Source organism: Neoarius graeffei, chromosome 6, assembly GCF_027579695.1.
Source record: "Neoarius graeffei isolate fNeoGra1 chromosome 6, fNeoGra1.pri, whole genome shotgun sequence".
Lineage (NCBI taxonomy): Eukaryota > Metazoa > Chordata > Actinopteri > Siluriformes > Ariidae > Neoarius > Neoarius graeffei.
The window spans coordinates 55,229,305-55,517,662 of NC_083574.1; the positions used below are offsets into that span (position 1 = coordinate 55,229,305).

The 288,358-nt window shown below is 42.8% G+C and overlaps 4 protein-coding genes across 4 annotated transcripts; 3 read left to right on the forward strand and 1 right to left on the reverse strand.

Moving 5' to 3' along the window:
• The first annotated feature begins 27,757 nt into the window (after positions 1-27,757).
• Positions 27,758-111,668, forward strand: smad3b (SMAD family member 3b). Its single transcript, XM_060923884.1, has 9 exons — positions 27,758-28,163; positions 78,417-78,610; positions 78,737-78,871; positions 92,973-93,044; positions 93,154-93,204; positions 99,020-99,232; positions 99,343-99,480; positions 99,618-99,762; positions 107,581-111,668. The coding sequence occupies exons 1-9, from the start codon at positions 27,961-27,963 to the stop codon at positions 107,702-107,704; spliced, it is 1,275 nt and encodes a 424-aa protein (XP_060779867.1). The 5' UTR covers positions 27,758-27,960; the 3' UTR covers positions 107,705-111,668.
• Positions 111,669-111,761: 93 nt separating this feature from the next.
• Positions 111,762-124,488, reverse strand: aagab (alpha and gamma adaptin binding protein). Its single transcript, XM_060923885.1, has 10 exons — positions 124,312-124,488; positions 121,495-121,685; positions 121,319-121,415; positions 117,352-117,441; positions 115,276-115,359; positions 115,106-115,185; positions 112,931-113,012; positions 112,733-112,837; positions 112,572-112,621; positions 111,762-112,478 (listed from the first exon to the last, which is right to left on the reverse strand). Exons 1-10 carry the CDS (start codon positions 124,403-124,405, stop codon positions 112,401-112,403), a joined length of 951 nt encoding a protein of 316 aa, XP_060779868.1. The 5' UTR covers positions 124,406-124,488; the 3' UTR covers positions 111,762-112,400.
• Positions 124,489-143,832: 19,344 nt separating this feature from the next.
• iqch (IQ motif containing H) lies at positions 143,833-240,597 on the forward strand. Its single transcript, XM_060924367.1, is given in 21 exon segments — positions 143,833-143,883; positions 144,043-144,156; positions 161,447-161,544; positions 161,655-161,730; positions 161,848-161,967; positions 182,190-182,295; positions 196,044-196,169; positions 196,884-197,059; positions 200,962-201,498; positions 207,350-207,416; positions 208,124-208,207; positions 208,325-208,491; positions 209,817-210,089; positions 211,079-211,267; positions 224,552-224,672; positions 224,752-225,038; positions 231,419-231,571; positions 234,776-234,901; positions 235,086-235,147; positions 235,608-235,716; positions 240,505-240,597. Coding segments are annotated over 21 exon segments (3,135 nt in total).
• Positions 240,598-246,768: 6,171 nt separating this feature from the next.
• c6h15orf61 (chromosome 6 C15orf61 homolog) lies at positions 246,769-249,524 on the forward strand. The gene is made up of 2 exons (XM_060922958.1): positions 246,769-247,740; positions 247,842-249,524. Exons 1-2 carry the CDS (start codon positions 247,398-247,400, stop codon positions 247,967-247,969), a joined length of 471 nt encoding a protein of 156 aa, XP_060778941.1. The 5' UTR covers positions 246,769-247,397; the 3' UTR covers positions 247,970-249,524.
• Positions 249,525-288,358: the final 38,834 nt, after the last annotated feature.

The window sequence follows — 288,358 nt, forward strand, 5'->3', positions numbered from 1 at the left end:
TTCCCTCTGCTAAGAAAAGAAGAGAAAACTTTACTTAAAACACACTTCTGAAGTGTGTTTCTAAAGAAAGTCTAAGGGCCATTTCGGAGCATTAATAAATGTTTAAAATATGCTATATACCATGAACTCAAAGGTACACCTATTGCACTGTAACTATAAATGTCTTTGGATGAGACATAAGAAAATGTCTAACCAATGCAGTTTTATCTAGTTTTATCAAACTTCCAAACACTAGAGCAATACAGTAAAATGGTTTTGTAGTATCTCTATGTGATCTGGTCGGATTGAGGCAGTTTTGTGTCTACATTAGTAATGCACAATCACAGATTCTTCTGTCGGTCCAAATGCTGCAATGATTGAAAGAAAGAATGAATAGAGATTTCAGAAGTATAGAGATTTAAAACTTAAATTACAGCTTTGATTGAAGAAGGTATTAAAATGTTATATTAAAATGCCTGCTTCACATTAATTTGTCCTAACAACTGCCTTTAGATGTACATTATAAGAGAGCTTCAGCTAAACAGGATTTCCTTTCTTCTTCAGTACAGGGAAATGCGTCAAAATGATTGTAATCACACATACACTACAGATGCAGCAGAAAAAAAAAGCTGAATTATTCTTTTAACCCTTTTAATTTCTTTAGAAAACATCGCCATTCGACAGCTAGGCTGCGTGAACATTACATCTTGTGGAAGAATCAAATAGTGACCAAAAAAAAGTACAATGGAACCAGTTTCTTTTTTTTTTCTTTTTTTCCTGGTCAGGATCACAGTGGATCCAGAGCCTATCCCAGGAACACACGGTGCAAGACTAAATCTCTCATTTCATTACCTCTAGCCGCTTTATCCTGTTCTACAGGGTTGCAGGCAAGCTGGAGCCTATCCCAGCTGACTACGGGCGAAAGGCAGGGTACACCCTGGACAAGTCGCCAGGTCATCACAGGGCCGACACATAGACACAGACAACCATTCACACTCACATCTACGGTCAATTTAGAGTCACCAGTTAACCTTACCTGCATGTCTTTGGACTGTGGGGGAAACCGGAGCACCCGGAGGAAACCCATGCGGACAGCATGCAAACTCTGCACAGAAAGGCCCTCGTCGGCCACGGGGCTCGAACCCGGACCTTCTTGCTGTGAGGCGACAGCGCTACACCACCGTGCCGCCCACAAGACTAAATGATCATTTAAAAAAAAACATAGATGGGATGACAGTTCATTGTAAAGCACCTTGCACATCCACATTCACAACTTAGCATCACCAACATGTTTCTGGAAGTAGGGAGGAAACCAGAGAACCCGAAAGCAACCCACATCATCAACGTGTGAAACTCCACACAGACAGTAAATGGATTTGAGGATCGAACCAGGGACACTGGAGACTGAATGCCAAAAAAGGTGCACATGGGAAAGTAGAAGAAGAAGAAGGCTGCTCAGAGGATAAGGTGATACGATTCTCCAGAGGTGCTTCTTTGGTGTTGCACTTGTTGAACATGAGTCATATTTTCCTCGCTGTTCTTTACTCTGAGTAAACTAAAGAAAATCAACAGTTTAAACTGATGAAGTGTATTAGTGCAGGGAGAAAACCACAAGAGTGGTCTTATTGAATTTCACACAAATGTAGCCAGAGGATACAGCAAGATACAATTTTATGTATAATTATGTTTTTGAAAAAAGAAGAAGAAGCAGCATTGAAATCAATTTCTGTGGGAAGCCAAAATATTATGCAAGAAGCTTGTGTTTGCACAATTGCTTATTTGTCTTTCCTCTATGGCTTAGTGTAATAGCGTTTTGGTTAATTAATTCAAAAAATATTCCCAACTGTATTTCTTTTTTTTTTTCCCCCTGTAAATCAGAAAAACAGTCACACAGCTTTATATCAAAACAAACAGAGCCTGAAATAAGCTGCTGTGCCCAAGGCATGTTTGTGACCGAGTTCATGTCAGGTCATGTTGTCTCTCACAAATACCCTAACCTCTTCGAGCTCTCACCTTTCAACTCATCACCACTTATTTGTCTTATTTTCCTTCTGTCTCTTATTGGTCCTCTTTCACCCTTTTCTTTTCTTTTCTTTTCTTCCGTTTTCTTCCAGATTTATATTTATGTCTTCTTGGCTACAGTGTTTTCCATGCACTCAGTGCGTTCATCTTCCTGAATTATCAATACTCTCTGTCCCCATAGTAGACACTTGGAATAATGTAATGGGTAATATGTACATACTGTGTATGTTTGTATATGAGATGTGGCTTCCTTTAATGAGCACCACTTCCTGATATAGCTACCTTATAACATTCTCCTAGAGCCAGCATTTGCTAGTATAATAATGTTTATTCTATCCACATTCACTGGATATGTGCAATCGCGTGCTCTGATTGGCTACTCTGCTACTAGGCTATTAGCTCATATACCTTGAGTAGAGAAAAACAAAATGGCGGAACGTGTTACTGAATCAACCGAGGATGAAATAAAAACTCTACTTGAAAACACCCCCCCAATACCAAAAAAAGCAATAAAATACGGAATGACAGTATTTGGTGGGGGCGGCACGGTGGTGCAGTGGTTAGTGCTGTCACCTCACAGCAAGAAGGTCCGGGTTCGAGGGCCTTTCTGTGTGGAGTTTGCATGTTCTCCCCGTGTCCGCGTGGGTTTCCTCCGGGTGCTCCGGTTTCCCCCACAGTCCAAAGACATGCAGGTTAGGTTAACTGGTGACTCTAAATTGACCGTGAGTGTGAATGGTTGTCTGTGTCTATGTGTCAGCCCTGTGATGACCTGGCGACTTGTCCAGGGTGTACCCCGCCTTTCGCCCGTGGTCAGCTGGGATAGGCTCCAGCTTGCCTGCGACCCTGTAGAACAGGATAAAGCGGCTACAGATAACGAGATGAGTATTTGGTGGTAAGACCGTATCTTTTTCTATTTTTCAAGAATTATTATTATTATCACATTTTTCACAAATCGCTCCTGTCATTTCACTGCCGGTTTGTTTACATTCTAAGCGGAAATTATTTTGTCGGACGCTTTGGGTAAAGTTTTTATTTATCGAATTTGCACAAATAAAAAAATTAAAATGCTGTGTTTCTCAAAATCCAGTGAATGTGGATAGAATAAAACACTTATTCCATTCAATCTTGTCATACATGGCTTATAGCCAACTATCAACTCATGCATGACTTGATTTCGTGGAATACCTGTTAAATAGCTGGAAAACCTCAGCCACTTCCTTTGAAGCTTATGTAATTTATACAAACCGTATCATCTATATTTTCTGCTTTAGTTATTATTGCTTTGTAGCCCTTTTTGCACTAAAGCTTACAATTATAAATGTATCGAAGTGATATAGAAGTACAGTGATATATTTGTCAGGGTACCGAAGCTGCAGGCCCTTAAAAAGGGCTCCTTAAAGGTTAGTAGGATGGTTAAAGGTTCCTAGCTTTCTAAAAAGGTTAAGAATTCTCCCAGAGGGGATAAAAACCAAAGAGGTTCTAGATTTAAGCTCCTGAAGAATCTCAAACACATCTACAGCTATGGGTCTCCAAGAGTGCAGGGCTATTCTGGCCTGGTTTTGTAACAGACAAACTTCTGTAACTATGTAAGTGAAGCATGTTGGTGGAGAGTCTCCACTATCTGATGACAAGCTACATACTGACGAAACGATGAACTGTGAGTCTCCCATTTCCAGTGGAGACTACAGGACTGCCTCCAGGCAGTGCACTTAAGCAAATGAGAGGAGTCTGGCGACTCTAAGTGGCTTCAGCCTGAGGCAAAGCAACCTGATTGGTTTTTAGTTGAATTACCTGATTTTTTCGAGGTTGAACTGGTCAACTGAGCATATAATGACAATAGGTAAACTTACAAGCATATTATTTTTGATGAATCATTTTCTTCTTTAAAAAAGGCTATAATTCCTCTGTAGCTTTCAGCCCTTTCGGTCGCCTTCTTCTTGTTGTATCTTTTCCTGGCCCTAAAACACGTTCACAAATAAACACTCTGCTGCTGAAGGAGGTTTTCCAAACAGAAAAGATAAAGGCTAAGACAAGAATGCAGAGTGCTCCCCCCCACACACACACACACACACACCACCGCCACCACATCTATCGCACTTCTTTCTCTCCCTCTGTCTTCTCTTATTCGATTCTTTCTTTCTCTCACTCTCTCAGTACGCCACCACTCCTTCCTCCCAACCCTCTAGCACCCCCCCTCCTCCTCCCCCTCCCCCCGGCCAACTCCCTCCTTGGCCTCCCCAAGGGGATCGGATGTTCTCAGCAGTTATAAGCAAGCAAAGCTGGCGGCCGGCAGACGGGCTGGCTCCACAGCAGCCTGGGCACACAGACAATGCCAGACCTTCTGTCATGTGGCTCGCTTTCACAGAGGTCAGCTAAAGCAGCCCGTAGGCCATAGCACAGACAGACACATATACACACACTACACACACAAACACACACACACACACTTCCACTCACATTATACATAGTACACAAACAGAAGGAAAAGATTTTGCATGCCTCAGAGGGGACTTTGCATACATATGTAGAGCACTCCACTCAGTTTGTTAAACTGCCTAGAATATTTACCTAATATGTAAAATGCATTTTTGCATGGGTGGTATGGTGGTGTAGTGGTTAGCGCTGTCGCCTCACAGCAAGAAGGTCCGGGTTTGAGCCCCGTGGCCGGCGAGGGCCTTTCTGTGTGGAGTTTGCATGTTGTCCGCGTGGGTGTGCTCCGGTTTCCCCCACAGTCCAAAGACATGCAGGTTAGGTTAACTAGTGACTCTAAATTGACCGTAGGTGTGAGTGGTTGTCTGTGTCAGCCCTGTGATGACCTGGTGACTTGTCCAGGGTGTACCCTGCTTTTCGCCCGTAGTCAGCTGGGATAGGCTCCAGCTTGCCTGCGACCCTGTAGAACAGGATAAAGCGGCTAGAGATAATGAGATGAGACATTTTTTGCATGAATTTTTACTAATCATCGGTTAAAAAGTTTTGGTCTCGCACAAATTTCAGTCCATTACTAGTATTAATTCCCAAAAAAAACCCCCAAAAAACAATCAAAATGAGGCGTTTATACACACAAGTAAACTGACACATCAGTTCAGCCAGTCCACACACATGCACACACACATATACACACACATCCTGATATCTTGTTAAGACAGATAAGCACTTACTGTTCAGACCAGCTGAAGCCTTGACGTCTGTCTGGGTGCATGTGTGAAAACATGCATGTGCTTCCTCACAGATACAGATGTGTATCCGACTGAAAGTGGGTCCTAGTGATGAACTGGGTAGTCTGTTCAACTTTGATGAAGGGCCAACCTGCTTATGGCTCTAGAGAGAAAGAGTAACATTTTGCTGGCGAACGCTTGAGCAGAGGTTATCCAAAAGGCTGACTGAGGCCTGGTTCTGATTTCACACTCAAACCCCCAACCTATTCTTCACAGACTTTTCACTACACACACTCACATGCTGGTGTTTGAATCCTGACACACAGCACCACCAGCACAACAGGTGTTTACACTTGCCTGTCTGTTCGCACAAGTCTAATGATGAATTATGGAGGATTAATGGAAATTAACCATGAAAAATAACATTGTGTTTAAGGTCCTGGCACAGGCAGCTGGCGATGTGATGCTAATGTTGTGCAGTAGAGAGTGTTTTCACTGCATCTATAGGTGTTATAGAAACCTTGATTGAAATTTGTGGAAAGTAAAACAGAGTGTGTTGATCTCACTATGCTTAAACATGATAGATATTGCTGAGGTAGGGCACACACCAGGCTTGTAGTACTCGAGTCCGACTCGTGCCCTAATTTTAAGGACTCGTGACTCGACTTGGACCTGAGCACGGATGACTCGGACTCGTGCATTAACTACATTCGGACTCGTAAATTGGAGACGAGGACTCGGATTTTGTCTTTATTTTTTGTAACATGCCATAATAATTTGGCATAAGATATTTATATCTACATTAATTATATACCAATTTCATGCAAGAGAACGCACATTCACCTGTTCATATGTCATGTTCAGGAACAAATTAATGGCGCTAAAATGCCTGGAGAGAAGCCCCTAGGATTGTCCGCTTTGCTTATACAGACTTCTCATGCAGTGGGAAAAAAATGCACTGCTATGTGTTCCATATATAGAAGAACTATCGAGAAGATGACGGGGACAACCTCGAACTTCATTCGTCATTTGGCAAGACTCCACCCAGAGAAGGAAGTAACACACTATGTTCATTGCTCTGTTGATAGCGGGGGCTTGCTGAGCGATGAACTAGCTAGTGTTAACCCTCTCTCATGTTATTTGTTCTGTTGATGGTGGCCGGGGCTTGTGTTGGACTCAACTCAGATCAATAGTGGACTCGACTCGGATTCAACTCGAATTTTTCTTTAATGACTTGGACTTGACTCAGACTTGAACACTGGGGACTCGAGACTGGACTCAGACTCCAGGTTTAGTGACTCGACTACAACACTGGCACACCGAAATCATGAATATATTGTAATTTCTATATCAAATATGAAATGCAGATTTTTTAAAAAGCATTTTAGAGTTGCCACCTCACATCTCCATCGTTCCTTGTTGGATCCTAAGCTGTGTGGAGTTCCACATGTTCTCCATGTGTCCATGGGTTTCATCCAGGTTCTCCAGTTTCCTCCCATCTCCTAAAAGCACAAGCTCCAGATCCACCATGATCCAAACCAAGATAAGGTGTTTACTGAAGATGAGTGAAATGGATGAATGAAAATATTATACGAATGAAAATGTAGATGATCTATTGATTTAATGAGAGCTCCTAGCGTCTCATAAAAAAAAACTTGCATGCAAATTTACAGCCACTATAATTCATAATGCTTGTGCATCATTTCTTTTGTACTGCAGCACAAAGGCTTTCAAGTAACAGCCCCACAAACAGCATACAATATGTATGTCTACCATCCTCAGAGCTAATCATGGCGCCACAGTGACGCTGTTTCAGCTCTGCTTTATTGACTTTAAAGTTAAAGCCCAGAATGTTGATAGCAGGCATTATGTTTATGCAAATGTGACAGCAAACTTTACCTCATTCTTTTGCATCGTGCCAGAAATAGTGCATTGTATGGTTTGAAGGAGAATTGAATCATCCATTTTTGTCTTGGGGTGTAGACTAAGCAGCGGAGTGTGATTAAGCAGTCTTTAAAGCATACCCAAGAGAACGACGTAGCAAAGGGAAAATAAACTGCTTCAAGTTCCACTGGAAAGTTCTCTCTCTCTCTCTCTCTCTCTCCCGCTCTTTCTGAATGAGAGACTAAGGAGTGCTATGAACCTCTATCAGAAACATGTGTGCAAAGTTTAAAGCCATTGAAGGAAGAAAAAAAAACGTGCAAGGGTCCCTCAAAATGCCCTGACTTAGTTATGCTCTGAAACCTTCATCATGGACCAGATGCCCTGACTAAACTCTCAACCAAACACCATCTACACTACAGGGAATATCATGAAACGTATTACAGTACAAGACAGCTCTAAAGCTCTAAAACTCCCACCACCATGACTAGGACTGATGAGCGAAAAGCTTGAGCTGAAACGGCACCAAAACGTTCATGAGGAATTCTGGCTCAGGTTCATTGTCCATAAAACAAAACCGAACTTTGAATCGAATACAAGAAGGAATGGCTTTTCTTTTCCGCTCTTTGCTTCCTCTCTCATTTCTCTGGTGTTTATATCTTTCATTTCATCTAGCTCTTTGCTCCTTTCTTACCCGTTTTTTGGGGCCAAGTTCTCAGACATGGCACATTGCAAGTGTGGAATGTAAAGGGACTGAGTAGAGGAGGCTGCCTAGAAAAGAGCACACATCCATTACCAGCACATGACATCATTCAGGAACAAAACGGACAGCAACATTTCCTCTGTAATTACGAGAGCCAATATTCGACTTATAGCTGTCATGCTTTTCTTTTCTTTTACTTTTCTTTTCTGTTCCCTTGCATTTTTTGCCTTGAGAACCCACAGAAAGGTCCATATGAAACAGGGTTACTCCTGAAAGCTCTCTCTCTCTCTCTCTCTCTCTCTCTCTCTCTCTTTGGTCTGTTGCTTGAAATAAGCCAAATGGGGAACTTTTTTTATATTTTTGCTAGTTTTTGGAAGCTGAGGAAAACTTTATTTATTCATTTATTTATTTATTTATTTTTGCAAGAGCACTGTGGAAAAGCAAACTTGCAAAAATATTCTACCACCACCTTGTGGCAGCCAGAACATATTTCTTCCTTGTCATGATGTGATTTCTTTTTTGTGTGTGTGTGTGAAGCCTGCCTGTTCTTTCAGGTACTGCCAAAGCCTCATAAAACAGACATGTGAAACCACATCAAATGTGTCTACACGAGAAATATGCAGATGAGATTTTTATCCATTTTTTAAAGTATGGTTTCTCTTTCAATTGTATTTATACTACAAAAAAACAAAAACAGGTTTGTGCTTATAAATATTCATTCATTTATCCACAGTAATTTACATTTAGGGGCAATTTACTGTACTCCTACCATGTTTTTGGAAGGTGGGATGAAACCACAAAACCCAGAGGAAACTCGCATGTGGACACGGAGAGAGCACTCACAGAAACTCAATACAGAGAGTAACCCAAGATCAAGATCAAGATCGAATCTAGAACCCTGGAGCGGTGAGCAGAAATCAGGAGGCCACTGTAAAATAAATCAATATGGTTTCCTTATTTTTCTTCTGTGTCATGCTAATTGTTTTAATAATAAAGAAGTATATTGGGACTCATGGGAACTTTACGGATTTTGTCTATTGACTTTGGGTTTGTCTTGTTGTACAGCATAAATATATGAAAAGAAACTGCTGCTCTTTTATAAAAACTGATGAACTGTGATGTAATAAATGAATAGGTGCTTGGTATGTACACTGAGATGGCTTGGGCTCTGAGTATTGGTCAGAACCAGGCATTCTTTAAGCTTTTGTTTATGTGTTTGGATCTCTCCTCTTCCTCTTGTGGCCGTGATCGCTTTTGTGAAGCAAATGCAGTGAGTTTGTGCTTGGCAACGGCTGCAGCACAAGCCGGGAAGGGGAATGGAAAAATCTGTGGCATTTAGGTAGAGCTCTGTCATAAAGCTAGCACTAATGAGGCCAGGCTTCGGGGAAAGTGAGGGAAATGGTTTACATATGGATCTGAGAACATGCAGTGCATGTAACGAGATAGAGCCACAAACTCACAGACAGACAGAGTAAACTGTGTCAGTTGAAGAAGAAGACGAAGAAGAAGACTTTATTTTGTCACATATACATTTCAGCACAGTGAAATTCTTTTATTCACATATGCCACTTCTTAAGAAACTGGGGTAATTGCTGCTGATGAAGACAGAAACACTCTTAGAAAGGTTTTCTCAGAGGTTCTTTGGATGGTTATGGGTTACAGTGCCATGAGAAAGTTTGGGCACCCTTGACAAATCCCAGTATTTTTCATTCATATATAATTGGGTGTTTGATTCTACAACTTAGTCTTGACATATGAAATAAATAAAAGACACAGACATATTTCAGCATTGAAGAGAAGTTTATTGGGCTAACAGAAAAAGTGCAATATGCAGCAAAACAAAAATAGGCCCGTGCATAAATTTGGGCACCCTAACAGAAACATTCCATCAATATTTAGTGGAGCCTCCTTTTGCAAAAATTACAGCCTCTAGACGCTTTCTATAGCCACCAATGAGTGTATGGATCTTGGACGAAGGCATCTTGGCCCACTCCTCCTTGCAAAACATCTCTAATTCCTTGAGGTTTGAAGGTCTACGAGCATGGACAGCTTGCTTCAATTCATCCCACAGATTTTCAATGATATTCAAATCTGGGGACTGGGATGGCCATTCCAAGACATTGTACTTGTTCCTCTGCATGTATGCCCGAGTGGATTTTGAGCAATGTTTCGGGTCATTGTCTTGTTGAAACATCCATCCCCGGCGCAACTTCAACTTTGTTACAGACTCTAGCACATTATCCTCAAGAATCTGCTGGTATTGAGTGGAATCCATGCGACCGTCAACTTTAACAAGGTTCCCAGTACCAGTACTCGCCACACAGCCCCACAGCATGATGGAACCTCCACCAAATTTCACTGTGGGTAGCAGATGTTTCTCTTGGAATTCTGTGTTCTTTTTACGCCATGTGTATTGCCTCTTGTTGTGACCAAATAACTCGATTTTTGTTTCGTCAGTCCACAAGATCTTATTCCAAAAGGATACTGGCTTGTCCAAATGTGCTTTTGCATAGTTCAAGCGACTCAATTTGTGGCGACTGCGAAGAAAGGGCTTCTTCCTCATCACTCTCCCGTACAGTCTTTCCTCATGCAAATTGCGCTGTATTGTTGCCCTAAGCACAGTGACCCCATCTGCAGCTAGATCCCTTTGCAAGTCTCTGGTGGTGGTCTGTGGGTTGTTTTTAACAATTCTCAGCATCCTTCGTCTTTGCCTCCCTGAAATTTTTCTTGGCCTACCACTTCTGGCCTTGACAAGGACTGTGCCTGTGGCTTTCCATTTTCTTACAATGTTCCTCACGGTAGACACTGACAGCTGAAATCTTTTGGAAAGTTTTTTGTAGCCTTCCCCTAGTCCATACTGCTCTATAATCTTCGTTTTGAGGTCATGAGAAAGTTGTTTTGAGGCCCCCATCTTGCAGCTCTTCAGAGGACAGTCAAAGAGAAAGAGAACTGGCATTTGGCCACCTTAAATAGCCTTTGTCATGATTGGATGCACCTGCCTATTAAGTTCAAGGCTTAATGAGCTCACTTAACCAACTTGATGTTTTCAATTACTCTGTGATGATTAGTTACAGGTTTTCAAAGCAACAAAATGTCAAGGGTTCCCATACTTTTGCACAGCCTATTTTTCACATTTGATTTAATTTCATACAAAGGAATACACCAATAATTAAAATCAGTGTCTGCAAAACAACCCAGCACTTGGCTCTGATGGGCAAAGGAAGGACATGCCACTAGGGTGTTTTTCTGTGGAGACAGAGTCAATTATTGTACAACCTCAGACGGGGTGCCCAAACTTTCTCATGGCACTGTATTGACTTCCTAAAAGTGTTCGACTTGGAACCTTCTCTAAGAGGGAAACACTTAAGGGTAGCGATCTAATAAGGTTAGGTTTCTCAGAGAGGGACAAGGAAAGTAAAAACAATCTTTTGTTGCATAAAATTTGTGTGTGTGTGTGTGTGTGTGTGTGTGAACTTGCTACATATTGAGGACCAGAACACGTTTTTATCCAACAGAGTTAGGACATTTTTGGGAAGTGAGGAAATTTTGGCTGGTGCTCACTTCTTCAAAGGGCTGTTTGAGGGCTAAGACTTAGTTTTAATGTTCAGGTTAGAATTAGGTTTGGGTCAGGGTCAGGGTTAGGCACTTAGTTGTGATGGTTAAGATTAGGGTATGGGCAATGCATTATGTCAATGAGAGTCCCCACAAAGATAGAAGTACAAGTGTGTGTGTGTGTGTGTGTGTGTGTGTGTGTGTGTGTGTGTGTGTGTGTGAGAGAGAGAGAGAGAGAGAGAGAGAGAGAGCAGCTCATAGAAAATTTCCAGGGTTTTACACCCAGAAAGAAAGGTTTGCAAGGGTTTTATTATTTTTAAATCATTATAAAGACCCATACATGCCAAAGATAAGAAAACACAGATAGGTAGTATTCCAGTAGAAATGACTAAAATAAATATGCAAACAAGAAACTTGAGAAGCCATAGCTCAGAAATGCAACTGAGTACAACTCCATTTCCAGAAAAGTTGCGATATTTTGCAAAATACAATAAAAACAAAAATCTGCGATTGATTAATTCACATCAACATTTATTTAACTGACAAAAGTACAAAAAAAAGGATTTTAAATAGTTTTACTGACCAACTTAATTGTATTTTGTAAATCTAAATGAAGTTAGAATTTGATGCCTGAAACACACTCAACAAAAAAGTTGTGACAGAGGCATTATCACCATTGTGTTATATCCTTTTAATGACACTTTTTAATCGTATGGGAACTGAGGATACTAATTGTTGCAGTTTTGCAAATGGAATTTTTGTCCATTTTTGCTTGATACAAGACATTAGCTGCTCAACATTCCCTGGTCACCATTGTCTGATTCTCCTCTTTGTGATGCACCATACATTCTCAGTAGGAGACAGATCTGGACTGGCAGCAGGCCAGTCAAGCACATGCACTCTGTGTCTACGAAGCCATGCTGTTGTAGCCCGTGCAGAATGAAGCCTGGCATTGTCCTGCTGAAATAAGCATGGACTTCCTGGAAAGAGATGTCGCCTTGATGAATATATCTCTCTAAAATCCTAATATATCAATGGTACCTTCACACACATGCAACTCACCCATGCCATGGGCACTGATGCCCACATATCTTCACAGATGCTGGTTTTTATACCTTTCTCTGATAACAAACTGGATGGTCGTGGATGGTACTGTACCTTTCTTTGGCACAGAGAACTCAACGTGTGGTTTTCCTGAAAACAAGCTGAAATGTGGACTCATCTGACCACAGCACATGTTTCTACTGTCTTTCAGTCCATCTGAGATGGGTTTGGGCCCAGAGAAATCAGCATTGTTTCTGCATAGAATTGATGAACGGCTTCCTCCTTGTGAAATACAGTTTCAGGTTGCATTTCTGAATGCAGCGGCGAACTGTATTAAGTGACAACAGTTTTCCGAAGTCCTCCCGAGTCCATGTGGCTGTATTTGTCACATTAGCATGATGGTTTCTCAGGCAGTGCTGCATGAGGACTCGAAGGTCATGCACATTCAACAGTGGTTTCCGACCTTGTCCTTTACACACTGAGATGTCTCCAAATTTCCTGAATCTTTTCACAATATTATGTCCTGTAGATTTTGAAAGACCTAAAATCTTTCATTGAGAAATGTTCTTTTTGAATTGATTAACAATTATCTCACAAATTTTGGCACAAAGGGGTGAGCCATGACCCATCCTTGCTTGCAAAGACTCAGCCTTTGGTGCTGCTCCTTTTATGCCCAATCATGATGCAAATTAATCTGCAAAATGGTGTTACTTGAATATCCTATAAACTTTCCAGTCTTATTTTGCTTCTGTCCCAACTTTTTTTTGAGTGTGTTGCAGACATCAAACTCTAATTTTGTTTATATTTCCAAAATACAATTACAATCCGGGGCGGCACGGTGGTGTAGTGGTTAGCGCTGTCGCCTCACAGCAAGAAGGTCCTGGGTTCGAGCCCCGGGGCCGGCGAGGGCCTTTCTGTGTGGAGTTTACATGTTCTCCCCGTGTCCGCGTGGGTTTCCTCCAGGTGCTCCGGTTTCCCCCACAGTCCAAAGACATGCAGGTTAGGTTAACTGGTGACTCTAAATTGACCGTAGGTGTGAATGTGAGTGTGAATGGTTGTCTGTGTCTATGTGTCAGCCCTGTGATGACCTGGCGACTTGTCCAGGGTGTACCCCGCCTTTCGCCCGTAGTCAGCTGGGATAGGCTCCAGCTTGCCTGCGACCCTGTAGAAGGATAAAGCGGCTAGAGATGATGAGATGAGACAATTACAATCCCGATTCCAAAAAAGTTGGGACAAAGTACAAATTGTAAATAAAAACGGAATTCAATAATTTACAAATCTCAAAAACTGATATTGTATTCACAATAGAACATAGACAACATATCAAATGTCGAAAGTGAGACATTTTGAAATTTCATGCCAAATATTGGCTCATTTAAAATTTCATGACAGCAACACATCTCAAAAAAGTTGGGACAGGGACAATAAGAGGCTGGAAAAGTGAAAGGTACAAAAAAGGAACAGCTGGAGGACCAAATTGCAACTCATTAGGTCAGTTGGCAATAGGTCATTAACATGACTGGGTATAAAAAGAGCATCTTGGAGTGGCAGCGGCTCTCAGAAGTAAAGATGGGAAGAGGATCACCAAACCCCCTAATTCTGCGCCGACAAATAGTGGAGCAATATCAGAAAGGAGTTCGACAGTGTAAAATTGCAAAGAGTTTGAACATATCATCATCTACAGTGCATAATATCATCAAAAGATTCAGAGAATCTGGAAGAATCTCTGTGCGTAAGGGTCAAGGCCGGAAAACCATACTGGGTGCCCGTGATCTTCAGGCCTTTAGACGGCACTGCATCACATACAGGCATGCTTCTGTATTGGAAATCACAAAATGGGCTCAGGAATATTTACAGAGAACATTATCTGTGAACACAATTCGCTGTGCCATCCGCCGTTGCCAGCTAAAACTCTATAGTTCAAAGAAGAAGCCGTATCTAAACATGATCCAGAAGCGCAGACGTCTTCTCTGGGCCAAGGCTCATTTAAAATGGACTGTGGCAAAGTGGAAAACTGTTCTGTGGTCAGACAAATCAAAATTTGAAGTTCTTTATGGAAATCAGGGACGCCGTGTCATTCGGACTAAAGAGGAGAAGGACGACCCAAGTTGTCATCAGCACTCAGTTCAGAAGCCTGCATCTCTGATGGTATGGAGTTGTATTAGTGCGTGTGGCATGGGCAGCTTACACATCTGGAAAGACACCATCAATGCTGAAAGGTATATCCAGGTTCTAGAGCAACATATGCTCCCATCCAGACAACGTCTCTTTCAGGGAAGACCTTGCATTTTCCAACATGACAATGCCAAACCACATACTGCATCAATTACAGCATCATGGCTGCGTAGAAGAAGGGTCCGGGTACTGAACTGGCCAGCCTGCAGTCCAGATCTTTCACCCATAGAAAACATTTGCCGCATCATAAAATGGAAGATACGACAAAAAAGATCTAAGACAGTTGAGCAATTAGAATCCTACATTAGATAAGAATGGGTTAACATTCCTATCCCTAAACTTGAGCAACTTGTCTCCTCAGTCCCCAGACGTTTACAGACTGTTGTAAAGAGAAAAGGGGATGTCTCACAGTGGTAAACATGGCCTTGTCCCAACTTTTTTGAGATGTGTTGTTGTCATGAAATTTAAAATCACCTAATTTTTCTCTTTAAATGATGCATTTTCCCAGTTTAAACATTTGATATGTCATCTATGTTCTATTCTGAATAAAATATGGAATTTTGAAACTTCCACATCATCGCTTCCGTTTTTATTTACAATTTGTACTTTGTCCCAACTTTTTTGGAATCGGGGTTGTAAGTTGGTCAGTAAAACTATTAAAAATCTTTACTTAGTACTTTTGTCAGTTAAATAAAGGTTTGCGTGAATTAACAAATCGCAGATTTTTGTTTTTTATTGCATTTTGGAAAATATCCCAACTTTTCTGGAAATGGGGTTGTACATGCAGGACAAAACGAGTGCTAAACCTGGGCTATATCTAAAACCACATACTAAAGGAGGTGGGTTTGTTTGTTTGTTTGTTTGTTTGTTTGTTTGTTTGTTTGCTTGTTTGTTTGTATTTGAATAAAGGCTGCTTTAGTGAGAAATATGCAAGACCTATATTATAAATTAATTTTAATGATCTAAAAATGCCATTTGTAATTTAAAGGACAAGTACCATAGGAGAAGTATAACATGAGTTCCATCAGTGCAAAACAGTTTCTATCCATTACATTTACTAAACCATAAAAATAACATCAGTCTGTGGCAGTGGTATTTACAATTTTATTGCATTGCTTGGAGCATCAGTCCAGAATTGCATCAAATTAATGAAACGATATATGAGGAACTGGCAATTCTGTTGTGAACTAATTAAGCATTATATAGCTGGCTTCATGTGGCTCACCAATTTGTAAGATAATAAACTTCTATTAAAAAAAGGCATAGTTATTAATGTAATATTGTAACTGCATCAGTTTAGCACATCCTAAGCCATTAATTTATACAGAATCAAAGACGAAAGATAAAAACGGATGTCCAATTATTTTTTTGTCATGTCATTCTAAAGGGTCAATGTTATGCAGAAGAGAAGAGTGTTACTAGTATGTTCTTCCTTAAATATTTGACTCTCGTTGTGTTGCATTCACAATCTAATACATTCAGGCCAAATATTCTATTAATTACTACTAAGTAGTAGTAATAAGAGTTCTTTGTAGATCTTTGTGCCTCTACTACTTCAGTCACCACAAGGGAGGACATGTCCCCCAGTCAGTGGCTCTCCAAAATAAGCATGTTTTAATGTTCATGAGTAATGCTTAATTACCCATACATGGCAATTTACAAGCAGAGTGCTGTAGGGCTGCTCAGTAAAAAGACGAGCCCCAATTTCATGGAAAATAACATTAGTGTGAGTGCAGGAATTATCCACAGCATTAGCCCCATTTCATAACCCATATTAACTTAGGCAATTTCATGCGTTCGGTCACAGGGGCTCATAGCAGGGGGGTCTCTGATTGCACTTAAAGTAATTTCATAATAATTAGTTTAGTAGGGAGGAGTGCTCTTGATATTTCTGCTCAAGCCCTCAAGTAAGAGTGCATGTACACATGTGACTCTGTGTATGTGTTTATGTGTACATGTAATAATATATGTGTATGGCCATTAATTCCTCTTTTTCTCTCTTCACTATAGCCCAAGGCTCCATGCAGTGCACTCTCATAGCCTCACTCATCATGTAGCACATAAATACCCAGCCCACTCATTTACTCGAAGTTTCTCTGTGGATCTGCATCTCCTGGGACCCGAGAAGAGGACTGAATGAAGGGGTAGGCTGTGCTGGAGATGGATCGAATCGATCAGCACAGCAGTTAGAATATGTGGCCTGCGGTTGGCTTAAAGTCTCCCCAGAGAGAGGCTCACACACACACACACATATATGCAGGGCCTGCTTCATGGAGCAAATGGGGGTTTCGCCCTCTGGGCATTGGAGTGTTTGATAGACCGGAGCATGGTTGCCTCTTCTGTATTCCTCTGTTCTGCACCACTCTGAGACACTGCTCAGTTCCTCTATCAAAATAAATAATCATGTTGAACCCTGGACGTTTGCGTCATGTTTGAAGAAGACAGCAATATGAATACATGTAGCATTCTTGTTTTCTTACTCGTTCATGGACCATGATAATTGAGCCAGTTACCTTTTTAAGGAGTATGTTGGTCTGAAAATCATAAAATGAATCATTTGTGATAAGCATTTTTCATATGCTTGTTGTTGTTGTTGTTGTTGGCTTTTTTATGGTAACTCATCACTGTCATCATTGGCTGGGACGTCATGGAGTCCATCTTTATATACTGAGAATATTTAATGTAAAAGAAAATCCCCATCATCGACAGATTTTCAAACTATATGCAAACTGTCTGCATAGACTTTGATATGTAAATTAGCTTTATGATGCAATACTACAACTGAACACTAGATGGTAACACGCAATTATTTTAAGCATGAGACAGCCTATAGGGAAGACTCAGTGAAAGGAGCTGCGCTTATACATACAGTTCATGATCTTTTTTTTTTATCAGATACAGATATTTTGTAGGCGTACCATCACTAATTATATCTACTGTGGCAGTTGGACAATGGTTTGTCGAGGCCGCATGGTGGTGTAGTGGTTAGCACTGTCGCCTCACAGCAAGAAGGTTCTGGGTTCGAGCCCAGTGGCCGACAAGGGCCTTTCTGTGTGGAGTTTGCATGTTCGCCCCGTGTCTATGTGTGTTTCCTCCAGGTGTTCCAGTTTCCCACACAATCCAAAGACATGTGGTTAGGTTAACATGGGGTGGCCTTGGGCTGAAGTGCCCTTGAGCAAGATACCTAACCCCCAACTGCTCCCTGGGTGCTGTAGTATAGCTGCCCACTGCTCTGAGTTTGTGTGTGTGTGTGTACTCCTTCAGATGGGTTAAATGCAGAGGATGAATTTCACTGTGCTTGAGTGTGCATGTGACAAATAAAGGCTTCTTCTTCTTCTTCAAAAACCCACACTTGTACCATTGCTATACACACAAACATGCCACTATCAGGTTAGCGTCACTCCTACATTAACAGTCCACCAACTGTAAAAACTACTTAGTCAGTGGTGGTTCTGTGCTGCTCCATGTCCTTTGATGGATGGGGTAGAGACAGGATGACAAAATGTTCATCGCAACAGATGGGCTACAGTCAGCAATAATTCGCTCACTCGCTTTCAGTAACTGGTTTATCCTGTTCAGGGTTGTGCTGAATCTGCAGCCTGTCTATTGAACACTGGGCATGAGGCAGGAAGACACCCTGGATGGAACTGCAGTCCATCATAAGGTACCATGAGAGGGCGTGTGCGCATGCACACACAGAGAGAGAGAGAGAGAGAGAGAGGCAATTTATCTTCGCCAATCCACCTACATTTTTTTTATTTATTTTTTCCAGAGGTGGGAGGAAATCAGAGAACCAAGAGCAAGCCCACAAGAGCATGGGGAGAACATGAGAAACTCCACAGACAGTAATCACACTGGCGGCCATGGAGCTGTGAAGCAGCTGCACCACTTGCATTAATAAATCTAATCATTAAATAAAGAACGTAGGTATATCCTAGGTGCACCTAATACAAGTGCAACTGCTTGTATGTATTAGAAACTATCTGGTAAAGGTTTTCTAATATTGTAATATTTGTATTGACATTAGTTATGGAGTGACTCAAAAACAGGTTCAGATAGCTATTCCTACAAACTGAATTGATGGATGTGAGAAAGGTTAATCGAAAATTGAATGTATTGATATGAAATTCATAGAAATCAATATTTAGACTTTGATTGAAAACATTCAGCTTCGGTTTCAGTATGTCCAGTCCTTATTTTGTCTCTCACTACCAGAATTAAGACATCTAAAACTATGGTGACTCTAAATTGACCGTAGGTGTGAATGTGAGTGTGAATGGTTGTCTGTGTCTATGTGTCAGCCCTGTGATGACCTGGCGACTTGTCCAGGGTGAACCCCGCCTTTCACCCATAGTCAGCTGGGATAGGCTCCAGCTTGCCTGCGACCCTGTAGAACAGGATAAGCGGCTACAGATAATGGATGGATGGATGGATGGATGGATGGATTAGTTAAAATTATGTTAACACTAATGGGTTATTTTTCTCCTGAATGTGTGGTGCGCCATGACCACTGCTGGTGTAATTGGGCCCTGCTTTTTTGACACCCCAATAGTGACGTCAGACATCTACTTACAGATGGTGCAGCAGTACACCATTGATGAACTTCCACTCCAGAGCTGACTGGCAGGGTATTTCCAACAGGATGGCGCACCGCTGCATTTTGGCCGTACTGTTTGTGCTTATCTTGACCACACATTTCCAGGTCGATGGATAGGTCACGGTGGACCATTGTCGTGGCCTCCACACGCCTCTGATTTGACGCGCTGTGATTTCTGGTTATGGGATATGGTGGAGGAGGGCGTGTATAGCAGGAAAGTTCGTGATATCAATGACCTCAAGAACAGAATAAGGACTGTGGTATCATCTATTCCCCGCAAAATGTGTGTCCGGGCTTTAAATGGTGCAGTTGCTCGCTGGTTTTTGTGTGTTGAACACGATGGCAAACAGGTTGAGACCGTCCTGTAAATCATCTTGCTCATTTGATGTACTGCATGTTTTGTGAATAAATGGTTTCTACCATTTAAGTGTTAACATCTCATCTCATCTGATTTTCTTCCGCTTATCCGGGGCCAGGTCGTGGAGGCAGCAGTCTGAGCATGGAAGCCCAAACTTCCCCCTCCCCAGACACCTCGGCCAGCTCCTCGGGAAGTACACTGAGGCGTTCCCAGGCCAGCCGAGAGACATAGTCCTTCCAGCGTGTCCTTGGTCTTCCCCGGGGCCTCCTCCCGGGGGGACATACCACCCACAGAGGTAGCCGTAGGGGGCCGGTGCAGTGTGGATTGGGCGGCAGTCGAAGGCAGGGGCCTCGATGACCTGATCCCCGAACACAGTGGCTAGCTGTTGGGACATGGAGTGTTAACATAATTTTGACTAACCCTGTAAAAAGAAAGAAAAGAAAGCACAACTTTATTCATCACACACTTGTGAAATTTCCTCTCTGCATTTAACCCATCTGAAGCAGTGAACACACACATGCACACACATGTGAGCAATGAGCGCACACACTCACACACCCAGAGCAGTGGGCAGCCATGCTAACAGCACCCGGGGAGCAGTCGGGAGTTAGGTGCCTCACTCAAGGGCACCTCAGCCCAAGGCCATCCCATATTAACCTAACCGCATGTCTTTGGACTGTGGGGGAAACCGGAGCACCTGGAGGAAACCCATGCAGACACAGGGAGAACATGCAAACTCCACACAGAAAGGCCCTCGCCGGCCACTGTGTTCGAACCCAGAACCTTCTTGCTGTGAGGCGACCGTGCTAACCACTACACCACCAATCAAGAAGCCAGCTTTCAGGTTATTCCTGAAGACGGTGTCGTTCAGGTTTCTATTTGTGTAATTAAACTCCATTATGGCTATACATAGCTATATAAATTTCACCCCCTGCTCTTTGCATTATTGTGTAGTCCAGCTGATCCTCCTGCACCCACGCGAAATGTATGCAGTGCGCAGTCTGGCAATGCCTTTGTTATCTGCTGGACTATTGTCATTCACCATTCAGACTGCTAGCCTTGCCTTTTGTCCACTGCTATCCTTTCCTCTAACTGTGTATGTGAAATTTGCCCTTTTCCTGTGCTGCTGTTCCATAGCCCATCTGCCCCCCACATGCTCTGTCCACACTCCGCACCAGCTGTCCTCCTCCAGTCCCTGGGGTGTAAACAGGTGCTGCACTTATGCAGGCTGGAGTGGAGGGACATGGCAACACATGCTTCTTCTTCTACTTCTTCTTCTTCTTCTTCTTCTTCTTCTTCTTCTTCTTCTTCTTCTTCTGCCTCTCCTCAACACCAGTTTGGACTTAGTGCTGTTTTCTGCTAACAAACAGAAACCATGTTATATTTTATCCCTATATGTGGCACTTAGGAAATCATATGAAACAATCCTTGTGATAGAGCAGCACCAAGTACAAGACATCTGGTTGCTCAGAATTGATTTCATTCAAACTTTCTGTGACAGGGAACTTATCCCTCCTGCTCCAGAGTTTACTCAGAGCCTTTAACTGCAGTTAAAGAGCATGATGCCATGCCAAAAAGCTCAAAATATATACTGGTGTCATTGATGGTGTGATATAAAAAGATAAAAGGGAAAAGGGTCATCGGGATGGGGCTCAAGGCAGGGCTATTTTTTAGCATGGGCCTAGTTCTGTCCACATAAAGGGGACAGGGTCAATACTGAATAATCAATACTTCACATAACCCAACCTAAATAATCACACAGCAATCACATTTATCCAAAAGGATGAAAAAAAAATCACTCTTAGTGTGAGGGTTAGCTAAAGTGGGGTGCTCTATTTTCAGAGCCAGCACAGTGGGGGGTATAAACCAGGAATGTGTCGACACTTCACATGCTGAGGACAGCCAGGGAGGCGCTTCCTTTTACTGTAGTCTGGCTCTACGTTTCACTTCGAAGGCATTGACTTGGAATGACTCAGGACAATATGTTTCTTGATTCTGCAACAGAATCTCATTTGATTCACACAGCTTTTACCTTTAACCAAATTTCCACACATCAGATAGCAAAAGAGGTACAAGAGCATAACCTAATTATGTCTAGGACTCCACATTAGCAGAATATCCAGTTTGTCACATTAATGGAATATAGTGGATTTGGTTAAAATTGCTACAATGCTACTATGATGATTCAGATTAATAAGCGCTAGATATCTCAGTAATGTGATTTGAGGTCATGGCTGGCGGTTTTATTTAATTATGAATCATTCTGATCTCAATTTCAGATAGCTGATAAGCAAATGTAACGATTTTACATGTGATACAGAGGTGGCAAGGTAGTGCAGAGGATGCTAGCTCACAGCTCCAGGGTCCCTGGTTTGATTCCAGAAACAAGAATAGATGGATTGGCTGCCCTAAATTGCCCCTAGGTGTGAATGAGTGTGTGAATATGAGTGTGTGAATATGTGTGTGTGGCGCCCTGTGATAGACCAGTGACCCTTCTAAGGTGAAATGCCTGCCTTGTGTTGAGTGTTCCCCAGGATAGGCTCCAAATCCACCATGACCCTGACCAGTATAAAGTTATGAAAGCCTGTTCCCACCACTTAGAAAAAACACTAGGTGTCTCATAATTATGACTTTATTATCTCATAAGTATGACTTATTGTGTCATTTACTTACTATTTCATAATAATGAGAACATTCCCTCAAAACTATTACTTAATATCTCATTATTGTGAGATAGTGAGTCATTATCATTGGTGGCATGGTAGCCTCACAGCAAGAAGGTGAAGGTCACTGTCGCCTCACAACAAGAAGGCTCCGGGTTTGAACCTCATGGCCAATGAGGGCCTTTCTGTGTGGAGTTTGCATGTTCTCCCCGTGTCTGTATGGGTTTTCTCCTTGTGCTCTGGTTTCTTCCCACAGTTCAAAGACATGCAGATTAGCTAAAATACCCAGCCACTGGGGTTGCATACTTATTGCCGGTCCCAAGCCCAGATAGATAGACAGACAGAAAGGTTGTGTCAGGAAGGGCATCTGGTGTAAAAACCTATGCCAAATCAAATATGCGGCTCATAAATTGGGAAGAATGATCAACTGTGGCAACTCCTAATGGGACCAGCCGAAAGAAGACGTGAGTCTTTATTAGAAATTAAGTCACAATTATGAGATACTATCTCATAATTATGAATGAAATAGTAAATTAATAATTATGAAATACTAGTGCATAATTATGAGATAATAAGTCATTATTATGAGACAGAATCTCATTATTATGACATTGAAAATAATAAATATGAGATAGGATCTCCTTATTATGAGAACAAAAATCATAATCATGGGGAAGCTGTAGCCTAATGGTGAAAAAAGCTGCTTTGGCACCAAAAGGTCACTGGTTTGATTCCCTGAAGCAACAGGAATGGCTGAAGTGCCCTTGAGCAAGGCACCTAACCCCTAACTGCTCCCCCGGCTGCTCTAGATATGTTGTACGTCACTCTGGATAAGAGTGTCTGCTAAATGCCATTAACGTAATGTCATAAATATGAGATAGGATTTAATTATTATGGGATAGAAAATCATAATTATGAGATAAGATCTCACAAGATAGAAAGTTATAACTATGAGAAAATGATCTCATTGTTATGAGAACCTAAGTCATTATTATGTGAAACCTTCTCATTATTATGGTGGCAGAAACGGGTCTCCATATAAAGTGGTTATTTGAGCATGTTGAAAGGACAGACTCTTCCTGAACACAGGCTCAGGTTCAGGAGATCCCCAAGTGTTTGCATCGAAAGGACATGCTGAAACAGGCCTGCATTTGAGACCATTCAATTTGGGGCCACTGTTGCTTTTAACCCTTCCCTCTTTCTCCCTGACATGCGAACACGTCTCACTTTATATCACCTTTCAAAGTTTTCCAGGTGTGCAATCTGGAAGCAAATTTCACCAGTTTACACCAGATAATGTGGTTAGAGAAACCATTCATGTCAGCTTCTCAAAAAATATACTGTATGCTATCTCAAACATGTCAAAATATGGATCAATATTTACTCTTTGATCTTTAAAAAAATTATTAATACAAAATCCTTTTTATAAATAGCCCAAAGGAAAGGGAACACCAAAGTCAGGATGTGTTGCATACGAGTGAGTTATCCAGCCTAAATTAGGAAGGCAGGATCTGTCCTGGGCTGTGCACTGGAGTCAGTGGACGTAATGGGGGAGAGGAGGATGTTGGCCAAGTTGTCATCCTTAATAGCGAACACCTCCCATCCACTGCAGGAGACAGTAGCAGCACTGGGCAGCTCCTTCGGTGACCGGCTCCTCCATCTGCAGAGTGTTAAGGAGAGATACAGCAGCTCCTTCCTCCCTACTGCTGTGAGACTGTACAACCGGCACCTCACCAAGCACAGCACCAGTCACTCCTCACAATAATCAACAATACTGTCCAGATCACTTCTACATCCATAGAAACCCCTCTGAACGTATACTGTGGGCACTGACTATCAGCATCAGTACTTTACAGTGAACTGCTAGCTACACATGGTTAAAATGGCTCTTGTCTAATATACCTACTTGCTTGTGCAATACGATCTGGGTAATACTACCCGTGCAATACTTAAGCCAGTATCTCACTGGGCTGCGACAGCTTGCGACAAATTGCGAACGTCATTTGCGAGAGAGTTTCAAAAGTGTCTTGAAGCATTCGCGGGGCTTCTCAATTTCCTTGCATGAGTCGCAAAGTGTCGCTCCTTTGTCGCTGAAATTTTGAACATGTTCAAAAAATTCATGCGGCAAAATTTCTCTCAAAATAGCCGCAAATGTGTCGCTGGTGTCGTAAATCCGTCACGAACCCTTCTCAAGTCAGTTTCTATGAGACAGGAAGTACGAGAACTGAGAGACAACTTTGCCATGCCACCTAAGAAAGGCAAGTCCAGACTACTGGCCCTGCTCAACGAGCCCCTGTAGAAGTTGAGAAAGTCCCAGGGCCTGGTTCCGATGGGGAGGACTCTGAGGCTTCCTCTACTTCCCTGCCTGCCGAAGAATGAAGGCAGTAAGTGGTGCAGAACGGCAGTACCCCTGGAAGGATGAACACCAGGACACGCTTGCCGAATTTTGGCTCAATCATCCTATTTTTTTTGATAAATCCAAACAAAATTATAAAAACAGGGAGATGAAAAATCAGTTAATACATTATCTTATCCAGAAGAATGACAAGGACTGGAGAAAGATTTACACACCCCTGCCAACAGGTGAGTACAAATTGTATATTTTTGTAATAGAATTTTAGTTTGACAGAACAGACGCCATTCATATGTGAAGTGCAAGTGCAATACAAACTTTTCAAATAAGTGACTCCATTTATTGTGATGTTTGTGACTATTCATACACAATACAATACTTTATTATGGAAATGACACCTTTAAAATGTGCAACATGACTATATGTATAAATAGATTAAATGTCTTTATGGTTCACATTTCTCAAACATCATGCATAGCTGTCGCATGACTATTGCACGACATTTGTGCGACTGTCGCACGACTGTTATGCGACTGTCGCACGACACTCGCAAATTTGAAAAAAATTGCAATTGTGTTTCGCGATTGTCGCGCGAATGTCACGACATTTGTGCTACAGGTATACGAACTTCTGGCGAATTTTTGGCCAAAGTTCACCTGAGTTCTTGTGACATTCATGCAACACTCGTGCGACGGTGTCGTAAGTATCAATTCAGTGTGATTCCAAGTGAAAATTGTCACTAATTCGCATATTTTATTGCAATTGTTTTGGTGTAGTGGTTAGCACGGTCGCCTCACAGCAAGAAGGTTCCGGGTTCGAACCCAGCTGCCGGTGAGGGCCCTTCCGTGTGAAGTTTGCATGTTCTCCCTGTGTCTGCGTGGGTTTCTTCCAGGTGCGCCGGTTTCCCCCACAGTCCAAAGACATGTAGTTAGGTTGACATGGGGCGGCTTTGGGCTGAGGTGCCCTTGAGCAAGGTACTCAACCCCTGACTGCTCCCTGGGTGCTGTGTGTGGGTGTTCACTGCTTCAGATGGGTTAAATGCAGAGGAAGAATTTCACTGTGCTTGAAGTGTGCATATGACAAATAAAGGTTTCTTTTTCAACTACTCGCAGGCTGTCGCAGCCCAGTGAGATACTGGCTTTACATGTGCAATTCCACTTTTGTAATACACTTATGTTAGCTATATATCTGCAAACCGGGCGGCATGGTGGTGTAGTGGTTAGCACTGTCGCCTCACAGCAAGAAGGTCCGGGTTTGAGCCCTGTGGCCGGCGAGGCCCTTTCTGTATGGTGTTTGCATGTTCTCCCCGTGTCCGCGTGGGTTTCCTCCGGGTGCTCCGGTTTCCCACACAGTCCAAAGACATGCAGGCTAGGCTAACTGGCAACTCTAAATTGACCGTAGGTGTGAATGTGAGTGTGAATGGTTGTCTGTGTCTATGTGTCAGCCCTGTGATGACCTGGCGACTTGTCCAGGGTGTACCCCGCCTTTCACCCATAGTCAGCTGGGATAGGCTCCAGCTTGCTTGCGACCCTGTAGAACAGGATAAAGCGGCTAGAGATAATGAGATGAGATGAGATGAGATATTTCAGGTGGGCCGGCTCTGTGGTCGGCATGAAGCTGGACTCTCTGGTGACGGTGGCAGAGAAGAGGACTACAGACAAAATCCTGAACATCATGGACGATGCCAGTCACCCTCTGTACACCGTCATCAGCAACCAGAGGAGCCTGTTCAGTGACAGAATGCTCCTTCCCAAGTGCAGGACGAACAGACTCAAAAACTCCTTTGTCCCTCACGCCATCAGACTGTACAACTCCTCTCTGGGGGGGGGGGGGGGGGGGGGGGGGGGGAACAGGAGGACAGAGGATGGGAAGGAGCAGTAGCCTAGCCTGACAATAAGCAATACCGGACAATGTGCAATATAATGTGCAATATCTTTCCTGCCCCCCCCACACACACACACTTACCCTAACCCCACTTCTCTCCCCCCTCCCCCATATCTTATTCTTTTATATTTGTATATGTAAATACTTAATTTATTTTAATTTATATGGGCGGCACGGTGGTGTAGTGGTTAGCGCTGTCGCCTCACAGCAAGAAGGTCCGGGTTCGAGCCCCGTGGCCGGCGAGGGCCTTTCTGTGAGGAGTTTGCATGTTCTCCCCGTGTCCGCGTGGGTTTCCTCCGGGTGCTCCGGTTTCCTCCACAGTCCAAAGACATGCAGGTTAGGTTAACTGGTGACTCTAAATTGACCGTAGGTGTGAATGTGAGTGTGAATGGTTGTCTGTGTCTGTGTGTCAGCCCTGCGATGACCTGGCAATTTGTCCAGGGTGTACCCCGCCTTTCGCCCGTAGTCAGCTGGGATAGGCTCCAGCTTGCCTGCGACCCTGTAGAAGGATAAAGCGGCTAGAGATAATGAGATGAGATGAAGAATAATAATAATAATAATAATAAAGTTATCCTACGTCAGTAGTCATTTTATGAGATTTTTTTTTCACTTGTACTCAATTTATTTTGACGGGTACTTTTACTTCACAGCAAGAAGGTTCTGGGTTCGAACACAGTGGCCAGCAAGGTGTCCGCGTGGGTTTCCTCCGGGTGCTCCGGTTTCCCCCACAGTCCAAAGACATGCAGGTTAGGTTAACTGGTGACTCTAAATTGACCGTAGGTGTGAATGTGAGTGTGAATGGTTGTCTGTGTCTATGTGTCAGCCCTGTGATGACCTGGTGACTTGTCCAGGGTGTACCCCGCCTTTCGCCCGTAGTCAGCAGGGATAGGCTCCAGCTTGCCTGCGACCCTGTAGAACAGGATAAAGCGGCTAGAGATAATGAGATGAGATGAGATTTTAATTTATCTAGAAGTTTTCTCTATTTCTTTTCTCTGTTTATCTGTAATGATGCGGCTGGAATCTTAATTTCCCTGAGGGAACCCTCCCAAAGGGATCAATAAAGTTTTATCTAATCTAATCTAATCTAATCTAATCTAATCTAATCTAATCTAATCTAATCTAATCTAATCTAATCTGCTGCTGTAACAATGTAAATTTCCCCTTGTGGATAATAAAAGGTTATCTTATCTTAAACCATGGGCTGAATCATAAATAGCGACCTACTTCGAATATAAATGCACTACATAGGGTAGAATATAATCGGTTCTTTGTCTTATCTAGTGCACTATTTACTGAGGATGAGGGCATTTGGGACAAAGCCACGGTCTGTGCGTGAGTTAGAAGGAGGAGGAGGAGGCGGAGGAGAGCGATGGGGGCGGGGCTGTGAGATTACTGCGCTTTTACGCTCAGTGCGCTACAGAGTGAGTGTTTGTAGCTCTCGGCTGGATGTCTGTTGCAGGAACTAAAGTTTCGTTCACTGATATTTGGCGGATATTTTGGTGAAATCCGACGGAATTACTTTTCTGAAGGAAAAAAAAGGCGTGTGACTGAGCGAGTGTGTGAGGAGGCACAGAGGTGTGTGAGTGAAGTGAACATGTCTATCCTCCCGTTCACACCTCCGATTGTGAAGAAGCTCCTTGGATGGAAAAAAGGAGAGCAGAATGGACAAGAAGAGAAATGGTGTGAAAAAGCGGTGAAGAGTCTGGTGAAGAAGCTGAAGAAGACGGGCCAACTTGACGAGTTGGAAAAAGCCATAACTACGCAGAATATCAACACGAAATGTATCACCATACCGAGGTACGCTCGGCTGTTCAGTCACGAGCCGAGTTTTGTTTTGCTAACTTCTAACACTAGTTAGCCACCTAGCAATGTAGCAACGGCTGCCTGCCTGCCAGCTAGCTAAGCTAGCAAGCTAGCTCATAGCTACTATTATAACCTTTATAGGACTGGACAAGACCTAATATACCTCAAGGTGCACTTTTTTTTTTAATCAATAATTCTAACGGTTAGAATTTATTTGTCAAGTGTTTACCGAGTACATATTTGGTTAACGTTTATAAAGTTAGCGTGATTTGAAATTCAACAGCTTGTGAACTGTGTTCAGCTTTCTCCAAAGTAAATAACACGACCAAAGTTTTTATTATTATTATTAGACATGCATACTTTATAAACGTCATAACTAAACGTACACTACCGTTCAAAAGTTTGGGGTCACTTTGAAATGTCCTTATTTTTGAAAGAAAAGCACTGTTCTTTTCAATGAAGATCACTTTAAACTAATCAGAAATCCACTCTATACATTGCTAATGTGGTAAATGACTATTCTAGCTGCAAATGTGTGGTTTTTGGTGCAATATCTCCATAGGTGTATAGAGGCCCATTTCCAGCAACTCTCACTCCAGTGTTCTAATGGTACAATGTGTTTGCTCATTGCCTCAGAAGGCTAATGGATGATTAGAAAACCCTTGTACAATCATGTTAGCACAGCTGAAAACAGTTGAGCTCTTTAGAGAAGCTATAAAACTGACCTTCCTTTGAGCAGATTGAGTTTCTGGAGCATCACATTATTTTGTGGGGTCGATTAAATGCTCAAAATGGCCAGAAAAATGTCTTGACTATATTTTCTATTCATTTTACAACTTATGGTGGGAAATAAAAGTGTGACTTTTCATGGAAAACACAAAATTGTCTGTCTGGGTGACCCCAAACTTTTGAACGGTAGTGTACCTCAAGGTGCACTTTTTTTTTATCAATAATTCTAATGGTTAGAATTTATTTGTCATATGTTTACCGAGTACATATTTGGTTAATGTTTATAAAGTTAGCGTAATTTGAAATTCAACAGCTTGTGAACTGTGTTCAGCTTTCTCCAAAGTAAATAACACAACCAAAGTTTTTATTATTATTAAAGCTTTTCACGTTAGATATGCATACTTTATAAACGTCATAACTAAATGTATACTGTCGTCATGGAGTTATTAGGTTTATAAAATATCTATCACTGTTATTATAATGTTAATAGCTATGTAATAACACTAGTCTATATTATTATACTACTTTTAGCAACAGGACATGTTCTGTAAGGAATGTTTTGCCTTACCTTTTAAGTTTGAATTTTGGAAAACTTTAAGTAAAGTGCATATCAGGGGTAAATTCAGGCGCAAGATCTTCTGTTTTATATTAAACTTTTTGGTGAAATATCCGTTGCATTTTGGGCGGCACGGTGGTGTAGTGGTTAGCGCTGTCGCCTCACAGCAAGAAGGTCCTGGGTTCGAGTCCCGTGGCCGGCGAGGGCCTTTCTGTGCGGAGTTTGCATGTTCTCCCCGTGTCCGCGTGGGTTTCCTCCGGGTGCTCCGGTTTCCCCCACAGTCCAAAGACATGCAGGTTAGGTTAACTGGTGACCCTAAATTGACCGTAGGTGTGAGTGCGAGTGTGAATGGTTGTCTGTGTCTATGTGTCAGCCCTGTGATGACCTGGCGACTTGTCCAGGGTGTACCCCGCCTTTCGCCCGTAGTCAGCTGGGATAGGCTCCAGCTTGCCTGCGACCCTGTAGAACAGGATAAAGCGGCTAGAGATAATGAGATGAGATTTTGTGCAATTTTTTTTTTACCTTGCGCAATACCAGAAAAATTCAGTTGAAATCAAGCCATTGGAGGCGTATTGGTCCGCCTCTTAAAAAACTTGGCATTTGGATTTCTTGGCAAACATTGAATTTCGTGACGTCGCGTGCGGGACGCCTCCCTCTGAATCCTATGTCAGCGCTGGTTTGTTTATGAGGAAACGACCTGGTGGTTTTCTGCAAATTTCTACAACGTTATTGCGTAATTATTAAAATGGTTAACAGATGTATCGTAGGAGGGTGTAGCAACACCAATCATGATGGGATTAGTACTCATCGTTTCCCAAAAGACCGGACAATGAGAGAGAAATGGGAGCGCTTGGTCTACACAGGCTGTGCACTGAAACCGTGCAAAGCTCGCGCAGCCTGCTGGCGCTTCCGCAGATAACGTCATGAATCTGGCTCCAGACTCCCTTGGGATTTTTCCAGACGTGTTTTGTTATTTTATTTTTGTCTGCTGTAGACAGATGGCCTCGTGCAAAATTACCCTTCTGGATGAGTGTGTAAAGGGACATACTTTCATATAAAAAAAACATGAAATTGGTCCAGAATATGCACTTTAACATTTATTATTGATCAGGAAGTCAGCTAACTGCTCTGATATCTAGTCAGCTGTGCCTCTTTTTAGCTAGACTGTTGTTTGGAACTTGGCTACAATGGCCAACAGGCCAACTTCTACTGGCTTGTTATGGGATTTTCTGTAAAAAAAACCAACCCTGCATTAGGTAATGAAATGGCTAGCTAGCTTATCTGCAAGGTTTTAATCAACTCATCCCCTACAGCACTATCAGCTTAGCAGCTGTTATGCAACGTGTTTAACTGGGACAGCTCTGTGCTCTGACACTTCATGATAGATCAGTGTGTGAATGTGAACCTCGAACACTAAAACAAGCCAAATCTTGTGTAATCATAAATAACCTACCTAGCTAACATTATCCACATGGTTCATCTGAGTTCCCTGCAGCTCTTCTGTTTTACAGTTTAATAAGGAACGTGTTGTGAGAATGATTTCAGGTTGTGTTTACTAGTGGAGGCTTGTTGAACTTCCAGCTGGTGTTGCATAGTTTGTGCTTTAGCTCACGCTTTTATAGAGGTGCTTACTGCATGACATGGACACACATTGTGAATATATGTATATCGCGATAAAAGGTTGTGATTGCCATATGGCTTACTTTATATTAGAACGAAGCAGTGTGTTGTCGTGATTAACGATCGGGCTGTGTCCAGTGCAAGCCACATTTAAGCCAGTGCCTTGATTTATCACAAAATTTGTGTAGGTCACTGGCATAGACACAGGTGTGCCAAGACATGCCTGTGCCACATAGATCTGCAGCTGGCGCACACACTTATTTTTGAAATTGACAGATCAGATTCATGCTATAAAGAGTTTGCAGCATAGTCATAAGCACTAACTTCAGTTTGTTGGTATTTTGATAAGCAAGACAAATGCTGTTTCACTGGTTGACATGGTGACCTTTTTGCTTAGATTTGGGGTTTTTTTTTTGGCAAGCTTTTTGCTTACAAGAACATAGAATGGTTGATGCCGGGATTAGGCTCCACAATATTTTTGTCTTTCATGGTCACAATGTCAGATTACCCAATCATAGTGCCATAAATTCTTGACTTGTCTTGGTGTCTTGGTGTCTTGGTTGGGAGACTGGCAGCACTACAAGTTTTACCCTGACCGATCATCGTTCACGTCCTTGCGTAACTATGAAAGAACATATCATAGAAGTTCAGGGCAGCACAGTGGTGTAGCACTGTCGCCTCACAGTAAGAAGGTTCTGGGTTCGGTCTCAGCAGCCGACGGAGGCCTTTCTTTGTGTTCTCCCCGTGTCTGCATGGGTTTCTTTGGGGTGCTTCGGTTTCCCCCACAGTCCAAAGACATGCAGTTAGGTTAACATGGGGTGGCCTTGGGCTGAAGTGCCCTTGAGCAAGGCACCTAACCCCTAACTGCTCCCCGGGTGCTGTAGCATAGCTGCCCACTGCTCTGAGTATGTGTGTGTGCTTGGATGTGTTCACTGCTTCAGATGGGTTAAATCCAGAGAATGAATTTCATGGTGCTTGAGTGTGCATGTGACAAATAAAGGTGGCTTCTTCATAGAAGGAACACATCAGACTAGATGAGAAAATACAAAGCATTCTGACATGCTAGACTTTGGTGAAGCATGAGTTGGCCTAGTGGTTAGCGTGCCCGCCTTTCAACCAGGAGATCGTGAGTTCTACTCGCTGTCAAGTCATACCAAAGACCATCATAAAAATGGTACCCACTGCCATCTGGTGAGGCACGCTGCAATATAGATATGGGTAGCAAGTCAAACTCTCATGGTTGCCAGAGGACCTGCCCCCACTGTAACCGCAGCTGTGTAATAGGTGAGAGGCCGAGGGCTACTGAAACGGAGTTCGGCGCTGCCCAATGTGCCTTAAAGTGCATATTCTGGACCAATTTTGTGTTTTTTTTTTTTTTTATGAAAGTATGTCCCTTTACACACTCATCCAGAAGGGTAATTTTACACAAGGCCATCTGTCTACAGCAGAAAAAAATAAAATAACAAAACACGTCTGGAAAAATCCCAAGGGAGTCTGGAGACAGAATCGTGACGTTATCTGCGGAAGCGCCAGCAGGCTGCGCGAGCTTTGCACGGTTTCAGTGCACAGCCTGTGTAGACCAAGCGCTCCCATTTCTCTTGTCCGGTCTTTTGTAAAACAATGAGTACTAATCCCATCAAGATTGGTGTTGCTACACCCTCCTACGATACATCTGTTAACCATTTTAATAATTACGTGATAACGTTGAAGAAATTTGCAGAAAACCACCAGGTCGTTTTCTCATAAACAAACCAGTGCTGACGTAGGATTCAGAGGGAGGCGTCCCGCACGCGACGTCACGAAAATCAGTGTTTCCTGGGAAATCCAAATGCCAAGTTTTTTCAGAAGCGGACCAATTCGCCTCAAATGGCTTGATTTCAACTGAATTTTTCTGGTATTGCAAGGTAAAAAAATTGCAGAGAATGCAGAATGTTACAGATATTTGACCAAAGTTTAATATAAAATAGGAGAATTACATTGATCTTGCTCCTGAATTTACCCGTGATATGCACTTTAAGGGCCTGGTTAGTACTTGGATAGTAGACTGCCTGAGAAAACCAGGTTCTGGCACAGGAAGGACTTTGAGACTTTGTTGGGGTTTCATGGAGTGTCCCAGACGCAACATTGCTGTTCTTCGATTGTCACACTGAGTTTTTCAGCAAAATTGTGTCAAAAATTGGGCTGAATTTGTGTAGTCTGATCCCAGCATAAAAGGTTGACTCACTTCTGCTAAAGTAAAAATTGGTGTTTTCGTGCCTTTTTTTTTAAAAAATCTCTCCCGTATTGTTATGGACACAGTGTTTTAGAGATATTCTCCTTATGACATTATGGTTCAAGAAGGTCCGGGTTCGAGCCCCGTGGCCGGCGAAGGCATTTCTGTGTGGAGTTTACATGTTCTCCCCGTGTCCGCGTGGGTTTCCTCCGGGTGCTCCGGTTTCCCCCACAGTCCAAAGACATGCAGGTTAGGTTAACTGGTGACTCTAAATTGACCGTAGGTGTGAGTGTGAGTGTGAATGGTTGTCTGTGTCTATGTGTCAGCCCTGTGATGACCTGGCGACTTATCCAGGGTGTACCCCGCCTTTCGCCCGTAGTCAGCTGGGATAGGCTCCAGCTTACCTGCGACCCTGTAGAACAGGATAAAGCGGCTAGAGATAATGGATGGCTGGATGGACATTATGGTTCCTCACATCTAGAATAACTGTAATTTTTGGATGAGTCAGTTCTCTCTAGAATGTATATATGTCATGCCCCTGAGATGGGTCTGGCTCTACAGTAGCAGCTAGTTCGCAGGAAAAGTCTTTCTTGGTGCATTTTAGTATCTTATTCGTGTCTTGTACACCTTTTTTTTTTTTTTTTGAATAGTTGGGGAAAAATGTATAAATAAGAGAAGAGAATTTATGCGAACTTGCTGTTGTATGACGAGCATTTTCTGTGAATGTTTTACTAACCCAGGGCTGTTTGTTGATTGAATTCTTGCCATGTCAGACTGATGGAGAATGTGAAAAGCATGCGTGAATATGAGTACCAGTCGGATATATCAGCTGTCTCTCGGTGATGACCCTGAGACTTCGGTTCAAACGTGCACAGCATAACACTCGTATCTCATCGTCGATCTTGCTGAAGTCATTAACCGTGCGTGAAGGTGGCGGTGAGAAATCCTCCACATCTGGAAAAACTTGCTAAACTCAAGCATAACAGGACACAACACCTGCTCAAGTCAAGCAGCAGAGTAATTATTCTCTCTGATCCAGTTCGCTGTCGAGCACTTCGTGTTTGCTTCATCAACAAAAAAATCAGCAAAAAAATGTTTGCTTTAGGATGAAATGTTATTCTGGCTAGTGTCCTTTTATTTATTTATTTATTTTTCTCTCTCTATGTTTAAAACCATGAGGTGACCATATTTTCATTTAACAGCCAAGAGTTAAATGATAGCTTTGACGGCGAGTAAAATTATAGCATAATATGTGTTGGTGCTGGGATAGGCTCCAGCTTGCCTGCGACCCTGTAGAACAGGATAAAGCGGCTAGAGATAATGAGATGAGATGTGTTGGTGCCTAAAGTGAATTAATGAGGATGTTTTTTCATGAATTAATTGATTTAATTATTAGTACAATTCCAAGCAACCAGGCAGCTTTATAACATAATAGACATAGAAATTCACAAAAGCTGAAATTTTAAATAATTTACACTATCCATACATCGGAGCCTGCATCTTCCAGAGGTAGTTGTGGCTATTCAGAAGGGTAATGTTTTGGCACAGGGCTGATTAGATTAGATCAATTTTGTCGAAGTCTGCATCTCTGTTTACTCGCATATCTTGATTGCTCCAATATGACTGATGCGCAGATGCATGTCAAAGCACAAAATACGGCATCTAGGTTTCAATATGTATGGGGATGTGACCGGAGATGGGGAGCAAGCCCATACAGCTAAACATCTACACTTTAGAACCAAGCCCAAAAAAACATAACCCACAACTACCAAAGTTTGTAAGCGACTTTATAGAAAAAAAAAAGCCCATAGTCATTTTAATAAGCAGACTTGGTAACTCTGCCGCTGATAACTAAGACTACGTTCAGACTGCACCCTGAAACGACCCATATCCGATTTTTTTGCCCATATGCGACCTGTATCTGATTTGTTATTGACAATCTGAACGACACAGATCCGATTTTTTCACATGCGACCCAGGCCGCTTGGATATGTGGTCCTGATTCCGATGCATATCCGTTATTTTCACATGCGACTGCAGTCTGACCGGACAGGTCGCATTCATGCGACCTACACGTCATCAACAAGAGACAAACGTCACTATTCTGTGTTGGCTAATCCCGCCTCTTTGGTGGAAAACAACATTTGTCCAGTTTTCAGAATTTAAATAGACTTTTATAGAATTGATCAAGCTAATGGTGGATTTGGTAGGGACTTGGATGTTAAATCATCCTGTATTACAAGATAAGATTGTTCTGGAAGTAATTTGACACCTTCGGTCTCACTAGTCTGCTGCCCACATTAATCAGATTATTGTGTGAGTTCCGCCACAAAAACCACATCGCCAGGTCTCGCCTCATCTCCATGCTTTACTTGCAAACTTGAAGAGTGCACTTTTTTTTGTTTACGTATTACGTAGATGTGCTTATTACATGTCAATTTGCGCATGCGGGACACTTGGGTCGTTTTCCGTTCATATTGGAGATCGCATGCAAGTCTCATATAATTGGTAATGTGAACCGCCTAACAAAAAAAATCGGATTTCACAACAGATCGGATATGGGTCGTTTCAGGTTGCAGTCTGAATGTAGTGCAATTCAAATTAACACACGTCAGTATATTTAACACGTGTGTGCACAAAAAAAAAAACTGCTTCAGAGAACCTTGCTGCCCCTCCTACTGCCTGACTCTATTACAGAGGTACACAGCTGGTCGCCATGGCTACATTTATATACCGGCAGTGTTCTGCACTCGATTGCTCTTCCTCAGTAACCTGGATGTGTGAGACGGTAAATTTGAAATTTAATAGCAAGAACTGAATATGGAAATATATAGAGTTGAATTTTCACTGAGGATCAAATACAGTTTCGGAGGGAATAAATACAATTTCATAACATTGCATTCAGTTTCATGTTTATTTCAATATATTTCAGGTCAAGATTATTTTATTGCGCTTTTAACAATAGACATTTCTGTGAAGCTGCTTTGCGACAAAGTAAAGATTTTAAACATGAGCTAATTTTATCCCTAATCTGTCCCCAATGAGCAAGCCTGTGGCGACGCTGGCAAGGAAAAACTCCCTCAGACGACATGAGGAAGAAACCTTGAGAGGAACCAGACTCAAAAGGGAACCCATCCTCATTTGGATGATAACAGACAACGTGATTTATAAATAACTTGTTTCGGTAAGCGTGTCCGATATAGTCGCAAAGTAGGAAATTCATTATAGTCTTAGCATGAAGTCTGTTTTGTTGAAGTTATAAACTGTTCATTGATGGAAACTTGAGTGCAATGACAACTGCAGTGCTAAAGTCAGCTAGTTAACTGTAGTCCTTAGCCATGGAAGCATTACTGTAAGTGTCCAGAGCGTCTTCCAAGTGCCACTTTTGACTGTCCATACGGGGCCGTCCTCCACAGGAGCAATGTGACGAGACTCCAGCCAGATGTAGGGCATCAGGATGGATCAGGCAGGTCCAAGGAGCAGAAGAGGTCAGGATCGACATGTAACTCAGAGGGACAGACAGAGTTTGGGGGTGGGGGGAGAGGCACAGGTTCAATTTCTTAACGTTACATTCGGTTTCAGGTTTATTGCTATTCCGTTCCGAACGATTCAATTCAGTTTCAAATTATGCTTTTCAGATCTAGGTTTTTACTGCAGTTATTCAAGTTAAAATTCTGATGCATATTTCTGCTCATACATGGGACCTTTGGTGGTAGACCTACCAGCCTGTAGACGAGCAAAAGTATTGGAACAGACAGTCTTGCCGTGAATGAGACTTCATATTTGGCTTTAGACTGGCGGAGTCAATCACCAGACCTTAAGCCAATTGAGCATGTATTTCACTTCCTGAAGAGTTGACTAGTAACCCCATTCGCACTCGCAGTGAAAACAGTGTATTTTCCATTATGATGCAGTCATGGTGTCCTGTGGGAATGGAAGCAAAAAGTTGAGATGTTAATCTATCCCTTGGTGACCTGGTAACATTTATGGAAATCTTTTGTGATTGCTCCAGTGAGAATTGGAACCATCAGATTTGCATGTTGTGACCGGGCAAGACGTAAACATAGTAGTGATGTGGCGGCACTACTCATACTGCCTCAGTGTAAAGCAACTGGCAGCAAAGTCAAAACAACAACAAGCAAAGAAAACTTCAGCAGATACACTGGGAGCACCGTATCCGTGAGGGATATGTTCCAAGACCTCACGCAGAAAGCTGAAAACACAGATAGGAGCGAAGCATAGCTTGTTTTTTCATGTACATACAGTACATGCCTATGATGAAGTTTCATTTATAAACTACACACAATGACATCAACTACAGCAACTCATAATAAAACAGTTAGAACAATATACTGTAATAAAGGTTGTGTGAACGTGGTCTTTCTTGAATGAACAAGACTCTGACATTTCCACTTAATGTTTTTATCATGGTTGAGGCATGGAGACAGATGTGGAAACCTTTTTATTTGCACAGGATAACAGAAAACACCAGGCATGAACACACAAGTGAGGAACACAACAAGTATTAACATACGTTAATGGATTTCGTATGCAAACGGGGCTTGAAGGGAGAAATCCCCCAAAACAAACAGATGAATGAAGCTGCAGTACAAACCTGGAAAAGCATCGCAAAAAAAAAAAAAAGAACGCAACGGTTTGGTGATGTCAGTGAGTCACCTGCTTGATGCAGTTATTGCAAGCAATGCAACTAAATACCAAGTGTCTGGTTTTCTGTTCCAGTACTTTTGCTCAGCTAAATATTGTGTGATCTACCATCAAAGGTGCCATGTTATAAGTTGTTTAAATGAGGACATGAAAAAGCTGACTTGGCCTTGCCATTCCAATACTTTCAGAGGGGACTGTATGTATATGGTATTTCTTTATAGGAAGACCGAAATTTCTATTTTTGACGACTTCTGTGATAATTGTGTGCTGAGATCGAAAACGAATTTCGCAATTTCTAACAGCCAATGGTCCATCTGAAATAGATTTTTCTATCAAAATATATATCACAAATTACACATCATTGCATAGGATATGCTAAATCATTGTTAAAATCTCATCTCATCTCATTATCTCTATCCGCTTTATCCTGTTCTACAGGGTCGCAGGCAAGCTGGAGCCTATCCCAGCTGACTACGGGCGAAAGGTCGCCAGGTCATCACAGGGCTGACACATAGACACAGACAACCATTCACACTCACATTCACACCTACGGTCAATTTAGAGTCACCAGTTAACCTAACCTGCATGTCTTTGGACTGTGGGGGAAACCGGAGCACCCGGAGGAAACCCACGCGGACACGGGGAGAACATGCAAACTTCGCACAGAAAGGCCCTCGCCGGCCACGGGGCTCGAACCCGGACCTTCTTGCTGTGAGGCGACAGTGCTAACCACTGCACCATTGTGTAGTGTCGCCATTGTTAAAATCATTTTACAAAAAAATAACATTCTTACTGTACATATCTTTATTGTCAATGCGAGACTCATTTGACATTTCAGTTGAGACTGATGCGCCTGTTGCGTATCCCTGAATTAATTATATTTTTTTCTGTGTGAAAATAAATGAACTTCCATGCATAAACAAAATACCCAATTACAATACAGTGGTCGAAATACTTTTTTCCAGTGTTCTGCAATATTGCAGAATGTCAAAATTTTGTTCTGCAATTTGGAAATATTTTCTGCAAATACACAAGCCTCCATACTACACCCTTCGCAACCTAATAATGCCTATATTTACATCATATCTAGCTTTACAACTTGTAGCATTACTGTAATTCTTTATTCTCTCACTCTATTTTTAATTTCAGTCTTCACAGATCCTTCTCTGCAGCGGAGTTATCATTCCATGATACCTCCACAGGTCTTTCATCCCCCTCGCCCTGACACTACGGGCTACTACAACTTGAAGTATACCAACTAATTCATAAATGTACTAGTTATCACACCCACACATTATCCTTCCACACAACATACTAATAAAGGGATCACCACAATAAAAAATAGAACACAACTGTTCTTCAAGAAACAAAACATTCATTTTCATGTTACACGTCATGTTACATTTTGTCAATATTAAGTTTCTCGCTTGAACAATAGATTGTTACCCAAAATGCACTTCATTCACAGTGTTTGCATCTGCAACCTGTAGTTTTAAATTGGAAGCAAGGTTTCAATTCTACACTGTTACATCTTACGATGATGCAAAGGATTGATGCCATTATGGAATAAAACCCAACTGGCAAATGGAAAGACGTTTGGGTTCATGGTGTTTGCCTGGCTTCTAAAGTGCAAGGTCATGAACTGAACTGAGAACGACTGCAGGGGCTTCACTGCTCGAAACTAACAGCAGAGAACTGGGGCCATCCTTAAAAAAAAATTCGTTTCCTGTCCACCGGGTGGGCAAAAAAAATTTCAGTCGGGAGGGAGGGATTTTTTTTTTTTATTATTATATATGGATGGATAAGAAATCGCAATGCTGTGTTTGCTTTTTCTTTCAGTACTTTTTTATTACAAAAGCAGACACATTTAATAAAGTATGACGGTTTAATCAACTGAAACTTGTACAAAAACTTTAAGTTAGCATTTTAAATGCTGACTGCAACATTTGCAAAACTTTTACAAAGGTACTTAAAATGTCCGACACACGAACTTTTTGTAGTTCTAAATCGAGCGTTAGGCCTAGTTCGGATGAAATTACACTATTAAATAAAATGGTCACTGAATGATTTGTTTTTCTGAATCTTTACTATTTTGTTGTTCGCTAGCATACCATTTTGCGATTTCACACTTAAGCAAATGTTTGAAAACTCCGGATCTCCTTCCTTCATGGTGGCTGCCATTTTTTTGTGCCACACAGCGCATGCGCAGAGCTGATTCGACAGGGCTTTCCACAAGCGCCGGCCACACAATTAAGTCCAGCCGGCTACTTTAATGACTATTTTTGTAGCCCACAGGCTCTAAATATTAATTTTCGATTTTAATAAAATTAAATGTTTATCTAATGGACTGACAATAATGTCAAACTGAACCATTGATCAAGGGAGAGTAACTCATCCGCGCCCCGACATGCGGTGTGCGCGCGCACTCGGCGCATGCTCAGCTGCGTGAATGTGTCATGCACCGAAAATAAGAGATTTACAAGCCAGGAGCGCCTCATGATGCAATACGCAAGAAAAGAAAGATTTACTGCCATTTTACTTTGTATTTGAGTAAAGTGAATAAATAAATGGTCTGTGGAAAATACACTTAACCCTGGGAACTGCGTTCACAGGAGTTTATTTTGTGTTTACCCCCCCGGCTGGCTACTTATTTGTCATGGCTGGCTAGTATGAGCCTTAGTGGAAAGCCCTGGGAATGCGGAAATGTCAAGTTCGATTTTAGATTTACGAACCCCCAAAAAATGTCGAAAAACCGGCGTTTAAAAAAAAAATTTACCCCGCACAAACGGCACTCACCCGGCCGGTGGACCGGAAACAGAACATTTTTTAATAATGGCCTGGGTACAAACTAATCACGGCAGAACTGAGAGCTACAGAACTACTGAGAGCTACAGAACTGAACCTATGAGCTTTGTCTTACAGGGCAACTGTTTTACTTTGTGCTAGTCTGCACCACAGGCAACACAGCACTAGTAAAAAAAAAAAAAAAAATAGTACATGTACACAAAACATGTATTAGTGTAGCTTGGTATGAGAAAACAAAATATTCACAAGTATCTATAAATAAAGGTAAAATACTGTTGCTGTCTTCAAAAGGGATATATCATCAGTATAATTTTGCATGATTCAACAATACAATATATACAAACCTATACAATTTACCAATACATATGTATGCAAGATGAGAACTAGTCAGCAGCGACCGTCTTCATTTTTGTCACCCTCGAGGACGCGCGATCTGTCGCTGTTGTTGTTGGAGTCACGCTGGCTGCTGGTTTTGCCGAGATACAACAAAATCGTCCTTGTTTTCTTGGCGTTTTTGTCGGACTCTTGCCCCGAAGAAACAGTCCTCTTCTTGGGAGCCATGTTTGTTGTGCCGCATTGAAATCTGGGAGCTGCATGGCAGAAACTGCCGAACACTGCCGAGGTAGTTGTCGGGTCCTCCCGGCGGGTATTAAAAGTGACGAAATCTTACATCGGAAAATGGCAACTGCCCTTATTTGGTTGTCGTCGCCTTTCGTCTGTATTATACAAATATTGCTCAACTTTGACCTGGAAAACGCCGTCAGGTTCGCGCGGCGCAGGTTTCAGTTTATTTACAGTGCCGCGAGTTTGCTAAATTGAGAACCATTGAATCCCAAGCCTGATTTTTTTTCATTCTGCAAAATTGCAGGTTGTTTAATTTTTCTTCTGCAATCTTGAAAATCATTCTGCAAAATGCAGACTGCAGACGGGTATTTCGAACACTGCAATAAATGCATACATTTTTTACAATACACAGAATTAATGTTAATTGGATGAAACCATTCCAATCCATGCACGAGCATGATGTGGGCGTGCCCGAGACTGGCACTACAAAGCCACCCCGGCCTCCGTAGTTTGGGTCCTTTGACCCAGGAACCTGGAAGTCCTGCAGTAAACAACCACAGGGAAGCAGCGGGAAAATGCAGCTCTCGCCTGCACAATCACAGATACGTCAAATAAAAGACCTGAACTTAACTAGTGTGTGTGAGCGCTGTTATATGATTACTGTAACTGTGTATGGTCAGAAAAGACGATAGATAAGCGTAACCGTTGCACAATAACGCTACAAACACCCGCAAAGTTATTTAGCTGCTGGCTAGCTGCAGCTTGTAGCTTCCAGTGTAACTATGTGTCAGTATAGTGTACTGTGGTGCGGTGTAGTGTAACGCAGGGATAGACCTCAGTCTGCAGAGCTCTGGGTCACAATCTGTATGCAGCCGGCCGGATGGTTTTCTATTGCAATCGCGTGGCCACTTCAGGTAGCCCCGTATGCATTCGTTTAATGGTCTTCTGCGTGTTAAATAGTTACAAAATTATAATAAAGTGAATAATTTACGATTTATTTGGTGTATACTAATGAAGTTACGTTTTTTTGTTGCTGGTTTTTTTTTTTTGGCCAAGGGACGGGTGGCGGGCCAGAATTATAACGTGGCGGTGCGCCACTTTAAAAGCGCCCATGGAGAACACTCCTGGGCATTTTCCGTGAGACTTACCAGTTTTTTCTGCGAAGCCGAAATCAAACAGCTTTTGCTTTCGTTTTTTCACAGCCACCATCATGCTATACCATACAGGATAGTGTCGCCATCTTACCATGTGGGGACCAGGTGATATAATTTAATATGCACTAAATGATTGGACGATATAAGAAGGATTAGCCAATCAGTTCCCACCTTTTATCTAGTCACATGTACACAGCCTCAGCAACCAAACGGCGTGCAAGTAACGGCGTTCCTTATCAAATAAGTCAGACGAGAAAGTTTGAACAATTACAGGAAAATTGCATTTGGCCGAAAAACAACCGATTCAGACGTCATTACAAGTGATTATTTCGATCGGCAATCGGTTACTAATGAAAACCCTGCAGTAATGCACGTAGTCGCTCTTTACAACTGTGAGGAGCAGAAAAACACTGAACCTTGGGACAAATGAACAACAGCTGAAGATTAGGGGGGAAAAATCTTTCTGGTCTTTAGTTGTGTAGTTTGGCGGTAAGTCTGTGCCCATGATAGTTTCAAATTTTTGTTCATGGCTGACAGGAGTGGAAACTGCTGTGGGCTTCTGTTCTTGTAGCCTGTCCACCTCGGGGTTTGATGCTTTTCTGCTCATCACAGTTGAAAAGAGTGCTTATTTCAGTTACTGTAGAATTCCTGTCAGCTCAAACCAGTCTGGTCGTTCTCCTCTGAGCTCTCATCTACAAGGTGTTTCAGCCTGCTACCCTCTGCTCACAGGATTTATTTATTTATTTATTTATTTATTTATTTTTATTTATTTATTTATTTATACGCACCATTCTGTTTAAACTAGAGATCTCTGTGTGTGTGAATCTCAGGAGGTCAGTGGTTCCCGAAATACTAAAACCAACCTGGCTTGTAGTACTCAAGTCCGACTCGTGCCCTAATTTTAAGGACTCGTGACTCGACTTGGACCTGAGCACCGATGACTCAGACTTGGACTCGTGCATTAGGACTCAAATTGGAGACAAGGATTTGGATTTTTTCTTTATTTTTTGTAACCTGCCATAATAATTTGGTATAAGATATTTACAGTGGTGCTTGAAAGTTTGTGAACCCTTTAGAATTTTCTATATTTCTGCATAAATATGATCTAAATCTAAAACAACATCAGATTTTCACACAAGTCCAAAAACTAGATAAAGAGAACCCAGTTAAACAAATGAGACAAAAATATTATACTTGGTCATTTATTTATTGAGGAAAATGATCCAATATTACATATCTGAGAGTGGCAAAAGTATGTGACCCTTTGCTTTCAGTATCTGGTGTGACCCCCTTGTGCAGCAATAATTGCAACTAAACGTTTGCGGTAACTGTTGATCAGTCCTGCACACCGGCTTGGAGGAATTTTAGCCCATTCCCCCGTACAGAACAGCTTCAACTCTGGGATGTTGGTGGGTTTCCTGACATGAACTGCTCGCTTCAGGTCTTTCCACAACATTTCGAATGGATTAAGGTCAGGACTTTGACTTGGCCATTCCAAAACATTTACTTTATTCTTCTTTAACCATTCTTTGGTAGAACGACTTGTGTGCTTAGGGTCGTTGTCTTGCTGCATGACCCACCTTCTCTTGAGATTCAGTTCATGGACAGAGGTCCTGACATTTTCCTTTAGAATTTGCTGGTATAATTCAGAATTCATTGTTCCATCAATGATGGCAAGCCGTCCTGGCCCAGATGCAGCAAAACAAGTCCAAACCGTGATACTACCACCACCATGTTTCACAGATGGGATAAGGTTCTTATGCTGGAATGCAGTGTTTTTCCTTTCTCCAAACATAACACTTCTCATTTAAACCAAAAAGATCTGTTTTTGTCTCATCCATCCACAAAACATTTTTCCAATAGCCTTCTGGCTTGTCCATGTGATCTTTAGCAAACTGCAGACGAGCAGCAATGTTCTTTTTGGAGAGCAGTGGGTTTCTTCTTGCAACCCTGCCATGCACACCATTGTTGTTCAGTGTTCTCCTGATGGTGGACTCATGAACATTAACATTAGCCAATGTGAGAGAGGCCTTCAGTTGCTTAGAAGTTACCCTGGGGTCCTTTGTGACCTCGCCGACTATTACACGCCTTGCTCTTGGAGTGATCTTTGTTGGTCGACCACTCCTGGGGAGGGTAACAATGGTCTTGAATTTCCTCCATTTGTACACAATCTGTCTGGCTGTGGATTGGTGGAGTCCAAACTCTTTGGAGATGGTTTTGAAACCTTTTCCAGCCTGATGAGCATCAACAACGCTTTTTCTGAGGTCCTCAGAAATCTCCTTTGTTCATGCCATGATACACTTCCACAAACATGTGTTGTGAAGATCAGACTTTGACAGATCCCTCTTCTTTAAATAAAACAGGGTGCCCACTCACACCTGATTGTCATCCCATTGAATGAAAACACCTGACTCTAATTTCACCTTCAAATTAACTGCTAACCCTAGAGGTTCACATACTTTTTCCACTCACAGATATGTAATATCGGATCATTTTCCTCAATAAATAAATGAGCAAGTATAATATTTTTTGTCTCATTTGTTTAACTGGGTTCTCTTTATCTACTTTTAGGACTTGTGTGAAAATCTGGTGATGTTTTTGGTCATATTTATGCAGAAATATAGAAAATTCTAAAGGGTTCACAAACTTTCAAGCACCACTGTATATCTACATTAATTTTTGTACTAATTTTGTGCAAGTGTGTCACACCTGCGCGCCTTGGCGCGTGCATCAGATAGATGCTCAGGTGTGCTCCAGACAGCGCGTGCGCCAAGCGGACTCTTGCATGCGCGCCATAAACAACTTGCACCTGCACAGGATTAAGGCACAATCAGCGCGCCTATGTAAAGACTGTGAAAACACACTTACTTTGCAAAGTATTGAGTTGTGTTGCTAACACATTACCAAGCCTCATTTCCTTGTCTGGTTTCCTGATTTCCTGTTTCTCATCTTTGATTCTGCCGAGTCTACGATAGCCTGTTTATACCTCGCTCGACCTATTGGCTGTTTTACTGTTTTACGATTTTGCCTGCCATTCTGGATTGTTTACCGTCTTCACTTGTATTAATAAACACACTTTCTGCACCTACATCCGTCTCCTAACCATCTCTGACAGAATACTTCACACTCCCTGACAAAGAGAACGCACATTCACCTATTCATCCGTCATGTTCAGGAACAAACTAACGTTAATGGCGCTGAAACAGCCACCATCAAATGGTGCAGTTGGAGTCTTGTTCTCGGACTCAACTCGGATCAATAGTGGACTCGACTCAACAAATTCTTATTTATTTATTTATTTATTTATTTTTACTGACTTGGACTTGAACACTGGGGACTCGAGACTGGACTCAGACTTGAGGTTTAGTGACTTGACTGCAACACTGAAACCAGCCCATCTGACACTAACAGCCGTGCCAAGTCACCAGAGATCACACTTTTCCCCCATATTGATGTTTGATGTGACCATTAACTGAAATACTTGGCTTTTTTTTTTTTTTTAGTTTAATTGTGCTGCTGCATAATTGAATGACTGGATAACTGCATAAAGGAGCAGGTGTATAGGTGTTCTTATTAAAGTGATTGAGTGTATAACTGAGCTTAATTACCTAACAGGACACTAACTGTGATACAGTATTACTGATATCAGATAATCTGTCACAGAAACAGAATATTCACTGATGGCTGACATTAATCAAATGAAACTAATGTAAGGGGATTTACATTTGTGTAAATTTTTGACTAGTTCCACACTTTTTTTTTTTTTTAAACAGCTATCTGCCTTATTTGCATTTTCAAGCCATGGTTTAGAGCAATATTTTTCAACCACTGGACCGCAGCTGGTGGCATGGTGGTGTAGTGGTTAGCGCTGTCGCCTCACAGCAAGAAGGTCCGGGTTCGAGCCCCGTGGCCGGCGAGGGCCTTTCTGTGCGGAGTTTGCATGTTCTCCCCATGTCCGCGTGGGTTTCCTCCGGGTGCTCCGGTTTCCCCCACAGTCCAAAGACATGCAGGTTAGGTTAACTGGTGACTCTAAATTGACCGTAGGTGTGAATGGTTGTCTGTGTCTATGTGTCGGCCCTGTGATGACCTGGCGACTTGTCCAGGGTGTACCCCGCCTTTCGCCCATAGTCAGCTGGGATAGGCTCCAGCTTGCCCGCAACCCTGTAGAACAGGATAAAGTGGTTAGAGATAATGAGATGAGATGAGATGGGCCGCGGCTCATTAGTGGGCTACGAAGCTCCATCTAGTGGGCGGCAAATTTTATTTTTTATTTTATTTTTCCACATTTGAAGCCAAATACTAAATAGTTCAGGATGTCATAGTATCCCAAATCCAGTAGCTGGTTTGCAGTACACGTTTCAATAGGAATAAATACATTTGTGGGTAAATTAAGAACAAGCCTTTATTTTTGTCACATTCCTCCTCTACATTTAACCCATGTGAGCATGCACACATACAAACACTCAGAGAGAGAGAGAGAGAGAGAGAGAGAGAGAGTGTGTGCATGTGTGCAGCGGGTAGAATAAATAAATACATTTGTGGGTAAATTACATGAATCTATGATGCCTGTTGGAAGAGAAGAGCAGGGAGGATTGTGAATCAAATGGCTGTTTTTAAAAAAAAAAAAATTTTTATACCTGATACTAAAACTTGTTGCTTCCTGTCAACCACCGCAAAGATGCGTACAAAGCCCAGAAATTCCTCCTTACCTGGGCAAAAACGATACAGGATTTATCTTGTAGTGTCCTGATCCCCAGATCTTTAACCCAGACACATATGAAAAGTTGTACTCCTCCATGCTCTTCCAGGTTTTCATCTGTGTGTCCGTGTAGAATGATGTCTGTAGCACCAGGTAGTTTGAGATATTGGGGAACTCAACGGATGGATAATTTTCCAACTCATAATGAATGACTTTATTTAAATACGATAAGTTGATCAGCAGAGCTGGTGGGGTCGTGCATGTACAGATGCAAATAATTACAAATACAAAAGACTAAAAATATCCACAGTCTTTAAAAAAAAACAAAAACTTAAAATCTGTTATCTGTTAATTATCTTTATATTAAGTTAATAGTATGCATAACTATTGTTTTTGTATTTAGTTACAGCTACGATAGGATCAAAATTTCTTCTACTAATGTCAAATTTAGCTAGTAAACTTTTCTTTTATAGGAAAAATCCTTTGTTAGCGTGTAAGGATTTAATCCCATTGAGTGGTTTCTATATCCACTTCTTGGTTTTAATAACTTGCTTGTTTGCTGGACACAACCATGGCAATGGAGCACTTGCATGTGACGTCACAGCCGATCCAGATTGTGACGGACGCCATCGTGTCGGTCAAACGCCATATTCCGCCTTCTACTTCTGGTTCTACTTCTGCTTTTACTTCTACCTTTTCTTCTGGAAAACCCTACTATATACAATTCTACTACAACGGCTGCGGCTACAAGCTCTCCCTACCTGTGCACGTTTTTTGTTTTTTGTGTGTATTTTTGCGTGTTGTTCGTCTGTACCGGACTTCAATATCCACTACAACCGTATGGACTTGCTGGACATTGGTTTCCAGCAGAAAATGACGGTTTGTAGCGATTTCCATCGCATGCACAACATTCCGGACGAGAAAAAAAAAAAAACATTCCGGACGAGATGACGAGACCAGCGGGGTCTCCGTGGCTTGTTATCGGAAGCAAAGCGAAGGAGGCGGCGCCGGGAGCCGAAACAAAAGCGAGGCTACAGGCAGAGCCGGCCTGTTGACTAAGCTCAGAAAACAGCTACTCAAACCTCCACTGCCAAGCCTCTACCTCTCCAACGCCAGATCCATGTAAACAACACGGACGATTTGGAATTACCTTATTCTATTCTATAATCGGCTGGTCAGTGCTATACTCAATATTTAAGTGACTTACCCATCCAATGAGGATTATTTTCTTGTTTACAAGATGCCACATCTGAGTCGCTCACAAATCCTGAATTTCTGTAAAGATAACTGTCCAGAGATTTATAAGCACGCAGTGCTTCACCACTGAACAGCGAGGGAAAGTTGATGAGGTAATCATACACGTCCGGGTATTCCGCTGGCAGTTCAAAATCCGGTCGTGAAAACTCCGTCCGGTAAGCCATAAGGGTCACAAATCTGTAGATCGTTTATTTTAGACATATATCTAGTTATCTGTTCATTAGAAAAATGAGCCGTGTAGTCCGTCGGTTGAAATTGATCCATTCTGTACACGAGTGCAGCAGTATTCAGCGGTGTTTTTGACCGACAAGATGGGGGTTGTGTACTTTCCGGTCACGTGACTGCAAGATCTCTATAAGTTATTGTGTTAATGGACCAGACTCGACTTTTGGATCATTAATCCCTTTTGACTGAGAATGCCCTGCATGCATGGTTTTATGTTGGCTTCTGGCACATCCATATAGTTTTAAATGGAATACCTACAATAAATTTTTTTTTAATTGTGTTTATTTAATTCCTGGGCTCCCATCTGTAACAGGGAGTGGTGTTGCATCCCATTAATGCACTTTACAATAGATTATTAGATTCTAATAGAGTAGATGAGCCAAAATAATTGGGGATCTTTTTTAATGGGCCCTGAGTCGTTACAAGTATGAATAGGTGGGCCTTAAAGCAGAAAAGGTTGAGAACCCCTGGTTTAGAGGAAGCTTTTCCACTGTTGTAATGTGCGCTGTCATTTCCGTCAAATATCTCTTGGTCTAAGTGAAGGAACATAGCATGCCATAGCAAGCTTCATAAGAGTCCAAGTATTTGGTAATGAAATTAATTACCATACTAATGTAAGTGTACACTATTATTAATCATTTGTTGATGTTCCGTCTTCGCTAGAACCATTCTGTTTTTTTTCAGTTGACAGGGACTTGTTTTATCAGCGAGGTAAACAAACAGGCACTCCACCTACTCGTCTCATAACTTTATACTGCATGATTTAACAACCTGAGCGATTTATGAACAGACTTGTTTTACAACCATGTACGAGCTCGATGAACCCAAGTAGGATTTATAGGACAGGCTGGTACATAGAGAGCATTCAGTTCACCCTCTAACAAAGGTTTTAAGAGGTGATATTACGGTCAAAGTATGATGTATAGGTGGAGATTTAATACACTAACACTATCATTAGTCAAATAGGATCTAAAACAAAAGAAGGAATTGCTACGGTCTACAATAACAGTTTCCCAAATTCTGCAGCATAAATGCAGGTTTGAATTTCTTAGGGACGCAGTGGAAGTAAAGCTCAGCTTGTAGTTTGAGTCTGTCCGAGACACTGCTTATTCTGCGAGGGGATTCAATCAGAACAAACGTTTGTAACAGATTTTTAAGAGCTGTACATCTGTATCTTGAATCTCAGTGTTCCCTAGCTTGTCCATACTCGTCCATGGTGCTGCGTGTGTGTGTCAGCAGTTGCTTAGTCAAAGGGCAGGCAGACTGTTTAGGCTAACGAAAGGATGAGAAAGTAGGTAGAGAAAGCTTATTGGGAATCCCCAATAATGACTCATGCTGTGTTATTAAATTGAGCTGAGTTCATGGAGACATGCTGGTGCCTAAAGTCACATTTTTATGTAGGAGTGAGAGAAGCATGCTGACTTTTACTTCGGATGGAAAATTAAAGAGAAAAGCCAGTGACCACTTTGATGCAAAAGCCTTTTTTTTGTGTGTGTGTGTTATATAGAGCTGCAGCAACATTGACAAAAGTGTTCAAATGGACGGATAAAAATGGTGGACAAGAAATTTCATCAGTTAGTTTGACTGTCATGGACTCTGTGGCTCACTCTGTCACTTGGCGCATATAGCAAATGCATTTGACGGAAATGGCGACACGTTACAACAGAGAAAACAGAACGATCAAAGTCCTCTGAAATATGAGAAGGAGGTGTGAGATTGTTGGTAATATATCATTGTCCTGTAAATATTGTGAATTAATGATGGTATCACATGACGCGTTTTGATGCCGGGTGCGGTAAGGGGGCGTGGCCAAACGTGCATTATGACATTAAAGCAGAAAAAAATTTAAAATACAGAAATTGATTCAGCTATAGCTGCAGTCACTCGCATTAGTCTTTATTATTATTATTATTATTATTATTATTATTATTATTATTCCCTCCATTATCTGTAGCCGCTTATCCTGTCCTACTGGACAAGCCGCCAGGTCATCGCAGGGCTGACACAGAGACAAACTCCCATTCACACCTACAGTCAATTTAGAGTCACCAGTTAACCTAACCTGCATGTCTTTGGACTGTGGGGGAAACTGGAGCACCCGGAGGAAACCCACGCAGACACGGACGGGGAGAACATGCAAACTCCACACAGAAAGGCCCTCGCTGGCCACGGGGCTCAAACCCAGGACGTTCTTGCTGTGAGGCGACAGTGCTAACCACTACACCACCGTGCCGCCCCTATTATTATTATTATTATTATTAATAATAATAATAATAATATTGCACATTAACATGGTAAGAAATACTGCAAAACTGAAATCAGGACTGTAAATAAGCATAATGAGTGTTTTTACATATTATTTATTATATTCTTGTATAAACTGATTAAGATTAAAGTGCATATCCTGGATCAAATTCGTTTTTTTTTTTTTTATATGAAAGTATGTCCCTTTACACACTCATCCAGAAGGGTAATTTTGCACAAGGCCATCTGTCTACGGCAGAAAAAAATAAAATAACAAAACGCGTCTGGAAAAATCCCAAGGGAGTCTGGAGCCAGATTCATGACGTTATCTGTGGAAGCGCCAGCAGGCTGCGTGAGCTTTGCACGGTTTCAGTGCACAGCCTGTGTAGACCAAGCGCTCCCATTTCTCTCTCATTGTCCGGTCTTTTGGGAAACGATGAGTACTAATCCCATCAAGATTGGTGTTGCTACACCCTCCTACGATACATCTGTTAACCATTTTAATAATTACACGATAACGTTGAAGAAATTTGCAGAAAACGACCAGGTCGTTTTCTCATAAACAAACCAGCGCTGACGTAGGATTCAGAGGGAGGCGTCCCGCACGCGACGTCACCAAAATCAGTGTTTGCTGGGAAATCCAAATGCCAAGTTTTTTCAGAGGCGGACCAATTCACCTCAAATGACTTGATTTCAACTGAATTTTTCTGGTATTGCGCAAGGTAAAAAAATTGCACGAAATGTTACAGATATTTGACCAAAGTTTAATATAAAATAGGAGAATTACACTGATCTTGCTCCTGAATTGACCTGTGATATGCACTTTAAGAAGCCTTTATTTGTCACACATACATTCAAGCACTGACTTAAGTAAAATTCATCCTCTGCATTTAACCCGTCTGAAGCAGTGAACACATGCAAGCACACACACAAGTGAGCAACGAGCACACACACATACCCAGAGCAGTGGGCAGCTATGCTCCAGCGCCCGGAGAACAGGTGGGGGTTAGGTGCCTTGTTTAAGGGCACTTCAGCCCAAGTTAAAGGAACAGTCCACCGTACTTCCATAATGAAATGTGCTCTTATCTGAATTGAGACAAGCTGCTCAGTACCTCTCCGAGCTTTGCGCGACCTCCCAGTCAGTCAGACGCAGTCAGACGCGCTGTCACTCCTGTTAGCAATGTAGCTAGGCTCAGTATGGCCAATGGTATTTTTTGGGGCTGTAGTTAGATGCGACCAAACTCTTCCACGTTTTTCCTGTTTACATAGGTTTACATGACCAGTGATATGAAACAAGTTCAGTTACACAAATTGAAACGTAGCGATTTTCTATGCTATGGAAAGTCCGCACTATGACAGGCGTACTAACACCTTCTGCGCGCTTCGGCAGCGCAGTGATACGGAGCTCAGATATCAATGCGCTGCTGAAGCGCGCAGAAGGTGTTAGTACGCCTGTCATTATAGTGCGGACTTTCCATAGCATAGAAAATCGCTACGTTTCAATTTGTGTAACTGAACTTGTTTCATATCACTGGTCATATAAACCTATGTAAACAGGAAAAACGTGGAAGAGTTTGGTCGCATCTAACTACAGCCCCAAAAAATACCATTGGCCATACTGAGCCTAGCTACATTGCTAACAGGAGTGACAGCGCGTCTGACTGCGTCTGACTGACTGGGAGGTCGCGCAAAGCTCGGAGAGGTACGGAGCAGCTTGTCTCAATTCAGATAAGGGCATATTTCATTATGGAAGTACGGTGGACTGTTCCTTTAACCTAACCGCATGTCTTTGAACATGCGGTATAGTGAAGTTGCCCCGATACAGAACACATGTCATTTTCTTAATTTAAAATTCTCTTCACATTTTGAGAGCAAAGACATTCACGGCTTTATCTGCTTTGCAGCGTTGGACAAAGGACCCTATAACGCATCAGTGAAAGATATTTTGTTGCTCTGCTTGGAATTAAGGTTCTTATGATATAAAACTGGTGAAAAGGAAACATATCATGAAATACAACACCTTTTTTTTAATTTTTTTTTTAATCTTAAAACTGCAGACACTATGTTTACCCATAGGCACTGATATTGTCTGATTTGTTGGCCATCATGATGGTGTCGGAATAACTCATCAGTTGTCCCTGGCATAATAGGAACTCTTTACATGATGCTCTGTTGGCCTGATGGCATAACTTGTGTTTTCATCTGAATAATATTTCAATTTCTAATCCTTTGTTTGTGGGAGTGTGAGACAGTTTTCTTGTATTATTATTTTTATTTTTGGTCCTATCTTGTTCATTTTACGAGCTGTCCAACACATTTATGGCTACTTTTATACAACTGTCCTGCCATAATCAGAAAACAATATCTTGTACTACTTTGGCCAAGAAGATGGTACTTTGTATGACAGCTCAATGGGTTGAAAGGCAAAAAGAAGTGTTGTCTATAAGACGAATGTTTCCTCACTTCAAAATGCAGTTCGTGCCGTGAAGCATGCGCATTATAGCCTGGGCCCGCCCATCCTAAGTGTGACGCAACACGAGGGCCTGTTGCGAGCTTAGTCTGGCAAGGCAAGCTATCTCCAGCTCTTCCAAGCTCCCGAAAAATCGGGAGCCAATCAACTTTGAGCATCTCCAACGGCCCTGGGTAGAGGCGTGTTCAAGGCAGTGACGTAGTAGAACTGCGACCGGAAGCCATAGATTGTTTACAGAATCTATGCCGGAAGCGCTTCATTCACTAGAAACATTACGAACATGGAGCAACGGCAAGCCTTTGACACAGCGGTAGATGCTGTATTGAAAGCATTCAACGGGAAGTTCTCATTGAAAACGGAGCAAAGAGCAGCCCTGGAGGTATTTATCTTCTTCCTGTTACTCAAGCAGTTTCCATCGCGTCACATACGCCAGAGGAAAGAGTGATGTGATTGGTTTAAGCTTCGTCACAGCCTTTTCTGGCTTCGACCAGTAGCAAACTGAGGCATTTCAGGGAGGCGGGTCAACCACGCCTTTGGGAAACGGTTGGGCTTAATATCTTTGCCAGACCAAATGCTCGCAGAGCTTTGAAGTCGCGTTAGCCAGACTATGCGCGTTATGCAGTGCTGGACAGTATATAGCAAAGCTATTTGAATCTGTGAGCTTATAAGTAGTTAATAGAGTAGTTAGTAGTCAGTAGTTAAGTAGGTGATAAATGCAACATTTTTTAAAATTTTCTTAGCATACACAATGTGTGTGTTCACTCACTGGCCACTTTAATAGGAACTCGTTCTTGATTCTAAGATTCCGGTTCTTGGCTACAGGAGTGGAACCCAACGTGGTCTCCTGCTGTTGCATGCTGAGATGCTTTTCTGCTCACCACGGTTGTGAAGAGTTATGAGTTACTATATCCTTCCTGGCAGCTCCAACCAGTCTGCCACTAGCACACTGCCACTATGTATATTGTATAATATATTGCGATGTCACATTTCAAATGTTGTTATTACAGAATACTTTCATACCAATATACACTCACTGGCCACTTTAACAGGAACTTGTTCTTGATTCTGAGATTCTGTTTCTTGGCTACAGGAGTGGAACCCAATGTGGTCTCCTGCTGTTGCATGCTGACATGCTTTTCTGCTCACCACGGTTGTAAAGAGTTGTTATGAGTTACTATGTCTTTCCTGGCAGCTCGAACCAATCTGGCCGTTTTCTTCTCTTATCAACAAGCTGTTTCCACCCACAGAACTGTCACTCACTCAGTGTTTTGTTTTTCACACCATTCGGTGTAAACTCTAGACGCGGTGTGTGAAAACCCCAGGAGATCAGCAGTTTCTGAAATACTCAAACCAGTCCATCCGGCTCAAACCAACGCCCATGCCATAGTGAAAGTCACATTTTGAGATCACAAGTTTTCCCATTCTGATGTTTGAGGTGAACAATAACTGAAGCTCCTGCTTTTTATCTGCATGATTTTATGCATTGTGCTGTTGTCAAGGGATCGGCTGATTAGAGAACTGCATAAAGTGGCCTGTCTCGCTCATATCTCATCTCATTATCTCTAGCTGCTTTATCCTGTTCTACAGGGTCGCAGGCAAGCTGGAGCCTATCCCAGCTGACTACGGGCGAAAGGCGGGGTACACCCTGGACAAGTCGCCAGGTCATCACAGGGCTGACACATAGACACAGACAACCATTCACACTCACATTCACACCTACGCTCAATTTAGAGTCACCAGTTAACCTAACCTGCATGTCTTTGGACTGTGGGGGAAACCGGAGCACCCGGAGGAAACACACGCGGACACCTTGCTGGCCACTGTGTTCGAACCCAGAACCTTCTTGCTGTGAGGCGACAGCGCTAACCACTACACCTCCGTGCCAAGTACCGTGCAAAAGCCTTAGGCATGCGTAAAGAAATGCTGTAGAAATGTTTCAAACAAAAAAAACCCCACTATTAAACAGCAGTAAGCCATAATAAATTAAACAAAGTCAATATTTGATGTGAGACGACTGTTTGCTTTTAAAAAAAAAAATAGTAGTCTCAGGTACAATGAGTGCAGTTTGATAAGGAAATGAGCTGTAGGTTTTACTGAGCATCTTGCAGAACCAGCCACGGTTCTTCTGGACACTTTGACTGTCACACTCACTTCTTAATTTTGCACCAAAATCCAGGAGCCTTCATTATGTTTTCTTTTTTTATATTTATTATTATGTTTATATAATATTTTATATAACGATAATATTCATATTATTGTAATATTTTGTGTGTTAAATCATTGAATCCTACTTTGATTTCTCATCCAAGTCAGTCCCAAAAAGAGTCAATTCATTGATTCCAGGCATAGAAGTATGTACTCCGACTAGGCATGGTTGTCCTAAGCCGTGCCTGTGAGTGATTGTCCGCCCTTCTCACGCCCTCTCTGGCCTGTGCTCACATGGCACTTATCGTTCCGTGACCAAGTATGCTTACATCCAGAGGTGGACAAAGCACCCAACTTCATTACTTAAGTCAAAGTACAGATCCCACTGGTCAAATGTTACTCCGATACAAGTGAAAGTTGTCCAGTCAAATTTTTACTTAAGTTAAAGTACTTGCTTTTAAAAATACTTAAGAATTAAAAGTACATTTTCTGTCAACGCATCGTTGTATTATTGCCGCAACGCTTACAAAACCTAACGCCGTTACCAAAGACAGAAATGTGAATTCAGAAAATGAACGCATGCTGTGCCATCATGGTGGTTTAACGTTAAGCTAGCTAGTCAGTGAAACTCCACCTGACATGCTAGCAAACTCTTTTCAAACTCAAATTCATATTGGGTAGCTAACGCTACTAGAAAAGAAAGATTTCTACATTCTGCTTATTTGGCAAAATTATGCTAAAACATATTTCTGAAAGGGCTTCAGATAAGTTAACGTTATTCATGTTAGCATAACTCCGTTTTTACATGCTAACTAACAGTGTTCAAGTTAGCTAGCTATGTGTCAACTATAGCTGTGAACAAGGCTACGGCAACTCGGCGAGCAAATCCATAGAAAGTCATTTGACTAACCAGACTGCACAGCTATTGCAACGTTATCGCTAGCTCTAAAAGCACAGACAACTTCACTGCAAGCTTTCTCTTGGAATAAAATGTTTACAGACCTCAATATGCTTCCGCAGGTTGGACGGCGAGTTTTTGTAGGCCGTGATGTGGTTCGTTTTCGGCAAACATTTAAAACAAAACTAACCTTTAATCCTTTCAGAAAACTGAAACATGGGTTCATGGGCCATGAGTGTGTGCGTTCTCCAGAAGAACCGCCTCCTTCCATTCTGCCATCAACTGATCGAGTTAAATAACGCTGCTGAGGAATTATTGAACTTGATTTTATCCAGTCTGCGGACGTGACGTGACCCTAGTGATTACTGATAGACTGTCTCAGTGTCACCTGCGAAAAAAACAATCACGTTTTAGAAAAGAAAAGAAAAAAAAATCCACTTTCAAAGCTGCTTCATAGTAACGAGTAACGAGGACCTTGATAGAAATGTAGTGGAGTGAAAAGTACAATATTTGCCTTTCAAATGTAGTGAAGTTAAAGTCCTACGTTTCCAAAAAAAATAATACTCAAGTAAAGTACAGATACTCAAAAAGTGTACTTAAGTACAGTGCTCAAGTAAATGTACTTCGTTACTGTCCACCTCTGCTTACGTCATTACGATGTGACTTTGTGTGTTAAAGAAAAGCGCTCAACTAACTGATAAGCTAACCAATATTTGTTCCTGTTGACTATTTTTGACATCCGAGCGTTCGAGTTCTGTGCTTGCGTGCGGTTAGTGATCACACTACAAGAGCACAACTGAACCGTGCCCGAGCGCCTCTCTTCCAAGCCATCCAAGTGAAGTGCACCTGAGTGCGGTACACAACGATCACACTAATCAAATGAACCAGACTTTGGGGGTCAAACATGCTTGAGCAATGTACAAATCCTCTCATGTGAGCACATCCTTAGATGCCCCTTTTCCATCAAAGCAGTTCCAGGGCTGGTTCGGGGCCAGTGCTTAGTTTGGAACCGGGTTTTCTGTTTCCACTGACAAAGAACTGGCTCTGGGACCAGAAAAACCGGTTCCAGGCTAGCACCAACTCTCTGCTGGACCAGAGGAAAGAACCGCTTACGTCAGCGGGGGGGGCGGAGTTGTTAAGACCAACAACAATAACAAGACCGCGAAAGATCGCCATTTTTAAGCGACGAGAAGCCGCAGCTGTACAAACGCGAAGTCATCCATTATTGTTGTTGTTGCTGCTGCTTCTTCCGCGTTGTTTTTGCTTCGGTATTTGTGCCAAGGTTTATGCAAACGTAGCGATATAACTGCCGTATACAGCAACGTAATGACGTATACAGCGACGTAACTGCCGTATACAGCGACATAATGACGTGGCACCGCGAGCTATGGAAAAGCAAACTGGTTCTCAGCTGGCTCGCAAGTTGAACGAGTTGTGAACCAGCACTGGCCCCGAACCAGCCCTGGAACTGATTTGGTGGAAAAGGGGTAAGAGTCAACCTTAAAGGTTTGGAGTCAATTCCACACACCAAAAATTTGTTTAAAGTGCATATCACGGGTAAATTCAGGAGCAAGATCAGTGTAATTCTCCTATTTTATATTAAACTTTGGTCAAATATCTGTCACATTCTGCATTCTCTGCTATTTTTTTACCTTGCGCAATACCAGAAAAATTCAGTTGAAATCAAGCCATTTGAGGCGAGTTGGTCCGCTTCTGAAAAAACTTGGCATTTGGATTTCTCGGCAAACACTGATTTTCGTGACATCGCGTGCGGGATGCCTCCCTCTGAATCCTATGTCAGCGCTGGTTTGTTTATGAGGAAACGACCTGGTGGTTTTCTGCAAATTTCTACAACGTTATTGCGTAATTATTAAAATGGTTAACAGATGTATCGTAGGAGGGTGTAGCAACACCAATCATGATGGGATTAGTACTCATCGTTTCCCAAAAGACCGGACAATGAGAGAGAAATGGGAGCGCTTGGTCTACACAGGCTGTGCACTGAAACCGTGCAAAGCTCGCGCAGCCTGCTGGCGCTTCCGCAGATAACGTCACGAATCTGGCTCCAGACTCCCTTGGGATTTTTCCAGACGCGTTTTGTTATTTTATTTTTTTCTGTCGTAGACAGATGGCCTTGTGCAAAATTACCCTTCTGGATGAGTGTGTAAAGGGACATACTTTTATATAAAAAAAAAAAATTGAAATTGGTCCAGAATATGCACTTTAACATTTATTTTGAATTCACCTCATTGGATCTGGGGAAAAAAAAAAAAAAAAATCGGGCTTATAAAGGCATATAGTTTGGGTGTTTCTTTTTGCTGATAATAATCTTCTCATGCTGTGACAGATTATCTGATAAATGTCAGTCACGTTGTGTTGTAGTTAATGACCTGTTATTTAATTAAGATTATTGAAGAGTTCTGTAGTGGTATTAGTTGATGGAAATTATGCAGAGATTTTTTTTTTAGATTTATACATTTTGTGTTGAATATAGTCTAAAAATAATTATTAAGATTGATCAATTATGTAAATAATAAGTTGCAGCCTTAGACTTTATGTACCTTTTCTATTTTTCACTACGGTTTAGAGAAGGTATATTTTGAGGCTTTGTAACAGTTTGACCACACATCCTGCTCCTCTAACATCGACGTGCAGAGGAAACCAACAGTTGCTTGTTTATGAATTGCACTTTATGCTGATTAACTTGTCAGTCACTGTGCCACAGTTTGTTTGTTTGGTTGTTGTTGCTTTTTTTTTTTTTTCCCCATCACGCTGCTTCTCCAGACACATTTGTGCGTTAGGTCAGCTTGATATGAACATGCGTGAAAGTGTCTGTTCGATTTTGTAGCATGGAGTTGTGATGTAGTTTTCAGTCCTTATCGATCATCTTTTTAGAGATAGAAACAGGAATATCACAGGCATTTTTCAAAAATGAAATCTCCTTATTTTAATATTTCATTTTTCTTCTCCAGCAAAACAATCCAAGGCCAAAGTTGTTGTAGCTGCTGGTTTGTTGTATTGATAAACACACAGGGATTTTTTTTTTCCTTTTAATGAAGCAATAATTTGCTTCCAATATGGTTGAAGTCTACTCATGGCAAGGCTGATCCAAAACATTTGGGGGCAAAATGCATACAGTTGTGCTTGAAAGTTTGTGAACCCTTTAGAATTTTCTATATTTCTGCATAAATATGACCTAAAACATCATCAGATTTTCACACAAGTCCTAAAAGTAGATAAAGAGAACCCAGTTAAACAAATGAGACAAAAATATTATACTTGGTCATTTATTTATTGAGGAAAATGATCCAGTATTACATATCTGTGAGTGGCAAAAGTATGTGAACCTTTGCTTTCAGTATCTGGTGTGACCCCCTTGTGCAGCAATAACTACAACTAAACGTTTCCGGTAACTGTTGATCAGTCCTGCACACCGGCTTGGAGGAATTTTAGCCCGTTCCTCCATACAGAACAGCTTCAACTCTGGGATGTTGGTGGGTTTCCTCACATGAACTGCTCGCTTCAGGTCCTTCCACAACATTTCGATTGGATTAAGGTCAGGACTTTGACTTGGCCATTCCAAAGCATTAACTTTATTCTTCTTTAACCATTCTTTGGTAGAACGACTTGTGTGCTTAGGGTTGTTGTCTTGCTGCATGACCCACCTTCTCTTGAGATTCAGGCTACATCCACACGACAACGGCAACGAGATGTTATTTAAAAAAATATCGCGTCCACATGGGCAACGATCAGTAAAATATCAGGTCCATATGGCAATGCAACGCTTGCTAAAAATAATGCAATACACATGCCACACCTCTAGGGGCGCTGTAAGACGGTCCCTTCGGAGACACCAGAACAATAGAAGTAGTAAGGACGCATGCACATAAACTGTTATGCGCGAGACTTCATATTAGCCACAAAGTCAGAAAAATCTGTTCATAAAATTACATTATAATGACCAAATACAATGAAAAGTATTTTTCCAGTCTCACCTGTGAAAGGTAATCCCATGTGATCTCGTCTGGACGGTAAACCTGTTGGTACAGTTAAACGCAGCACATGAATGAGGCATCTTTATTCTCCGCTTTGACCTATCCAATATGGCGGCGAGGATGACGTATGATTCTACGCGGAAGGCGGCGTCTTTAATGGTCCGGAATAAATTGAATGCTACACGTTGATGGATTAATTTGTTGTTCTACGCCCTTTTTGAGGAATGTATTGTAGGACTTAAACTAACATCTGAAGAGGTGAGATCGCTCCTTTTTTTCCCTATTTTTGCTGGCGGGATTGACTCTGCCGTAAGGGCTATTCTCTCTCTCTCTCTCTCTCTCTCTCTCTCTCTCTCTCTCTCTCTCACTTTGCACCATTTACACAATAAATATTCACAGTGAAAATATTTTGTAAGCGTGTTTCATGAACCAAGTTATAGGATTTGTTGACAACTCGCATCGAGTTCGTTACACTTCTACCCGGCGTGAAGCACTCAGTCATGTGGTTGTGACGTCATCATAAACAAATCCGTTCTACTCATCCAGACGACTTCGCAACGGCAATGTTGCCAGATCTTTCCACTCTGGAACTTGTTCTCAAAAGATTGCGTTTTGAGGCACCCAAAACACCAGTGCCGTGTGGACGCCAGGCCTAAACGATAAACAATTGTATCGGATTCACCTGAATCCATTGCCGTGTGGACAGGGCCTCAGTTCATGGACAGATGTCCTGACATTTTCCTTTAGAATTCACTGGTATAATTCAGAATTCATTGTTCCATCAATGACGGCAAGCCGTCCTGGCCCAGATGCAGCAAAACAGGGCCAAACCATGATACTACCACCACCATGTTTCACAGATGGGATAAGGTTCTTATGCTGGACTGCAGTGTTTTCCTTTCTCCAAACACAACGCTTCTCACTCCTCAGAAATCTCCTTTGTTCGTGCCATGATACACTTCCACAAACATGTGTTGTGAAGATCAGACTTTGACAGATCCCTGTTCTTTAAATAAAACAGGGTGCCCACTCACACCTGATTGTCATCCCATTGATTGAAAACACCTGACTCTAATTTTACCTTCAAATTAACTGCTAATCCTAGAGGTTCACATACTTTTGCCACTCACAGATATGTAATATCGGATCATTTTCCTCAATAAATAAATGACCAAGTATAATATTTTTGTCTCATTTGTTTAACTGGGTTCTCTTTATCTACTTTTAGGACTTGTGTGAAAATCTGATGATGTTTTAGGTCATATTTATGCAGAAATATAGAAAATTCTAAAGGGTTCACAAACTTTCAAGCACCACTGTAATAGGTCAATAATTCATACATTTTCTTTAAGTTTTGGCTTTACACGGAACAAAAACTGTTTCAAACATTAGTGGTTTTAAATTCATGTTTTATTTTGTTTTTAAATTCGTAGAAAAGAAATATGAACCTCTTTAAGTCAGCACCCTGCATTTGTTGCTAAAGCGGGTGGACATCTAACTCGCAAGCCAAAACAATTTTAAGCTCCACACAACACTATGTGTTTGCGTGCCGTGTGGCATGGTTACTCAGAGGCCAGGAATGTGGTGTAGGCCCTGGGGAGGGCGTGGGTCCTGTTTGGTTCATGGTTTAGCTTGTGAGCTGGGGGTTAGGAGAGGAGGAGGAGGAGGAGGAAGAGGGCACAAACCATGAACAGTAGTGCAGTGGTAACAGAAATACAGCATGGCAGGATCTCAGGCTGTGTTTATGCATGTGCGTTCCAAAAAGAGAAAAAGAAGAACGGCGCCGTGCTTTAAGGTGGCTGTGAAATACAGAGTACAGAGTCCAGCTCAGGAAATGGCCAGCTGCTCCGAGTTTACTGAGGTCAGGTATCTTCCATGCATCTCTTAGGCAGTGTTTTTCTTCCTGATGCCTTATTTAAAAACAACTTCCAGCAGCTCTTCGACCCTTTTGGACGACAGAAGCGTGCATGGTCAGTGGTTAGTGAATTTGTGCACAACAGCACAGATGAGGAAGTGAGACTGGTTGAGCTGTGGATAGAAACTTTGTTGGCAGCTAGTGTACAGCGGGAAGCAATGAGGTGGCTGGTCAAACACACTTCCCAACTTTTCTGTCCGCTAGCTTTCCATTCTGCCTTTATTAACCACGGTGGCATCCATCTATTTATGTGTGTGTCGACTTTCATTAGTAACCGATAGCTGATCGAAATCATCGGTTGTAATGACGTCCGAATCTGTTGTTTTTCGGCCAAATGCAATTTTCCCGTAATTGTTCGAACTTTCTCGTCAGGCTTATTTGATAAGGAACGCCGTTACTTGCATGCCGTTTGGTTGCTGAGGCTGTGTACATGTGACTAGATAAAAGGGAACCGATTGGCTAATCCTTCTTATATCGTCCAGTCATTTAGTGCGTATTAAATTATAGTATATCACGTGGTTCCCACATGGTAAGATGGCGACCCTATCCTGTATGGTATAGTGTGATGGCGACCGCGAAAAAGCGAACGCTGTTCGATTTCGGCTTCGCAGAAAAAAACTGGTAAGTCTCGCAGAAAATGCCCAGCAGTGGGCGCTTTTAAAGTGGTGCACCGCCACGTTATAATTCCGACCCGCCACCCTTCCCTTGGCCAAACAAACAAAAAAACCCATAATTTCATCAGTATACACCAAATAAATCGTAAAGTATTCGCTTTATTATAATTTTGTAACAATTTAACACGCAGAAGACCATTAAACGAATGCATACAGGGCTACCTGAAGTGGCCAAAATAACTAGCCAGCAGCTAAATAACTTTGCAGGTGTTTGTAGCGTTATTGTGCAACGGTTACACTTATCTATAGTCTTTTCTGACCATACACAGTTACAGTAATCATATAACAGGCGGCCCCCATGACCCCCGGCCGAATCTGTTACTTTTCACATTTCATTTGTTGTTTTCCATACTAATGAAAACCCTGTGTTGGTCTCAATCATGACTTTTCTGAAAAAGTGACATTTACAGTCTGCAACCTTTAATGCATTAAATGTATTAAAAATGGATGTGTTTGAGGAAGTCATGGCCTAATGGTTAGAGAAGCAGCTTTGGGACCAAAAGGTTGCCAGTTTGATTCCCTGGACCAGCAGGAATGCCTGAAGTGCCCTTGAGCAAGGCCCCAACTACTCCCCAGGCTGCTCTGGGTTTGTTGTATGTCACTCTGGATAAGAGCGTCTGCTAAATGCCTGTAATATAATGTAGATACGAGGATCTTCGAGCCACCTGTATCGAGAACAGCTGGAGATGTTCAGTGTGGCCTGTAGAGGTCTGCTGTCGTGGTTTCGCGGGTCGTTCTATGATAACGCTCTTGTCTTACCTCGGCCTTGGTAGCCGTAAACTTAAAGAAGATACGCAGAGCCTTTATTTTTAAATAAGTTTCTGAGTGGATAGTATCTCCATCCTTGACTCTTGTACGCTGCATAAACAGGAATAAAAAAATATATATATTTTTGAGAGTTAAAATCGACCGCAAAGTTGGCATTGGAGCTGCCCCGCTGAGCCAGCCAGCCCTGAGTGCGTGATGTCACAGCGGTAACCGGTTTTAAGGCCGAGGCCTTTTACAGCTATAGAACAAAGTCATATAAATAAAAAAAATTTATGGTGAAAGTAAGAAATCCCGTTACTGACTTGCTCAACTAAGACTGATTTGATTTCACTGATTGTGGGTTGACTCTCATATTAAAACAGGATGGGTGCTATAACTTATGCAACATACATGTACATGCATGCATTTTCACTGATAAAACGTAAAAGGCTAATTAAATAATCAGATGAACTGAGACAATCACATTCTGAAGCAAATTAAATAATCTTATACCGGTAACTTAAACACACAATACAAGTTACATGTATTAATCTAAATGCAGGTCAACAACGAGTGTTTTTTTTTTAATCCAAATGAGAGTCAGAGCTTACCCGTCTGTGTTCTCGCTTCTTGAAGGCCGATTGTTTTTGAAACAATCTGACTTTCAGTTCTCCGTTCATTCACTTCTTCCACGTAAGGGAGAGATGGCAGCAATATCCAATTTAGAAATCAGACGGCTGTTCCACTCATTCACTTTTCTTCATACTGTGCATTCCACCATTACTGCTGGGCTCAGGCAATTACTAAAACCCGGGATTGAACAGGACGTCACCGGTTTTAGCAACAACTGCAGGGAGGTCACTGCCCGAGCAATATGTCCTGTCCCGGGTTTTAGCAACAACCCTCGGCTCACTCTGGGAAGACTGGTGCAACTGAACTCACTTTCCTTTAAAAAAAATAAATAAATACTTTTCTTGTAGTTTTATTTAATTGTTGATACTGCACCCTCTTTCAATACGGGCTTATAGCCAACGCTCCTCAACAGATCAGAGGTCTCGTACGAGTCTTCAGTAAAATGTGCAGAGCAGAGGAGAGACCACTCCATAGGTGCCCAATGTGCCTGTGAACTTCTCGCAAAACGCGTCCAAATCTTTGCAGTTTGAACATTTTTGGGCCATGAATGCAACGTAAATCCACCTTCTGTCATGCTGCTGTACCGGCCAAAAACACATCTACGTGGCATGGCGATAAATTAGCTCAAAATGGAGGATCGGAGTTGCAGTCAGCTCTGTGTTTTAGTATAGCGGAAATGGCGATGAGACCGATAGACTTCCTGCTGTGACGTTACGGACGTCAAGGTCATTCACTCAGACTACTACCTATAGAGGGATTTCACTGACGTCACCCGAAACCGGAAGTAAACAGACCCTGCGCCATATTGGTAGACCAAGAAACTCGTGATTAGGGGGAAATAACAGCAGCAGTATGTGAACCCACGAGAATAAAGTGGAGTGGCAAACGACTTAAACAAATCTGAGCTGTTTTATTTATGATTTATTGGCCCAACAGTAGACTTGAAAGAAACCTGTGTGAGACTTGGCAAAAAAACTGTGGATATAATGGATAAGTCTGTGCATGATCTGTGGACACTCTGAGGTAAGCAAACGCAAGAAATTCAGATTTAAAACAGGCTAAATTGGCCCCAAGTTGATAACTGTATGAGGAGCAAGCCTCCCAGACTTCTACAATTTAATAATAATAATTTAGGATGGTTTGGGGCTTGCTCTCCCTCCTATTATATAAATAAAGCATAGTTGTTGTGTAGGCATATATCATAAATACATATATGTATAATTTGGATAAATTAACCTAAATTATGGATACCTTAATAGTAACAAAAAGTATACATTTTTCAACTGAAAAGATATATTATTAAAAGATAAATATCAACAAGATTACCTTGGCCGTAACTATGTGTAGGTTATTCTTAACAACAGCTGTAATATCACGAACCAAGCCACTAACAACATAATTGTAAGCCTGTAGCCCTTTGTAGGCCTTCAAGTCATCAGCAGTGTAGGCACTGGGTGTAAACAACAAATAGTTTACAATGTCTGGGTAGCAAACAGATGGCAGAATTGGTGTCCGGTCCTCCTTATGTTTCCATTCTCCCTTGCCGCGAGTCTTATCATATGGGTCAAACCCATCAATCACAGCCAGTTTCTCCACATACCGTGCCCTTTCTGCAGCTGGTAATGTACTCACATAACCAGACTTATCAGCCATCATGTCACTTCACTCTCGCGCGTACTTTGTTTTATATTGTGAGTATGTAGTATGTATGTACTTGGTCTTCCAATATGGCGCCCTAACAAAATTTCGCGGTCCGGTGACGTCACGTGGTAGCCCTCTATATGAATCACTTGAATCATAAAAATTACTATATTAGATTTAAACTATTCCTGTGCCATTCTTGAGGTCTCAAGGCATTTATAAACGAAACTGAGGCCATAGCTCTGCGTATGCTTTAAACTAGTGAAGAAACGCCTGCAGGCAGCAGCAGAACAGGGGTCTAGTTGGATATGGGCAAAAACCCATAAGAGGAATGCAACAGATCACTAATAACCAAGAGATCAACTATAACCTAGTAAACTACTTAACCATCTTAGGTGGCATTAAGCTGCTGGTGGTGCCAGGGATGGCAGTACCGCCTTAGCCACCGAAACTGTGATCATCCCTGGTTGGCGGCTGTCGAGGGGGGTGTTGTGCAGCAGAAGGCTGTATGATTTGAAGTGTAATGTAATATATAGCACTTAAACAGTTTCATCAGTTCAGAATTAAATGTGAAGCTGTAGGAGTTTGTAGAGGAGGGGTCAGGGTTGATTAGCCTGGGAAATCCCATGCTGCTTTGCACAATCGTTCCGATCTGAAAAAGACAGCATGGAAACTATGGTCTAAAGGCTCGCCTGAGTTAGGGAGCCAATCAGAGAGTGGGGAGGGGTGGAAAGATGGTGACGCGTACTACTCGACAAACGGAAGCTTGTCGTTTATTTGGGACTGTTTACGGATCACGTTTAACACGGCGGCGAGCGATACGAACCAAACTTTCGATCAAGCTTTAGACACTGTTCTGAATAGTTTAGAGCGAAAGTTTGTTTTAAAAAAAGAACAGCGTTTGGCGTTACAGTCTTTCGTTGACACGAAGACAGCGCTAACCTCTCGGATATGCTCGTTGTTTTTTTTGTCAAAAACATGTCTGTTGAATGTCCAAATACAGAGGGTACAGCTTCTCTCATATTTGTCTTGCACAAACGGCAGTAATCGTTCGGTGCCATTGTTTTCCTATTTTTGTTTTGCCTTCTCTTTCTCTTTCCTTCTCTTCGTCTTCTTCGTCGCTCTAACTACTTCACCGGGTACAACTGCCATGATTGGCCATGGGCTACGTATATGCCAAATGATAGACATTCGCAACGTCCAATAAACGGCCGTTAACAATCGTAAACCACACCTCCCCTACGAGAAATTCAATAGGCGGATTCCAGACCATATTTCACTTGTGATATGGTCTGGTGTTAACCAGACTAAGGCCCCGGTCACACTGCCCGAACTTTGCTGGAGCGTTCCTTGAACGGTAGGGACGGGGGGCCGAATTTCGACAATGCTCATCACCGTGCACAAAATGGGAAAAAAATCGAAAACACGGGCGTTGGCTTAGCAGTGCACCGCTGAAGCCGGCGTTGCTTTAGCATTGGTTTAGCGGTGACGCGAGCGTTGGTATAGCGGCGTTCTGCGCATGCGGGCTTTGGCTCGGCGGGGGTATAAAGTTGGTTTAGCACCAATCATAGCAAGTCTCTCAGCATCCATGGTGATACAGTTTTACTGTAACTTTGAGCAAATTCGATATAGATGAGGTCTGAACTCAACGGCAGCTCGATTCCAAATGAGCTCCTGGTCCATTTCTCCCCGTATTTATAGCCAAATTCTGGTCCCGCTCCGACACCTCTATACCAACGCCAAACCAAAGTTCATCGCCGCCATGGATAGCTGCTTCAACGCCCGACACCGTTCCAGCAACCCCGTGTCCGCTCGTAAAACGCTTACAACCGCTCCACCGAAGTTTGTGCAACGTTTAATCGCCGCCCGGGCAACGCTGGCGAAGCAGCGGTGGTCCAGCGTTCAAGATTTCTGCGTTGGCCTAGCGGACCCAAGCGTCCACGAACTTGCGTCTAGCGGTGCCAAACTTTGACTGGGCGTTGGTGGAGCGGGGGTGAACTTTGCCGGGGCGGAAAATTGCCCCCTCCTCACCGCTCGCAATATTTTGTGCAGCTCAAAACTTTCGGAGCGGTAGGAGGGCCCCTCGGGAAACATCAGCGGTGGCTGAGCGTATACGGCGTTGCTTTAACGGGGGCCAACTTTTGTTAAACGGTGGTGAACGGTTACGAGCGGTGATGAATTTTTTTCACCGCTCCAGGAACGCTCCAGCAAAGTTCGGGCGGTGTGACCGGGGCCTAAGGGTTGATGCTCTTGGTTTTGACTTTGAGCTGAATGGGGGTGTGCTGTGTGTCTGAGCAGGCCGGGGGGGTTACTGCGCAGCCTGCACCACTCAGAACAGAAAATGAATTGTAGACTGCTGAGTGACTTGAAGACCTCAGACTTGGCCTTTGTCTGTGGGGACGGGGATACACAATAGCGGTCGCTGGCCTTCTCTTTAAGTCCACAGTCTCGTAGACGGCCCGGTCAACAGCTCTTTGTGTTCTGTTTCATGGTGAATGAATTGTGTGCCTTAAAATATGTAGATGAACTGAGATCAGTGTAGTTTGTGTTTTTTTTTTTTTTTTTTCTTTCCCTGTAACTCCAGTTCTTTCCTTTCAGAAATCAGAAAAATATTCTGCCTGTGAGGTACCGATTCATTTTTGTAGGTTTGGGTTTCACAGTGGCAGATCTCAAGCATAGGCTTTGATGTTCTTGCGTACTCACTTGAGGTCATCTCTGAGGTCTTTTTTTTGTTAGATGTTTGTTTAACATTTTCTGGAAGGAGTCTCGGTTGTAAGCGCTCTAATGCACGGGAAGGAACCCCCATCCCCGGGGAGTGTATTATTTTCAGATAATAGCACGGTCCGTCGTGTGTTATTCCTTACATAATTCATTGCAGTAACCAGAGGCGACTCAAGTTTTAAGGTCTTTTTATTTTAACTGGATGTCCTGGGGAAAAAAAGAGGCGAGGCGAGAAGCGAGTGCCGTGTTCAAATATCGTTCTTTATTCAGTACAGACAACCCCATATGTGGAAGTTTGTCTCAAATAAGCTCATGGTTGGTTCAATTAAGTCACTTGGCAGCGAGTGCCGTAGCCCATGAAGCTTGAAGGTGCTAGCACGCGAGCTAAAAGCCTGAAACTCTTCCAGGAGTGTTATCATGCCCATGCAAATTTGTTCTTTGGCAGGAACATGCTTCCCAGGAAGCCATATTGATATCCCTCCTAGGTGAAAAGGGGACGATAAAAATTGTTGGATATTGAGAACTAGGTAGGGTCTGCCTTTTTCTGGATCTTACTCTGTTTTTGTTTGGCATCTTTTAAGACGATGAAAGTCACTGAATTGTGTTGGCAGAGTGCTAAATGTGATTTTTGTTTTGATCCCGTCTCTCTCTCTCTCTCTCTCTCTCTGAGAGAATCCTGATCGGTAGTGAGAGATGTGTTAAGATAATTGAGCTCTTTTGTAGGGCCTGTTGTTGGTGACAAACTAGCAGAACTCCAGTCTCGCACCAAGTGACCTTTTAGCGAGCAGCTGTTTGTTCCACTCAATTTGTCAAACTGAAAGAAGAGTGCGAGAAAGCCTTCTGCGCTTCAGCTTGAATGCAGCACTCGCATCATTTGAATATGTTCACATCAGATAATGGCAAAAGACACGATCGTTAATAGCAGCATTAATAGAAACTGTTGCCAGGATCATTTCAATGATTGCATTTACTCACACTTTACATGCTGCTGCTGTTGGATGTCATTATCAAGAAATTAAAGTCCCATGCCATTTAAGAATGAGTCAGTTCTACTTGTATTTGGTATTGGCCCTGATAAGAGTTTTATTTCTTATGAATATATTTCATTTATTAGCTTTGGAGTGGCGTATTAAACTAATAGCTGCGCTTCAAGACCATTCCCAATGGCCTTTTCTCTTTTGTCACACCATCTGTATCACTTGCTGACCTGACGTCATCACTGGTGACAGGGTGTCACTCGCGGAAATGCGCTCGGTGTTATTTATTTGGCAGAAAAAGCTGTATTGAGCTGGGCATTTTGATACAGGGTTCTCCAGAAAATCTGAAGTAGCCGGCTTTAAAAAAAAAAAAAAAATTAGTAGTAGGTGGCTCTGGAATTTGCGATGGCAAAGCTAATACGAAGGGGGTCTGGGGGCATGACCCTAAAAAACATGCAGAGGGAAAATATTTTAATTTACATGCCTTCTGGTGCATTCTCAGCGAATAAATTATTAACCATTTCCCTGTAAAATACTTGCAAATTATGTCTGAAATTTTCCTCCAGATGCATGTGCGCGCACTTGGCTTTCTCACTTACCCTCTGTAGTACGCTGCCTGGCTCTGTAACATAACTACACGCACTACGGCATGGTCCAGCTCAGCCAATCACAGTGCGAGAATCGATCAACAAATATGGCATCGCTTCCAGTCTTGCTCGACCCAAATCGAAGACAATTTCGTGATGGAATACAGTGGTACCTCGGGTTACGAACTTAATTCGTTCTTTGACTCCGTTCGCGAACTGAAAAGTTCGCGAGCCGAGTTAATTTTTCCCATTTAAATTAATCTAAATCCAGTTAATCCGTTCACCAGCTCCAGAAACATAGTTTTTTTTGTAACTTTTTATGGGTTTATGTGTGGAAAAAATACAGAAAGGAATTAAAGATAACAACCTTAATTATAGAAAAAAACAGTAATACTAAAATAAAACATAATAATTGTACAGTACACTTTACCTTTGTGGTTGATAGTTGCTGGCGCATGTGGATGGAGGAGGAGGAAGACTACTTCCTTTATTTCCTTCTTCGTTTCAACAGTAATACGTTTAGGCTTCTTAACAGCACTAGCACTTTTCACTTTCTTGGGAGCCACAATGAGGGTTAATTTAATGCAAAAGGCAAAAAAGAAATCGTATCAACACAGCGCAATGACGAACAATGTTCACAGCGCGCCACCTTGAGTACAACTGATGCTGCCGCACGCCTCACGTGGCGCGGAAGCCCACCAGTTTGTGCGTTCATGCATCGAAGCATCGTTCGCGAATCGAAGCAAAATTTGTTCGGAAATGGTGTTCGTAGCCCGATTTGTTCGTGAATAGGGACGTGCATGACCCGAGGTTTGACTGTACTTGGATTTGCAGCAAATTATGGGCAGGGGAGACGATATAAATCGCTTGAACATAATGAAAGGCAAGCCGTTTTTTTTTTTTTTAAATTTAATTATTTATTTATTTATTAAATCTCCTCTGGGATTGAGTAGTCAGCGCAGACTGTCTGCGTAGGCGGAGAAAACTGCTGGTGCTTGTGGACTAGGGATGGCGAAAACTAAAAAAAAATCTTGACCGACCACCGAGCCTCATTAGCCGGTCAAAGTCGGTTAACCTATGAGTTTAAACAGGGATGCAAACGGCGCGCCTTTTTCACGGCTCATGCAGATCTGATTTTTTTTGGGGGGGGGGCGTTGGAGTGTCTGAATAATTTCATCAGAGTAAATTCTGTATTAAAATTACTACATAAGCAAATGCCGTTACAGTCCATGAAAAAGTCGGCATGTGCGCCTTTAGTTTGTGTGGAGAGATATGATCTGCAATAACATGCAGTGTTGCCTACAGACCGAAACATACTTTCAGAATGCACTGGCCAAGGCAGGACTAAACTCCATGTGCCTTCTAATAATCATTAAAAAAAACAAAACAGAATAGTAATTTGTAAGCTAAAAAGCCTGTGTCTACACTTTTTTTCTTTCGCCGAGTGGCAGCGGGAGGGCGGGACATGACTGAATGGGTGTTTCTGATTTGTCAGCTGTCTTTAACTGGGGTGGGAGGGCGGGACATGACTGAATGGGTGTTTCTGATTTGTCAGCTGTCGTCCGTACACCGCGTAGCATGCCCAAGCGTTTACAAACACAGAATTCCAGGTTCTCCGCTCCAAAATCGGCAGCTTCAAAACGATTGATTTTTTTGTTTTCACCGACAACCAAAAAAAATTAACCGGTTGACGTTGATTCGGTCAACCACCGGTCAAATGGTCATCGGTTAACATCCCTATTGTGGACATCTCTATGATAATTTTCACAGTACACAGCAGTTGGCAAGTCCTTTAATCCAGCGGAGCTTTTTGTAAATTTATAAAGCCTGTTGCCTCAAATACTGTTTTCAGGCTGTTCACTGCTTCAAGTCTGTTCTGTAGAAAATGGCCTTGTTGGTTTTTGTTTTGCATGTGTTTAAATTTCAGGGCTGTATGTTAACTTTTTTTTTTTTGCACTTGGCACTAGTGTTGGAGAGGCTGATAGTTTTGTCGCACGTGCTGCAAAATTGTAGCACAAGTATAAAACGTGTGTAACCGTCTCTTAAGAAAAAAACCCAGCTACACGTAGTGCAGTTCATTACTTGAACAGGTTTGCGACTGTTTAACAAAGGATGCGCATACAGGGCACGCAAAATCCAAACCTTAACAACAAATGTTTTCAGGCATACTGTAAATTTTCCCTTTCGTTTCACCCTTATTTTCATTTGGCAGTGGTCCTTCTCGAGTCTCTTCCTCACGGGCTTGTTTGGGGTTTTGGTTTAGCACTTGAAAAATACCGCTTCGTTTTCTCGTCGTCTAGCTAGCAGTGTTGGGCGGCTACTTGGAAATGGTAGTGATGTACAGTAAACTACCAGTTACTCTACGTTACAAATGAAGCTTCGTTGCATTGGTGGAGTAATCAACGCTACACCAACATGGCAAAAGTAGTTTACTACATCAGACGCTACTTTTTTATTATTTTTATTTTTTAATTGAACCAACTTCATGCCAAGTGAGGGTGATATCAGGGATCACTATAATGCTGTGTTCACACTTATACCGGTACGATAGTGGTATAACTGTATCGATACAAAGTATACTGGTACAGTTTAGTGCATCTGTCCACGCTAGCAAGAAATGTTTGCGGTTTTCTTTCACGGTAGTTGAAATGCGCGTGCGCGAAATGTTTCCGTGGTTACCGAGTAACATCCTTCCGAGAATATATGGTGGATAAAACAACGTGTGTGTGATTTTTTGTTGTCAGTGTACAGTCTGTATTTCTGGTGGTCATTTATTCAGTCGAATCGTATAAAACGCACGAGGCAGTTGAGAAAGAAACAAACGAATCTCCGTTCTTCACTATTTTATTCAGCGAAGACATCGATTGAGGTGTGTGACTTTGCGCATGCGCATTATATTTGTATCGATACAGAACCGCTTCATCTGTCCACACTACGCGAAGCGCTACAGTACCAATACTGTACCGGTACGAAACCCATACATTTGTGGGTTTCGTACCGATACAGTTATACCGCTACAGTACCGGTATAGTTGCTAGTGTGGACAGGTGTTGCGGTACGAAAGTAGTTTCGTATCGGTACAAAATCCCTAGTGTGGACAGGGTAAAACTGTCAGTCAAAAAGATACACAGGTTTAAAAAAAAAAAAGGTTCAGTTCAATTGTTTAGTAACCGTGATCATTATTCTCACTGCTCCACATGACAAAATTCAGGTGTCGATAGTGCATGAATGTACATCTGTGCATGTGTGCACGTGCACATCTGTGTTTGCATGCTTTGACACGTTTACATCGCCTCACATGATGTCAGTCATACAGAAGTGCTTCTGTGGCTACATGTGCAGTCAACACACACAAGCCTGCGCAGACACAAAATTGAATTCAAAATATTTCAGCCTCTGGTTTTATTTAGACGGCAGCAGAAAGATCTGCCGGAGCTTCAGAAATGCTCTGGAAATTGTAGCTTACGCTACCTGATCTATGAAAGATACTGAAAAGCTATTTGATTCAGTAAACTACTGCTACAACTCGGAGCTGTGTCACATTCAGAAGTTCGCCGATGACACAGCCATCGTGGGGTGTATCAGTGACGACAGAGAGGAGGAGTATAGGAGCCTGGTGAGGGACTTTGCCGTTTGATGCAACAGGAATCATCTGCAGCTCAGCACCTCGAAGACCAAGGAGCTGGTCATTGACTTTAGGAGGTCCAGACCAAGGTCACAACCAGTTCTGATCGAGGGAGTCGAGGTGGAGGCTGTGGATTCCTACAAGTACCTCGGGCTGTGGCTGGACAGCAAGCTGGACTGGACTTGCAACACCAATCACTTATACAGGAAGGGACAGAGCAGGCTGTACTTCCTGAGGAGGCTGCGGTCCTTTTACATCTGCAGGAAACTCCTGTGGATGTTCTATCAGTCCGTGGTCACCAGTGTCCTGTTTTACACCGTGGTGTGCTGGGGGGGCAGCACATCCGAGAAGGACACATCCAGGCTGGACAAACTGATCAGGCGGGCCGGCTCTGTGGTCGGCATGAAGCTGGACTCTGGTGACGGTGGCAGAGAAGAGGTCTATGGACAAAATACTGAACATTATGGACAATGCCAGTCACCCTCTGCACACCGTCATCAGCAACCAGAGGAGCCTGTTCAGTGACAGAATGCTCCTTCCCAAGTGCAGGACGAACAGACTCAAAAACTCCTTTGTCCCTCACGCCATCAGACTGTACAACTCCTGTCTGGGGGGGAGGAGGGGGAACAGGAGGACAGAAGACAGGAAGGAGCAGTAGCCTAGCCTGACAATAAACAATACTGGACAATGTGCAATATAATGTGCAGTACCTCTTCTGTTGGCCCTTTCCTCCCTTCCCCATATCTTATTCTTTTTTTATATTTGTATATGCAAATACCTAATTTAATTTATCTAGAAGTTTTTCTCTATTTCTATTCTCTGTTTATCCTGTAACGATGCAACTGGAATTTTAATTTCCCTGAGGGAACCCTCCTGAAGGGATCAATAAAGTTCTATCTAATCTAATCTAATCTAATCTAAACAGCAGCATTACCAGCACGCTGCTGAAAAATGTAGTTTCGCTAGGAACTGTGGCACAAAAACCCTCACTTCACAAAACCAAGTGTCTCTGTCTCTCTCACACATGCAAAACTGTATTGCATGCATGCTGCTGTGGTAATTTCATTCATCGCACAGACCACAGTGCATGTGATCTGTGTCACACTGTACAGCCCTGAATTTCCAAATGGCCATTGAATTTTAAGTCTCACATCACTGCGAATTGAAAAGTTTGACCTGCAAAATAAAGTCACAGGTCCATTTCTTAATTTCTCCATTGTTTGGCACTTCACTTTGGTGGAGGAAAAGTGTGTTTGAAAGACTTTTATTCGACACTCTGTGCTGAAGCATACATCCAGGTTCTGCATAGTGCAGTCAAGAAAAAAAAAATCATGAAAGTGAAACAAGCTAATGAAAATGTCACCATGTCGAGTTCGGAAATCACAGCTGCATGTGCAGCAGTTTGCAAGGACGAGACGACAAGCAGTCAGGGTGATGCAGTGAGTTTCATACAGCAAATAAGGCTCAGGAACAGAATGAAGGACTGCTTCCACTACGTTTAAATTTTCACCCATCATGTCTCGGACTGTAACTTTCTACGTGATGGTAATTGGGTTATTCTACTTGTGTTCAGGATGTTTTCAAAGAGAACTATGTAAAAATAAATGTGATGCCGTATATTTTATCTTTTCATCGGTGTTGATGTACAGTCAAGCTGGAAGGTCTGCACACCCCTTTCACCTTCTCCACGTTTTATTACGTTACAGACTTGCTCTACAATAGATTGAGTTCATTTTTTGTCACAAAATTCTCCACAAAATAGCCCATACTGACAAAGCGAAAGCAGGTTTTTTAGAAAATCTGCAATTTTATTTTACTGACAAAAATAGGTTATTTAGGAGTTACATATCTGTACACACCCTTAGCCTATTTTGGCAGCAATTACAGCTTCAAGGCGTCTTGGGAAAGAAGCTACGAGCTTGGCACACTTGTTTCTGGACATTTTTGCTCATTCCTCTTGGCATATCCTTGCAAGTTTGGCCAGGTTGGATGGGGAGCATCGGTGCACAGCCATTTTCAGCTCCTTCCACAGATGTTCAATTGGATTCAGGTCTGGGCTCTGGCTGGGCCACTCAAGGACATTCACAGACTTTCTCCGAAGCCACTCCTTTGTTCTCTTGGCTGTGTGCTTCGGGTCGTTGTCATGTTGGAAGGTAAACCTTCGTCCCAGTTTGAGGTCCAGAGCGCTCTGGAGCAGGTTTTCTTCAGGATCTCGGTGTACTTAGCTGCATTCATCTTTCCCTCTATCAGTACTAGTCACCCCGTTCCTACGGCTGAAAAACATCCCCACATCATGATGCTGCTACCACCATGCTTCACTGTAGGGATGGCATTAGCCAGGTGATGAGCCTTGCCTGGTTTCCTCCAGACGTGACACTTGGTATTCAGGCCAGAAAGTTCAATTTTGGTTTCATCAGACGAGAGAATCTTGTTTCTCGTGGTTTGAGAGTCCTCTAGGTGCCTTTTGGCAAACTCCAAGCAGGCTGTCATGTGCCTTTTACTAAGGAGTGGCTTCCGTCTGGCCACTCTACCATAAAGGCCTGATTTGTGGAGTGCTGCCTGGATGGTTGATCTTCTGAAAGGTTCTCCCATCACCACAAGGATACGCTGGAGCTCTGTCAGAGTGACCCTCGGGTTCTTGCTCACCTCCCTGGCCAAGGCCCGTCTTCCCCGATCGCTTAGTTTGGCCGGGCAGCCAGGTCTAGGAAGATTCTTGGTGGTTCCAAACTTCTTCTATTTACGAATGATGGTGGCGACTGTGCTCTTTGGGACCTGTAAAGCTGCAGCAGTTTGTCTGTACCCTTCTCCAGGTCTATGCCTTGACACAATCCTGTTTCTGAGGTCTGCAGATAATCCCTTTGACCCCATGGCTTGGAGTTTGCTCTGACATGCACTGTCAACTGTGGGACCTTGTATAGGCAGGTGATGGCAATCCCCAATCATGTCCAAGCAATTGAATTTACCACATGTGGACTCCAATTAAGTTGTAGAAACATCTCAAGCAGCATCAGTGGAAACAAAATGCACCTCAGCTCACTTTTGGGTGTCCTATCAAAGGGTGTGCACACTTGTGTATATATGATATTTTACATTTAGATTTTTAATAAATGAGCACAAAATGTTTAAAAACCTGCTTTCGCTTTGTCATTATGGGCTACGTTGTGTAGAATTTTGTGACTGTAATCTATTGTAGAGCAAGTTCGTAACGTAATAAAATGTGGAGAAGGTGAAAGGGGTGTGCAGACTTTCCGGCTTGACTGTATATAATGTGCAGTATTCTGCTTTTTCAGTATTCCTCCTTTTGCTGTACTTTGACTGCCAATGCTCATTGTGAAATAAAATAAATTATGGTCTTGTGACAGAAGTGGTGCCAGACCTACAATGAAATGAGAGAATACAAGAGAGTGTATTTTATGGAGCATTTTGGTTACACCATGACTACAAGGAATAATATCTGACCATTTGGTGCAGTGATTTTTTTTTTTTTTTTTTTTAAACGGTGCTTCGTCACTGACTCACAAAAGAACCATTTAAAACAAAATTGAATCATTTCATTTTTTCGTGTTATCTATTACTGTCGTCACAGGGGGTGAACAAGTCATTAGTTTAGGAGCCCAGAGCAGAAGCAGATTGTGTCTCGGCTGTTAGTTTTTAATTGTATTTGCCTGATGGACAAGTGGGTTCAGTAGGGTGCTCTGAATTGTACTTTATTTGATGTATATGTTTAAGCATATGTTAGTGTGCACTGCTTGCTCCTGACTCCTGCACCGACATAAATCAAGCACAGTTCTGGCTGTTGATAGTAACTTTTTATCATACAGAGTAATTAACTTGCACCGATTATAGACAGCGTTTTTAGAATGAGGAACAAGCAAGGATGTGGAAATACTTATAAAATGAGCAAAATGAGTCAGCTTACTGACCAGCACATGAAAATAAAGATACAGCCAGACTCGAATAACATATTTTGAATGCCTAGTGAGGAGAGAGTACCATAGCTCTTAGCCAAAATATTAGACTTACTACTGTGCAAACATGATGTGCTCCATCAAAGATGTTATCATGTGAGAATAAGGACTATGGCCACAGACTATGGCCTTTTCTTCCTGACGATTTCTCCTCCTCTTCCACCTCCTGCTTCTTCTTCTCATCCTCCTTTTTCTCCTGCTTCTTCTTCTTCTCCTCCTCCTTCTTCTTCTTCTTCTCTATTAATGCTCCTAACTATGGATAAGGTGCAGTTTTTTATTTTGAATAGTTGAATATGTTCCCAGACAACCAAAACATGGGGTAGGACAAATCCACTCGAGCTCTCGGTTGTCCAGTGAACTAGTTAATGAGAGAAACTGCTACATCAGCGTAGAACTTTTAAAGGCCATCTTTCAAACATAAGATATGTGAGGTTTATCATTGCTCCAGTGTGGTACGCGAGTATGGGGACGAGCTGAGTCTTCAGTCCACTTATAATGATAGTGTGCTCCGTTTCTCTTAGGTCTCTGGATGGGCGTCTGCAGGTATCTCACAGAAAAGGCCTCCCTCACGTTATCTACTGCCGGCTATGGCGATGGCCTGACCTGCAGTCACACCATGAGCTGCGTGCTATAGACCAGTGCGAGTTCGCGTTCCATATGAAGAAGGACGAGGTGTGCGTCAACCCCTACCATTACCAGCGTGTGGAGACGCCAGGTATGCCCTCTTGCTGCACGTTTGTTTTCTCCGAAGCTTTAGATTTAATCATCCTTATCAAATGGTACAGAATACCATAATTAGTCTGGAGTCATCCTTGATTTACTACTCTGTGTGTGCATGCAGTTCTTCCTCCCGTGCTGGTTCCCCGACACACTGATATCCCTGCAGAATTCCCCCCACTGGACGACTACAGCCATTCTATCCCCGAGAACACCAACTTTCCTGCAGGCATTGAGCCTCTTATCAACTACATACCTGGTGAGTGCAAAGGGGGAGAAAAGTCAGACAGACAGACATGCACGCTAGGCTGCTTGTGCTCACATGCACATTCTTGTCTCTTCGACTTCATGTTTTGCTATAATTCAAGGGAGGATCTGCAGCTCCTTAATAAACTGAATGAAATTGCATGAGACACCAGACTGATCCGGAGTTTTACCTCAGGACTGACATGCAGGGATTTTTCACTTTCGTGTAGGTGGTCAGTAGAGTTGTGACCATTCAGTTTTTTTCACGATTCAATTCGAATCACGATTCTGACCTTCCGATTCGATTTGAATCACGATTCACGTTTTTTTGTCCTCTATTTTATAACTGATGCGCATCATTGTCAATATTCTGTTAACTGTCAACCTAGAAGTGTAGAACAATAAAAAAAAAAAAAAAAAGTCGTGTTGCCTTTGTAGTCTTTATTCAGACTCCAGTCACTCCGTTGACTTTGAATGTAACTATGAATGTATCACAGTTCAGTCATTTTTGGCACGTTTTAATTTTGAAACCGCAAAACGCTAAGAAACAGAAAAGCAGTGAAAACTTCATGACTTTCGTCCCAATCTTTTAAAACACAAAAATGCAGTCACTTGTGTTAAAGTGAATACCGTCTATTGAGACACAACATTCATTGTCCAGAGAGGATCTCACGAGATTGATATAGCAACCACAAACATGGCTGCGCCCACGTACAGCTCCCGATACCGAATCAAATTTTTCACATCAAAATTATGCCATTTGTTGAAATTTGTTATGCGTCTAGAGCAGTGTTTCGCAAAGTGTGGTCTACAAATGTAGTCAGCGTTTTCAAGATAAGCTAGCGTATGCTTTGTAACATTTATTAGAAAGTTAAATTTATCCAATCTTGTTTTTAACGGCAATCAAACGACCCTGTAATTTCATCATTATTATTATTTAAAAAGCGTTCTGCATCTGAATTTGCACCACATAAAACTTGTAGTGTGCACGTGCTCTTATTCCGCCTCTCGTCTCTAGGCAACAGTCACCTCACAAATCTCTGCCTCACAGGCAAACAGGCAGGCAGACCTGAAAACAAGCAAACGAAAATTCTGAACATATAAGAGGCTAATCCTAACTAGCTCGTGTTCGTGGCGATTTTTTTAATTTACTGAAAGTGAAACAACAAGGATGGAGCTGACAGGTAGCCTGGCAAGCCAGACTAAATGTGAATATTTAGTCTGGCCTTGATCCGTAGACATTTCCGAAGGGGGTGGGAGGAACAAACCGCTGTCTTTCAAACTGTCTCTGTGCGTATAGGCCAACACTCTGACCAATCAGCGCAACAGTGACTGTGATGTAGTCAGAGCGACAGAAAGCAGTGGGGGAGGCCTTGAAATAAATAATTTTTCAAAATGCGTATTAATTAATAAACAGGTTCTAGATATTAAGAAGTTTGGGGATAATGACCACAAGTTTGGAGTCTTTACCACATACACTCATTTTTTTCCAAGTGTTTTTCAAGGGTTTGCTTAAACTGTTTTTGAGTTTTTATTTTTATTTAGTGGTGTTTGGTGAAATAATTTCCCTTAAATTTAAAATAACAGGAAAATAAGAAACAATCAAAAAGTAATGTTTCAAAGCTGTTTATTAATTCTTCGTACTGCACAAACTAGCCCCATCCTTTTGGCTACGAGCGGAGCCAGCTGGTAGATCAGACTTTTGCCATAGCCGGTCGGCAAAACGGCGAAAACGTCCTTCTTGAAAAGGAACGAGCGGAGAGCCTCTTCCTGCTCATGTTTCAACAAAAACTCCAAGTCTAATTCTTCTAAAACTGATTCCAAAGCGGAGTCAAACGCGCGCTGTTCACTAGCCGTAGCCATCTTTCCTGCTGTGCTTTCTCCAGCGTCGCGCAGCCTTGTCGTCACTCTTGCAAAAGCCCGCCCAAAGAATCCAAACAAAAACCTTGCGTTGTGATTGGCGGGCACGATTTGATGCCCGGGGTGTTTTTGTTTATATGGTGCGAGGCTAGACCCATTCGCTAGGCAAAAATATTTTTGGCCGCTAGGCGGGTGGGTCTAGTTTACTAGGCTAGCTGACCGGTTCAGTTAAGAGGAAAAAACCTGACACTACCGACACAAGCATCAATAAGGAGAACATGCAGAGAAAAGAAGATTCAGTTAGCACTGAGTCCCCAACACAGGAAGAACAAGAAAAACAAGCTCGGCAGACTATTTGTTTTGTTCATTTCAGTTCATTCATGTTCCTCCTAATTTTGAACTATTGATATGAAATGTTCTGATTAACCGTTTGCTGAATTTTAAACCTCCATACTTTTGCCTTTAAAAACCACGGAGGATATGGAATGGATAGGCCTTTAATGTATTTAGTTAACCATAATTTTTTCAATTAAAAACACCTAATAGTACACATCTCTGTATGTTGTGTGTTGTGTGGGGCGGGGGGTGGGTGTTGACAGGTGGTCCCTGAAATTTTTTTTTTTTTGGGACAAAGTGGTCCTTGGTCTGAAAAAGTTTGAGAAACACTGGTCTAGAGTTATCGGGAGGAAATTAGGTCTTGTTAGTGAATCGTCAGTGAATCGTGATTCCTTAAATTTCAATCGATTTTCGAATTGCGGATTGAAATGGATCGGGGATCGATTAATCGTCACACCTCTAGTGGTCAGATATGAAGCTTGCAGGACAAAGAAAGACCACGTTCATTAAAATGGGAATGAATGATGATGCCACAGCACTGTGAAATCCATTTACCTCATTCATTCATCTTCAATAGCTGCTTTATCCTGATCAGGGTTACTATAGTTTAAATTAGTGTGTGTAGATTTTTATAGGTACAAATGTACGATCAACATTTATGAGCATGTTTATGAGCACTTTGTCAAGAAATCGGACATCTCTAAGAGTCTATGTAGATTAGTATTTGAGTTTCTTTGAGTAATATTGTTAAAAAATAGTTACTATAAAATATGACACAGGTAAAATAATCATCCAAATAAGTAAGAATGGTAAAGTATTTAGTGAAACAAACACTCCAAGTAGCGTGTTACTTAACAATTGGTGCTCATGCTCCCTTCACTGAAAATAAATGAAGATGCAAAGATGTTAAACCCATGTTATTAAAATGTGTATTACACCATAATGATATAATATGACATACCCTGTGTCCGAAATCACTCGCTATATAGTGGACTGTATAGCGAGTTCGCCATTTTGTAGTGCTGCCCGAATGTATAGTGAGAATTATTACACCCTATATAGTGCACTCAAAGTATCCCACAATGCATCATGAAAATTAGTGTACCACTGATGGTCACTAACCGGGCAATATATCCCATCAGGCATTGCGGTCGCGCTGAAAGAAATCAAATCAAAAGCCTCAAATTTGATTTAATAAAAGGCAGCGGCAAAGAAGAAAGTATTCAGCGTTGATTTAAAAGAACTGAAAGATGCAGCAGACACAAAGTACTTTGTATTTATTAAAGTGGGAAATACGCTGAGTATTATATGGATTTATTATTTTGAAAACCCACCAGACGACTGATCTGGCACGTATTACATTGGTGCTTGAAAGTTTGTGAGCCCTTTAGAATTTTCTGTATTTCTGCATAAATATGACCTAAAACATCATCAGATATTCACACAAGTCCTAAAAGTAGATAAAGAGAACCCAGTTAAACAAATGAGACAAAAATATTCTACTTGGTCATTTATTTATTGAGGAAAATGATCCAATATTACATATCTGTGAGTGGCAAAAGTATGTGAACCTCTAGGATTAGCAGTTAATTTGAAGGTGAAATTAGAGTCAGGTGTTTTCAATCAATGGGATGACAATCAGGTGTGAGTGGGCACCCTGTTTTATTTAAAGAACAGGGATCTGTCAAAGTCTGATCTTCACAACACATGTTTGTGGAAGTGTATCATGGCATGAACAAAGGAGATTTCTGAGGACCTCAGAAAAAGCGTTGTTGATGCTCATCAGGCTGGAAAAGGTTACAAAACCATCTCTAAAGAGTTTGGACTCCACCAATTCACAGTCAGACAGATTGTGTACAAATGGAGGAAATTCAAGACCATTGTTACCCTCCCCAGGAGTGGTCGACCAAGAAAGATCACTCCAAGAGCAAGGCGTGTAATAGTCGGCGAGGTCACAAAGGACCCCAGGGCAACTTCTAAGCAACTGAAGGCCTCTCTCACATTGGCTAATGTTAATGTTCATGAGTCCACCATCAGGAGAACACTGAACAACAGTGGTGTGCATGGCAGGGTTGCAAGGAGAAAGCCACTGCTCTCCAAAAAGAACATTGCTGCTTGTCTGCAGTTTGCTAAAGATCATGTGGACAAGCCAGAAGGCTATTGGAAAAATGTTTTGTGGACGGATGAGACCAAAATAGAACTTTTTGGTTTAAATGAGCAGTGTTATGTTTGGAGAAAGGAAAACACTGCATTCCAGCATAAGAACCTTATCCCATCTGTGAAACATGGTGGTGGTAGTATCATGGTTTGGGCCTGTTTTGCTGCATCTGGGCCAGGACGGCTTGCCATCATTGATGGAACAATGAATTCTGAATTATACCAGCGAATTCTAAAGGAAAATGTCAGGACATCTTGTCCATGAACTGAATCTCAAGAGAAGGTGGGTCATGCAGCAAGACAACGACCCTAAGCACACAAGTGGTTTTACCAAAGAATGGTTAAAGAAGAATAAAGTTAATGTTTTGGAATGGCCAAGTCAAAGTCCTGACCTTAATCCAATCGAAATGTTGTGGAAGGACCTGAAGCGAGCAGTTCATGTGAGGAAACCCACCAACATCCCAGAGTTGAAGCTGTTCTGTACAGAGGAATGGGCTAAAATTCCTCCAAGCCGGTATGCAGGACTGATCAACAGTTACCAGAAACATTTAGTTGCAGTTATTGCTGCACAAGGGGGTCACACCAGATACTGAAAGCAAAGGGTCACATACTTTTGCCACTCACAGATATGTAATATTGGATCATTTTCCTCAATAAATAAATGACCAATTATAATATTTGTCTCATTTGTTTAACTGGGTTCTCTTTATCTACTTGTGTGAAAATCTGATGTTTTGGGTCATATTTATGCAGAAATATAGAAAATTCTAAAGGGTTCACAAACTTTCAAGCACCACTGTAATTCTGTGACAGTAAAGATGTAAATAACAGCGCGACGGAGTAGTGTCCAAAAGCGTTTTTTTCATTTTATCAAGGAACTCACTATATAGTCTTCTCTGTTGTAATTCCCTGTATAGGGAATAGTGAATGAGTGAGTGATTTTCAGACACAGGGATAATGACCTCCATCTATGAATGAATACTATGCAAGCAAGAATCTGCTTGCTGTCTATTTGGTATAAGCTATGGATGCCATTTTCAAAGCTCTATTATTCCCTCCAACTTACACGTATGCACATACATTAAATAACCTTGTTATAGAGCTCAAATCAGGCTTGAATCATGTTAGAGAATTTTGCTTTCATGTCTACTTAATCCAATGAACTGAAATTAGATAATGCTTAAATTAGATGGTGCTTGGATTATTAGGTTATGTGCGAATGAAATTGTCTCTGGCTGTTAGCCTAATATTGCTTGTAGAGTGGTTGGTCAGTACAGCAGCAGACATTACAGGTAGTTATCTACAGGAGAAGGGGGTATAAACATTATTAAAAAAAAAAAAAGAGCACAAAAGAGAGTGAACAAGAAACATGCAAGTTACCAGATGGTCTGATTGACTCATACCCAACAAACACGTACACAGGGCTTTGTTTATTAATACTGCTTAAAAAAAGTTGTAAATAAATAAATTGGTATTAATTTATGTGTCCAAAAAAAGTGTAAGTATTGGAGATGAATAAATACCAGTTGCTCAAACATGTCAGTGATGTTGCTGGTTATTTAAATCTAGTCATGTCTTTTAATTGTTAAGACATTCAGCTCGGCAGCACGGTGGTGTAGTGGTTAGCGCTGTCGCCTCACAGCAAGAAGGTCCGGGTTCGAGCCCCGTGGCCAACGAGGGCATTTCTGTGCGGAGTTTGCATGTTCTCCCCGTGTCCGCGTGGGTTTCCTCCAGGTGCTCCGGTTTCCCCCACAGTCCAAAGACATGCAGGTTAGGTTAACTGGTGACTCTAAATTGACCGTAGGTGTGAATGTGAGTGTGAATGGTTGTCTGTGTCTATGTGTCAGCCCTGTGATGACCTGGCGACTTGTCCAGGGTGTACCCCGCCTTTCGCCCGTAGTCAGCTGGGATAGGCTCCAGCTTGCCTGCGACCCTGTAGAACAGGATAAAGCAGCTAGAGATAATGAGATGAGATGAGACATTCAGCTCCAGAAATATGATTATTTCTCTTAAATATTCAGTGGGAGATCAAAGGAGATGCGCAGAACCTTTTATTTTTAAATAAATTTGAGTGGATAGTATCTCCATCCTTGACTCTTGTATGCTGCATAAATGGGAATAAAAAAATATATATTTGAGAGTTAATCTCGACCGCAAAGTTGGCATTGGAGCTGCCCCGCTGAGCCAGCCAGCCCTGAGCGCGTGACATCACAGCGGTAACCGGTTTTAAGGCCGAGGCCTTTTACAGCTATAGACCAAAGTCATATAAATAAAAATTTATGGTGAAAGTAAGAAATCCCGTTACCGACTTGCTCAACTAAGACTGATTTGACTTCACTGATTGTGGGTTGACTCTCAGTAAAACAGGATAGGTGTTATAACTTATGCAACATACATGTACACGCATGCATTTTCACTGATAAAACGTAAAAGGCTAATTAAATAATCAGATGAACTGAGACAATCACATTCTGAAGCAAATTAAATAATCTCATACCGGTAGCTTAAACACACGATACAAGTTACATGTATTAATCTACAGCTAGGTCCATATATATTTGGACACTGACACAAATTTTCTTTTTTTACCTGTTTACTGAAACATATTCAAGTTATAGTTATATAATGGACATGGACATAAAGTCCAGACTTTCAGCTTTCATTTGAGGGTATCCACATTAAAATTAGGGGTGGGTATTGGCAAAGAAGTCACGATTCAATTCGAATCACGATTCACATGCTACGATGCGATACTATCATGATGCATCACGATTCTTGAATTATTGCAATGCATTGCCATATATTCAACATACTTCAGTGAAAATGTAAAAAAAAAAAAAATAGAGCATAATTACCAGTGGCTGTGTACGATCTGGATAGTGTCTCCAGTTGATGCATAACTCAGAGCAACTCAGTTCATAACTGAATTTATTGAAACGACTTTGGAGGTAGTTGCCATTTAAAACAAATATTACTGTTTCCATACTTAACAAGTGGACACACTAATTACAAAAAGTGCATAGGATTTATAAAACTAAAAATAATAAAAGAAAACTAATAGCAGTTTTCAATTTCTTTGCAGCACCTGCAGTGTGGGAGGACAAGGCAATAATAAATATCAAAATATATATACTATTACTCGGTACATTAAATTATCATCATCATCATTATATTATTTGTTACATTACTTTACATTATATTTAAATGCCTTATGGATTTATAGTTTGTGGAGCATCCTCAAATTAGGAAACAATACACTCACTTAGCATATTTCTTTTAGCATGTTGTAGTACCGCAGCAGTTATGTCAGACTCGGTGAGTGTGCAGATGTTCTTCTCAGATTTACGTATTTCTGCAGACAGGAGTGCAGCGTGGATGGCAGGCTGTTGCTCTAAAAAGCGCTCAAGCATGTTGTGCGTGCTGTTCCAGCGAGATTTGTAAACAGAGTCACAGTCGCATATGATGTCTATGCAGAATGTCTAGGTCGCAGTAGCCCGCCGCCGGAAATGCCACTAGCATGAAGGCAGCGGGCGTCAAAAACTCCACGGCGACATCTACAGGACTGGAAGTTGTATTCTACTTGTTTTAGGCTGATGTTCGCCAACCATTCATACAATTTTATTTATTCATTTTTTAGAATTAATAATCGATATTTGGCGTCAAGAATCGATGCAGTATATCATGAAAGTTAGTATCGCGATGCATTGTCATGATGATTATTTTGCACACCCCTAATTAAAATTGGATGAAGGGTTTAGGAGTTTCAGCTCCTTAACATGTGCCACCCTGTTTTTAAAGGGACCAAAAGTAATTGGACAATTGACTTAAAGGCTATTTCATGGGCAGGTGTGGGCAATTCCTTCGTTATGTCATTCACAATTAAGCAGATAAAAGGCCTGGAGTTGATTTGAGGTGTGGTGCTTGCATTTGGAAGATTTTGCTGTGAAGAAAACATGTGGTCAAAGGAGCTCTCCATGCAGGTGAAACAAGCCATCCTTAAGCTGCAAAACAGAAAAAACCCACCCGAGAAATTGCTACAATATTAGGAGTGGCAAAATCTACAGTTTGGTACATCCTGAGAAAGAAAGAAAGAACTGGTGAACTCATCAATGCAAAAAGACCTGGATGCCCACAGAAGACAACAGTGGTGGATGATCACAGAATAATTTCCATGGTGAAGAGAAACCCCTTCACAACAGCCAACCAAGTGAACAACACTCTCCAGGAGGTAGGCGTATCAATATCCAAATCTACCATAAAGAGAAGACTGTATGAAAGTAAATACAGAGGGTTCACTGCACGGTGCAAGCCACTCATAAGCCTCAAGAATAAAAAGGCTAGATTGGACTTTGCTAAAAAACATCTAAAAAAGCCAGCACAGTTCTGGAAGAACATTCTTTGGACAGATGAAACCAAGATCAACCTCTACCAGAATGATGGAAAGAAAAAAGTATGGCGAAGGCGTGGTATAGCTCATGATCCAAAGCATACCACATCATCTGTAAAACACGGCGGAGGCAGTGTGATGGCTTGGGCATGCATGGCTGCCAGTGGCACTGGGTCACTAGTGTTTATTGATGATGTGACACAGGACAGAAGCAGCCGGATGAATTCTGAGGTATTCAGAGACATACTGTGTGCTCAAATCCAGCCAAATGCAGCCAAACTGATTGGTCGGCGTTTCATAATACAGATGGACAATGACCCAAAACATAAAGCCAAAGCAACCCAGGAGTTTATTAAAGCAAATAAGTGGAATATTCTTGAATGGCCAAGTCAGTCACCTGATCTCAACCCAATTGAGCATGCATTTCACTTGTTAAAGACTAAACTTCAGACAGAAAGGCCCACAAACAAACAGCAACTGAAAACCGCTGCAGTAAAGGCCTGGCAGAGCATTAAAAAGGAGGAAACGCAGCGTCTGGTGATGTCCATGAGTTCAAGACTTCAGGCAGTCATTGCCAACAAAGGGTTTTCAACCAAGTATTAGAAATGAACATTTTATTTACAATTATTTAATTTGTCCAATTACGTTCGAGCCCCTGAAATGAAGGGATTGTGTTTAAAAAATGCTTTAGTTCCTGACATTTTTATGCAATCATTTTGTTCAACCCACTGAATTAAAGCTGAAAGTCTGAACTTCAACTGCATCTGAATTGTTTTGTTCACAATTCATTATGGTAATGTACAGAACCAAAATTAGAAAAATGTTGTCTCTGTCCAAATATTTATGGACCTAACTGTAAATGCAGGTAAACGACGAGTGTTGTTGTTTTTGTTGTTTTGTATCCAAATGAGAGTCACCTCTTACCCGTCTGTGTTCTTGCTTATTGAAGGCCGATTGTTTTGAAACAATCTGACTTTCAGTTGTTCGTTCAGTTCTCTGTTCGTTCTCTTCTTCCACGTAAGGGAGAGATATTGCTGCTAAGGCAAGTATAACCAGTGGAAAAATCAGACTGCTGGTCCACTCATTCTCCATTTTCTCCATCCTGAGTACTCCACCATTACTGCCTGAGCCAAGCAATTACTAAAACCTGGGACGGGACGGGGCGTCACCAGTTTTAGCAACAACCGCGGGGAGGTTACTGCCCAAGCAGTAATATGTCACGTCCCGTTCCGTCCCGGGTTTTAGTAACAACCGGGAGAACTGGTGCAACTGAACTTACTTTCCTTTTCTTGTAGTTTTCTTTTCCTTTAATTGTTGATACTCCACCATCTTTCAATACGGGCTTATAGCCAACGCTCCTCAACAGATCAGAGGTCTCGTACGAGTCTTCAGTAAAATGTGCAGAGCAGAAGAGAGACCACTTCATAGGCGCCCAATGTGCCCGTGAACTTCTCGCAAAACGCGTCCAAATCTTTGCAGTTTGAACATTCTTGGGCCATGAATGCAACGTAAATCCACCTTCTGTCGTGTTGCTGCACCGGCCAGCAGCACATCTACGTGGCATGGCGATAAATTAGCTCAAAATGGAGGATCGGAGTTGCAGTCAGCTCTGTGTTTTAGTATAGCGGAAATGGCGATAAGACCGATAGACTTCCTGCTGTGACATCATGGATGTCAAGGTCATTCACTCAGATCCCTACCTGTATGAATCACATTAATCGTAAAAATTACTGCATTAGATTTATTGTTAACGCTTAAAACTATTCCTATGCCATTCTTGAGGTCTCAAGGCATTTATAAACAAAAAGTGAGGCCATGGTTCTGCGTATATGCTTTAAGCTAATTAAACTACAGACGTTTCTTCATAATTTGTGTGGGGTGGGTGTTTTTTTAATACCCATTTTTAATAAGGGTGTCAGTAATTGTGTATCTTAACATCTCTTTGAAGTGTATATAAAAGCATGGACTCCAGACTCCTGTGTAGTGTTTGCCTTAGCTTCAAGAGATTGAGAGTTCAACTCTTGACGATGCCACACCCATCCGTGGCTGGGAGCCAGAGAGCAAATTTGAGCATGTTCTCTGGCTAGAAGGGATGGCATACTCTGTCTCTCGAACATCACTCACAGCAACAGCAGTCAGCCAGTCACGGGTGTCTGAGCTCATGTATGTGGAAGAGGGCAGATAGTGCTTTCCTCTGAGTGTGTCACGCTGCCTTGTGATACAGCATGAGTGGCAGTTCAAAAAGATGGCATTGGCTAGCTTCACATGCCTCGGAGGAAGTATATTAGTCTTCACCCTCTCTGGTTGGCCACGATCTTATTGGGGAGACATGGCTGGTGGGTGGGAACTGACAAACGATCAAGCTGTGGGAAAAAAAACTCAACAAAAATAATCTCTTGCTCAAATATCTTCTGATATTACAATAGTTGGCCTATTCTGAAAAAGAAATCAGTATTTTTTTTAACCAGGAAAGTGTTTAACAATTGAATAGTGAATAATAATAATATTAAATTATTCATGAAATAATTTTAAAGAATTTTATAAATTGCAGAAGTGGAAGCTAGATTGAATGCCAGTCTGCTGCAGATGATTAACAAATGCATATTCACAGAATGATGATCTAAATATACTTATAAGGACCATGATTAAATAGATTTTGGACTGGAAAAACCAACAGTTGCATTAAAGTCCTCTGTTTCACATGTGAAGAGGCTTTGCGCAGTCCTAATCAGTGGTTGTAAACGGTCCACTATATCCCCACTTTCAGAAACGCCTGTAGTCTAATACTTCGTTTACATGTAGCCGGGTATTTATAAAAACGGGTATATTCTCCTCCCCCGTACTAGAAAATAATTCCATTTACACAATGCTCAAAAACAGCCAGGGAAGGCTGTCAAAAACGTCAAACAAATAGAAAGCCAACCAGAGATCTGAAAGCCAAGGACCGTCAGATCACAATGCTAAAACTCCGTTTTCCACTATTTACACGCAGGCATGAAAACGGAGTTTTCACAAATCTCCACTTTGCCCGGAGTTTTCGAAAGCAGCCGTTTTCAGTGACTGAAACCTCCATTTAGGGTGGCACGGTGGTGTAGTGGTTAGCGCTGTCGCCTCACAGCAAGAAGGTCCGGGTTCGAGCCCCATGGCCGGCGAGGGCCTTTCTGTGCGGAGTTTGCATGTTCTCCCCGTGTCCGCGTGGGTTTCCTCCGGGTGCTCCGGTTTCCCCCACAGTCCAAAGACATGCAGGTTAGGTTAACTGGCGACTCTAGGTTGACCGTAGGTGTGAATGTGAGTATGAATGTTTGTCTGTGTCTATGTGTCAGCCCTGTGATGACCTGGCGACTTGTCCAGGGTGTACCCCGCCTTTCGCCCGTAGTCAGCTGGGATAGGCTCCAGCTTGCCTGCGACCCTGTAGAACAGGATAAAGCAGCTAGAGATAATGAGATGAGATGAAACCTCCGTTTACGTGTAAATGATGGGTGCAACCGCATAAATAAATATCCGTTTTTATCAGGGCTTTGAACCAGAATTTTTTTCCTATTGGTTCGTTCCGAACAGAAACGGAATTTTAACGTTTCCGGTTTTGGGTTCCACCATTAAATAGACGTTCCCGAACCGGTTAGAACAAAAAAATTTCGTTCCCGGAACGGTTAATTACGTTCCCTGTCAGCTGTTTAACAAATGGCTATAAAATTATGTCTCTGTCTCATCCAGCTTAAGCCAAATGTAGGCTAATTCTATTACAACCTTCATTAAATAAGACAAGAAATAATTCAAAACAATTATTATTTCAAATGTTGGCGATTTGGATTCTCAGTATGTCTTCCCATCTACACAAACAGAAAAAGTGCCAAAAATGAAAGATAATTCGTTTAGTGTGTTACCAAAGGCTAGTCAGGCCCTATAGAGGGCTACCGCATGACGTCACCGCGCCGCGAGATTTTGTTAGGCGCCATATTGGAAGACCAAGTACACATCTATGCAAGTACATACATACATAAAACAAACTACACCTGAAATGTAGCCAGGGCCGGTTCTGCCCTAATCTGGACCCGGGTGCAACATCGCGCAACACCCCCCCCCCCAAAAAAAAAAAAAACAAAACAAAACACCAGTCTAAATCAGGACAACCATCACATAACTATAACTATAAACATTTTATATCAACTATTTTAACTAAATGGGCTATAATAAATAAGCCTGCAGGCAGCCACGGCGGGCTGCCTCAGAAAAGTAACCATTCAATGACACAACTGAAAGCCTGCAGCCACAGCGGGCTGCCTTAAAAAGTAACCATTTGTCCTACCTTAAAACTCGTTTTGCTTTTTCTGCCTCCTTTTTTGTATTTTCAACCCTCCGTTTATTTTCTTTCCTTTTCTGAAAACCCGATTTGTGTCCAGACATTTTGTTCTGCTACCAGCGAACTAACTCGTCAGGTCTCGTCTCTCGAGCCCGCGATGATTCCCGTGGGAAGAGCAACAATTGATACATTTTTACAAACAGCCAATAAATAGCCAATAGGGAGGTTGCAACGTTCAGCCTCTTCTTTGCTCAGACACTCAGTAATGCACTTACTCACTTATTATCACGTGGAGACGTGATAGTAGTCCACCTTTCCGCTCTCTCCATTCAGTCAGCGAACGTCACACAGGAAGTGAACCCCAGCGGGTCATAGAAACTTGCGCAGGAGAAGAATGGCTTTTTTATTTGTAGGCTACGGAAACTTTGAGGAACGAAATAAAAACCGGTATTAACCGGTTACCATTATTTTTAATAAGCGTTTCTGTTCCGGAACGTAAAAAATAATAAAGTTTCTGGTTTCGTTTCTGTTCCACGTGAAATAGAAAAAGTTCCCGGTTTTCGTTCCTTGAACCGGTTCAAAGCCCTGGTTTTTATAGATACCCGGCTACATGTAAACAGGGTCTAAAGCACGATTGAAATAACTTGGATTCACACTAAAATGAATGCACACATTTACCAGGAGTAGTTTTGATAACGGGTAAACAAATCACTCAGTGCTTTCAGCTAAGAAATCTGTCTGGCTCTAAAAGGCACTTTCCTCAAATTGCGCAACGTGTCAAACTTTGAACAACAACAACAGTTAAAAAAAAAAAATCCCATTGTCGTATGTAAATTCTGTGAACACTTCTGCATTTCTATGAAAATAGAATCCACAGGATCCTAATAAGAGTTTTCCCTGACTAGCAAGGAGCAGACCAGTTGTTTCATAAACTTTGGTTTTTTTTGTGGTTGTTATTCATCTCATGAAACTTAATATCAGTATTTTTTCTAAAGTTTATAATCGTGAACACATCTGGTGTTGGATGTGTATCATGGTGGTGAGAACGTACTTGATTTTTATTTTTTTTTCCAGAGACACCCCCTCCAGGGTATCTCAGTGAAGATGGTGAAAGCAATGATCAACAGAATCGCAGCATGGACACAGGTCAGCGCTTCCTTTCTCTCCTCCATATGCCATTCTGATGAGAATATTCTGATTGTTATTATATTATTATATTACGTAACACTGATTCATTTTTCTATTTCTGTTTCAGGTTCTCCAAACTTGTCACCTAACCCTGTTTCCCCTGCAAGTAGCAACCCTGGTAAGAACCACCAACAGTTAGTTGTTATCTTGAGTCCACACATTACAGCTATGTATAAAGACCTTAAATTAGGTTAAGCAGCCAAGAAGTAAAGACTCTCTCTTCATTTTAAATTTGAGAAATCTTCCTTCCTGAAATTAAAAGCAAGCTTGACAGCCCTGTAGAGAAAATCTCCAAGTTCTTCTCGAGTTAGGTCTTCCCACCTGCAGAACACGAGCCTAATATGGATTATCTGTATTGCGTTCTCTCCACAAAGGGTGTGTGTGTGTGTGTGAGGGCCTTTATGATGTGATTAGTGAGGGTGGAATAGCGCCTCTGCATTGCTCAGGGCTTACCACTGTTACAGAGCAGCAGCTGATTACACTATCCAAAAGTAAACGCTATTATAGCCTTGTTTGAACATAAATTTGCCCTGCGTTTGAGCTGGTGAACTTTACACCTACTCCTTAACCCCTTTAACTCCCAGTTGGATTTTGTTGATTTATCTCTGGTTAAAAATTATGATCAGTGGTGCTTGAAGCATCTCGTCGGTAGGTGTACTCTTGAGTATGTGTGTTTTTCCTGTTTGATGAATCATGTTAATCCAGCTTTACACCGTGATTTTCAGCCTACATACAGAAACCCATATTATAAAAGAATTTTGGTTGCGAGTTGGAGTTTTGTGGTCTTAAAGGGGAACTGAAGTCATTTTTAAACTTGCTTTATTTCTTAATCAAGGTGTTATTCGATTACGTTTTCGGTTTTATTAACCTTATATCGTGACTTGTATTGGCATATTATATTACACTTATCAGCCTTTTCGGTTTTTAGCCATGTTGAAGGTAGTTCGTTTGGTCCACGGCAGGCGTCGGTTATCCGCGCGATCTTCACGAGACTTATGCGAGACTTCAAACGTGAAGTGTCAGCGCCGCCATTTTGAAAACACAGCGGCCAGATCGCCATATTCCAATTTAGATTAATTTTGAGATTTGCCAGCTTCATCAGTGATGGAGTGTCAGTCCTATGTGCTGTGGCGCGTGCACCCGAAGCCCCGCCGAATGGACTCCAGCACACGCGCTGTGAACAAGGCGCACCTGAGCTCAATTAAGGAACTGTGTGTTTGCCTATTTAAGGACCATGCTGATGCATTTGGATCGCGAAGTATTACAATACGCATGTACGCATTACCGAGCCTTTCTACCCGTTGTCTTGATTTCCTGTTTCTCGTTCTTGTCCTCACTTAGCCTTTGACGTACTGTTTGCGCCTCGACTGACCCTTTTGCCTGCATTCTCGTTTTTGATCTAGCCTGCCGTTTTGGATTGTTTGCCTGTGTATATATTGTCTCACTGTATATATGTTCTGCACTTATTAAACTGTATACTTCTGCACATACATCCGCCTCCTTCGCGTACGTGACATGGAGATTATTCTATCCGACTTCGAACCAACGTGGAGTAGAGAAGAGTTGGAAAGACGACAGGATGAGGACTAGTCCGTCGCGCTGGGATTTACGTCATTACTGCCGCACAATTAAAACGTGCCAGATCAGGTGGTTGGTGGGTTTTCAAAATAATAAATATATGCATATATTTTTGTGGTGAATACATATTATACTGAGCGCATTTCCTACATAATCCTCTCTAAGGTTTCGGACAGCGCTACAAAATGGCGTCCTCACTATAAAGTGCCCTATATAGTGAATAGGGAGCGATTTCGGACACAGGGAAAACTTCCGGCTTGATCACGTCAGCATTCGAAGGAGGGCGCGCGCGTCTTTTGACAACGTTGGCAGATGTCGGTCACTTTGATTTCCGCTGTACGTTTTACTTCCGTCCTACGAAGTCTCGCACAGGTCTCAGCGAATCTCGTTTACGGCCATCGCTTTAATATACGGACTGATATATTACATAGCGTATTTCAAACACTCATAACTTACTATAGCAGTGACAGAATAGCTGTCAGAACTGCATTCCTACATTTTCTAAAATGAGAGAAATAGAATTTTGATAATAATAAATTTGCCGGGCGGCACGGTGGTGTAGTGGTTAGCGCTGTCGCCTCACAGCAAGAAGGTCCTGGGTTCGAGCCCCGTGGCCGGCGAGGGCCTTTCTGTGCGGAGTTTGCATGTTCTCCCCGTGTCCGCGTGGGTTTCCTCCGGGTGCTCCGGTTTCCCCCACAGTCCAAAGACATGCAGGTTAGGTTAACTGGTGACTCTAAATTGACCGTAGGTGTGAATGTGAGTGTGAATGGTTGTCTGTGTCTGTGTGTCAGCCCTGTGATGACCTGGCGACTTGTCCAGGGTGTACCCCGCCTTTCGCCCGTAGTCAGCTGGGATAGGCTCCAGCTTGCCCGCGACCCTGTAGAAGGATAAAGCGGCTAGAGATAATGAGATGAGATGAGAGAAATTTGCCTTCAGTTCCCCTTTAAAATGCATTACTTCACCCAGAGATTGTATCCGCGTGGACTGTGCATGTTGACTGCGCAAGTGCAAAACTATTGCAAAGGTCACACCCAGCCGGTTGATCCGAGAACCGTGGTTACCATGGCCACTCCGGCAGATTTTAGAGGTGATCTATTGCATAAATTTGGGTGGAGTAATTATGCAAACGCAGCCATGGAAGACACCAGTAAAACCGATGGTAGCAGCGACGTATAGTGATGCGTATGGTTTTCACGGCTGCAGGACGGCATAGCCACAGCAAGAAGAAATGAGCCACACAGCCTAGGCAAACATTTCACTTTCTGCAGAATGTTGTTCTCTGAACACATTGAGCTCAGTGGTTGCGATGGAATGCTACAGTAACCCCCCGGTAACCCACATAAGCCTCAAGAATGCTTACGGATGCCTTCACGGTTGCGACAGATGAATTCATCCGGCGCTTGACCCACGGCAGTTTTCAATACGACAAAACTTTCCAGGGATGGAAGCCACACCCTCCTGGTTGTTAAGGTAGCTCCCCGGCTCTCGTGCATTCCAATAGAAGGGCCAGGAACGTGTGCCTGTTGACCCCGAGAAGGCTCAAAATCGTCTACTGATTAGCTGCAGATGATTGTGTAACATACTCGCACAGCTAGAAGGGTTGTCATCCGAGTTTGAGCGAGTGTGGGTCATAGGTGACCTATCAACTGGGCTGTCAGTTTATTTATATATTGGGCAACGAGTGTGTGAAGGAAATGTGGTAACTAAGAAGAATGTTTCTGTTTTGATGCTCCGTTGTTTCTCATCTAAGATGACATAAGAACAGGATGTTTTCTAGAAAACTGGAACATTGTGAGACGTCCCTTGCTCCTAATGTTTGTATTGTTTTCAACGGTTTGTTTGCATGCAGCATGCTGCATGAATGGTTTAAGAGCTCAGAGGTCAGTGCTCATGAGCTCATAATCTACAAGGCTGTAAATGGAAACCTCATATAAAAGGAGTGTTTGTTTCTGTCCCTTTGGTGTTGAGAGCCCAAGGTAATGTAATGATGATATAATACAATATGCCATGGCATTATTAAAGTGCATGGCATTTCATGTTTTTTTGTTTTTTTTATATGAAAGTATGTCCCTTTACACACTCATCCAGAAGGGTAATTTTGCACAAGGCCATCTGTCTACAGCAGAAAAAAATAAAATAACAAAACGCGTCTGGAAAAATCCCAAGGGAGTCTGGAGCCAGATTCGTGACGTTATCTGTGGAAGCGCCAGCAGGCTGCGCGAGCTTCGCACAGTTTCAGTGCACAGCCTGTGTAGACCAAGCGCTCCCATTTCTCTCTCATTGTCCGGTCTTTTGGAAAACGATGAGTACTAATCCCATCATGACTGGTGTTGCTACACCCTCCTACGATACATCTGTTAACCATTTTAATAATTACGCGATAACGTTGAAGAAATTTGCAGAAAACCACCAGGTCGTTTTCTCATAAACAAACCAGCGCTGACGTAGGATTCAGAGGGAGGCGTCCCGCACGCGACGTCACCAAAATCAATGTTTGCCGGGAAATCCAAATGCCAAGTTTTTTCAGAGGCGGACCAATTCGCCTCAAATGACTTGATTTCAACTGAATTTTTCTGGTATTGCGCAAGGTAAAAAAAAATAGCAGAGAATGCAGAATGTTACAGATATTTGACCAAAGTTTAATATAAAATAGGAGAATTACATTGATCTCGCTCCTGAATTTACCCGTGATATGCACTTTAAAGTGTCCAGAAGAACTGTGGCTGGTTCTGTCACACTCTTCTTAATTTTGCACCAAACCCCAGTAGCCGTTATTATGTTTCCTTTTTTAATCTGAAATGGTCTCTTATGTAATACACTGCTCAGATATAAACTTTTTTTGTTCTGTAACATTTAATTTTGTGCTGGAAAACGAATGTTTGGGACTCTAAAATGGTTTTGGACTGATCTGATGTAGATGTACCAATGGTGTAGTGGTTAGCACTGTCGCCTCACAGCAAGAAGGTTCTGGGTTTGAGCCCAGCGGCCAACAGGGGCCTTTCTGTGTGGAGTTTGCATGTTCTCATGTTTCCTCCGGGTGCTCCGGTTTCCCCCACAGTCCAAAGACATGCAGTTAGGTCAATATGGGATGTTGAGCGAGGCATTTTAATAATTACGCGATAATGTTGAAGAAATTTGCAGAAAGCCACCAGGTCGTTTTCTCATAAACAAACCAGCGCTGACGTAGGATTCAGAGGGAGGCGTCCCGCACGCGACATCACGAAAATCAATGTTTGCCAAGAAATCCAAATGCCGAGTTTTTTCGGAAGCGGACCAACTCGCCTCAAATGGCTTGATTTCAACTGAATTTTTCTGGTATTGCGCAAGGTAAAAGAATTGCAGAGAATGCAGAATGTTACAGATATTTGACCAAAGTTTAATATAAAATAGGAGAATTACATTGATCTCGCTCCTGAATTTACCCGTGATATGCACTTTAAAGTGTCCAGAAGAACTGTGGCTGGTTCTGTCACACTCTTCTTAATTTTGCACCAAACCCCAGTAGCCGTTATTATGTTTCCTTTTTTAATCTGAAATGGTCTCTTATGTAATACACTGCTCAGATATAAACTTTTTTTGTTCTGTAACATTTAATTTTGTGCTGGAAAACGAATGTTTGGGACTCTAAAATGTTCTTGGACTGATCTGATGTAGATGTACCAATGGTGTAGTGGTTAGCACTGTCGCCTCACAGCAAGAAGGTTCTGGGTTTGAGCCCAGCGGCCAACAGGGGCCTTTCTGTGTGGAGTTTGCATGTTCTCATGTTTCCTCCGGGTGCTCCGGTTTCCCCCACAGTCCAAAGACATGCAGTTAGGTCAATATGGGATGTTGAGCGAGGCATTTTAATAATTACGCGATAATGTTGAAGAAATTTGCAGAAAGCCACCAGGTCGTTTTCTCATAAACAAACCAGCGCTGATGTAGGATTCAGAGGGAGGCGTCCCGCACGCGACATCACGAAAATCAATGTTTGCCAAGAAAATCCAAATGCCGAGTTTTTTCGGAAGCGGACCAATTCCCCTCAAATGGCTTGATTTCAACTGAATTTTTCTGGTATTGCACAAGGTAAAAGAATTGCAGAGAATGCAGAATGTTACAGATATTTGACCAAAGTTTAATATAAAATATGAGAATTACCTTGATCTTGCTCCTGAATTTACCCGTGATATGCACTTTAAACCTTTGTAGTGAGATATTGTGCCTGTTTCTTTACATATCACTACTTACAGTACTTAAAGTGAATATTCAGACACTTAAGTATGTACTTGGGAGTACATTTATGTTTTGCAGTTCCTTTTTCTGTTTCTCACTTTTATTATATTTTCTTTGTGTGTTGATGCGCATGTGTGTCTTAGACCTGCAGCCAGTAACATATTGTGAATCGGCGTTCTGGTGCTCTATCTCGTACTATGAGCTGAACCAGCGGGTAGGGGAAATATTCCATGCGTCACAGCCCTCTCTCACCGTGGATGGCTTCACGGATCCATCCAATGCTGAGCGATTCTGCCTGGGTTTGCTGTCCAACGTGAACCGCAACACAGCTGTGGAGCTAACGCGCAGACATATTGGTACAGCACCTCAACATTTATACCTCTGGTGGCCATTTGGTTCAAATGCGCCAAGATAAAGTTAGACGTAGCATCTTTTACATACTTGGTTATCCTTTCTTCTCTCTAAGGTCGGGGAGTGCGGCTGTACTACATAGGCGGTGAAGTGTTTGCAGAGTGTCTGAGTGACAGTGCCATCTTTGTCCAGAGTCCTAATTGCAACCAGCGCTACGGCTGGCACCCTGCCACCGTGTGCAAGATTCCTCCAGGTGAGTCAAGCACACACAAAACACACAGCACGCCTTGTGTCAGCAAGCTGTGATTGATGGCACACACTCTTGAGTGCATGCCCTTGATGAATCATTCATGCAAGCTCAGACGTGTGCGCACACCGTTTTCCTTTCAGGCTGTAATCTAAAGATCTTCAATAACCAGGAGTTTGCGGCTCTGTTGGCTCAGTCGGTGAATCAGGGATTTGAAGCTGTGTACCAGCTGACCCGCATGTGCACAATCCGCATGAGCTTCGTCAAAGGCTGGGGAGCAGAATATAGGTGAGCGTGCACACACAAGCATTTAAAAACCACCAGCTGAAAACGGGTATAAAATCAGGTAGGTTCTAACGGTGTTGGTTTTGACTTCGGTCCTGTGGGTCAGCAGGCACCTTAACAGCAAGGAGAGACTTGAAAGCTTTTTCCAGCTCCTTCTCGTGATGCATCAGCGCCGAGGTCATAGCGGAGGGGTTGTGTAAGGCGTGACTCACAAAACGTGTGCGCGGTCATTGCCAGAGATGAGCAGTGCGCTTTTAATTTAAAGCCTTCGTCAATTAAGAAGCATGTTCATTTATCGCTCCCTCCCACTTTTAAAAGGGCACACGCACACTCCTAATCGCTCACTTCCTTAGCTTCACCTTTAACACACACTTTGACTGCCTTACCATCAACTTTACCACACTCTTTCTTAGGCGACTCGTTTTAGATTTTTCGGATCACGGATCCACCGATGGCAGTTAAATCCTACCGCTAGAAAAATAAAAAGTCTGTGCATATTTTTATTTTAACCGCCGAAACGTACCAAAAGAAATGTAAAAAAAAAAAAAAAAAAGTCACATTTTTCTTGTAACAGCATTGTATCCCTGGTACTAGGTCATATTTCTTTATTAGAATCGCAAATACAAACGACAATGTGTGTTGTGTATATATCTACTTCAGCCGAGTCCGAAAACAAAACTATTTACGACATTCAAGTGAATACTCAATGTTTTTTTATGGTGTTTACGACCGCTTTACGACAGTGTCAACCTCATGCTGACCATGGCTGACGCTGACAGCATGGATTCAGAGCTATCGCCTCAACTGTACGTAAGCATAAAGCGTGGTAAAGAAAAGTCTTTTCACTGTCTCACTAACCAAAACGTGGGCGATCTCGTCTCTCAAGCATTGAAAGTAAACAATGAAAAGATCAAAACAATCTTTGGTTCTCAGAAAGAAGGTGGTGATGTAACGAGTGCGATGCTGAATATGCCTGCCATAACGTTAGTTTGCGATTTTGGCTGCAAGTATCTGACTGTGGAATTAGAAGAGGATGGTGCCTCAGAGAGTCCTATCGAATCAAGTAGCATGAACATATCAGCCTTCGATGTGCTCATGAGAGCTCAACGGTCATATGACCACATACCTTCAGAGAAGTAAGTACTGGAATGCTAGTCCGTGTTATAAACTTGTACACAAGAACACACACACTGTGTGTGTGTGTGTATATATATTATATAATATTAGTGCTGTCAAAAATGTCGCATTATTAACGCGTTAACTTGACTCAATTTTAAGGGCGATACTTTTTTTATCGTGAGATTAACGCTCTGTGACATGATGTAGGTTTTTCATAAGCTTTTGAAACTGCCAGGAACTTGGAACAGAGACTTTGCTTAGAAAACCGATAGCAGCTAGACTGTAATGCCACGCCCCGCACAGCCAGAGTCCTCTGCCCCCCAAAGAACCAGCGCGGGCAGGGCGCGCTAGTAGAGATGGGATTTATGGCTCTTTGATGGGATCCGCATCTTTGTGATCCGTTCTTTGAAAAGAGCCGTTCAAAAGACTGACTAATTTGGCTCTTTTTAAATATTTATTCAGTTTTAAGAAGACAGCGTCTAAAGAAGCCAGATCCCTCTGAACTGTAAACTCAATGCTATCCCAGAAATCCTTCCTGTAATATGCAAATTTGGCCGCCTCTGATTGGACAGCGCGACGCATCAACAGGCAGAAAGTGTAAAAGTACAAAATGTGTTAAGTGAGCTGAAACAGTAAAGATCAGATTCAATGCAATATTTATCAACGAACAACTTAAACTTAATATAATAGTGTACTTTATATTATAATCAAGCATGTCAAGCCTACCGTCACTGTGTAAACTATCTCTCTGATTAGAGTTGTAGACTAACTCAAACAGTAAGTAATTTCACTCATGGTTCTCTTGCTAGCCCCGCGTTGGTGCTCGGCTTAGGTTTCACTTTGCAGTGGCTGTGTCAAGACGTGTTATGCTTTGCAATAAAAAAAAACATTGGTACAAACCAAGCCCATTAACTTTTTTATGCTGATAAGAGAATTACAATGTTTTTTTATGTGACAAAAATGTGCGATTAAATTGCGATTAATCGCGAGTTAACTATGACTGTCGCGACATTAATCGCGATTAAATATTTTAATCGCTTGACAGCACTAATATATAGTGTGTGTGTAAAGTGTGTCTCTTGAGTTTAAATTATTTTATCATCTTAATCTGATATTGAAATTTTGCCATGCAAAAAAAAAAAAATTGGCCAAGGACACTTTTTATTTCGACCGACATCATCAAAAATATGTTGAAAAAATCCGTGAACCTAAAGATAAAAAATGGGTGGCCTTACTCGCTTTATCTCTCGCCGTATATGATTTTGCTGAGAAAACTGAACCAGCAGAGGTTGAATCTAGGGATGGGAAACGATCAGATTTTATTGATACCGATGCTGTTATTGATTCTGCTTATTGGTCACCGATCAATTTTGTGTGTGTCGGAGGGGGGAGTAGAAGTCCTGCACTAGTTTTCAGCATCACTGCAGCTGTTTTATTAACACACAGTGTAGAATGTCTGCCTAATCACATTTGAACATGTTAAAATAAGCGTGAAAGGGTTTTGCTGGCTGGGAGCTGATGGGTGAGTCGAGCAGCTGGCTGTAGCCTCAGAGCTATCTGTAGCAACAGTCTAAGTTTACTAGAAAAATATCACGGGTTCAGGTGGGTCGGGTCAAAAAGTGACGGCAGCGTTCCAACCAAGTTATAAATAACTTACGGAAACATTGTGTATGATAAGCTTTGCATTATAGGCTCCGTATTGCATGCAGTAAGCTAGGAGCTAGGCTGCGATTACTGGACACCTCTCTCTCCCCCCCAAAAAAAACCCCACACACAACTGTGTGCACAAATACACAAAAGCAGTAAATGTGCAAAGGTTGATAATAGGAATCACCTCTCTCTTCCCCTCCCCCAACGGTATCTAGCTTTTTTGTGTCAGAAAGAAGAAGGTAGTCAGTTAATCCTGATTACATCCAAGAAAAGTTAAAAAAAATGGGCGATGCTAAGGTTTTGTGTCAAAATAAGTTAAATCCTGGAACTGTGGACATTGTTTTTCCACACAGTGCAGACAAACACAAAGCTAAAAAACACAGTAGGCTACTATTTTGTTAAAGTTCACCATTAAGACGTGAGGTGCGTGAGAGAGACTCCGTCTTTATTAGAGTTACTTGTTTCGCTGTTATTCAACAATAAAGAACACCATTTGGAACAACTTGTCTGTTTATTTAGTAGCCTAGACCCAGACACTGCTAGGCCAAGATGCAATAGGCCAGGGCTTTTCAAAGTGTGGGGTGCGCCTCCCCTAGGGGGCGCCAGAGTTCTTCGGGGGGGGGCACAATGTGAGGAAAAATAAACCAGAATAAGTTTCTATTGCGAACATTTAGCGAACTTCAGCTAGCCTTTGCCAGAGACAAAATGGATCGATTTTTAGTATCTAAAGCTACAGTGAGTGAGGAGACAGAGTCTGGGCCAAGCAAAAAAAGAAGGAAGTATGACCACAATTATTTAAAGTTTGGATTTTCATGGACTGGATCTGAAGATGCTCCACTGCCACAGTGTGTTGTCTGCCAAGAGGTGCTCGCTAACGATGCTATGAGATGTTTAAAATGTGTAAAACAAGATGTTTTTAAAAAAAGCACAGATGTTTAAAATGTGTAAAAAAAAAAAAATTTAAAAGCACAGATGTTTAAAATGTGTAAAAAAGAGGTTTTGAAAAAGCACAGATGTTTAAAATGTGTAAAAAATGTTTTAAAAAGCACAGATGTTTAAAATGTGTAAAAAAGTTTTAAAAAGCACAGATGTTTAAAACGTGTAAAAAAAATTAAAAAGCACATGTTTAAAATGTGTAAAAGATGTTTTAAAATGTGTGAAAAAGATGTTTTAAAAAGCACAGATGTTTAAAATGTGTAAAAGAGGTTTTAAAAAAGCACAGATGTTTAAAATGTGTAAAAAAAAAAAGTTGTTTTAAAAAGCACAAATGTTTAAAATGTGTAAAAAAAAAAGGTTTTAAAAAGCACAGATGTTTAAAATGTGTAAAAAAAAGATGTTTTAAAAAAGCACAGATGTTTAAAATGTGTAAAAAAGTTTTAAAAAGCACAGATGTTTAAAACATGTAAAAAAAATTAAAAAGCACAGATGTTTAAAATGTGTAAAAGATGTTTTAAAAAGTGCAGATGTTTAAAATGTGTGAAAAAGATGTTTTAAAAAGCACAGATGTTTAAAATGTGTAAAAAAGAGGTTTTAAAAAAGCACAGATGTTTAAAATGTGTAAAAAAAAGTTTTAAAAAAGCACATGTTTAAAATGTGTAAAAGAAAAAAAATAATGTGTACAACAACCATTTTTTTAAATACGAATGGAACATTAAGTATAGCAACAACAAAAATTGTAAAGCGGGGGCGCTGTTGTTTATTTGCTCTCTGGGGGGGGGGGCTGACTCTCCCACACTTTGAAAGCCCCGGCAATAGGCTATGTCTTGCAGTCAGTGTATTACGCTTAATAAGAAGTCTCCTTACTCTATGATATGGATGCCATTGTTGTACGGGCTAAAGTTGTCGGTTTGCGCGTCAGGTCCAGGTGGCTGATTAACACACGCATTTGAGGGTTGGTTCTCATAATGGGTCGGGTATTTTTACAAAAAAAAAGAAAAAACAACCCTGACCCACGCATCACTAGAAGTCACGCTTTGGACCATGTCTTACTCTCTACCAGGAGTGCTTCTTGTTGCAAGTTTCCAGTAGCAGAGTTTTTGACGACACGATGCATAAGTTTTTGCAATGCATAACTGTCTGAAAAACATGCCGGCATCAGTAAAAGGAATCAATAACCTCAGAGGCATACCATGCAATATGGAGGAGTCGTCAAGTTTGTCAGTACTTGGCATCACTTGAAGTGCCATTGTGATTCACTGAGGGAAGCTGGAAGTGGAGAGGGTATGAGGCAGCAGGAGAGCCTCATCTAACAGGGCAGGAATGCAGGAGGTGGGTGCGAGAGTGTAGGAGGTATTAACAGAGAAGTCAGAGGAGATCTAGAGAAACCTGTTCTGTGTTAGTCACAAACAGTGATGTAGAAATTTGAATATGCTTCAGAGATATTTGTTTGTATACCACAGCACAGTTAAATTCTCAAATATCAGGAGGCATGTGTTATTTTTTCATAACAGCACGGCACTGACAGCAGTTCTGGCTGTAACGTGATATCTTTTTATCTTAATGTGCTTGTTCTATTGTGGTATTTTTCTTATAATAATAGCTCACACATAGGGACTTGTATGGTGGATACTCCATATAATATAAGGTTAATAATAAACAGATTTTAAATTTAAGGAAAAAAAAAATGGGTGCAGGGGAAGCTGGAGCCAATCCCAGACAACTTTGAGGCAAGAGGTGGGGTACACCTAGGAGAAGTCACCAGTCTGTCGCAGGACTAACGCTGAGATGAATCACCATCACACTCTTGCACATACCTATAGGCAGTAGCCAGTTGATGTAATCTGCATGACTTTGGACGGAAACTGGAGCAGCATGGAGAGAACATGCAAACTCCACACAGAAAGGCCCCAGTCAACCGGCAGGTTCGAACCCAGAACCTTTTTGCAGTGAGGGGACAGTGCTAACCACTGCATCACCTTGCTGCCCTGTAATACATTGCGTTCTCCATGAGCGCTTTTAAAGTGGCGCACCGCCACGTTATAATTCTGGCCCGCCGCCCTTCCCTTGGCCAAAAAAAAAAAAACCATCAGTATACATCAAATTATTTGCTTTATTATAATTTTGTAACTATTTAACACGCAGAAGACCATTAAACGAATGCATACGGGGCTACCTGAAGTGGCTACGCGATTGCAATAGAAAACCATCCGGCCGGCTGCATACAGATTGTGACCCAGAGCTCTGCAGACTGAGGTCTATCCCTGCGTTACACTACACCGCACCACAGTACACTATACTATACTGACACATAGTTACACTGGAAGCTACAAGCTGCAGCTAGCCAGCAGCTAAATAACTTTGCGGGTGTTTGTAGCGTTATTGTGCAACGGTTACGCTTATCTATTGTCTTTTCTGACCATACACAGTTACAGTAATCATATAACAGCGCTCACACACACTAGTTAAGTTCAGGTCTTTTATTTGACGTATCTGTGATTGTGCAGGCGAGAGCTGCATTTTCCTGCTGCTTCCCTGTGGTTGTTTACTGCAGGACTTCCAGGTTCCTGAATCAAAGAACCCGAACTACAGAGGCCGGGGTGGCTTCGTAGTGCCAGTCTCGGGCATGCCCACATCATGCTCGTGCATGGATTGGAGTGGTTTCACCCAATTCTGTGTATTGTAAAAAATGTATGCATTTATTGTAATTGGGTATTTTGTTTATGCATGGAAGTTCATTTATTTTTCACACAGAAAAAAAAAAAATTTAATTCAGGGATGTGCAGCAGGCGCATCAGTCTCAGCTGAAATGTTAAATGAGTCTCACATTGACAAAGATATGTACAGTAAGAATGTGTTAATTTTTTTTGTAAAATGATTTTAACAATAAGGCGGCACGGTGGTGTAGTGGTTAGCGCTGTCGCCTCACAGCAAGAAGGTCCGGGTTCGAGCCCCGTGGCCGGCGAGGGCCTTTCTGTGCGGAGTTTGCATGTTCTCCCCGTGTCCGCGTGGGTTTCCTCCGGGTGCTCCGGTTTCCTCCACAGTCCAAAGACATGCAGGTTAGGTTAACTGGTGACTCTAAATTGACCGTAGGTGTGAATGTGAGTGTGAATGGTTGTCTGTGTCTATGTGTCAGCCCTGTGATGACCTGGCGACTTGTCCAGGGTGTACCCCGCCTTTCGCCCGTAGTCAGCTGGGATAGGCTCCAGCTTGCCTGCGACCCTGTAGAACAGGATAAAGCAGCTACAGATAATGAGATGAGATGAGATTTTAACAATGATTTAGCATATCCTATCCATTTATTGCCCAGTTTCACTGTCAAAAAAGCCCGAAGTCTGTCAGCTGACATTACAGATGTAATAAATCATATATAAAATAATAATACAAATAATAATGTTACCCTACTTCAGTAGTCATTGTATGAGATTTTTTTTTTTTTTTACTTGTACTCAAGTTATTTTTGACGGGTACTTTTACTTCTAGTGAAATAATTATTACTATTATTATGAAGTATTACAATATCTGAGTTTTTTTTGTTGTTGTTTTACAGTTTTGTACACTACCGTTCAAAAGTTTGGGGTCACTTTGAAATGTCCTTATTTTTGAAAGAAAAGCACTGTTCTTTTCAATGAAGATCACTTTAAACTAATCAGAAATCCACTCTATACATTGCTAATGTGGTAAATGACTATTCTAGCTGCAAATGTCTGGTTTTTGGTGCAATATCTCCATAGGTGTATAGAGGCCCATTTCCAGCAACTCTCACTCCAGTGTTCTAATGGTACAATGTGTTTGCTCATTGCCTCAGAAGGCTAATGGATGATTAGAAAACCCTTGTACAATCATGTTAGCACAGCTGTAAACAGTTGAGCTCTTTAGAGAAGCTATAAAACTGACCTTCCTTTGAGCAGATTGACTTTCTGGAGCATCACATTTGTGGGGTCGATTAAATGCTCAAAATGGCCAGAAAAATGTCTTGACTATATTTTCTATTCATTTTACAACTTATGGTGGGAAATAAAAGTGTGACTTTTCATGGAAAACACAAAATTGTCTGGGTGACCCCAAATCTTTGAACGGTAGTGTATATCTTACTCCATTTTTCTTTCTCTGTAGGCGCCAGACTGTAACCAGCACCCCCTGTTGGATAGAGCTACACTTAAATGGCCCCCTGCAATGGCTGGACAAGGTGCTCACTCAGATGGGCTCACCCAGCATCCGCTGCTCCAGCGTGTCATAGGAGACTCGGCACCACTGGTTTCGCAACCAGGAACCATCAATTGCCTGCAAACTAACCGATAGAACATGAGAAAGCTGGACGGACAGACAGACAGACATCCTCTCAAGTGTTTCCTTTTAGTGTCACTCCATTGCTTGCCAGTCCAGTCTCTCTCTCTCTCTCTCTCTGGCGTGCGCACACACACACATACACATTTGAGCACTTTTTATTGCTGATACCTATACAGCATGGCTTGAATAGCTGTGCATGATATGTAGATTTGTTTTGGTCATACAAAGATGGATATCTATTTTGGCGCTTTTTTTTTTTTAACATTTAATTTTAAGCTTGGCTTAAAACATGACTTATTGAACCATAGAGTTTAAAAACTTCATATTAATTGAAGATGGATATGGATAATTAATTAGTGAAGTAGATTTTTATTATTAGTCACACACACAGCTTGCAGTACTTGAAAAGTTGCAGCACTATCTGAAGTTTTTTTGTTTTTTTCTTTTCCCAGGCTCAGCAGTATGCTGTGCCACGCATTTATCAATTTCATAGGCCCTTAATCTCGGAGCGGTAGTACTGTATCCCCATGGTCTTTGTTCAAATGGCTGTACGGGAGTATAACCCTAGCTGTTAGCTGTTTTAAAGTGAACAGTAGCTAGGTACTGCTCGTTTGGTGTGTTGGCGCTCACATGCCATATTGGGCTACATGCACTGAGCAGTTCAGCACAAGTTATAGGATGGTTCAAATGCTGTTAACCTGTTTAGTGTTCTTTTTCTGATCGTATGAAAACTAGCCGTCTGTCTCTTTTCAAGATGATACAAAGCACATCTTGATACAAGATGTCATATCTGAAAGATATATTTAAGATTTATGTTGTGACTTGAAGCTGTTTGTGATGCCATGTAATTCAGATGCTACTAATTTTTTTTTTTTTTGACACTGGTTCCAGGAAAAATACCCGGCAGGTGTAAATCAGTAGAACACCCACCACCACAACCACACACACACTTGCCTTTTTTTTTTTTTTTAAATCTCCAATATTACCAGGAATACGTTTTACAACTTCCTGCTGTGCTAGTTGGGGAACATTTGGTGAATTGTGTTTGAGAAGTTCTTTACCAAATCCCAAACACGCTGTTCTGTAGAGAGGCAGATGTCTTGCAGCTGCAATTATGTCATGTGGTAAATCATGTTTTGAATGTTGCGCTGTTTTACTACATCCATGAAATAGGCGGCGCGTGTGCGCACACACTTTGGCCTAGTCTGTGTTCCACTTTCTTTATCTTTAGAGCATGTGCATGGTTCCTGATTTATCAATATAAAACTAAGCTCAAAGTAAATAAGGTTACTCACCAAGGTCCAGTAGACTGCATTTAAAAACAAACACACACAGCTCCAGCTATCTCAGTCAGTCGTTCTCCACAGCAAGTTGCAAGGTAATTTACCTGGAAAGGGTTAGGCGTGGCTCCAAGTAGAAAGAAAAAGAAAAGTGATAATGGTGCCCGGCGGCACGGTGGTGTAGTGGTTAGCGCTGTCGCCTCACAGCAAGAAGGTCCGGGTACGTGGGCCTTTCTGTGCGGAGTTTGCATGTCCGTGTGGGTTTCCTCCGGGTGCTCCGGTTTCCCCCACAGTCCAAAGACATGCAGGTTAGGTTAACTGGTGGCTCTAAATTGACCGTAGGTGTGAATGTGAGTGTGAATGGTTGTGTGTGTCTATGTGTCAGCCCTGTGATGACCTGGCGACTTGTCCAGGGTGTACCCCGCCTTTCACCCGTAGTCAGCTGGGATAGGCTCCAGCTTGCCTGCGACCCTGTAGAACAGGATAAAGCGGCTAGAGATAATGAGATGAGATGAGACATTCAGCTCCAGAAATATGATTATTTCTCTTAAATATTCAGTGGGAGATCAAAGGAGATGCGCAGAACCTTTTATTTTTAAATAAATTTGAGTGGATAGTATCTCCATCCTTGACTCTTGTATGCTGCATAAATGGGAATAAAAAAATATATATTTGAGAGTTAATCTCGACCGCAAAGTTGGCATTGGTGATAATATTGGAGATAATAGTGCCCTAGAAAAAGTACATAATTAACTATGCGTTAATTTGACAACCCTCGGTTATCATGTTAGAAGCCTTTGGTATTTTTTTTTATATCAAATACTGAAAATGGTGCAATTTTTTATGGTACTTAGTCTAGTGTAGCACAACTTTAACTATGTAAAGCACTTGTCTTTATCAGAGTAAACAAATCGTTCTGTTCAGTGCTGAAAATTGGACGCGTCAGTGACATAACTATCCATCGTTTCAGGAAAACGAAAATTTGTAAAAACAAAAACAAGCATTTTGCAAAACAAGCAGACAGGAGCGTGCAGCAGTGCGTTTTTGCTTTCATCTCGTGCACATTACAAGCCTACGAGAAGGGCCCCAATGAGTAGCACAGACCCAGCTGTTTTATATTGATTTTTTTCCCCCCCTCTTCTTTCTCATGCTTTTTGCTTTAATACGTCTTTGGCTGCAGTCTCAGCTTTACTAAAGTATTTAGGCATCGAAAGCTTGATGAATCAGGAAACGTTACATACAGCAGCTACAACTATTCAAGGCAGTAGATGTAATATCAGAGAATGAAGAGGAACTCCAGTGCATGTTATAGTTATAGATTGATCACCACTGAGTTTTTTTTTTTTGGCAGTCCTGGTCAAATTTCTGGAGCTCGAGCTTTAGAATACTACGCCCAGGCTGCCTGTGGGTGACTGGATCAGGGCCCATGTTTTTATCAAGCTTTTAACAGTGTGCTGATCCAAGATTGTTGGCCCCTACTGCTTTTACCCTTATACTGACTGTACATATATGCAGACATGAGAGAAAGCCAAGCCTGTCTGAGGTTCTTTTGTTCACTAGAGACCAAACTAGCCCAAGAAAGAAATGGGTGGATGAAAAAAAAGAACACTTCTGGGGTTATTTCACTCATGGTATACTATTATGTATGGCACATCAAACGGAGAATTCAAACTCAGGATCATGTGGCCACTTGAAAGAAAAATCTTCACGCACACATTTCTATATAGAGAGTTGTGTCACTGCCAATTGTGTGTGGGGGGTAAACAAAATGGATGGTCTGTTGTACATTGAAGACTATAAAAATATTTTTGAAACAATGTCAGGCTGAGGAAAACACTGCTGGTAGCGCCTGATGTGTGCTTACGGTTTTACTACAGAGGTTGAATTCTCACACGGAACGCTCTGTACTCGTGGCTGGAATCCCCCCCCCCCCTTGAGCCAGGTCCGATCAGTAAGATGGACAGATATTATATTGTATTTAGCCTAAAGCTTGAGTATAGAATTACACTGACTGGATCCTTTTGATTAATTTCAATTCTTGAATTTCCAACAATAATCAGCAGTTGCACTTTGTTTGAGCAGGTACACTTAGACTTCAGCTGCCTCCTGCTGATAGCTTCGGCAATTACACGTTGAAATATCGCTCACTCGATTCCTTTACAACTTGCTTACGAAAAAGAGCAATGAAGTCATAAGGAACTACATTTACAGAATAGTTGACCCCTGTGGTTATATCTCCTCTTAACACAGAACCCTAAACTGTGCGTTCAGTGCTGTAGACCCTGCTGGATCTCGTCCTGTAACAAACTGTCCGCAGCGTCCATGCTGGGTCTTGATTCTTGTCTTTTTTTTTTTTTCAAAATTGAAATACCGCTCTGTAGTATCATGCTCTTATCCATATGCTCATTATGTGAGGCAAACGTAAATCTGTTCGTCTTATGGTTTCAGTACTTAAATTACCCTTATCCTTGTATTTTTCAAACGTTACTTAGTTCGTTGGCCTTAAATGCGCATACTCTCCGCCACCGTACCTACATAGATTTTCCTTACATTAACTGTTTAAGCTATTGTTATATTGCTTCATTTTGTTATTAAAAAAAATAAATTTGTAATAAAATGTGTATTTTAAAACTGGATTGATGTATTTGTGCAGCCTGGTTTTAGAGATCTTACATTATTTTCTGTTCCACATGTACCCCAGACGTTCTTTACTGAGACAAAAGACCATTTAATGAATAGTATTTTATATCAGAAACGTTAATTATTAACATGGTGGCTTGTTCAGGTTGTAACTATAAAAACGTAAGGTTATTTTAAACATTATTTGAATGCCCAACCAACCACACTTGATCCATAATTAAGGCTGGTGGTGCTTGAAAGTTTGGGACCTTTTTTAGAATGTTCTACATTTTTGCACAAGTATGATTCTAAAGGGCTCGCAAACTTTCAAGCACTCCTGTATATTCTGGACAGGAGAGTTCAAAAACAAACTAGTAAATGCCTTCTGCCCTCATAACAAAAAAAAAAAGAGCGAGCATGAGCACACACACACACACAGTAACAATGTAATACGTGGATGGGTTTACAGATCTTGGTTTAGACCCACTCAAGAGTAATTTTGGGTAATCTCTTGGCTGCCACACCCTCTCCTATCCAACTTAGATTACAGTGTTTAAAAGCCAGCAGCCCATAATTGCTGTGCACTCAGTTACTGAGGTGCTGGTGTTGGAGAGAGGAATAACCAGAGTCTCATAAGGAACCTCTCTGCGTCTTTTATGCCACCTTGCCCAAGAGTCCGGCTGTGACTCACACGGCAGTGCTGGAGGATTCTGGGCAACAGGCTGGTGCTGGGAAAGGAATTCTGCTTTAGCTCTCCTCCCCTGAAGACAAACCCTCAATCTCGTCCTGGTCCCCGCCGATTGCCATCCAAAATGCTTTGGCTACCTAGTAAATAAGAATTACCAGAGCGACTTCAATGAACGACTTTTCAGGAACTTATTTTGTTGTTTGTGAATTCGCTCTCTCCATACACCTTACCTTTTCTGCATGCACCTTCCTTTGCTCGTGTGGCAGTGAAGAAGCTTTGTCTACAACAAAAAGAAAAACAAAACAAAACTGGTCTTTTACACTGGAAAATGTGACTCGAACTTAAATGGTAGGAAAGAAACAATAACGCAAAATTAAACTTGTTGCTTCACCTTTCATCTCTTTCAGTTTAGTAAACAGACGCTCAAAGTTGTCCACGTCTGCGTCTCCAGCTGTGAGGTTGGCCAACTCCTGAATGTCCAGGTCAGTCATTGGGTCTAAATGACAAAAAGCAATAAATATCCCATGCTACTGAACTGTGATCTTGCATGCAGCAGGTGTTTATTAATATAAACTACCTACGCCCTCACCTACTATCGAGTCCACCTCCTCTGTACTGTTCTGACAGCTTCCTGTCTTCTGTTCTTCTGTGTTCTCGTCTGCACTGTTCGACTGGCACGGAAACAAACCAAAGAATGAAATACTTGAATATGCTATGCTGTATTAATATTCATACAATACATTTTGAATTTCAGCCCTAACTTTCAAGACTCGGCACTGAGATCTCTTTCACTATGGGAAAAGAACCATGTGTGTAATAATGTGGATTTATTATCTCATCTCGTTATCTGTAGCCGCTTTATCCTGTTCTACAGGGTCGCAGGCAAGCTGGAGCCTATCCCAGCTGACTACGGGCGAAAGGCGGGGTACACCCTGGACAAGTCGCCAGGTCATCACAGGGCTGACACATAGGCCCTGTCCACACGGCAACGGATTCAGGTGACTCCGATACAATTGCTTATCGTTTAGGCCTGGCGTCCACACGGCACCGGCGTTTTGGGTGCCCAAAATGCAATCTTTTTGAGAACGGGTTCCAGAGTGGAAAGATCTGGCAACGGTGCCGTTGTGAAGTCGTCTGGATGAGTAGAACGGATTTGTTTACGATGACGTCACAACCACATGACTGTGAGTGCTTCACACCGGGTAGAAGTGTAACAAATATCACCAGGAAAAAGCCTTACAGAGCACTAGTGAGAGTGAAACACGAGCTTGGATATTATTATTATTATGTTCAGTGTTAGTTCACAGTAGTAATGCAAGAAGCAGAATAGTGACAGTAATAGTGAAGCAAAAACCTGCAATTGTACAAACACTGCAGCTCTACAGCAAAATATTCATTTATGAAATGGTCTGATTCTTAACACCAGTAGTGCCAATGATCTTCTCATTGCGATGCGATGCGAGTTGTCAACAAATCCTATAACTTGGTTCATGAAACGCGCTTACAAAATATTTTCACTGTGAATATTTGTTGTGTAATGGTGCAAAGTGAGAGAGAGAGACTCTGCCCTAATCCCGCCAGCAAAAATAGGGGAAAAAAAAAAAAGGAGCGATCTCACCTCTTCAGATGTGGGTTCAAGTCCTACAATACATTCCTCAAAAAGGGCGTAGAAGAAATTAATCCATCAACGTGTAGCATTCAATTTATTCCAGACCATTAAAGACGCCGCCTTCCGCGTAGAATCATACGTCAGCCTCGTCGCCATATTGGATAGGTCAAAGCGGAGAATAAAGATTCATGTGCTGCGTTTAACTGTACCAACAGGTTTACCGTCCAAACGAGACCACATGGGATTACCTTTCACAGGTGAGAAACAACAAATTAATCCATCAACGTGTAGCATTCAATTTATTCCGGACCATTAAAGACGCCGCCTTCCGCGTAGAATCATAGGTCATCCTCGCCGCCATTTTGGAGAGGTCAAAGCGGAGAATAAAGATTAGCTGCGTTTAACTGTACCAACAGGTTTGCCGTCCAAACGAGATCACATGGGATTACCTTTCACAGGTGAGACTGGAAAAATACTTTTCATTGTATTTGGTCATTATAATGTAATTTTACGAACAGATTTTCCTGACTTTGTGGCTAATATGAAGTCTCGCGCATAATAGTTTATGCGCATGCGTCCTTCTATTGTTCTGGTGTCTCCGAAGGGACCGTCTTACAGCGCCCCTAGAGGTGTGGCATGTGTATTGCATCGTTTTCAGCAAGCGTTGCGTTGCCATATGGACCTGATATTTTACTGATTGTTGCCCATTTGGACGCGATATATTTTTAAATAACATCTCGTTGCCGTTGTCGTGTGGATGTAGCCATAGACACAGACAACCATTCACACCTACGGTCAATTTAGAGCCACCAGTTAACCTAACCTGCATGTCTTTGGACTGTGGGGGAAACCGGAGCACCCGGAGGAAACCCACGGGGAGAACATGCAACCTCCGCACAGAAAGGCCCTTTCCGGCCACGGGGCTCGAACCCGGACCCTCTTGCTCTGAGATGACAGTGCTAACCACTACACTACCGTGCCACTCGGATTTTATTATTATAGATGTTACTGTACAAAACTGAAATTTTTTTTCCTTGATCCAAAGACCACAAATGTACACAAGCTCTTTTTTCCCCCCCTTGGTCATTTTTAAATCAACTTAATTTGTCCTCTAATGAGTTAAACTCTCAATATCGTAAGTGGAGAATGTCTGACCTGTGTTTCTGCTATGGATCGTGGGTTGTTGTGACGAGATGCAACCAAACTGCTCATCAGACCAAATCCCTGATTGTGTTCTGGGAAGAGAAAAAAAAAAAAGTTAAAACCTGTAAAACCAATAAAAACAGGTTTTTAGATTGATTACTGAATTGTCATCGAAACCTCACCATCCTTCATCTCCACACTGGACCACACATTAGCATTAAGAGCCTGAATGATCCTCTTCACTCCTGTGGACTCTGGAAAGTCATCTGAAGTGTAATGAACACACAATGAAACAGGTTTTCTTCCATAAAGAATTCAAAAGGTGTGCATCTTTCTAATATTGTTTTTTGCCTCCAAGTGTCCTCTGGTTCAGTTCGGCTAAAAGTTTCAAACGAAGACGTGTTAAAAAGTGTACATACCCTGTTAAAATTATTATTTTTTTACATCAGAAAAACCTAAGAGACCATGATAAATAACTTCAAAACTTTTCCCACCTTTAATGTGACCTATAACCTGTACAATTCAATCGAAAAACAAACAAATCTGTTAGGGGAAAAAAAAAATGTACAATAAGCTGGTTGCATAAGTGTGCACACCCTTAAACTAATACTTTGTTGAAGCACCTTTTGATTTAATTACAGCATTCAGTCTTTTTGGGTCGGAGTCGATCAGCCTGCCACATCTAGACTTGGCAATATTTGCCCACTCTTCCTTGCAAAAGCGCTCCAAATCTGTCAGATTGCGAGGGCGTCTCTTGTGCACAGCCCTCTTCAGGTCACCCCACAGATTTTCAATTGGGTTTAGGTCTGGGCTCTGGCTGGGCCGTTCCAAAACTTTTTTTGGGGTCATCGTCGTTCTGAAAGATGAAATTCCTCTTCATCTTCAGCTTTCTAGCAGACACCTGAAGGTTTTGGGCCAAAATTGACTGGTATTTAGAACTGTTCATAATTCCCTTCACCTTGACTAAAGCCCCTGTTCCAGCTGAAGAAAAACAACCCCAAAACATGATGCTGCCACCACCATGCTTCACCATGGGTATGGTGTTCTTTGGGTGATGTGCAGTGTTATTTTTGCACCAAACATACCTTTTGGAATTGTGGCCAAAACGTTCAGCCTTGGTTTCATCAGACCATAACACATTTTCCCACATGCTTTTGGGAATGTTTTTTTTTTTTTTTTGCAAAAATTTAGCCGGGCCTGGATGTTTTTCTTTGTAAGAAAAGGCTTCCATCTTGTGACCCTACCCCGTAGTCCAGACATATGGAGAATATGGGAGATTATCACGTGTAGAACACAACCAGTACGTGCCAGAAATTCCTGCAGCTCCTCCAGTGCTGCTGTCGGCCTCTCGGCAGCCTCCCTGACCAGTTTTCATCTTGTCTTTTCATCAATTTTGGAGGGACGTCCAGTTCTCGGTAATGTCACTGCTGTCCTATATTTTCTCCACTTCTTGATGACTGTCTTCACTGTGCTCCATGGTACATCTAATGCCATGGAAATGTTTTTGTACCCTTCTCCTGACTGATAGCTTTCAACAATGAGATCCCTTTGATGCTTTGTAAGCTCTCTGCGAACCCTGGCTTTTGCTGGAGGATGCAACGGAGTAAATGTCATGAAAATCCTACTAGGACAGCTGAACTTTATTTGGGGTTAATCAGAGTCATTTTAATTGATGGTAGGTGTGAACCCAAAAAGACTGAATGCTGTAATTAAATCAAAAGGTGCTTCAACAAAGTATTAGTTTAAGGGTGTGCGCACTATGCAACCAGCTTATTGTACGTTCCCCCCGAACAGATTTGTTTGTTTTTCAATTGGTTATAGGTCACATTAAAGATGGGGAAAGTTTTGAAATTGTTTATCGTGGCCTCAGGCTTTTCTGATTTTTTTTATATATTTTATATATATATAGGGTGTGTACACTTTTTATATCCACTGTAGCCTGCTAGATTGTTCAATTGAATTCTATAATTTGACTCCAAAGCCAACACAAGGCACCGTGCAGAACTCCACACAGGAAATCTCAAGCTCTAAATATTCTTTAAATTATATTTCCTAAATTACATTAAACTACTTCCTGAATTTATATCTGAATGACATCACAGACTATTTTAAAGTCTGCAAATTAAATACAGTGACCTCATACTTAAGCACATCTCTGCCTCCTTTACCACGCACAAAAAGATATCATGGCAGAACTTATTTATAAAAATGTACTGTAGTGAATACTGCATACACTTAACATATTTCATGTATCTCACCATCTTCATCAGGCAGCTCCTCAGGGTTGAGCTCCACCAGTTCAAACGCATGAGCCAGGCACCACTGCTGAGCTTCCTGTCTGTTTACACCTGTAACAACAGTCACAGGAAGTCAACAGCATGATAAACAGCATGGCTGCGAACGACCACAGTATTAGATAAATCGAATTTGTCAAGTTTCAAAACCAGTTAGTAGACACTGTCTCCATGACAACATGCTGTTTTCATGAAAGAAGCTCTTCCGGAGATCAACGCTCAAAATCAAAATGCTGCACCACACTTCACTTGACAAACATGAGGGGAGGAAAAAAAAAATGCACAACACTGGCTTGTTTGGCAGAAAAACAAAGACCCACATAGGTGGAAAAGCACCTGATACATGACAGTGTAAGATGTGGTTAGAATCCATGATTTCAAAAGACTCTGTGCTCTTATTTTCTTAAGGCTTCACCAAAACATTGTCAGGGTGCTGATCATTTTTCTAACCAGTGTTTTGCAGAAAAATACACAAATCAGAAATAAGTGTGAACAAATAAAACTACAGCATCCTCATGCGTTTATAAGATCAAAAATCACTCACTGCAAGTCATTTTTGTGGCTACTGCCTCATATAGAGGCATCAATTTTATTGATGAGCAGTAGCCACATGTACCCATAGGGTACAGTGGTGCTTGAAAGTTTGTGAACCCTTTAGAATTTTCTATATTTCTGCATAAATATGACCTAAAACATCTTCAGATTTTCACACAAGTCCTAAAAGTAGATAAAGAGAACCCAGTTAAACAAATGAGACAAAAATATTATACTTGGTCATTTATTTATTGAGGAAAATGATCCAATATGACATATCTGTGAGTGGCAAAAGTATGTGAACCTTTGCTTTCAGTATCTGGTGTGACCCCCTTGTGCAGCAATAACTGCAACTAAACGTTTGCGGTAACTGCTGATCAGTCCTGCACACCGGCTTGGAGGAATTTTAGCCCGTTCCTCCGTACAGAACAGCTTCAACTCTGGGATGTTGGTGGGTTTCCTCACATGAACTGCTCGTTTCAGGTCCTTCCACAACATTTCAATTGGATTAAAGTCAGGACTTTGACTTGGCCATTCCAAAACATTAACTTTATTCCTCTTTAACCATTCTTTGGTAGAACGACTTGTGTGCTTAGGGTCGTTGTCTTGCTGCATGACCCACCTTCTCTTGAGATTCAATTCATGGACAGATGTCCTGACATTTTCCTTTAGAATTCGCTGGTATAATTCAGAATTCATTGTTCCATCAATGATGGCAAGCCGTCCTGGCCCAGATGCAGCAAAACAGGCCCAAACCATGATACTACCACCACCATGTTTCACAGATGGGATAAGGTTCTTATGCTGGAATGCAGTGTTTTCCTTTCTCCAAACATAACATTTCTCATTTAAACCAAAAAGTTCTATTTGGGTCTCATCCATCCGCAAAACATTGTTCCAATAGCCTTCTGGCTTGTCCACATGATCTTTAGCAAACTGCAGATGAGTATTATATAACTACGCATGTGGAAGGAAAAATAGCCATGCAGATGGAAAAAAGAAAATTATTGCACAGTCATAGGAAATAATGGCTATGGTACACACATTAGTAATGAGTGTATTATAAATACACACATTTGACTGCGTACTGCATAACTGGATGTACTACACACATTTATTGCTGAAATAAACCATGGATTATTTATAGACATATAGACACTAGAAACTACAGACTTGTATATATGATACACACGCACTTGTTTTGACAACCATTCCCTTCTGAAAGCAAGAGCACCGGCACCATGCTTGGTGATTTCCATGCTCTAACACAGCATTTCTCAACCACTCACACTCCAGCTCATGATGCTTTGCCATGGGTAATCGATAAAAAATGAGGCGTTTTGGCGGCGATGACTGGTGATGTGCATGCAGGCTAAAAGTTGTGGTCACACAGCAGATGAACACTTGACTCTTACGCCTTTGCGCGCTTGAGTCTGGTGCAGCTCGAGCAGCCGCACGTTCTGGGGACCCAGTCATTATGGGAAACACTTGATGCTGATTTGTTTTCACAGAGACTTTGTGAAGTATTATCATTATCACGGTCACGTTTGTTTCTAGCCATGTTTATGACTCTGGTTAAATACTCTGCTTTCGTTTGCGTTTTGTTACACTGACCTTGCCTCACAGTTTGTTTTTGTAAATATCAAGCCTGCTAATAAACACAAACACACTTACTGCACTTACATCTGTCTATCGCTGCATACCTGACAGAATACTTCACAAAGTCTCTGTGAAAACAGCGTTCAAATCAGCATCAGGTGTTTCCCATAATGTCTGGGTCCCAAGCATGCGCACAACGCACTACAAAAGAAGAGAAGAGCAGGGAGGATTGGGACTCAAGCAGCTGTGGTTTGTTTACACCCGATACTAAAACTTGTAGCGTCCTAACAGTCAGTCATCGCAAAGACGCGTACAAAAAGCTCAAAATGCCTGCTTTCCCAGGAATAAATGATATAGGATTTATCTTGTAGCGTTCTGATCCCCAGATCTTTAACCCAGCCACATATAAAAAGTTATACGCCTCCATGCTCTTCCAGGTTTTCATCTGTTTGTCCGTGTAGAATGATGTCTGCAGCACCAGGTAGTCTGAGATGTCAGGAAACTCAACGGACGGATAATTTTCCAACTCATAGGAAAAATCCTTCCTTGTTAGCGTGTAAGGATCTAATCCCATTGAGTGGTTTCTATCCATGTCCACTTCTTGGTTTTAATAACTCACTTGTTTGTTGCACACAAACATGGCAATAAGTTCTTTTGTTAAATGGACTAGACTCCACTTTTGGATCATTAATCCCTTTTGACTGAGAACACCCTGCATGCATGGTTTGGCTTCTGGCACATCCATACAGTTTTAAATACAATACCTACAATTAAAAAAACAGTTTGTTTTATTGCATTTATTTAATTCCTGGGTTCAGATCTGTAACAGGGAGTGATGTTGCATCCCATTAATACACTTAACAATAAATCATTAGATTCTGATATCCAGAATAATTGGGGATCTTTTTTAATGGGCCTTGACTCGTACAAGTTGTGGGTTTTTTTTTTTTATATGAAAGTATGTCCCTTTACACACTCATCCAGAAGGGTAATTTTGCACAAGGCCATCTGTCTACAGCAGAAAAAAATAAAATAAAACGCGTCTGGAAAAATCCCAAGGGAGTCTGGAGCCAGATTCGTGACGTTATCTGTGGAAGCGCCAGCAGGCTGCGCGAGCTTTGCACGATTTCAGTGCACAGCCTGTGTAGACCAAGCGCTCCCATTTCTCTCTCATTGTCCGGTCTTTTGGGAAATGATGAGTACTAATCCCATCAAGATTGGTGTTGCTACACCCTCCTACGATACATCTGTTAACCATTTTAATAATTACGCGATAACGCTGAAGAAATTTGCAGAAAACCACCAGGTCGTTTCCTCATAAACAAACCAGCGCTGACGTAGGATTCAGAGGGAGGCGTCCCACACGCAACGTCATGAAAATCAATGTTTGCCGGGAAATCCAAATGCCAAGTTTTTTCAGAGGCGGACCAATTCACCTGAAATGGCTTGATTTCAACTGAATTTTTCTGGTATTGCGCAAGGTAAAAATAATTTGCAGAGAATGCAGAATGTTACAGATATTTGACCAAAGTTTAATATAAAATAGGAGAATTACATTGATCTTGCTCCTGAATTTACCCGTGATATGCACTTTAAAGTAGAAAAGGTTGAGAGCCCCTGCTCTAACATACCCGAGTTATCATGTATGATTTTATAGTCAGCTACTGGATCTTGCAAAGACCTCAGTTAAGAATTTACATACTTTATTGCAAAGATTAAACACTCTAATTCTCTAAACAGACTACACTTGAATAGCTATCGGATGAGGACAAAATCAGGGGCCAGTGACGGCACTCACCATTTTCACAAACATGGTCACACACCAAGATGAGCACCTCAGGAGCCAGTTCCTCCACCAGTGCAACCCATGGAGTGACAGCTGCAAGGCCATCTTTCTGTAATGTAGAAAGATTCAGAAGGTACAAGAATCCAGAAATACGAAATGACAGCTGAAATTTCAGATTAATCACTCACAGTTTTACTGTCAAAGTAGACAATGAAAGCTTGGGTGGACTGAGCAACTTCTGAATTCATGCTGAATGGACTTGGCACAACACAAAGGCTGACATTTGCAGTGTAGTATTTGTTGTTGATGGTCCAGGGATACCAAACTACTACGTCCTCGTTTTTAGTGGGTTGTGGTAGCGATGATGCACCTAAGATCTCTAGAAACAAGTAATGAAGACGACGGATTAATCAAGGAGTAGAATATAATTTCAAAAAGATGACTGACTAAAGAATTAGTATTAGCTGGCTCTGTAGATATTGCCAGTGATAAGGTTGAAAAAGCACTCAGTAGTTGAACACTGCCTACTGCTGGCCATTAAGCTGCACTTCATACAGCCCTGAATAATCTGTATGTATTAATGTACTGTAGATGCACATGCTTACAGTATGTTGTCATTTTTAACATGAACACAGGAACAAATAACACCTTGAATGCAGAAGTCACGTGATCAGACAGTAACCTAGCCTACGAGTGAATTCATTTCCAAATCAGTTGATTTAAAGACCGAGGCAACCTTTATTGTTAATGCTCTCCAGAGTAGGGAAAAACAAACTGTATAATAGGGTGGTCCCCAATTTTTTTTTTTTTAGGATTTTGTTACGACCACCTTACCTTTTTTTTTTTTACATTGCCTAAAAGAAGTTATTGTGCGAAATTTGGTTAAGATTGAACAATGTTTAGAAGTGCCACAAAGCCATTAAAGTTTTCACTCAAGACACAATATAAAATAATGTGGCTTATTAACTCATCTCATCTCATTATCTCTAGCCGCTTTATCCTGTCCTACAGGGTCGCAGGCAAGCTGGAGCCTATCCCAGCTGACTACGGGCGAAAGGCGGGGTACACCCTGGACAAGTCGCCAGGTCATCACAGGGCTGACACATAGACACAGACAACCTTTCACACTCACATTCACACCTACGGTCAATTTAGGCCAAGTTTACATTAGACCGTATCTGTCTCGTTTTCTTCGCGGATGCACTGTCCGTTTACATTAAAATGCCTGGAAACGCCGGGAAACGGGAATCCGCCAGCGTCCACGTATTCAATCCAGATCGTGTCTGGTCCGGTGCTGTGTAAACATTGAGATACGCGGATAAGCTGTGCTGAGCTCTAGCTGGCGTCGTCATTGGACAACGTCACTGTGACATCCACCTTCCTGATTCGCTGGCGTTGGTCATGTGACGCGACTGCTGAAAAACGGCGCGGACTTCCGCCTTGTATCACCTTTCATTAAAGAGTATAAAAGTATGAAAATACTGCAAATACTGCCCATTGTGTAGTTATGATTGTCTTTAGGCTTGCCATCCTTCCACTTGCAAGTGGTAAGTGACGCGCATGCCCGACATGCACTGAGATCACACACACAGCAGCTCAGTCCCAAATCACAGCCCGTGCGCTCCACTCGCGCGCTGTGTGAGCTGCGCAGGGCCGGAGTGCGCACCCTCCAGAGGGCACTCGCTGTTCAGGGCGGAGTGATTTGGAGCGCAGGATGCCTGCGGAGCCGAGCGTATCCGTGTATTGGCGTTGCTGTGTGCATGTGAATCGTGTATTGGCGTTGCTGTGTGCACACTAATCGTAAAAACGTTAATCTGATGATCCGCTGATACGGTCTAATGTAAACCCCACCTTAGAGTCACCAGTTAACCTAACCCGCATGTCTTTGGACTGTGGGGGAAACCGGAGCACCCGGAGGAAACCCACGCAGACACGGGGAGAACATGCAAACTCCGCACAGAAAGGCCCTCGCCGGCCCTGGGGCTCGAACCCGGACCTTCTTGCTGTGAGGCGACAGCGCTAACCACTACACCACCCCTTGGCTTATTAACTGTTTCATATTAATACAAACAATACAGTAATACAACTTCCTGTGTTCAACGTAACAATAGCTATTACTTGTCTGTGATTTTCTAAACCCTTCGGTATTATGGTATCTTGTGGAGATAAAAGAACACACTAAGGACTTCCCGAGCAGAAGGAAGCTTTCTCCCAGACAGACAGTTCCTTGGAAGTGGGACCAATTAACCAAACATAACTGTCCTTTCTGGTTTTGTGCTTTGCACCACCGGTACTACTTGTATTACTGTTGCTAGCCATCTGAAAAACATAGAAAGAAAAACATTCACAACTTCATCAGCATATTACGATCAGTGCTCATTGTTTAAGAACCCCTTAGTGCATGAAAGTTAACCTTCTATCAGTCTATAAACTCTTCCTGCCTCTTCTTTTTCATAGAAGTGGCATATTCCCTCTCGAACTGTGACTTTCTGGGGGTTTGAGATCTTCTCTGCAACAGTCTACGCACCAACTAATGTTAATGGCTTAACCCGATTTGCAACCTCGTGTGGCACCTCTAAATATTAACCAATTTTTCTGAAATTTTGCTTGTTGCCTTCTTTTAGCCTATTTAAAAAAATGGTAGGGTGGTCGGAATGTTTTGGTAAAAAAAAAAATTTTCCCATACATTTCGGGACCACCCTACTGTATATCTAACGCTACAGTGACATTCAGTCCGATTATCTGATATTAATTACAGACCGCTTCGACCTCCAGCCTGGCAACACATACAGTGCACAGAGGGAAAAAATAGGCTAGCTCCTGCAGGCTGCCATGAACAAAACACATGACTCAACTTCATATAGAACTTATCAGGTGCGGGTGTTTTCTCTCCAAAACAGTTTTGCAAGCTAGCTAATTTCATCTAAGTAGCAGATTAGCCATCAGCCCTCCAGTATCAGTTCTGCTACATCACCACCGAGCCGGGTTTCTTCTTGTGTACTTACGCCTAACAAGCTCGTCTTCTTTAAATCCCGGGTCACAACTTGTTATTAAAACACAAGGTAGTGCATTTTCTCCCTCATCTTTTCCGCCTGACATGTTTCAATCGTATTGCTCACTAATAAGCTCCTATTATTGTCCACTAGCGTCCTCTCAACCCTGAACTTCCGCGTTGACGCACTATAACGTCATGACGTCATTACGTCCAAACGTGCGTCATATTGTACTAAACAGCAGCCATATGATCATCACCACAGCTTTCAGGTCTCAAGTTGAATATTTCAAAATGTGAAATATTACCCCTACATGACTGCAACGACACCATAATGAATAGCATCCCAGTAAAGCAAACAGTTAAATATTTAGGAATACAAATAACTAAGGACCCCAAGAATAGAGAGGAATTGAATTCCCATCTCAACTCATTATCTCTAGCCGCTTTATCCTGTTCTACAGGGTCGCAGGCAAGCTGGAGCCTATCCCAGCTGACTACGGGCGAAAGGCGGGGTACACCCTGGACAAGTCGCCAGGTCATCACAGGGCTGACACATAGACACAGACAACCATTCACACCTACGGTCAATTTAGAGTCACCAGTTAACCTAACCTGCATGTCTTTGGACTGTGGGGGAAACCGGAGCACCCGGAGGAAACCCACGCGGACAACATGCAAACTCCGCACAGAAAGGCCCTCACCGGCCACGGGGCTCAAACCCGGACCTTCTTGCTGTGAGGCGACAGCGCTAACCACTACACCACCGTGCCGCCCCGTAAGGAATTGAATTTTGCAGGAAAAATAACTAAAGCCAAGAACATCTTTAACTCCTGGTTACAACGAGATCTAAGTATATATGGAAGAACTTTACTGTCTAAAGCAGATGGTCTTTCTCATTTTGTTTATCCCTCTCTTTCCCTATTTCTGAAAGATAAAACAGATCAACAAAATATTTCTGGATTTTATATGGAGAAATAAACCTCATAAATTGAAGAAGGAAGTGCTGACTGACTGTAAAGCTAATGGAGGTCTAGATTTCTTAGACTTCTCTAACACAATTGATTCCTTCAGGATTGGATGGATTTGAAGATGCCTTTTACAACCTAACTCACTGTGGTTTTTTATCCCTAATCACATATTCAATAAATTAGGTGGTCTTTCTTTTATTCTTAAGTGCAACTTCGTCCCATCTAAATTACCTATTAAACTTTCTAATTTCCATAGGCAATGCCTACTTGCCTGGAGAATGTGCTTTGTTCATAACTTCTCCCCCCATAAAGTCGTTATCTGGAACAATTCTGACATTACTGTGAGAAACAAAACTTTATTTTACCCTAAATGGTTTGAACATGGTATATGTGATGCTATTTCTTTGTTTGATAATTCTGGCACTTTGTTGACATATGAGCAATTTTTGTCATGTTACTACTTCCCTATACCCTTTCGTCAATTTAACACAGTAATCAAAGCAATCCCTCAAGGATTAGCTCTTCTTATTAAAAATCACTTGTCTTATCATTTACCTATTAATACTTCTTCTCCTTCTTCAGAAATTGGATTGAACGGCATTAATATATTTGATAAAAAATGTGACAATAAACATGTGCGTCAGTCTCTTCGACTCAGGAACAAAATTTCTCCTAGAGGGAAATTCTTTTGGAACTCTTTAGTTCATAATATCAACTGGAGGAAGGCTTGGCTGCTACCTCACAAATATTGTATCACTAATAAAATAAAAGAAATTCATTTTAAGATTCTTCACAAGATTTACCCTACAAATGTAAATATTTCCAAATACACTGACATAAGTTTGAATTGTTCTTTTTGTGATAAAGAAGGTGAAACACTTGTACATTTATTTTTTGGCTGTAATATGGCAAAACAATTTCTAACAGACCTTAGTTTCTATCTTTTTGCACAGCAGGGTCATTATGTTTTCACTCTTAAAGATATTTTCTTCTATTATGAAAACTCAACTGATTTATTGTTTGAATTTTTAGTTAATTTTTATATTTTACAGGCTAAGTTTTTCATTCATAAACAGAAATGGCAAAAGAATCAGCCTCTATTTAATAATTTTATTCTAGAAATGACCTCTCTTCTCAACTCTCTTAAGTTTGTACATAATAAGAAAAATACAAGGCTTCTGAACGTTCTCTAATATATATTCCTCTTTTTTTCCCTTTTAGTTGATTAATGTAATTTACTTTATGTCTTTATGTATTTGTATTAGTCATTTGCTCTTGTTTTACCTTATTGTCACATGTCAATGTCATTGTTGTTGTTTTATTGCAATAAAAAAAAAGCAAAAAAAAAAAAAAGATCATCACCACAGCTTTGTGTTTACTAATTGTGAAAGAAAACTAGGAAATAAATGTTATTTGTAATTTCATTATTTTACTGACCAAGTGTTATATATATATATATATATCATCTCATCTCATTATCTCTAGCTGCTTTATCCTTCTACAGGGTCGCAGGCAAGCTGGAGCCTATCCCAGCTGACTATGGGCGAAAGGCGGGGTACACCCTGGACAAGTCGCCAGGTCATCACAGGGCTGACACATACAGACAACCATTCACACTCACACCTACGGTCAATTTAGAGTCACCAGTTAACCTAATCTTCATGTCTTTGGACTGTGGGGGAAACCGGAGCACCTGGAGGAAACCCACGCAGACACGGGGAGAACATGCAAACTCCACACAGAAAGGCCCTCGCCGGCCCCGGGGCTCAAACCCAGGACCTTCTTGCTGTGAGGCGACAGCGCTAACCACTACACCACCGTGCCGCCCTAATATAGATATATAATCAGCTGGATAGTACAGTGGTAATGCTCACTGACTATGACGCGGGAGATCGGGGTTTGAATCCCGGTCGGGGCAAAACATCATCCAGTAAGGGTCCTTAGGCAAGACCCCTCATGATATATCAGCCTACCTCAGGAATGAGTGAAGATATAACTGATAGAGTCATACCGGCTCAGACGTCGCCTGGGTCAACAAGGTCTGCGTCAGTTGCTAGGGAACCAGGGCAAACTGATGAGAAATGGGCTACTGGAACAAGACATTGATGGACGAGGACAGAAAATACGGATTTGCTGGAATGCTACTATACAAGCAATCCCAGAGAGATACATGCAGCGAATGTGGGACCATTGGATACTTCGAAACCCACAATAAATAAACAGCTATTAGCCCAGTGTTCCAACATCCGTAATCGAAATCTACTATCACAACTAGAGATTAATGAAATACAACAACGATGCTACAGCAAGGGGGAGCCAGGAAGACAGGTCAGTGGGGAGATGTCATCATCATCCCCACAACCAGAGATTGGGTACCAAGCCCCAACAGCTAACAGCCTCAACATAAGAGCTGCTGACCTGAGAAGGAAGATCATGACCCAACTGGAAACCTGGAACCCCCGATGAATACCGTCAGTCAAGTACCTTCAGAAGATCTACTAGTAGATGTGAATGCTGCTCTGAAGACAATCTCTACAAGAACCATCACTGAGACCAACAAGCTGATACACAGTACAGCAACAGTAATCATGGAGATGCTTGGACACAAGGTGGGCTCGGGACATAACAAACAGTACTCTCAGTGTACTCTCAGTGGCAGGGGAACAACAACCGGTCAGACCCACCAAGAGCTGAGGTGGAAAAATACTGGAAAGACATATGGGAAAGAAAGGCATCACACAACACCGATGCCCAATGGTTAGTGGACCTAAGAGCTGACCACAGCAACCTCCCAGAACAAGAACCAGTAACCATCTCAATGGCAGACATCCAAGAAAGAGTATCAAAGATGAAGAGCTGGACAGCACCAGGCCCCGATATGATCCATACGTACTGGCTGAAGAAGCTAACTGCACTCCATGAATGCCTAGCAGCACAGATGAACCAGCTGCTGAGGAATGGGACCCACCCAGAATGGCTAACCCAAGGCAGGACAGTCCTAATCATGAAGGACCCCCAGAAGGGACCCATCCCATCCAACTACCGGCCAATTACCTGTCTCTGCACAACATGGAAGGCCCTGTCAGGCATCATTGCGGCAAAAATGAGTAAGCATGAGCGAGGCATGAGCGAGGCACAGAAAGGAATTGGCAGTAACACCAGAGGAGCCAAGCACCAGCTACTGGTCGATAGAACAGTCGCCCGAGACTGTAAGAAGAGACAGACCAACCTGTGCACTGCCTGGATTAACTACAAGAAAGCCTACGACTCAATGCCACACACATGGATACTGGAATGTCTGGAACTGTATAAGATCAACAGGAACCTAAGGACCTTCATCCAGAACTCAATGGAAATGTGGAAGACAACCCTAGAGGCCAACTCAAAACCCATTGCCCAAGTCAACATCAAGTGCGGCATATACCAAGGAGATGCGCTATCACCACTGCTGTTCTGCATAGGCCTGAACCCCCTCAGTCAGATCATCACGAAGAGCGGCTACGGGTACCGATTCCGTAGTGGGGCAACAATCAGCCACCTGCTCTACATGGATGACATCAAGCTGTATGCCAGGAACGAGCAAGAAATAGACTCGCTGATCCACACCACCCGGACCTACAGCGATGACATAGGGATGTCATTCGGATTGGACAAGTGTGGCTGGATGGTCTCAAAGAGAGGCAAGATGGTCCGGACTGAGGGGATTGACCTACCAGAGGGCAACATAGGTGATATCCAAGACAGCTACAAGTACCTTGGCATCCCACAGGCTAATGGAAACCATGAAAAGGCTACAAGGAAGTCAACCACAGCCAAATACCTCCAGAGAGTAAGGCAGGTCCTGAAAAGTCAGCTGAATGGTAGGAACAAGGTCCGAGCCATCAACATGTCATCAGATACCCCGCTGGTATCATAAACTGGCCAAAGGAGGAGATAGAAGCCACAGATATCAAGACTAGAAAGCTCCTCACCATGCATGGAGGGTTCCACCCCAAGTCCAGCACCCTGAGACTATACACTAAGCGGAAAGAGGGAGGCCGAGGGCTAGTGAGCATCAAGACCATGGTCCAGGATGAAACATCGAAAATCCGAGAATACATCAGAAAGATGGCCCCAAAGGATGAACTGCTAAGTGAATGTCTCAGGCAGCAGAACCCTGATGAGAGTGCAGAGGAGGAGGAACAGACAACCTGGAGGGACAAACCCCTACATGGCATGTACCACCGTCAGATAGAGGAAGTGGCTGATATCAAGAAATCCTACCAGTGGCTGGATAATGCAGGACTGACAGACAGCACAGAGGCACTAATCATGGCAGCACAAGAACAGGCCATAAGCACAAGAGCCATAGAGGCCAGGATCTACCAGAGTAGATCAGACCCAAGATGCAGACTGTGCAAAGAAGCCCCTGAAACAGTCCAGCGCATAGTAGCAGGGTGTAAGATGCTAGCTGGATCAGCGTACATGGAGAGGCACAACCAAGTGGCTGGGATAGTATATAGGAACATCTGCAACCAGTATGGAATAGAAGTACCCAAGTCCCAATGGGCCATACCACAGAAGGTGGCTGAGAACAACAGGGCCAAGGTTCTGTGGGACTTCAGCTTCCAGACTGACAAACAGATCCTGGCTAACCAACCGGACATAGTGGTGGTGGACAAAGAGCAGAAGAGGGTGGTGGTGATAGATGTGGTGATCCCAGCTGACGCCAACATCAGGAAGAAGGAACATGAGAAACTTGAGAAGTATCAAGGGTTGAAAGAGCAGCTGGAACGGATGTGGAAGGTCAAGGGCTGCGTGGTCCCCGTGGTAGTGGGGGCACTTGGGGCAGTAACCCCCAAACTGGGAGAGTGGCTCCAGCAAATCCCAGGAACAACATCTGAAGACTCAGTCCAGAAGAGCGCAGTCCTAGGAACATCGAAGATACTGCACAGAACCCTCAAACTCCCAGGCCTCTGGTAGAGGACCCGAGCTTGAAGATGACATGGATACCCCCCCCCCCCCCCCCCCCCCCCCCCCGCCGGGGGTGAGAAGGAGATTTTTATATATATATATACATACACGGGGGCGGCACGGTGGTGTAGTGGTTAGCGCTGTCGCCTCACAATAAGAAGGTTCTGGGTTCGAGCCCCATGGCCGGCGAGGGCCTTTCTGTGTGGAGTTTACATGTTCTCCCCGTGTCCGCGTGGGTTTCCTCCGGGTGCTCCGGTTTCCCCCACAGTCCAAAGGTTAGGTTAACTGGTGACTCTAAATTGACTGTAGATGTGAGTGTGAATGGTTGTCTGTGTCTATGTGTCAGCCCTGTGATGACCTGGCCACTTGTCCAGGGTGTACCCCGCCTTTCGCCCGTGGTCAGCTGGGATAGGCTCCAGCTTGCCTGTGACCCTGTAGAAGGATAAAGTGGCTAGAGATAATGAGATGAGATGAGACATTGCTAATGTGGTAAATGACTATTCTAGCTGCAAATGTCTGGTTTTTGGTGCAATATCTCCATAGGTGTATAGAGGCCCATTTCCAGCAACTATCACTCCAGTGTTCTAATGGTACAATGTGTTTGCTCATTGCCTCAGAAGGCTAATGGATGATTAGAAAACCCTTGTACAATCATGTTAGCACAGCTGAAAACAGTTGAGCTCTTTAGAGAAGCTATAAAACTGACCTTCCTTTGAGCAGATTGAGTTTCTGGAGCATCACATTTGTGGGGTCGATTAAATGCTCAAAATGGCCAGAAAAAATGTCTTGACTATATTTTCTATTCATTTTACAACTTATGGTGGTAAATAAAAGTGTGACTTTTCATGGAAAACACAAAATTGTCTGGGTGACCCCAAACTTTTGAACGGTAGTTTATATATATATATATATATATATATATATATATATATATATATATATATATATGGGTCTGTCTCAGAAAACTGGTCTCTCATTTGGGACATTATGGTCAAAAAATACATTTTCTAATTTTACTTTTTTTTCTCATCTCATTATCTCTAGCCACTTTATCCTGTTCTACAGGGTCGCAGGCAAGCTGGAGCCTATCCCAGCTGACTACGGGCGAAAGGCGGGGTACACCCTGGACAAGTCGCCAGGTCATCACAGGGCTGACACATAGACACAGACAACCATTCACACTCACATTTACACCTACGGTCAATTTAGAGTCGCCAGTTAACCTAACCTTCATGTCTTTGGACTGTGGGGGAAACCGGCGTGCCAGGAGGAAACCCACGCAGACAACATGTGTTCTCCACACAGAAAGGCCCTCGTTGGCCACAGGGCTCGAACCCAGACCTTCTTACTGTGAGGCAACAGCTCTAACCACTACACCACCGTGCCGCTGAAAAGTAACATTTTAAACAATATCTCAATGAATACAAACAATTTCCAAAATGTTGACAAGACAAAGTTTAATATAACATCTTTTTAACTTATAACATGAAAGTAAGGTTAATAATATAAACTTAGATGACACATTTTTTCAGTTTTACTCAAATTAGGGTGGTGCAAAAATGAGTACACCCCACAACAAAAACTACTACATCTAGTACTTTGGATGGCCTCCATGATTTTTAATGACAGCACCAAGTCTTCTAGGCATGGAATGAACAAGTTGGTGACATTTTGCAGCATCAATCTTTTTCCATTCTTCAATAATGACCTCTTTTAGTGACTGGATGCTGGATGGAGAGTAATGCTCAACTTGTCTCTTCAGAATTCCCCATAGGTGTTCGACTGGGCTCAGATCAGGAGACATACTTGGCCACTGAATCACTTTCACCCTGTTCTTCTTCAGAAATCCAACAGTGGCCTTAGATGTGTGTTTAGTCATGTTGGAAAAGTGCACGACGACCAAGGGCATGGAGTGATGGTAGCATCTTCTTTTTCAGTATAGAGCAATACATCTGAATTCATGATGCCATCAATGAAATGCAGCTCCCCAGCACCAGCAGCACTCATGCAGCCCCACATAAGGACACTGCCACCACCATGTTTCACTGTAGGCACCATGCATTTTTCTTTGTATTCCTCACCTTTGCGACGCCATACAGTTTTGAAGCCATCAGTTCCAAAAACATTTATCTTTGTCTCATCACTCCAGAGTATAGAGTCCCAGCAGTCTTCATCTTTGTCAGCATGGGCCCTGGCAAACTCTAGGCAGGCTTTTTTGTGCCTTGGCTTTAGGAGAGGCTTCTTTCATGGACGGCATCCATGCATGCCATTCCTCTGCAGCGTACGCCATACTGTGTCACGGGAAATAGTCACCCCAGTTTGGCTTTCTACTTCTTTAGATAACTGCAGTGAACTTGCATGCCGATTTTCTTCAACCCTTCTCATCAGAAGATGCTCCTGTCGAGGTGTTAACTTCCGTGGACGACCTGGATGTCTCTGTGAGACGGTTGCAGTTCCATCTTTCTTAAATTTTTGTACCACTTTTGCTACAGTATTCTGACTGATAAGTAAAGCTTTGCTGATCTTCTTGTAGCCTTCACCTTTGTGGTGTAAAGAAATTATTTTCTTTAGGGAATTCTGAAGAGACAAGTTGAGCATCACTGTCCATCCAGCGTCCAGTCACTAAAAGAGGTCATTGTTGAAGAATGGAAAAAGATTGATGTTGCAAAATGTCGCCAACTTGTTCATTCCACGCCTAGAAGACTTGGTGCAGTCATTAAAAATCATGGAGGCCATCCAAAGTACTAGATGTAGTAGTTTTTGTTGTGGGGTGTACTAATTTTTGCACCACCCTAATTTGAGTAAAACTGGAAAATGTGTAATCTAATTTATATTATTAACCTTACTTTTTCCTGTTATAAGTTAAACAGATGTTATATTAAACTTTGTCTTTTCAACATTTTGGAAATTGTTTGTGTTCATTGAGATATTGTTTAAAATGTTACTTTTCAGAGGGGGTGTACTCATTCATGCTGAGCACTGTACATATAAAATAACTACATCATGAAGAATTAAAGCCCCTCCTTCACAGATGAGTGAAAATATTTAATAAATTTCCTCTTTTTGGTTGCTTGGGTTAAAAATGCCAAGTTATGATGACTGAATTGATTATTCACTTAAATATGATACATTTTGGGTATTTGATATGGCGAAATAGGACAATAGGACACAATGGAAAAATCAAGAACACACCGGAAAGATAAGAATAACGGCTGAAGGTCGCACGGGTCTCTGCTGCGGCGTGCGAGCAATGGGACATCACTACCATACCAGACGGAGCGCGAGGCAGGGTGGGGCAAAATGACTGACCATGGATTCTATCAAAAGTTTGATCTAAATTGACCATGGTTGCAAAATATTGGCCAAAAGTACGCAAAACAAAATAAAACTGTCAAAACTCACCTTTTCAGTGATAACGTCTGAACAGATCACCCGCGTAACAGAAAGACCGCAAATGGAAGCACGATCAACTTCTAACTGTTGGAGTGGAAAATTCCATTCTACACATGCAAATTGTTAATATGTGTCCTTCCCCGCACACAAATAACACGCTACGGTAAAAAATAGACCACAACTCATTTTATAGCTCAGAAATTCATACAAGACCAGCTACCATCGTAACATATTCTGTAAGAAACATATTCTCTACCTAACTTTCAGCTTTCGTTTTAAAAAACAAAATCGCAGATTTATAACTAAATTTTTATATGGGGTAGTGATTTTAAGTTACTACTATTGGTGAGGTAGTGACCTTGACCCTGAGGCTTTCCGTTTAGATCAAAAACACACGATCATATCGGTTTTGGGTATGCGGACAATAGAGTTACGACGGTGATCAAATATTTTGCATGATGTTTTATTACGGTTATGATTATTCTTTGAGTGCACCAATCCTTAGGTGTATAAAGTTACAACTTAAAATACAATTAGTGATAACTGTAGACTTTTCAGTGGACTACAACCTTTTTAAGGGAATGCGATGTAGTCAACCATTTATCATGTCCCAGATCAAGCCGCCATTTTTCCACAAATTTGCAGAATTTTTGCCAAATTCTGAATAGAGTATTCACATCAAAGATTTAGTTTTATCTGTATTATTTCTTTCATCATTTTATTTCAAATTAAAACCAACAGCACCATTCAAAACCATATAGTTTATTGACTGTGAGTATATTTAGTGGGGTACCCCACAGTACCCAGTTTCTGAGGCAGACCCATATACAACTGTTTAATAAGATCCTAGAGAATGAGAGAATGCCAAATGAATGGAGAAAGAGTGTGCTAGTCCCAATATACAAGAATAAGGGAGATGTACAGAGCTGCAGTAATTACAGAGGGATAAAATTGATGAGCCACACCATGAAGCTATGGGAAAGGGTATTGGAGGCGAGACTGAGAAGAGATGTAGCAATCTGTGAACAGCAGTACGGGTTTATGCCAAGGAAGAGCACGTCGGATGCGATTTTTGCTTTAAGAATGTTAATGGAGAAGTACAGAAAAGGCCAGAGAAAGCTACATTGTGTGTTTGTAGACCTGGAGAAGGCATACGATAGAGTGCCGAGAGATGAGTTATGGTATTGTATGAGAAATAGTGGAGTGAATGAGAAGTATATCAGAGTGGTGCAAGACCTGTATGAGAACAGTGAAAGAGCAGTGAGGTGTGCAGTTGGAACGACTGAATGGTTCAAGGTGAAGGTGGGACTTCATCAAGGATCTGCTTTGAGTCCTTTCTTGTTTGCCATAGTGATGGATAGCTTGACGGACAAAGTGAGGCAAGAGTCACCATGGAACATGATGTTTACAGATGATATTGTGATATGTGGTGAAAGTAGAAAGGAGGTTGAGTTGGGTTTGGAGAGATGGAGGTATGCATTGGAACGAAGAGGAATGAAGGTGAGCAGTAGCAAAACAGAATACATGTGCATCAATGAGAATGGGGATGAGAGTGCATAGTGAAGATGCAAGGAGTAGACGTAAAGAAAGTTGGTGAATTCAAGTACCCCAGTGGTCGAGTTGTAAAATCAAACCAGGGGGGGATGGTGAAATTTTTAGTCGCGTGTCGACCCATCGGTCAGTCCGTCGGTGGGAAACTGGTTTGCTTTTAGGAGGGTTTGCACACAATGTAGGTCTGTGGACCTTGTTCATTTACCAGACATACAGTATTTTGTGCTGACAAAGTGTGTAGTACACACTGTGTACCCTTTTTATTGTTGTAAAAACATAATACACTGGTATTTTACTGTAAAACATGCACAGTGTGGATGTCATGTGTCATATTTAGTCAGTCTCCTGGCTGACATACCTACCACATTCTCCATATTAGGGTGAAATGCAGAATGACAAATTTGAAGTGTAACTTCATAGTCATGGTAGGCTCCTTTTAAATCGTTTGGTAAATAACTTATTAAAACCTCAGCAGGCAATGTAAATGAACAACTGAATCTTTTCATATCAAGTCAATAGAATTTTTTATTCAAAACTGAACATTGGGAACATTGAGTTAAATACAGAGGTAGGTAGGTAACCAATAAGCTAAAACAAGCAACAGTAAATTGTAAATCAGACTAAACTTCCTAAAAGATGTTTGAGGCATTATGCATTTTTTTGTTTTTTTCCTTTTTGTTATTATTGTGTTTATTCTTATAACGTTGTAACGTTGATTCCCCCTGTTATCTAGGTCACATGACACCTTAACGTTGACGGTTACCAAGGAGCTGCCTTGGATACTTTGATACTTTGCTTCGATACATACCAGCACTTTGATACATACTGGATACAAGCTAGCAAAATGAGTTAAAAGCAGGGATCTTTGGAAAGTTTCTTTGGAAAGGGGAAAAGGCCCATTGAGGAAACAGAAGAAGAGCCTATGACGAAGAAAAAGAAAGCTGCATTTTAGCAGACACTTTGTCGAGTCCTACACCAATCCTGCTCTGCCTTACATGTTGTGACCGGCTCTCTAATGAGGCAATGAAGCCTTCAAAACTGCTAGTGTCATTTATTTTAGCCTTCCTGTCTTGAATAACACTTTTTGTTGCCTGAAGAATAACAAACGAACGTCCAGGCTGATTAAATTAATGGCCTTATACAAGAAATCAAAGCTAACATGAACCTGAGTAAGCTATCGATAGCTGTCTAGACTCCAAACTAACATTCATTATGATAGCTGTGTTGTTATCCGCCGCCCACAAATTAGGCTACATATCAGTAACTTTACAGCATGATAGTGGGCTCACAGAAAGTGTGACTGATATTTGTAACTCTTGACTTACCTCCTGAAATGTTTTTTCTTGCGATCTTAAATCCAAACTTTCTTAGGTCTTGCTGTCCACTCCGCTTGGCCATGATGCTGCAATCCGCTGCTGTCACTGACGCCGAATGAAATAAAAAAATAACGGAACCCCAACTGAATGTCACCTCCTCAAATGCTTCGCTTGCGCGTGCCCTCTCTCGCAGTAGCTTATTGTATGCTCAGTTTCAGCAAAGCTACGTGGAATGGCATTTCTAATTCCAATGTTAAATAGAAGTAATGTCCACATTTATTGATAAAATTGCTCAAGGGAAGGGAGGGGGGATGCCCGTTTTAGAGGGGGGATGATTTTGACCATTTTTTATTCCAGGGGGGATGGCATCCCCCCCATCCCCCCTCAACTCGAGTACAGAAGTACCCGGAGTCAACTGTGCAGGAAAATGGGGGCTGCGATAGTGAGGTGAGAAAGAGAGTGCAGGCAGGGTGGAGCAGTTGGAGAAGGATTTCGGGAGTCATTTGTGATAGGAAAGTCCCAGCAAAAGTGAAAGGTAAGATGTATAAGACAGTAGTGAGACCAGCTGTGATGTATGGATTGGAGACCGTACCCTTAATGAAGAAACAGGAGGCAAAGTTGGAGGTGGCGGAGTTGAGGATGTTAAGGTTTGTGATGGGAGGTTGGACAGGATAAGGAACGAGCACATCAGAGGGACGGCACATGTGGAGAGCTTGGGAATTAAGCTAAGAGAGATGAGACTGAGATGGTATGGGCACATCCTGAGAAGAGATGAGCAGAGCATGTTGGAAGGAGAATGTTGAGGATGGAGCTGCCAGGCACATGAAAATGAGGAAGGCCAAAGAGGAGATACATGGATGTGGTGAGAGAGGACATGAAAGTGGCAGGTGTGGTAGAGAAGGATGCGGAAGACAGGGAGCAATGGAGATGAAAGATCCACTGTGGCGACCCCTAATCGGGAGCAGCCAAAAGAAGATATACAATTGCAATCAGAAATATTCAACCCCCCAAAGACTTTTCTCTTACATATAAATACAAACATAACATAGAAAAGTAGTTTTACTTTCCTAAACATAACCAAGTTGTGTTACCTGTCTAACCTTAACCAAGTTGTTCTACATGTCTGACCTTAACCAAGTTGTTTTACTTGTTTAACCTTAACCAAAGTCCTACTCAGGTGCTGTGTGAACTCGTTTTCACACTGTCTATTGATAAGGGAGCTGTCATAGTACTGGTGGACCACTCTTGGTAGTACTGGTTTCATTGCCTGCAAGTCATTGAATCTCCTGAGAGTAACTGGCAATTGGGCAGGAAAGAGTGGGACCCAGTGGAGCAGTTCTTCGGGGATGCTGAGTTGCTATCCTCCCAGTCAGACTCAAAATCCAACTTGTGCCGGATTCGACCATCTGCCAAGTACTGGAGAGCCCGAAGGTCATGGACTGTGGGGTCGCCAACTTTTCTGCCTGGTCAAATGTTGGTGACATCCTTGTATGGGGATGGATGCAAACGTGCAGTCTCAAAGATGACAATGTAATCACATGGAGTGTGAATATCTTTGATGGTAAGCTGTTCAATGAGGCTATGCATGAGTCACACTCCATTTGTGCATCAAAAATGCCTAAGTCAAAGAGATGACTAAGGCAGATAGTGATTTTGGACTCTAAAATGTGTTCTGACAGGCTGAGGACATAAGGCAGGGTGATGCAGCAGTGCTAGGAGAGTAAAGTTAGGCAGATATCACAAATGACTTAGGCAATTATGCTATTAGGCTAACGACATTTTACAAGGTTACAAAGAATATGAATTATCCTAGCAAACAAACAAACAAACAAACAAACAAACGGCTAATCTGCTAAAAACAGACCAGCTACTTGCATTTCCCTTAGCAAAAAGTTTATTACTATGAGTACTTATTTTTTACTAAAACTGAGGAAGTATACTTGAAGTTGACTTTTTATAAACTATATTTTATATACTTAAGAATAGTATAGTGAAGTATACTTGGCTTATACTGAAAAGTATAAACAAAAGTCTAAGACTAAGTACATTAATACTAAGACTTACACTTACAGTGGTGCTTGAAAGTTTGTGAACCCTTTAGAATTTTCTATATTTCTGCATAAATGTGACCCAAAACATCATCAGATTTTCACACAAGTCCTAAAAGTAGATAAAGAGAACCCAGTTAAACAAATGAGACAAAAATATTATACTTGGTCATTTATTTACTGAGGAAAATGATCCAATATTACATATCTGTGAGTGGCAAAAGTATGTGAACCTTTGCTTTCAGTATCAGGTGTGACCCCTTTGTGCAGCAATAACTGCAACTAAACATTTCCAGTAACTGTTGATCAGTCCTGCACACCAGCTTGGAGGAATTTTAGCCCATTCCTCCATACAGAACAGCTTCAACTCTGGGATGTTGGTGGGTTTCCTCACATGAACTGCTTGCTTCAGGTCCTTCCACAAAATTTCGGTTGGATTAAGGTCAGGACTTTGACTTGGCCATTCCAAAACATTAACTTTATTCTTCTTTAACCATTCTTTGGTAGAACGACTTGTGTGCTTAGGGTCGTTGTCTTGCTGCATGACCCACCTTCTCTTGGGATTCAGTCCATGGACAGATGTCCTGACATTTTCCTTTAGAATTTGCTGGTATAATTCAGAATTCATTGTTCCATCAATGATGGCAAGCCATCCTGACCCAGATGCAGCAAAACAGGCCCAAACCATGATACTACCACCACCATGTTTCACAGATGGGATAAGGTTCTTATGCTGGAATGCAGTGGGTTTTTTTCTCCAAACATAACGCTTCTCATTTAAACCAAAAAGTTCTATTTTGGTCTCATCCATCCACAAAACATTTTTCCAATAGCCTTCTGGCTTGTCCATGTGATCTTTAGCAAACTGCAGATGAGCAGCAATGTTCTTTTTGGAGAGCAGTGGCTTTCTCCTTGCAACCCTGCCATGCACACCATTGTTGTTCAGTGTTCTCCTGATGATGGACTCATGAACATTGGCTAATGTTAATGTGAGAGAGGCCTTCAGTTGCTTAGAAGTTACGCTGGGGTCCTTTGTGACCTCGCCGACTATTACATGCCTTGCTCTTGGAGTGATCTTTGTTGGTCGGCCACTCCTGGAGAGGGTGACAATGGTCTTGAATTTCCTCCATTTGTACACAATCTGTCTGACTGTGGATTGGTGGAGTCCAAACTCTTTAGAGATGGTTTTGTAACCTTTTGCAGCCTAATGAGCATCAACAACGCTTTTTCTGAGGTCCTCAGAAATCTCCTTTGTTCGTGCCATGATACACTTCCACAAACATGTGTTGTGAAGATCAGACTTTGATAGATCCCTGTTCTTTAAATAAAACAGGGTGCCCACTCACACCTGATTGTCATCCCATTGATTGAAAACATCTGACTCTAATTTCGCCTTCAAATTCACTGCTAATCCTTGAGGTTCACATACTTTTGCAACTCACAGATATGTAATATTGGATCATTTTCCTCAATAAATAAATGACCAAGTGTAATATTTTTGTCTCATTTGTTTAACTGGGTTCTCTTTATCTACTTTTAGGACTTGTGTGAAAATCTGATGATGTTTTAGGTCATATTTATGCAGAAATATAGAAAATTCTAAAGGGTTCACAAACTTTTAAGCACCACTGTATACTTTAATACTAAAACTTATACTTTAGTATACTTTTTACGTTTTTCTGCCACAAAGTACTAATACTTAGTATATCTTGCTCCAAGTGCATAATAAGGTCAAGTCATTGACTCATGCTTAACATTTAATTTATATATTAATATAATATAATGCTGGAGTTTAAAACTTTACAGTATATAGTATGTGTGCTCAATTGCATTATCTTTATGTACCTTAAAATCATACACAAAAACAGAAAAACTTTTGACTTGACTTTATTGATCAACTTCTCCAGTAAGGAAGGACTTGATTTCATAGGTCTTTGTTTTTTAAATGTTTGAAAATATATCAAACTTGTTTTCAACATTGTCTTGTGATTTTGTAAATGCATCACACTCTTGTGTACATACAGTATGAGTAAACTTTAAGAATACTTTAAGGAGTATATTTCCAGTATATAAATAGTAAGCTACAAGTAATAAGCCAAGCAAACTTTTTTTTTTAGATTTTTTCCATCTTTATTGGATAGGACAGTGTAGAGACAGGAAATGAGCGGGAGAGAGACGGGGAGGGATCGGGAAATGACCTCAGGTCAGAATCGAACCCGGGTCCCCGGATTTATGGTACGGCGCCTTATCTACCTGAGCCACGACGCCCCCATGCCAAGCAAACTTAAAGTATAGCATTGTTCTGCCAAGTCTCACGCATTGAGCGTGACAGTCACGCTTTTCGGTCTTTTGTCACGCACTCCCGCCACACACTGTATTTCTCACGCTGAAAAATAATTATCATAAAATAAATTTCTCTGGCGCGCCGCTATCGCTATGGAAACGGCAGGAAACAAGCGCGTCTCCCATGAGTCGAGCCTGCCACTTACCAGCCAATCAAAAAAAGGAAAAGGGCGGGGCTACACAATAGCCAATCAGAAGCACTATTGTATCTGGGTCGATAACGCAACAACCAATGAAAAAAGCATTGTTATCCCGGGAATTGTTCACGTGATTCTGCTCCAACCATCTTCTGAAAGTTTTGTTCAGTGGACAGCATGAGGATGAGCTCCGAGCAGCACAGAGACCAGAGGAAGGCATATCCTGTTTTAATGTTACAACAAATTCACAACTTGTTTGACACAAGAAATGAGAACTTGCCTGCTGTGAGAGAATGTCTCATTATCCCATCTCATTATCTCTAGCCGCTTTATCCTTCTACAGGGTCGCAGGCAAGCTGGAGCCTATCCCAGCTGACTACGGGCGAAAGGCAGGGTACACCCTGGACAAGTCGCCAGGTCATCACAGGGCTGACACATAGACACAGACAACCATTCACACTCACATTCACACCTACGGTCAATTTAGAGTCACCAGTTAACCTTACCTGCATGTCTTTGGACTGTGGGGGAAACCGGAGCACCCGGAGGAAACCCACGCGGACACAGGGAGAACATGCAAACTCCACACAGAAAGGCCCTCGCCGGCCCCGGGGCTCGAACCCAGGACCTTCTTGCTGTGAGGCGACAGCGCTAACCACTACACCACCGTGCCGCCCGTGAGAGAATGTTGCCCAGATAATTAGCATGGGCATGGGAAGGTTTTACAGGAGCTGAGCTGTATTGCACCTGTTTAAATGATCCCCTGGCGAGCAGCTCCACTTGTTCACAGGCAATAACAGACGCTGGTCAGTAATAATAACAGCGACACTAACATGTGTTTAAAGCAGCATGTGAATATCAGCAAGAGTGAAGATTTTTTTTTTAATTTGTCAGGAGTTATGAAAGACCCGTTTGTGAAAGATTAAGTTTTTATTGTTCATAATATAGAGACTGCGTGACTCCAGGGGAAGATATAGGGAAGAGGAAAGTCCAACTATTACAGATTACAGGACCCAGCATCCTTTGACGTTGAGGAGTTTTGGGGAAGAATGTCCTCAAAAAAGAACAAAGTAAGAATTTTTTTGCACACAACATGACTTGCTCATTATTAAGATAAAAGGAAAACATTTAAGTAATAGAGGCCCTTGGTTTCTTTTTCAAAGGCGACTGGCTTGAACCAATTTGGGAGGTTATCAAAGATAACAACCTTGGTTTTGGTGCTTCCTCATTCAAATGCTGATGCCGAGAGGGTATTTTCAATGGTCAGTCTGAACAAAACCTCAACCCGAAACAGCTTGTCTCTGGACGGGACATTGGCCTCTATCATGACCCTGAAAATGGCTGGACTTGAGCCGAACGGTTTTAAGTGGGAGCCAACAACACAAATGATGAAGGACTCCAAAAAGGCAACAAACACTTACAATAAACAACACCAGTCATAATCTCTCTCTCTCACACATACACTTATTCAATACATGGAAATTGAATAAAGACTTTGTATTTGGTTGAATTTTCAGTGCCGTGTGTTATCCTTTCTTCTGCAAGTCTGAGCAGTTATTAATAACAGCAACACTAATAATAATATTATTAATGAAAGACCCCCATTCCTGCGACCTGTCCAACTGGCCCCCCCAATGGGGGGGGGGGGGGGGGGGGTCACTCTTGCCTGCATTCAAAACTTGAGAGCCCTGATAACAAGTAAACTAGTGAAATAACCAACGTTTATAAGAGTATACTTAAAGTATACAATAATAAACTAAAAATAGGGCCTTGAAGTATATAACTAGTACAATGGCAGTATATCGATAAGTGTACTTTAAGTATACTAGAGGGATATACCAAGTACATTGGTAGTATATAGATGAGTGTACTTGTTGTATACTTTAAAGTGTACTTTTACAAACTTAAAATGAACTTTAAAGTATACTTTTACAAACTTAAAATGAACTTTAAAGTATACTTTTATAAACTTGAAACGTTCCAATTTAGTCTGAAAAAGTATTAAATTTGTATACTTTCTAGTACACTAAAAGTGGTCTGTAGTATACTTATACTGAAGCATACTTAATAAAATGAACTTTAAGTACACTACCGTTCAAAAGTTTGGGGTCACCCAGACAATTTTGTGTTTTCCATTAAAAGTCACACTTTTATTTCCCACCATAAGTTGTGAAATGAATAGAAAATATAGTCAAGACATTTTTCTGGCCATTTTGAGCATTTAATCGACCCCACAAATGTGATGCTCCAGAAAGTCAATCTGCTCAAAGGAAGGTCAGTTTTATAGCTTCTCTAAAGAGCTCAACTGTTTTCAGCTGTGCTAACATGATTGTACAAGGGTTTTCTAATCATCCATTAGCCTTCTGAGGCAATGAGCAAACACATTGTACCATTAGAACACTGGAGTGAGAGTTGCTGGAAATGGGCCTCTATACACCTATGGAGATATTGCACCAAAAACCACACATTTGCAGCTAGAATAGTCATTTACCACATTAGCAATGTATAGAGTGGATTTCTGATTAGTTTAAAGTGATCTTCATTGAAAAGAACAGTGCTTTTCTTTCAAAAATAAGGACATTTCAAAGTGACCCCAAACTTTTGAACGGTAGTGTACACTACTTTTTGCTAAGGGTTGGTTTCCATAGGAGCCATGGTCACGTGACTGTTGCTCGGGACAACATTGACAAATTGAGCGCGTGTCAGAATGTGAGTTAGCAAAACAAAGTTTAGTAAATAATTAGCAAAGGTTTAGAGTGGCAAACTAGCGTGGGGTTTTGTTTGTTTGTTTTTTGGTAAAGACGTTTATTTGTTTATACAGAATGGCTGACGTCTTTCTAAACGGAGATGAGCCTGGGCGGATTCTAGTGCAGGTAACTCGGAAAGTTGAGAGAGGTTTCAGAGCGAGCCGCCTGCTGGAGCCGAGGGGTTTAATATCAGCTGAGCCTCATGGCGCAGTGTGAGAGATGCGCTACTGACTGGATTAAAAGAAGCTGACATTTTCAGTTTATTCTTGTGTCTCACTCTGTCAGGTGCAGAATGATTTAACTCAGCTGAAGAGGACACTGGGCCGAATGGACCGGACCGGGACTTTGGATGTTCAGGCTCTCGATGCGGCGATACGCAGAACAGAGGACGGTATCAAGGTTCCTGACCCTGAAGCTCAGAGCCAAACTTCACAAAGCAGGAAATCACAATATCACTACAGTGGTGCATGAAAGTTTTCTATATTTCTGCATAAATATGACCTAAAACATCATCAGATTTTCACACAAGTCCTAAAAGTAGATAAAGTTAAACAAATGAGACAAAAATATTATACTTGGTCATTTATTTATTGAGGAAAATGATCCAATATTACATATCTGTGAGTGGCAAAAGTATGTGAACCTTTGCTTTCAGTATCTGGTGTGAACCCCTTGTGCAGCAATAACTGCAACTAAACGTTTGCGGTATCAGTCCTGCACACCGGCTTGGAGGAATTTTAGCCCGTTCCTCCATACAGAACAGCTTCAACTCTGGGATGTTGGTGGGTTTCCTCACATGAACTGCTCGCTTCAGGTCCTTCCACAACATTTCGATTGGATTAAGGTCAGGACTTTGACTTGGCCATTCCAAAGCATTAACTTTATTCTTCTTTAACCATTCTTTGGTAGAACGACTTGTGTGCTTAGGGTCGTTGTCTTGCTGCATGACCCACCTTCTCTTGAGATTCAGTTCATGGACAGATGTCCTGACATTTTCCTTTAGAATTTGCTGGTATAATTCAGAATTCATTGTTCCATCAATGATGGCAAGCCGTCCTGGCCCAGATGCAGCAAAACAGGCCCAAACCATGATACTACCGTCACCATGTTTCACAGATAGGATAAGGTTCTTATGCTGGAATGCGATGTTTTCCTTTCTCCAAACATAACGCTTCTCATTCAGGGGCTTCAAAGTTTGGGAGAATAACAGGATACAAATAATTTACAGCAGGGTGCAAAATGGTAAAATGTCTGCCAGCGGCAGACATAATGCACGCAAAGCGTGCAGGGATATAGATAGATAGATAGATAGATAGATATGCAAGTACGAATTTTTCATGGGGCGGGATGGTTTGGAACAGGCCATCATCTAAAATTGGGATAACATTTACCCGGGACAGGTATTTCAGGTGGGTCGTCTAGCTTAAGCTTGATTAGCGTTGTTACGCATGCCAGTGTTTCCCACAGAAATTTTGGAGACTATGGGGGCAAGCCATGGGGGAGGCACGGGGGTTGTTTAAAATTGAGTAATATATGTTAAATATTAAGTTATTACTGAAAAACTATTGATTAAAAAAACAGACACTGAGAAATGGTCCTATAAACAACTTTACCAATATAAAAGATTACCAGGACTACAAAAATGCAGAAAAATAGGTTGTACTTATCCAAATGCACCTGTTGGTTCAAAAGTTAAAGTGCAGAGAACCTCACAGCACAACATGAAGTTACCTTAAAATATAATATAAATGCCTCAGCTTTCATGTAAGAAAAAAAAAACTATTAATACTAGTACTGCGTGCAGGCAGTCTCTCCTGAAGACTAAATTAAACAATAATTATAAACTAATAAAATAAATGGCTCAGGCTTCATAGAAGAAAAAAAAACAATTTGAACAGAATCTCACAGTATGATGCTGAAGCTGCCTAAACAATGGAAAATAAAATACCATTTTGGCAAAAATGTTGGCATCCATTAATTTCTTGTATTAAGTAAAAAAATATGTTGCCAGATACTGCTGACATTTTACAGCCCAAAATATGTTCAAAACCTGCCGAAATGCACTTAAAACCGCCCAAATTGGGCAGGAAACCGTTCAATCTGGCAACACAGGCGGCAGTAATGGCTGCACTCGTGTCGAGGATGTAAACACAGTTGACGCGGCAACGGACATACATGACATAGTGGATGTAACTTACGTTCACAACTTTTTTTTGCTGTCAGAAATATTTAATATTAAATTTCGTGACTCGACTGACAATAGCCGGCGGCATAACAAGCCATAGCCGGCGATTTGCCGCCGGTGACCGGCTACTTTTGAGACCGCTGTCATTGAAACCAAAAAGTTCTATTTTGGTCTCATCCGTCCACAAAACATTTTTCCAATAGCCTTCTGGCTTGTCCACGTGATCTTTAGCAAACTGCAGACGAGCAGCAGTGTTCTTTTTGGAGAGCAGTGGCTTTCTCCTTGCAACCCTGTCATGCACACCATTGTTGTTCAGTGTTCTCCTGATGGTGGACTCATGAACATTAACATTAGCCAATGTGAGAGAGGCCTTCAGTTGCTTAGAAGTTACCCTGGGGTCCTTTGTGACCTCACCGACTATCACACGCCTTGCTCTTGGAGTGATCTTTGTTGGTCGACCACTCCTGGGGAGGGGAACAATGGTCTTGAATTTCCTCCATTTGTACACAATCTGTCTGACTGTGATTTGGTGGAGTCCAAACTCTTTAGAGATGGTTTTGTAACCTTTTCCAGCCTGATGATCATCAACAACGCTTTTTCTGAGGTCCTCAGAAATCTCCTTTGTTCGTGCCATGATACACTTCCATAAACATGTGTTGTGAAGATCAGACTTTGATAGATCCCTGTTCTTTAAATAAAACAGGGTCCCCACTCACACCTGATTGTCATCCCACTGATTGAAAACACCTGACTCTAATTTCACCTTCAAATTAACTGCTAATCCTAGAGGTTCACATACTTTTGCCACTCACAGATATGTAATATTGGATCATTTTCCTCAATAAATAAATGACCAGGTATAATATTTTTTGTCTCATTTGTTTAACTGGGTTCTCTTTATCTACTTTTAGGACTTGTGTGAAAATCTGAAGATGCTTTAGGTCATATTTATGCAGAAATATAGAAAATTCTAAAGGGTTCACAAACTTTCAAGCACCACTGTACCCTATGGGTACATGTGGCTACTGCTCATCAATAAAATTGATGCCTCTATATGAGGCAGTAGCCACAAAAATGACTTGCAGTGAGTGATTTTTGATCTTATAAACGCATGAGGATGCTGTAGTTTTATTTGTTCACACAATTATTTCTGATTTGTGCATTTTTCTGCAAAACACTGGTTAGAAAAATGATCAGCACCCTGACAATTAATGTTTTGGTGAAGCCTTAAGAAAATAAGAGCACAGTCTTTTGAAATCATGGATTCTAACCACATCTTACACTGTCATGTATCAGGTGCTTTTCCACCTAAGTGGGTCTTTGTTTTTCTGCCAAACAAGCCAATGTTGTGCTTTTTTTTTCCTCCCCTCATCTTTGTCAAGTGAAGTGTGGTGCAGCATTTTGATTTTGGGCGTTGTTCTTATTCTCAGATAGAGCTTCTTTCATGAAAACAGCATGCGTAACTGCGATGATAACGTCCGGGTTTTCCTCAAATTGCTGATCGGCTGGCTAGTTGAAAATAAAAAATATATATGAAGCGAAGATTCAGACTAGGGCTGTGCGATATATCAAATATACTCGATAAAATATATCTCCGAAAATTCTGTGTGAGATACATATAATTATTAAGCTTCTTATATTATATTAAGCTTCTTTCATGAAAACAGCATGCGTAACTGTGATGATAACGTCCGGGTTTTCCTCAAATTGCTGATCGTGCTAAAAAAAATTCCATGTCAGGCAGGGCTCGAAATTCACGGTGGTACGGTCGCCCGAGGCGACTTAATTTGTCATTTGGCGGGTAATTCCTGTCACTAGGCAGCCCGGCTGGCTAGTTGAAAATAAAAAATATACAGTATATGAAGCGAAGATTCAGACTAGGGCTGTGCGATATATCAAATATACTCAATATATCTCCGAAAACTCTGTGTGAGATACATATAATTATTATATCATAACTATCGAGTATTTTATGGTCATCTGCCAACTTGTGTTTGTTTCGTGTTTGTTGCGTTTGTTTAAAACCTTTGCCGGTGGTTTTCTCCCTGTCCCTCAGGCAGTAACGTGAGAGGCTGCCTAAGGGTAAAAAAAAACAATGTCACACACTCGCCAACCAATCCTGGGCGACATCTCGGTGCTGAAAGGAACTTGCAGGAAGATTTTCTAGTTTCGGTTTACAGCACTGACTCAGCTCGTGCAATCGCTGGTGTTGCATAGGCTACCGTGTAAGCTCTGTCAATTTCAGCGACAAATTAAAAATGGAAGCGGACGAATTGGTTCCTAAAAGAACGAGTAAGGGGTCAGTCATCTGGCATTTTTTTGGATATCGCGAGGAGGACGTGGAACAGCAAATGACAATTTGTAAAGTGTGCAAAAAAAAAAACAGTATCAAAATACTCAGGTCTTGAAATAAATGCACATTAGTCATGAACAATGGTAACTACTCTCTTTTGTGTTATTTTTGACAGAAGTAAAATTCATACATGAACAAATTTTGGCGAGTTGATTTTCTGTTTGGCTAGTTACTTTGGAAGGTAACTAGTCTGGCTGGGTGGTGAAAAAATATATGAATTTCGAGCCCTGTCAGGTAACGAGCTGTGTCACCAGATGACAAGCTCAAAGGGCGAGGGGGGTCTTCCGGTTGATTAATTAACCAATAATAACTGTTGTAACTGAAACTCACCTTTGTAAAATTGTTTTTTATTGGTAAATCTGAAAAAGTGTCGAAAGTACGGACTGTCGATAATTGTAGCTGCCGCTCTACATATAAATAATGCGACTAATATTTAGGCCCTGTCCACATGGCAACGGATTCAAGTGAATCTGATAAAATTGTTTATCGTTTCGGCCTGGCGTCCACACGGCACCGGCATTTTGGGTGCCCCAAAACGAAATCTTTTGAGAACGGGTTCCAGAGTGGAAAGATCTGGCAACGGCGCCGTTGTGAAGTCGTCTGGATGAGTAGAACGGATTTGTTTACGATGACGTCACAACCACACGTGCTTCACGCCGGGTAGAAGTGTAACGAACTCGATGCGAGTTGTCAACAAATCCTATAACTTGGTTCATGAAACGCGCTTACAAAATATTTTCACTGTGAATATTTATTGTGTAATGGTGCAAAGTGAGAGAGAGAGAGAGAGAGAGAGAGTCAATCCCGCCAGCAAAAATAGGGAAAAAAAGGAGCGATCTCACCTCTTCAGATGTTGGTTTAAGTCCTACAATACATTCCTCAAAAAGGGCGTAGAAGAACAAATTAATCCATCAACATGTAGCATTCAATTTATTCCAGACCATTAAAGACGCCACCTTCCGCGTAGAATCATACGTCATCCTCGCCGCCATATTGGATGGGTCAAAGCAGAGAATAAAGATGCCTCATTCATGTGCTGCGTTTAAGTGCACCAACAGGTTTGCCGTCCAAACGAGATCACATGGGATTACCTTTCACAGGTGAGACTGGAAAAATACTTTTCATTGGATTTGGTCATTATAACGTAATTTTACGAACAGATTTTTCTGACTTTGTGGCTAATATGAAGTCTCGCGCATAATAGTTTATGCGCATGCGTCCTTACTTCTTCTATTGTTGTGGTGTCTCCGATGGGACCGTCTTACAGCGCACCTAGAGGTGTGGCATGTGTATTGCATCGTTTTCAGCAAGCATTGCGTTGCCATATGTACCTGATATTTTACTGATCCGTTGCCCATGTGGACGCGATATTTTTTTTAAAAATCTCGTTGCCGTTGTCGTGTGGATGTAGCCTTATAGGTGCTCCGGTTTCCATCCAAAGTTATGCAGATTAGAACCAAATGGTGACTCTAAATTACCCATAGGCGTGAATGTGAGTGTCAATGGCTGTCTGTGTCTGAGGCTACATCCACACGACAACGGCAACGAGATGTTATTTAAAAATATATCGCGTCCAAACGGGCAACGATCAGTAAAATATCAGGTCCATATGGCAACGCAACGCTTGCTGAAAACGATGCAATACACATGCCACACCTCTAGGGTCGCTGTAAGACGGTCCCTTCGGAGACACCAGAACAATAGAAGAAGTAAGGACGCATGCGCATAAACTATTATGCGCGAGACTTCATATTAGCCACAAAGTCAGGAAAATCTGTTTGTAAAATTACATTATAATGACCAAATACAATGAAAAGTATTTTTCCAGTCTCACCTGTGAAAGGTAATCCCATGTGATCTCGTTTGGACGGCAAACCTGTTGGTACAGTTAAACGCAGCTAATCTTTATTCTCCGCTTTGACCTATCCAATATGGCGGCGAGGATGACGTATGATTCTACACGGAAGGCGGCGTCTTTAATGGTCCGGAATAAATTGAATACTACACATTGATGGATTAATTTGTTGTTTCTCACCTGTGAAAGGTAATCCCATGTGATCTCGTTTGGACGGTAAACCTGTTGGTACAGTTAAACGCAGCACATGAATCTTTATTCTCCGCTTTGACCTATCCAATATGGTGGCGAGGATGACGTATGATTCTACGCGGAAGGCGGCGTCTTTAATGGTCCGGAATAAATTGAATGCTACACGTTGATGGATTAATTTGCTCTTCTACGCCCTTTTTGAGGAATGTATTGTAGGACTTAAATCAACGTCTGAAGAGGTGAGATCGCTCCTTTTTTTCCCTATTTTTGCTGGCGGGATTGACTCTGCCCTAAGGGCAGAGTCTCTCTCTCTCTCTCTCTCTCTCTCTCACTTTGCACCATTACACAATAAATATTCACAGTGAAAATATTTTGTAAGCGCGTTTCATGAACCAAGTTATAGGATTTGTTGACAACTCACATCGAGTTCGTTACACTTCTACCCGGCGTGAAGCACTCACAGTCATGTGGTTGTGACGTCATCGTAAACAAATCCGTTCTACTCATCCAGACGACTTCACAGCGGCAACGTTGCCAGATCTTTCCACTCTGGAACCCGTTCTCAAAAAGATTGCGTTTTGGGCACCCAAAACGCCGGTGCCGTGTGGACACCAGGCCTAAATGATAAGCAATTGTATCGGAGTCACCTGAATCCATTGCCGTGTGGACAGGGCCTGAGTCAGCTTCATGACCTGTCCAGGGTGTAGGCCTACCCTGCCTCTTTCCCAGCTCACCCATGATCTGCAATGTATAAGCAGCACTGAGAATGATTGAATGTTCATTACCTCCACCAATTTTGTTGGAGGAAGTTACAACCCCGATTCCAAAAAAGTTGGGACAAAGTACAAATTGTAAATAAAAATGGAATGCAATAATTTACAAATCTCAAAAACTGATATTGTATTCACAATAGAACATAGACAACATATCAAATGTTGAAAGTGAGACATTTTGAAATTTCATGCCAAACATTGGCTCATTTGAAATTTCATGACAGCAACACATCTCAAAAAAGTTGGGACAGGGGCAATAAGAGGCTGGAAGAGTTAAAGGTACAAAAAAGGAACAGCTGGAGGACCAAATTGCAACTCATTAGGTCAATTGGCAATAGGTCATTAACATGATCTTCGGGCCCTTAGACGGCACTGCATCACATACAGGCATGCTTCTGTATTGGAAATCACAAAATGGGCTCAGGAATATTTCCAGAGAACATTATCTGTGAACACAATTCACCGTGCCATCCGCCATTGCCAGCTAAAACTCTATAGTTCAAAGAAGAAGCCGTATCTAAACATGATCCAGAAGCGCAGATGTCTTCTCTGGGCCAAGGCTCATTTAAAATGGACTGTGGCAAAGTGGAAAACTGTTCTGTAGTCAGACGAATCAAAATTTGAAGTTCTTTATGGAAATCAGGGACGCCGTGTCATTCGGACTAAAGAGGAGAAGGACGACCCAAGTTGTTATCAGAGCTCAGTTCAGAAGCCTGCATCTCTGATGGTATGGGGTTGCATTAGTGCATGTGGCATGGGCAGCTTACACATCTGGAAAGACACCATCAATGCTGAAAGGTATATCCAGGTTCTAGAGCAACATATGCTCCCATCCAGACAACGTCTCTTTCAGGGAAGACCTTGCATTTTCCAACATGACAATGCCAAACCACATACTGCATCAATTACAGCATCATGACTGCGTAGAAGAAGGGTCCGGGTACTGAACTGGCCAGCCTGCAGTCCAGATCTTTCACCCATAGAAAACATTTGGCGCATCATAAAGCGGAAGATACAACAAAAAAGACCTAAGACAGTTGAGCAACTAGAATCCTACATTAGACAAGAATGGGTTAACATTCCTATCCCTAAACTTGAGCAACTTGTCTCCTCAGTCCCCAGACGTTTACAGACTGTTGTAAAGAGAAAAGGGGATGTCTCACAGTGGTAAACATGGCCTTGTCCCAACTTTTTTGAGACGTGTTGTTGTCATGAAATTTAAAATCACCTAATTTTTCTCTTTAAATGATACATTTTCTCAGTTTAAACATTTGATATGTCATCTATGTTCTATTCTGAATAAAATATGGAATTTTGAAACTTCCACATCATTGCATTCCGTTTTTATTTACAATTTGTACTTTGTCCCAACATTTTTGGAATCAGGGTTGTATGTTTTTGCCTTTGTTTGTTTGTTCCCAATGTAACTCAAAAAGCCGTGAATGGATTTTGATGAAATTTTGAAAAAAGGTGGGCCATGGGCCAAGGAACAATGGATTAGATTTTGATACAAATCTGAATATGTGACTTGGCAGAGGTATGCACTCTACCGAGTGCCCTTCTAGTTAAATATATCTGTATTGAGAATAACCACAGTTATTTTTACAGTTAAAGGTGTCCGTGACTACATAAGGTTTAAGAGCCCTTGGCTTGTTGTTTATGAAAATGGAAATGCTGTGAGATGGAGCGATCTAAGTTCTCCTTTCTTTTCTACATTCCTGTTGTTTAAAATTGCATTTCGCTGAGTGAATGACTGAGCCCCAGTATTTAAAAGGCAACTCCAGGGAATTTCATTATAAACAGAATGAAAACATGACCTTAAACTGTATCTTCTCTTATTTTGATTATCTTTCAGTTTAAATAAAAGAACGTTAATAGAGTATTTAAGAAAATAATGTTGTCAGTTGGCCTTACATGGGACTGGGCTTTTTCAATTTATGACCGTCATTCATTCTTTCATTCATTCATGGTGCCTTATTTCTGTATTTTTCTCTCCATGAGTAAATAAATTGTGCAGTATTTGTGTTGCACTGGTTACTGGTAGAGGCAGATTGCCAAATTGTGCATGGTAAGTCCGGGGCTGTAATCAGTAATCCTATACCGACAAAGTGCATGCACACTGTCCGGCCAAGCAAAAATTTGTGCACACTAATATTTTGTGGAAGTGCTTTTAGCTGTGATTATGGTGCACATTTCACTGTGGCATTGTTTCAACCTTATGCAATGTTACAACATTTCTGTCCAGAGTTGCGTTATTTTTTTTTCCACCAAGATCTTGTATTGATAATGGGAGAGTCAAACCACTCTGTAAAGTTTTCTCTAGCACATCCTTCACAACTTTTAATTAAGTTAAGGTCTGGACTCTGTTTTTTATGCCCGTGCCACCAGGGAAGAGAAGGGGCTCAAGTTGTGGACCTCCTCATGGTGAGCCCTGGTAACTGACTCGTCAGGCAAATGACAACAACGGACACAGCTACAGTAGCAGCAACAGCAGCATTATTGTCAATTCATACACAAGAAGAAGAAGGGAAGAGAAAATGCACTGATGTGATAACCTGCGCATTCATTACATTCTTGTAATCAGCTGACTTCATTTTATTGGCACATAACATTGCTGAGCTTTGACCAACTGAAACAACCCCAGATCATAACACTGCCTCCAGAGGCTTGTACAGTGGCCGCTATGCATGAAGGATGCATCACTTCACGCACTTCCCTTTTTACCCTGACACACCCATCATTCAGGAATTGCTGGGTTTCAGTCACGTGACTTTTCTTAGTGGTTTTACCGGAAGTGAAATAGCTGGTGGTCGAAATGGCTGCCGTAGTGCAAACAACTAGCTGTTAGGTATTGCTGGGAATCGAACCCGGGTCGCTGGTGTAACCCAGCAAACCCCCACTAGGCCACCAGGGGAATGACTCAAGTGCAGAGGAGTGGGACGAAAGTAGAGTTCAAAACAGTTTATTGCAAAAGCTCAGAAGATCAGGAAAATCCAAACGCAAAAAATCCACAAAAGTTAAATCCAAACGCACAGAAGATACAAGGGAAAACAAAACCTCCAAAAGTTCAAAGTCCAAAAACCAAAAATGAGAAAAGAAGAGGGAAAAAATCCCAACGCTCAGAAGATACAAAATGGCAAATAGACAGTCCAAAAAATCCCAAGAAAGAAAAGGCAAAAAATCCCAACGCTCAGAAGATACAAAATGGCAAATAAACAGTCCAAAAAGTCCCAAGAAAGCAAACTCCCAAAAACACAAGCACACAGGCAAAGGTGCACAGAACAGAGGAGACTAGCCATAAACAGAACAAAGACTCAGTAACTAGAGACCAAACCGAGGAAGTATAAATACCCAAGGTAATTAAGAAACTAGGCGGGGCAGAAAATAAAGAACAGGTGGGGCAAAAGGCACATGAAAACAAAGGAGCACATGGCTGTCAAAACAAACACAAAACAATAGCGGCCTCTAGCTGTCAAAACAAACATAACAAGACAAAAGATAAGATAGCGGCCTCTAGAGGCCAAGATAGTCCCAAGTCCTAACAGGACCCCCCCCCCCCAAGGAGCATCTCCTGACCTTCCCAGGGTGATCAGGATGGGCCAAATGGAAGTCCCAACAAAGTTCCTTGTCTAAGATGTCCCAAGTGGGGACCCAACAGCGCTCTTCAGGACCATAGCCCTCCCAGTCCACTAGGTACTGAAGCCTGCCACGGACCCGGTGGGAGTCCAGCAGGTGGCGCACAGTGAACACGGTCTGACCATGGAGGATGCGGGGAGGCGGGGGATTCCTAGGGGCAGGGGCATAAGAGGACGACAGTACAGGTCGCAACAGGGATACGTGGAATGTGGGGTTGATTCTTAGAGACCGGGGCAACTGGAGCCGGTAAGCGACAGGGTTCACCCTGCGCACTACCTTGAAGGGGCCAACATAACGAGGGGCAAGCTTGCGGTTCTCCACCCGTAGAGGAAGGTCCTTCGCGGACAACCAAACCCGCTGCCCAGGGCGGAAGATGTGGGCAGGCCGTCTATGGCGGTTGGCCTGAGTCTGGTTGGCCCTGGATGTCTGGATGAGAGTCCTCCGAACCTTGTTCCAGGTCTTACGACACCGTCTCAAGTACTGGTTGACCGAGGGCACCCCAACGTCCTCCTCCTGTTCCGGAAACAGAGGTGGCTGGAACCTGAATTGGCATTGGAATGGCGACAACCTGGTGGCTGATGACTGCAGGGTGTTATAGGTGTACTCAGCCCATGGCAGCCAGGTGCTCCATGATGTTGGGTTATCCATCACCAGGCTTCGCAGGGTGGTTTCCAGGTCCTGGTTGAGCCTCTCAGTCTGGCCATTGGACTGGGGGTGGAACCCAGAGGAGAGGCTGGCAGTGGCCCCGATGAGCTTGCAGAACCCCCACCACACTCGGGAGGAGAACTGGGGCTCCCGGTCGGAGATGAAGTCCTGTGGGAGCCCGAAGACTCGGAAGACATGGATGAATATAAGTTTGGCTGTCTCAAGGGCAGAAGGGAGCTTGCATAGCGGTATGAAGCGGCAGGCCTTAGAGAACCTGTCGACTATGACTAAAATGACAGTGTTACCTTGTGAATCTGGAAGGCCTGTGATGAAGTCGACTGCCACATGAGACCAGGGACGCCGGGGAATGGGCAGAGGATGCAGGAGGCCCTGGGGATGCTGCCGTGGGTTCTTGCTTCTGGTGCATTCGTCCACACTTCGCAGGACAGGACGAATGACCTCACTTCCTTCTCCATGCTTGGCCACCAGAAGCGTCTTTTCAAGAAGTCCAGGGTCCTCTGAGCTCCCGGGTGGGCGGTGAGAGGGGACGAATGACCCCACTGGAGAACCTTGGCCTGGGCTTGACGTGGGACGTACAAGAGGCCCGGTGGCCCCGTCCCAGGACTGGGGTCCTGGCGTTGAGCTTGTCGGACGGCCTCCTCAATACCCCAGCGGACAGGGGCCACAATCCGGGACACAGGGATAATAGGCCCAACTTCACTCTCCCTGTTAGTGGAAGAGAACTGTCTGGAAAGAGCGTCAGGTTTGGTGTTCTCAGAGCCGGGGCAGTACGATAGGGTGAAATTGAACCGACTGAAGAACAGGGCCCACCTAGCCTGTCGTGGATTAAGTCTCTTGGCTTGCTGGAGGTACTCCAGGTTCTTGTGGTCCGTCCAAACCAGGAATGGATGTTGCACTCCCTCCAGCCAGTGCCTCCACTCCTCAAGGGCCAGTTTAACCGTGAGCAGTTCTCGATCCCCCACATCATACCAGGACTCCGCGGGACTCAGACGGTGGTAGAAGTATGCGCAGGGGTGCAACCTTCCATCCGAGCGTTGAGAGAGGACCGCGCCGACGCCACTGTCCGAAGCGTCCACCTCGATGATGAAGGGTTGCGATGGGTCAGGGAGGACCAGAATGGTTGCCATGCAGAAGCGGTGCTTGAGGTCCTTGAAGGCCTTCTCCATCTGAGGAGACCAGACATAAGATCCACCTGTCTTTTTGGTGAGGTCTGATATGGGCGCTGCTACAGAACTGAAGTTCCTGACAAACTTGCAGTAGAAGTGAGCAAATCCTAAGAACCGCTGAACTTCTTTCACGGACTTGGGAGTGGGCCAGTCCCGGACGGCCAGGGTCTTGGCTGGATCCATCTGGAGTTGTCCCGTCCGTACAATAAAACCCAGAAAAGAGACCTCGGGGACATGAAACTCACATTTCTGGGCCTTAGCAAACGGATTGTTCTGTAGCAGCCTCTGGAGAACCTGACGGACATGGTGGCGGTGCTCCTGCAAGGTCTTGGAAAATATCAGAATGTCGTCGAGGTAGACAAAAACGTATTGGTTGATCATATCCCTCAAGACGTCGTTGATAAGGGCCTGAAAAACTGCTGGTGCATTGGTAAGTTCGAAGGGCATCACTTGGTACTCATAGTGTCCTGACGGGGTGTTAAAAGCAGTCTTCCACTCATCTCCCTGTCGGATACGGATGAGGTGGTATGCATTCCGTAAATCCAACTTGGTGAAGACTGTAGCGCCTTAGAGCAGGTCGAAGGCTGTGGACATCAGCGGAAGGGGATAACGGTTGCACACAGTGATCTTGTTCAGGCCCCTGTAGTCAATACACGGTCGGATCCCCCCATCCTTCTTGCCGACAAAGAAGAAGCCGGCACCAGCAGGTGAGGTGGAGGGTCGGATGAATCCAGAGGCCAGGGCGTCCTTGATGTATTCCTCCATGGCCTTACGTTCTGGCTGAGAGAGGGAGAACAGCCTGCCCCGAGGAGGGGTAGTCCCAGGGAGCAAGTCTGTGGCACAGTCGTAGGCATGGTGCGGAGGAAGAACGGCGGCCCTACTCTTGCTGAAAACCTCCTTCAGATCCCAGTACTCTGGGGGAACTTGAGATAACTCGGTGAGATCAGGGGGTTTGGCAGGAGACACAGGAGAGCTAGAGAGCAGACAAGAGGCATGGCATGCAGGGCCCCATTCCACAACCTGGCTTGTTACCCAGTCTATGCGAGGGTTGTGGCGAGTAAGCCAAGGAAGGCCTAGAATCACTGGGAACTCTGGTGAATGAATCAGGTGCAGGGATATTTCTTCTTTGTGACCTTGAGACTGGAGAAAGACTGGAGAAGTTACTTGGGTGACTTTTCTGTCACCTAAAGCTTGGCCATCCAGGGCAGACACAGACAGCGGAACTTCAAGCGGTGCAGTAGGGACATTGATTCTTCGGGCGAAGTGGACATCCATGAAGTTTCCAGCCGCCCTGGAGTCTAACAAGGCCTGGCAAGAGTGGACGGACTCACCCCAGGAGATGGAGACAGGGATGTAAACTCCTTGGCCAGGAAGTTCGGGAGAGCGGGTAGTCCCCATCACAACCCTCCCTCGGCTGGACAGGACGGTCATTTTCCCCAAGAGCTCGGGACATGACGCTTGGAAATGGCCAGGCTTGCCACAGTAGATGCAGCACTTGTCCCTCCTTCTGCGCTCCCTCTCAGATGCGGAGAGACGAGTACAGCCAACTTGCATGGGCTCCGGACAGTCACTGGAGGAGGTGGACGGACTCCAGGTTGGGGCGGTGAGGCAAGGGAAGCTCAGGACTTGGTGACGCTCTCTAATCCTGTTATCCAGACAAATGGCATGTGAGACCAGAGTTTCAAGGTCACTTGGGCATCCGATAGGGGCCAGACCGTCTTTGATGGGGTCAGACAGACCATGGTGGAAGGCTGAAACCAGGGCAGTCTCATTCCATCCACTGACTGCTGCGAGCATCCGGAACGAGATGGCGTAGTCTGCGACACTTCCTCCCTGCCGGATGGACATGAGCTTCCTGGCTGCATCTTTGCTGATGTCTGCCTGATCGAAAACACGAAGCATCTCCTCCGTAAACATCTTGAAATCGGAACACTCGGGTCCCTGTCTCTGCCAGATGGCTGTTGCCCAAGCTCGTGCCTTATCAGCTAACAATGTTATTACATAAGCAATCTTGCTGCGGTCAGTAGTGTAGGTGGTAGGCTGGAACTCGAAGGTGAGTTGACACTGGGTAAGGAACTCCCGGCACTCACCGTGCTTGCCATCATACCTCTGTGGTGCAGGAAGGTGGGAGCGTGGCAAGAGGCACTGGAGCAGATGGTGGAGCAGGAGCAGAGGGAGGATCAGGAGGAGCAGGAGATGGGGGCCGAGGAGTCAGCCATGCAAGGGCCTTCCCAATTTGCTGAAGAAGTGCATCGTGGCAAGCAAGGGTCTCTTGTTGGGTTGCAAGTGTTTGTCCATGAGTGTCCATGGTAGCTCCAAAGCTTGTTACAGCAGCCATTATCCTCTGAAGGATCGCTGAAGAAGCCTCTGCTGAATCAGTCATGACTGAGTCTTTCTGTTAGGTTTTGCTGGGAATCGAACCCGGGTCGCTGGTGTGGTAACCTAGCAAACCCCCACTAGGCCACCAGGGGAATGACTCAAGTGCAGAGGAGTGGGACGAAAGTAGAGTTCAAAACAGTTTATTGCAAAAGCTCAGAAGATCAGGAAAATCCAAATGCAAAAAATCCACAAAAGTAAAATCCAAACGCACAGAAGATACAAGGGAAAACAAAACCTCCAAAAGTTCAAAGTCCAAAAACCCAAAACGAGAAAAGAAGAGGCAAAAAAATCCCAACGCTCAGAAGATACAAAATGGCAAATAAACAGTCCAAAAAGTCCCAAGAAAGCAAACTCCCAAAAACACAAGCACACAGGCAAAGGTACACGGAACAGAGGAGACTAGCCATAAACAGAACAAAGACTCAGTAACTAGAGACCAAACTGAGGAAGTATAAATACCCAAGGTAATTAAGAAACTAGGCGTGGCAGAAAATAAAGAACAGGTGGGGCAAAAGGCACATGAAAACAAAGGAGCACGTGGCTGTCAAAACAAACACAAAACAATAGCGGCCTCTAGCTGTCAAAACAAACATAACAAGACAAAAGATAAGATAGCGGCCTCTAGAGGCCAAGATAGTCCCAAGTCCTAACAATAGCGATAAGTTATCAGAGTACACTCGTAATCTAGAAGCCACTGCTCGCTTTAGATATATTCAGAAGATCGCTATGTGCAAAGGAATCGACCCCTACAGTCTGGGAAAGAAAGATTTGTCATACGATCTCGAAATCTACCCTTCAGTCGAGTTCCCTGACATCTCCAACTATCTGGTGTTGCAGACGTCCTTCTACAGCGCAAAACAGATGAAAGCGTAGAAGAGTATGGAGGCTTACAACTTTTTTGTATGTGGCTGGGTAAAGGACCTCGCTATCAAGTCGCTGCCGAATTAATCCTGTATTGTTTTTGCCCGTGTATGTATGTTTTTTTTTTAAGCTTTTCGTTCGCATCTTTACAACGAAGCGCTGCAAGTTGAAGTGTAAACAACAGTTTGCTTGATTCTCATTTGTGTTGGCTCTCATCTTTCAGGTAAATCATTCACAAAGATCATCAGAAACCCCTTTAATGACCTGGATCTTAGTTAAACAAGACGGAGAAGTGATCACGGTGCATTGTAACTGTATGGCTGGGGAAGAATTTTGTTGCGACCTTCATGCATATGGACTTTGTGAAGAGTGAGGAGGAAACAAAGAAACAGCTGGGGACTTTAGCGCTTCATGACTAAAAAAAAAAAGTACCATAAAATAACGACACATAGCAAGAAGAGTACTTGGAAAACACTCAGGCCAGAGCTGAGAGGGATTTACAAACCTGTCACCAAGTGATCACTGCAAACTTGAGCATGCTTTGACTCGACTCTCTTCGATTTCAGTTTGAGGTTCAAAAGCCACCTTTCTCGACGTCTTTTTGTGAAATCCTGTGCTTGTTCACCCTTTTTTATGAGTTCACGGGGAACCCTGAAGAAACTTTAATCAGTTTCACGGTTTGATCGATTCGAACAACCTAAAACAATGCAAGCGTAAGGCATTTTTCACGCGAGCAATGCACCTTCTCCGTACAAACGCTTTGTCAACTGAGCTTTGGTTGACCACCAGCTAAAGTTTTGAATAACTAATGAGGTGGATGTGACGTCATGTGAAACCCAGCAATAGGGTAAATCTGGAATCATCAGACCACATGACCTTTTTTTTCTATCCTACATGGTCCAGTCTTTATTCTCTCTAGCAAACTGAAGCCTTTTCTTCCGATTAGTCTCACTAACTAGTGGTTTTCTTATGGTCACACAGCTGTTTAGTACCAATCCTGTGAGTTCTCGTCACATTGTGAGTGTGGAAATGCTCTTACTTTCATTATTAAACACAGCTATGAGCTCTACTGTCGACTTCTTTGACGATTCAATGTCACCAAGTGTTTAAGTGATCTCTGATCATGCTCAGTCAATATTTTTTTCTGACCACATTTTTTCTGTGAAGTGGACTATATTCACCACTGTCCTTCCAGGTTTAAAACATGCATTGGACAGGTTCTTAACCCAGTTCCAGTCATTTCAGCAGTCTCCTTAGTTCTTTTCTTTGCTTAATGCAGGCCAATTCAGACCCTTCTGAAACACAATAACATCTTTTCCATGACCACAGGATGCGTCTTCCGATATGGTTGTTTAAGAAATGAGAAGCTACTCACTGCATCAGTTAGGGTTAAAGGAATTGTTGCCAGCTGAAACATATTAATCACTGCAGTAATTATCCAGTCAAATGCTTTTAAGGATCTGCTTATTTAAAATTGTTTAACATTGGATAATATTGTTTATCTGATAAAATGAGCAATAGCCATAAGGTAGTTGTACCTATTAAAGTGACAGTTGAGTGTGTGTTAAATAACCCTGTGTATGTGTTTGAATGAATTACTTATTCTTGTGATTATTTATACAGAACCATGCAGAGGACTATCTAAAGATGGTAAATAAACAAGTACGAACACTTCCCATGATTGAACATGTTGAGAAGAAAACTGTGAAGGTTGCCAAATGGTATACTAAACAAACATATCTAAATATATAAATGGCATATATTTCTGGAATATTACAATGGATTGTAGAACACAAGAACAGTTAGTGAATATTAAAATTCTGATCTATAGGCAGCCACCCACTGAGTCCATCCCGTACATTCCTCTGCAGAAATATCTGACTGTTGGTGCATCTCCTGGAGAGAAGGTTGGTATTCTTTTATATGACGCACTCAACCAATCCAATGATTCCTACTACTGCACTAGTACATTAAAACACATCTTTGGTCTGTCAGTGACCCATATATTTATATCATTCCATCAGCACAAGGCAGCGTTTACAATGCGTGTACTACACAACCCTGACCACCCAAAACACAGAGACCTGATGCGCCAGAACTATGGCCTTCATCTTCCTGATTTGCACAAGAAACCTGGGCCTACTGTGAGTTTTATTTCAATAATATTCTCTTTCAGTTAGTATGAGCCTTAGGCTCTATAATGGCATATTTTGCACTTCATGGTGTAAATATCAGGCTATTGCTTGGCCTCACGAACAGCAGATCTAGCCAGTATAACTAATACAAATGATAAAGACATTCTCATATGAAGAAATGCTGGTATCTTTGCATCTTTAATGTTTTTTTTTTAAATAAAATGTGTTCTCAGTTATATTACAATTGAAGTAGTTGCAAAATACAATATCTGGTTTTAAGAAGAAAGCAGAAGAAACCTTTATTTTGTCACATGCACACTTCAAGCACAGTGAAATTCATTCTCTGCATTTAACCCATCTGAAGCAGTGAACACATGCACACACACCCAGAGCAGTGGGCAGCCACACTACAGCGCCCGGGGAGCAGTCAGGGGTTAAGTACCTTACTCAAGGGCACTTCAGCCCAAGGCCGCCCCACGTTAACCTAACTGCATGCCTTTGGACTGTGGGGGGGAAACTGGAGCACCCGGAGGAAACCCATGCAAGTCATTTTGCAACAATGTTAGACCAGTGTTTTTATGCTTTATGCTGTGGTTTGTTTCTTTTTTGCCTTTATATTTTGCAACTCTATTTCCAAAAAAAAAAAAAGTTGGGACACTGTGTAAACTGTAAATAAAAATAGAATGTGGTGATTTGCAAAACTTAAAATAGTACAACGACAACATATCAAATGTTGAAACTGAGAAAATTTGTTTTTTGCAAAATATATGCACATTTTGAATTTGGTGTTAGCAACATGTTTCAAAAAAGTTGGGATGGGGCATGTTTACCACTGTGTTGCATCACCCCTTCTTTTAACAACACTCTGTAAAAGTTTGGGAACTGAGGAGACCAATTGCTGTAGTTTTGAAAGAGAAACGTTGTCCCATTCTTGCCTGATATACAATTTCAGCTGCTCAACAGTTTGGGGTCTCCTTTGTCATATTTTGCACTTCATAATGAGCCAAATGTTTTAAATAGGAGACAGGTCTGGACTACAGGCAGGCCACTTTAGCACCTGGACTCTTTTACTATGGAGCAATGCAGTTGTACTATGCACAGAAAGCAGTTTGGCATTGTCTTGCTGAAATAAGCAAGGCCTTCCCTGAAAAAGATGTCATCTAGATGGTAGCATGTTGCTCCAAAACCTGTATATGGGCAATTCCATGTAAATGTCAACCTCACCATGCAAAAATAAAGCAACATGTAATACATCAAAACCACTCCCAGAGATATCACCTAGGCCTGTATTTTACACATGTGAATAAGTTGAACCAATTTGTAACCAACCTAATATATCACTGTCAGTCTTTCTTTCTTATAATGTAAACCCCAAGCTAAAATCAACTTTGATCATGTACAATTCTATATTATTGCCACAAGCCACAGAAATGTATGCTAAAATCCACAAAACAGCAAAACAATAGCCATCCTAAATATTATTTAAGAACTTTGATAGTTTTAGCTGATATTTAGAGAGTTTTTCAAAGGGTTATGGTGGTTATATTGCTGATTTTCTAAACATATGCCATGTCTATTTCAGACGCGTCACATCCGTAACGGAATTTCGTCACATCCATAACGCTGACTTTTCCTTCCGAAACTCTCCATGAAATACAAAATATTTTAAACAAAGATTTTTTAATATTCACCTTGGACCCCTCTATCAAATGGATATCTCCATTTCGACATTAGGTTTACAATTTCACAGAATTTGATAAAAATGTACAGTCACCCAAGAAAAGTGATACTTTTTCTGTCACATCCATAACGCATCTTTTATTGGCATTTTCTGGCATGCCCTAGATGTACTATGGGAATTGTTCTTGTTCTATCACTTCTCCAGTATGGTACAGCCTTAAAATATGCAACACCTGTTTAAATACTGGGAGACAATAAAACATGCACTGGGTCATTTGTTGCCATTTTGAGTTCAAGTGTCACGTCCATAACGCTGGAATTGCTCATATATCATTCAGCATTAATTATGCCTTTCCAGATGTGCAAGCTACCCATGCCATGTGCACTAATGCACCCTCATATCATCACAGATGCTGGCTTTTGAACTGTGCACTGATAACAAGCCGGATGGTCCCTCACCTCTTTAGCCTGGAGGACGTGGTGTCCATGATTTCCAAAAAGAATTTCAAATTTTGATTCATCAGACCTCAGGATAGTTTTCCACTTCGCCTCAGTCCATCGTAAAAGAGCTCGGGCCCAGAGAAGGCGGCGGTGTTTCTGGATATTGTTTATATATGGTTTTAACTTGCATTTGTGGATGTGGTGAAGAACTGTGTTTACAGACAATGGTTTCTGGAAGTGTTCCTGAGCCCATACAGTGATTACCATGATATAATTGTGTCTGTATTTAATGCAGTGCTGCCTGAGGGCCTGAAGATCACAGGCATCCAATATTGTTTTTTGGCCTTGTCCCTTGCGTACAGAGATTTCTTCGGATTTGTTGAATCTTTTAATGATAGCATAGCTCCATATGGGAATGCATCGACCTGAGTTTTGATTTCTTTCGTGACTGTATGACATCTGTACGAACAGCGGATGTGTACCACCACAGGGTACTGAGATGAGATCCTAAGTGCAAGGCAACATATCTCATAAACATTTGATCCCCGAACAACAAAATTTGTATCTTTATCGATACAAGATCGATGGGTTGTTATCCAGGACTTATTTTTAATTTGGTTTTTAAAAATTAACGTGGGATTATTTACAAACACATTTTACAGAAAATATTCAAGACAGTTTCATATAAAACTAGTTAAAACAGTTTTATTAGTCCACTAGCGTGTTGGACAGTTGACAGTTTCTGTCATGTAAGGATGATTGACAGATGTAAGTGCAGGAAGAGTTTTATTGAAAGAAAGCTAGCAAAAAGAGCCAAAACATAGACAAAGGCAGAATCGAAAATCAGGCAGTAGTCGAGTGAGGCACAGACAGGATATCAGAGGTAATACAATAGTCGAAGTCCAAAAACACAAACAAGGTCAAAACCAGACAAGCAATACAAAATACAAGGCTTGGTAACATCAGATGCAGGGTACAGAGCGTATACTTTGCAAAGTCTTTGTGTTACTGAGAGTCCTTGGATGTATGCACTGCGATTGCACTCTAATCAGGAACAGGTGCATGGTAATCAGTCTTAAAGGGCATATTCTGGACCAATTTCGTGTTTTTTTTTTTTATATGTGTTAGGACTAGGACTGTTTTGGCCTCTAGAGGCCGCTGTTATTTCCTTTTCATGTCGTGTTTATTTTGGCCTCTAGAGGCCGCCACTGTTCCTGTGTTTTGTGTTTGTGTTAATTGCCTAATTATCTTCACCTGTGTCCTTAATTAGTTTGTCTATTTATACCCCTGAGTTCAGTCCTCTTGTCACGGAGTCTTTGTGCTGTTATGTTTATCTCCAGTTTCCTTTGTACTGTGTTTTTTGATCTTCTTAGCTTTTGTATTTTTGCACTTTGCTTTTCTTTTGGATTTTACTCTTTGGTTTTTTTTTTGTCTTTTGTTTTGCCCTGTATATAGTGTATATAGTTTAAAAAAACCTTTTGATTCTTTTTCTACTTCCGCCTCACGCCTCTGCATTTGAGTCATCCCCCTGGTGGCCTAGTGGGGGTTTGCTGGATTATCACACCAACGAACCAGGTTCGAATCCCAGCAAAACCCTAACAGAAAGACTCCGTCATGACCGACTCAGCAGAGGCTGCTTCAACTGTCTACCCGGCCAACCTTCAGGGAATTATGGCAGCTTTGACACGCTTCGGAGCGACCATGGACGCTCATGGACGTACGCTCACCAGCCAACGTGAGGCCCTCGCTCGCCACGAGGAACTGCTTCAGCAAATTGGGAAAACCCTGGCACAGCTGACATCTCTGCCTGCATCTCCTGCTCCTGATCCAGTTCCTGCTCCTGATCCAGCTCCCACTCCTGCTCCAGTGCCTTCTGCAATGCTGCCTTCTTCACCTCGCGAACCCAGCCTTCCTGCACCACAGAGGTATGACGGCAAGCACAGTGAGTGCCGAGAGTTCCTTACCCAGTGTCAACTCACCTTTGAGCTTCAGCCTACCACCTACACTACGGATCGCCGCAAGATTGCCTTTGTGATCACCTTATTAGCTGGTAAGGCGCGAGCCTGGGCTACTGCTATCTGGCAAAGACAGGGACCTGAGTGCTTTGATTTCCAGCTGTTTTCTGAAGAGATGCTTCGGGTCTTCGATCAGGCAGACATCAGTACCGACGCAGCCCGAAAGCTCATGTCCATCCGGCAAGGAGGAAGCGTCGCAGATTACGCCATCTCGTTCCGAACACTTGCAGCAGTAAGTGGATGGAACGAGACTGCCCTGGTGTCAGCCTTCCACCATGGTCTGTCTGACCCCATCAAGGACGGTCTGGCCTCTATTGGATGCCCAAGTGACCTCGAAACCCTCATCTCACATGCTATTCGTCTGGACAACAGGATGAGAGAACGCCACCAAGCCTTGAGCCCCCCCAGCCTCCCTACCTCTACCTGGAGACCGTCTACCTCCTTCAGTGACTGTCCAGAACCCATGCAAGTGGGTCGTACTCGCCTCTCCGCATCTGAGAGGGAGCGCAGAAGGAGGGACAAGTACTGCATCTACTGTGGCAAGCCTGGTCACTTCCGAGCATCATGTCCCGAACTCTTGGGAAAAGGACCGCCCCGTCCAGCCGAGGGAGGGTTGTGACGGGGCCTACCCTCTCTCCCGGACTCCCTGGCCAAGGAATATACATCCCGGTCTCCATCTCCTGGGGTGAGTCTGTCCACTCTTGTCAAGCTTTGATAGACTCAGGGGCGGCTGGGAACTTTATGGATATTCACTTCGCCCAAAGCATCAATATTCCTACTGCACCTCTTGAAGTCCCACTGTCTGTGTCTGCCCTCGATGGCCAAGCGTTAGGTGATGGAAGAGTCACCCAAGTTACTTCTCCAGTTTTCCTCCAGTCTCAAGGTCACAAGGAAGAAATATCCCTGCACCTGATTCCTTCACCTGAGTTCCCAGTTATTCTAGGCCTTCCTTGGCTTACTCGCCACAACCCTCGCATAGACTGGGTAACAAGCCAGGTTGTGGAATGGGGCCCTGCATGCCATGCCTCTTGTCTGCTCTCTAGCTCTCCTGTGTCTCCTGCCGAGCCCCCTGATCTCACCGAGTTATCTCAAGTTCCCACAGAGTACTGGGATCTCAAGGAGGTATTCAGCAAGAGCAGGGCCGCCGTTCTTCCTCCGCACCGGGCCTACGACTGTGCCATCGACTTGCTCCCTGGGACTACCCCTCCTCGTGGCAGACTGTTTTCACTCTCTCAGCCAGAACGCAAGGCCATGGAGGAATACCTCAAAGATGCCCTGGTCTCTGGGTTTATTCGACCCTCCACTTCACCTGCTGGAGCCGGCTTCTTCTTTGTCGGCAAGAAGGATGGGGGGCTCCGACCATGTATTGATTACAGGGGCCTGAATAAGATCACTGTGCGCAACCGATATCCCCTTCCGCTGATGTCCACAGCTTTCGACCTGCTCCAAGGCGCCACCGTCTTCACCAAGTTGGACCTACGGAACGCATACCACCTCATCCGTATCCGACAGGGAGACGAGTGGAAGACTGCCTTTAACACCCCGTCTGGGCACTACGAATACCAGGTGATGCCCTTCGGACTCACCAACGCACCAGCTGTTTTTCAGGCCCTAATCAACGACGTCTTAAGGGACATGATTAACCTATACGTTTTTGTCTACCTCGACGACATCCTTATCTTTTCCAAGACCGTGCAGGAGCACCGCCACCATGTCCGCCAGGTTCTCCAGAGGCTGCTACAGAACAATCTGTTCGCCAAGGCCCAGAAATGTGAATTTCATGTTCCCGAGGTCTCCTTTCTGGGATTTATTGTACGGACAGGCCAACTCCAAATGGACCCTGCCAAGACCCTGGCCGTCCGGGATTGGCCTACTCCCAAGTCCGTTAAGGAGGTTCAGCGGTTCTTAGGATTCGCTAACTTCTACCGCAAGTTCATCAGGAACTTCAGTTCTGTGGCAGCACCCATGTCAGACCTCACCAAAGGGACAGGTGGATCTTATGGCTGGTCTCCTCAGGCAGAAAAGGCGTTCAAAGACCTCAAGGACCGCTTCTGCACGGCACCCATTCTGGTTCTCCCGGACACCTCCCAACCATTCATCGTGGAGGTGGACGCCTCGGACAGTGGTGTCGGCGCGGTGCTCTCTCAACGTTCGGAAGGAAAGCTGCACCCCTGCGCTTACTTCTCCCACCGCCTGAGTCCTGCTGAGTCCCGGTACGATGTGGGGGATCGAGAACTGCTAGCGGTCAAACTGGCCCTTGAGGAGTGGAGGCACTGGCTGGAGGGAGCACAACATCCATTCCTGGTTTGGACTGACCACAAGAACCTGGAGTACCTCCAGCAAGCCAAGAGACTGAACCCTCGACAGGCTAGGTGGGCCCTGTTTTTCAGTCGGTTTGACTTCACCCTCTCGTACCGTCCCGGCTCCAAGAACACCAAACCTGACGCACTGTCCAGGCTGTTCTCTGCCACTAACAGGGAGAATGAAGTCGGGCCTATTATCCCGGTGTCCCGGATTGTGGCCCCTGTCCGCTGGGGTATTGAGGAGGCTGTTCGACGAGCCCAACGCCAGGACCCCGGTCCTGGGACGGGGCCACCGGGCCTCTTGTACGTCCCACATCAAGCCCGGGCCAAGGTTCTCCAGTGGGGTCACTCTTCCCCTCTCACCGCCCACCCGGGAGCTCGGAGGACCCTGGACTTCCTGAAAAGACGCTTCTGGTGGCCTAACATGGAGAAGGAAGTAAGGTCATTTGTCCTGTCCTGTGAGGTTTGCACCAGAACCAAGAACCCACGACAGCGTCCCCAGGGTCTCCTGCATCCTCTGACCATTCCCCGGCGTCCCTGGTCCCACGTGGCAGTCGACTTTATCACGGGTCTCCCTGAGTCACAAGGTAACACGGTCATTTTGGTCTTAGTTGACAGATTCTCCAAGGCCTGCCGCTTCATACCACTGTGCAAACTCCCCTCTGCTCTTGAAACTGCGAAACTTTTGTTTAATCATGTCTTCCGAGTCTTTGGTCTTCCACAGGACATCGTCTCAGACCGAGGGCCCCAGTTCTCCTCCCGAGTGTGGCACGGGTTCTGCAAGGTCATCGGAGCCACTGCCAGCCTCTCCTCTGGGTTTCACCCACAGTCCAATGGTCAGACGGAGAGGCTCAACCAGGACCTGGAAACCACCCTGCGAGGCCTGGCTATGGATAACCCGACATCGTGGAGCACCTGGCTGCCATGGGCGGAGTACGCCCACAACACCCTGCAGTCATCGGCCACCAAGCTGTCGCCATTCCAGTGCCAATTCGGGTTCCAGCCACCTCTGTTCCCGGACCAGGAGGAGGACGCGGGGGTGCCCTCGGTCAACCAATATGTGAGACGGTGTCGCAAGACCTGGAGCAAGGTCAGGAAGACCCTCATACAGACCTCCAGAACCAACCAGACTCAGGCCAACCGCCATAGAAGACCTGCACACGCTTTCCGCCCTGGGCAGCGTGTTTGGCTGTCCACTAAGGACCTTCCACTGCGGGTGGAGAACCGCAAGCTTGCTCCTCGCTACATTGGCCCCTTCAAGGTGGTGCGCAGGGTGAACCCTGTCTCCTACCGGCTCCAGTTGCCCCGGACTCTGAGGATCAACCCCACTTTCCATGTTTCCCTGTTACGGCCCGTACTGACGTCTACGTATGCCCCTGCCCCTAGGAACCCCCCACCCCCCCGCATCTTCCAGGGGCAGACTGTGTTCACTGTGAATCGCCTGCTTGACTCCCGCCGGGTCCGCGGCGGGTTGCAATATCTGGTGGACTGGGAGGGCTATGGTCCTGAGGAGCGCTGCTGGGTTCCTGCTCGGGATGTCCTTGATAAAGAACTATGTCGGGACTTCCATTCGGCCCATCCGGATCGCCCTGGGAACGTCAGGAGACGCTCCTAGAGGGGGGGGTCCTGTTAGGACTAGGACTGTTTTGGCCTCTAGAGGCCGCTGTTATTTCCTTTTCATGTCGTGTTTATTTTGGCCTCTAGAGGCCGCCACTGTTCCTGTGTTTTGTGTTTGTGTTAATTGCCTAATTATCTTCACCTGTGTCCTTAATTAGTTTGTCTATTTATACCCCTGAGTTCAGTCCTCTTGTCACGGAGTCTTTGTGCTGTTATGTTTATCTCCAGTTTCCTTTGTACTGTGTTTTTTGATCTTCTTAGCTTTTGTATTTTTGCACTTTGCTTTTCTTTTGGATTTTACTCTTTGGTTTTTTTTTTGTCTTTTGTTTTGCCCTGTATATAGTGTATATAGTTTAAAAAAACCTTTTGATTCTTTTTCTACTTCCGCCTCACGCCTCTGCATTTGAGTCATCCCCCTGGTGGCCTAGTGGGGGTTTGCTGGATTATCACACCAACGAACCAGGTTCGAATCCCAGCAAAACCCTAACAATATGAAAGTATGTCCCTTTACACACTCATCCAGAAGGGTAATTTTGCACAAGGCCATCTGTCTACAGCAGAAAAAAATAAAATAACAAAACGCGTCTGGAAAAATCCCAAGGGAGTCTGGAGCCAGATTCATGACGTTATCTGCGGAAGCGCCAGCAGGCTGCGCGAGCTTTGCACGGTTTCAGTGCACAGCCTGTGTAGACCAAGCGCTCCCATTTCTCTCTCATTGTCCGGTCTTTTGGAAAACTAAAGTTTAATATAAAATAGGAGAATTACATTGATCTTGCTCCTGAATTTACCTGTGATATGCACTTTAATGGCACTATGCGCGCACGCCAACGTGCATGGTTGTGACAGATCTAACCAGACAACTGTTTGACATATCAAGTTTGATATTTGAAGTATATAGTAATGATGGGGTGGCACGATGGTGTAGTGGTTAGCACTGTCGCCTCACAGCAAGAAGGTTCTGGGTTTGAGTCCAGCAGCCGATGAGGGCCTTTCTGTGTGGAGTTTGCATGTTCTCCCTGTGTCTGCGTGGGTTTCCTCCAGGTGCTCTGGTTTCCCCCACAGTCCAAAAATATGCAGAATGAGGTTAACTGGCTACTCTAAATTGTCCATGTGTGTGAATGGTTGAGAGGAGAAAACCTCTATAATAATCCAGTCGAAGGCAACAGGAAACCACTCCTGTAACGTTCCCTAGAAAGTGTGATGGACATCAGAGAGGACATGTCACTGAAGTGACGTACCAGAGGAAAAAAAAATAGTAATGATGTAAAGTGAAAGCGCTGAGTCACTGCTGTCCAGCAGAGTCACACCATAGTAAATGTTGTGGTGTTGTTTCTGGCACATGGCATGCTGTGTCAAAGAAAGGAATAAATATGTATCGTAACGGCGATACGTATCTCATTATTAGTCTCACTGTCACAAGACTAGGCAGCAAATTACTGATGTGAAATACACAATGCCACACAATTCAATGGTTCTTATGCTATAATATTATTATTCTATTCAGGTTGATTTTGTGCCCTTGCAAATCTTTTGCTCATACTTTCATCAGGAGCTCCGCTTTTAGGCAGTGCCTAAATCCATCCATCCATTATCTGTAGCTGCTTATCCTGTGCAGGGTCGCAGGCAAGCTGGACTATGGGCAAGAGGCGGGGTACACCCTGGACAAGTTGCCAGGTCATCACAGGGCTGACACAGAGACAAACAACCATTCACACTCACACCTACGGTCAATTTAGAGCCACCAATTAGCCTAACTTGCATGTCTTTGGGCTGTGGCGGAAACCGGAGCACCCGGAGGAAACCCACGTGGACAGCATGCAGACTCCACACAGAAAGGCCCTCGCCGGCCACAGGGCTTGAACCCGGACCTTCTTGCTGTGAGGCGACAGTGCTAACCACTACACCACCATGCCACCTAAATGTCTATATTAATTATGTACTGTAGATGATGTGATGCCTGTATTCTTTGCTATTTTACATTGAGGAATGCTATTCTTAAATTGTTGCACTATTTGCCCACGCAGTGTTTCACAGAGTCGTGAACCCCTCCCCATCTTTACTTCTGAGAGACTCAGCCTCTCTGGGATTCTCTTTTTATACCTAGTCATGTTAGTGACCTGTTGCCAATTAACTGATTTAGGGTTTGGTTTTATTTATTTGCCTTACACATTTTCCAGTCTTTTGTCACCCCTCTTCCAACTTTTTTGAAACATGTTGCTCGCAGGTGGCATGGTGGTGTAGTGGTTAGCACTGTCGCCTCACAGCAAGAAGGTGCGGGTTCGAATCCCGTGGCCGGTGAGGGCCTTTCTGTGTGGAGTTTGCATGTTCTCCCCGTGTCCTCGTGGGTTTCCTCCGGGTGCTCTGGTTTCCCCCACAGTCCAAAGACATGCAGGTTAGGTTAACTGGTGACTCTCAATTGACCGTAGATGTGAGTGTGAATGGTTGTCTGTGTCTATTGCCGCTTTTCCACTACCAACGCGGTGGGGCTGTTGGAGTTGCATTTCGACTACAACCGTGCTGGCTGGAAGTGGGTGGACACATTGGGTGGAGTTAGCGAAAGTGGGTGGACGTCACGTGATGTCGTTAGGCGGTGCAAACAGTGACATCAGTGACCTTTTAAGCAGTAGTCTCACGACCTGGATAGTAAACAATGGACATGGAGTCGTTGGTGTCGCTGGTCTTGGTGCTGTGGCTTGTTGTCACCGACAACGCCAACAGCTACTGGCAAGAGCGTATAGATGAGGCGAGGCGCATAAGGCTTCAGAAATTCTCATAATTCTTCTTCTTCCGGGTTTACGGTGTTTACAGATCCCAGCGTGCTCGCGGGGCGTGTGTGGGCATGTGAGGACACTCCTCCTCACCAATCAGTGCACAGGGGAGTGTCTCCTCACGCCCCTAGCCCCACTCGGCTTGGTTTGGCTCGCTTCAGGCCTACTCCAAAACCGTGCGAGTTTTGGGTGCTCAGTAGGGCTGAAGCGAGCTGAGTCGTGCTGCTCTGAGGTAGTCGAAACGCGAGCCGTGTCGAGCTGAAGTGAGCTGAAAAAGGGTAGTGGAAAAGGGCCATATGTGTCAGCCCTGTGATGACCTGGCAACTTGTCCAGGGTGTAACTGTGGGTGGTAAAAGAGAGCAACTGGACTTGCTTGAAGATTCTTGAAGACGTTTCACCTCTCATCCGAAAGGCTTCTTCAGTTGTGTCTGACTAGTAGGGAGTATCAGGTATTTATCCTCTCATGGATGAAAAGCTCATCTAAGGTGTCGTTGAGTCATCCTCTTGGTGTGGGTCACTGGGGGCTGGATGTGAACGGCCTCGAGAGTCGTTAGGGTGATCAATGGATTGCCCGTTAAGGTGATCAATGGAATGCTGATTCTCTCTGTCCTCTTGTGAGTCACTGAAAACAGCTGGGTTTTGGTGTGCATTCAGTTGTCTGGGAAGTGTGCCAAGGACTGCATTGTAGGTGGCTGATAAATGATGTCTTAGACCCCCACCTCTGTTCAGTGATGGCCGTTCCAGGTTGACAAAAATGGCTTCTTTAACTCCTCGCTCATACCAACGATCCTCTCTGGACAGGAACATCACCACCAGATTTCATGCTATGCTAAACAAAGATGGCGCTGCTCTGCTGGCGACACGCATACCTGCTCTGATAATCCTCAGCGTTTTTTTTGTTTGTTTGTTTGTTTGTCACTTGATGTTATATGGATAAAAGAAACAAACGCAGCTGAGTCCTGGCTGAAAGGGGCTTGCAGTAGTACATTTCCCGGTACCTACTTGGCAAAGTTTTCACTTTTTATTGGACTGTGTTTGTGCGAACAATGGACATGCGGCCAGCACGACGTTACAACACACCTGTTGTCTATGATCGCAAAACTCTCCTAGCCCTCCGGACTACATCAAGAAATTTCTATCACATATCCCCGGCACTATTGGCTGATGTACCAAAAGAATTGGAAAGAAAGTCACATCGCCCGTGGAGTAAACAGGCCAGATTGCTTCTTCCGACCCCCGGCAAAGGCCAACCAACCCCGAGGAGGAAGCGAGGGAGACGGGGTGGCATTAGGAGGAAACTGCGGCAGAGGAAATTTAGACCAGCATTACCCCCCATGATTCTAGCGAACCTATGGTCCATACAAAACAAGATTGACGAAATAAGAACATACGCCAGGTACTCTTTTGAATTCCGCGAAGCGGCCCTGCTTTGCTTTACTGAAACTTGGCTGCACGCTGGTGTACCAGACTCCCTCTATAATATTGAAGGGTTTTCACTCGTTCGTGCAGACAGAAATGAAAACTCGGGGAAAGCTAGAGGGGGCGGTGTCTGCGTATACATCAAGGAACGGTGGTGCCGTCAGTACTCAGTAAAACAGACAACTTGTAACAGTGACTTTGAACTGTTGGCTATGGGGCTAAGACCTTTTTACCTCCCACGGGAATTTGGCTGCATCTTACTATTTGTTGTTTATGTTCCACCCAGCAGCAAAATGCACCGTGCTGCAGCTGCAATAGCAGATAGTGTGTGCAATCTGCAGCAACAGTTTCCTGAAGCCCCTGCCATTATCTTAGGTGATCTGAACATTTGCAGCCTGGAGAAAGCTCTGCCAGGGTTTCATCAGGTCATTAAGTGCAAAACAAGGAAGGAAAATTTATTGGACAAATGTTACATAAACATAAGCAATGCATATACATCTAGAAGTAAACCACCAGTGGCAAACTCTGATCACAATGTGATACACCTTATCCCAACTTATCGGACTAAACTGAAAAGCTGTAAGCCTCAGAAAAAATTGATACCAGTGTGGACTAAAGACAACAAAGAGACACTGGGTGCTTGTTTTGATTGCACTGACTGGGAGGTGCTAAGGGAAAACACTCTGGACTCAGCTTGCACTGTTACAACAGATTACATAAACTTCTGTGTTGAATCCATAATCCCAACAAAAACAGTCAAGGTGTACCCCAACAATAAAACATATATAACGAAGGACATTAAACAAATAATGAATGAAAGGAAATTGGCTTTCAAACAAAACGATACTCAGGAACTGAGGAGGAAAGACAAGGAACTTAGGGGGAGGATAAGGAAGGCAAAGGACACACACACAAAACATCTGGAGGAACTGTTTAAGACCAATGATTCAAGGAAAATGTGGAGTGTCATGAAAAACATGGCAGGGATGCCAAGCAAACAACGCAAGCCCTTTATAACAACTGATGAGCTGGTGTCTGCTGTGGAGTTGAACTCTTTTTTTCACTAGGTTTGAAGTGCCCGGGACTGAGGAAAGCTGCACAGACATCCTTAAGTCAGTCGCTGTACACCCAGATGACAGAGTACACATATCAGTACAGCAGGTGGCCCAGGTGTTCTGACATCTTAACGCACGGAAGTCTATGGGCCCAGATAACATAACAGCCTCTGTTCTGAAGACATACAGCAAAGAGCTGGCCCTTGCATGGCAGCCCATCTTCCAACAATCACTGGATACACACACTGTCCCCACTGCTTGGAAAACGTCACATGTGATCCCACTTCCAAAGAAAACGTGCCCAAAGGAGTGCGACGATTTCAGACCTGTGGCTCTGATGTCCATTCTGATGAAGTCACTGGAACGAATCATTTGCCCCTTGCTCTCCAGGTCAGTGCAGAGCAAATTGGACCAATATCAGTTTCCCTACAAGTGTGGCCGCAATACTGAAGATGCCATTGCTACTCTTACACACATTGTTTTAAAACACTTGGACTCACCAAATCACAAACCATATGCCAGAGCACTGTTTATTGACTACTCCTCTGCTTTCAATACCATCAGACTGGATTTACTTCTCTCAAAAATGCAGCAGCTAGACATTAATCCTTATCTTATTCATTGGTACCACTCTTTCCTAATCCATAGGCAACAGCTGGTCAGAATCAACAACACGCTGTCCCCTGTGGTCACAACAAGCAGTGGAGCACCACAAGGATGCGTGAGCTCCTTCTCTTTTCCCTCTACCGTTGTAGGGATGTTCTGAGCCCTGTGTTGCAAGGTCCTAATGACCCCCAATTTGTGTTACAGTGGGTGGTGAGAGTCGAAGAGTAGGTACTGGTCTGTGTGCGTGGGTTTCCGATAGACCTCGATGCTAAGGCTTCTGTCTTGTTTAATGTGTACATCACAATCCAAGAAGGCTAGATTATTCCCACTGACGTCCTCCCGAGTGAAATTGATGTTGATATCCACTGCATTGATGTGCTTAGAGAAGGCTTCCACTTCATGGGTTTTGATTTTAACCCAGGTGTCATCCACATATCTGAACCAGTGGCTGGGAGCAACTCCTGAAAAAGTGGTCAAAGCTTTATGTTCCACTTCTTCCATGTAAAGATTGGCCACAATAGGGGACACCGGTGAGCCCATGGCGCATCCATGCTTCTGTCTGTAGAAACTTTCATTAAACTGGAAATAAGTGGTAGTCAGGCAGAGGTCAAGCAGGGTGCAAATCTGGTCCGTGGTGAGGTTTGTTCTATCCAGTAAGGTGTTGTCTTGAAGGAGTCATTGTCTAACAGATTCAACTGCTTCTGTGGTGGGAATGCAGGTGAAAAGAGAAGTGACATCATAAGAAACCATGGTTTCATCTAAGTCTAGTTTGAGGTCTGCAACTTTAGTAGCAAAATCTTGGGAGTTTTTGACATGATGTAGCGTATTCCCAACAAGAGGAGCCAGGATAGTGGCTAGGTGTTTGGCAATGTTATAGGTGACAGAGTTTATACTGCTGATGATAGGTCTGAGTGGAGCTCCTTCCTTGTGAATCTTGGGGAGTCCGTATATGAGAGGAACGGCTTCCCCAGGGTACAATCTGTAGTACAGAGATCAGTTGATGGCTTGGTCCTTTTCTAGTTGTTGCAGGCAGCTAACAACTTTCTTTTTGTAACAACTGGTGGGGTCCCGCCTTAAGGTTTCATAGGTGGTTGTGTCGCTAAGGAGACTGGTCATCTTTGAGTGGTAGTCCGCTGTATTTAGCACCACTGTGCATCTCCCTTTGTCAGCAGGAAGGATGGTGATGTCCCGGTCTCTTTGAAGCAATGTAAGAGCCCTCCTTTCTTGGCTGGTGAGGTTGGAGGGGGGTGCGTTTGCACTGGACAGAGCAGCTGATATCTTCAGTCTAAGTTGTTCTGCCTCTGTGTTGGTCAGATTGTTGTTTCTGATGGCTGACTCTGTGGCTGTGATAAGATCTACCACTGGTATCCGCTCTGGTGAAACTGCAAAGTTAAGTCCCTTGGATAAAACATCTTTCTCTGGTTGGGTGAGTACCCTGTCAGATAAGTTCTTCACCCATTTCTCTTCTAGGTCTGGTTGTGTAGCCTGGTCAGATTTCTTCCTCCAAGTCAGCACTTCTGTCTTACTGGAGGAGGTGGTTTTAGACAGTAATGTTTGAAATTTGCGCATCTGTCATTCCTTGCCTTTGGTATGTTGTGAAATCTGTGCCTTCTCCGTGAAATCAGAGACTCGTTCCAAAACTTCACTGGGAAGAAGTACTGTCAACTCTTCAAACATCAGTTCAGTCTTGTTCTGGAGAGCATCGATGGTGAAATGTACTTGTCTCACTCTCTCATTGAGAAGCTGCTTCTGGGCTTTCTGGAGGATTATTTCAGCTCTGTGTCCTTTGACCATTGAATGCAGGCGTAGGCTAGTGGGGATAATGTTGGATTGTCGACATCTCAGGTTGAAACGCAGGTGGTTCCTGTAGTCTGCCAGTTTTCTGGAAGTCCTCTCATACTCCCGCACCAGTCGAAGGGTTCTCATCCCAAAGTGCGTGGAAACATGTCTGTGAAGATTCTCAGTCATCCAGGTCATAGTAACTGTGGGTGGTAAAAGAGAGCAACTGGACTTGCTTGAAGATGTTTCACCTCTCATCCAAAAGGCTTCTTCAGTTCTGTCTGACTAGGGTCCAGGGTGTACCCCGCCTTTCACCCATAGTCAGCTGGGACTGTTAGGGTTTTGCTGGGATTCGAACCCAGGTCGCTGGTGTGATAATCTAGCAAACCCCCACTAGGCCACCAGGACTCAAGTGCAGAGGCGTGAGGCGAAAGTAGAGTATCAAAAAACAGTTTATTTACACTATGTACAATATTTACAATCCGATGAAAAAAAAACAAAAAAGAAAATCCAAAAGCTCAGAAGATAACAAAAATAAAAATATCCAAAGGTGCAAAGTCCAAAAACAAAAGGAAAGGCAAAATGCTGAACGCTCAGAAGATCCAAAAACACAGTAAATACTTAGGTCCAAAAAGAAAAGCAAAGTGCAAAACCAAAAAGACAAGAAACACGGTACAGAGGAAACTGGAGCTAAACATAACAGCACAACATAGGAAAAAGACTCCGTGACAAGGGAACAAACAGAGGGGTATTTATACACACAATAAATGGGAAACAGGTGACACTAATGAAGACAATCAGGCAATCAACACAAACACAAGACACAGGAACAGTGGCGGCCTCTAGAGGCCAAAACAAACATGACATGAAAAGGAAATAACAGCAGCCTCTAGAGGCCAAAACAGTCCCAGTCCTAACAGGGATAGGCTCCAGCTTGCCTGCGACCCTGTAGAACAGGATAAAGCGGCTAGAGATAATGAGATGAGATGAAAAAAAAGTGATGGTGTTGTGAGACAAGCCTCCAGGCTCGTAGTTACCTGATAAGAGATATAAAGTTGGCTGAATGGGTAGTATTGCTGCCTTATCACCAGGGTCTGGGATTTTGATCCTGAGCTCGGGGTACATCAGGGGTACTCCTCCTAACTCCCAAAAGCAAGCTGGCAGGTTGTTGAGCGATACTCTAAATTGCCCACAGGTGTAAAGGAGCATGGGAATGTGTGTGTATGGGATGTGCTGTTATGGACTTGGCTTCCCATCCCATACCCAGTGTTCGCGTGGTGGGTTCCAGATCTGCTGTGACCCTGAGCAACAAGAAGTAGTTACTGAAGATGAATGAATGAATATCTTAAAAATACTTAAAATAAATGAAATATTGGAAAGTGTCACCTGACACAAGTTGAAACAACCCTTTTTTTCAGACTGCATATGAATGAAATTATTTTATCAAAATAAAAGATTACCAAAGGAGTTTGCGTAAAATATTCTGCATAACTACTTCTTTGAATTGTGAGTATCGCTTTTGGGTAGCCTAGTAAACTAGACCCACCCGCCTAGCGGCCAAAAATATTTTTTGCCTACGAGTGGGTCTAGCCTCGCACCATATCAACAAAACACCCCGGGCATCAAATCGTGCCCGCCAATCACAACGCAAGGTTTTTGTTTGGATTCTTTGGGCGGGCTTTTGCAGGAGTGACGACAAGGCTGCACGACGCTGGAGAAAGCACAACAGGAAAGATGGCTACGGCTAGTGAACAGCGCACGTTTGACTCCGCTTTGGAATCAGTTTTAGAAGAATTAGACTTGGAGTTTTCGTTGAAACATGAGCAGGAAGAGGCTCTCCGCTCATTCCTTTTCAAGAAGGACGTTTTCGCTGTTTTGCCGACCGGCTATGGCAAAAGTCTGATCTACCAGCTGGCTCCGCTCGTAGCCAAAAGGATGGGGCTAGTTTGTGCAGTACGAAGAATTAATAAACAGCTTTGAAACATTACTTTTTGATTGTTTCTTATTTTCCCATTATTTTAAATTTAAGGGAAATTATTTCACCAAACACCACTAAATAAAAATAAAAACTCTCAAAAACAGTTTAAGCAAACCCTTGAAAAACACTTGAAAAAAATGAGTGTATGTTAAGTATGTGGTACAGACTCCAAACTTGTGGTCATTATCTCCAAACTTCTTAATATCTAGAATCTGTTTATTAATTAATACGCATTTTGAAAAATTATTTATTTCAAGGCCTCCCCCATTGCTTTCTGTCGCTCTGACTACGTCACAGTCACTGTTGCGCTGATTGGTCAGAGCGTTGGCCTATACGCACAGAGACAGTTTGAAAGACAGCGGGTTGTTCCACCCCCACCCTTCGGAAATGTCTACAAGCGAGGCCAGACTAAATATTCACATTTAGTCTGGCTTGCCAGGCTAGCTTTTGGGGGGAAAAAAACCAATTTAGCAATCTAGATAATCTTCGAAAGTGAGTCACAATTGTTCAAATAGCCAAATCAGTAACTTCTTCGAGAATGAACCATTTTTCTTCAAACACTGTTTGCTTCTCAATGAGTAAAATATGCTGAATTTTTTTGAAAAAAAAAAAAAGACCTCAGCATTCTACAGAAAAGTAAATTTGACCAAAGTCATGAGAAAAGTTGGGGTGGTTCAGTTGGATTCAAGTTTTTATCTTTAAGTCTTATCTGAGTTGCCTTAAACTCAACATATGCCACATGAAAGTAAGTGACGGACAGGTCAGCATTAAGAGATGACTCTCGTCAATGTGCTTTCAGACAAGATTTGTGAGTTTAAAATCACTTGTTTTGACATTCACTGCATAAGTAGTTGCTGGTCAACAAATTGATCTTTCCAAAGGTCACAGTTTGTTGTAGTGCTCAGTCTGCTTCATCCCTCTGTCTCTGGCATCCTGTGTCTGTCATGTGGACAGAGATTCAGGGGGAGCCTAGGCTGTCAGTTTGCTGCAGTGGCCGACGGGAGACTTGGCTGGCGACAGCAGACAGACGCAGATTGCTGCACATCAGCATTCTCCTGAGAAGGTGCCGGTGCCTGATTGCAGTTGTATGGACTGCTGCTTTACAGCTGTCTCAGGACAGGTGCAGCTACCTGTTCCTGCATGCCAATAAGACAGGCGCATCTTACCCACCCGGCAGCTGCTGGCAGCATGCCAACTGTCTTCAACACCTCAACACCTCAGTGCCAGCTCACTTCAGTGCCTTTAGAGCTGTTGTTCCTGCTGTGGTCATTTCGGTGTCCCGCTCATAACACTTCCACAGCTGGCAGGCACTGCTGGTGTGTCACTTGGCTCAGTGGTGTGAGAACACACAGCTATCGAATCTGCAGGAGCAGGATGGCGGGACTCCATACATGTTTATTTTTAACCCTCATCCAATTCCTACTTTGTGTGTCTCTTTGTAATATCTCTCAAGCTGGGACTTTAAAATTCTATTTTCTGTGCAGAGATTTATGTAGATGCTACTTACATAATAGCAGCTGTGTTTTGTTTTTTTATTATTAGGCATCCTTTCATTGTTGGTTCTAATAGGCTGTAAAATTGCTGTAGATAACATGCTTTATCTGTTTTGTTCTTGAATGAAATATATCTCTGTATATAACGAGCAGTTTGCCTGATTGATTGCGAATCATTAAAATGACCCTACTGGTAAGCTGAGCAGTGTGAGAGTGAACATGACGTTCTTGATAATCCAAACAGATTCCTGATTGCTTATTTCGTTGATAAATAAGCATGGAACACTTCTTGCCTTTTGATTCATGAGTTGTTTTATAGCTATGAAAAACCAGGAGCATTTGGGGCATTGCTCTGATGGAATTTAATTCTTGTCGAGCTCAAACAGCTGTTCACTCAAGAGAAACCAGGAGAGAAATAAACATTTTGAACCATGCTCAAAGTCTCCTGAAAATATTGCCAGCTTGTGATTGATTGCTGGAGGGAAGAGAAGCTTATTGGCTAGTTTACAATGTCATTAACTGCCTGTAAGCCAGCTCCAACTTTCTTTTAATGAATGCAGGAAATCTGTTGGTTGTAATCACACAACATTGCGTTCTGTTCTGCACGTACATTTGTGAACTCGAGCAGCTGATGAAATCATAAGAGGGACAAGGAAGAAAAGGAAGAAACCATATTTCTTGACATCTACAAGCTGCCACCAGCCTGATTAATGGATGGTCGTCTTGCAGCCTTTTAGAACAAAGTTTTGTTTGGAGGGAGAAATCTAGTCACTGACCCAAAGCTAATAGTGTTCTCCTTGAACAAGCTATTGAGTGGGGTTTGTTCCTGCTCTGTGCTGCATGCAACATTGTTTTTGGCTGTGGCAAAAGAATTCAGCTAATACCTCTTGCTTTTAGACATTCAATATAACACAAATGATTGGAACCCATTTTTACAGTCCCATAATATATGTATAAAGTCTCTTCTGGCTGTTTAGAGAAATTGCCCATGTTAATCAGTTGGAAAGCATTTAATGTGCCACAAGGACGGTATGGAGTTTGTATTTCCCTGAAAGTTCATAACTTCTTTCTCTCCAGGTGGGAACTAAGAAAGCCATGAGCTCTACGGTAGCTGTTGTACCTGTAGACCAGAACAGAAACCTCCTCCCTGCATCCCCTCTCTGTGAGGAAGACAAGAGAGCAGGCAAGAATCTGAGAATACACTTTCAAGGTCATCTTGCCACTCATCCCAACATCCATCCATCCATCCAATCATTGATTTAGCCATTTTACTTGTACACAAGATTATCCATCCATCCAGAAACCCAGAACATTTGGCACCAAAATCTGGAACTGTGCTGTTTTATTGGCCACCAATCCCATACAAAATGTTCAAGTAATGTGGTATTTGGTATCTGTTCACGATTGGCACAAGCAGGACCTTGAAGTTAGGCTAGCAGCACTGTTCATTACTGACTGATTATGCATGTTACGTCACACTCCTGTAACAACATACACACAGACAGACAGACAGACAGACAGACACGTTTAGATAAAGACTGTGAAAATTGTAGGTTGAATTGGGATTAATTAAATTATAAATTATGTAATAATTGATAAGTAAATTAATCAATTTATAAATAAAGATCAGTCTCATAAAATCTTAAATTATTAATCTTAACACTCACCGTGAATGGTTACATTCAAGATTAATGGTAGCTCTGTATTAGATGGGAAACCCAGTTGTATACAAAAGCTAAATTCTGAAGGAAAAAGGAGTTCTAAATAGTTGACCTTGTGAATAAACAACAGGAACAAGTAAAATGCAATTCAATTTTATTAGCTTTTATTTGTCTACTACTCACTAATAATAATAAACTCAAAATACATTCAATGTCAGCAAAGGTAATAACAAGACAAAACAATGGAACAATTACACCTGGACTATAAATTTGAGGGAAAGAGAGAGAGAAAGAGATAGAAGGAAAAAGAAAAGAATCCCTTGTGTGTGCGTGTGTGAGGCTAGGGCAAGCCGATGCATGTGTGTGTGTGTGACCTAGCTTGTCGTTAGCTAAAACAAAGGAATGTTAGCTAAAACAAAGGAATGTTAGCTAAATAGAACAAAGGATTAGCTCTGTGGCTAATGTGTGCTTTGTGTAGGTATCTGTGGGCAGATGCTAATGACTAGCCACTCTGGCAATGCTTAAACAAAATGGCGGTCAGTGCCTAGGTGTCGTATCACAGGTAACTCAATGAGGAAGGTATCAAAATGGCGTCGGAAAAATGGCGCCTGCAGGCCTAGTCGAGAACACAAGCCTACCAGCTAGCGTATCACCCTGAGGTAGCTAGCAATAAGTTGCTAAGGAGAATCTGACCACGCTACAGCTGGATCCAAACACTGCACTTAACAACAATTTCCAACAGACTATCTAGGCAAAGAACTCAACGCGAGAGAGAGAGAGAGAGAGAGAGAAAGAGTGTGAGAGAGTGTGTATATGTGTTGGATGGAGAGAACTAGGCCTTGTAGCGGTCTAGCCTCGGAGCTTAAAATAACAAACTTGTCGCTGCGCTGCTAATCAGATAGGGAAGCTAGCAATGGAGTTAAGGAAAGATATCATGCAAGATACCCTGTCTAACAAGTTCAAAGAAAAAAAACAGAACCAAAACAAACAATAAAACAAACAAACAAACAAACAATAAAAACAAACAAACACCTTCCGTGTCTGAGCGGGTATGCTAAATAGCTCAAAGCTTAAACATGACCCTAACAACCATCTGAATAAGCTACAAATTAAAAATTTGCCCAAGTGCCTACTCAATGCGATGGAAGTTCTTTCTCCGATGTCCGCGCTGAGGGTCGCAGTCCGAGGAGAGGAGGTTAGCGGCGCGTTGCGTCCAACCGCGGCTAACGAAGCAGGGAGATGAAGGCCTAGCTGGCCCACGGTGCTTCAGGAGAAACCTCCGGTGATGCGTCGACGAGGAAAAGGCTGAGAGGAGCGAAGCTGTCCGCAAATGCCTCTTAGCGTGGAAAACTACTTAACTGTAGTTAAACTTTGCAAAGGTTTAGAATCAAAACCACTATATCGCTGAAACTTAGCGGGTCGTTCAAAAGTTCGGCCGAAACTAATTTGAACAGGCTGTTCTCAGACAATAGCGGTTAGTCTCAACACTGTAGGCGAGCGTGCCTACAGTCCGTCCGACCACTCCAGTAGTCAGAACATGAGAGAGCGAATCGAGGCGCTCTCGATACAGTTAAAGCAGTTCCACTTCACGTCACATCCGGGTGGAGCGCGCAAGGAAATTGTGGGATCGTTATAGGGGGCGCTGGCGAGTTACCAACATTCCCCCCTTGGCCATAGGCGCTGAAAGGAGTGATACCCTATGGGCACATGGTGTTTAGTCTGCGGCCCACGGTCCCTAGTAATCCACAATGAGGTAGTTCCACAATGAGGTAGTTCCAAGGGTCCTTTCTGTGAAAAGTCTTTCAGACACAGTTCAACAGTTCAATTCATTTCATACAGTCCATAAGATGCATAGGCACTTGGGCATGAAAGCATAGGCACTTGGACATGAAAACAATTACACTATGGCTACTTAACTACCTTCTACATACAATATTTCACACAGCAAACAAAAATAATCAAAACTCCATAAAGGAAAATGGAAAAGAGGGGTTAGTTAGCGTGTTAGCAAGCCTACTCTTCAAGAAAGTTAGTGGAGGCCTTAGGCCTGATGGAGAATCGGACAATGCCACGATCTAATTTCTCAGGTGCGTAGATCGTTTTGTCCAGTTTGCGGTGTAGTGTCAGTATGTACCTGTGTAGAGTGATGGCTATGAAGACTGTGATAACCCAACCGCTAGCTAGAAATCCCAGCGCAATTCGGCTTATTAAAGATCCTTGATCGGACGAAGGGTTTGCGCGGTTATTCAAGAAAGTGGTAGCGATGCCAGTGGGCTTAAGATTGAATTGCACGGTTTTGGTCCCTTCCAGCAGTAGTTGTGCTTGGAGGGTGGAGTTTATCTCAAGTTCGTGACCTGGGAAGGCATCGGGCATTTCTATCTCGGTCTCATACTGGTCAGCGCTAAGGTGATGGAGGGTGATGTCACCCACGTGAACAGTGGCTCCTAGTGGGACACTTAGGAGAGAGGTTTCGTTAGGGATCTTCATTCTAGTGGCAGTGTTATGTTGATCATATGATACCAGAATCTCAGTTTGGGGAGTGTTGATTAGCCACCGATTACCAGCTCTTTCTACTCTAGTTCCTATTCCTTCATCTTTAATAGACAATTTGCCTGCACACTTCTGCTCGGGGACTTTTGTCAATCCACAGAGACGGTCTGTGGTGTCTCGGATAAAGGGATTGCTGGGGCAGACCCAGTGGATATCTTTGGTAGAGATGCACATGTCTAAGTTAGGGACGAGGTAGATAGAGGGGTTGTCATCGTGATAGGCTATGGTGGGAGGTGTCTGCAAACGTACGTGTACGTCGTTGTTCCAGAAACCTACATTAAGGACAGATTTGATTCTGTATATGTTTTGCCGTTCAATAACGGGAAGATTGAGGATGAAGCCTATTTCTAGGTTTTGAGGGTTCACAAAAATGGGGATAGCACTGCCAAGACTATAAGCCAGATGAATCTGTGATGAGTAAACGTTAGTCGTGGTAGTAGATCGGAGTATGCTGTCAACCATGCTGAGGGGTATCAAATATGGTGGGATTTTACCTCCACTCAGGGTGCTGAGAGAGCTACTTACTTCTCTCATCAGGTCCTGCATTAGGTCTCGGATTACTCGGACGTACTTGACTTCGCTTCTCATGATTGTCGCTAGCCTGTCTACGGCATGTACTGTGTTCTTGATTAATGTAGAATGCATGTTAACGGTTAGTATGGTTCCCTGCAGGGTTTTGCCTAGGCCCTGCAGCTCCTCCTGTTGAGTTAGTAGTCTACCCTGGATTTCTGGCATTTCTTCCTTAAGAATGTTCATTTCTCGTTTGACCGCGGTTAGGCTAACGGTGTTAACGGCAGAGAGGCCCATTGAGAACAGAGAGCCAATGGCGGATGCAGCAGTAAGTAGTCCTCCGAGGAACCGTTTAGGGCGTGTTTTGCCGCTGAGTTCCTCCTCAGTGACTATGAACTTCTGTAACTGTTCGAGCATGTGAACTGTGGTACGCTTGGCGTGTTCGATGTTGGACCCAATCTCGGAGTCAGGCCCGGTTTCGAGGTTTGTTTGTGTGGGCGATCTAAAATGCTTACGGTACACGTCCCAAGGATCGAGGCGGGTGTACACGCGCTGGGTATGGACGCGGCAATTGGTGAGGAGCAGTCCTGGGGCATCTTGGAGAACAATGCCACTCGGCGGACCTGGTTCCACTATGTTACCGGCCAATGTGGTCTGCAGGACTAGGAAGATACCGAGGATCCAGAGAGGGGCCATTCTGCAACATACAGGAGTTTGTTATTCCGATTTGAGTGATAACGAGGGTGGTTACTTATAGATGCACGCTTATGGATTGAGAGGCATGCAACTAAGTTGGGCAGGCTATAACTTATTGTTTGTCCACCCCCCTATGGAGTGTGGACTGCTCAAAAAGCTTTATTTGGTTGCTATGGACCCATCTATACGAAGGCGCCTGGCTGGGCTTCGAAGTTTTGATGCGGTAGGCGACGGGGGACAGTTTACCGACGATTTCGAAAGGGTCGGACCAACGGGGTAAGAATTTTCTGGCTACTCCTACCGGTTTGGTGAAATTGAAGTATAGGACTCTGTCGCCTACTTCGTACTCACGGTGTGTCGCCTTTCTGTCGTAGTAAGCTTTCTGTCCTTTCGCACTCTTTTCGAGGTGTTCCTGGGCCCACGCAAACGTGGCCTGCAAGTGGCGTTGCAAGTCGGTGACGTACTGGTGTGCGGTGTACGCAGTGGCAACGCTTAGGTCCTCTGGTCGGTAGAGGAGGTGTAAGGGAAGAACCATTTCACGGCCAGTCATCATTTCGAACGGGGTGACTCCGGTGGTGCGGTGAGGAGTGGACCGAATGGCCATCAGCACCAGAGGGAGTTTGATGTCCCAATCTTTGCCATGGTGACTCACATACTTGCGAAGCATGCTCACGATGGTTTGGTTGGCGCGTTCGACCTGACCGGAAGACTGAGGATGATACGCGATGTGGAATTTTGCCTCGACTCCGAGCATCTCCCACAACACTCTCATGACCTCTGCGGTGAAATGAGTACCTCGGTCGGAATCAATGGATAGGGGCAAGCCCCAACGGCTGAACACATGGTTCATAAGAAGGAGAGCGGTGGTCTCTGCGGTTTCGTTTGGGGCGGGCAAGCATTCCACCCACTTCGTGAACGCGCAAGTGACGGTCAGGAGGTACTTATTACCTCGAGCTGATTTCGGCACCGGTCCGACCCAGTCTATCTGGAGATTAGACCAGGGGAATGAGATGCCTTTGCTTTGCAGTGGGGCGCGGTTCAACGGTTGGGCTGGTCGGAATTGGCAGCAAATCAAGCACCCTTTAACATACTCGGTAACGTCCTGAATCATGAAGGGCCAATAGACAATCTGTTGGAGTGTCTGGTAGGTCGCCTGAGCGTTCCTATGGCCCCCGCACGGGCTGTCGTGAGCGTACTGCAACATGACCCCCCTATGATCTGTGGGCACGACCCACCGGGGAGGTCCCTGGTTGCGTGGTGTGTACACCAGGAGTCCTTTCTCGAGTTTTAAGCCGTTTTTGAGATTGTGAAGGTGATTTAAGTCTCGGGACTGTTGCAACTCTTGTGGGGAAATTGGGGACGCCACGGGGTCCGCAAGGAACTTACGGATTTGGTGGATCACGGGATCCCTTTCCTGCATAGACACCAGGTCGGCATCCTGGGGCAGTCGGCCGAGTTGCACTGTTCCTGCTTGGGGTACTGCGTCAGTTTGACCTGCTCTAGCCTGTCGGCGAGTAATCGCGGTTACGTCATGGCGTGGCGTCTCGGGAAGCCATGGCGGCTGAAATTCCCAAAGGGGGCCGTCTACGGCTCCCGCTTTGGCGAGGCCATCTGCCTCATCGTTACCGACTTTGTCAGGTCCTGGGACTTGAGAATGTCCCTTCACCTTCTTCCAATAGACGCACATTCCCTGTTCGGTTACGAGTCGATCGCATGCTAGGAAGAGTTCGGAGTGTTTCACTTCCTTGCCCCTTGCATTTTTCATGTCCTGCACCTTCCACGAGGGAAAGTGTGAGACGAAGCTATGCCTGGCATAATTTGAATCAGAGCAGAGGACTAACCGCTTGATGTTCTCACGGGCAGCTTGTTGCAGGACGATGAGCACGGCTGCTACCTCCGCATATTGGCTAGTCTTAGCCCCGAGTCGGTGTTGGTATTTCCCTTGTATAGGGCCGTTCGCCCATACGATACCGACACCGGCTTGCACTTTGCATTCATGATGGAATGAGCATCCATCTATGTAAGCGGTGGAGAGGTCTTTGCAGACGTTCTCGTCATAGTAGTGGTGGTCGGAGGGGAGAGCAGGTACGGTTGTTAGTTCGGTTTGATCTGGACTATTCTCGCAGTCGCAATGCTGGCATTCCGCCAGCCCTCGGCCAAGCACCATCTTGTGGTTCTGGGCGTACTTCACCTCGACGTCGTAGCCCTGTAGTGCCATCATCCAAGCTGCGATGCGACTGTTCGAAACTCTTCCCTCTCTCAGCCTCTGGCTGTTCAAGAACGAGACCGGTTGATGATTGGTCTCTATCACCACCTTCTGGCCACCAATGTAACTGCGAAAGTGTTCAACGGCCCAGACCGTGGCCAGCAGGGCTTTTTCGCAGTCTGAAAATTTAAACTCCACAGCACTGAGGGGCCGACTGGCGTATGCTACGACACGGCGATCTTTGTCATGCTGCTGTGACAGTGCAGCGCTCAGGCAGTGGGTGGAGAAACTAGCCTCCAAGAAGAACGGTTTGTCTTTGTCGGGATACGCGAGGCAGGGAGCGGAGCAGAGCTTCTGCTTCATGCTCTTGAACGCGAGTTCTTGAGGGTCACTCCACTGGAAGGGTTTATCCTTCCGGAGGAGCTCGGTGAGCGGTCGTGCTATGTCCGCGTAGTCCTCGATGAACTGTCGGGAGTAGTTGCAGACCCCTAAGAAGCTCCTGAGTTCGGGTACGTTGGATGGGGCTTTGATATCTTGGATAGCCCGCACCCTCCCTGACTGGGGTTCAATGCCATCTGGCCCGACGCACAGTCCAACGTATTCAACTTTGGTGCGACACCACTGCCCTTTGGTGACAGAGAGCTTCGCTCCTGCTCTGGACAGCTGGGACAGAACATGGCGTATCTCTTCGAGGTGTGCATCAAAAGTCTGTGACCTAATGAGGATGTCATCGACATAGATCAAGTTGCCACGAGCTGCGGCATCGCTCATTGCCTTATGCAAGAAGATGTTGAATTCAGCGGGGGAGTTCGCGTAGCCGAACGGACATCGGTTGAAAGTTAGCTGGCGGTTCCCAAAGGAAAAGGCCAGCTTGTGCTGGTCAGCTGGATCCACGCGCATGGTCCAGAATCCACTCGCCACGTCGGCGGTGGAGAAGAACTTTGCACCCTTCACCTTGGCAAGTTCTTGATCCAGATGGATCATGGGCCATCTTGACAAGGGCACTTGCTTGTTCAGCTGCCTATAGTCAATGGTGAGACGCCACTTGCCGTTCGGTTTCAGCACCGGCCACAAGGGGGAGTTGTAAGTCGAGTTACACTCACGAATGATCTGCTTTTCCAGCAGAGTGTCCAGTGTTTCTTGTATTGAGTCGTATGCGGCTAACGGGATTTTGTATTGCCGCACGAACGTCGGTGGAGCGTTCGGATCTGTTGGGATTCGGACGGTGTGGATGTCCGTGACTCCGCAGTCATTGGAATCTCGCGCCCAGATCGCCTTGAAGTCGTAGAACAGTTCACGGAGCTGTCGTCTCTGGGCGTCCGTGGTCAGGCTGTCAGCTTTCACCAGCTGTTGTTGAACTTCTCGTTCAAAGCCTGGGTACGGTTCACCTAGAGCTGAATCGACGACCTCAGTTGCAGGGGTGTCATTGCTCGATTGCGTGGCAAGAGCGTACACCAGCATGTGTTTCGGGGTGTCAGTTTTGGTCATGACTATGCGCTCGTCGCAAAGCATGATGTGAGGTTCGATGCGGATCATGTGGAAAGGAAGAGTGATCCAGGGAGGTTCCACTGGATCGGAATGAGTGTCCGGCGTTGGCAGCTCACCAATGACTGGAATGGTGAGTTCAAAGTCATGGAATGCCTGGTCTATCAGAAGGCCTAAAGGCCGACGGGCGGGGATCGTGATGGCGTCCCGCGTGGAGTTTTGAACCAGGAGGTAAGCGGAACGATGACTCACTTCAAGCAGCGGAGTCCCACACACGGCTAAATCGAGCTCCATGAAGAATCTGAGAGGCTGGAAGAACGCCTGGGAGCTACGAAACTGTTGGTCTTTCATGATGACCAGCTTAAGAGGGGAACCAGCAGTCCTAGCGGGAATGACGATGTCAAATTCGCTAGCGACATGGCAGGCTTGGGGAATCGTTTGTCCTGACCGCATTTGTTCCGGGTCAGCTTGGAACGGGTGCTTAGCAGCGTCGGCTTGGGTCCAGATGACCCGGTTGACTAGGTCCAGTTGGGCTCCCAGTCTGACCAAGATGTCTGCCCCAATGACCAGTGGGTCAGGAAGTCCGGGGACGACACTCAAGAAATGAAGGAATTCTCTCTGACCGATGGCGAGCGACACGGCGCAGACGCCTGTGGCTTTGATGGGGCTCTGGGGTTGTTCGGCTGACAGTAGCCGGTGGCTCTTCTGCACAAAGACAGGGGAAGGAGTGCTCTGACGCACTATGTCGAACCACGTTTGGCTGATGGCTGACTTCTCTGACCAAAGCGCTAACCTGACGCCAGGTGCCGTGACGCCGTTGACAATAATGTTGCCAGATATCCAGGGGTAGTACCTGGTTGGGGCAGATTCGCCAAGAAAGCAAAGGAAAGACGGGTGGCCATCAAGCGCGTTGCGGTTGAGAGGAGTGTCGGTTGAGTTTGGTGCGTCTTGACTCGGCTCAGGGTGGAGCGGAGTGGTCTCGAGGTTCTCGGGGACCTGCCCTGACTCAGCTATCGGTGGAGTAGCCTCCACCCTAACTTCATCACAACAGGCTCGATCGTGACGACGAGGATCTGGGGTCTGTGGGGACGCGACCTGGGCCCACAGTTGCCCACGACGACAGTCAATGAGGGGCGCTAGCCTATCTAGTAGGTCTTGGCCAATGAGGAACGGTTCTACACCAACAGAGCAGATGTAAGTGGGGTGAGTGATGGACATGCCCTGGAAGGTGAGTTCTAACCATGCAATGGTTGTTACTGGGGCTTGATTCTGGGTGAAGCTAACCAAGTTGACATCACAACGTTCGGTTCTGATGGGTCTACCTTGCGCGCGCCGCGCATCAGAAACCTCTGCGAAGACTTTGGAACACATCAGGGTGATTTCTGACCCGGTATCCAAGAGAGCTTGGAGGGAAACGTTGCCTTCTACCACCACTGGGGTATAGATACGCTTGGCGTTGCCTTTCCTAACCAAATCTCCAAGAAACTGCGTCAGGGGTGCATCCTGCGGGTCAGGCTTCACTAACGGAGGGGGTGGTTTCAACTCATCGCTGCCTATTGGGCAGGGGTCCTTTCCCCACCCCACGAGGTAGACACGCGGTGGTGGTGGGGATGGGTCCCGGCCTAGTCATGCTGACGGTTCGTCCCTGTCCTTGCTCGGCTTACCCTTCCTGTTCTTATTGCTCAGCAGTTGTTTAACCCGTGCTAATTCGGTCCTCAATTCTGCCATCCCAAGCGGCTCTTGGTTGGCTTGTTTAATCCGTGCTAATTCAGCCCTCAGTTCTGCCATCCCAAGTGGCTCTTGGTTGGCTTGTTTAGCGGTAGCTAGCTTAGGGCTCCGCTCCCTTCGAGAGGAGTTGCGATGGGGCCTTGACTGTCCGCTATTCTGAGATTTAGGGCCGTGACTGCCAGGTTTGCGGTTACCTTGTCCTTTGGCGTTGGGGCCCTGTTCCCCCTTGGCTCCAGCTTGTCGAACTTTCCAGTTACCTTTGGGTTGACTCGACGTCTGGTGGCCGGGGTTTGGGTTCGCCCAAGGGGGCCCGCGGTTTGGGGCTTCACCCCCTTCTAGGCCTAAGGACTGATCTTCCTGCTCATATAGGCTGAGGACTCTGGGATCGTCCTCGTGGCGGTCTGTGGGTCGGACGAACGTCTCCCACGTTAGTTGTGCGGTGCGACGCATTTCTCTCATAGTATGGGGGCGCTGGCGACACGCGAGTGTTACTTGGTTACGGATGCACGGGTGAAGGTTATGGAGGAAGAGGGACTTGAAGTTGCGATCTTCCTCTAGCCCGGGCTCGCTTCTGCCCTGAAAGTACGCTGCGCGGAGCCGACGGTAGTACTCGCGAGGGTGTTCGCTTCGTTTCTGTCTGATCAGAATAGCACCCATCGTCGCAGCAGTCTCATCCTCGTACAACGAGTATTCCTCTTTCAAGTACTTACGTATTTTCTTGTAGTTGTCGAGGACTGACTGCGGTAAGGTCTCAACGAATGCTCGTACGCCGCTACCTAAAGTTTTCCAGACTAGTCTGGCCTTTTCATGCGACGTAGCCTCTGGCAGGTCCAGGAGGCTACGCTCGATTTCCCGGAAATAATCATTAACGCTTCGGTGTCTATGATTTTCCGGCTCAAAACGCTCTATGTCTTTCGCAAGGACGTCGATTTGGCGGATCCTAGTTTTGCGTTCTGCGACGAGGCGTTTTGATTTTGACCCGTAGGGGTCCTCGCTGTCTTCGCTATTTGAGCTGCTCTCATATCGCCTATGTCTGCGTTTCGGCTTGGAGGCGGCCTCTCCGTCAGAGGAGTCTGAGGGTACGTAGCGCGGCGTTTTCTGCGGGCTAGAGGCTGCAGCGATATTGAAGCGCGAGGGGGTGTAGTGGGGAGTAAAGTAAAAACTCCCAGCGCCACGAGGTGGCGATCGCGCGACTTTCACGCGAGTTGAGCTTGAGTGCGGTGTCTGATCTACCGTTCTAAGCTCAGGTTCTTCCTCCTCCAGAGCGGAAATCTGTTCTTGGGAGGGTTTGGCCGATCCCTCATCTGAGCGACGTGCTTGCGTCACTTCTTCTCTGAGGTATTCTATTTCGCGCTTTAGTTCATCTTGTGTGGCTCTCAGGCCCACGAGGCTACTCTCCGCGCTTTCTGCTCTCCTTTGAGCTTCGGCCAGTTGTCGTTTTAGTGTTCTTTTCTCTTGTTCGAGGGTCATACACACATGTTCCATTTCCTTATAGTAGATCATGAACAATTTGGGTAGCCCTTCTGGAAGAGTCATAGTACGCTCCTTAAGTTCCCTAACGGCTATGTGTATTTCATCAAAGCGAGCCTTTTGGTCCAGATCACAGAAGTAATTTCTCCTATCCTCCGGGACTTGGCCTAAATCGCCTACAACGTCGAAGAGAGAGAGGAGGGGCCCTTCTGACTCCCTTGATGGGGAACGCGACATTTTGTTCGAAATGTATTAATTAACTTAAAGGAAATTAATACTAGGGGTTGATTAGGTTAGAATTTAATTTAATCCAAGTTGCTAAATAATTGATGTGGTTTCTTAGCTACTTTGTTTTCACTAATGTTTCACTTGTATTAATTAGCTCAATTAATAATTAGTTAACAATAATGATTATTATTATTAATAATATTAATTAAGTACTTGGATTAGATATTACTCTAATGTACTAATCAATTAAACCAGTTTATCAGCTAACTGTGGTTGGCAGCTGAATTTCAGTTCTGTGATTAACACACTGTTAATGATTCACCATTAAAGTCATCTGTGTTATACCTTGGCAGTTGATTTTGGGTATACAGCAGTTTACAAGTTATTGTTGAGAAATTCACAAGGTCATTAAACTATGCCTCACACGGGGCACCACTTTAATGTAGGTTGAATTGGGATTAATTAAATTATAAATTATGTAATAATTGATAAGTAAATTAATCAATTTATAAATAAAGATCAGTCTCATAAAATCTTAAATTATTAATCTTAACACTCACCGTGAATGGTTACATTCAAGATTAATGGTAGCTCTGTATTAGATGGGAAACCCAGTTGTATACAAAAGCTAAATTCTGAAGGAAAAAGGAGTTCTAAATAGTTGACCTTGTGAATAAACAACAGGAACAAGTAAAATGCAATTCAATTTTATTAGCTTTTATTTGTCTACTACTCACTAATAATAATAAACTCAAAATACATTCAATGTCAGCAAAGGTAATAACAAGACAAAACAATGGAACAATTACACCTGGACTATAAATTTGAGGGAAAGAGAGAGAGAAAGAGATAGAAGGAAAAAGAAAAGAATCCCTTGTGTGTGCGTGTGTGAGGCTAGGGCAAGCCGATGCATGTGTGTGTGTGTGACCTAGCTTGTCGTTAGCTAAAACAAAGGAATGTTAGCTAAAACAAAGGAATGTTAGCTAAATAGAACAAAGGATTAGCTCTGTGGCTAATGTGTGCTTTGTGTAGGTATCTGTGGGCAGATGCTAATGACTAGCCACTCTGGCAATGCTTAAACAAAATGGCGGTCAGTGCCTAGGTGTCGTATCACAGGTAACTCAATGAGGAAGGTATCAAAATGGCGTCGGAAAAATGGCGCCTGCAGGCCTAGTCGAGAACACAAGCCTACCAGCTAGCGTATCACCCTGAGGTAGCTAGCAATAAGTTGCTAAGGAGAATCTGACCACGCTACAGCTGGATCCAAACACTGCACTTAACAACAATTTCCAACAGACTATCTAGGCAAAGAACTCAACGCGAGAGAGAGAGAGAGAGAGAAAGAGTGTGAGAGAGTGTGTATATGTGTTGGATGGAGAGAACTAGGCCTTGTAGCGGTCTAGCCTCGGAGCTTAAAATAACAAACTTGTCGCTGCGCTGCTAATCAGATAGGGAAGCTAGCAATGGAGTTAAGGAAAGATATCATGCAAGATACCCTGTCTAACAAGTTCAAAGAAAAAAAACAGAACCAAAACAAACAATAAAACAAACAAACAAACAAACAATAAAAACAAACAAACACCTTCCGTGTCTGAGCGGGTATGCTAAATAGCTCAAAGCTTAAACATGACCCTAACAACCATCTGAATAAGCTACAAATTAAAAATTTGCCCAAGTGCCTACTCAATGCGATGGAAGTTCTTTCTCCGATGTCCGCGCTGAGGGTCGCAGTCCGAGGAGAGGAGGTTAGCGGCGCGTTGCGTCCAACCGCGGCTAACGAAGCAGGGAGATGAAGGCCTAGCTGGCCCACGGTGCTTCAGGAGAAACCTCCGGTGATGCGTCGACGAGGAAAAGGCTGAGAGGAGCGAAGCTGTCCGCAAATGCCTCTTAGCGTGGAAAACTACTTAACTGTAGTTAAACTTTGCAAAGGTTTAGAATCAAAACCACTATATCGCTGAAACTTAGCGGGTCGTTCAAAAGTTCGGCCGAAACTAATTTGAACAGGCTGTTCTCAGACAATAGCGGTTAGTCTCAACACTGTAGGCGAGCGTGCCTACAGTCCGTCCGACCACTCCAGTAGTCAGAACATGAGAGAGCGAATCGAGGCGCTCTCGATACAGTTAAAGCAGTTCCACTTCACGTCACATCCGGGTGGAGCGCGCAAGGAAATTGTGGGATCGTTATAGGGGGCGCTGGCGAGTTACCAACAAAAATGCAGCCATGGAATGGAAATGTAGCCTTGGCCAATCAGAAAAGGACACTGTGCATTGAGATGATGTTTTTGTTCAACAAAATTATGAGGCAATTGTTTATACAGAATGGTGGAAAATGAAACACAACTCATTTGGGCCTGTTGTTTTTGGCTGTGCAAAAATGTGTTTGTATGTTTCCCTATAGGACTTGCCAGTCACTTAGAGAAAAGTCTACCACCTTCAGCAGCTGATCGCAGTTTGTTGAAAAATCATTCAATACCCCAGCGCCAAAGAGAGGACAGCAGTCCCAGTAAAATGGGTTAGACACACACATACCACTCTTTCTGTTCATGCTAGCATTGGGTCTTTATAGCTTTTTATTGTTTTGTAAGCGGGTGGCACGGTGGTGTAGTGGTTAGCACTGTCGCCTCACAGCAAGAAGGTTCTGGGTTCGAGCCCAGTGGCCGACGGGGGCCTTTCTGTGTGTGGAGTTTGCATGTTCTCCCCGTGCTCCGGTTTCCCCCACAGTCCAAAGACATGCAGGTTAGGCTAATTGGTGGCTCTAAATTGACCGTAGGTGTGAATGTGAGTGTGAATGGTTGTCTGTGTCTATGTGTCAGCCCTGCGATGATCTGGCGACTTGTCCAGGGTGTACTCCGCCTCTCGCCCATAGTCAGCTGGGATAGGCTCCAGCTTGCCCGTGACCCTGCACAGGATAAGCGGTTATGGATAATGGACAGATGTTTTGTAAGCATCATGAAATCAAAAGTGTGCATCATGCAAATGTGTAGTATTGTATAAATGCATATTTTAAGCTACCCAGCAATCCTATCGTATACTGTACATTTATTTACCTAGCAAAAACACAGTGTGGTATGAATTCAGAGATTACAAACACAAAAAGGTAGGTTGAGTAAAAAGGAAAACTTGAAAAGTTTGGGAAAGTTTGCAAAGAAATGTCCTTTTTAAAGCCTGCTTCCTGAAAGGTAAAAATGACTATAAACGCAGAAGCGGAACTTTTATTAGATTTGATCTTGTGATCTATGGACAGGAAAACAGCAGAGGGGCATGAGACAAAGTAAGGATGTCGCCATAACTTCCAAAACCACTGGTGCTGAATGTCCATCCATCTGGCCCTCACTTACTCAACCTCACGCTGCTGCCTCCGATAGCAGCCTCCTTCCCCGTGGACAAGCACGACTCGCACCACTCAACTCTCGGGTATAACCGGCAAAATCCTAGTAACACACTCAGTGTCACTGAAGGGACAACACTGTAGATTTCATATTAATTCTCCATTCAGTTTTACTCGTTAAAGATTGATAAAATGCTGTCAGTTTCTATTCATCAGTGGCCTAAAGCATGTTTTAGTCAGTAAACTAGCTGTGGTTAATCATGCTGTGTTACTGTTATTGGCAGCTTATAATCACGAATGTTCGCTGTGTCAGGACCAGCCTTAGGGTTTACATGGAGTAAATTATGTAAAGGCTAATTTCTGCATAGATTTTCACAAATCAGTGACTTTCTACCTTTAGCCTTGCTTAATGCTACTACTTTTTCTTTATTTACATTCTTCCAATTGATATACAGTACTGTGCAAAAGTATTAAGGCCGCTATTTCTTTTTTGGACTTTTTGTTTGTAGAAGTATAAATGCAAACACCTTGCAGTGTTTTTTTTAACATTAAAAGTAACAGGAACAGAGTAAAATAACGCTCTTAGACTTAACCATAACATCAAGCTATAAGCCAGATGACATCTTTGGCCCTTTCTCTATATTAGAAAGTAACAGAACACTGCTTTGCCTCTAGCTTGTCTGTTATTTTATTTCTATTTTAACAGTATTGTTTCATGATAGAACTTCATGATCGATTACTATTTATTTATGTTATAATGTTTATTATGTTTATAATGAGGTCAGGGTGGACATGCCAGATGTTTCTCAAGTGTTGAGTTTTATGATATCATCAGACGTCTATTATAAAACATGTACTGTAATAGAACATACACTACTGTTCAAAAGTTTGGGGTCACCCAGACAATTTTGTGTTTTCCATGAAAAGTCACACTTTTATTTACCACCATAAGTTGTAAAATGAATAGAAAATATAGTCAAGACATTTTTCTGGCCATTTTGAGCATTTAATCGACCCCACAAATGTGATGCTCCAGAAACTCAATCTGCTCAAAGGAAGGTCAGTTTTATAGCTTCTCTAAAGAGCTCAACTGTTTTCAGCTGTGCTAACATGATTGTACAAGGGTTTTCTAATCATCCATTAGCCTTCTGAGGCAATGAGCAAACACATTGTACCATTAGAACACTGGAGTGAGAGTTGCTGGAAATGGGCCTCTATACACCTATGGAGATATTGCACCAAAAACCAGACATTTGCAGCTAGAATAGTCATTTACCACATTAGCAATGTATAGAGTGGATTTCTGATTAGTTTAAAGTGATCTTCATTGAAAAGAACAGTGCTTTTCTTTCAAAAATAAGGACATTTCAAAGTGACCCCAAACTTTTGAACGGTAGTGTATTCTAACACTTAACAGCAAAAAAATTGTGATGTAAGCTGCCATATAATCACTGCTCACGTCACTGCTACACTTAACAGTTATTCCACGAAATCAAGTCGTACATGAGCTGATAGCCGACGAGGAACGTAGCACCGAGTTGGCTATAAGCTATGTACAATGAGATTGAGTGGAATAACTGTTTTATTGTGTCCACATTCACTGGATTTTGAAAAGCAGAGCATTTTTATTTTTATTTTTTGCAAATTCGATCAGTAAAAACTTAATACAAAACATCCGACAAAATCATTTCCGCGTAGAATGTAAACAAACCGGCGAAATGACAGTCGCAATTTGTGAAAAATGCTATAATAATAATTCTTGAAAAATAAAAAAAGATAGCTTTTTACCATCAAATACTTTTATTCCATTTTTTTGGTGTTTTTTGGGATTTTCTTCTTCTTCAAGGTTTTTTGGCGGTTGGCAAACCAACTTAAAGGTGCATTACTGCCACTGACTGGGTTGGAGTGTGGAACAGAAGATATAGGGGGAGAGACTATATTCTTTTAGCTATTTCTGTTTCTTTTAAATACTTGATAACAATTTTTGGGGTTTTGTTTTCTTGAAAAAAAAAACGTTCTTACCATCAAATAGTTTTATTCCATATTTTGTTGCTTTTTTGTATTTTTTGTGGTTTTGTTTCCGAGTAGAGTTTTTATTTCGTCCTCGATTGGTTCAGCAACACGCTCTGCCACTTTGTTTTTCTCTACTCACAGTATATGAGCTGATATCCTAGTAGTAGTAGAGTAGCCAATCAGAGCGTGCGATTGCTCATACAGTGGTGCTTGAAAGTTTGTGAACCCTTTAGAATTTTCTATATTTCTGCATAAATATGACCCAAAACATCCTCAGATTTTCACACAAGTCCTAAAAGTAGATAAAGAGAACCCAGTTAAACAAATTAGACAAAAATATGATACTTGGTCATTTATTAATTGAGGAAAATGATCCAATATTACATATCTGTGACTGGCAAAAGTATGTGAACCTCTAGGATTAGCAGTTAATTTGAAGGTGAAATTAGAGTCCGGTGTTTTCAATCAATTGGATGACAAATCAGGTGTGAGTGGGCACCCTGTTTTATTTAAAGAACAGGGATCTATCAAAGTCTGATCTTCACAACACATGTTTGTGCAAGTGTATCATGGCATGAACAAAGGAGATTTCTGAGGACCTCAGAAAAAGCGTTGTTGATGCTCATCAGGCTGGAAAAGGTTACAAAACCATCTCTAAAAAGTTTGGACTCCACCAATCCACAGTCAGACAGATTGTGTACAAATGGAGGAAATTCAAGACCATTGTTACCCTCCCCAGGAGTGGTTGACCAACAAAGATCACTCCAAGAGCAAGGCGTGTAATAGTTGGCGAGGTCACAAAGGACCCCAGGGTAACTTCTAAGCAACTGAAGGTCTCTCTCACATTGGCTAATGTTAATGTTCATGAGTCCACCATCAGGAGAACACTGAACAACAATGGTGTGCATGACAGGGTTGCAAGGAGAAAGCCACTGCTCTCCAAAAAAACTTGCTGCTTGTCTGCAGTTTGCTAAAGATCACATGGACAAGCCAGAAGGCTATTGGAAAAATGTTTTGTGGATGGCTGAGCCCAAAATTGAACAATTTGGTTTAAATGAGAAGCGTTAAGTTTGGAGAAAGGAAAACACTGCATTCCAGCATAACAACCTTATCCCATCTGTGAAACATGGTGGTGGTAGTATCATGTTTTGGGCCTGTTTTGCTGCATCTGGGCCAGGACGGCTTGCCATCATTGATGGAGCAATGAATTCTGAATTATACCAGGGAATTCTAAAGGAAAATGTCAGGACATCTGTCCACCAACTGAATTTCAAGAGAAGGTGGGTCATGCAGCAAGACAACGACCCTAAGCACACAAGTCGTTCTACCAAAGAATGGTTAAAGAAGAATAAAGTTCATGTTTTGGAATGGCCAAGTCAAAGTCCTGACCTTAATCCAATCAAAATGTTGTGGAAGGACCTGAAGTGAGCAGTTCATGTGAGGAAACCCACCAACATCCCAGAGTTGAAGCTGTTCTGTATGGAGGAACGGGCTAAAATTCCTCCAAGCCGGTGTGCAGGACTGATCAACAGACACCGGAAACATTTAGTTGCAGTTATTGCTGCACAAGGGGGTTACACCAGATACTGAAAGCAAAGGTTCACATACTTTTGCCACTCACAGATATGTAATATTGGATCATTTTCCTCAATAAATAAATGACCAAGTATGATATTTTTGTCTCATTTGTTTAACTGGGTTCTCTTTATCTACTTTTAGGACTTGTGTGAAAATCTGAGGATGTTTTATGCCATATTTTTGCAGAAATATAGAAAATTCTAAAGGGTTCACAAACTTTTAAGCACCACTGTATCCAGTGAATGTGGATAGAATAAAACTGGATATATGCTGTCATAAAAGAACATGACATCAAATGGCATCAGCTATGGCATGTTTATATGTACTTATATCAATGGACTTTGTGTGTCCATGGAAAAATATCCTGTAAAAAATTGTCTGATTCCTGTGTGCTTAGTGTACGCCAGCATTACCACCAGCTCCCAGTAGCCAACACTTCTTCAGTATAGTGGAAGGTCGAATTGATCCACATGCAGCCGACTTCTGTGCTTTTAAGGACAGCTGCTGTCTAAGTTGGAGCACATTGTTAGAGGCGCTGTGGCAGCTGGAGCGGCTGCTGTGCCAGTTTGCCGTACCTCATGCATTGGTGTGTGGCGATAGACTTGTGGCCCTGGCGCAGAGCGGTGAGCTACAGCAGGGCAGGCATGAGTGCCTCTTGTCTGCTCTGGAGAACAGGGAGAAGGTGCTGGAGCTGATGAAGCAGCCTGGGCAGCGCTATAAGGGTGAGGGTGGCCGCCGGGTGGCTGCTGTGCACATCCAGGCCTGCTGGAGGTGCTATCGCACTCGCACTGCCTACTTGCACCAAAAGAGACGCAGGTGGGCGGCCAGAACCATCGCCATTTCCTGGCGAATGCATGCCCAACTGAGCCGCGTGAGGAAGAGCCTGCAGGCCACCCGCCTCCGTCATCTGGAGAATTACCACAACAGAGCAAAGGTTAGGGTCATAAATGCATGTTGATGCCGTATACTCATATTTAAATAAAATGTTTATAGTTCACACATACAGTATGGTGCCTTTTACAATGCTTAGAAATAAAATCAAAGAAAATAACTAGATAGATATTTAACAGTTATTCCATGAAATCGAGTCATACACGAGCTGATAGTTGACGAGGCGCGTAGCACCGAGTTATATAAACCATGTACGATGAGATTGAGTGGAATAACTGTTTGATTCTATCCACATTCACTGGATTTTGAGAAACAGAGCATTATTATTGTTGTTATTTTTTTTGCAAATTCGATAAATAAAAACTTTATACAAAACGTCCGAGAAAATAATTTCCGCTTAGAATGTAAACAAATGGGTGAAATGACAGTAGCAATGTGTGAAAAATGCGATAATAATAATAATTATTGAAAAATTAAAAAACGATACGTTCTTACCATCAAATACTTTCATTCTATAGTTTGTTGCTTTTTTGTATTTTTTGGGGTTTGGTTTTTGAGTAGAGTTTTTATTTCGTCCTTGGTTGGTTCAGTAACATGCTCAGTCATTTTGTTTTTCTCTACTCATGGTATATGAGCTGATAGCCTAGTAGTAGTGGAGCCAATCAGAGCACGCAATTGCTCATATCCAGTGAATGCGGATAGAGTAAATATATAAAATTTGTAATGGTGCTCATATTTAAAGGAAAGCTCTGGGATATTTTTTTAGCCTGGGCCCTATTTTCCCATCTCTTTGGTTCCAGATAGTCACCAAGGACAAAAATGATTACAATCAGTCCAGTATTGAGTTCAAACGCTCTAACCAGCTAACCAGCAAATCAGCTATACAATTTAATCCTACGGGGCATTACTTTGGAAATAGACTTTTTACAAATTCTATATGGCTTCTGTTTTTGTAAACATCAATAGACAATCCCTGTGCAGTAACTGACGACAGGCACTGAATGGGGTGCTGCGTCAGAGGCCAAAAGGAGAGAAAAGTAGAAAAATGACTGTAGAAACAATAATTTTCTACAGTTTCTTTTCAGTTATTGAGGTAAACAGACATGGGTGTATCACTGTAGGGATCCTTTCCATGCTGTCAGACACTTATAATAACTGTGAGCCTGTCACTGGTAAAAAAAAAAAAAACAAGCAGTTTACTTTGACGTGGATGTTTGCCCCATTGGATAACATTCTATAGCTGTTTTGAGGTTGCTGGTTATAGTGTTCTAACTCAACACTGAACTGATCTAAGTCATTTTTGTCCTTAGTAAATATCTGAACTCAAAGTGATGGGAAACTAAGGCCCAGGTTAATGAATCCTAGAGTTTACCTTTAATATAATGTGGTTATCATACATATAGTGCCCTTAGTGTTATCTTGATGTTACAGATGTGGTCAGAAGTTTACATAAAGTGACATGAATGTCATCTTGGATATGAATGTCATGCCAGTATTTGGGCTTTCAGTAATTTCTTTGAACTGTTCTTTTTCTGTGGCAGAATGATTATACAGCATACAGCTTTCTCATCTTGTCTCATTATCTCTAGCTGCTTTATCCTGTTCTACAGGGTCGCAGGCAAGCTGGAGCCTATCCCAGCTGACTATGAGCGAAAGGCGGGGTACACCCTGGACAAATCGCCAGGTCATCACAGGGCTGACACATAGACACAGACAACCATTCACACTCACATTCACACCTACGCTCAATTTAGAGCCACCAGTTAACCTAACTGCATGTCTTTAGACTGTGGGGGAAACCGGAGCACCCGGAGGAAACCCACGCGGACACGGGGAGAACATGCAAACTCCGCACAGAAAGGCCCTCGTCGGCCACGGGGCTCGAACCCGGACCTTCTTGCTGTGAGGCGACAGTGCTAACCACTACACCACCATGCCGCCTGCATACAGCTTTAATTAAAAAAAAAAAAGTTAGAATTTGGTGCACAAGTTTTAATTTTCTTTGGGTTTTCTGAAATCAACACAGGGTCAAAATTATACATACAGGGTCAAACATTTACATACGCTCACTTAGATTATTAATTCAGATATGCTGAGACTTTCAAAATGTCTCTTATCTTGCCAAGGCCGAGGTCTCTTAACTTCCTGTTAGTGATCATGATTGAATACAGCTGATAGCTTCTCTGTGCCTTCATCAAAAGGATTTGTTTACAGCACTCATTGGATTGACCAACACACAATATAATGGGAAAGTCCAAGGAGCTCAGTGCAGATCTGAGAAAGCGGATCGCAGATGTACACAACTCTGGAATGTCTCTTAGAGCCATTTCTAAACAACTGCAAATTCCAAGATCAGTTCAAATAATTGTATCCAAGTTATTGTGAGGTGTAGTCACTTTGCCAAGTCACTTTGCTTCAAGAAAACCAAACTGTCACCCTCAGCTGAAAGGAAATTGGTTTGGATGGTCAGGAACAACCTGGGAACCACCATGGCACAGCCCTGCCATGAACTGGAAGCTGATGGATCACCATGGACTAAGAGGCTGCTATCCAAGAAATAACCCCCTGCTCAAAAATTGATACCTTCAAGCTTAACTAAAGTTTGAAGCTGACCACATGGACAAAGAAAAAGCCTTCTGGAGGATAGCTGTATGGTCAGATGAGACAAAGATTGAGTTATTTGGCCACAATGACCACCGTGTACAGAGGAGCACTGTACCAACTGGTGGTGTTGGTAGGATCATCATGCTCTGGGGCTGTTTTACTGCCAGTGGAACTGGTTCATTGCACAAAGTGGATGGAATAATGAAGAAGGAGGACTACCTCAGAATTCTTCAGCATAAACCATCAGAAACTTGAACACGACTTGGGAGTTACAACAGGACAATGAACCCAAACACGCATCAGAGCTGGTTGTGGAGGATAACACAGGCTAACATTAAGCTTAAAACAAGCCCTGACTTCAACCCTATTGAAAATATATAGACCGTGCTTATAAGTCGAGTCCATGCCAAAAAAACCCAAAACAAATTAAATTGAACTTTACCAATTCTACCATGAAGAGTCATGAAATGTCCAACCAGAATTCTGCCAGAAGCTTGTTCATGGTAAACAAAAATGTTTGGTCAAGGTGAATCTTGTGAAGAGACATTCTACCCAAATATTAAGTGTGTTGTATGTGTATTTTTGACCCTGTATGTATAATTTTGACCCTGTGTTCATAAAACCCAAAGAAAATTAAAACTTGTGCACCAAATACTAGTGTGGTTTTTTTTAATTAAAGATGTCTGCTGTACAATCATTCTGCCACAGAAAAAGAACAGTTCAGAGAAATTACTGAAAGCCCAAATACTGCCATGACATTCATATCCAAGATGACATCCATGTCACTGTATGTAAACTTCTGACCACAACTGTATGTTTGGAGCTAAGCAACTTTATTCTGGTTTATAGATCATTTCTCCAATTTACATATACTTCCATATTCACAGTGAATACTTCGATAGTATGATCTTAGTGAGTCAGAAAGTGTAAATATTGAAAATGTTTGGCTGAGCAGTTTGTTTGTTTGTTTGAGTTTGTGTTCAAATGTTTTTAGTAAAATTTACTTTAAAAAAATTAATAAATTTAAAAACATTTGAATTACTGTATGTAATGCCTGCAGGGGCGCCGCCAGAAATTTTGGGCCCCAGGAAAGATTAGAATTTTGGGCCCCCCAATTTTGCCCACCCTCGTCACAATTGCACTATTGTCATTATTTGACTTTTGATAGCCCATGGACCTTGAGTTTGTGACTTTGTTATTACATTTTATGTATTAACCTACCAGGGACTAGATGAAAACTGGTCAGTAACTAATTCTGGTGCATTTACAATCACAAATGAAAATTCAAGATTTTGCCACATGCCTTCTTGTGCTAGGACAATTGGTAGTGAAATGTGTGATGTGACTGCTAATAAATCATAGAAAAAGTTTTCTACCCAGCATCAAAATACCTATGGAAATCCCATGGATTGTTATGTGTTCGGTAGAAAGCTGTGTGTACTGTTCTGCAAAAAGGGAATATGTTCAAAGCAAAGTGTGTCTAGACAGAAATTTGAGTGTAAGCAGAGTTAATGCATGAAAAAGTTTGATGCATTCAAGTTTGATGCATTTAAATGAACTCCATACTCAGTAGCCTTACAAATGTTACCCATAAAAGACAGGAAACATCTTATTATAAATTTATTTCAAAGTGACACGGAGTGACATTTCAATTTGATCAATTACGTACGTATTTCTTCATATGTTGTAACCTCTATCCCTCTTTTATGTGTGCTGCGCTTTCTCCAGCTCCTCAATTTGAAACCAATGGTTTAGAACGTGTGAACATTCCACACACGTAACCATGTCAAACACTTGACTGGTGTCCGTTATTAGCAACAATTTAATCTAGCAAACTGTATATGGCGCTCGCTCATTAAAAACTTCAATCCTAAAGCATTTATGGGTTGTATTGCTGCTTACCTCCTTCTCCAAAGGGGGGTTCAGTGGTTTGGTAGGGTGGAGGTCCCCCTGAGGCTGAATCTGTGCATATTTAGGGCACTCCATTAGTTATGAAACTGGTTATTAGCACTAGTTATTAGCACCAGCATAACCTAATATTTCATCTTGTTTATCACACAAGTCAGTTCAGTTATTAAAATGGAAAAAATGTCACTGTACAAACTGTAAAAGTGTTCTCTTGATAGGCTAATCCAACCACGTTCATACTGTTCATTTACCATTCGCTAATATTTTGAACACACATGTGAGCGATAGCTACCTTTCTTTGGGAAAAACTGAGTGACCAGTTGCCTGCCTCTCTGGTCCCTCTCAGCTTTCAGCTGCCTTTCTTTACGTTTTTGACAGCCACTCCATATTTAGCGATCATAGACTGTATGCACTCCACTGCTGGCTGGCTGGCTGCTGCACCGCGACACAGCAGCAAGTAGCGTTGCACTGATCAGCACACGGATTTAACGCATCGCGCTTCTACCAGAATTGGACCGTACCATTTCGCAAAAGGGGGAGGGTTAAATGACAATATGTTGAAGAACTCAAGAAATAGACAACCTTGTTCAATTAGCTCATTTTACCAGATGGAATATTGCATTGTTGTTATTTCAAAAGTCTTATTAAAATCATTAAAAGCATATTATCAGCCCCTTAAAGGGCCCCATGGCAGTGCTGGGCCCCTAGAATTGTTCTAACCTTTCCCCCCCGGTGGCGCCCATGAATGCCTGCCCTAGCTTGGTTTCTTGAGACAACTTAAAACCCACTTGCCACTATAAATCTATGCTCACCTTTTTCTGCTGTGCCACTGTTTAAACCAGACTGATATAAATCGAGTTCCTGTGCAGAGGTACTTGCTAGAAGCAATGGGATTTCAGGAGCCTCTCACACCCACACAGCAAGCATCAGTATATCCAGTTGTTCGAGCAGATGTTTTCCTGTGCCATCATCCCCGTAACATCTTTATTAATTAGGATGCACACTTTCGTTTGTTCATACCGTCACTCTACCATCTTGTCTGTAAGAGCAGACAAGAGCATGTGCATGTTTCCACCCTTTGAGCAGTCAAATTGTGTTAATTAAGTCTTAATCTACCCCTGGCAGAAAGCATCATGTAACCTGCTAATTGAATTAATAGAGGGAAGATGTTTTGAAGCATGCGCTTAGCAGATTTAATGAATGGGATTTATGCTTGGTTTGGCAACGCAAAGCCCAGAGAGAAAGATGAGTGTAATTTGCTGTCTGCTTGTTGCTCATGATGGGCCAGCAGTGTGTGTGTGTGTGTGTGTGTGTGTGTGTGTGTGTGTGTGTGTGTTGCTTAATACTGGTTAATCTTCTGTTGTATATTTTGAATTGGACAGCATTTGGCCACCAGTTGGAACCATCTCATCACTTCCAAGAGGACCGTTATCCATGTGCCCTCATTAGGTACTGCTTTTACTTCTGGAGTTTTACATATCCTCTCCATGTCCACATAGGTTTCGTCCAGGTTCTCCGGTTTCCTCCCAGCTCCTAAATTCCTGCCCCTATTTGTGAACGTGTGTGCATGGTGCCCTATGAAAGAATGGAGTCCCATCCGGGGTGTATTCCCACCTCGTACCCAGTGTTCCCGGGATAGACTCCGGATCCACTCTGACCCTAACCAGGGTCACGTACTGAAGATGAATGAAGAATTTAATTAGCAGTATTGGCTTCAGGAATGTGGGTTATAAACACCCGTTATTACATTTCAGTTTTATATTTAGACCATTTCACTAATCTACAACCATTTGGGGAAATCTTAGATTTTGCACCCAGTAGTTTTGCTTAAGTATTTCAATCTGTTTATGCTGTGACCTGCAATCAGTGAACAGATACAAATAATAAAGGGAGGAATGCGAATAGTAATTAGCAACAGATGGAGTGGTGTATTTACACTGGGGGTGGCTGAGGAGAGTGCTGTGTGAGCTGGGATAATTAAGAAGTTGAACCCTATTGTTTTTATTGCCACACTCTGATAGTTCAGCTGCATTTAATCATTCGATTACCTTTATGTGCTTTAAGTAGAGCAGTCTGTTTCAAAATCTGTGCTTCTCATGTTAGATGGATTGATGCATTTACTGTGTGGTGTGTGTGTGTGTGTCTCTGTGTTATAGGATACTCTCAGCAGCAGCGCCACAGCCTAAGAAGGTTTAACATACTGCAGAACACTCAGATGGGTCGGCTATGTGACGTTAGAGGTAGAAGCTGCAGTCTTGACAACATGTTTAGAATTGTTTAATGAAATGCATTATATTGAACATTTTGTGAGTGAATTTAGGTTGTTCTAACTCACGCACTCACCTTGTTAATGGCAGATCAGAACGTGGAAGTGATCTATGTGTGTCCGGTGCACTTGGGAGAAGATTTGATCCACTACTACACTCATTTGCTGGGCCTGAATGGAGCTGTAGAGCCAGGGACGCACACACCTTGCGCCAAACGTTTCACCATCCTCACACCTGAGGCACATCAGCACTTTTCAGTATGGGTCACTGCATGTACACACACTCAAAACCATCCCTTACACTCTCAACTTTCTGAAGTTCAGAAGAGAAGTGTAAAATATTTCACTTGTATCAAAGGGATTCAGAGCAAGAATCGTGTCTGGCAATTCCGTTTTGAGCCTGTAGGGGGCGTCTGTGAGGCATCGTGTTTTATTGTGTAGTGCTTAGAACACTTATGCCCCCCTCTCAGTTATACACACTTGGTGATGAAAGGTTTGTTTTCCTCATATTTATCTGCGCAGATTGTTTTACATGAATCTATCCTTTTATTATCATTTTTATAGGTGCTTATGAAATGTGTATAAATAAATAAGGGCATTAGATTAAAAAGTAAATTATTAATGAACTGCAACTCTGGCTTTTACTCAGGTTCAAGGTTACCTCTTGTTGTTTTAATTGCTACTGCAAATCACTGTAATTGTATGCAATAGCCTGTATTATAATGTACAGCACAATCCAATATCTAATACCAGTACGCTCAGAAGGTGATTAAACAAAGAGCTGCTTAACAGGCCAGGACCTGTGTACATTCGATCCAACTCTGCATGTTTACTGCATATCAATACAGCGTAAGTGACCCTGCCCACTTTTACACAGAAGCCAGCTCTATAGCCTTACTTACTGCCTGCCGTTAACTTGCAGCTAAACACAGGCACCAGGTTGTCCTCCTCACTTTTCCCTATCGATCGCCCAGCTTGGCGGCATGTGTAAACTCTGCCAGATCTGTCAGCGGGATGAATTGCTGTTCGCCGATGCCAGTGACAGAAGGGAGAACTCCGTATGGATCAAATAAATACAGATGTGGAGTAATTAGTGTGAGTCCCAAGGAGCCCATCGCTTAGCGTGCAGAAAAGATGGGCTGGAGGGAGTGCACAAGCCAGAGCCTCCCCTTTGCTGTCTTTTGTCAATTTAACCTGCTGGAGTACAGGAGAGGTCATGACTCCTCCGGCTGCTCCTAATGGGCCCAGCGCGTGTATATACACTAATAAATTATAGCTGCAGACAAAAGGGAGACCCCTCAGAGGCAAGAAGAGAAAGGACAGTTATTTATGTACAACAAGCTACATAGGAGAGTTCTGCATACGACGAGAATTAGATAAAAGCTACACAGTATTAATCGACTTGATGTTTTACATGAACACACGTAAATATTTTCTGGTTTTGATAATTGCCTACAATAAACATGATGTCATCAATGGTCATTCTGTATTGCTTTCTTTATGAGGTGAAATTTAATACTGTCTTGTAATTTAACAGTAGTTTCTTGAGATTAATCCTAAACACCCGATTTCGTTTCTTACAGAGTCACTGTGTGTGTGTGTCCACACTGCTGAAGTACAGCCCACACACACTGCGCCGTATTAAGAACATGATCCAGGGGAAGCAAGCCTATTTAGTCAGTGGTGTCCCTCACAGGGATGATCTGGCTGTGGCTGATGAGTTAGGAGTGCCAGTCCTAGGCCCCGAGCCTGCCGTAGCACAGCTCTACGGTACAAAGTCTGGAATCAGGAGGATCTTCAGCAGCAGTGGGGTTAGCATGGCTCCAGGACAAGCTGACATACACACATTGCAGCAGGTCTGCCTGACAAGTGCACCTATACAAAATAGTTCCTTAAAGTGCATATCACGGGTAAATTCAGGAGCAAGATCAATGTAATTCTCCTATTTTATATTAAACTTTGGTCAAATATCTGTAGCATTCTGCATTCTCTGCATTTTTTTTTACCTTGCGCAATACCAGAAAAATTCAGTTGAAATCAAGCCATTTGAGGCGAATTGGTCCGCCTCTGAAAAAACTTGGCATTTGGATTTCCTGGGAAACATTGACTTTCGTGACGTCACATGCAGGACACCTCCCTCTGAATCCTACGTCAGCGCTGGTTTGTTTATGAGAAAACGACCTGGTGGTTTTCTGCAAATTTCTTCAACGTTATCGCGTAATTATTAAAATGGTTAACAGATGTATCGTAGGAGGGTGTAGCAACACCAATCATGATGGGATTAGTACTCATCATTTCCCAAAAGACCGGACAATGAGAGAGAAATGGGAGCGCTTGGTCTACACAGGCTGTGCACTGAAACCGTGCAAAGCTCGCACAGCCCGGTGGCGCTTCTGCAGATAACGTCATGAATCTGGCTCCAGACTCCCTTGGGATTTTTCCAGACGCGTTTTGTTATTTTATTTTTTTCTGCTGTAGACAGATGGCCTTGTGCAAAATTACCCTTCTGGATGAGTGTGTAAAGGGACATACTTTCATATAAAAAAAACACGAAATTGGTCCAGAATATGCACTTTAATATGTTTATTGTAACTTCTAGTTAATTGTTTTGCCTTGTAGTTTTGTGTAATCAAGAAATTAGGAATAAGTTTGCTGTCAGTCTGAAGATTTTAGATGTTTACATAATTTCAAAAATGTAGACCATTTTTGTGTCTTAGTGCAGCTTACTTTAGTGAAAATTTAAAATTTATCATGAATTTATCATCATGAAAAAAATTTTGTATTATACGCTAAACATTTTCTGATTTGTGAATCTATTGTGCACCTCATGCTTTCTTTAATTCAGCTGCATGAGTGTTTTGCCCAGCTGATGACAGATCATTTAGAGGTGCAGCGTTGGCTGTTTAAGATGGATGACGAGTTGGGTGGCCGTGGCACAGCCTACTGTGATGTCTGTCATGTGAGCTTCCGGCCCTGGGCTTTGCAGGAGTATCATCGTCATGGAGCACAGATCTGGAGGATGCCTTGGGTTCAGGTAAAGGCCTGACACTCTCCCTTACTCAAGACTGATTCTTGGGTTTCACGTGATGTCACATCCACCTCATTAGTTATTCAAAATTTTAGCTGGTGGTCTAGCAAAGCTCAGTTGACAAAGCGTTTGTACAGAGAAGGTGCACTGCTCGCATGAAAAATGCCTTACGCTTGCGTTGTTTTAGGTTGTTCGAATCGATCAATCGGCAGTAGAGCTCACAGCTGTGTTTAATAATGAAAGTAAGAGCATTTCCACACTCACAATGTGACGAGAACTCACAGGATTGGTACTAAACAGCTGTATGACCATAAGAAAACCACTAGTTAGTGAGACTAATCGGAAGAAAAGGCTTCAGTTTGCTAGAGAGAATAAAGACTGGACCATGTGGGATAGAAAAAAAAGGTCATGTGGTCTGATGATTCCAGATTTACCCTATTGCTGGGTTTCACATGACGTCACATCCACCTCATTAGTTATTCAAAACTTTAGCTGGTGGTCAACCAAAGCTCAGTTGACTAAGCGTTTGTACGGAGAAGGTGCATTGCTTGCATGAAAAATGCCTTACGCTTGCATTGTTTTAGGTTGTTCGAATCGATCAAACCGTCTCATCTCATTATCTGTAGCCGCTTTATCCTGTCCTACAGGGTCGCAGGCAAGCTGGAGCCTATCCCAGCTGACTACGGGTGAAAGGCGGGGTACACCCTGGACAAGTCGCCAGGTCATCACAGGGCTGACACATAGACACAGACAACCATTCACACTCACATTCACACCTACGGTCAATTTAGAGTCACCAGTTAACCTAACCTGCATGTCTTTGGACTGTGGGGGAAACCGGAGCACCCGGAGGAAACCCACACGGACACAGGGAGAACATGCAAACTCCACACAGAAAGGCCCTCGCCGGCCACAGGGCTCGAACCCGGACCTTCTTGCTGTGAGGCGACAGTGCTAACCACTACACCACCGTGCCGCCCTCGATCAAACCGTGAAACTGATAAAAGTTTCTTCAGGGTTCCCCATGAACTAATAAAAAAAGGGTGAACGAACACAGGATTTCACAAAAAGACGTCAAGAAAGGTGGCTTTTGAACCTCAAACTGAAATCGAAGGGAGTCGAGTCGAAGCGTGCTCGAGTTTGCAGTGATCACTTGGTGAAAGGTTTGTACTGTAAATCCCTCTCAGCTATGGCCCGAGTGTTTTCCAAGTACTTTTCTTGCTATGTGTCATTATTTTATTTTTTAGTCACGAAGCGCTAAATTCCCTAGCTGTTTCTTTGTTTACTCCTCACTCGATGGCCGCCGTATTGAAAACAATGTGTGCCTTGCGTTCTTTAACAGGGTGTCCTTGAAGTCATGTTGAGTCTTTCAGCAAGTGCACGCGATCAAAACAACCACGAATACTAAAGTCCATATGCATGAAGGTCGTGACAAAATTCTTCCCCAGCCATACAGTTACAATGCGCTGTGATCACTTCTTCTCTGTCTTGTTTAACTAAGATCCAGGTCTTTAAAGGGGTTTCTGATGATCTTTGTGAATGAGTTACCTGAGAGATAAGAGCCAACACAAGTGAGAATCAAGTGAACTGTTGTTTGTTTACACTTCAACTTGCAGCACTTCGTTGTAAAGACGCGAATGAAAAGATAAAAAAAAAAAAAACATACATACACGGGCAAAAACACTACAGGATTCATTCGGCAGCGACTTGATAGCGAGGTCCTTTCCCCAGCCACATACAAAAAAGTTGTAAGCCTCCATACTCTTCTACGCTTTCATCTGTTTTGCACTGTAGAAGGACGTCTGCAACACCAGATAGTTGGAGATGTCGGGGAACTCGAATGAAGGGTAGTTTTCGAGATCGTATGCAGGGCTCGAAATTCTTTTTTTTTTTCACCAGCCAGCCGGACTAGTTACCTTCCAAAGTAACTCGCCAAACAGAAAATCAACTCGCCAAAATTTGTTCATGTATGAATTTTACTTCTGTCAAAAATAACACAAAAGAGGGTAGTTACCATTGTTCATGACTAATGTGCATTTATTTCAAGACCCGTGTATTTTGATACTGTTGTTAAATACATAAATGAGAACAACACAGAGCACCATAATATAATATCAACAAATAATAATCTCATCTCATTATCTCTAGCCGCTTTATCCTTCTACAGGGTCGCAGGCAAGCTGGAGCCTATCCCAGCTGACTACGGGCGAAAGGCGGGGTACACCCTGGACAAGTCGCCAGGTCATCACAGGGCTGACACATAGACACAGACAACCATTCACACTCACACCTACGGTCAATTTAGAGTCACCAGTTAACCTAACCTGCATGTCTTTGGACTGTGGGGGAAACCGGAGCACCCGGAGGAAACCCACGCGGACACGGGGAGAACATGCAAACTCCGCACAGAAAGGCCCTCGCCGGCCACGGGGCTCGAACCCAGGACCTTCTTGCTGTTAGGCGACAGCGCTAACCACTACACCACCGTGCCGCCACAAATAATAATATATTGGAAAACTTGGCAACTTGGTGTATGAGTATTGAAAGCAAATATACTTACTATCATGACTATAGCACCCAAAATATGTCCAACATACTTTCTGTATTTAACCATTTATGAGAGAGAAAGCATTAGGAGCTTCATATTGACTATGAATCAATTTGAAAAAAATTAATTATTCCATAAAAATCGTATCGCAGCCAAGGCCTACCCTACTCCCACATTTGCTTATAAGTCCTTTGTCATTTCTCCTTCTCGTACGCTTTATTGGCGGCCTTTTTCTCCTCTTCAGACCAAGGTTGCTTTGTCCCCGTCTCTGGCGGTTTCTGTACACCTTTCAGGAAATTCCACACCGCAACGTAGCTTTGGCAGATGTAGATGTAAACAACAACAAAAACACGTGTTTAAATGGGCGATAATGTGGCCACATCTACTGAATTTGATAACGTGATGTGGCAGCGGGGGCGTGGCCAAGCGTCGGTCTGTGAATGGAGGGCAGAGTCAGGGAAGGTGAGTGGTGGAATCATTGCACCTGATGGGGATTAACCTGTGTTTGTGTATCTTCCCCAGTGACCGCGCCCTTTAAAAGGAGAGGAGAGCAGAGAAAGGGAGCTCTCCCCAACCAGAACATGTGTGTGTGCGCACGCGCACGGCTGGGAAGTGATAAAAGGCTGAAAAGCTAGCAATAAATAGTTCATTGAGAACTCAGTTCTGTCCTGCCATGCTTCTGTGCTCCACCCACCTGGTCCAATACTACACGTGATTACCGCAATATTCAACGAGATGCGTTATATGCATGCGCAGTAGTGAAAAAACCGACACCCTGACTTGTACACGGTATGATTTGGAATTCTTCGGTATTTTCCGTCTCGCCGATAAACACATCGATTAACACAGACACGGTACGCACTTAATATGTGGCGGCTTTAGTTGACGGTGTGTCTGAATCTTTGCTTCATATATAATTTTTTATTTATGAGATGTCGGGGAACTCGACTGAAGGGTAGTTTTCGAGCCCTGATATGACAAATCCTTCTTTCCCAGACTGTAGGGGTCGATTCCTTTGCACATAGCAATCTTCTGAATATATCTAAAGCGAGCAGTGGCTTCTAGATTACAAGCGTACTCTGATAACTTATCGCTAGTTGTTTGCACTACGGCAGTTGTTTTGGTTTGCTTGACCACCAGCTGTTTTACCGGAAGTGAAATCGCTAAGAAGTCATGATGACTGAAACCTAAAGGCCAATTTATGCTGACAACGCAGTCCTCGCAGATGGCATCTGCGTAGCCCCCCCTTCGGAGATGCTCTGCGCAGCCCCCCCCCTTTCGCAGACGCTCTGTGCGCACCTCCCAAAAATTGTGACCACCGCAGAAGCCTCGCAGACAGCGTCGCAGACAAGAGGGCTCTGATTGGTCCACTCTACATCCGCTGTACACGCACTTCCGCTTCCCTACTTTCCCGGTTTGTTTTGTTTTCACTACCGCCATTTTTAAAAACACGAGCAAAGATGGAGCAGCACGAAGAGCGGTTGATCGAGGAAGTGAGGAAGTACGTACATCTATACGACTCTAGTTCTAGTCATTATAAGTAACTGGAGGATAAACACTCCACTAACCACACCCACCAACTACTCCTAGCGATTTCGCGACTTCACGCCCCCTTGCATTGTGGCGGTGAATAACATCACGCACGCCTATTACTCCCCGCTCAACGATAAATTACAACTGTCTGCGAAAAGCTATCTGCGAAAGCCTTGTCGCAAGAGCATGCAGAGGCCCTCAGAATACACTGACTCTGTTCTAGGCCCCCTTCTAGACTTTGTTTCGAGCTACAACCATGGAGGTGCTTGAGCGGCAATGGCTCCTCATTGACTACGTTTACATGCACATCCAAATCGAGCTGCTGTCGGTAATCGAGCTAAGGGTCCCAGCAGGGGTGCCAGAGAAATCCAATCGTACATGCACACAATGAAATCGAGCTATTGTGTGAGGTGCATTGTGCACCCGAGCCACAGGTGGCGCTACACGCCCCATCGTGTTGGTACACTTCCGGTTGTCCTCATGAAGAAGAGCTATTCAAGAGTATAAACAAAGTTATCAGCAGTGTTGCCAGATACTGCTGACGTTTTCCAGCCCAAAACGTTCAAATCCGCCAAAATGCACTTAAAACCGCCCAATCTGGCAACACTGGCAGTTCCGTGTTCACAAGTTCCGTGCTCAAGCTGTTAGGCTTGCTCTAACAGACTGTATGGCTACAAACTGTCCTGCGCAGACCACTGTTTTGTAAGACAACTTATTTTGCACAATTGTATATTTTTCTAAAGTCCATTTTTTGCTTACAAAAAATATTTTTTTTGCTTACAATTTAACTTATGTCTTAATAAACACACAAAAAGTTCAATTGTTTTGCTTTTATTGACATTCTTCAGATGTTGGACATATATATATATATATATATATATATATATATATATATATATATATACACACACACAAATACAATGACTTATGTACACAATTCACAGCTATGCAACAGCTGTACAGATGTATTTGGTGATACAGTAAGTGAGCTAAATTTTAACAGTGCAAACAATGCCACAAAAAGAAAAGATTCATGCCGTTGTCATGATTCGTTGTCATGCCGACTGAGGCTGTTGTGTTTCCTGCTTGTGGTCTCGTCACTCGTCACTTCCGGAAGGGGCAGTGCTGAAGTAAGTAGCTCGAATACGTAGCTCGATAGGGTTTACATGCACTAAGTAGCTCGGCAGAAATCGCATAATCTAGGTCGTGTAGCTCGATTCCGAGAAATCAAGTTCGGTTCAATTTCAGCCGAATTAAGGTGTATACATGGCATTTTGAACTTCGATTTTAGTTGAGCAACGGCAGAAATTCGATTCTCTCTATGTGCATGTAAACGCACTGAGTGACTCATGAAGCACTTTGTCTGGTATTAGTTTTCCTGTTCTATGTAGAACTTGCTTTTATCTCACTACTGTATTTCCATTGGTGCTCACCAAGGCATGGGCGCAGATAGAGGGGGGGACGGGGGGGATTCGTCCCACCCAGATTTAAATTCACCTCGTTCGGTCCCCCCCACTTATAGGGAGGAAAAAACGTCTATGCTGTCTTTCTTTGCATAAGGCAAACCTCACGGAAAAATCAAAAGACTAATTACTAGGGCTGCACAATTAATCGAATTTAATCGAAAATCGCGATTTTGGCTGCCACGATTGAATTAAATGAAAATCGCGATTTATTTCCATTTAAAATGCGAGCTCTGCTGCATATCTGATCAAGCACTTTGACCAGTACTCCGCCAAACCATTAGGGGGCGAACCGCCGCATGTAAGGTTTCATTACTCCGCCTAAATAAGCAAGCAAGGCAAGTGCGCAGAGCTTCAGTGCAGCGGTATCTTCTTCAAGGGGTGATAGCGTGAGAGTAGGTAACAGATTGAGGTGAGAGAGAAAAGCTAACCATGTCGGAACAACAGACTATTTAGCACTGGAGGCAATGCTGTGACTTGCCTTCGCTCATGTTTAAAGCCAGAGCATGTTGATAGGCTGGTCTTTCTAGCTAAAAACTTGTAGGCCTCAGTATAATGCTATGTAATTGTTGCAATTGAGTTTTCAGTTCCTTCATCCTTTGGTAATTTCTTGGATAAATTTCATTTATTTGTCATTTGGAAATCAGAATTTCTCTTTCATTCTGCACTGAAAGCTGTTCATATTGTTTGTTTGAATATAGTGAAATAAAATTTAAGTGATTTCCCTAACATCAAGAATAATCGTGATTTAATAATCGTGATTACAATTTTGATCAAGATAATCGTGATTATCATTTTTTCCATAATCGTGCAGCCCTACTAATTACCATTCGGTTTATTGAGGTGCACAGCAGTACATACATAGTTGCAACAACTCACATAAAACAAAACAAAGACTGATATTCGGTTGGTTGAGCTGCGCAGACTGCACAGGTTGCGAGCTCGAGCTTGGTTGCTATGGTTACCTACAACAAGTTTGACAGGCATATCGGGGACAGCTCCTAGTTCAGGACCCCAACACGGCATGATGAAGGGTGCCAAACCGAAAAGGCAGAAAACGATTGCATCGTTTTTTCAAAAACAACGACTGTAAGTAAACTGTGCCTTACTTTATCACATCACCTTGCAATTTTTTGATAGTCTGTTCAAAGTAATGTCGTAGTGAAAGTAAAATCATACAGAGTAGAGATGCCTTTCTGGTAGCCTCCTTCTTTCGGTGGTAGCCTGTAGATACAGTGCTCAGAAGGCAGTTTTAAGGGCATCAGAGTATATTCCTCGCACAACACATGTTGGGGGTGGGGTTGGTTTGCTGGCAGCTTTGTCCCCCCCAGTTCAAAAAACGTATCTGCGCCCCTGCACCAAGGTTACATTTTAAAATAACATTTTAATGTTTATGGGTTTGTTAACAAGAACATGTCAATGATGTATGAGCTGAACAATGTGTTATTAGGAATGGTTGGGTGTTATAGCATATTGGATTGTATCCTATTTCCCATCAACATTCATATTTGCTAAGCAGCTAAACATTGATTTGATATCTCTAATGCTATGCATAACTCCCTTGGCTTCTGCTCTTTATCTCTCATAGGCTTATAATGGGTTCTTTGATTTTCTGTCATGCATTAATTCCTATTATTTTTTTCGTGGTCTAAATCCTGCGCTCTGATTGGCTGGCGAGCAGGTCCGTATCCTACGGTACGGACCCCAGTTATGGACCTCTGGCAACTCGCTCATTCACAACAACAACAAACATAGTAGAATTTTTTGTCAACATTTTTTTTAAAATAAGATTTATGTATAAGATTATCAAAAATCTTATAAATTTTTGCCAGCATTTCTCAGGAGAATAGCATTAATTTTACAGCATGGATAGCGATAACGAGGGCGGCACGGTGGTGTAGTGGTTAACACTGTCACCTCACAGCAAGAAGGTCCGGGTTCGAGCCCCGTGACCAACGAGGGTCTTTCTGTGTGGAGTTTGCATGTTCTCCCCGTGTCCGCGTGGGTTTCCTCCGGGTGCTCCGGTTTCCCCCACAGTCCAAAGACATGCAGGTTAGGTTAACTGGTGACTCTAAATTGAGCGTAGGTGTGAATGTGAGTGTGAATGGTTGTCTGTGTCTATATGTCAGCCCTGTGATGACCTGGCGACTTGTCCAGGGTGTACCCCGCCTTTCGCCCGTAGTCAGCTGGGATAGGCTCCAGCTTGCCTGTGACCCTGTAGAACAGGATAAAGCGGCTAGAGATAATGAGATGCGATAGCGACAGTGTTCACAGCGAAAGCAAGTTTTACTACCCTGAGGAAGAAGAAGTAAAATAAAACATTTCAGGAGAAAGCTAAAAACCTGTAATTTGCTAACGCCGAGCAAAAACATGGCTGAATCCTGAATGACTCCTATTTGTATAAATAGGGGACTACATAGGCAGCAAAATGTAGTTTTTTCCCTGCCATGGAAGTGCACTTGTATACCGAGGAGAAAGCAATTTGCATTACAGCCGTGAATGAGGATTCAAAATGGCGGCTCGGCTCGGTTTTCCCTTTCGGGCGCTCTCGTTTTCTGTTAGAATTTGGTAAAGAAAAAATTAAATATATTATTTACCAGCTTAAGGTCGGTCCGTATGGTGAAATACCGTGACCTCGGCCTTGAATACTGACCTCGGCCCAGAGGGCCTCAGTCAGTACTTTCAAGACCTCGGTCACGGTATTTCACGATACGGACCTCCCAGCTGGTAAATAACATATATTTCTTTGCCATTAAACTATAAGCGTTGTTTAAACCATTTACAAGGTTATCATCATATAGGCATGGAAGACCTGGCTCAGGCTTTCATTTTTATTATAGGCTTTTTCTCTTCAAATGGAGGAGGCTTAGTGCCCTGCCTCTCAGCAATTAGCTCAGTCCTTAATTCACGCGAGGGCCGAGTGAGGGGATGTAATTGTGGCAGCATTGGCGCTGTTAATTACAGGGGTAAGCGGTTGAGGCCCAGCCAAGCTTCATTATGGCAAAAGCAAGTGAAGGATGTTTAAATGAAGAGGTGGGGGGTGGGCAGGACTTCACCAGCTGGGGTCCCTGAGAGAGGCGAGGGAGTAGGGGCCTGATGAGCTGGCCCTACACCCTTAGGGCTCTGTGGCCATATGGAAGCAAGCATTGGCTTTTATTCCACCACTGCAGCCTTTTAATCAATGGCAAGTCCCGCTAACAGCACAGAGAGCGCAGGGGTTACTGTGGTGTGTCATCCATTTCCTATAGACCTGTATTCATGCGCTGCTGTTAATTCACTAGTTCCAGTTTAAGTGCCTCTTGTGCCGGGAACATGGATTTTGCCAAATGTGAACAGTTATGTTTACAGTGGGGCTATTTGCATACTGTTTATAATCGACTGCTTGCTCCTCTGCATTTTATCTTTATGACTGCAAACCAATAAAATTTAAGCAGCAATGCTGAAATATTATAGTTCGGCATGATCAGTCTAAGTTTTTAATTGCAGGAGTGTTCTGAGGAATAATGGGTAAATATTGCCTTCTGTTCCATGAGTGATTGGATTAGTATATATGCAGTTTTCTGCTCAAGCATATGCCTCACCCAAATGTACTGAACTCACAGAACGCAGACCGTTAACGGGATCTTTCTGGGCCGCGATTACTAAATCTCAGTGACTGCACACTTATTTACTATTTGCTGCCTGCATTTGATCAAATATAGTCGCTTCGGGAGTATTTTTTATTACTGTGGACCAAGTAATGTTCTGTCAGACTTGCCTGTGATGAAACATGTGGAAGTCTCCTGCTATTCTCCATACTGTGTGCATATTATTTAATTATTGATTGTGCTTTAATACAAGGGCAGTAACAGATACCAGACCTCATGTGGTCCTTTGGAAAAACAGTCAGCCATCATCACCCTGAGGCAAGTTGGAGAACACACCTGGAGGGTCTATAAGGAAAGATTTGGGCATTTTAGGATGGAGGGTATATGGGGGGCCCATGTCCTGAGGCACAGTATCCCAGCCTCTCAGCTTTCACCCCATTCAGAAAAGATCAGCTAAAGACGTATTGCTCTCACACCATTCAATGGCTGGGTGAGCTCATACATACTATACGTTGCACATTACACACTTTCACATAGTGCCAGCACAAGGGTCATTACACAAAGTGTGAAATTATGCTTAATAGCATCAACAGCTGGGCAGTCTACTAGCTAATAGTTTAGTTTGGAAAAGGTTAGGGACACTTAAGCTTTAATTAGATCGGTGGATGAGGCTCCACATTTTGATTCATGTTAAATTTTGCACAAATGGAACAAAAATCACAGAATTAGGTTTTTAGTGAAATAAATAAAATATTTGTTTCTATCCAGATTGATAGCGTCCACATTTCAGAGTGGAAAGGCGGCACGGTGGTGTAGTGGTTAGCACTGTCGCCTCACAGCAAGAAGGTTCTGGGTTCGAGCCCAGCGGCCGGCGAGGGCCTTTCTGTGTGGAGTTTGCATGTTCTACCCGTGTCTGCGTGGGTGTGCTCCGGTTTCCCCTACAGTCCAAAGACATGCAGGCAACCTGGCGACTTGTCCAGGGTGTACCACGCCTCTCACCCATATACCCTGCCCACACTAGGGATTTTGTACCGATACGAAACTACTTTCGTACCGCAGCACCTGTCCACACTAGCAACTATACCGGTACTGTAGCGGTATAACTGTATCGGTACGAAACCCACAAATGTATGGGTTTCGTACCGGTACAGTATTGGTACTGTAGCGCTTCGCTGTAGTGTGAACAGATGAAGCGTCTCTGTATCGATACAAATATAATGCGCATGCGCAAAGTCACACACCTCAATCGATGTCTTCGCTGAATAAAATAGTGAAGAACGGAGATTCGTTTTCTTTGTTTCTTTCTCAACTGCCTCGCGCGTTTTATACGATTCGACTGAATAAATGACCACCAGAAATACAGACTGTACATTGACAACAAAAAGCACACACACGTTGTTTCATCCATATGGAAGCCGAGAGAGGCCCTTCATATAATCCTTTTTTTTTATTCACCTCGTTATCCCAAGATAACAAGATAATTAATTCAGGATCTCAGTTGGTCGGGTTCAATGCCTGAACTGATGATCACATCATCAGTTTTTCTTTGGCTAATCAGACACAAGGTACGCACCACTCTTGCCAGAGCAGTTGGGGGTTAGGTGCCTTGCTCAAGGGCACTTAAGTCAATCCTGCTAGTCTGGGGAATCAAACCAGCAACCTTTTGGTCCCAAAGCTGTTTCTCTAACCATTAGGCCATGACTTCCCCCTCAAGGATCTCAAGAAAACAACACAACTAATTCGAGATCTCGAGAAAACAAAAGCATTATTTCGAGATCTCGAGAAAACAAAACAATTATTTCATGATCTTGAGTAAACAGCTGAGAAATGGTTCATTCAGGTGCGCCAAGAGACTTGTGATATGCTGACTTTGGGGCTATTTCTCATTCTGTATAGACGCAACTTTGGTCATTAGAATGTCTGGAATAATCGATCACCTAATAAGGCAATATTTTGATCAGGGGTTGATACAATGAGAAATTGCATTAAGTCTTTTAATAAGGGATAATTTCAAAATTAGTCCGCGGCACCTCCGCAGAAGACTGGCCCGGCTTTGTCTCTACCGACGGAGATACAGTGATCCAGCTGAGATCATGAAATAATTGTTTTGTTTTCTCGAGATCACGGAATAATTGTTTTGTTTTCTCGAGACCTCGAAATAACGGATGCCATATATTCTTGGAAGGAAGTTACTCGGTAACCACGGAAACATTTTGCACACGCGCATTTCAACTACCGTGAAAGAAAACCGCAAACATTTCTCGCTAGTGGGACAGATGCACTAAACTGTACTGGTATACTTTGTATCGATACAGTTATACCACTTTCGTACCGGTATAAGTGTGAACACACCAATAGTCAGCTGGGATAGGCTCCAGCTCGCCTGCGACCCTGTAGAACAGGATAAGCGGCTACAGATAATGGATGGATGGATGTTCTTCCAGAAATCAACAGCTGTCTGTAGTTCACACAAAAGAAAAACATGGTATGAGTATGAAACAAGTCAATACCCTCCATGTCCTTGCTGCTGAATATTTTATAAAATAAGAAATCCTCTGAAAATGTTCCGCTCTATAATGGAGAGCTCAAACAGCGATCAGTGTATATCATTTTATTTTTCCATTGTCAGATTGCTTATCTTTATGTGAAAGCCAAGCAAGACTGGAATCTTCTCACACAGCACAGCCTGCAGTTTAAGTCGAAATAAAGGATGGCAGAAAATTCCTCCTTCCTTCTACCCTGTTGTTCATGCGAAAGTGCAGTAGCAAATTCTCTGAATGCGTGGGCTCTTCTGGGGCGGAGGAGAACAGGGGGCTGCTTCCTCGCACGCTTTTTGACGCACCATTGTGTGCTTTATGACTTGTGACAGGGTGAAATCACTGTGCAGTGATTGACCCTGGTTCTTACAGTACTTGAATATGATGATGGCTGTTTCATGACTGGAATATCAAACTCCTCATCTCTCATCCTGCTCAGTGGAGTTAGTTGTAACACATTTGCTTTATAAACTATGTGCATAAAACAGAAATGTAAAAGAATTTATGACGGAAGATGTTTGCATTATGCTCAACGTCTCACGACATTATTCCAAAACTCCTGCTGCTACTTCATTTATCAGGCAGGATTTAATAAATAAGGTTATGCCTATTAAAATGACTAAAGTGTTTTTTTGGTACACAGTAGGAACAACTTCTTTAGCTCCTTTTCTGTTTAAAATGAACTGACATACAAAAGCACACGCTGAAATGCAGTGTTCTCTGTTCATCTCAGTTTTGAGAGTTTTACAGAACAATATGCTTCGGAATAATCAGGTTTTAACAACCACTCACAGAAAGTCAAACTGTGCAATTAACAACATAATCAAGTGCCACAGCCAATATGGCATTTTCTAGTTAGTGAAACAAGAGATATATTGATCAGTGACTGTCCGTGATTGATCCACTGATTGATCGGCTTGCTTCGGCATTTATCAGCTTGCTCGTGGCCTAAGTTCTTTGTGGCAGGTGCAATCAGAGGGCAGTCAGTTAAAGCCATTATGCAACTGTGTTTCTCTGTGACTGACTGTCAATCACCACTTCCCCCAATCACCCCATTATTTATTAGCAGTTACACTACAACCGCTAGTGTTTGATTTACAATAGACACCTGAACTAAGCGGCGGCACGGTGGTGTAGTGGTTAGCGCTGTCGCCTCACAGCAAGAAGGTCCTGGGTTCGAGCCCCGGGGCCGGCAAGGGCCTTTCTGTGTGGAGTTTGCATGTTCTCCCCGTGTCCGCGTGGGTTTCCTCCGGGTGCTCCGGTTTCCCCCACAGTCCAAAGACATGCAGGTTAACTGGTGACTTTAGGTTGACTTTAGGTTAACTGGTGACTTTAAATTGACCGTAGGTGTGAGTGGTTGTCTGTGTCTATGTGTCAGCCCTGTGATGACCTGGCGACTTGTCCAGGGTGTACCTTGCCTTTCGCCCGTAGTCAGCTGGGATAGGCTCCAGCTTGCCTGCGACCCTGTAGAAGGATAAAGTGGCTTGAGATAATGAGATGAGATGAGACCTGAACTAAGCGAAGTATTGTCACCTGAGTACTAACTACTGTTGTGTCTCTGTAGAATAGTTTAGAATAGAGACTAGCCATTCAGACAGTCCATCATCTGTTTACTCATACAGGAACGAGTGCTAAGAAAGTTTCTGGAAGCGGTACCTGCTCTGTTGACCACTCATGCCAAACCTTTTGACACATCCTGCTATCCGACGTGGAGCTGCTTCCTGGAGCACTTTCTCAGAAAAGGTGAAAACTACACCTACTGGTATCAAATACCATTGGACCTTCAACGTGTCTGTTTGTGATAGCTTCTGTCATCTCTCAGGTGGTGTGATTGAGGCTTACCCTCCTTCGGATAGCATGACCTGTATGACAGTGGATCTGCTAGTGGAGCCGGATGGAGGAGTACGCATGCTCTCATGTGGAGATCAGCTGCGTGGACCTGGTTTTCTGCATGTAGCAGGCTGCTCTGTACCACAGAGTTCTGTTTGCCCCGATGTCCTGTACTCCATCTGCATGCGGATGGGCAATGCCTGCCAGGAGCGGCATATCCTGGGCCATTTTTCCCTGGACCTGGTCACCTTCCTGGAGCCTGACACGCTGGAACAGCAGGTCAAAGATCCCCATTCAGATGAGACTTGTGATTGGCTTATATTTAAGTAATATTGACTGGTGTTGAGTGGTATATCAGATATATTCCATTCAGCTAGCATGATATTGAACGAGCCAGCCAATATTATTATTATTATTATTATTATTATTATTATACATACACACTCTCTTTTCCAGTTTTTCTATGTCCGTTGGTATGTTTTTCTCTTGTAAATATGCATGAAGAATATCTAATGAAGTTCTATAGACTGCCAAAGATTGCTATGTATATTCTGACCTTGTAGCCTTTCAGGTGTTCAGCATGTCTTTTTCTTTCCCGGTGAACAGAGAAATGCTTCTGCGCATGCGCAGCAGAAAACTCTCATTGAATAGTCGCATCAACTCTGACGTGTGACATGTTGTCTTGACAACCATGCAATATCGTAAACCATATTCAACACTCGCTCTCCATTGGGTAGAGTGGCGTAATGCACGTAAGATAAGCGATATGATAACAATATTGCATGCTATCAAACCAAATGAATGAAACCCGCTAGAAGGGAATAGAATACATATATTTTATTTACCAGCTTAAGGTCGGTCCGTATGGTGAAATACTGTGACCGAGGTCTTGAAAGTACTGACTGAGGCCCTCTGGGCCGAGGTCAGTATTCAAGGCTGAGGTCACGGTATTTCACCATACGGACCGACCTTAAGCTGGTAAATAATATATTTATTTTGTTCTTTACCAAATTCTAACAGAAAACGAGAGCACCCGAAAGGGAAAACCGAGCCGAGCCGCCATTTTGAATCCTCATTCACGGCTGTAATGCAAATTGCTTTCTCCTTGGTATACAAGTGCACTTCCATGGTCGGAAAAAAACTACATTTTGCCGCCTATGTAGTCCCCTATTTATACAAAACTGAGTCATTCAGGATTCAGCCATGTTTTTGCTCGGCGTTAGCAAATTACAGGTTTTCGGCGTTCTCCTGAAATGTTTTCTTTTATTTCTTCTTCCTCAGGGTAGTAAAACTCACTTTCACTGTGAACGCTGTCGTTATCTCTATCCACGATGTAAAATTAATGCTATTTTCCTGAGAAATGCTGGCAAAAATGTATAAGATTTTTGATAATCTTATAAATAAATCTTATAAAAAAAGATAAATGTTGACAAAAAATGCTACGTTTGTTGTTGTGAATGAGCGAGTCGCCAGAGGTCCGTAACCGGGGTCCGTAACTAGGGTCCATACCATAGGGTACGGACCCGCTCGCCAGCCAATCAGAGCGCAGGATCTGGAATGCAAAAAAATATATATATATGTTATTTACCAGCTGGGAGGTCCATATCGGGAAATACCGTGACCGAGGTCTTGAAAGTACTGACTGAGGCCCTCTGGGCCGAGGTCAGTATTCAAGGCCGAGGTCACAGTATTTGACCCTACGGACCGACCTTAAGCTGGTAAATAATATATTAATTTTTTTCTTTACCAAATTCTAACAGAAAATGAGAGCGCCCGAAAGGGAAAACCGAGCCGAGCCGCCATTTTGAATCCTCATTTACGGCTGTAATGGAAATTGCTTCCTCCTCGGTATACAAGTGCACTTTCATGGCAGGGAAAAAACTACATTTTGCCGCCTATGTAGTCCCCTATTTATACAAAACTGAGTCATTCAGGATTCAGCCATGTTTTTGCTCGGCGTTAGCAAATTACAGGTTTTAGCTTTCTCCTGAAATGTTTTCTTTTATTTCTTCTTCCTCAGGGTAGTAAAACTCACTTTCGCTGTGAACACTGTCGTTATCGCTATCCATGCTGTAAAATTAATGCTATTAGACTGAGAAATGCTGGCAAAAATTTATAAGATTTTTGATAATCTTATAAATAAATCTTATTAAAAAAAGATAAATGTTGACAAAAAATGCTACTATGTTTGTTGTTGTGAACAATCGAGTTGCCAGAGGTCCGTAACCGGGGTCCGTAACTGGGGTCCGTATCATAGGATACGGACCCGCTCGCCAGCCAATCAGAGTGCAGGATTTGATGGAAACCGGACCGCGAAAAAAATAAATGTTTTTATTCCATCAAAAAAGTGTCCTGTCTGTATAATAATTTCTGATATTAAGTTAGCCCAGATTAAAATAGTATCATTTACTAGTTTAAATAAATATTGCATTCTGTCACCAGCTCTTTTAAAGTACACTTGTCTGTTCATTTTTTTTTGGAAATAAGAGCACTCAGAGACACACTGATGAATTAATATGAACAACTGGTTTTACAGTCAGTGAAACAAGTCTTATTTGAAAGCTGAGGTCAGATATGTGGGTCTATCGAGTGAGTGCCTTTTTACTGCCGTTTTGGCTCTCACCTTGCTGCTATCAGTGCTCGGTCTACTGTGTTAGGAAAGAGATGTTACTGGGTAGATGGATGGCTCCTGGAGGGTTCCCTCCCATCTAATAAACTGTCAAGTCTTATTGTGTCAATAAACTAATTCCCCGTTTAGGGCCTTGGCCTCTGACCTTGTAATGTCTCAACCATGTGTTCATTTGTGTCTTGTCTAGTCATAGTCTCAGATCGTCAGATATAGCATTCTCTGGTAGTCTGTATTACTAACAAAACAAATAATATATTTTATTATTATTTTGTCACTGAATAATTTGCTATTCATCATAGTTCAGTGTTAGTGTTTATTTTGGGTTGCCATTAGTTATTAGTGCGTGATAATATTGGCTAATACATTACATTAGGATTCTATCAGCATTAATTGCTGTAAGTATGAATTACCCATAATGCATATGACCAGGGATACGTGACGAAGCTCGTATTACCACAAGTAAAGCTTGAGTTGAAGTTGTATGAATTCCGTGACACCTTTTTTTAATTTCATCCAGGGCTTTGAACCGGTTCAAGGAACGAAAACGAAAACCGGGAACTTTTTCTATTTCACATGGAACAGAAACGAAACCAGAAACTTTTATTATTTTTTATGTTCCGGAACAGAAACGCTTATTAAAAATAATGGTAACCGGTTAATACCGGTTTTTATTTCGTTCCTCAAAGTTTCCGTAGCCTACAAATAAAGTCATTCTTCTCCTGCGCAAGTTTCTATGACCCGCTGGGGTTCACTTCCTGTGTGACGTTCGCTGACTGAATGGAGAGAGCGGGAGGGTGGACTACTATCACGTCTCCACATCTTAAATAAGAGGTAAATATTGCAGTCTATCGTTATTCAAAAACGTCAATTTCAAACACGATATCAATATATTTGTCCACGTTAATGAGAGGCTCGTGAACATTAAATGACGTTAACCTCTGTTAGCCTATCAATGCATAGGGCCTGACTAGCCTTTGGTAACACACTAAACGAATTATCTTTCATTTTTGGCACTTTTTCTGTTTGTGTAGATGGGAAGACATACTGAGAATCCAAATCGCCAACATTTGAAATAATAATTGTTTTGAATTATTTCTTGTCTTATTTAATGAAGGTTGTAATAGAATTAGCCTACATTTGGCTTAAGCTGGATGAGACAGAGACATAATTTTATAGCCATTTGTTAAACAGCTGACAGGGAACGTAATTAACCATTCCGGGAACGAAATTTTTTTGTTCTAACCGGTTCGGGAACGTCTATTTAATGGTGGAACCCAAAACCGGAAACGTTAAAATTCCGTTTCTGTTCGGAACGAACCAATAGGAAAAAAATTCTGGTTCAAAGCCCTGATTTCATCTGTTATTGCCCAGGTTTACAATGTATTGCCTAAAAACACTGTGGTCGTCAGAAGTAGACTACAGGTATCTGTAGCTGGCATTTTAATAGCAACTAGTAAAAGCTAAATCATTCGTATCATTACAGTGCATGATAATTATCAGATGTAATTCCATCAATTTAAATATTTAAAATTATTTAAAATATGCTGATCTCTGACCAGCTGTCAGGCTTTACATGTACCACAGTCTGGTCTCATTGTTCCTCACTGCATTCAGTCTAACCTTCATGGCCACTAGAGGGCGAAGTATTGCACTCTCGTTTAATTGTCTGCATTTAAAAAGAGCCTCTAAATCCTTCTGCTATTTCCTAAATGTGTGTAAGGCCTGTTGAGAGATGGAAAGGCTGGTGGTTTAGAACACCAAAGCAGTGGTGTGTGGACTGCTCTTGTGGAGCGCATGGGGCAGGGGGGAGCTCCTTGATCTGATCTCCTCCAGTGTTAAAGGCATTAGAGCTTGGGGAAAAAAAGACATTTACTCAGTGCTGATGGATCCAAAAGCCCCCTGGAGAAGGCCTCTGCAGTCCATAGTAACCTGCAATGTGGGCTGCCATAATACACACATCCTTTAGAGGATTTTATCGCAGTGGTCTTGTTGTGCTGTGCAAATATTTGATACTTTAACAGTGCACTATACGATAGTGCAGTTCTGTGGAGAGTATCGCTAAAATGGACAGACACCATGCACCAGTAAATGTTTGACATTTACAGCGATAGTGTTCTGCTACGTTATGAGGTATATTTTAAACCACTGGGCAAGAAAACCTCCTTTTCTGCACATGAAAATGAATCAACTGGAATTCATGTATCGTTTTCTGTGAAAATGAGAGAATGGTTGTTGGGGTTTTTTTCCCCAGGTTTTTAGTCTGGTGAAATATAATCATCATGATTAAAAATGCACAAAGTGAATTTTTGATTCTCTGAGTGTTGATGAGAATGCAAAAGGAGCTCAGACAGAGAATTACATGTATTACAGTCCCATTTCTCTCAGCATGAAAGCGGGGGGAGCCCGGCCAGAGCAAACCTGTCTCTATTGGAACATCAATTTACATTCAAACCTGTTGCTAAAAGCTGGTGTATTTTTTAAAGGGATTCAAAGAGGTGGGGTGGGGGTGGGGATGGGGGGACATGTTTGCCCTTGTAGGCCTGCCTCACATTGTGTTTAAGAGGAGGCTCAGCTGCAGGATTGCAGTTTTTAATGAAAGCAAAGAGGCTATAGAAAACAGGTACAATCTGCGCGTATATATCAGACGCCTTTGTGGAAGCTGACAATGAGGCAGGCCCGGGTGATTCTTACAGACTGTCTAAATAGCTCTCTGGAGCCTAGTCCTTCACACAAACCCCCAGTATTAACTGTGGTCAGGAGAAATGCTTGGATCGATTCAGAAAAAAAAATACCTAGGTCCTTCTTTGAGCATGCTTGCAGGAGATGCAGGAAGGCACTTCGTCCAGGAAGGACGATATTTTAAAATGTAATCAATTTTGTCACTCAGGTATAATATATTAACATGGTTCATCATAATGGTTTCCCTCGCTGAAATATAAGATGTTTAAAATGTCTAGCATGTAGGACAAATAATACTTTCATGACCTTCATGCTTAGAAAAGGTATACTACAGATTGTATTGTGCTTATTATTTCAGTCTTGGTACAGACAGTCTCCCCAGTAGTATAGATCCATGTCCACAGAGTGGCTTCAGTTTAGGGTTAAGCTTATGGAATGAGAGAACTCATGCAATAAGATGCGACCCAGCTCTAGTGAGCCCCGATTAAAAGCACTGGGGGCAGAGTTCAGACGCTGGGCTGCCATTTGCATTCCCTGGCAGGAGCGTTTAACTTGACAAATAGAGACGACGGAGAGGCTGCCAACTGCCACTTAGTTATTAACAACTCTTTCACTGGTGATTTATTTCCCACTGTTTGAAAAGGGGCATAGCTATTAGTTTATTATCAGGGAAAATTAGCCCTGTTTAAGAATAAGGCCACGATGGGGCTTGACCCCTTAATATCCTTATAATGACGCCATTAACCATACAGATGTGGAGAGAGTAGCCCATCAGGCGGTAGATACACTGTTATACAGACTCGTGCCATGCTCTTGTTCCGTCTCTCTGTCTCTCACTCGCACATGCACACGGTGGGGGCGTTTTTATGTTCTGTAGCTCACACATAAAGCAACCCATTCTCAACATTAATATAGTCCTTTAGTTCACAAAGCTGAATCCGTGAAGCACACCAGGGCGTCCGTGATTTATTTATTTATTTTATTAAGTTGTTACATTGATGGAAATCACAGCCAATCATTATAAAAGCTATTACATTTATTATTGAGTTCTTATAGTTATAAGCCTCTTTGAGCGTCATTTGAGTTGAATGGGTTTAATCCAAACCTCAATCGCTTTAAAACTCATCAGTCTGTAAATAATGTCAAATCACACCTAATGTGTTCTGTCAGTGGCAAGTTCAGGAATTAATTTATTTTACACGTAAAGGCATTCCTGACGACAGTACTGTGACATTTCTGTGTCACAGCCAATGTTATGGAGTTACTGAGTGTTAGAAATCCTCATTTTGGCATTCGATGGTTATAATGCTATGCATGTGTGCGTGTTTTTTGTATGTATGTGTATTTCTAGGTGTGGGCTGTTGATCTGGATCTAGGCTACAGTAACCAGCTGGCTATGACCCAGATCATGCTCCATATGACGGGGGGAACACTGGACTGCCACGCGGGTCGTCTGGAGGTTTCTTCTCCAGTCCGAAACAACAAACCCACCGCACACCAGAGAGCTCCAACAGCTAATGCTGTACTTATCTTCCTGTTTGCATTTAGCGCTCTGTTAGGAATAATCTACTACATTTCATAATTGTATCAAGCGGTCAGGTGAATGATGTTGCTATTTCAGTTGATCAAGTGGCTTTGGCACAAGTTAGTTAAACCGTGCCGAACTGGAGGAAAAATTTATACATTAGGGTTGTTAAACATGGCTGTGTAGCACAGGAATGTAATTATCCAGCATCTGTTGCCAGTGAGTGGACTAGAGAGCAATAACAGTCCTGCCAACCGGATATTATCTCTATATATCACTGCATCTATAAAGAGTGATCAGATGAAGGTTTGTTGTTTTATTTTTGTTAAATACAACTAAACACTGTAATTATGCTTTGGACCTGATTGGTGTTTAGATGTTAAATTCATTAACATTTTGATAGATGAGCCTAAATAATCAACCCATTAATAATTCATACAGCATTCATTATGCATGTGTATGCATGCCTGAGCACCTCATCAACCTGATGCCGGCCCCCTAAACAATAGACTTTCTTTATTAGCAGCAAGCCCAAGTTTACGCTTGTTAATCTGAGACTTGTATTATTTTATCAAACATTCATTTAGTTTGTGTATGGATGTGTGTGGCTTGGTGTATTTCCTGGCCTTGCTCTTGGTTAATAGCTCTAGCTTTGGCCATCACTTGAGGCCTGAATATTATAAACACAATTAAATCCCGGCTGGAAAGTCTCTTTATTGTTGGACGAGGACAGTGCCTTTGACAGCTGAAAGCACAGCTCTATTGGAAAGAATTGCATAGCCTCTCTAGAGTGTACCCAAGGCCATTGCTCGTACCTTACCTCTGTCAGAGAGAATATGCTTCATGCCTGCTCAGGGTCCTCAGAGTACAGCCACTCTCAACTAATCAGCTCCTATAGCGTGCTTTCAGAAACATCATTTAGCTGCTCTTGCTGTGAGCATGATTGTCTGTCTGAGGATTGTGCTTAAACTTATAATCCAGGAATTCCCTTCCCAAACTCCCGATCCAGCTTCATGACAAATAAAAACATTTTGCCAAACGTGGGCCTATGATACTTTACTATTGCAAGCACCCAGAGGTGGACAGTAACGAAGTATATTTACTTGAGTGCTGTACTTAAGTACACTTTTTGAGTATCTGTACTTTACTTGAGTATTTTTTTGAAAACTTCTGACTTTAACTTCACTACATTTGAAAGACAAATATCGTACTTTTCACTCCACTACATTTCTATCAAGGTCCTCGTTACTCGCTACTACGAAGCAGCTTTGAAAGTGGATATTTTTTTCTTTTTTTTTTTCTAAAATGTGATCGTTTTTTTCACAGGTGACACTGAGACAGTCTATCAGTAACCACTAGGGTCACGTCACGTCCGCAGACTGGATAAAATCAAGTTCAGTGACTCCTCAGCAGCATTATTTAACTCGATCAGTTGATGGCAGAATGGAAGGAAACGGTTCTTCTGGGGAACGCACACACCCATGGCTATAACTAGAACCCATGTTTCAGTTTTCTAAAAGGATTAAAGAGTCATTTAATTTTAAATGTTTGCTTTGTTTGCCGAAAACAAACCACATCACGGCCTACAAAAACTCGCCATCCAACCTGCAGAAGCATATTGAAGTATATAAATGTTTTATTCCAAGAGAAAGCTTGCAGTGAAGTTGTCTGTGCTTTTAGAGCTAGCGATAACGTTGCAATAGCTGTGCAGTCTGGTTAGTCAAATGACTTTCTATGGATTTGCTCGCCAAGTTGCCATAGCCTTGTCCACGGCTAATGTTGACACATAGCTAGTTAACTTGGACACTGTTAGTTACAGTAGCGTGTAAAAATGGAGTTATGCTAACATGAATAAGGTTAACTTATCTGAAGTCCTTTCAGAAATACATTTTAGCATAATCTTACCAAATAAATAGAATGTAGAAATCTTTCTTTTCTAGTAGCATTAGCTACCCAATATGGTTTAGAGTTGGAAAAGAGTTTGCAAGCATGTCAGGTGGAGTTTCACTGACTAGCTAGCTTAACGTTAAACCGCCATGATGGCACAGCATACGCTCATTTTGTGAATTTATATTTCTGTCTTTGGTAACGGCATTAGGTTTTGTAAGCGTTTTGGCAATAATACAACGATGTGTTGACAGAAAATGTACTTTTAATACTTAAGTATTTTTAAAAGCAAGTACTTCAGTACTTTAACTTAAGTAAAATTTTGACTGGACAACTTTCACTTGTATCGGAGTAACATTTGACCAGTGGGATCTGTACTTTGACTTAAGTAATGAAGTTGGGTACTTTGTCCGTCTCTGCAAGCACCATGTCAGTCGGCATTTAAGAAGTGGTTCAATTAATTCCTCGTCATGCAAGCATCCACCCATTATCTGAAGCCGCTTATCCTGTACAGGCATGGAGCCTATCCCAGCTGACTATGGGTGAGAGGCGGGGTACACCCTGGACAAGTCACCAGGTCATCGCAGGGCTGATTCATAGAGACAAACAAACAATCATTCACACCTACGGTCAATTTAGAGCTACCAATTAGCCTAACCTACATGTCTTTGGACTGTGGGGGAAACCGGAGCACCCGGAGGAAACCCATACAGACACGGGGAGAACATGCAAACTCTGCACAGAAAGGCCCTTGTCGGCCGCTGGGCTCGAACCCAGAACCTTCTTGCTGTGAGGTGACGGCGCTAACCACTATACCACCATGCCGCCTCATGCAAACATCTCATTATCTCTAGCCGCTTTATCCTGTTCTACAGGGTCGCAGGCAAGCTGGAGCCTATCCCAGCTGACTATGGGTGAAAGGCGGGGTACACCCTGGACAAGTCGCCAGGTCATCACAGGGCTGACACATAGACACAGACAACCATTCACACTCACATTCACACCTACGGTCAACCTAGAGTCACCAGTTAACCTAACCTGCATGTCTTTGGACTGTGGGGGAAACCGGAGCACCCGGAGGAAACCCACGCGGACACGGGGAGAACATGCAAACTCCGCACAGAAAGGCCCTCGTCGGTCATGGGGCTCGAACCCGGACCTTCTTGCTGTGAGGCGACAGTGCTAACCACTACACCACCGTGCCGCCCTCATGCAAACATATCTACAATAAAATGTGTTATTTACATGATGAGTGATTAGTGATGTAGTGCTTTCTTTGCGTTTGTGTCTTCTCAGCCAGCAAGAGCAACAAGTCATTTTGCAGTGATGAGCAGCCGGCTCTTTCATACCAACCTCCCTCTAGTCCATTACAGCATGTTCTTCCAGATGTGCAAGGCACACGGTATCGGATTTGACATCAAGGTAAAACCTCTGTGCTTTTTCTGATTATACATTAGTACCAGTAATTACTGAGAGTCAAACAACTGCATTGCCATTGTAGCCTGTCACTTTGCTTGGTATCCATTAACATCATCCACATAAAGATTTCATTTCCACCGTATGACTGAAAAAGATGATGTTCACCGAGTGCTCACCAAAATTTCAGGAACGGGAAGGCTCTGTGTTTGCGCTCCATGACAGTGAAGAAAGGAGCAGTCTTGGTATGGTGTAAGTTACCACAGATGTACTTTAAGCCCTTATCGTTCGTTAACCACTGTTCTGTATAGACCCCATGGAAGTATCTTCCTTTTCTATCTCTTTTTCCTCCTGTGCTTATTCTCTCTTATCATTCACTGTATTTACAACTATCAGCTTTCTCCAAGGACTTAATTTACCACCTTCACATTTCACTGCAAATGCCTCAAATTAAAAGTATAGTCCCACAATATACTGCCAAGCACAATTAAACGCATCCATCACTCCTGTTCTATGGCTAACCATTCAAGCTCTGCTTCTCTTTCCCTTGTCTCTCTCTGAAGAACAACAGCCCTCTTTAAGCCTGAGAGCTCTCATTAAGCTCCCAGCAGCCCCGGCAGTCAAACAAGGTGATTTTGTTTCTAGTTTTCCGTCTGATGGCAGTAGATGGGGATCATTAGTAAGCTCGTTTGTCTCTGCATCTCGTTAACAGAACAATCTCACCAGATCTCCAGGGAGCGCTGCTGACCTTTGCTCGCAACCTTACTGTCATTCATCAAGAAATATCAGCTCCAAATATGCAAGGAGAGACCAATTTTAAGGTGCAGTGTTAATGAACTAATGATTGTGCGCTTTTTTCCCCCGAATTGAACCTCTCTTCTAAACATGAAACCTGTTAATGGCATCCTTTACACACTTTAATCATCCATTAAACACTGTCTTGTCATGAGACCACTGAAGTATCTTTGGCTGTTAGGAGAGTCAAGGAAACAAAAGTTTTGATTGGTACAACCAAGCACCAATTACATTCACATATTTGAATTAAATTTTATCCCTCTGGAAATGCTTTGCTTTTCAATTAGCTATTTAGAGTGATAAGCGCACTGTGAGATAATAACTAGACTCTCTCATAGCCTTGGGAACAATCAGTGGAGAACTTGAAGCTGTTCCATTTACAATATTGTTTCTTTGAGAACAAGCGCAGGCATTTTGAGATTTGAGCATGTCTGTTTATGGTATGTTAACCATTCAATTCAACATTATGGTTTTTGGTGCGTCGTTCTTTCAATTTCAAAAACGATAACATTAAATAACATAACACTATCCTGCAAGTATTATGTTATTTGCACCCTATTTTTAAAAAGAGTTTGTTACAGTGTATCTCATAACCTATATTACAAAACAGATGTTCTTATTTTGGTATATTTGTTCTTTAAAAAGTAAAGCTCCCTATTTTAAAAATCTTGCAGCATATTTCATTTCAAGCACACTGCCACTATATACGCTACCATTCAAAAGTTTGGGGTCACTTTGAAATGTCCTTATTTTTGAAAGAAAAGCACTGTTCTTTTCAATGAAGATCACTTTAAACTAATCAGAAATCCACTCTATACATTGCTAATGTGGTAAATGACTATTCTAGCTGCAAATGTCTGGTTTTTGGTGCAATATCTCCATAGGTGTATAGAGGCCCATTTCCAGCAACTCTCACTCCAGTGTTCTAATGGTACAATGTGTTTGCTCATTGCCTCAGAAGGCTAATGGATGATTAGAAAACCCTTGTACAATCATGTTAGCACAGCTGAAAACAGTTGAGCTCTTTATGGCCCTTTTCCACTACCCTTTTTCAGCTCACTTCAGCTCGCTTCAGCTCACTTCAGCCCGACACGGCTCGCGTTTCGACTACCAAAAACCAGCACGACTCAGCTCGTTTCAGCCCTGCTTAGCCCCTAAAACCCGCACCGTTTTGGAGTGGGGCTGAAGCGAGCCAAACCGTGCCGACTGAGGTTGGGGGCGTGAGCAGACACTCCCCTGTGCACTGATTGGTGAGGAGGCGTGTCCTCACATGCCCACACACGCCCCGCGAGCGCGCTGGGATCTGTAAACACCGCAAACCCGGAAGGAGAATAATTATGAATTACGAGAATTTCTGAAGCCTTATGCGCCTCGCCTCATCTATACGCTCTTGCCAGTATCTGTTGGCGTTGTCGGTGACAACAAGCCACAGCACCAAGACCAGCAACACTAACGACTCCATGTCCTCCATGTTTATTGTTTACTATCCGGGTCGTGAGACTACCGCTTAAAAGCTCACTGAATCAGTGACATACAGAGCATCGTGGACGAGTTCGCGGAGCGCAAGGCTCGTCGTATGCCCTTCAAATAATGCGCGCAGTATAGGCTATTGATGTTTTATTATGAGCCATGTACAGTATGTCGCCTAATGTTTTTTTGTTTCTGAGTTACATGTTCGTTTGAAGGACTTAATGTACAAAATAACATAGTTGCACCCCGTAGTGTTGAAATTGGTAAACACAGTGCATTCAGTGAGGTTTGCACTGCCCTCCTTTTATTTCTGACTCTTCCTGTCACCGTTGCAACCTCTGAGCGCTCATTCGTATGCCCTTCAAATAATGTGCGCAGTATAGGCTATTGCTGTTTTATTATGAGCCATGTACAGTATCCTAATGTTTTTTGTTTCTGAGTTACATGTTCGTTTGAAGGACTTGATGTACTAAATAACATAGTTGCACCCGGTAGTGTTGAAATTGGTAAACACCGCAGTTGCGGACATTTTGTAGCCTAAAATGATATGATAAGCTTTAATAAAGGGCCCGGTCATTTGCCCCGCCCCCGGCCCGGCTCTGACTTGTTCCGCCACTGTCACTGATGTCACTGTTTGCGCTGCTTAACGACATCACGTGACGTCCACCCACTTTCGCTAACTCCACCCAATGTGTCCACCCACTTCCAGCCAGCACGGTTCAGCGCGGTTGTAGTCGAAATGCAACTCCAACAGCCCCGCTCAGCTCGACTCAGCTCGACTCGGCACGGCACGGCTCAGCCGCGTTTGTAGTGGAAAAGCGGCATTAGAGAAGCTATAAAACTGACCTTCCTTTGAGCAGATTGAGTTTCTGGAGCATCACATTTGTGGGGTCGATTAAATGCTCAAAATGGCCAGAAAAATGTCTTGACTATATTTTCTATTCATTTTACAACTTATGGTGGGAAATAAAAGTGCGACTTTTCATGGAAAACACAAAATTGTCTGGGTGACCCCAAACTTTTGAACGGTAGTGTATATTGTATAATATATTGTGATGTCACATTTCAAATGTTGTTATTACAGAATACTTTCATACCAATATACGCTCACTGGCCACTTTTAATAGGAACTTGTTCTTGATTCTTGGCTGGCAGGAGTGGAACCCAATGTGGTCTTCTGCTGTTGCATGCTGAGATGCTTTTCTGCTCACCACGGTTGTAAAGAGTGATTTATATGAGTTGCTGTATCCTTCCTGGCAGCTCAAACCAATCTGGCCATTTTCCTCTGATCTCTCTTATCAACAAGACATTTTCACCCACAGAACTGTCGCTCACTCAATGTTTTTTGTTTTTCGCACCATTCTGTGTAAACTCTTGAGACTGTTGTGTGTGAAAACCCCAGGAGATCAGCAGTTTCTGAAATCCTCAAACCAGTCCATCTGGCACCAACACCCATGCCACAGTGAAAGTCACAGAGGTCACAATTTTCCCATTCTGATGTTTGAAGTGAACATTAACTGAAGCTCTTGATTTGTATCTGTATGATTTTATGCATTGTGCTGCTATCAAGGGATTGGCTGATTAGAGAACTGCATAAAACAGCAGGTGTATGGGTGTACTTAATAAAGTGGCCAGTGAGTGTATAGACACACCACTCGGAATGTCTGTTTAGTCAAGAATGGTGCTGTTGTTACAATCAAATTTCTCACAATATAGTATTATTAGTATTAGGACTATAAGTGTATTATAATAGTATTGACAGTAGCAGAGCTTCCCGTGCATGGAGCCCCATACTTAAGAGAAATGCATCGACCTGATTTTTGACGGCTTGACCGTACGACGTCTGTCCGTCCGTCCGTCCATCCGTCCGTCCGTGTACCACCACAGGGAACCCGGTCATAAGTGCAAGGCAACGTATCTCATAAACACATGACCACCAGACAACGAAATTTGTATCTTTATTGGCATAAGATGGATGGGTTTTTATCCAGTGCTTATTTTTAATTTGCTTTTTAAAAAAAAAGTGGGATTATTTACTAACACGTTTTACAGAAAATATTCATGACAGCTGCATATAAAACCAGTTAAAACAGTTTTATTAGTCCACTAGCTTGTTGGACAGTTGACAGTTTGTGTCATGTAAGGGCGATAGACGGACGTAAGTGCAGGAAGAGTTTTATTGAAAACACGCAAGCAAACAGATCCAAATTGGAGACAAAGGCAGAGTCGAAAAACAGGCAGGGGTCAAGTGGCTGTGCGCCTATTATTCTATTCAGGTTGATTTTGTGCTCTTGCAAATATTTTCCTCATACACTCATCAGGAGTTCCGCTTTCAGGCAGTGCCTCAATATCTATATTAAATATTTTTATATGTACTGAATTGTTTGAGTCCTTTCTTGTTTGCCATAGTGATGGATAGCTTGACGGACGAAGTGAGGCAAGAGTCACCATGGAACATGATGTTTGCGGATGATATTGTGATATGTGGTGAAAGTAGAAAGGAGGTTGAGTTGGGTTTGGAGAGATGGAGGTATGCATTGGAACGAAGAGGAATGAAGGTGAGCAGTAGCAAAACAGAATACATGTGCATCAATGAGAATGGGGATGAGAGTGTAGTGAAGATGCAAGGAGTAGACGTAAAGAAAGTTGGTGAATTCAAGTACCTGGGGTCAACTGTGCAGGAAAATGGGGGCTGCGATAGTGAGGTGAGAAAGAGAGTGCAGGCAGGGTGGAGCAGTTGGAGAAGGATTTCAGGAGTCATTTGTGATAGGAAAGTCCCAGCAAAAGTGAAAGGTAAGATGTATAAGACAGTAGTGAGACCAGCTGTGACGTATGGATTGGAGACCGTACCCTTAACGAAGAGACAGGAGGCAAAGTTGGAGGTGGTGGAGTTGAGGATGTTAAGGTTTGTGATGGGAGGTTGGACAGGATAAGGAACGAGCACATCAGAGGGACGGCACATGTGGAGAGCTTGGGAATTAAGCTAAGAGAGATGAGACTGAGATGGTATGGGCACATCCTGAGAAGAGATGCAGAGCATGTTGGAAGGAGAATGTTGAGGATGGAGCTGCCAGGCAAACGAAAACGAGGAAGGCCAAAGAGGAGATACATGGATGTGGTGAGAGAGGACATGAAAGTGGCAGGTGTGGTAGAGAAGGATGAGGAAGACAGGGAGCAATGGAGATGAAAGATCTGCTGTGGCGACCCCTAATCGGAAGCAGCCAAAAGAAGAAGATGTACTGAATTGTTTGTCAGCTGCACAGAAATTATGATTATTAGACAATAGTTATTTGAGGTATTGTGTGTGTGCTTTTTTTAATTCTTTTTTTTTTTTTTTTTAACAGGACCTGATTAAGAATATCATGGAGGTGCTGGATGTAATCACCCAGAACACTGAAAAGGAGCGCAAAGAAAAGAAGAAAAGTGCATATGTTTAACTTTTCCTCTTCCAGTTAAGCTCTACAAATTCACTGCACGTCTGCACCGACTACTCCAAGTTATGATGCCATACAAATGCCATGTATATTCCCCCTATGCATAGAGTGTAAATACAGTATGAATAATATGAAGATAAAATGGCAAATCACATTTTAGTGAACTGCTATGTAATCTGAATGAAATCCTAAATGCTGGTGGTAGTGAATGTCAGTGTTTAGCAAAAATATGACCATGTTGGGTTGATTTCAGTCAGGAGAGAGAGAGAGAGAGAAAGTAAATCTTATTACATGACTGGTGAATTTGTCAAAATGTGCTTTGTGTAAGCGTTGTTTTACAATCAGGGTACGCAAGCTAAAAATCACATTTAACACTTATTATCTTCAATATCAAAAGGCTTGACTAAATAAACTTGGTTGTTTATTGTAGCCCTGTGATCGCTCTATTTACCATGCAAAAAAAATTTGGTGATGACGTTATTTTTGGTGAATGTATGGCAATATATGTCATATTTAGCAAAATTACTCGTGTCATTTAGAAAAAGTGCTTTTTTGACCACAGGTAGCTCCAAAAGGGATGCACTTACATCATTCTTTATACCATAAAACACATATTTGGTTCCATATCATTGGAAACATAGTTAAGTTTTAATGTTGAATGCCAGTAAGTTTTCAGACTATTTTGATCAAATTAGTATGCAATTGTGTCAAAAAAATGTCCTCTCCGAGACAGCTAATTTTTCAATATAAAATAACATATCTAAAATGATTATTTTCATCCTAAAATGTGGTCAAGATATTGGGACATAAATATTAGAGACAACTAACACAAAGCTTACAGCCTTATATTCAGTGATGGGAATAACGGCGTTAGAAATAAACGGCGTTACTAACGGCATTACTTTTTTTAGTAACGAGTAATCTAACTAATTACTTTTTACATCGTTATAACGCCGTTCCCGTTACTTACAATAAAATACTATGCGTTACTTTATTAAAGCTGTTCTCATCTGGCACGCTGCTCGTTCAGCCTTTCTTTCCTCTGCTTTAGTGTGGGGCGGGGAGACACGAGACAACGGCACAGTAAGCCAATCAGAGTAGATTTGGACAACATACGTAGGTAGGCCACGCCTACTGCACTACTGCGCGCTCTTTCAATCGGAAGACACAGCGATGGCGCGCGGTCAGCCCAGCACTGCGCTTTCACACTGGAAATACAGCCAGGACTTTTCATTACTTGAAATAAAAGGCAAGAGTGTTTACGTGCAATGCACATTATGTCGAGGAACAAAGCGTTTGTCCTCGTCAGTGGCCAGTAATTAGTAACAATTTTAATAACTACAAAAATATATTACATTTGATAGATGTCTTATCTCACATTGTCCCACAAAAATATTAATATCTCATCTCATTATCTCTAGCCGCTTTATCCTTCTACAGGGTCGCAGGCAAGCTGGAGCCTATCCCAGCTGACTATGGGCGAAAGGCGGGGTACACCCTGGACAAGTCGCCAGGTCATCACAGGGCTGACACATAGACACAGACAACCATTCACACTCACACCTACGGTCAATTTAGAGTCACCAGTTAACCTAACCTGCATGTCTTTGGACTGTGGGGGAAACCGGAGCACCCGGAGGAAACCCACGCGGACACGGGGAGAACATGCAAACTCCACACAGAAAGGCCCTCACCGGCCCCGGGGCTCGAACCCAGGACCTTCTTGCTGTGAGGCGACAGCGCTAACCACTACACCACCGTGCCGCCCAAATATTAATATAGTGTAGATAACGTTACTAATTGGTTCTGTTAAGTGTCCATTTCAGTCATTAAACACATTTAACATTCACTTTTATTATGATTACACTAATTGAATTTGATTTTTTTTTTTTGAGGGGGAACAAAATGTAACGGAATAATTACTTTCCCTGGTAATTAGTTACTTTTATGACAAAGTAACTCCGTTACTAACTCAGTTACTTTTTGGGAAAAGTAACTAGTAACTATAACTAATTACTTTTTGAAAGTAACGTGCCCAACACTGCTTATATTTAAAAGCACTATGGAAGTAGTGGATTCTGAATTGTCAAAAAAAAAAAAGTCCTCTCCGAGAATCACTTCATTTGTTTCTCCCATCTTATAGCAGATTACACAAAACTACCATATACACATGTCAAAAAATGACCTGAAATCTGTTCTTTAACTTGTCCTTCACTTAAAAACTGGTACAAGAACCAGTTTGAATTGATTTGAATTGTGACACAAACTTTGTACCCTGATTGTAAAACAACCCTTAACACAGATGCCTCCTCAATAACACGTGCATAAATGGCAAAAAGCATTCAGATACAACTGTTACTAACTTAAACCGAAAGAGAAACGTAAATAACTACGTATTATAACCTACGGAAGCCGAGAGAGGCCCTTCATATAATCCTTTTTTTTATTCACCTTGTTATCCCGAGATAACGACCTAATTAATTCAGGATCTCGAGAAAACAACACAACTAATTCGAGATCTCGAGAAAACAAAACAATTATTTCATGATCTCGAGTAAACAGCTGAGAAATGGTTCATTCAGGTGCGCCAAGAGACGTGTGATATGCTGACTTTGGAGCTATTTCTCATTCTGTATAGACGCAACTTTGGTCATTAGAATGTCTGGAACGGGTCGGCAATCCTAGGCACGCGTGCCACAACTGGCACGCCGAGGAATTTCCAGTGGCACACTGACGATGATACACAAACCTAATTATTCAACACATTAAAAATGTTCAAACGTCATCTTGAACTGTCATTGGCTGTTGCATGGCAAGCCTGCTCTTTTAGCTAGCCTGGGCCCGCCCATCCTAAGTGTGACGCAACAAGTTGCATTAGCCAGACTATCTTTTAGCATGACTTCACAACAATATAGCGCCCCCCTCCCAGTGTTGCCAGATACTGCTGACGTTTTTCAGCCCAAAATATGTTCAAAACCCACCAAAATGCACTTAAAACCGCCCAATCTGGCAACACTTCCTCCTCCCCATATTTCTCACAAGATGGGCCCACTTGATGCAGCAGTTGCGCTAAGATGGCAAAGAAGCCAGCAGTTCGGGCTTTCCTCTCCTCGTGGACCAAAGAATATGGGTTCGTTTCTCAGAGGGACCGTGCTGTGTGCACGTTGTGTTTTGAAAGTGTTGTGTTTCGAGCATCCAGTGTTAAACGTCATTTCGAGGCAAAGCACGGAAAGACTTTCAAAGATCAGGCAGATAGGGATGAATCGCTCTCACGCGCAGTGTGCAGATATGGGAAGCAAGCCCATACTTTAACAGTCTTTGCCTCAGCTAAAAACAATGCCACTGAAGCTAGCTATATAATTCCTCACTGCATAGCTAAACATGGAAAGCCATTCACAGACGGTGAATACATTAAAGGTGGGGTATGAGATTTTGGAATAACGGTTCCCGCAAGCCGTATTTTGAAAAGAAACACGCCCGCCCTCGCCATGCTCCCACCCCCCGCGTCTCCACCCCTCCTCCCCCTTATAAAGCCTGAGAAAATCGGCCTTTATAATGGGTGTCTATTGCGTTACACACCAGTGGAGCAGAGTGTAGAGAGCTTGGAAAAATAGCTCAAACTTTCTCATTTAAACTGTGTTTTCAGCCCCAATTTTCACTCCACACACATAATTTTCTCAAAAGTAGTAGCCACACTTGTCCTGATTCACACAATGTGTCTACCTACATGATAGGACTTGCAGTTTTTGAATGAGAAGCCTGAAAGTGAAGAGAGGGCAGGCGCTCAGCCACATAGACTGCCATTATAAACTTGGCAGAAAAGTCACTCATTTTTAACTCGCTCTAGTGACCTCAATTTTTACACTACAGACAAAAAAATTACATCAGTGTGTTCAGGAGAGCCTTGTGGTGCTCAGTGTGAAAGAAGTTTGTGAATATCTCCTTCCGTTTTCGTGTAAATCCCCGTTGTTTGGAGGGAGCGCACTGAGAAAATCCTGCGCTCTGTGTGACACTCTGCTCGTAGCGCGCGGGTTGGAGGAGGGGCTGCTCGCTCTCTCTCTCACACACACACACAGAAGGGACGGGCTGCTCGCAGGCTTCAGTCTGATTGACGTGTCAGTATCCAATCATTTTGAGGTGGTACCTCGATATGATTGGATGGCGTTTTTCCTTTATTTTACACTGTAGACTGGATTAAAATATTTCGTTTTTGGGTCAAACCTTCTATTGTACTGCTTGCAACATGGGTGTGAGGAGCTTTTCAAGCAATATGGTAAAAAATACTCCTGAAAAAAATCTCATACCCCACCTTTAAGGAGGCCTTTCTCTCTGGCTTGGATAGTCTTTTTGAGGGGCTGCCAAATAAAGAGACAATAAAATCAAGAATAAAAGACATGCCCATATCAGCCAGAACTGTTGAGCGACGAATTGGTGAAATGGCAGAAAACGTAAGGGTGCAGCAAACAACTGGCATAAAAGATGCAGCGGTGTTTAGCATTGCGCTTGATGAAAGCGTAGATGTGAATGATGTGGCACGTTTGGCAGTGATGGCAAGATATTGTGATGTGACTGTGAGAGAGGATCTCTGCTGTTTAAAGCCAATGAATCCTGCTGGGCATCTTTACCCGAAAAGTTCAACTGTCTTCGCAATATCACACTGGCTTTATCGTCAGTGTTCGGCTCAACATATCCGTGTGAACAGATATTTTCGCACATGAAGAATGCACTTTGCCCCTTCCGAAGTCATCTGACAACGGGCCATTCGGAAGCATGCGTCCAACTCAGTGCTCAATCACCATCCCCACATCTCGGAGCTAAGTAAGAGGAAGCAGGGCCAGGGATCACATTGACTGATAGGCAAAACATTTATTTTGTAACAAGGCTACTTCAAATTTGCAGTTTATTGTTAAGCCACTTTGGGCGGCACGGTGGTGTAGTGGTTAGCGCTGTCGCCTCACAGCAAGAAGGTCCTGGGTTCGAGCCCCGGGGCCGGCGAGGGCCTTTCTGTGTGGAGTTTGCATGTTCTCCCCGTGTCCGCGTGGGTTTCCTCCGGGTGCTCTGGTTTCCCCCACAGTCCAAAGACATGCAGGTTAGGTTAACTGGTGACTCTAAATTGACCGTAGGTGTGAGTGTGAATGGTTGTCTGTGTCTATGTGTCAGCCCTGTGATGACCTGGCGACTTGTCCAGGGTGTACCCCGCCTTTTGTCCGTAGTCAGCTGGGATAGGCTCCAGCTTGCCTGCGACCCTGTAGAAGGATAAAGCGGCTACAGATAATGAATGAATGAATGTTAAGCCACTTTATGTAGGCTACTTGTCAATGTTCTCTGACGCTCATTATTTAATTTTTTTCTGTAGTTTTATTATTCATCAGTTCCATTTCCATTAGACTGCTACGTCTTTATTGTGAATAACTTGGGCCTGTTACCTACTGAAAGATTTTGGATGTTATTTTGTGAATTATAAGCTGCTTGCAATGTTGTTATCCAATGTGTGTGTGTGGGGGGGGGTGTTCTTAAACCTTGTGTGTGAGGCTAATGGCATAAAACAAGTGCAATGGTGTTTTATATTTGCTCAATGCATTAAATATCCATATCCGTCTAAAATGTGTGGTGTCTAATTACACATAGTTAACAACACCTATTTGAATGGCACACTAACTAACAAGAAAATTTCTACATGGCAAAAAGGTTGCCGACCCCTGGTCTGGAATAATCGATCACCTAATAAGGCAATATTTTGATGAGGGGTTGACACAGGGAGAGATTGCATCAAGTCTTTTAATAAGGGATAATTTCAAAATTAGTCCACGGCACCTCCGCAGAAGACTGGCCCGGCTTCGTCTCAGCTCTGCTAGAAATCTCAGCTGTTTACTCGATCATGAAATAATTGTTTTGTTTTCTCGAGATCACGGAATAACGGTTTTGTTTTCTCGAGATCTCGAATTAGTTGTGTTGTTTTCTGGACATCCTGAATTAATTATGTCGTTATCTCGGGATAACAAGGTGAATAAAAAAAGATTATATGAAGGGCCTCTCGCGGCTTCCGTAATAACCTTTATTTAACAGCTGCAATTTAAAATATTGAATGTGGGCGATGAAGAAAAACGATTTTAGGAAGTATTGAATTTAAGCGGAACTAAAGCCACGCTGCTGTTTCTAGTCGGATAGAATAGCGGTAGGACATGCTCGACTTAACCAGCTATCAGAAAGAGCCGCTGGGCGGAAAGAACTGCTTGGGATTGCATAAGCGGTTTTATCCTTTCGTTAAGGTTTTATTCTATAAAGCGACGCAAATGATTTGGTACTACTTGTTATTTTCGTCGAGGTAGGGTTTATTAGCAGGCTAGCTGCTGTGCTACTTAGCTATGCTAACTCTAAGCATGATTTAGGTTTATGAAGCTCTAGTAGTCCAGTGTCGTGACTTTGTCTTAACCTGATGTCTCACCTTAGTGGCCCTTGGGCCCTTCAGTTTTCAAGTGAAGGAATATCTAGTACTAATATCTCATCCTGCTGCAGTTGAGCTGTAGATATGCTGGGATAGCATACCATTGCACTATAGTACATTCATATTGCACATACTGTAAATATCTATCATATCATTATACCATTCCATACCCTGTACATTTAGATTTGTACATTACACTTATTTACTGCTATGCACTTCTGGTTAGATGCAATCTGCATTTCGTTGCCTTGTACCTGTGACATGTGCAATGACAAAGTCTAATCTATTTGTCTAATAAGTGAGGAGAGAATTGGAAATTGTGCATTAGCACATGGTTATAGACTTTTAAACCAGGGCAATGACAGGAATCCTGCGAATGATCCATAGCTGTTTTTTGAGGTTTGTGCTCTTCCCAAGTACTTTTCGGAATAATGGTTCCCGTCCAGCTGCCTCTGAAGTTTTGACATGCCATCTTAACCAGCGTAAACTGCCACCCTGGACATCCTTCTGTGTGCGCTACAGTGCTGTAATCAATGACCAGTTCGGTTTGTCCAACTTCAACTGGCAGGTACACGGTGCCAACTACCACATCCTCAGAACAGGAGCCTTTCCCTTCATCAAGTACCACTGTACCAAAGCACCTCCACAAGACCTTGACTTTGAAAACAGATTTTTTGGCATACTGAAGGTCATCAACTTGGGTTAGTTCAAATTGTCTGTGAACCTGATTATACCAACACCGTAGTCTGGAATTAAAGTATGCTCAGGATGAGTTTCTCACCCTCCACCTTCTTGTTTGTAGGTCTTCCATGTCTGGCGTATGGCCTAGGCTCATGGATGGTGGCTGGTGTAACAGAAACCGTGCACACTTCAGCTGGTCCGGTCACTGTTTATTTTGCTTATAAAGAAGAAGAAGGTGCCAAGTACTAGTTTAATACTACATGGGTGATTGCAGCATTGTGTCCTTGCTACAAAAATGATACCTGAAGACTGAAATATATTTTAGTCATACTGGACCTCATTGTAGACAACAGTCCTGATTTGATAAAGCTGCTTCGCCATTTGAAATGCTTGTGATGAAGAATAGTGTACTTGTGGTAAAAGTTTTCTTTACAAATTGCCATGGAACTGCTTATAAAAGCACTCGTATGCACTGCATGTATAGAGAATTAGCTCACAGGTGCTGCAGTCTGCTTGCTTTTTGTGTCCTCGCCTGCTAATGCAGGATTTTAAATAACTTCAATTCATTTATTTAAAGTCAAATTAGCGCTCCCTCTCTTCTCGGCATATTGACAATAGGAAGCAAGAGGGGTTGTTGAAAGGACAGGCTTGATAAAATGGTTTTTAATTACCAGAAAGTAAAGTGTGGCCTTCATGCAGCATCCCCTTCCCTCCCTCAGTCACGCTCGGGCCCTTTGATTTCTGATAATGTGCTCTGCTGACTTGATGCTGCTCTAGTTCTTTACTGCAGAATTTAAGCGCTCACATTTCCTCTGAGATTGTGTTTGACAAACTGATATATCGATTCTCTATGCCCCCTCAAAGCGTTCTGCTGAGCCCATTTGTCAGAGGCCTTGATTTCTTGGTTTTTCTAACCCCTCTTTTAGTAACAGTTACACTCAAGTAATCATTTCATGTATCGCTTGCAAATCAATAAACTCCGTCACCTTTTCTTTTAGCATATGGCCATTTTGAGGGAAAGACTTCTTCAAGGGCCAGTGCTTAATTGTGATGGTACTTTTCCTCTACTGTGCCATCTCTACCAGGATTATGATAATTTTTTTTAACCACATTGGACTTTTTTCTTATAAATTAGAATACTGAAGACCAAACTGGATAATTAAAAATAATGTCAGACACAGGCAGAAGAACACTTGCTGTCTTGTGCATTTTAGTGTTTTCCCTGCCAACTTTAACTAATCAACTGATTAACATCCCTTCCTGAGTTGAACTGAGCAGGAAAAACGATAAAATGTGCTAGACGGGGGTACTCCAGGACTAGAGTTGAAAATTGATAACATATCAGGAATAAAACTTGACATGCTTGCTGTTAATAAGAATAAGGGAAAAGTGTGATGGGGCCAAAGTTTCTAAGTGGCTTATTCCTCTTTTATTATATAGACACGAGTGTTTTACTGGGCAATACGCCACTTGTATTTTTCATACAAATTACATCTGGGACATTGAGTAATAAATTTTTCAATATCTTCACTCGTGAGGAAATCGATGAGTTGTTTTGATAAATTTGGGTACTGTTTGCTTGTGAATGTGTCTATATAATAAAAATAAAAGTACATGTTGGCTTGAAGATATGAAGTTTATTTTCTTGTGTTGAAAAACTAGTATTTTTCAAACGAAATACATCACGGACCGAGTGACATATTTTTCAATATCTTCACTTGTGAGGATATCGATGATGTCATTCCCAGTGTTTTTTGTCAAAATGGCGAACTGGTTCAAAATTAAAATTCTTTTGATTAACTTGCATATTTGTGTGTCTATATGATAAAAAGAATATTACATGGATATGAAGATATGAAGTTCATCTCATGTTGAAAAATAGAATAATATTTTTATTGAGCTTCGCTCACTTGTGAAATATGTTCACGATTTGAAGATAAACTTCATATCTTCATGCCACTGTGTACAGTGCCTTGCAAAAGTATTCATCCCCCTTGGTGTTTTGTCCTGTTTTGTTGCATTACAAGCCGGAATTAAAATGGATTTTTGGAAGGTTAGCACCATTTGATTTACACGACATGCCTACCACTTTAAAGGTGCACATTGGTGTTTTTTTATTGTGACAGAAACAATAATTAAGATGAAAAAACAGAAATCTGGAGTGTGCATAAGTATTCACCCCCTTTTGTATGAAATCCCTAAATAAGAGCTGATCCAACCAATTCACTTCGTAAGTCACATAATTAGTTGATTAAGATCCACCTGTGTGCAATCAAAGTGTCACATGATCTGTCACATGATGTCTGTATAAATCAACCTGTTCTGGAAGGACCCTGACTCTGCAACACTACTAAGCAAGCAACATGAAAACCACGGGGCCTCCAAACAGGTCAGAGACAAAGTTGTGGAGAAGTATAGATCAGGGTTGGGTTATAAAAAATATCCCAAACATTGAATGTCCCACGGAGTGCCATTAAATCCATTATAGCAAAATGGAAAGAATATGGCACCACTACAAACCTGACAAGAGAAGGCCGCCCACTAAAACTCATAGACTGGGCAAGGAGGGCATTAATCAGAGATGCAGCAAAGACACCAACAATAACCCTAGCTGTAAAGATCCACAGCGGAGATGGGAGAATCTGTTCATAGGACCGCTTTAAGCCATACACTCCACAGAGTGGGGTTTTATGGAAGAGTGGCCAGAAAAAAGTAATTGCTTAAAAAATCACGTTTGGAGTTTGCCCAACTACATGTGGCAGACTCCCCAAACACATGGAAGAAAATCCTCTGGTCAAATGAGACAAAAATGAAACTTTTTGGCCATCATGAGAAACGCCATGTGTGGCGCAAACCCAACACCTTGAGAACAGCATTCCTACAGTGAAGCATGGTGGTGGCAGCATCACGCTGTGGGGATGTTTTTCATCTGCAGGGACAGGAAAGCTGGTCAGGACTGAAGGAAAGATGGATGGCACTAAATACAGGGCAATTCTGGAGGAAAACCTGTTTGAGTCGGCCAGAGGTTTGAGACTGGGATGAAGGTTCATGGTCCAGCAGGGCAATGACCCTCAACATACTGCTAAAGCTACAGTGGAGTGGTTTAAAGGGAAACATTTAAATGTCTTTGAATGGCCTAATCAAAGCCCAGACCTCAATCCAATGGAGAATCTGTGGCATAACTTGAAGATTGCTGTACACCAACACAACCCATTTAACTTGAAGGAGTTGAAGCAGTTTTGCCTTGAGGAATGGGCAAAAATCCCAGTGGCTAGGTGTGCTAAGTTAATAGAGACATACTGCAAGAGACTTGTAGCTGTAATTGTAGCAAAAGGTGGCTCTATAAAGTATTGACTTTGGGGGGTGAATACTCTATATTTCTGTTTTTTCATCTTAATTATTGTTTGTGTCACAATAAAACAACAATGTGCACCTTTAAAGTGGTAGGCATGTTGTGTAAATCAAATGGTGCTAACCCTCCAAAAATCCATTTTAATTCCAGCTTGTAATGCGACAAAACAGGACAAACACTAAGGGGGATGAATACTTTTGCAAGGCACTGTACTATCCTCTATATATCAGCAAGTTGCCAAAGGTTACAAGTTTTAAATTATTAATGAATGACATCATTTTTAAGTATTTATAGTTTCATTTAATGTTGCAGAAAATCCATGATACAAGTTAGTTCCTGTTATAGTTTATGTTCTTACAGCTATAAACAATCATTGCCTCACCAGCCTCCATTTTCTGTCGTTAAAAAAAAAAGTCAGTTGTCATGTTACCAACAAAGTAGAAAGTCCTCTGTCCTGAAGACTCCAGTGGCACAAAACTTACTAAATGTTATAAAGCCCTGACATTTGAAGTTCCTTCCATAAATGTTAAAAGTCTCCTGACTGAAAACTTCATAATATTAGCAATTATTTGTTTAAAAAAATATATTATTAGGCTGAGATTATGTGGAGCATTCACCATACAAGTTCCTGTGAATGAGTTGTTACTATAGAAACAGTAACAAATTAAAGAACTCATTCGATAACGGAACTCTTCACCTTTCAGACGCAGCTTAAAAAAAAATCCCCACATCTCTCAATCTATACTGGTATAATTTTCTCCCAAAACTGCTGTATTGCTGTAGACCCCTCTGAAAGTATTGGAACAGCAAGGCCAATGCTTTTGCTCTACACTGAAGACATTTGGGTTTGTGATCAAAATATGAGATGATGAATCAGAATTTCAGCTTTCTTAACTGATAGTTACATCTAATTGTGTTAAACAACTTGGAACATGGCATCTTTGGTGGCAGGCCACCCAGGTTCTAGATGAGCATAAGTATGGGAACAGGCAGTTGTAAAGTAAATATCACTTAACGTTTGGTTGCATATCCCTTGCTTGCAATAACTGCATTAAAGATGTCATTCCATGACAAACCGTTTAATACTTGCTCTTTTTGAAATACCATAGGTCACTCCGAGTTGCATATGCATGCTGCACGTGAAAATGTTCTTCTACCCCCATTATTAGCCTATGAAAGAAAATAAACGGAAAAACGAGCGAATCAGAAAAAGCCCTACGAACTTACGTCACTTCGAAAATTAGTAGTCATGACCTCGCCCATAACCCACTGGAGGGAGCGTCACAGTGCTGTTAGCCAATCAGAAGCGATATGTTTACATGTCATGAATATTCATGAGTAAGAGCTGAAATCCTGTTGTTCTCTCCTCACCCACTCCTCCACCAAACTAGAACAGCCTGAAACAGGAGCACCACAGCATTTTTTTCACCAAAACCGGCTCACAGGGCATTCATTCATACTAGAGAGCACCGCACAATTAATGAAAAAACGATGCAATGAGACCTTTAAGCAGGTGACTCACTGACATTAGCAAACTATTATGTTGTTCTTTTGTGATGCTTTTCCAGGCTCGTACTGCAGCTTCTTTCAGTTGTTGCTTGCTCTATTGGGTTAAGGTCTGGTGATTGACTTGGCTAGTCTAAAACCTTCCACTTTCCCCCCGATGAAGTCCTTTGTTGTGTCAGCAGTGTGTTTTGGGTCAGTGTCTTGCTGCATGATGAAGTTCCTCCGAATTACAACCCCGATTCCAAAAAAGTTGGGACAAAGTACACATTGTAAATAAAAACGGAATGCAATGATGTGGAAGTTTCAAAATTCCATACTTTATTCAGAATAGAACATAGATGACATATCAAATGTTTAAAGTGAGAAAATGTATCATTTAAAGAGAAAAATTAGGTGATTTTAAATTTCATGACAACAACACATCTCAAAAAAGTTGGGACAAGGCCATGTTTACCACTGTGAGACATCCCCTTTTCTCTTTACAACAGTCTGTAAACGTCTGGGGACTGAGGAGACAAGTTACTCAAGTTTAGGGATAGGAATGTTAACCCATTCTTGTCTAATGTAGGATTCTAGTTGCTCAACTGTCTTAGGTCTTTTTTGTCGTATCTTCCGCTTTATGATGCGCCAAATGTTTTCTATGGGTGAAAGACCTGGACTGCAGGCTGGCCAGTTCAGTACCCGGACCCTTCTTCTACGCAGCCATGATGCTGTAATTGATGCAGTATGTGGTTTGGCATTGTCATGTTGGAAAATGCAAGGTCTTCCCTGAAAGAGACGTCGTCTGGATGGGAGCATATGTTGCTCTAGAACCTGGATATACCTTTCAGCATTGATGGTGTCTTTCCAGATGTGTAAGCTGCCCATGCTACACGCACTAATGCAACCCCATACCATCAGAGATGCAGGCTTCTGAACTGAGCGCTGATAACAACTTGGGTCGTCCTTCTCCTCTTTAGTCCGAATGACACGGCGTCCCTGATTTCCATAAAGAACTTCAAATTTTGATTCGTCTGACCACAGAACAGTTTTCCACTTTGCCACAGTCCATTTTAAATGAGCCTTGGCCCAGAGAAGACGTCTGCGCTTTTGGATCGTGTTTAGATACGGCTTCTTCTTTGAACTATAGAGTTTTAGCTGGCAACGGCGGATGGCACAGTGAATTGTGTTCACAGATAATGTTCTCTGGAAATATTCCTGAGCCCATTTTGTGATTTCCAATACAGAAGCATGCCTGTATGTGATGCAGTGCCGTCTAAGGGCCCGAAGATCACGGGCACCCAGTATGGTTTTCCGGCCTTGACCCTTACGCACAGAGATTCTTCCAGATTCTTTGAATCTTTTGATGATATTATGCACTGTAGATGATGATATGTTCAAACTCTTTGCAATTTTACACTGTCGAACTCCTTTCTGATATTGCTCCACTATTTGTCAGTGCAGAATTAGGGGGATTGGTGATCCTCTTCCCATTTTTACTTCTGAGAGCCGCTGCCACTCCAAGATGCTCTTTTTATACCCAGTCATGTTAATGACCTATTGCCAATTGACCTAATGAGTTGCAATTTGGTCCTCCAGCTGTTCCTTTTTTGTACCTTTAACTTTTCCAGCCTCTTATTGCCCCGTCCCAACTTTTTTGAGATGTGTTGCTGTCATGAAATTTCAAATGAGCCAATATTTGGCATGAAATTTCAAAATGTCTCACTTTCGACATTTGATATGTTGTCTATATTCTATTGTGAATACAATATCAGTTTTTGAGATTTGTAAATTATTGCATTCCGTTTTTATTTACAATTTGTACGTTGTCCCAACCTTTTTGGAATCAGGGTTGTAGATTGGATGCATTTCTCTGTAAATTGGCAGACAGAATGTTTCTTCAGACTTCTGAATTAATTCTGCTGCAACTATCATGAGTTACATCATCAATAAAGATTAGTGAGCCCGTTCCAGAAGCAGCCTTACAAGCCCAAGCCATGATACTACCTCCACTGTGCTTGACCGGTGAGCTCAAATGTTTTACTTCATGAGCAGATACTTTCTTTCTCTACACTTTAGCTTTCCCTGACTTTGGTGGAGGTTAATCTTGCTTCCAGCACTTTTGTGGCCCATGTCTGTATTTCTTTGCAAATTCCAGTCTGGCCTTTGATTTTTACTGCTGATGAGTGGTTTGCATCTTGTGGTATGGCATCTATGTTTCTGCTTTCAAAGTTTCCTTCGAACGGTGGCTTGTGATGCCTTCACCCCAGTCTATGGAGGTTGTTGGTGATGTCACTGACTCTTGTTTTTGGGTTCTTCTTCACACCTCTCACAATGTTTCTGTCAACTGTTGTAGTTTTCCTTGGCTGACATGTTCCATGTGTAGTAGTCAGTAGAACAGTGGTTTCCTTCTTTTTCAGGATATTCCAAATTGTTGGATTGTCTATGCCCAATGTTTGTGCAGTGACTCTGATCGATTTTCCCTCTTCTCTCAGCTTCGAAAAGGCTTGCTTTTCTCCCGTAGACTGCTTTTTTCTCCGTAGACAGACAGTAGGTCTTTGTGTTGGTTTATCTTTTTTTTAACAACAAATGCAGTCTTCACAGGTGAAACCCAGGGCTCAAACCAAGAGTAGGCATTCAGAGCTGTTGTTTAAATTTTCAGTCTAGCAGGACAAACCTCAACAGCAAGAAACAGATTTTTCGCTAAATTTCGATCACCTGAAAAATGGGCGAGTTCAAATAAAAGGTGCCATATTTTAAGTAGTTTAACACATCTAGATGTAAATATCAGGAAATGAAAGCTGAAATTCTTATCTTTGGCTCATGTTCATCTTCTGATTTCAAACCCTGTCCTCAATGTATAGCAAAAACAAGAAGTGTTGCCAGGCAAAACAAACCTCGCCTGGTAGCACTTACGATGAATATGAAGGAAGATATCGCGAAAAAATGATTGATATTTTTGGTGACCTTGACCTTGATGTTGGCCTTGTGTGTGAACATACTTGGCCAATAAACATGGTTCTGATTCTCTGCTGCTCTCAGCCAATCAGAACACACTGTACTGCTCTCAGCCAATCAGAACACACCATACTACTCTCAGCCAATTAGAACACACTGTACTGCTTACTGCTCTCAGCCAATCAGAACAGACCATACTGCACGACTGTTACACTCTTACATTCTTACAGCATGATGACATAGTGGCTACCGCCTCTATATGAAGCAGTAGCCACAAAAACCTTGAACAGATGACCCCCAAAATGTTGGAGGTTCTATTTGAGACCAGTGCCCAACTATCCTGAAAGTTTCATGAAGATTGGTCCAGCTGGGTTCCCGTAACATCATTAACAAAAAAATAAAGAAACAAACAAACCCCACCGAAAACAATACCTCGCCCCCTGGTGGACTCCGTCCCGGGCGAGGTAAAAATAACAGGTCTTGTTCCAGTGCTTTCCGAGGGGACTGTATATCTGCACTCTTAGTTATTACTGTTGCATGTCAATTCCAGGCACTGCTGCTGCTCCTGGTTAGTCTGTCAGTATTACTGCAATTTTTTTTTTTCAGATTTACTCTTTGGTTAAAATTGCACTGACTCAACATAAATGCACATTTCATTCATGCACAATGTGTTATCTTGTCTTGCACTAAGTTTAGTGTATTTTTTTTGCACCATCATCATTACTGCTTTTATAAAAATGAATCAACACTTTCTGTCCAATCAAAGTCACAAATTCAATAGCATTGTGGTATAATGTACACTGTGTGGCCAAATGTTTGTGGACACCTGACCATCACACCCATACGTGGGTCTTCCAAAAAGTGTTGCAGCAACGCTGGAAACCTACAACCGTTTGGAATGTATGCTGTAACATTACAACTTACCTTCATTGGAACTAAAGGGCTGTTCCAGCATGGCAATGCCCCAGTGCACAAAGAAAGTCCAGGAAGACATGTTTTGCCAATGCAGGTGTGGAAGAACTCGAGTGGCCTACACAGAACCCACTGAACAACTTTGTACTGGATGAACTGGAATGTCAGTTGTGCCTTGGGCCTCCTCACCCAACATCAGTGCCTGACCTCTTGAATGTTCTTGTGGCTGAATGGCCAAATCCCCACAACCACGCTCTAACATCTAGTGGAAATCCTTCCCAGAAGAGTGTTATAAAAGCAAATGGGGACTTAAGGCCAATTTATGCTGACAACCCAGTCCTCGCAGATGGCGTTGCAGATGGCGTCTGCGAAGCCCCCCCCCTTCGCGGACGCTCTGCGCGCACTTCCCAAATATTGTGACCACCGCAGACAGCCTCGCAGACAGCGTCGCAGACAAGAGGGCTCTGATTGGTCCACTCTACATCCGCTGTACACGCACTTCCGCTTCCCTACTTTCCCGGTTTGTTTTGTTTTCACAACCGCCATTTTTAAAAACACAAGCGAAGATGGAGCAGCACGAAGAGCGGTTGATCGAGGAAGTGAGGAAGTACGTACATCTATACGACTCCAGTTCTAGTCATTATAAGTAACCGGAGGATAAACACTCCACTAACCACACCCACCAACTACTCCTAGCGATTTCGCAACTTCGCGCCCCCTTGCGTTGTGGCGGTGAATAACATCGCGCACGCCTATTACTCCCCGCTCAACGATAAATTACAACTGTCTGTGAAAAGCTATCTGCGAAAGCCTTGTCGCAAGAGCATGCAGAGGCCCTAAATCTGGAATGTGATGTTGAAAAAGCACATATGGGTGTGATTGTCAGGTGTCCACAAACCTTTGGCCCATATAGTGTACTGTATCAGTTCTGGAGAGCCAAAATTCAGTATAGATTTCTCCACTCAGACTCAAGATCTAATCAGTTAATAATCCATGACTACATCATCGCTTGTTTACCGCAATGCATTATGGGTGATACCCGGGGTCAGCTCTTCTATATTGTTTATTTTCGCCTTTGTTAAACACTGTATTGTTCTGTCTAACCGGTTTTAACAATGCCTAAAGTGAATTGCTGTGTGCCTTACTGTGTCTTCACAACAAAGAGAACACCTAATTTGAGCTTTTATCAGCTGCCAGTTGAGAAGAAGAGAAGAAAGAAATGGATAAGTTTAATCCACAATGAAAACCTTTGTACTGAATCGAAATGCGCAAGTGTTTGTAGCTTACATTTCTCTGGTGGGAAAAAGACGTACTTAAACTGTGACCCAGCAATATTCCCATGGTCTGCGGAATGGCCTTTGGTTATAGAAGATTATAACAGTCAACACTGTTCATCATCTGAAACTAGCGATATTCCAAAGCCTGGAAAACAAAGAAGCATTCTTCGGCTTTTGGGTTAGTCTATATGAAATCACCGGTGGCCTCCCGACTGACCATCTCCGATTTGCTTCATACTTTCACAAAGTAATGTTATTATTCCCAGTAAACACCATACAAAATTTCAACCTAGTATTTTTATTGGTTTTTGAGATATTGGGGGTTTAACAATGGGGCATGACACTGATTTTACTGTAAGAATGAGTGGTACAGAAAAAGATGCTAAGTTCAATAAGTCATTACTTTTGAACTATTCATGCTAGATGCATGAAATTTTCAGGAGCTGTTCTTAGGTACCTGATGTCTTTAACTACTGTAAAATAAGATATACAGTTGTATATTTGTCAGTTTATAGCTTGCTGAAAACTGTAAAATAATAATAATAATAATAATTTGTGCTTTGGAGCAGTTTCAAATGTTGGTATTTCTCATGTTGTAGTACTATTTTGGTGGCTAAGTATTTCATCTCATCTCATTATCTCTAGCCGCTTTATCCTTCTACAGGGTCGCAGGCAAGCTGGAGCCTATCCCAGCTGACTATGGGCGAAAGGCGGGGTACACCCTGGACAAGTCGCCAGGTCATCACAGGGCTGACACATAGACACAGACAACCATTCACACTCACACCTATGGTCAATTTAGAGTCACCAGTTAACCTAACCTGCATGTCTTTGGACTGTGGGGGAAACCGGAGCACCCGGAGGAAACCCACGCGGACACGGGGAGAACATGCAAACTCCACACAGAAAGGCCCTCGCCGGCCCCGGGGCTCGAACCCAGGACCTTCTTGCTGTGAGGCGACGGCGCTAACCACTACACCACCGTGCCGCCCCGGCTAAGTATTTTTCTAAAAGAAATAAAATTTTCTGATTTATAAGGCAGTAAAAATGAAAAAAAAAATCATTTCACGCCTATATTTCAAATGCACATTGCTCATGTATGACAAGGTCTACCATAAAAAGGATTATACCACTGGAAAGAGCATGTCTTCATTAATATATTCACAAAATATGAAGTTAGTATCTTGAACCAAACTATATTTATTAAGGTATCAAATACGCCATGTTTCACCACAAACAGAAATGTAAAATAGAGCCACTGTACTTAAAATACAATTACAAAATTGTATCAGAGAACTAATATTTGTATTTTATGTCTAAATATTCAGCTTATCTTTATTCTGCAAGTTTTACCATACCCAGTTCTACAATTTAAACAAACTAGTGTCATTAGAAGCAAAACTTCAAACATCAGCCACTGTATCTAGATAGCAAGTAGAAGCACACAGCTATGTGCTTCTGAAGGATGCTATTAATAGCCTAATATTTAAAATGTATATGAATTTGTCAATTTCCAGGTTTTATGTATTACTCGGCGCATATATCATATGCCATGAAACGGCATTTCGGTCTGTAGCAAAACATGGCGTATTTGATACCTTAATAAATATAGTTTGGTTCAAGATACCAACTTCATATTTTGTGAATATATTAATGAAGACATGCTCTTGTTTCATGATATCAAGTTTTATTTAACTAATCACTCATTTATAAAATGTTTTGATAAGACATTCTGAGATTTGATGACGTTGTTGTACAGTGTGGTAGACTCGGGTCAATCTCTAGGTTGTACGAATTCTTGTCACTTATGTCTTACTTTCTCACCAAGCTTGATTTGGATTCCGATCTTCTCCTGCTGTAAACCCTCGACATGTTATCCACCTCTTTAAATCACCAATTTCATTATCTTCCATGACAGAGCACGGCAAAATTGTTCCTCTCACATCGCTCTCATGTAAAATTAATCTAACATCCGCTATATTGCATAACTACCGACCCCGGCTATCCCCCATCATGCGTTGCGATAAACAAGTGATGACGTAGTTATGCTTGGGGGCTGTTACCAAGTTCAGTAGCAGGTAAATCAACAAACTGTGCTGGTCTCTCTCTCTCTCCACAACCCTCCAGGACTGGAGCTGAGCAGCCTTCATGTTGTTTTATTTCTTCGTTAATAAGAATAAAATATCTTACTGGAAATCATTTAGACTCCCAAAGCTGTCTGTTCAGCCCTTTATATATCAGCGACTATCAGACTCTGCATTGAGAGTGCTCAGGCCACTGGGTCTTAATTCCTTCTTGACCCTTTGATCCCAGGGCATTGATACTGTAGCTCTGTGGCAGGATGAGTTGCAGCTCAGGGCAGTAACAGGCCAGGCTTTTCTTTTTCTCTCAGGGCTTTGAAAGGGTGATTTGAGCCACATGTAACCTAAGCTGAGATGGCTGTGTACCTGTGTTTCAGCCAGGCGCCTGAAGGCCTGAGCCAAGCTGCTGGAGGCTGCCATAACCCAAACAGGTGCTTACTGTTACACCTCACCTCAGTCAGCCCTCTAGGATAACAGAGCAGCAAATTGGCTGCTTTAAATTAATGGGGAAAAAAATTAGCAGTGCCACATTGAAGGATCAATGCCTTGTTTTAAGGACAACGCAATCCAGACTTGTGTCTGTAATTGAGGGACCAAATTACCCCCATCTAAATAAAAGGTACCAATCAACAAAGGATTAAACATTTTGTATTAGCAAGTTCAATTACACGATAATGAAAGAGGGCAAGGTGAAATCTTTAAATACGAACGCTATTTACATCTCGTGTAACTAATTGAAAGTACAGTAATTTAAATGCCGTGCTTGTTTTTAATAGGGAAAAACAATCCTCATTGGCCCTTGAGACACATTAAGATGTTCTCTCTGTACACGGCTTCAGGTTTACGACAATTTATTATTTAGCAGAGGGGAAAAAATCACACGCATTTCTTTATGACACAGATGTATGGATTTGGCAGAAACAATTACTGAATGACTGACCCCCGCAGTGAGCTCTTTGGAGGTTATCCCTGAGCGCCGAGTCCGTCCATAGGCCTTTCATGTCTCACAGGGTGCTCTAGCAGCAGGAGAGCATTGGCTGTATTGTGATCTGTGACGTATGTTAGCTGTAGAAAGCCTTTTCCATGATATCACTATTTTTTTTTTCCCTTGGAAAATTTCTCAAATATAGGAAAGCAGCAAGACAAGCAATTATGGGCCACTGAATCACATTCATGAGGATGTTCAGCAGAATGTCACCCATTTGACAGCATATTAATTGCAATTTTTATATTATGAATCAAATGTCATTTTGCTTCATGACTTCTGGTTGTATTTCCAACACTATGAAAGGCAGCCTTGACATTCAAAACTTCAACGTTGGCATAATGGAATTGAGGCCATTCTGTAACTATACTTTTCTATGTACGGTATGTAGAAATTATACTATGTTCCTGAACTTCCAAAAAAAAAAGACATTTTCTCTAAAGTTTAGAATTATTATTATTATTATTATTATTATGAAGTGCCGTCCTGATGATAATATCTGATAATAAGACATTGTGTGCAGTTAAATTAAAAACTACAGAACAGCTTTTTTAAAAATGTATTTAATATACCTACATTAACAGCCTACCATTTCAGTTTGGCTCACAATATTAAAATTCGTCCAGCAGTTAGTAAATTCCTAATAAAGTGCATTTTGATTGAGAATTTTCTCCTTTCATCGTCTTGTAAAAAGAAATGATGAAAAAAAACAGCACTGGAAAATAGATTTATTGAGACTGTTAGAAGCTTTAGTGATTTCAATGGATTATAATTGCTGACCTCACACCATTGAGGCTGGAATTACTTGATTTTTTTTCCCCCAGCTTGCTATTGGGTGCTAGAAGTGGTTCTTGTGGAGAGGGGAAAAGCCATTAAAAATCTATTATAGCAGATCTTTTCACCCAGGGGGAAAGCCTTCTCATTACTAAGCAGATTGCTAGGGATGACAAGTGGCTCTATATTTATTTATTTTTTTATTTTCCTCTACATTTCCCCTTTTTTACCTTTTTGTGTGAAAATCACCAGTTCATAGACACACACGTGAGTGCCAGGCCGAGGTAGTAGGGTTGGGTTACTGACATGGTCCTTCGTTTGTGTCTGTCATGTGTTTATTTCTGTCCTGTTTAACTATTCTGAGAAAAAAAAATCAACTTTTAAGCGTGTTGTCACTTTGGACTTGCTTTCAGCTGTTGTGACTGTTAAGGGTTCCTGGATTTTAGCTCCTACACACACACACACACACACACACGTTGTTCTGGATTTCAACTCTCTCGTAATAATTTTGGAAATTCGGCTTAACGCGTTGTTTTCTGTCCCTGTGCTAGTTGATTACGGCTCTGTTTTTCCCCCCACTTCTCCCTTGGTGCTCATCTCATGTTCCCTTCATCCATATTTACTGCTTACAGTGTTGACATTAAGAGTAATGGATTCTAATGGTCTCTCTGTGAGTTATTGTGAGAGTTAAATGAACTATCCATTTTTGTTATATATTATGCAGTATTTAAAGTTTCGGGTCATTAAAAGGCAGACGCCACCCTCTGCCTCCCCCTCTAGGTTGCCTTTTACCCCCTGCCAGCTTGTACTGATGCTCCTGTCGCCACGGGCTGCGTTTAATCTGTTTTTCATAAAGCATAATAAGAATATTATGGAATAATTATTTATTTTAGAATACTTTGTGCTTACCATTGAATTTCACATTGCTTTTATGACTTTGGATGCAGCATGTGTAAATAGTGAGTGTTTATAGCCACTGTGTACCACTCTGACCTCCAGTTCAGGCTATATTTCATTTGTTAGCATACATACATCATTTCATTAAGCTAGTTCCATGTATACTGATGGAAGTCTGTAGCTCAATTCAGTTAATTTCCTATGATTTAAAAGATTTATGACAAGACTCACGAAAATGTGTGTGTGTGTCAAAAAAAGTCCTTAGGGGTCAACAGAGTTCAAGCAGCTGATGTTTGTAAGGTCATGATCTCTCTCCTGCCAGGGTCAACAGCATCTGCCAGAGGTTACAAATCAACGCACTGGCCTTAATTTTGTTCCTTAGAAATGGCTTTGTGTGTTTCTGTTCATTCACAGGCCACCTGCACAGTGTAGACAGTAGTATATACAGGTTAGTGGTGAAAAGCACTTTCCTACTTTAAATACACTGTATGAGAAAGCCAACAATCAGGAGCAATCTTCTGAAAACTAAAAGTGGAATAAATAATTCCCGTTCCTCCACAGTGATACCTTTTTTTTTCCCAACCCTTAAATGTGAGCGTTGGATCTCCAATCTTTCTGCAAATGAGCCCCGGCTTGCTGTAATGGCTTTCTACTCCTCATGGGAAGACGGCCGTGCGTGCCCGCTCCAAAAGCTGCTGATTGAAGGGGAAAATGCAATACAGGTGTAAAGCAGACTTGATGGGGGTCTTATGCGAGGGTTATGAATTTTAACCATTCTCGTCTATACACTGCTATGTACATACATAGCATAATGGAGGAGGAATGTGCTGTCTGGACTGTTTGCAGGCCCACAGAGACCAGAAGGTTTCTGCTGGGCTGTCGTTAATTCCAGATGAGAGGATTGCTGTTGTGCTAAATTAATAGGAATTAAGGAGGCCCGAGTTGGTTAAGCAAGCACTTGATTAAGCTCGGGAAGTGGGGGGGGCTGCACAAGCGGAGCGGCTGATGTAGGTTATGACACTGAAGGTCAATAGTACTTGCTGAGAGCAGATCTTTCGAGCATAGGTAGCACTCTGCGCTATGATTGGTTGCCATGGGTAAGGTTTTTGAATGGTTGTATTGTTTTTGTTAAAATGTAAAATAGTCTGCTGTGTGCTAATTGTCATCTCCTATGCCTGTATCGCATGGAAATTCTGACGTGGGGACAGGAGCACATGCCCTGTACATGTCCTGTGACCTATCAGTTCTTTGTGTGTGTGAATGTGCCCTTGGTCAGGCTCAGTCATTGCACAAGGCCAGACTAATTGAGAAGAAGACTCTATCTGTGGCTGCTAATGATGATGAGCGTGGAGTTGCGCAGGCTTGTCCCCTCAGGCTGAGCAATGGTGTTTGGGAAACAGCCCTGCTTAGTTATTGGCCAACAAAGGGGGAATTCACTTAATACAACCTGCGCAGATTAGTGGGTAATTGTTGCAATAATCAATAAGGCAGCAGTGCGTAAAATGAAAGGTGTGATTGTGTGGAGGTGGGGAAGTCCAGAATAGGTTTGCTGAATCTTTTCAGAACGTTAGCATCAATGTGCATGTCTGCTATACAGTCGACAATATTCTGACTGCTTATGAGGATGTTAACGGTCCATTTGTCTGTCCGGAGCTGTGTGTATGCAAGCCTGTGATTGTAAAGGCTGTCATGTCAAGGGGTCCTTGTGCCTGATCTGTGTGTGTGTGGCTGTGTGTCTGTGTGTCTATCCATTGTAGCTTGGCCTGCTTGGATGAGCCTCATTGTTCCTGTGCGGCCTAGTGACAACGCTGGCGGGCAGAGAGTGATGAATCCTGGGCAGGGTGACAGTGATAAATAGCCCTTTTAATAACAGCTGCCCCACTTGGCCAGCCACTCACAGCCTGTGTCCTCTGTGTATTTATTCCTATGTTTATTTATGCATCCATTGCAAGAACGAAATCACAACCGTAGGGCTCCAATATGTCTTTTTTTGGCTGTGGGGGAGGACTTGTGATTTCACACTTTTGAATTTTTAGGGAGACTCGATCCTTTAACCCAAACAAATCATCCATCTCTGCCTGTGCCTCACCTTACCCTGAGCTCTGCATTTAGGACTTTTTCACTTCTGTGTTTCCATCCAGTGAAAGAAACCTAGTATTTCACTGTTTTGCTTAAAGCACATTTTGTAAAGAATTTCTTCCCGGTGCTCATCACTGTACAGGCATATTTGTGGCTGTGCATCAATATTATACAGTATATTCTCTAACCATGGTTCTCAAAGTGATTCTCAAGGATCTGTGAAGCGTAGACAAGGGGTCTGTGATTTTGTTCATGGTGCAAATCACAACCTAATATTATCATAGGTATTATGCCTATAAATAATCTCATCTCATTATCTCTAGCCGCTTTATCCTGTTCTACAGGGTCGCAGGCAAGCTGGAGCCTATCCCAGCTGACTACGGGCGAAAGGCGGGGTACACCCTGGACAAGTCGCCAGGTCATCACAGGGCTGACACGTAGACACAGACAACCATTCACACTCACGGTCAATTTAGAGTCACCAGTTAGCCTAACCTGCATGTCTTTGGACTGTGGGGGAAACCGGAGCACCCGGAGGAAACCCACGCGGACACGGGGAGAACATGCAAACTCCGCACAGAAAGGCCCTCGCCGGCCACGGGGCTCGAACCCGGACCTTCTTGCTGTGAGACGACAGCGCTAACCACTACACCACCGTGCCGCCCACATAGCCAAATATTTAACAATTATTCCACAAAATCGAGTCGTACATGAGCTGATAGCCGATGAGGCACATACCGTAGCACCAAGTTAGCTGTAAGCCATGTATGACCAGATTGAGTGGAATAACTGTTTTATTCTATCCACATTCACTGGATTTTGAGAAACAGAGTATTTTTATTTTTAGCAAATTCGATAAATAAAAGGCGGCACGGTGGTGTAGTGGTTAGTGCTGTCGCCTCACAGCAAGAAGGTCCTGGGTTCGAGCCCCGTGGCCAGCGAGGGCCCTTCTGTGCGGAGTTTGCATGTTCTCCCCGTGTCCGCGTGGGTTTCCTCCGGGTGCTCCGGTTTCCCCCACAGTCCAAAGACATGGAGGTTAGGTTAACTGGTGACTCTAAATTGACCGTAGGTGTGAGTGTGAATGGTTGTCTGTGTCTATGTGTCAGCCCTGTGATGACCTGGCGACTTGTCCAGGGTGTACCCTGCCTTTCGCCCGTAGTCAGCTGGGATAGGCTCCAGCTTGCCTGCGACCCTGTAGAAGGATAAAGCGGCTAGAGATGGTGAGATGAATGAGATAAATAAAAACTTTATACAAAACTTTCGACAAAGTCATTTCCGCTTAACAAACCAACAAAATGACAGGAGCAATTTGTGAAAAATGCTATAATAATAATAATGGGGGTGTCATGGCTCAGGTGGATAAGGCGCCACACCATAAATCCGGGGACCCGGGTTCGAGTCCGACCTGAGGTAATTTCCCAATCTTTCCCCGTCTGTCTCTCCCCTGCTCATTTCCTGTCTCTACACTGTCTTATCCAATAAAGGTGAAAAAAGCCCAAAAAATATCTTTAATAATAATTAATTTAAAAAAAAAAGATACGGTCTTACCATCAAATACTTTTATTCCATATTTTGTTGCTTTTTTTGTATTTTGGGGTTTTTTGTTTTTGAGTAGAGATTTTATTTCATCCTCGGTTGATTCAGCAATACACTCCGCCATTTTGTTTTTCTCTACCCATGGTATATGAGCTGATAGCCTAGTAGTGGAGTAGCCAATCAGAGCGCATGACTGCTCATATCAAGTGAATGTGGATATAATAATATTGTACATATTTAAATAATGAGCCCAATATTTGGATTATGCCCATTAAAATATCTGTACCAAGGTTGTCCTTGGATTTTGTTAAACTGGGAGGACCCATTCAAAAATTTGAGAACACTTGCTCTATAAGACTGCTTTTGAGGATGTTCCATAACTGTATGTCTGTAAGTTTGGGATTCTCAAAGCAGGCAAGTCAAGTGGTCTGTGATTGCAGCTGTTGGGATTATAGTTACAGAAATCATGACCAACAGAAAATTACCATTGTAACTTTGGTGGCATGGTGGTGTAGTGGTTAGCACTGTTGCCTCACAGCGAGAAGGTTCTGGGTTTGAGCTCAGTGGCCAACGGGGGGGCCTTTCAGTGTGGAGTTTGCATGTTCTCCCCGAGTCTGCGTGGGTTTCCTCCGGGTGCTCCAGTTTCCCCCACAGTCCAAAGACATGCAGTTAGGTTAACGTGGGGCGGCCTTGGGCTGAAGTGCCCTTGAGCAAGGTACCCAACCCCTGACTGCTCCCCGGGCGCTGTAGTGTGGCTGCCCACTGCTCTGGGTGTGTGTGCATGTGTTCACTGCTTCAGATGGGTTAAGTGTAGAAGATGAATTTCACTGTGCTTGAGTGTGCATGTGACAAATAAAGGTTTCTTCTTTCTTCTTAATTTATATAGTGACCTATATTAAGAATTATTTTTGTACTAATTTGCCATTAGACAGTTATGTAAAGTTCCTCTCTCTCTTCTCTGTTGCTTATTTTTAACTAGAAGAACACACTGATTCTACTTTAGGCTGGTTTTTGAGTCAGAGTAGGCTGAGGACAGTTCTAAAGTTTGTTTAAATAATCCCATGGTTGAGTGACTAATCAGTTGGAGCAGTAGATCCTGCTGTACTTCAGTCGGCTCACTTAGCCAAGTAATCCCTTGTGACATCATTCGTGTAAACTGAATTAATGTGCTATCAGAATGATAAACGTTGTGAAACATAGAAAATTCAAATATTTTGTTGTAAAGGTGTGAATACTAAACTTTAATGTATTAACCTGTTGTTATTATTATTTGTTGCTGTTAGTGATATAATTAATGCTTAACTTCCTGCCCTGAATTAATTAGGAAATGTACGAGGACCACACGAACGTGGCAATTTCCTCCTACAATTTAATGTTTAGAGAAATGTTAATGTCGGCACTAGTAAGTGATCGGGCTAATTGAGTAATTAAAAACAGATGTCGAAACACAAGCCCAAGCACACACTTTTGCCCTGCAGAAACTCAGCACTGTGATGGTTTCTGACACCCCTGTAGTGCAGGGATATCCCAGAGGTACCTGTATAATAGTTACAGTTTCACCCCTGTGATTATTCGGTTGGAGTCTTTGATATTGAACTGAAAATGGTCTTTTGTGTTATTTGTTCAGTGGACGAAATGAGCTGGAAAGGGGCCACGATTGTAATGGCAAATCGCAGCGCATAATGGCCATAGCCAGTGGACCACAGCTCTGTCTGTGGCCAAGAGTTAGACTTCTTACACACACGCACTACAGATATCTCTTCGATAGCATATGAGTGAGAGATGTACCCTGAGTCTATGTAGTCTACTGTATCATTAAAAAGATGCGGTGTGTGTTGACGTTGGGAATGCAGCGTCCTATGATGTCACAGGCTGAGGCTGGCAGAGATCCCTGTAACGTGTCTGACAGCTTGTGTGATTGGAGTGCGGCTGGCAGGCATCGCAAAGTGCAGATCAATAAGCAGCAAATTTCCCATTAAAGAAAGATTACCTGGACCTTGCTCTCAAATAGCCAGTGGCTGTGGTGTGGATAGACAGAGCGTGGAACGTTTTGCGCACTCGAGTTTTCCGACGTTACGTCCTGTACATTGCTGTAGGTCTGTACAGCAGCTAATCAATCTCCCATACTGCAGGCCGCATAATAAAGAACACGCTGCGTAATAAAAGACCTGCGAAAATCTTGAAATATTTTGAATGACTGGACATGTGTTCATGCATCCCATTGTGTCTGCATGTATGTATGATTTCCGTGGACGACCACTGTATGGTGGTGAGATCCCAACTGACAAGCATCCCAGAATCCTTTGACTGTTCATCACCATACATTCTTTAATCAAACACAGCTCCATGGACCACTGAGCAAAAGTTGAGAAAAGAGCGGAGTTGGTGGAAGACCGTAAGGGACGATTAAGAGAAAAAGACTGCTGGGAGGTGCAAAGGGGGAAAAGACACAACAGGCAAAAATCAACACAGTAGCTGCAGAACAATCAATCAAATCTGTCAAGCCTTTTTTTCCAGCCTGTGTAATTTATTGGAATTGTACTTAGGAAATGGGTACACCCTGTAACGTGTAGCTAAGATCACTCTCTCTACCACCTTGCAGCACTTAATATTGAAGCCAATCTTGGACCTGCGTCCTGTGATCTGTGACTCTGCCCTTTGTTGTTGTTGCTGCTGCTGTGTTTTACTGTGAAATATTTTGCCCTTACTTGGCTTGTTGGAGAGGTTTGTACTACTTTTCAAACATTATATTAGGTGTTTGAAGTAGCCTTGAGGCTCTAAGGTCTTCAAGGTCAAACATATAACTGTTTAGGTTGAAGCGTTCCAAATGAAAACAGTTTTAATTTGTAAAATAAAACCTTTTAAACCTTAGCTACGTGGTAACAGCCTCTCGAAGTGTTTGAAGATTATAAAATGTGTTTGCTTATGTCATTGTGTGCATGTGTGTCCTCGAGTTTAAATACAAGTCAGAGACATGTGGACCACTCACACGCACACACACCCTCAGTCACACACACACACACACGCAGAAGCTTCAGCAGACCTCTAAATCACGTTTTCTAATTCCCTGAGCCACATCTCAATCATTTTCCCTGCTAATTTGAGAGTCACCCTCATTTCTTTTTAAACGATTCATTTTCAGCACATTTGTACAGTAAATGGCCCCGATGTGTTCTACAATTTAGTCAATTACTGTTCCAGCCACCCAGGCTCCAGGGAGCCTGAACACACATGGCCTGGAGCTACCATCTCAATAATTGTTTCAGGAAAGTTGGGAATGGATCGCAAACGTTGTGTTCTACTTATTGAAATGTCAATTGGAGCCAGGACTTCACACATCACATTCTACTCTTATACACTTTTGTGCTCCATTAGAAATGTATGGAATTCTTTGCCTCACCAGATGTTGTTGAATGTGATGGGAGATTCTTAATTTTTTTGTTTGTTTTGTTTTGTTTTTATGGTGTACTTGCATGCAGCATTATATTCATTTTCACTTGTGATGAAAAGGCTGTTGGTTGCTAACAAGGGGTTTACTGGAGTGAAATGCCAATTCACAATTATTCTAGAGAATTATATAATAAATGTAGGAATGTCAAAAGATTCAATTACAGATCGGATTGGAACTGAAATGTATATATTTTACAATGTGCGAAAGCTATTGTTAAGTTATACTTGTTTAATAATGCTGTATAATAGCTTGCATTCATAGCTTTCTCTTAACCACTTCTCTCTAGTGTCTCTGTTGTTCAGGCCATGACAGTGACTGACACACACACACATATATAATTTGATATTATTTGAGATGTAAATATCCCAGTGTGATGAGATTCCAGTCAGATGTACAGTGGTGCTTGAAAGTTTGTGAACCCTTTAGAATTTTCTATATTTCAGCATAAATATGACCTAAAACATCATCAGATTTTCACACAAGTCCTAAAAGTAGATAAAGAGAACCCAGTTAAACAAACGAGACAAAAATATTATACTTGGTCATTTATTTATTGAGGAAAATCATCCAATCTTACATATCTGTGAGTGGCAAAAAGTATGTGAACCTCTAGGATTAGCAGTTAATTTGAAGGTGAAATTAGAGTCAGGTGTTTTCAATCAATGGGATGACAATCAGGTGTGAGTGGGCACCCTGTTTTATTTAAAGAACAGGGATCTATCAAAGTCTGATCTTCACAACACATGTTTGTGGAAGTGTATCATGGCACGAACAAAGGAGATTTCTGAGGACCTCAGAAAAAGCGTTGTTGATGCTCATCAGCCTGGAAAAGGTTACAAAACCATCTCTAAAGAGTTTGGACTCCACCAATCCACAGTCAGACAGATTGTGTACAAATGGAGGAAATTCAAGACCATTGTTCCCCTCCCCAAGAGTGGTCAACCAACAAAGATCACTCCAAGAGCAAGGCATGTAATAGTCGGCAAGGTCACAAAGGACCCCAGGGTAACTTCTAAGCAACTGAAGGCCTCTCTCACATTGGCTAATGTTAATGTTCACGAGTCCACCATCAGGAGAACACTGAACAACAATGGTGTGCATGGCAGGGTTGCAAGGAGAAAGCCACTGCTCTCCAAAAAGAACATTGCTGCTCATCTGCAGTTTGCTAAAGATCACATGGACAAGCCAGAAGGCTACTGGAAAAATGCTTTGTGGATGGATGAGACCAAAATAGAACTTTTTGGTTTAATTTTTTACCCCTTAAAGCAGTTGCTACAGCCACCCTTGTATGTATATACCGTTCACCCGGAGAACATATTTACAAGAAAAAAAGTCTAAAGACAAGGTTTTGACGAGGTTTTAGACAAGGCGTCATATGTCGTCATTATGGGATATACACGGGGTCATCATATGTCGTCATTAAGGGGTAAAGAGTTAAATGAGAAGTGCTATATTTGGAGAAAGGAAAACGCTGCATTCCAGCATAAGAACCTTATCCCATCTGTGAAACATGGTGGCGGTAGTGTTAGGACTGGGACTGTTTTGGCCTCTAGAGGCCGCTGTTATTTCCATCCTGTCATGTTTGTTTTGGCCTCTAGAGGCCGCTGTTATTTCCATCTTGTCATGTTTGTTTTGGCCTCTAGAGGCCGCCACTGTGTTTTTGTGTTTGTCTTCATTGCCTGTTTCCTGCCCCGCCCTGTTCCTTAATTAGTGTGTGTATAAATACCCCTCTGTTTGTTCCCTTGTCACAGAGTCTTTTTCCTATGCTATGCTGTTAGTGCTAGTTCCCTCTGTCCCATGTACAGTGGTGCTTGAAAGTTTGTGAACCCTTTAGAATTTTCTATATTTCGGCATAAATATGACCTTAAACATCATCAGATTTTCACACAAGTCCTGAAAGTAGATAAAGAGAACCCAGTTAAACAAATGAGACAAAAATATTATACTTGGTCATTTATTTATTGAGGAAAATGACCCAATATTACATATCTGTGAGTGGCAAAAGTATGTGAACCTCTAGGATTAGCAGTAAATTTAAAGGTGAAATTAGAGTCAGGTGTTTTCAATCAATGGGATGACAATGAGGTGTGAGTGGGCACCCTGTTTTATTTAAAGAACAGGGATCTATCAAAGTCTGATCTTCACAACACATGTTTGTGGAAGTGTATCATGGCACGAACAAAGGAGATTTATGAGGACCTCAGAAAAAGTGTTGTTGATGCTCATCAGGCTGGAAAAGGTTACAAAACCATCTCTAAAGAGTTTGGACTCCACCAATCCACAGTCAGACAGATTGTGTACAAATGGAGGAAATACAAGACCATTGTTACCCTCCCCAAGAGTGGTCGACCAACAAAGATCACTCCAAGAGCAAGGCGTGTAATAGTCAGCGAGGTCACAAAAGACCCCAGGGTAACTTCTAAGCAACTGAAGGCCTCTCTCACATTGGCTAATGTTAAGGTTCATGAGTCCACCATCAGGAGAACACTGAACAACAATGGTGTGCATGGCAGGGTTGCAAGGGGAAAGCCACTGCGCTCCAAAAAGAACATTGCTGCTCGTCTGCAGTTTGCAAAAGATCATGTGGACAAGCCAGAAGGTTATTGGAAAAATGTTTTGTGGACGGATGAGACCAAAATAGAACTTTTTGGTTTAAATGAGAAGCGTTATGTTTGGAGAAAGGAAAGCACTGCATTCCAGCATCAGAACCTTATCCCATCTGTGAAACATGGTGGTGTCAGTATCATGGTTTGGGCCTGTTTTACTGCATCTGGGCCAGGACGGCTTGCCATCATTGATGGAACAATGAATTCTGAATTATACCAGCGAATTCTAAAGGAAAATATCATGACATCTGTCCATGAACTGAATCTCAAGAGAAGGTGGGTCATGCAGCAAGACAGCAACCCTAAGCACACAAGTCGTTCTACCAAAGAATGGTTAAAGAAGAATAAAGTTAATGTTTTGGAATGGCCAAGTCAAAGTCCTGACCTTAATCCAATGGAAATGTTGTGGAAGGACCTGAAGCGAGCAGTTCATGTGAGGAAACCCACCAACATCCCAGAGTTGAAGCTGTTCTGTACGGAGGAACGGGCTAAAAGTCCTCCAAGCCGGTGTGCAGGACTGATCAACAGTTACCGCAAACGTTTAGTTGCAGTTATTGCTGCACAAGGGGGTCACACCAGATACTGAAAGCAAAGGTTCACATACTTTTGCCACTCACAGATATGTAATATTGGATCATTTTCCTCAATAAATAAATGACCAAGTATAATATTTTTGTCTCATTTGTTTAACTGGGTTCTCTTTATCTACTTTTAGGACTTGTGTGAAAATCTGATGATGTTTTAGGTCATATTTATGCAGAAATATAGAAAATTCTAAAGGGTTCACAAACTTTCAAGCACCACTGTACCTTGTCTGTGTCTTAGTATTCTTGGTTTTGTTGCTTTCTTTTGGACTTTGTGGATTTTGTTTTGACCTTTGAATCTTCTGAGCGTTTGAGTTTTTGCCTCTTCTTTTCTTAGTTGGATTTTGGACATTGAACCTTGGGATATTTTTATTTTTGTATATCTTCTGAGCTTTGGATTATTCTTTTTGTTTTTTCCCTTGGATTGTATATATTTTGTAAATAAACTTTTTGATACTTTTCTACTTCCGCCTCATGCCTCTGCACTTGAGTCATCCCCCTGGTGGCCTAGTGGGGGTTTGCTGGATTATCACACCAGCGATCCAGGTTCGAATCCCAGCAAAATCCTAACAGAAAGATTCCGTCATGACCGACTCAGCAGAGGCTTCTTCATCTGTCTACCCGGCCAACCTTCAGGGAATGATGGCTGCGTTAACACGCCTCGGATCCACCATGGACACTCATGGACGGACTCTTGCAAGCCAACGTGAGACCCTCGCTTGCCACGAGGTACTGCTTCAGTGGATTGGGAAAACCATGGCACAGCTGACTTCTCTGCCCCATCTCCTCCTCCTGCTCCACCATCCGCTCCAGTGCCTCCTGCCATGCTGCCTTCTTCACCTCGCGAACCCAGCCTTCCTGCACCACAGAGGTATGACGGCAAGCACAGTGAGTGTCGAGAGTTCCTTACCCAGTGCCAGCTCACCTTTGAGCTTCAGCCTACCACCTACACTATGGATCGCCGCAAGATTACCTTTGTGATAACTTTGTTAGCTGGTAAGGCACGGGCCTGGGCCACAGCTATCTGGCAGAGACAGGGACCCAAGTGCTCTGATTTCCAGCTGTTCACTGAGGAGATGCTTCGTGTCTTCGATCAAGCAGACATCAGTAAAGACGCAGCCAGAAAGCTCATGTCCATCCGGCAAGGGGGAAGCGTCGCAGACTACGCCATCTTGTTCCGGACGCTCGCAGCAGTAAGTGGATGGAACGAGACTGCCCTGGTGTCAGCCTTCCACCATGGTCTGTCTGACCCCATCAAAGACGGTCTGGCTTCTATCGGATGCCCTAGTGACCTCGAAACACTGATCTCACATTCTACTCATCTGGACAACAGGAGGAGAGAACGCCGCCAAGTCCTGAGCCTCCCCGGCCTCCCTGCCTCTACCTGGAGCCCGTCTGCCTCCTCCAGTGACTGTCCAGAACCCATGCAAGTGGGTCGTACTTGCCTCTCCGCATCTGAGAGGGAGCGCAGAAGGAGGGACAAGTGCTGCATCTACTGTGGCAAGCCTGGTCACTTCCGAGCATCATGTCCCGAACTCTCGGGAAAAGGACTGCCCCGTCCAGCCGAGGAAGGGTTGTGACGGGGCCTACCCTCTCTCCTGAACTTCCTGGCCAAGGAGTTTACATCCCGGTCTCCATTTCCTGGGGTGAGTCTGTCCACTCTTGTCAAGCCTTGTTAGACTCCGGGGCGGCTGGAAACTTTATGGATGTTCACTTTGCCCAAAGTATCAATGTCCCGACTGCACCTTTTGAAGTCCCACTGTCTGTGTCTGCCCTGGATGGTCAAGCCTTAGGTGACGGAAGAGTCACCCAAGTAACTTCTCCAGTCTTCCTCCAGTCTCAAGGTCACAAGGAAGAAATATCCCTGCACCTGATTCCTTCACCAGAGTTCCCAGTGATTCTAGGCTTTCCTTGGCTTACCCGCCACAACCCTCGCATAGACTGGGTAACTAGCCAGGTTGTGGAATGGGGCCCTGCGTGCCATGCCTCTTGTCTGCTCTCGAGCTCTCCTGTGTCTCCTGCCGAGCCCCCTGATCTCACCGAGCTATCTCAAGTTCCCACAGAGTACTGGGATTTGAAGGAGGTATTCAGCAAAAGCAGGGCCGCTGTTCTTCCTCCGCACCGTGCCTACGACTGTGCCATCAACTTGCTCCCTGGGACTACCCCTCCTCATGGGAGACTGTTTTCCCTCTCTCAGCCAGAACGCAAGGCCATGGAGGAATACCTCAAAGACGCCCTGGACTCTGGGTTCATTCAACCCTCCACCTCACCTGCTGGTGCCGGCTTCTTCTTTGTCGGCAAGAAGGATGGGGGGCTCCGACCATGTATTGACTACAGGGGCCTGAACAAGATCACTGTGCGCAACCGATATCCCCTTCCGCTGATGTCCACAGCATTCGACCTGCTCCAAGGCGCCACCGTCTTCACCAAGTTGGACCTACGGAACGCATACCACCTCATCCGTATCCGACAGGGAGACGAGTGGAAGACTGCCTTTAACACCCCGTCTGGGCACTACGAATACCAGGTGATGCCCTTCGGACTCACCAACGCACCAGCTGTTTTTCAGGCCCTAATCAACGACGTCTTGAGGGACATGATTAACCTGTACGTTTTTGTCTACCTCGACGACATCCTTATCTTTTCCAAGACCGTGCAGGAGCACCGCCACCATGTCCGCCAGGTTCTCCAGAGGCTGCTACAGAACAATCTGTTCGCCAAGGCCCAGAAATGCGAATTTCATGTTCCCGAGGTCTCCTTTCTGGGTTTTATTGTACGGACAGGCCAACTCCAAATGGACCCAGCCAAGACCCTGGCCGTCCGGGACTGGCCCACTCCCAAGTCTGTCAAAGAGGTTCAGCGGTTCTTAGGATTTGCTAACTTCTACCGCAAGTTTATCAGGAACTTTAGTTCTGCAGCAGCACCCATGTCGGACCTCACCAAAGGGACAGGTGGATCTTATGTCTGGTCTCCTCAGGCGGAAAAGGCGTTCAAAGACCTCAAGCACCACTTCTGCACGGCACCCATTCTGGTCCTCCCGGACACCTCCCAACCATTCATCGTGGAGGTGGACGCCTCGGACAGTGGTGCTCTCTCAACGTTCGGAAGGAAAGCTGCACCCCTGCGCATACTTCTCCCACCGCCTGAGTCCTGCGGAGTCCCGGTACGATGTGGGGGATCGAGAACTGCTAGCAGTCAAACTGGCCCTTGAGGAGTGGAGGCACTGGCTGGAGGGAGCGCAACATCCATTCCTGGTTTGGACGGACCACAAGAACCTGGAGTACCTCCAGCAAGCCAAGAGACTGAACCCACGACAGGCTAGGTGGGCCCTGTTTTTCAGTCAGTTTGACTTCACCCTATCGTACCGCCCCGGCTCCAAGAACACCAAACCTGACGCACTGTCCAGGCTGTTCTCTGCCACTAACAGGGAGAGTGAAGTCAGGCCTATTATCCCTGTGTCCCGGATTGTGGCCCCTGTCCGCTGGGGTATTGAGGAGGCTGTCCGACGAGCCCAATGCCAGGACCCCAGTCCTGGGATGGGGCCACCGGGCCTCTTGTACGTCCCACATCAAGCCCGGGCCAAGGTTCTGCAGTGGGGTCACTCATCCCCTCTCACTGCCCATCTGGGAGCTCGAAGGACCCTTGACTTTTTGAGAAGGTGCTTCTGGTGGCCTAGCATGGAGAAGGAAGTGAGGTCATTCGTCCTTTCCTGCGAAGTGTGCACCAGAAGCAAGAACCCACGACAGCACCCCCAGGGTCTCCTGCATCCTCTGACCATTCCCCAGCATCCCTGGTCCCACGTGGCAGTCGACTTCATCACAGGTCTCCCTGAGTCACAAAGTAACACTGTCATATTGGTCATAGTTGACAGATTCTCCAAGGCCTGCCGCTTTTTACCACTGTGCAAGCTCCCTTCTGCTCTTGAAACTGCTAAACTATTATTCACTCATGTCTTCCGAGTCTTTGGTCTCCCGCAGGACATCGTCTCAGACCGAGGGCCCCAGTTCTCCTCCCGAGTGTGGCACAGGTTCTGCAAGGTCATCGGAGCCACTGCCAGCCTCTCCTCTGGGTTTCACCCACAGTCCAATGGCCAGACGGAGAGGCTCAACCAGGACCTGGAAACCACCCTGCGAGGCCTGGCTATGGATAACCCGACATCGTGGAGCACCTGGCTGCCATGGGCAGAGTACGCCCACAACACCCTGCAGTCATCGGCCACCAAGCTGTCGCCATTCCAGTGCCAATTCGGGTTCCAGCCACCTCTGTTCCCGGACCAGGAGGAGGACGCGGGGGTGCCCTCGGTCAACCAATATGTGAGACGGTGTCGCAAGACCTGGAGCAAGGTCAGGAAGACCCTCATCCAGACCTCCAGAACCAACCAGACTCAGGCCAACCGCCATAGAAGACCTGCCCACGCTTTCCGCCCTGGGCAGCGGGTTTGGCTGTCCACTAAGGACCTTCCGCTGCGGGTGGAGAACCACAAGCTTGCTCCTCGCTACATTGGCCCCTTCAAGGTGGTGCGCAGGGTGAACCCTGTCGCCTACCGGCTCCAGTTGCCCCGGACTCTGAGGATCAACCCCACATTCCATGTTTCCCTGTTGCGGCCCGTACTGACGTCCATGTATGCCCCTGCCCCTAGGAACCCCCTCGCCTCTTCCAGGGTCAGACTGTGTTCACCGTGCATCGCCTGCTTGACTCCCGCCGGGTCCACGGCGGGCTTCAATATGTAGTAGATTGGGAGGGCTATGGCCCTGAGGAATGCTGTTGGGTCCCCGCCCGGGACATTCTAGATAAAGGACTATGCCGGGACTTCCATTCAGCCCATCCGGATCGCCCTGGGAACGTCAGGAGACGCTCCTGGGGGGGGGGTCCTGTTAGGACTGGGACTGTTTTGGCCTCTAGAGGCCGCTGTTATTTCCATCTTGTCATGTTTGTTTTGGCCTCTAGAGGCCGCCACTGTATTTTTGTGTTTGTCTTCATTGCCTGTTTCCTGCCCCGCCCTGTTCCTTAATTAGTGTGTGTATAAATACCCCTCTGTTTGTTCCCTTGTCACAGAGTCTTTTTCCTATGCTATGCTGTTAGTGCTAGTTCCCTCTGTCCCATGTACCTTGCCTGTGTCTTAGTATTCTTGGTTTTGTTGCTTTCTTTTGGACTTTGTGGATTTTGTTTTGACCTTTGAATCTTCTGAGCATTTGAGTTTTTGCCTCTTCTTTTCTTAGTTGGATTTTGGACATTGAACCTTGGGATATTTTTATTTTTGTATATCTTCTGAGCTTTGGATTATTCTTTTTGTTTTTTCCCTTGAATTGTATATATTTTGTAAATAAACTTTTTGATACTTTTCTACTTCCGCCTCACGCCTCTGCGCTTGAGTCATCCCCCTGGTGGCCTAGTGGGGGTTTGTTGGATTATCACACCAGCAAACCAGGTTTGAATCCCAGCAAAACCCTAACAGGTAGTATCATGGTTTGGGCCTGTTTTGCTGCATCTGGGCCAGGACAGCTTGCCATCATTGATGGAACAATGAATTCTGAATCATACCAGCAAATTCTAAAGGAAAATGTCAGGACATCTGTCCATGAACTGAATCTCAAGAGAAGGTGGGTCATGCAGCAAGACAACGACCCTAAGCACACAAGTCGTTCTACCAAAGAATGGTTAAAGAAGAATAAAGTTCATGTTTTGGATTGGCCAAGTTAAAGTCCTGACCTTAATCCAATCGAAATGTTGCGGGAGGACCTGAAGCGAGCAGTTCATGTCAGGAAACCCACCATCATCCCAGAGTTGAAGCTGTTCTGTATGGAGGAATGGGCTAAAATTCCTCCAAGCCGGTGTGCAGGACTGATCAACAGTTACTGGAAACGTTTAGTTGCAGTTATTGCTGCACAAGGGGGTCACACCAGATACTGAAAGCAAAGGTTCACATACTTTTGCCACTCACAGATATGTAAGATTGGATCATTTTCCTCAATAAATAAATGACCAAGTATAATATTTTTGTCTCATTTGTTTAACTGGGTTCTCTTTATCTACTTTTAGGACTTGTGTGAAAATCTGATGATGTTTTAGGTCATATTTATGCAGAAATATAGAAAATTCTAAAGGGTTCACAAACTTTCAAGCACCGCTGTACATAGTCTAGGCAAATGAAACTGAACAGGCTTAATGTTGAGCAATATAAGATTTATTCCTCAAAATTTGAATGAGAAATTCAAAAGTATGTACAACCCCGATTCCAAAAAAGTTGGGACAAAGTACAAATTGTAAATAAAAACAGAATGCAATAATTTACAAATCTCAAAACCTGATATTGTATTCACCATAGAACATAGACAACATATCAAATGTCGAAAGTGAGACATTTTGAAATTTTATGCCAAATATTGGCTCATTTGAAATTTCATGACAGCAACACATCTCAAAAAAGTTGGGACAGGGGCAATAAGAGGCTGGAAAAGTTAAAGGTACAAAAAAGGAACAACTGGAGGACCAAATTGCAACTCATTAGGTCAATTGGCAATAGGTCATTAACATGACTGGGTATAAAAAGAGCATCTTGGAGTGGCAGCGGCTCTCAGAAGTAAAGATGGGAAGAGGATCACCAATCCCCCTAATTCTGTGCTGACAAATAGTGGAGCAATATCAGAAAGGAGTTCGACAGTGTAAAATTGCAAAGAGTTTGAACATATCATCATCTACAGTGCACAATATCATCAAAAGATTCAGAGAATCTGGAAGAATCTCTGTGCGTAAGGGTCAAGGCCGGAAAACCATACTGGGTGCCCGTGATCTTCGGGCCCTTAGACGGCACTGCATCACATACAGGCATGCTTCTGTATTGGAAATCACAAAATGGGCTCAGGAATATTTCCAGAGAACATTATCTGTGAACACAATTCACCGTGCCATCCGCCATTGCCAGCTAAAACTCTATAGTTCAAAGAAGAAGCCGTATCTAAACATGATCCAGAAGCGCAGACGTCTTCTCTGGGCCAAGGCTCATTTAAAATGGACTGTGGCAAAGTGGAAAACTGTTCTGTGGTCAGACGAATCAAAATTTGAAGTTCTTTATGGAAATCAGGGATGCCGTGTCATTCGGACTAAAGAGGAGAAGGACGACCCAAGTTGTTATCAGCGCTCAGTTCAGAAGCCTGCATCTCTGATGGTATGGGGTTGCATTAGTGCGTGTGGCATGGGCAGCTTACACATCTGGAAAGACACCATCAATGCTGAAAGGTATATCCAGGTTCTAGAGCAACATATGCTCCCATCCAGATGACGTCTCTTTCAGGGAAGACCTTGCATTTTCCAACATGACAATGCCAAACCACATACTGCATCAATTACAGCATCATGGCTGCGTAGAAGAAGGGTCTGGGTACTGAACTGGCCAGCCTGCAGTCCAGATCTTTCACCCATAGAAAACATTTGGCGCATCATAAAACGGAAGATACGACAAGAAAGACCTAAGACAGTTGAGCAACTAGAATCCTACATTAGACAAGAATGGGTTAACATTCCTATCCCTAAACTTGAGCAACTTGTCTCCTCAGTCCCCAGACGTTTACAGACTGTTGTAAAGAGAAAAGGGGATGTCTCACAGTGGTAAACATGGCCTTGTCCCAACTTTTTTGAGATGTGTTGTTGTCATGAAATTTAAAATCACCTAATTTTTCTCTTTAAATGATACATTTTCTCAGTTTAAACATTTGATATGTCATCTACCGGTATGTTCTATTCTGAATAAAATATGGAATTTTGAAACTTCCATATCATTGCATTCCATTTTTATTTACAATTTGTACTTTGTCCCAACTTTTTTGGAATCGGGGTTGTAGATTCCATGAACGATTTCACAAATTTTCCATATTCATGCTGCCTGAGACGTGCCATTGAACAAGATGCAACTTGTAGGGTTTCATTCGCAAACGTTTCCTCAGGATACACCAAACTGTCGTTGGAGGAATCTGGGTCTCCAGACTTGCTCTTCTCATGGATTTCTTGGGGCTTCGCAAGAGTTTTTTGTGAACCCGCTCAACTATCTCTTCCGATGCTGGTGGTTGTCCAGATCCTTTTGCCCTACACAGACAGCCTTCCTCTTTGAAGTTTTTGTGCAGTGTCTTACTCTGCATTGCAGTTGGTGCATTTTTAGAGAATTCCCTCATAAATGTACACTGCACCATCTTGTTCGACTGTGTTCGAGCGTACTCTAACACACAAAATGCCTTTTCTTTTCCAGTGAATGACATTTCTGTACCTAAAAAGATGAAAACAAAAAACATTAAACATAAAATTTTGACTTGTTTCCACACATGCTGTTTTGAGGTCAGTTGAATGAGAATTGGCAAAGTTATTAGAGTGTGAAATGATATAAAATTTTTTGAAATACCCTGTATATATATATATATATATATATATATATATATATATATATATATATATATATATATGAGATAATAATCACACACTCTTTTGGTGAAGTCGCTTCATCTCACACTGAAAAAATGTGAAAAATCCAACCTTTATTTGAAAACAAATCCCTCCTCATGAAATAATTATATTCAACAAAACCACATGTGCCACTATTATTGTCAGCCCTGCATTTAATACTTTATACAACTTCCCTTTGCCAGTAAAACAGCATTGAGTCTTCTCCAATAACTTTTTATAAAACTGGAGAATACAGAGCAGGGCATCTGAGACCATTCCTCTTTACACAATCTCTCCAGATCATCCAAGGTCCAAGGCCCTCTCTTGTGCTCTCTCCTCTTCAGCTCAGTCCACAGGTTTTCAGTGGGGTTCAGGTCAGGGGACTGAGATGGCCATGGCAGAAGCTTGATTCTGTGGTCAGCTAACCATTTTTGTGTCGATTTGGACATGTGCTTCAGATCATTGTCCTGCTGGAAGATCCAGTGACGACCCGGTTTGAGTTTCCTGAGAGAGGCAGCCAGATTTTGATTTAAAATGTCCTGGTATTTCATGGAGTCCATGATGCCATGTACCCTAACAAGATTTCCAGGGCTTTTGGAGGGAAAACAGCCCCAAAACGACTGAACTTGCACCATATTTTACAGCTGGGATTGGGTTCTTTTCATTATAGCCATCCTTCTTTTACTCCAAACCCACCTTGAGTATTTATTGCCAAAAAGCTCCATTTTTGTTTCATCAGACTATAGAACACGGTTCCAGTCAAAGTTGTAGTAACATTTTGTAAACTTCAGGCGCTTACATTTGTGGTTAACTGACAGAAAAGCATTTTTTTTTCTGTAAAACCTTCCAAATAATTTTTTTGACATGGAGGTGGAGTCTGATGGTGGTTTTGGAGACTTAGAAACCCCAAGATTTTACTTTTTCTTGTAATTCACCAACAGTGATCCTTGGGGATTTTTTTGCCTCTCTTACCCTCCTCCTCACTGTACATGGGGGCAAAATAAACTTGGGTTCTCATATATAAAACTCGCATTTTTCATACAAAATGCATGGCGGATCTGAGTGACACATTTAAATAATGTTGCCTGGCTTTTTTCCATGGTATATCAGATATATTCCATTCAGCTAGCATGATATTGAACTCGTCTTCAACTCGTTCAATATGATGCTAGCTGAATGGAATATATCTGATATACCACGAAAAAGCCAGCCAACATTATTATTATTATTATTATTATTATTATACATACACATTCGATGGAACAATTATAGATTTTACAAGAAGTTAAGAACAGGGCGGTAACTTACCAATATTGAATGCTGATTCTGATCAAATGTAATACAGTGTTCTGTCAATCCAATGTACAAAGTCAAAGTTCTAACAATAAAAATGGTAAAAGTCCAAAAAGCCTGAGCAACAACCCAACTTATATACAAGCTATATCCAGTTTGACAGTTCAAGTTCAAGGTTACTTTTGGTCGTAGTTAATTGTTACATTGCAGTTGTTCAAAACAAAAGGGCTTTGCTGAGTGAAGTCCACGAGTGAAGTCCTCTTATAAAAGTCTCCGTCACTTTTCCTCACGTCCAAGTGGAACTTTGACAATATTTCCGATATTGCTCTCTTTTCCAGTTTTTCGATGCCCATTGGTATGTTTTTCTCTTGTAAATGTGCATGAAGAATATCCAGTGTAGTTTTGGTAGCCTTTCAGGTGTTCAGTGTGTCTTTCTCCTTCAATATATATCTCCCGATTTAATCTTCCACTTTAAATATTCCGCTTTTAATGAAGCAAACCTGGCGGCCACGTTTGTTTACAAACTGTCAGTCACTTGCTAGTGTGTAAGTTTTACATCTCTGACGTGTCTCTTTTCCAGTTTTTCGATGTCCATTGGTATGTTTTTTTCTTGTAAATATGCACGAAGAATATATACAGTGCCATGAGAAAGTTTGGGCACCCCGTCTGAGGTTGTACAATAATTGACTCTGTCTCCACAGAAAAACACCCTAGTGGCATGTCCTTCCTTTGCCCATCAGAGCCAAGTGCTGGGTTGTTTTGCAGACACTGATTTTAATTATTGGTGTATTCCTTTGTATGAAATTAAATCAAATGTGAAAAATAGGCTGTGCAAAAGTATGGGAACCCTTGACATTTTGTTGCTTTGAAAACCTGTAACTAATCATCACAGAGTAATTGAAAACATCAAGTTGGTTAAGTGAGCTCATTAAGCCTTGAACTTAATAGGCAGGTGCATCCAATCATGACAAAGGCTATTTAAGGTGGCCAAATGCCAGTTCTCTTTCTCTTTGACTGTCCTCTGAAGAGCTGCAAGATGGGGGCCTCAAAACAACTTTCTCATGACCTCAAAACGAAGATTATAGAGCAGTATGGACTAGGGGAAGGCTACAAAAAACTTTCCAAAAGATTTCAGCTGTCAGTGTCTACCGTGAGGAACATTGTAAGAAAATGGAAAGCCACAGGCACAGTCCTTGTCAAGGCCAGAAGTGGTAGGCCAAGAAAAATTTCAGGGAGGCAAAGACGAAGGATGCTGAGAATTGTTAAAAACAACCCACAGACCACCACCAGAGACTTGCAAAGGGATCTAGCTGCAGATGGGGTCACTGTGCTTAGGGCAACAATACAGCGCAATTTGCATGAGGAAAGACTGTACGGGAGAGTGATGAGGAAGAAGCCCTTTCTTCGCAGTCGCCACAAATTGAGTCGCTTGAACTATGCAAAAGCACATTTGGACAAGCCAGTATCCTTTTGGAATAAGATCTTGTGGACTGACGAAACAAAAATCGAGTTATTTGGTCACAACAAGAGGCAATACACATGGCGTAAAAAGAACACAGAATTCCAAGAGAAACATCTGCTACCCACAGTGAAATTTGGTGGAGGTTCCATCATGCTGTGGGGCTGTGTGGCGAGTACTGGTACTGGGAACCTTGTTAAAGTTGACGGTCGCATGGATTCCACTCAATACCAGCAGATTCTTGAGGATAATGTGCTAGAGTCTGTAACAAAGTTGAAGTTGCGCCGGGGATGGATGTTTCAACAAGACAATGACCCGAAACATTGCTCAAAATCCACTCGGGCATACATGCAGAGGAACAAGTACAATGTCTTGGAATGGCCATCCCAGTCCCCAGATTTGAATATCATTGAAAATCTGTGGGATGAATTGAAGCAAGCTGTCCATGCTCGTAGACCTTCAAACCTCAAGGAATTAGAGATGTTTTGCAAGGAGGAGTGGGCCAAGATGCCTTCGTCCAAGATCCATACACTCATTGGTGGCTATAGAAAGCGTCTAGAGGCTGTAATTTTTGCAAAAGGAGGCTCCACTAAATATTGATGGAATGTTTCTGTTAGGGTGCCCAAATTTATGCACGGGCCTATTTTTGTTTTGCTGCATATTGCACTTTTTCTGTTAGCCCAATAAACTTCTCTTCAATGCTGAAATATGTCTGTGTCTTTTATTTATTTCATATGTCAAGACTAAGTTGTAGAATCAAACACCCAATTATATATGAATGAAAAATACTGGGATTTGTCAAGGGTGCCCAAACTTTCTCATGGCACTGTAATGAAGTTTTAGTAGCCTTTCGGGTGTTTAGCGCATCTTTAGTTTCAGGTTTCAGTTTATTTATTTAGTGCTTAAACCGAGCACTGGATTTGCCTCGTCTTTTCTTTTTCCTGGCTGACAAAGAAATGATTGTGCGCATGCGCAGCAGAAAAGATTTGTCATTAGATCTTCACATCAGCTTCTATGTGTGACGTCGTGTTGTCTTGGCAACGTGTAATATTGTAACAATATTGCACGCTCATTCTCCATTGGGGAGAGTGGCGTAATACATGAAGGATAAGCGATATGATAATATTGCATGCCATCAATAAACCCACTAGAAGGGAATAGAATACATTCCACGGAAAAGGAGAATAGAATACATTCCACGGATTCCTGTATGTATAATAATTCCCGATATTTCACTCCGATGGCATCACTCCCTGTGTTTTTCCGCTGATTTGACATGTGCTGTCAAAATGGCGAACCGGTTCAAAATTAAAATTCTTTTGAATAACTTGTGCATTTTTTGTGGAAATGTCTATATAATAAAAAGAATGTATGCATATTTATACTTCTTTCTTCGTACCTATGGGTCCTCACATTCCCTACATGTAATTCGACAGCAGGGCTGTACAATTGCAGAACTTCTCCTGAGGTCCTCTTTAATTACAAATTAATTAAATCAGAATCAATTAAAAAATTAGATCCCCTTAAATGAGGTCTTAATGGGTGTTAATGAGGGGGAGAATGTGTAACTGGACCAAACAATATGACCCAGAGACCCCAATTAACTAGCTCATTTTTTCCCATCTATCTTCTGCTTGGCCGGTCTCCACTGAAGTGAAATTCAGTTGATATACAGCAGGTCTGAAATCACACTTCTTTTCTAAAAATTGCCTGTGCAGCATTTGAAGATTAAGGCTCAACTGGCTCCGATTACATTAAAACTCAGAATAAATGTCACTATTATTATTTATCATCCTAGTGTCAAGCATAAATGCAAATGTTGCCTTCTCTTTGCCCGTGGAGCAATTGCTGGAATGATTCTTTTGTTTGCAGCCAAGCATTCATTCTGAAGCTGAAATACAAACTCTTTCTGTTTGCACTCACCATGTTAATCCAGGCCTATTATTCATGCAGCTTTATTAGTTGGCTCAGGACGATGTGGCATTAGGCAGTCAGTCTATCAGTATGTATTAAGCTGTCTTAGGGAGGTGATGGAGAAGGAGAGGCGAGACCTGGTCAGCCTCAGTGTGAAGACAAGCCCAGGCCTATTAACTTCAATTGACTGTGACACACATGTGGCCTTCTAAATGACTGGTTCCTTATTGATTTCTCTTTCTTGCTCTCTTCACTTCCCCTCCGAAGCCGCCAAGGCAAGAGTACTTTATCCAGACTGATTGGGGACGTGTATTGCTTCTGCATATCATACTTTAAGCCCGAATATGCTCCTTCTTTACCAAACATACGACAGTATTAATACTGTACAGAACTGCATTGTCACAATACGTCACATGTTCTGACACAGAGAGTAAATGAAATGGTAGAGGGGTGTAATCACTGCTCCTAAGCTGCATTCTGTCCTGCATCTGTTACCAAAATGAAGTCTGACAGCAGATATCGACTTCATATCACTCCCAGTCAGTCTGAGACAGAAAGACTGTGCTCTGCTAAAATCAGCTATCGATAGACACCCAAATAACTTCCCACTCTCATGCAAACCAACGAGATTTATTGATGTACACTACAAGCAAAAAGGTATGGAATCGATCAAATGGTTTTCACAAATATTTCAAAATTAAGTCAATTTGCCAATATTCATTGACATCTGGTTGAAGCAAAGAAAATTTGGCTTGCAGTAATATGTTCTAGCATATAATCTGGAAAAGTCCTTTAGACTGAACAGTGTTTAGTTATTTACAGATTCCTATTTTAACATAAGCTTGGTTGACTAAATCCACCAGGGATGTCTGAATGCGATCAGATGTATTGCTTAATAAAAATAAATGCAAATATAGCCGCAAGCGGCAATGAAGGGCCCGAGCACCTCCAGTATACCAAATCTGGCATGAATCCAACAAACTGCCTAGGAGGATCATGTCAAAATGTAACACATGTCAAAATGCACAAAACCAAAAATAATTCACTTCCTGTTGAGTATGGCTAATACAATGTACGTTACAATTTTATTCATCTTGGGGCCCCACACACATCTATCAAATTTGACATGGATAGGTGAAACTATATACCAGGCAGAAGTTTCAATTACATGTGAGGGTGCTATAGAGTCCCCTGGATACACTCGGGGCCAAGCCCCTATCCCTGAGTAGCGGTGGCCAGGACTGATGTGTGTACCAAATTTCATGCGCTTTCGTCCATGGGAACCACCTCAAAAATGGCCAAATCTTGAAGAAAAAGAAGAAGCAGAAGATAATAATAATAATAAGGATCCTTAGAAAAACAATCCTTGACTTGCAAGTGACATCAAAGCAAAATAGAAACCTGGATGTCGGCCATGTTGGCAGAGATACAAATACAGGGTCAAGTGACATTCCATACAAAACATATAGTCACACGTGCGCAACTCTCTTTGTTTTTCCACTGCTTTAAGCGTTCTTTTAGCTATGCCATATATTTGTCCTGTATATGGTTGTAGTCACGACAGTACTCGTGACCATGGCACGTTCTGATTTTTTAGAATTCCGTCCATGATTCTCTGAGGCTTAGTACAGAGAGGAGACGAGTACGGCTGAACAACATCGGCAGGGTTGATCTAACAGAGGCTAAAACCAAAACAGCTCGAGTCTGCAGTAACCATTTTTTCTCAGGTGAGATTCAAAAGTTTTCTCAATAACATCATGGAAGAATTTTATTTCGTGTTGCTAGAATTTTGCTATAAAATGAGCGTTCTCTTGTCGTGGTTCACTCGGTCGTAGTTATAATTTTAGCACATGTATTAGGGTGGTCCCCAAATTTTTTTTTTAGGATTTTGTTACGACCACCTTACCTTTTTTTTACATTGCCTAAAAGAAGTTATTGTGCAAAATTTGGTTAAGATTGAACAATGTTAAGAGGTGCCACAAAGCCATTAAAGTTTTCACTCAAGACACAATATAAAATAATGTGGCTTATTAACTGTTTCATATTAATACAAACAATACAGTAATATAACTTCCTGTGTTCAAAGTAACAATAGCTATTACTTGTCTGTGATTTCTAAACCCTTCGGTATTATGGTATCTTGTGGAGATAAAAGAACACACTAAGGACTTCCCTAGCAGAAGGAAGCTTTCTCCCAGACAGTTCCTTGGAAGTGGGACCAATTAACCAAACATAATTGTCCTTTCTGGTGTTGTGCTTTGCACCCAGACCCGTTGCAACAAGGTAGGCAGACTTGGCAATTGCCTAGGGCCACAGCCCTCGAAGGGCCCCTGCTGCCGAACGACTGGTTATGTATTCAATAGCAATGACAACTTTTTGAGCGTGGCAGCGCAGCGCCTAATGACACTTGTTGAAATACCCTAGTTCCAAGGGGGGCCCCCTAATGCACAACAGCGCCTCCCTACATGCTTTGGCCGAAAAGTGCAATGACAGTCTGTTGTCAACCCCTCAATGCCCATCTCCATCCAGTCAAGTGGTTGCAGAGCTCCGCGGCAAAAAAAACAA

Bases quoted from the DNA above. Each gene is read 5' to 3' on its own strand.
- smad3b (XM_060923884.1), top strand. From the start codon at position 27,961: ATGTCTATCCTCCCGTTCACACCTCCGATTGTGAAGAAGCTCCTTGGA. The intron at 28,164-78,416 runs GTACGCTCGGCT...CGTTTCTCTTAG, and splicing joins AAATGTATCACCATACCGAG to GTCTCTGGATGGGCGTCTGC. The intron at 99,233-99,342 runs GTACAGCACCTC...CTTCTCTCTAAG, and splicing joins GCTAACGCGCAGACATATTG to GTCGGGGAGTGCGGCTGTAC.
- aagab (XM_060923885.1), bottom strand. From the start codon at position 124,405: ATGTCAGGCGGAAAAGATGAGGGAGAAAATGCACTACCTTGTGTTTTA. The intron at 115,360-117,351 runs GTGAGATACATG...ATTACACTTCAG, and splicing joins GGAGCTGCCTGATGAAGATG to ATGACTTTCCAGAGTCCACA. The intron at 113,013-115,105 runs GTCAGACATTCT...TTTCCGTGCCAG, and splicing joins GATCCATAGCAGAAACACAG to TCGAACAGTGCAGACGAGAA.
- c6h15orf61 (XM_060922958.1), top strand. From the start codon at position 247,398: ATGACAGGAATCCTGCGAATGATCCATAGCTGTTTTTTGAGGTTTGTG. The intron at 247,741-247,841 runs GTTAGTTCAAAT...TCTTGTTTGTAG, and splicing joins ACTGAAGGTCATCAACTTGG to GTCTTCCATGTCTGGCGTAT.